The sequence below is a fragment of the Lissotriton helveticus genome, chromosome 10, assembly GCF_964261635.1.
Source record: "Lissotriton helveticus chromosome 10, aLisHel1.1, whole genome shotgun sequence".
Lineage (NCBI taxonomy): Eukaryota > Metazoa > Chordata > Amphibia > Caudata > Salamandridae > Lissotriton > Lissotriton helveticus.
Window position 1 is genome coordinate 182,836,838 of NC_136071.1, and position 288,358 is coordinate 183,125,195.

At 45.2% G+C, this 288,358-nt stretch overlaps 3 protein-coding genes across 4 annotated transcripts; 1 reads left to right on the forward strand and 2 right to left on the reverse strand.

The window, feature by feature from the left end:
• Positions 1-18,561: 18,561 nt before the first annotated feature.
• On the reverse strand, positions 18,562-101,214 carry PTCD1 (pentatricopeptide repeat domain 1). The gene is made up of 9 exons (XM_078665057.1): positions 100,997-101,214; positions 86,370-86,907; positions 84,678-84,818; positions 75,500-75,718; positions 60,605-60,706; positions 56,371-57,144; positions 33,109-33,225; positions 27,390-27,572; positions 18,562-19,075 (listed from the first exon to the last, which is right to left on the reverse strand). The coding sequence occupies exons 2-9, from the start codon at positions 86,856-86,858 to the stop codon at positions 18,911-18,913; spliced, it is 2,190 nt and encodes a 729-aa protein (XP_078521183.1). The 5' UTR covers positions 86,859-86,907; positions 100,997-101,214; the 3' UTR covers positions 18,562-18,910.
• A 121-nt stretch (positions 101,215-101,335) lies between these two features.
• Positions 101,336-190,251, forward strand: CPSF4 (cleavage and polyadenylation specific factor 4). 2 transcript variants are annotated; one of them, XM_078665058.1, is made up of 8 exons: positions 101,336-101,591; positions 142,291-142,341; positions 149,808-149,960; positions 155,199-155,294; positions 157,345-157,438; positions 161,778-161,847; positions 171,907-172,074; positions 188,438-190,251. In XM_078665058.1, exons 1-8 carry the CDS (start codon positions 101,489-101,491, stop codon positions 188,504-188,506), a joined length of 804 nt encoding a protein of 267 aa, XP_078521184.1. In that variant the 5' UTR covers positions 101,336-101,488; the 3' UTR covers positions 188,507-190,251. The 2 variants fall into 2 exon arrangements, with proteins under 2 accessions (XP_078521184.1, XP_078521185.1); XM_078665059.1 differs by having other exon boundaries at positions 101,339-101,591; positions 155,202-155,294.
• Positions 190,252-211,936: 21,685 nt separating this feature from the next.
• On the reverse strand, positions 211,937-230,078 carry ATP5MF (ATP synthase membrane subunit f). The gene is made up of 4 exons (XM_078665060.1): positions 229,947-230,078; positions 221,026-221,133; positions 213,900-214,016; positions 211,937-212,096 (listed from the first exon to the last, which is right to left on the reverse strand). The coding sequence occupies exons 1-4, from the start codon at positions 229,960-229,962 to the stop codon at positions 212,068-212,070; spliced, it is 270 nt and encodes an 89-aa protein (XP_078521186.1). The 5' UTR covers positions 229,963-230,078; the 3' UTR covers positions 211,937-212,067.
• Positions 230,079-288,358: the final 58,280 nt, after the last annotated feature.

The window sequence follows — 288,358 nt, forward strand, 5'->3', positions numbered from 1 at the left end:
CATAGAAACTACATATATATATATATATATATATATATATATATATATATTATATATATACACACACATACATATGTGATGTATCTGAAGTGCATTTCCTGTGTATTTATACAGGTGGCAGAATAAGAAGGTTGAGAGAGCCATGGCTTTGGGGCTGTTGTTAACACCTGTTTCATGTGATTTCCACCACACTCTACAAACCTTGGCATTTCCTTTAGTGTGTGAATGTTGTTCATTTTGGTCGCCGGTTGTCTAAGTCGCAGCTTGCCTGGATGCCGGTGTCCCAGTCGCAACTAGTTAAATGTCTTGGAATTCAGGGGACATTCCTATTAACTGAATGCTCGTCTGATGCGAGTTTTAGGACGAAACAGTAGCAGTGGGATGTCTGTACTCCTGAAGCAGGTCGGAATTGGAGCTGCCTTGCCCAGGAGGGCCCATGTGGCACCACCGCACAACTGGGACAGTACTCCGGTTAGTTACCGTTAATCTTCATTACACCAAGTCCTACTGGTCCTTACATTATGGCCCGCCATAATGTGGCACAGACAAACACCGAGCCTTTGATGATACGAAATAAGATAATAATAAGCATTAATGTATATAATTTGCATTACTATTTTAACCATAATAGATTATTATTCATCCACACCGCCTGCCAATTGCTTTCACTACTCTGTATCTACCTGCAGGCATTATGTTCTTATGCTGCTTGTTTTCCTACACTTGCAATACCCCTGCACACATGCTGTAGACCTGATAGGATTCAATATTTTGTCCCACTGGGCAACATATCCCCCACCATACTGGTTCTCGCCTTCCTGAATTTAAGCAGCGCTTGTATACCCTTTATCTTCCTCTGAGGAGCTGATGGGGGGTCGCTGCCTCTCACAGCTGTGTTGGGCAAGTAGCAACATCCAGCTGAGTACTATACTTTCTTTTCAAGCACCAAAATCATTACTACATGTTTCATTGTGAACCCCCCCCCCCCCCCTATTACTGCGGAAACTGGAGCACTAGCAAGGTCGGTCTTAAAGCATAAATTAAGAATTAAACAGTGCAGTCAGGTTGAGCTGCTTGGAGCAGATTCCATGCAGCAATCTGCTCACATATAACAAAAAAAGAATATTATTCTCCAAACTCTGCACACATAAAGCTAGAACTAGTATAAAAAGAAAAAACACTCAGTTTAAACCAGAGACTTTTTTTAACTCGCAATTTTGTATTAAGGTTCACAAAATGCCCTACAGGCCATAGGGGTCCATACAAATAATAATCTAACAAAATTCCCAGAAAAAGGACTGTGATAAAAAAGGAAGATAATAATATTATGACAGTTCAATCTGTCTCGTATAAAGAAGATAAGTCAATGTAGATCCTGTGATGAAACATACCACGCCCCTAAACAGATGAAAACCCTCCCCCGGTTCCACTGATCCTAGCTGTGAGAAGTTGGCCTGGTATATGCTATCCACTAATTAAAGTGTGCACCATGCACCAATCCAAACAACCCTTATGGTGATTTAAGAGGTTTAAAATAACCTTAGAAAGCTATCCAGTTGGTAGCAGGTGAGAGCAGGCTTAGTCTTGAAGGAATGTTAAGCAGCTTGTTTTTATCAGAATGCGACCTTATGGTATTGGTTAAATGAAAGGAGAACCACACAGTAGTTATAAAAATATGTATTTATTATTATAACACACTCTAAATACCTCACAGCATCTGCTACACGTAGATAAACACAAAATACACAACACTGTAGCACAGAAACAGTTGTAAGTAGCACTAATACACAGTGGGCTCCAGGGGGAGACCAAACCATATACTAAAACCGTGGTATAAGAACCACGACTCGAGTCAAGACAGTGTCTAGAGGATGTAGAATCGCTAGGACCCCAAGGTGAGTACGTAGAGAACCCACGGAGGACGGGTGCAGTATGGCAACACGGCCGCGTGTGTTGTACAATTCTATGGGAGAGTCGTTGCGGTTGCAATTTTAAAGTTTAAGTACCCTTCTGAGTGGACTTTGAAGAAACCCTGTGGTACTTAGGAGGTTGGAGAGCTACCCCACCCATGGATACCTTAGAACATGAGTTACCTATCCCAGGGAAGCCGGGTGCATAGGTCTGAAGTAGTGTTGGAAACTGCTGTTGATCTCTATGAAGGACTTCGAAGAAGAGCCACTGCTGGGAAGAAGAAAAGTGTCAGTCGAAACCCAAAGGTGGATTCCTGTTGAAGAGTACCTGAAAGCAGAGGGGACAGAGTCTGGGTCACTCAGGAGTGACCAGGGGCTCGGTAGAGGAATGCCCACCGATGTCGGGTGCTTCAGGTGCAAAGAGGGGGTTCTTGACTCTGCAGCCACCGGGACCAGGAGATGTCGAGGACGACCAGGGGAGCCCAAGAAAAGCAGTTTTGACCCTCAAGAGGACCCACAGGCCAGAGGCACAGGAGTTGCAAGGGTACCTGGAGCAGATTTACAAAGCAACGGCCCATGGAGCACTCAGTGCGAGGAGGCCGAAGTTCTTTGGTGAAGGGGAATGACTCCTTCATGCCAAGGGAGATGACTTCAGTTGTCCTTGATGCTCCACAGGTCCTGCACGGAGCCTATATAGTGCACGGGCACAGATGATGATTCCGACAGAGGGAGACGAAGTCTGGCCAGACCAGAGTCTCCAGATGGTCGAAGATCAGTGGTTTCTGGTTCATGATCTTGTCCACGTCTAATCTAGGGTCCTTCAGCCAGGTAAGCCCATTTGTACCCACGGGAGTGGGTTGGACAGATTCACGGGACCCTCCGAGGGGAGGGCCTGGACAGTGGGGAGGTTACTCCCATTTCCTTTGCCAGTTTCACGCCAGAGCAGAAGCCAAAGGTTCCCAGGACTGGTTTGAACTGGACTATGCACAGGGATAACAAATGTGCCCCTCATGCAGACTTTCGGTCGCTGGCAAGTGCACCCACCCAGGCGTAATGCACTAAACCCTGTCTGGGAGGTGGTCACACCTCCCTGTGATAGGATGCCTATTGTTCTGCCTTCCCCTGCTCAAGCTTGGCTCAGCAGCAGGAGGGCAGAAATGTGTCTTTGGTCGGTAGCAACCTTTTTGTGCTGCCCGGGACTAGAAAGCTGTTACCGGGAACACCAGAGACCTCACAAAGCTTCTTTCTGAGGGTTGGAATCATACCTCCCACACCAGTTACCTGCGTGGGGGTGTGCCCCCCCTCCCTCCCTCCCTTTTGCCAATGTTATTTGCAAAGGCAACATATTCTCTGACAACCAAGATAGGCAGAAGTAGCAGACCAACACAAGCATTGGCAAAGCCAATAGGTCTTGTCTATGCAAGAGCTATTGACTTTGCCAATGTGTTTTAGCCATATTGTACACCAGCTTGGCTGCTGTTCAACATGGCTAAAAGTTAGTGGCTTAGAGGAGAGTGGTATGTCGTGGAGTGGCATAGAGTAAAGTGTTGTGGAGTAAAGTAAAACAGAAGGGAGTGGAGGCGCGTTGAGTGTCATGCAGTGGAGTAGAATGTCGTAGAGTAGACAAAGTAGAGTGGAGTGTAGTGGCATACAGTGGATTGGGTTGCGTAGAGTGTTGTGGAGTTGATTGTCATAGAATGGAGTGGCACAGAGTGACATAGAATGGAATGGAGGGAGTAGAGTGTCATGGAGTGACAAAGTGTTGTGGAGTAGTTTAGAGTGGAGTAGAGCGTTGTATAGTAGAGTGTTGTGGAGGGGAGAAGAATGTCAGACTGGAGTGGTATATAATGAAGTAGTGTATCATAAAATAAAGAGGAGTGTTGTGGTATAAAGTGTCAGTGTGGTGTGGAGGGGTGTGTTGTAGAGTGTAGTAGAGTAAACTGGCATATTGTAGAGTGGAAGGGATGTGGAGTGTTGTGGAGTCATGTACAGAGGAGTGGCGTGTGTGGGGTTGCACACTGCCGTTACAGACCACATCTATTCAAGTGAAATTACCATTACATTGCACAGGCATACAGGTTTACTGCTAAAAGTATACAGCGCACAAAGATAATGTGTAGAAATGTCATCATCACTTATTGTATTGATTTGTTTTGGTTGAGGTAAAATGTTTCCGTCACATTTCCCAAAAAAAGTGCTTCATTTGTGTTTTCCTAATTCTGATTTATTTTGAATTATCTGTTCATTTACATTTTGCTGTGTGCTAGAGAAAAGCCTTTCCTTTCACAGCAAGATTGTCACACCTAGGTAAACACCAAGCTACCTCGGAAGACAGAGCCTGACATTTGATGTTGGTCTTTGAAAGCACAGGGAATGTGAGATGAAAAGAACAAAATTTAAAGGCCTGGTTACAGAACGCTAGCATTAGTGGAAAAATACAGTAAAAGGGCTATACTCCACCAGAGGGATGAACTCGAGCTGGACAGCCTGAAACAAATAAAGCCATCAAATGTGGGTTACAAATCACAAAGCCAATGGTAAGCAGTGGGTGGAATGCATTCAGTAGTAAGCTTTCATTATGTCCCCAAGAAGTCGTCCGCATACCAGACAGTGTAACCTAACAAAAATTGGAAATAACATACACAAAGTTAATCTATTCACAGTAGATGTTGTATTAATTGGGCAGCTACAAACCAAACAACTCTGATCAACTAGGAACTAGCAGCTTAGTTTCGTTTTTGAAAGTAATAACATGTCCAAATCCATAGCACTAACTGCGTATGCGTAAAGGGACACTCTGAATGTACTGCATACGCCAACATCACCACAGCCACTAAAAAAATACTCTCAGCAGGGCACTTTAGACAGAAAACAGCTCATCCACCCACCACACCCCAGATACACAACATAGGTGGCTATTACATGGCAAAGAACATCACATCTGTATATAGGGGAGTGGCATTCCATTCAAAAGCATGTTAGACAGAACACTGCATGCACATACAACAAAGCACTGATATGCCAAATAGGTGGATTTCACCATACTCCAGGGCATGCCTAACACTAACCTTCAGCAGAACACAGACAGAATACATAAAATAGACCCAATAGCACATATGCATTAGCTGGCGGTTATGGCACCAACTGCCTTACACCCAAACCCATCTACCTTACAATGTCTGTACCTGTTGCACTAAAAGCGCATACGTGAATTGGTATAGCTCATCAGACTTACTCATCACCACAACAACAAAAATTCAAAACTCAATGAAAATGACATTCTACTAAACACACTGATGATAGCACATCACAGACTCCAATCTGTGCAGTCCATGATGGAATCCTTGAATCCAAGAATGGAATGCTATCAGACTTTGGCTGGCTAGAGCTGCAAGGGCACGTCAATGGCAGAATGTGCATTATGAAAATGCCCTTAACATAGCATACAAAATCTGTCTGATATGTACACGTATCTATAAATGATGCAGACATCTTTTAGGTCAAGTTACCACTCTTCCCTGATAGCACAAAGATACTTTTCATGAAATGGAGTGGACTGTATGTATTCAGTTTGGGAGAATGATGTAGACAGAAAGGCAGGAATAATACAAAATGAGATCTTTACTCATGGGGTCAAAATAGCAGCCACAATTCAGTGGGCAAACAACATGGACAGGTGCAAGCAAGCGGAGAGGACTGGATACCAAGCTTGCGGATGCCGAAAGAAATTTGACAATATATGCGGCCAGTGGCAGGAGGTATGAGAAATGGAGGAGTAAAGGGGCAGAAGAGAATGGGATCCCATTGATAAGGGCCTGGACTCCCCAGCTAACATCACGCTCAGCCAGATACTAGGTGGGACATGGGTTGGGGGAGTGAATGGATTCTTGTTCTGGAGATATCCCTGACATGTCAATACATGAACTTAGTTTGGAAACCTATTGACGCTTTAGCCGAGACACAAATCGGCCAAGATGGCTGTACACAGACCGCTACAAATAGGACCTGAGATTGCTAATTGAAGAATACCGTTTCACTGATATTACACTGGATAGATTCATCTTAAAAGAATCCTACCAACCAAATTTGAACTGCGCTGCGGGTGATCCATGTTTAGACAGAATGCTTACTCTAGAGATGCAGGTACCCAAAATTACTTTGTGGGGCCCACTGATGGCACTATGGAATGCCAATGGTGCCAAATACCAGCCTGTCTATTTGTTACTGCACCTCATTCCTTTTTTATCTACTACCCTACATTTCCTCTCTTTTCCATCCCTGTCTTCCCCCCTTAGATACTCTTTTCCTATCTGCTCTTCCTCTTTCTTTCTCCCTTTTCTGCCTTTCTTTCTTTTGGTCCTAGTCAGAGCCTGTTGATGAAAATGATAGCAGCAGTGTGGCTAGTTCATGCTACTTTGAGCAGTGGAGGTAGTCCATCACCAGAGTCACTCCATTACCTGGGCCCATGCACCAGCATAGACTATTCCTACCTTATCTACATGTGCAGCTGACTGTTCCATCAAGGTCTCTCCTGCAGGAGCCAGGTACAAACAGCACAGTGCAAAGTGAGACCAGGCCTTTGCCTTGAACATTTCTGTGCACTCATAACTGTGCCAATGTGTGCAGAATTATCTTTTGATACCCATTCAATTATTATCATTGGCTGCTAGTAAAATCTGCCCAGAAATTTAGCATTTGCCAGACTTTTCCCTAAGGGTTCTTGAAGGAGATAGCGCAACCCAGTGTCTATTTGCATTTATGTTCTATCCAATTTTCATTCAATTCAATACTAATCATTTTTTGCAAGACGGGGGCAGGGGTGTAGGAAAGTACTCATTTTGACATATTCACTGCCCACTTTTTGGCTGGTATTGGATGTGATTTGGACTGGAAGTGCTCTGGATTCCTGCTAACCAGGTCCCCAGTTCCAGATCTCTTTTCCAAAATCTTCAATTGTACCCCAGTTGGCAATACCTTTAACACTCCCTAGTAAGAGGTACCCCTGGTATATAGGGCAAGGAGGCAAAGAAGGACATTAAGAGCTGCAGCACGAATTGTGTCACTCTAAAGGACCCCTCAAACACATACAGACTGCCACTGCTGACTGCATGTCTTGATGCAGACAAAAGTGAAAACACAACATGGCACATATGTGCCATCCCTGCAGACACTGCATGCAGTACAGGTAAGTCACTCCTACGGCAGGCCTTACACCCCTGAGGCAGGGTGCACTATACTACATGTGAGGGCTTATCTGCACAAGCAGATATGCCCCTGTCCTGGTCAGCTCTATTGCTGCCAGTACAAGTGAACAGAAGGAAGACATTTAAAGTACATGTGCTACAATTGGGGGTGGGGTCGCACACTACTCACACACCAGCGGTATCACCCCTAAGGACTGTGGTCAATGTAGTTACGTGTTCCACGATGCATCTTCTTTCGATTATCTGCTATCTTCGCCATCCCTGGACACGTGTTTCGGGGTATCACCCCCAATTGTAATGTTAAAGCTCCCTCGAGCAGTTGGCTGACGAGCCTGGGACCCCGCACCTGCGTGCCTGAGTGGTACTAAACCTGGCAATATTTGTCCGCCACCGGCAAACCCAGAACACGGCCTAATCCCTGCTGATGAGGGGTAAATACCCCGAAACACGTTTCCAGGGATGGCGAAGATAGTAGAGAATCAAAAGAAGATGCATCGCGGAACACAAACTACACTTACTACAGTCCTTAGGGGCGATCCCGCTGGTATGTGAGTAGTGTGCGACCCCACCCCCAATTGTAATGTTAAAGCTCCCTCGAGCAGTTGGCTGACGAGCCTGGGACCCCGCACCTGCGCGCCTGAGTGGTACTAAACCTGGCAATATTTGGCAGCCACCGGCAACCCCAGAACACGGCCTAATCCCTGCTGATGAGGGGTAAATACCGCGAAACACGTGTCCAGGGATGGCGAAGATAGCAGAGGATCGAAAGAAGATGCATCGTGGAACACGACTACACTTACTACAGTCCTTAGGGGCGATCCCGCTGGTGTGTGAGTAGTGTGCGACCCCACCCCCAATTGTAGAGTACATTGCTGCCATTATTGGAGTTATTAATACATGGACACAGAGGGCACCTTAGAGCTACTGGTGTGCTGACTGACTGTTTTTTGCTAGCCTGCCACTAAAGACATGTTCTGAGGGCCTTTGCTCTCAGAAGGCAAGAAATCAAGCCTGCTTGGGCAGAGGCTGCTCAAATCCCCTCCCACAGGATGACCTGCAGATTAGCTTGGTCCCCAATCCCACAAGAGACCAAGTCCACTTTGGGTTCTACCCTTTTGAACTCCCCGATGTCACCTGCAGTCTCTGTGTGCAGGACCCCCTCAACCGTGAGTTCTCCCAGATGAAGAAACACTGACTCCCCAAAGACCCTCTGCACCTGCCTGCCCCGAGGAGAAGAGGACCACTGGTGTTCTCCATGTCCCATAGCATTGCAATATTTGAGCTCTTTGTGTGGTTCAACCCGACTGGCCTCCCAGTCGAAACATGTAGCTTCTTTTTATGCAGACCGATCCCCATTGACTAATACCGGGCACTCGACGCTGTATTGAACCACTGCACCTGGCTGCTCTAGCGCCACTGGAGGTGACCTGCTGGTTCTGCCTTGGCACTCGCCCAATACTCACCTTAAGTCCTGGAGATTGGTCTCTTAAGTCGTTGTACTCTACCTGAATGCCGTACTTGTTATTCCTCACGTAGGATAACATCGCAGTTTCTGAAAAATGCACTGTACACTTTTTAAACATAAAAGAATTTCTCTTGAAAAACGCACTTAACTGTTTGTATTGATTCTGGTGCCTAAAGATATATAAAGATAAGTGCTGTTTTTAGGTCTCGGCTAGAAACGCGGTGAAAGCGCATTCTCGCCAGAGAACTATAGTCTCAGAACGACGAAGGGAGACAAGACCTGGCCGCGCGCAGCGTTTCCCCATAGGATAACGTTGTGCGCGCGGCCAGGCCTTGTCTCCACAGCATGGCATGGCAGACCGGATAGCGTCGCGCGCCTCTCTGGAATACAGGGGGAGTCTGCAGAGGGGCGCGCGGCGCTGATAACAGCACTGTCTTGTTTTTTTTCAATTATTGTGGCCAGACACGGGCCGCGATAACTGAAAGCATATGTGCGCGTGCACCACGTGCTTACAATAGCGATCGCGAAAGTGCCTGTGTTCGGGTGATGCTTGTTTCTGTTGTTTACAGAGGCGCAGCCGGCAGTAGTGGCTGATGCTTGGTGAGGCGGAGGCCAGAGACCCGGATGAAGGAGCGGGGTCAGGTTGAGGGGTGCCCGGAGCTGCTGATCCAAGGCTCGCAGCTCGTTTGTTCCAGCAGCCTTCCCCGGCTCTGCGTGCACTGGTTGGGGGCGGGGGTGACATCTCAGCCCGCCTCTGCCTTCCAGCCCGGGCTCTCCTCTGCACCCCGCCGAGATGAGATCCAGAGGCCGCCCGGGGGATCATGATCTCCGAGGCCCGAGCCTGCCGAGGGGGCGGCGCGGGGGTCCAGGGATGCGCCTCAGCGTGAGGATGAGGGAGGAGAATAGATGCATTGCGAGCCGTTCAGAAAGTGAAACTAAAAAGGGTCAGGGAGGGAATCCAGGACAGCGATGAGAGCGGGTGCAGGCGGCGCGCATTGTGCCGGGCACCTTAGGAGCTTCCGGCAGGCGACGCAGTGTGAGGGGTGCTGCCCTCTCACACTGCAGTGCACGCGGGGTGAAGCAGCACGGAATATGCACCCCTGTCTCCTCTCTGCAAGGTGGACCAGGGGATATAGGCAGTGTGCTCCCGGTCATCGCCTTGCAGTGCACCCGGGGTGATGCAGGGGTAAGCACTGCTCTCTCCTCGCATGCAGTGCACCCGGGGTGATGCAGGGGTAAGCAATGCTCTCCTCGCGTGCAGTGCACCCGGGGTGGTGCAGGGGACATGCAGAGTTCCTGTTGCCTCTTCGCGGTGCCCTGGGGTGAAGCAGGGCTTGAACCGGGAACTAGAGCTTCCTCATTGTGCAGTGCATTCTGGGCATAGCAGGGGCAGGTGGTGCTTCTAGTTCCTCGCTGCTCTCTGCACCCAGGGAAATGCAGGGATGGATGTCCTGTGCTCATCGGTACCGTGCAGTGCTTTCAGGTGAAGCAGGGGGCAGTCACCTGGATCTTGTTTGCTGTTCATCGTGAAGTTCTGCGCTGATGCTAGGAGCTGCAGCCGCTGCCTCCGAGTGCAGGGCTCTCGGATTGAGGCACAGTGCTTTTTCCTCTGCATTGAGTGTGCAGGGGTAATAATTGAATGCCAGTGCCTTCCTGCTGAGCTGTGCCAGAGCTGCCCGTTGGATATAGTGCCAGGGACATCACATGCCCTGAGTTTCGTTGCCTCTAGGAATCCTCTCATTGTGCACCACGAACAGCGCAGAAGGCACGAGGCATGGGTGATATGCGCCGCGTGCCGCCTTTTATGCATAGTGTAGGGCACCAGGACTTCCTGGGCTGCCATGCGATGGATAGGAAAAGGGCCCTGCTGCACCTGCGCTGTGTGCCATGGCTGCCCTGCGCCCCGTTGGCGCCGCACTCTCCCAAGGTAGTTTGAGCTATTGGCATTGCTAAATAATGCAACACCAATAGCTTTTGTTGCAGTTGGTGTTGCAATATTTAGCAATGCCAATAGCTGAAACTTAATTAACCCGAGACCTATTGCATTGCAAATGCTTGTTATAAATTGGTGTGGATCTCCTTATTGAGTTGAGTGCATCAATTATTGGCTATTGTGTGTATTTGCAGATGTCTAACACTCCTCTCTGATAGCCGAAGGCTGTTCGACCACACTACCCCCTAAAAACGCAGCTTGGGATTGCTAGAGCAAGCCATTGTCCACTCATAAGGGACTCTCTATACTCTTTGCGCTGTATACTTCATTTTGGTATATCATATAAAGAGCCTATAGGGGGTGCTTTTAAAATGCCACTTGACACACGTTTCTTGACAAATTACCATTGTTCCCGTCTTACTGTCACTTTAAAGTGAGAATTACTTACTAATGTTCACAAAGATTTGTAAACCTGAAACAATACAAATAGCTTAAGAAATACTACAAAATATGCTGTGTCTTTAAAATATCACTGTATTGTGCAAATTAAAGATATTATAGTAAGAACCTCCCCCACTGCCCAACATCAAGACCCCTTTTATGCTGCAGTTGCTCCTTGGAGAAACAGCCCCCAAAACACCTATCCCTGGCTCGACCCCACCATGTTGTTTGTCTCTGAACTCACTGCTTTCAAAGAGAAATGTAAGAGTTAACTTCATGCTACCATTCTGACAAGATATCTTTCTATTGCATTGTGGTGTCGGTATATAGGCAGCCCATATTTTTTCATAACCAACTTTACTTAATTTAGTAAGCACAGGTTTACAAGTAACCCCAGCCAAAGTTTGCTGCACTGTCATCAGCACTCGACCCAACCTCCCTCGCCCATCCCATTTTCCCCTTAACTTCCTTAATGCACATTTATAATAAGAGTATAAAGCCAACATTTGATGCAAATCTTGTCATGCTTCTTCGGAGAACCTCTAGCTCTATAGATGGCTTCTTCTATCTTAGAACATCAGTCCATGGCAGAGGTCCATTTTGCCACAGCAGGGGCTGTGCCTGTGGTCCAAGAACGCGCTCTGTTGCGTTCGGCCAAAAGCGGGGTAATACCAACTAGTGCCCAATGGTGGTGGGGAAGATGAAGAGAGTCCATTATGCCTAATACCGCCACCTGTGAGATAAATTACACCTACTGTTCCAAAACATCACACGTATCACCGTAATGTTGCTTCAGTATGTCTCTATCACAGGGCAGGACCACACCATGTGAAGGAAATCCACCTCTGGTGATGGTGTGAGGGCAACTGCATGCGGTTGTGTGCTGGTCCTCCAGAGCCGGAGGAGTGTGATGGAAGTGATATGCAGGTAGTTACCTTGGATCAAGTGTAGGAGGACTGGAGTGTGTGGTGTTAGACAAGCATCTCTCCAATCAGCCTCATCAAGGGGACCCACCCAGGAATCCCATCTCGTTTTAAGCAAGTCAAGGGTATTTGAAGAATTAATTGTAAGTGGTTTCTAGGGTTGGGAGGTGCCTCCTTTTCCCAGTGGGCCTTGGAGGAGTTTGGCTTCAAGTGGGGTAAATTCTGGGGGTTCTACCTAGGTCATTCGATTGCACGAGGGAGCATGCCGCAGCTGTAAATACTTATGGAACTTATCTCAAAGATGCCCTCTGAGTGCATTGTATAATAAATCCCACACTTCACAGAATTCATAGACAAACTCCCAGACCATATTCTTTTTATGGCTTTATTGCACTTACAATGTCTAAGAATGGACTTGGACAGTGTAGGCATACAGTGCTCAGCAACTGTACCCTCCCCAGTGGTACTTATCTATACCATAGGCAGCGGGTTGCAGGCATGGTGCCACGTTGACTGGCAGTGTGTGTGTGTTAAATTACAGGACCTCCAATGGTGGCACAATATATACTGCAGCTCTTACAGGCCTTCCCTGGTCACAGTGCCCTTGGTAACTATGGTACCTTTTACAAGGGACTTAAATGTGGCCAGAGGGGTGCCAACTGTGAGTACAATTGTACAGTTTTGGGAAAGAACACAGACCCTGGGAACCTGATTGGCAGGGACCCAGGGCACATCAAGTCAAAAGGCATCAGAAATCTGGCAAAAAGTGGGGGGGGGTTACTGCAACAGAAACTCCCTTTCCTACAGGTACTAAAGAGGGAGAAGGAGGGACTTTTAAACAACTTAACCAATGAAATAAAAACAATTGTAAAAGACACTAAAAGGAGCCAATAAAATCCATTGGAGGAACATAAACAGAGCTTAAAGCCCATATCCTGAATACAGCATGTCTCGAAGAGACAGCCCAAGAGCTCTGTAGGTGAAGACCCAAAAAGGAGAGGGTCTTAAGCGCACTGTAGAGGTATGCATGATTTCCTTTTCTCAGGATGCTAAACACTCCATATGTTGCCCAGCAACAAAGAGGACATCAATGTGGTTAACGATTTTGAGGTCCCCTCATGATGTGCCGTTGGGGTGGCTGTGGAGTCCCGAGAGGGGTCTGGGATGGCATTAAAGTCTCCCCTATAAAGGTGATTCCTGGGAGAAAGCCTATAAAAAGACGTTTGCAGGCTTCCAGGCCAGTTTGCAGTGCCTGAGGTGGGACATATATACTGAAGAGGGTGTCGTGACTCCCTTTCAATGTGCCCTCTATTCCCACATATCTGCACAGGGGTTCTAAGCTCATCAAGGTTACCACAAAGGGGAACCATATGTGCAGGAGTATAACCACCCCTTGGTTCCCCTGGAGAAGCCTGTATGGAGCACTCTATTATACCCATAGCAGCGTACAAAAGGGCATCTAGTACCTAAAAGGTGAGTTTCCTGGAGCATAAACAGGGAAGGTGTTTTTTTTGCATGTTGGAGGACTGTGCTTAATGCGGTCTACGAGACCATTTATATTCAAGGTTATGATTGTGAAGTAAAGCCATGGCGTTCTCCAGGATGGTCTTCGAGTGTGTGTATGCTACAAATTGTAAGATAAATGTTAAATAGAACCAAAACAAAACAGTTTCCTTACCGTGCCATGCTGATCCTAGGTTCTGAACCCAGAGGACAGGCGGTTAATCTTCGGTTCGCCATCCAGTCCCAGACTGGCTCATGGGTATTGAAGAAATGTGTGCGAGAGCCGTGTATTACTTTCAAGGTTGTGGGAAATAACCGCATGAACTGCAGGTTCATTGCTCTGGGCTTTTGTTTAAGTTCAAAAAAGGATTTGCGCTTCTGCTGCACATTTTGGGAGCAATCTGAAAAAAGCATAATTTGTGCTTGAAAACAAGAGATCTCCAGCTTTGCACGCTTCCCGTAGGATACGGTCTCGGAAGTTCAGAATGCGGGCAATGAGCTGTTGAGGGTGCAGGGGGGTTCCACCCAGGGGAGGTTTTCGGGCCAGGGATAGATGGGCACGTTCCAATGCAAACCATTGAGTGAGATGGTCAGTGGATAACCAGGACTTCAGCCAGGACTCAAGGAAAGTCGCTGGGTTCGAGCCCTCAGCCCCTTCCATAAACCCCACGAAGTGCAGGTTATTATGTCTAGAACCCCTCTTATGCTTGAACCGGCTCGCGGCGCGGTCTTGCCGAGTTTCGTTGTGCAGCCGCGAGCCGGTTCAAGCATAAGAGGGGCATATCATAGCCCAAGAGCTTGTGACGGCTTAAACTAGTTAGTAACCAGTGGATTAAATACGTATAACACGTGACGTGGTCTTCTGCTTTAACAGAGAACTATATCATATTTCGAATTCAACAGGGAAAGGCAAATCTCACATTAGAGATCTGGACATTTCTACATATAATCTGTGCGCCGCCCATTTGACACAATGTCTGAAGCCTTGAAAAAGTTTCTAGGAAACGAAACATGTGTTGGCTGCTGGTTCAATGCCTAAAAGGAGGACTGTCACACCAAGCTGTCTATTACTAACCACATTGTTATTGTGTTTTGAATTTGAAACCTGCGATTTAAGATTTGGTGATATATTCATATTAAATTGACACAGCAAGAACTGAATTGATGTCCTGCTGGTACTTTGAACTGATCTGTGTTAAATAACTATATGAATTGACACTTGAATTGTACTAGAGTGCCGAGGTTTATATATTCATTTTACGTTTTCACTGGGTCCAAATGGGCTCCAGTGTTTTGGCACCTTCGGTAGTGGGGTGCATTTTTCGTAACCTTGAGGGGCACTAATACTTGGATGTATGCACTAAATGCACAAAGAGAATAGATGTGCTACCAACTAGACCACCACTGCCATCTGTAAATATTGGCAGCAGAAGTAGTCGACCAACTGGCTGGTGTAAATAGCATGGAGTCAGCATGCACCTACTGTAGGGTATACTTTCTCTGGTCTGTGGCAATAAGGATCAGGACCCCATGCAGGTGAGGCAGTCTGAGGGATCTCACTAGGCCTCTGACGTACACGGCAAGTGTAGAAAATTAGGGCCATTGGCCCATCCTTTATAAGAGCCCATCAGGTCCTGCTTTAGCCTTAGCCACGGTAATCATCAGCTGGGTGGAGACTCCACTCAGGAGGGAGGTGGCTCACCTTGTTCCAGGTCCATTAGCCTACAGTTAACTCTCCCTGAGCAGTTTCCTGGGAGCTCCCCAGCTCCTCGCCGCTTAGGCTCTCCAGGATCACCCCCACCCGGCTCCAGCGGGCCCGGGCTCCAAATTTGGGCCCGGGCTCCAAATTTGGGCCGCTGTGGCAGCCTCACCTAATTACGTAGGATCCGTTTTTTCCCTCCTGGGGTGGGGAGGGTCTCACCGCTCATCAACATGTGGCCATTGGAGAAAGGCGGCACAGCCAAGGGCTGGGGGTAGGTGAAAAAGAGCGACCCAAACAAACACCAGCACCGCAGGGCCCGGTCGGCCTCCTCACCTTGCACAATCTGCCGTGTCACCTCCTCTCCGGGGCCCCACTCCTATCTGGCTTTGGTCTTCGTCCGACACGGCCCCCGGCAACAACAGCCCGAGAGAATCTGGGCACGAATTGTCAAACTCATTGGGCGGGGATTGGCAAGATATCCCAGCCCTCCGCACCTGCCACTCCGGCCCTCAAGAGCCTATCAATACTTCTTTTGGTGCAGCAGGGGGAGAGGGAGCCATGGGTCAAACTCCAGAACTGAAGCCATGGGTCTCTGGTAGGATGGAGATGGATTTGGTGGAGGTCTGGGGGAGCTGACCGGAAAGAAGTCCGCCATCTTGGCCAAGCCCCCGTGCAACCCATATTCGTGTGCTCTGTAAGTCTCAAGCGAACAGTGCCACTTGCATCCCTGTGATTTGTACTTCAAAATGAAGATTCCTGCCCCCGTGTGTATTGGAGCCTTGCAAACAGTATTCTAGAAAACTGTATCCTTAGGTCTTTAGAGCCCCAGCCTTAGTAAGGAAGATACCTCAATATTCTCTTTGTACAACCAGCTGAGCAAATATTTATCAATCCACCCTCACATTGAGTAGCTTAAACTACCACTTACCTAACCCACCTGTACCCACATCTGTGCCATGCAAAAGAGATTGCAGCCAAAGACAAAATGCCATGTTGTCATAACCCCCATCCTCCTCCTCCAGTATTTGGACTGCCTGCCATCTCCAGTCCTTTCCTGATATTGAGCACTTTAAAAGTACACCTAGAAAACAAACTGTAAATATTCTTTGCCATACCTGAACACTTATTAATTAACACCCTATAGCTTAACCTCATTTTAGACTCACTTTGCCACTGCCCAAAAACTATTTGCTACCCCCACACTGCTAGAGAGCATTTACCTGAAGCAGTCCCCAAATATCTTTACTAATTCATGATGACAAGACTACTTCAGTGACTCACTTTGTCTAGTCTATCATTCCCAGTTCCCCCGCCACACTTTCCTGCTCCACTAAATCCCTCTTAAACATTCCTTTCCAGTCCTGTCATCAACACTGAATGAACCTGTGGGCTTGAATAAATAACAAAAAGATTGACAGAGAAAATCCTGGACAAAGAAATGCCTCAATGACTAAAGGCAGGACCAAAAAGTCTGACAATAGGTTCAGCTACTGGTAGATTATTTGACTTTCGAGATGTACTTGCATCTTACCAATAACACACTCAGATGTTGTCCCATTCTATCATGCTCTCCTCAGTAACCCACGATAGATCAGTCCAGCTTCTCAGGTACTGCCTTGCCTTTACTTTTCCTCTAAAAGTACCTTTATGATCGCCCACTCTCAACAAAATATTTACTGCGTCCACCTCCACACTGCAACACACCATCCTTTTCCTCAGCACTCTTTCCAACTCTCTGTGCAACAACCCCTGCAGAGCTCCTGCCAATAATGAAGGTGGCTAACCTCAAATGCCATCAAATTGCTAATCTCCACCCCCACCAGTCTTATGTTGCCCCCTAGTACCAGTCAACAACTCTCTTGTCTCTGAAAACGAAAACTAATACTTGACATCAGTTATTGTCATAACCCTACTCCTAAAGGTCAGCTTCTGATTTGAATTCTCCAACTACTGCCCTTTTCCTAACTGTCCTGCTTTTTTTTACCCTTTGATGGTTTTAAATCAACTAATCTACTGTCCCTCAACGTATAACCTACTCAGCCCACACCACAATCACCTATGCGTCATATTAAGTTTAGCTCTCTGAGGTATTTAATACAGGCTTATTACCGCATTATGTTAACAAACCAGGCCTGCCTTGACATCACTGGCAAAACACACACTAACACATTTCTCACCTGGCCTCTCAAGCTGCTTATTGCCTATCACCAGCGTATATCTCTACCCTTCCAGGGGGCCATGTTACCATGCTGGGTCCCATTCTCTTAACTTGGTGCACCACCTCCATCAGCAACATCATCTCTTCCCTTAATGTCTTCATCACCTTTACAAAGACGACAGACATGTTTATCTTCTTCCCAACTTTCTCTTGGAACCTTCATACCACTATACCCAACTACCTGACAGCTAACTTACTCATGTTGAATTATTCTCAAATGGAGATAATTTCTTTAGATCTCATTACTATGCTCCAACCAACGTATCTACCCTTACCGTACATAGTTCCCTAAATAATCTACTGTCATTGCAACCTGCCGGACAACACTATCTCAAAATCTTTTTTTTTTTGCATCACCTAACAAAGCACAGAAAATAGACTTATATCTTCAATACTTCAGCACACTCCAAACTGGCCTCCTGAATAAATTAATTTTGAAGTGTTCAAAAACATGCCGCTCGTCTCATGTTTGTCTTAAAACATTATAACCACATCACAGCGGCACTGAAATCGGTCTACTGTCTTCTTATGTAGGCAAAGACGATTTTCAAATCTATCCTATCCGTAAAGCCGTATATGGCAGAATGCCTAACTACCAGACTATTCTGTTCATCTCCCATCTACCAACCAGATATTCGAAAGGCTGGATCCTCCACGTACAAGGCTCATACATGTGTAACTCTCCACCACTGTCTTTTAAGACTAGAATCAAATCAAATTCATTTTCTGTAAAAACAATCTCTGCAAGCGGTCAAAGGGCTAGCCAAGTTGAATAACCATGGGCGTATTGGTTAAATGCCCAGCAAAGTTGTATATCCATAGGCCTTTTGGTTAGATGCCCAGCCAAGATGTATATCTATGGGCCTGTTAGTTAGATGCCTATAAAAGATAATCATCCAGCTTTGCTGTGCATTTCGGACACTTCTGACTCTTCTCCAAGGTCCTATCACCTTTTTACTAGTATGAATGTTTACTGGATTAGTCAGTTGATTTTACCATTGCCGAATGACTATTTATAGTAACCAGAACTTGCTTATTTTCCCCCTTTCATGTTTTTAGTCCAAAGATTTCTGCGGCCACTACAATGCGACTTGAACTACTAGGCAAAAAGTTCAAATAAAATTAAATGCTTTGTAAGTTCTCACATTGTGGGAGTTATTTCTTTCTACAACTTGTAGTTTCTTGTGCACTTTTCCCATATTTCCTTACGTGGTCTAAGAGTTGGATACATGGATGACAAAGTGTCCAAAAAGGAAGATGCCTTAGTATTCTATGGTGTACATTTAATCTTTGACAGTGCCCTGGTTAGTAATCTTTTGATGTACATTTTTTGTTGAGGTATACAATACATAGATTTAAATTGAGATTCATATTACTTAGAGACACTGTGAATTCTCTACTGTAACCTGATAGCAACTCAGCAAACAAAGGGATGTTAGGAGCATGATAAATTAATCATTTGATCTGGTAAGGTCAAGAGGGTCCTTTAAATAACTGATGAAAATTGTTGGACTTTAGCGTGTGTTTAAGGACATTTAAATATCCGACATGCTGTTTCCGAACTACGATACAGTCTCAAAACAGTGTACGAAGGTCAGGGAGATGCCCCCTTCATTCAAAGTCTTTATCCATTTCACTGGGCTTCGACGTCTGCTTGGGGATTCTATATTTTGCCCATGGGTGTGGGGTCTCTTCAGCAGGCATAGTCTTCAACCACCGGAAGTAATAAGCCCGGAAACCATCAATCTTCTCCAGGTAGTGGTTTTTCTCCTTGTACTAAAACATAAAATGTGAAATTCACAGTAAATACAATACTAGATCACAGTTAAATTAAAACCGAAAAAACATTTTAAAAGCAGATTACTACCCAAGCAAAAAGACACTGGTTTCAAGACTCGAATAGACAACGCTGCAAAATGACTCGCTACTTAGGTTCTTAATTTTTTTTTTTTTTTTTAAATGTATCTTTTATTGATTTCACAGGAGGAAAGAAAACATGGTGTGTACATCATACATGATCTCACATCTCGAGGATGTGTGCAATGGTCGCGGGGCGAATCACATAATACAGTGTTAAATCACATTTTGCATTATAGCAGGATTATATCACATTCATTCCAGCCGTAAAGTCTTTGAAAAGGGGGTGGGGTTACCAAACTTGGAGGTGTGAAACATGTGTCGTGGTGGGAACGTGTCGATGCAGTGGGGGTTCGGAGGTGTCATCGTATTTTGCCTATGGCTGCTCGTCAGGTCCTGGGAGGGTGGTGTATCGCCAGTGGGAGGTGCGTGGTGTGGACGAGGTAGGGTGGGTGTCGCCTTATCAATCAGGTGGAGGTGTCACCAGTAGGTCCAATAATGGCACAATCTGGCGGTTGGTGTTCATCCCTATCGGGGACGTCGGGGCTGTGGCCCACAGCGTCTATTCCGGTCATCGCAACGTGGCCTCTTCTGGGGGAGGTGTCATGCGAGGGAGCTCCCGGCGTCTGGCATTCTCTATGGAAGGAGCTTAGCGTTTCGTCCCATAGAGTCGCAATTGGGAACCGTCTCAGTCCTGCCGTTTCCTCATTGTGAAGGGTAATGCTTTCCGCTCTTGCCCAGTTGTCCAGGGAGGCGCGCCAGTGTTCTGGCAGGGGCGGTTCTGTGCATTCCCAGTGTTTGGTGATGAGTCTCTTGGCCGTAAGGAGGCCAAGGTCCCAAAAACGGGAGGGGACTTTATTGTGTTTGGTCCTCTTGTAGAGGCCCAACAGGCATGCCTCCCACGTATGCGGTATTGGCATGGCAGTGCTCCGCTCGAGTAACGGCAACACCGACTGCCAGTATGTTTGAATCCGTGGACACTGCCACAGCATGTGTAGCAGGTCCGCCCCCACCAGTGTGCATCTCGGGCAACCTGCCGGGCCTGCCCGGGAAGTACTGGTTAATTTTATCTGGTGAGAGGCATGCCCTATGTAATATGTAAAACTGAATCAGTTTAAAGCTTCCGTTGCGGGGGATGTTTTTGGGGCTTGCTAGTACCATCACCCATTCCTTGTCCGTCCAGTCTTTCCCCCTGTCAACCGCCCATTTGTCACGCAATGGTTGTAAGGTATGTTGTGTGTGTGATAACAGCGCTTGAGTCAACCAGTGTACCACGTGTGAGCCATCTCCCATTATGTGTAGGCATTGTATTAGCTGGTGTGTGGGAGGTTCCCCAGTAATGTTTCCCCATCGTTGTGTGTATGCCATGATTATGGAAGCATGTTGTAAGAACTGTCCCGCCGGCAGGCCCGTGTCGCCAGCGAGCGTCGCGAAAGGTATCAGGGCGCCATCGGCGTATAGGTCCGCCATGGTGTCCACTCCCGAGCGTGTCCAGTGTTCCATTGCCGCTTCGGTGACCACGGTTGTGGTCTTAGGGGTGCCTAGGAGTGGGAGCGCTGGGGCATATGGCCTAATGGCTTTTGTGAGCAGTAGGCTCCTGGTATAGCATTTTGTGGCCACTGCTACATGTAGTTGTGTCTGTTTCCTCGTTTTTGTCAGTGGGTGGAATAGTGAGTGTATCTGCAGGGGGGACAGCATGTCCGCAGCCGTGGCTGTATCCTCCATGTGCCTGCCAGAGAGCCAGTCCGCTACCCATTGTAGTTGTGCCGCTAGGTAATAAAGCTCTAGGTTTGGTACTGCAAGGCCACCATCGCCGACGGGCATATATAGTTTTCTCAGTGCCACTCTGGGCCTTCCTGTGTTCCAGATCAGATCTCTGATCATGGTTTCCAGTTCCTTGAAAGTGTGGACCGGGACGTATACTGGAATGTTGGCATAGTAATATAGGAGTCTGGGTAGAACAATCATTTTCGTTAACGTCACTCTGCTCGGCACATTGAGTGGGAGAGTCTTCCAAAAGGCGACCTGGGACCTTATGGACGTGATGGCGCGCGTCAGGTTGCCATCCAGGAGCTACTTAGGTTCTTAATAATGCAAAACAAACCCCTGTTTTTCTGATTTTCAAATAATGTCTAATGATAGGTGCATAATATGAACTCAAAGGTAGCAGTTAACATCTACAAGGATCACGTATGGAAATTCAGGTTCAGCCTTTGAGGATTATCTGAATTTCATGATAGCCACTAACTGTGGGGATAAAAATCTTACAGTTTTTTTGCTGCAATACAAGTATAAATGTTGAGGCATTTTGGCATCCGTGACTGGTCGAGATAATATGTAAGCAATGCACACTTCAGCCTTTTGACAACTGGATTGCTAGAAATCGATGGAAGTACAATCCATTGGTTGAAAATCCTGCCCTGCAAGCAAGGCAATATTGCAATTTTGGGGATTCACACCTACTTGTGAATCAACCAAAGTATTGACGATTATTTAAGCAGCGCCTAGAAACGGCAGACACTGTAAGTTGCAAAGTATAAATCTATTTATCCAACCGTGAATCGTGAAAAATGGACAGAGGAAATAGGTTTAGCTGGTAGAACAAGAGAAGCTATAATAACCACCAAAAATGGAAACAATCTACACGCCACACCTTTCGGTGTCCCTTCCATGCCATGATGTATAATGGAAAGGTCAGATGTTCTTACTATGCCTTCCTTCTGAGACTGAAGATGTTAAAGGGCAAATGGAGCAAATTGCGGCTGCCTTGGGTACCATGCACTCAGGAAAGTGGGGCTCTGCCATGACTACTATAGGAGTCATATTATAGGTAATAATAAACAGTCTAGCCACAACCCCTAGGCCATTCCTGCCCTGTTGAACCTTCATCAGCGTTGAATGTTTATTAAGTTACCAGTACTCACTTCCACCACCTCACCCAAATCACTGGCGTAATGGACAGCAGAATACCTAGAACATGGTCTCTATCCTGTGCAGGGGTTAAAGATTGGCCTACACATCGCTGAAAGGCAGGATCGGAATGGGACATATGATGGGCTTGGGCACCAAATTAAAAGTTTTGTGACTCCGGTATAAAAAAATGTGGCATGCATTTTGAAATTGAAGCAACTTTGAATGCTTTTAACGCATGCTATCTGAACAGCTTGTGAAGGATGTGTGACTGCACACATTTGTTCCTGCTGCAGGCAATGTGTGTGGTAATATATTAAGAAAATGCATCGGTGAAACTCACTATGCTCATTCTCCAGCAAAAAGATGGAAACATCAACAACCCCCTATTCTTCTACCCTGAAAGTCTTATCAATACAAGGGGTAATCTGTATGAAAACGAGTTACTTACCTGTAACTACGGTTATCCAGTATTGGTATCTTTCATAGATTCACATGCCTGAATCATTCCCCGTCGTCGAGGCGGGAGTCCCACGGTAAATAATATATATAATAGCAGTGCCTAAAATTTCTTGTAGTAGGCTGGAAAAGCCCAAAGGCCTAAATAGGCCTCAAAACTTAGCAGCCTATCTACATCATTATGTAAAAAGACCTGAAATAGTAGCCTCAGCCAATCAGCTGTCCTCACCCTCTAGAACCTTCCCAGCCCAGGCAGTTCTCCTCAGATTTTCCCAGCACAAGTGAGAATTAGTATCCATAGAAAGAACTGCCCTACCGGGGAGGAGGGTGGGTGCATGTGAATCTATGAAAGATACCAATACTGGATAACCGTAGTTACAGGTAAGTAACTCGTTTTCTTATCCAGTATTAGGGTAGCTTTCATAGATTCACATGCCTGAATCAGAATAGCAAGCAGTAACATCATGTCTGTCGATAGAGGAAGGTGGGAGACAAAGAAAAAACATATATCTATCCCCACTCAACCAGGAAGGTAATAGAGTACAAAACCTGTTTAACATAACATATGCATCAAAACCTTCAAAATATGACTGATAGGACAGCATTATAAATATGTAAACTTTAAAGCAGTATAAGAAAGACTATAAGCTATCCAACCTTAGTGAAGAAGATGCTGCAACACTGCATCACCAACAGCTGTGTCATCCTGAACCGCCGACTGCAGACAGTAATGTTCGGTAAAAGTGTGGACACTTTTCCAAGTAGCAGCTCGGCAAATGTTCTCCAGCGTCTCTCCAGCGTCACTCCAGCGAAAAGGGCCGTAGATGTCGACACTGTTCTTGTGGAATGAGCTTTGACCTTCCTTGATAAAGGTCTGTTGGCCTTGTCATGACAGAAGGTAATTGTAGAAGACAACCACCTGGCAATAGTTGCTTTTGTGACAGCTTGACCGAAGGTGGTTCTTCCATAGGCAACAAAAAGTTGTGTAGATTTACGGATGTCTTTTGTTTTCTGCAGATAAAATTTCAAACACCTTTTCACATCCAGAGAATGTAAAACCCTCTCTGCAGGAGTTTTTGGATCCGGGAAAAAGGTTCTGAGTTTGACCAGTTGATTAATGTGGAATTGAGTTGGCACTTTAGGAATTAATTTTGGCGGAAATCTTGGCGCCCACGGGAAGGGAAAGGTGAGTGGCTGACATCCGGCAAAGCTCATTGGCGCTTGTTAGAATCTTGCCCTTGATTGCCTGAGCGTCGTTTCCCTCCTTGCCGAGAGAAAGAACCAGAGGCAGGCTGCCTGTAAGCAGATTGGTAATAGGGCTTGTTGTAGTTAGATTGATACTGTCGATTTTGTTGGTTGGAATAATTGCCTCTTGATGAGTAACCACGGCCTCTTGCTCCTCTAAAGGACCCCCTCTTGTATTGCAGGGTTCCAAGAGATTTAGCTGTATCGGTATCAGTTTTAATAGCCAATAAAGCGTCATCAATGTGCTTCCCAAACAATGACTCACCATCGAATGACATGTCCAAGATTTTGGTTTCGACTTCAGGTCTGAAAGTGGTTGCCTTGAGCCAACCTTGACGTCTAAGCACAATTGCTCCAGCCAATTGTCTAAAGTTGGTATTAGAAATGTCCAGGGCGCAATCAATAATTTCTGATGCCGCCCTTTCGCCTTCTTGCACAATTCTGCGCACCTCCATCTGTTGATCCTCCGGGATCAATTCAAGATATTCCGTGAGCTCAGACCACATTTGTCTATCATAACGAGCCAGGATAGCTAATGAATTAGCAGCCTTAATGGATGCTGCTGCATTTGCTGAAAACTTCTTTCCAATTGCATCAAGCCTTCTTCCCTCTTTGTTAGGTGGCGTTGAAATGGGAGCAGAAGGATTTTTGGACTTCTGCTGCGCAGCCTGAGAAATGACCGAATCCGGTCGAGGATGACCGATTAAACAAGCAGGAGTATCAGATGGTGCTCGATACTTTTTGTCTATCCTTGGCAAGACTGCCGGAATGGAAGCTGGAGTTTTCATTATGTTGAGACCTTCCTTCCATATATAATCAATAATAGGTATGGCCCTGACCACTCTCCGATATCCCTCTTTAAAGTCATGTAAAAAGCAGTCCGACTGCTCAACTGTGACTACTAACTCAAATCGATTAGCAGCTCTCTGCATAATATTGTAGAAACCCCCAATATCTTCAGGTGGAGAGTCTGAAGGACGGGGAGGAGGTGGAGAAGGCGTAGGGATGATATAATCCTCCCAAGGATCCACCGGAGTGTTATCCGGTAACTCTCCCTCTTCCCTGCTGTCTTCACCATCATTGGAAGAACTGTCTACAACTTGAGGAAGTGGAGCAGTATGTTGTTGTGGCGACAATGGAGCTCTTGGCGACGGAGGTCTTGGCACAGTAACTGGAACAGGTGACCCAGCGGGCGCACCTTCATTGGATGGAAATCTCCTGCGATAATCTGCCAACATAGCCTGCAAATCCTGTATTAAGGAAGTTGGTAAATGTGTCGTGTCCTCAGACCGAGGAGGTCTAGTATGAGGTGACTGATATGGTGTTGAATAAACGTCATGCATATATTGTTCTTGAACTTCCTCTTCATCATCCTCCTGATATTTAATATTTAATTGAGAAGGGTGACGGGCAATCCCAAAGGGACCATCATCCTCTTCCCCTTCATCCGACTCTTCTTGCATGTATGTCTCCAAAATGTGCGATGGCAAAAGTGGAGAAATATGGGAATAATCCTGCCTTTTATACGTTTTCATTTGAAAATGAGTGAATTGTATCTTTGCTGGAGGGGAACCATGCATTCGATGAGCTGAAGTCCCGGTAAACGGATTCTCCGTCGACGGTCCTGTCAATGTAAAAGATCTTGCCGTCGACGAGGCTGTCAATGGTATCGTCGTCGACGAGTCCTTCGTAGTCGGAACCGTCGATAATGTCTTCGTCGACGAGTCCTTCGTCGTCGGAACCGTCGATGATGTCGTCGACGGGTCCCTCGTCGTCGGGACCGTCGATGGTATCTTCGTCGACGAGTCCTTCGTCGTCGGAACCGTCGATGGTGTCTTCGCCGACGAGGCCTTCGTCGTCGGGACCGTCGATGGTGTCTTCGTCGACGAGGCCTTCGTCGACGGGTTCGACGTTGGAGTTTTCGTCGACGAGTTCTTCGTCGACGAGACCGTCGATGATGTCTTCGTGGACGACGAGGCCGTCGATGGTGGCTTCGACGACGAGTCCTTTGGCGTCAATGGTTTCGTCGACGACGGCCTTGTGGTCGTTGACGGAGCAGTAGATTTAGTCGACGGGGCCTTCGTTGAGAAGGATTTCGACGACGGTAACTTGGATTTAGACAGCAATGGTGGTACAGACATCAAAGGTGACGTAATAGCTGAAGTGGTAACCATAGAAGTAGAAGAGGAGGTAGAAGTCCAAGTAGTAGTAGGTACAGACACCAGAGAGATAGTCTTAGCCTGGGTTGTACTCACAGTTGAAGAAGCCGGTGCACTCTTAGAGGGTTCTGAAGCTTTCTGAGAGGTTTTTAACTTTTTCTGTCTCTCAGGAGAAGCATTCTCTGTGGATCTAGCTCTCTTGCTAGAAGTAGAGGCTTTGTCCTCATCATCTGTGGATGAAGACTTCAACCACAAAAGAACCCTTGCCTCCCTATCCCCGATGGTTTTCTGAGGGAAGGTACGGCAAATTCGACAGTCCTTCACCACATGTGAAGGGTGCAGGCAATAAATACAGTCCGAGTGCTTGTCATCCACATGGACTCTCTTCTTGAAGCAGGTCCCACAAGGTTTGAAAAGAGCCTTCTTTTCCGACATTTTAAGGTTTGAAGATCAAAAAACTGAGTAGGCACTCAGGGAGACTCCCTTACACACGAAGTGCGGTGAAAATCTGAGGAGAACTGCCTGGGCTGGGAAGGTTCTAGAGGGTGAGGACAGCTGATTGGCTGAGGCTACTATTTCAGGTCTTTTTACATAATGATGTAGATAGGCTGCTAAGTTTTGAGGCCTATTTAGGCCTTTGGGCTTTTCCAGCCTACTACAAGAAATTTTAGGCACTGCTATTATATATATTATTTACCGTGGGACTCCCGCCTCGACGACGGGGAATGATTCAGGCATGTGAATCTATGAAAGATACCCTAATACTGGATAAGTTCTGTAGTTGTTGTCCCTAGAAAACAGTAAAGAAAGGCAGTGAGAGAGAGCATAACCTAAGGCTGTCTAGCACTAGGCCACAGCACTGCCGGTATTGTACTTTTACTAGTCATATGACTGTTATATTAGAGCCCCATTGCTGTTTCACCAATCTACCTTCCATTTGTGTGGCCACAAAACTGGCCCACAACACTGCAAGACTGGCGAACACACAGCCACAAAACAGGCCCACACACTATCCTGCCAGACCAGCCCTTCTGGAAAGACCATACTTCCCTATAAGCCAGCCCAACCCCACAGAAAGGGGTTTAGTTTTTCGATAGCATTGTTGATGTTTAACAGTTTACTTGCTTTTTGTGGTTTTACAAAAAAAAGAGTAGTGTTTTGAAACTTGGCAGAATTTAGAAAGGAAAAGGTTGGTGATTCTTAGGGAAGGAAAGTCAATTTATGGAAGTACAGGACACAGGTCTATTGGGTGAGATTCCAAAGACAAATGCTACTGAGTAATACACTTTAGATCTTTACTTTGAGGAATGAGTAAATATAGTCTCTAATTAACACTTGGATCCTGGCTGCTTTGACGCACTTAGCTGTTCACAATGCCTTCATAAACCTGATAAAAAAATAAGTAAATAAATTATATTGCAACAGCCTCTTTCTGTGCTTAAGCTTGGTGTGATACTTACCCGATCAAAGTTAGGTGGATATTGTGCAGCAAACTCCAGCTGGCGAATGATCACCTCATTTGGAGGGACACTATTCATTCTCATGTCTCGGATGATCGCGATGAGGTAGTCATAGTTGAGTTTCTTAACAGCTGCATTGATAAGAGCGCTGTAGATGTGGCTGTTTGGTGTAATCTCCAATGTCTGGTGAAATACAAACAGATTGCAGAATGTTCCTAGCCACTAGATTCAGTTGAAACTGTCAAGCAAGCCAAAATTAAATCATCCCACCAACCATACTTGCATATTTCACAGATAGTTACTTTAAATGGTCCAAATTTTTTATTCAAAGAGCCCATCTGGTGAATGATGTCACAATATATATCAAAACACAAGCAGGCATCAGAGCCTATGTAGGTCAGTTGCAGGGGTAAACAGCAACTGACACACAGAGGCTCCAATGGCTGAAACATGTAGACCAGCTTACTGGATGTTAAAGGATTGGTAATATGGCCGAACAACATCTCTGTTTTTAACTTTGCCCCTATCCCTTTTTTCACATTAAAATAATTGTTTTAGGCATAGGATGTAATTTTACTTCATTGTGCAGATCCCACAATTACCCTGATCCAGACAATCTCCCTCCTGGTGGAGGCGTTACTCACCTGGAGAATTCAGTTTCCAGGTGGGATATTCGATGATGACGCTGTCCACTATATCGCTCTAGTGGAGATTAGGAACACCGCTGGCAGTGTGAACAGTGGTTGAGGGTTTCCGAGACAATCCTTGTGAGATTCTGGTATCAAGACCGGTGTGCCTCACTCCCTTTTTGATTTGTGTAGTATTGTGGGTAATTGTCAGCGAAGCAGGACTTGATAATAAAAAAAACCTATTTTTCTCTTTGCTGGCTGGCTTCTTCAATGTGTAGCCTTTAGAGATCTCATTGGGTAATGGTGTAAACGTAACACAACCATGCACAACGGTTTGCAAACTAAACTTCATAAAGGTGTATGTATAAGTAGAACGACCTCAGTATAAAATTAAGGTTAAGTAGTGGTGTTGGAGTTGTACATTTGGAAGAAAAAATACAGAGATCTTGAAGCTTTTTACATTCTTCACACATGGAATGGTGCATATATTGACTCATCAATGGAATTAGTCCACAGTTACCCACAATTCTTAGTACGATTGAATATTATAGCTGCCGAAGTGAGCTGCGACCGGATTGGCTGGTTGGCTGTCAACCCTGCCACCCTAAATCTGGCCGGGTTGCGGTTCCTCGAGGCCTTGGTGCCCTTGATGTACTTCTCCGGCATCTCACCAGCAGCTGAGCCTCAAGGCTAGTCAGAGAGGCGGTGAAGCATTGAGTCGGAGTGGTGGGGACTGGGCGATAAAGCTGCAGTAAGGCTCCACGCGGATAGTCGGCAGCCGTATTGTTATATTGTTCACTATTTTATAGTGTTTTTTATTAATGCTGTGGTGTACAGTGGAGTTTTTGATTAAGACTCCTCTGCAACATTACAATGAGGAAGATGAAAGCAGGGGAACGAGCGTCCTTATCTTAAAAAACTGAAAAGAAAACTCTGACATCGGCCACTGGGAACTGTGTGCTGGACTGTATTGATAACCTTATCACTGAGTGTTTGGCTATTGTAAACCCTGCCCCAGCTGCTAGTGGCAATTCCCCTTCAGTTGGAGTTAGCAAGCAGATTCCTAAGATGTTTTATAAGCCTAAGAGGGGACAGGGTCTATTGTCTGAGGTAACACAAGTTGACCCCATACTACCATGTGAGCCTGAAACTCCTCTGGCAGATACTAATGAAGCAGCAATTTTCAATTCTTTATCCTGATGCAAGCGAAGAATCTTGTAGTAATATCTCCAGAACTCCATCACAGGATTGTTATTCTATGCTTTGCTTTTTGATGGGTGTTATGGGGGATTTAAGGGACCAAATAGTGTCTCTTATGAAAGTGGTAGTGAGCCTTGAGGAGAAGGAAAAGATGAGGAATAATCCTATTGTTGCTGGAAATTTGTCAGAGGAAAAGATGGATGCACATGTATCCATAAACCAGGTGGTCACCCTTGAAAAGTCGAATACTAAACCGTTGCCTAGGGAAATCCCAGCAACAACTTATCAACACTTTGTAGCTCCAAATCCAAAGTACAGCTCCCACCATGGGGCTATTCCCTATTGTATTAGGGGGAATGATGCGTATGAGAGGGATACAGGAGTTGCCAAAGTGGGGGACGGAGGCAGGTTACCTTTGGTGCGGTGTTACCCCCCCCCCCCCCCCCCCAGGTAATACCCACCCGCTCTGTCCTAGGGGAGTGGTGAGAAATTGTTATGTAGTAAACCAACAGGGGAATGCTGAGAGACAAATATTTCTCACAACAGTCCCCAGGTTGCCCTTGGTGGTAAGGAAGATCTTGAGTCCCTCATAAACAAAGTTATTCACTGATTTAGGGCTGTTCGCCAGTTTCATTCCATCATAAGAAGTGATTTTGTGGGTACCGAAAGATTGTCAAGTCTAAATGAAGAAAAACTAGAGTCAAGGGTCTCTTATTCCATAGGCATATAGTGGATGGCCTGATGGTCATGAGGTTAGAACTATATCCCAGGCAAAAACCCAAATTAAGATAAAATACCAGAATCAGGAAATTGGTGGCAGTACCACTGTAGGTGCTATACCCCTGGTTAGGGGGAACGCGAGCCATAAGACAAATGGGTCTATTCCTGCAGTGGTTTCACCCCCGGCTGCTATTGATGGAGCTGATGCGGTTACCCCCGCTCTGCTATGTCTTAATAAAGCTGCTGTTCATTCTCAATTAGTGAAGTCGGAGAAAAGTTATTTCGTGTAAATGCAGCATCCTTTGAGTCTGAGATATGCTTGTTTACCCATCACAAGCGGATTTCTCCAGTTTCCCCTTTTCCGGCTGTACAGCTAGTGGTTAGTGAGTGTTCTTTTATCCAGCCAAATTCTACTCCATTGAAAGTTTTGTCATGGAATGTGGCTGGAATTTAAATACTGCTACCTGACCTGGAATGGGGTAATTTTATTGAATCCCATGATGTATGCTTTTTTCAAGTGACCTGGTCTTTGTCGTCTATCTATAGATGTGGGTTCCCATCTGTAAATGTAAATGCAACCCGGTGTGGAAGGGGCAGACCCTAGGTGGGTTAGGGATTTGGGTTAAAACTTCTCTACAATGTTAAATTAAGAATATTCACATTGACTCACTAGACTTTATGGCAGTTGCGCTTATACTATCCTCTGGTATACTTTTAATACATTTTACTGTTTATAATAGAGTGAGCAATGACCCAGCAGAGACGGTGGTTCTTAATATCCTTGAGGCGGCAATCATAGAGCAAATGGGGAGGGAATTTCTTTTCGTAGCAGGAGACTTTAATAGAACATTTGAACCCCAGATTGATAACCAACTGGAATCGACAGCAGATTGTGATGGTCGGTGCGGTATCCCTCAGCTGGATTTGCCTCCGGAACACTGGTCTTGTAAAGCTGGTCAGGTATTGTCCCACACATTTAACTTTAATTTAAAAACTGCAAATGCCAGGACCTCATCTGCTCGTTTAGCTAAAATGACTTTTAATAGACCTAGATATGAGAGTTGTATGGATTACTGTGTGTAGATGTGAAGTTATATATATAATAGATATGGACGTGGTCGATAGACTTGATAGTGACCACCATGTACTATACCAAAACTGACTGATAATTTTAGAACAAATCCAACCCCGAAGGGGGCTCGAGATTTGGGGTACCTTTTTGCATCCAACAATCAGAAAAACATAGTGTGGAAATGGGTGGAAAAAATACTTAATCTCAGGAGGCAGTCGTTTCTAAAGTAAGAACTGATGTAGAATTGTTCTCATCCCTTACTGATTCTAACAGGTGTGAGGTGCTGCACTTTTTAACCAGATAAGGGATCAGTTGGGTAAAACAGAGTACAGGTTTATGAGGTCTATCCTTGCACTCTCAATGAGTACGCCTCTTGTCCCCCTGTACCTCAACCTTGTCCAGAGAAAACGATAGCATACAATTGAATGCTGTATGGTATTGTTTTGGTATTGTTTGTAGTGTACAGCCAATTTGAACCCTATAATGAAGTTGTCAGAGATCAGATGACCCCTCCGGGTGTAGTTAAAATCCCTTGGTTTCATGCTATTAAAACTCTCTTACAGAGTTTGAGTCTAGATGTTTACTGGCGTTTGTGCCAATTATCCAGAGAAAAGATTAAACATCTTTATTGGAAAGCAGCAGCTCTGGATATAGTGACCAACAGTACAGGAAGCCTCCCATTGTCTTTTATTAATTTTAAATCATCCATGAGTTTTGAGGTATCAATCAATTGAAGCAAACCTTCTCTTGCATGCAAACTATATCTGCAGTTTAGATATGGTATCCCCCCCAGTCAAAGCCTTTATTACTAACTGTTCTGCAGGGGGGAGTGAGGGTGGTGATGACCGATGTCCGGCACGGTGGTTGGGTGGGGACATCATTTGCCCCCAGTACAGTAGTTTGTGAGCTAAGTGCATTGTCCCACTGATCAATAATCTTGGTACTAGTAGATACCAGGTTGCTTTTATAATTTTGAGTACTAGCACATACAGGCCCAATGTTTTCTGTGTGGCAAAGTTTCTCATGGCAACCTGGTTAACACGCTCCAAAAGCCTATAAAACGTGGTAGCCACCTCTCGAGCAGCTATAATGGGGATGGAACCAGTGGAGTGTTTTGCAAACTGTAAATGTGTTTAGCCTTTGAACTGCTTTACTCTGTCTTAATAATTTTATCTGTTTTATGACAACAGATGGACTGTTTTTTCATCTATTTTGCAAATTGTGTTATATTTTTCTGCTTGGTTGATCTGTGCGATCGAAATAAGTACTTTGACTGTCTGAATATTATTGCAGAAAAACTATGGTAAGGGCTAGAGAGAACATTTAAACTTAACTCCTTTTTCCATCAGTTTTTCACTTGAAAGTAGCATTAGATTTGAACAAACCATGGTGTATCTGACCAATGTTGGAGTCAGAACTTGAGAAGGAATAAAGCACTATCTTTGAATTTGAGGTTATAATGTTTAAGTGTATCCCATCCTACTATTACATGTTTCCATGCTTTATGTGCAAATGTTCATTAATCATCTTGAGGAGTCTAGGCAGTATAGGTCTATGAAGCCCTAGATGATGAATTAAGTCTTGTCTGGCCTAAAGTTATTTTGATATACCAGCTCATCTCTCATCGTTTGCATCAGGGTTGTTCCTAGCAATGTGCTTAACTTGACGCTGAACACTACCCCTCAAACACCCCCCCCCACCCATCAGGGACTGCACATTTACATGTTGAGACACATTAGGTTACAGTCCTTGCCCTGATATATACACTGAGTTTTATTCACAGGCTCCTTCCTACTAAGGATCTCCCTTGTAGAATTCACCACACCATCTGTGTTCTCTGTTCAGAGGTTCCCTGCTACCACACTTACTCTGGGAAAAGAAATGAGTGCATGATCCACCAACTGCTGTGAAATGGTTTTCACTTTGCTGTAGACCTGGGACGCAGGATCTTCAGAACTACCTTAAGCTTGCAATACCCGAAAACTCTTGGAGTTACCTTTAAAGTTATATTCTACACACAGACTCCACATGAGAAGACATTTTACAGCAGGAGCTTCCACTTCAGGAGGAGGCACCTAATCAAATTGATCAATCTCACCTTCATGTCCGCGAGCAGCTGTAATCCATCTTTCATACTGCGGCAGGCTATGGCCAAGTTACAAAATGTTTGCAGGTTCGGTGCTATTCCTCTGCTCACCAACATTGGCATCAGCGCCTAAAGAAACATAATTTCAGTGAAAGCATGTTCTTGCAGTTACCTACTCCCTACACGAATTACATTTAGACAAAATCAAGTTTCATTTACATCTCTCATCTCAATGCTTATAAATGTGTGTATGTTAAAAAACAGACAAACGCCCAGAGACACAGACAGAAGTTGTTTTGTCTCTCATTAGATAAACATACAAATAAAAGCCATTGTAAAAGTAAATTGTTTCTCTTAATTCATGTTGATAATATTTCGTTTGATGTAACATTACAAGATCAAAAGTATGAAAGACTGTTGATGATAGATTACTTGCCTGTGAAATGTATGAAAGTAACAAGGAGACTTCAATTAGTGGGCTCGATTTACTACCCAAAAACAGGATCCGACAAATGTATTTATTTATTTTTATCACCCATATTTGCTTGAAATAGAATTTCACAACACAGATATACTAAACAAACAATACATATAACATTACATATAACAATATAAACTACATAATTATCATTGGCTCAGGGACGTAATGCTGCTTTTAATATATGTATATATATATATATATATATATATATATATATATATATATATATATATATATATATATATATATATATATATATATATATATACACACATATATACATATATATATATATATATATTTAGATCACAAGCAGTAATAATGTATTTGCTTGAGCGTTATTTTACTGAATTACCAATCCTGTTCCATGGGAATCGGTCTACAGTGTTAGCTTACAGTACTGAAGTGTGCTTGACTTGTTGGGCTGTGAGTCAATGTAGAACTTGCGGAAAGTTAGCAATGAGTCATTGAAACAGGCTGCACTATTAAGATCTTGCAACAGCATGTCATAAATGCCTATTGCATGAATTCAAATGTGTGTTATCCCACCCTGAGTCTTAAAAATATATTTTTTGATATATATATACATATATAGATATAGATCAGTAGGACTTCTGTAAACTATTTAGATCTGACAGTTTACATTGACAATGATGGAAAAATGCAGACAAAATTGTATAGAAAAGAGACTGCGGGTAATTCCACGCTCTGTGCTGCAAGTGGTCATCCCCGCCAACTAATTGATAGTATCCCTTATGGGGAACTATTAAGGCTAAGAAGGAATAACTCTAATGATGAAGATTTTGTGAGGGCGGCGGACGCTAGCCTGACAAGATTTTAAACAAGCATTTGCAATGCAATAGGTCTCGCATTAGTGAAAGTTTGAGCTATTGGCGTTGCTAATATTAATGCAACGCCAATAGCTCAAACTTTCAGTAATGCCAGAGGTTCAAAACTAAAGCAAAAGATAAAGACATTTTATTTTCCAGTCTTATACTTTTGAAGCAATTGTGCACCCGTGCTTTAGCTTAAGGTATTTAAAGCTAAATGGTGGGTGCCGCGATTGTAGAAAAAGTAAATGAGACTGCTATGTGATGCAGTAGGTTATTATATGGTTATGCACACACTACAATCTGTAAAAAGGGATTTATAGCATTAAAAATAACCTATCCGTTTTGTGCTTTAAATGCAATGCGTGCTTAGGGGCATGTAAGCTTGTCTGAGGCATCTGGCATCCCCCCACTTGTTTAAAAGTTTGAGAGCGAGGAAGCTTGAATCAAGACAGGGTTAGTCTGTAATACATAACGATAATAGCAGGGACTTGCCCCGGCACAAATAGGAAATGGCAAAAAGACTTCATTGTAGTTTTGCCACCATTGCTCCTTTAATAAGTGATGAATCCGATTCTGCAAAACTAAAAGCTTCTACCCATTTTTGTTCCAGATTTAAAGAACGGCCTTTTACCGGAAACGCCCACGCATCAGGACTGGCGAAACTATAGTAAACACTCCTCCGTGGAATATCTCTGCAGATGGCGTTCACCAACTCTGAGCATGAAGCTAAACTATTGAATACCGTGGAGACTCCCCAGGAACTTTCCCCCCGCCCCCAGGCAACTCTTCGGCATCTCTGTCCGAATTAAATATGGGTGAAGGTGCCCGACATCGACAGCATGTAGATCCCGTGCCAATATGTGAGGAAAATATAAATGCATTCTCTCTCGTCTCTTCCATCTTAGACGATATTCTGGCGAATGTGTAAACCGTCTAATCAAATTTGAAAAAAAATTTGAGGAATCAAACAAGATATTGCCGTTTTAATTGCGTCACATCACTGATCAGACAATGAATGTATGTGAAGTTAAGTTGTGAACCGAACCGAACCGAACCTGGCAAGAAAGTACAACAAGTTTTTCATGTAGCGCTTTGGCTTAACTTTTCTTCTAGGCCTTCCTCTAAGCGCTACTGGTTGGCAGAGATGAAACTTCGGCATAGAAAAACGAAGCAGTTTGCCAAATTGTATCGCACTAAAATAACAAACTTCAACAGCTCACAAATGTGTATCGAGTTCAGATCAAGGAAAAAAAGAAACGAGAGATAACCGCGAGGCCCTGACATATTTACTTCTCGTATGCTTCACCGAGTCCAGGCGGAAACCCGCGAGTCTCCACTTCTCAGCACAAAGGACGCCAGTCCGTGACGGCTTCTTTGAAATTTGGCTTTTCCTGCCTAGCCACTACCTGGAATCAATGAGGAGCTGCACATTTGTTGACCCACCGGAGCGGCTCGGGCTACTTCATTAAAAAAAAAAACGGAAGTCAGGCACTTTTGCCTGAGACGGGGGCGGGGCCTGCAATCCAGCAGGAAGTCCCGCCCGCCGCCACAGCCGCCGCCGCCGAGGAAGAAGTGGAGCGATGAGACACTGAACACGCCGAAAAGAGCCCGGTAAGTGGTGGGGATGGGAGTCACGCGCGTGTGTATGTGTCTGGAGTGCGTGTGTGTGACTGTGGGGGAGGGGGGTGTGTGTGAGCGAGTGTCTGCCGTGTGCCTGCGTGTGCATGCGCTCGCCTGTGTGTGCGCATGCAGAGGGGTGGGGGGTGGGGGTGGGGGCTGCCTATATGTGAAGCGCTCTGATACCTGATTCGGTTCGGGGCTGGGAAATTAAAAAAAAAAATAAAAAAAAATGCTGACTTACTCTGCGCATGCGCGGGTGAGACGCGCGCTCCCGCGGTCAAATCCGACACTGGGAAAGCTCGTGACACTTTGGTGTCCACTCTCCCAAATACGGATAGCATTAGTTGGCGAGCTGACAGCATTCATGCTTCGCATGAATGCTAACGTCAGCTCGCCCTAAAAAGGGGGTACAATGATGTTGTATTAACACGAGCCTATGAGAGAGTTAAGAAAATGAAAAGATCGGAGTTGTTGAAACCTAGAGTGATTGCGAAATCGAACAATGGCACGTTTCGTTTAATCACTACTTTCTCTCAGAATGCCGGGCAAATTAAGAAAATATTAAAGAAAAACTGGAATATTCTTTTGTCCGATAATGTTATCAAGGCTGATCTACCTACTAACCCCTTAGTTACCTTCAGGAAGGCGAGATCTCTGAGGGACCATTTGGTCTCCAGTCATTTCCTTGCACCAGAAGAAACCCCTAAACTGCCTGTTCTTAGGGGTTTCTATCCATGTGGCCGTTGCAAGGCTTGCAAATTTAGCAAGCGGACACTCACTTATAAAATACCTGGGTTGGCGAATCCTTAACGGATTATGAAATTTTTAACATGCTCCACGCCTTATGCAATTTACTGTCTTACCTGTCCGTGCGGCTTGAATTATATCGGTAGCACGACTAATGCGGTTAAGCTGCGTATTTTGGAACATATGCGTGCGATCGCCAAGAAGGACGAGTCCTACCCTGTAGCAAGGCATTTTGAAAGGATGCACAGGAGCAACAGGGACCTGTTGTCCTATGTCTGCCTTGACAGTATACCGGCCAATATCAGAGGGGGTGATCGACTCTTAAAACTCAGACGTCTTGAATCCAGGTATATTATAGACATGCAGAGTAAAAATCCCAACGGTCTCAACATGCATGAAGAGCTAGCAGTACATTTAGGCTGAAGAATATCAACATTGCCTAGGTGACATGACTATTCTGAGATGAGCATTGTATTGAGTGTACCTGTAATTACCAAACTGCCTTTTCGATACAACCATCCCGTATGATATTATAAATGTAACATAAGATTGATATTTGTACAGATGAAATTTCGATTTTTTAAGATATTATTTTTTCTTTAAACATGTGTTTTTGATTCAGCCCATACAGGGCGAGATGAATGGTCTTGATATAATGACTCTGCCTAAGACCAACTCATAATGGGCGTATTTGTATCATATGCGAAGATAAGGACTATCTCAGCCCATCAGGGGCCCTATGCACATTAGATTTATTTAAATCGTTTATGTATATATGTACAATCTGTATATGGATGTGCCAACTATCTGGGTATTGAACACCCGAATTGCTGTGATATTCGTCACTTCATGTTAAGATGACGGCCTTTTGTAGATTTGTAAGATAGTCCTTTCTTGCTTTTGATGTAATGTCCGACGTCTTTATAGGCAGACAGGCGCCGCGGCTCTTTGCACAATTTGATGAAGCCCTATGGCGAAACGCGTCGTTGCTGTGCAGTTCCCGAAATAAATCATTGATGGAACTACCCCCTGTGAGTGCTACTATCTTTATGGAGTAAATCCCATGGATACTTAGGAGCTTGGACATTACAACGGGCACACCCCCGTTTTGTGTGCACCCGCTCACGTGTGCATCTGGCTGGTGTTTGGAAGCGGAGGAGATATATATATATATATATATATATATATATATATATATATATATATAAATTATTTTAGGAGGGCACGCACTAATATTGTTGTGGGGCCTAAAAGTGCTTTACTTTTTGTCCAATTATTTTTAACACACATTCTCTCATCTTTCAGTGTTGGGACAATAGGGGCTCCATTCCAACACTGTAATTAAATGTCCATGAATGGCAACCATTTAATTTTAATAATGCTCCAGCTATGAAAGGATGCTCTTCATTCATAAACCCAAGCCATCACAGACGCAAATCACTTACGACTGAAAACAAGCAAAGACCATTCTATCCTATACACTCAATTATTCGCTATCACTTTTTATTATAATACGTAACTAAATAATAATGCCTACCAGTTGTATTGTTTTACTGTTGACTTTCAAGTTTTCTGCCAAGCTTAGCTTGAACAGGTCAGCCACACAGTAATACAAACTATCCTAACACTTGATACTTCCCAATTTTAAATATATCAATGTATCTTAATTATTTTGCTGTTTATATGTCAGCATTATAATTTGTTTATTTATAAAGTTTTCTGTAGCGCGAACATGACCACCGAGGGTATCAGAGCGCTTTACAGTTTATACATCAAGAAGGATACAAGCAGTCAAAAACAGAACAAACAAGGATAAAAATGAAGTCTTGTAGTGCCACGCAGCCTCGGGCGCCCTGGCAGGTGGGACACAAATCTGCGACTGTGGCCTCAATCTCCAATGGAACAGCCTATCTAAGGCAGGAATTTCTTCATCCAAAACACTGGGACTTCCTTTTTGAAGCAGACAGTGGAAGAATTCATCCTGACTTCGGGGGGCAGGGAGTTCCAAATCCTCGGTGCAATACCTGAGAAGGCTCGATTGTAGGTTTTTCTTTTCTTGAATTTTTTTGGTTTGAGCAACAGGGTGCTGGCGTTTCTGGAGGCTCTCGAACCACCTGAGAGCTCCAGTTTTTGAGTGACGTACAGCGGGGTATTGAAATGAATGGCTTTGGGTGCCATGCATGCAATTTTTAACTGTATCTGCGTTTCATATGGAAGCCAGTTCAGGGATAGCAGGTCTTGTGAAATATGGTTGTATCTTTTAGTGCCTGTTAAGAGCCTAGCAGCAGAGTTGAAGGCAACCCTAAGAGGAGCAGTCTTCACTCTAGGAAGGCTGCAAAGGGTTGCGCTGCCATAGTCCAGAATTGAGATCACTAAATCATGCACCGCAACCTTTAGGTCATGAGGAGGGAGAAAAGGTTTAATTTTCCTTAAGATGGTGAGTTGGAAGTTAGCTCGTTTGGTGAGGGTACTGATGTGCATCTGTATGTTCAGACTTTTGTCTAGCATTATTACTGGAGAGGTTGCGGAATCAACGAAGTGCGGCATGCAGTTAAGTAAAGTAAGCTGATTCATCCATGGATCTATGACCGGTAATTGCTTGTGTGGTGCGATTAGGAGGAATTCTGTATTAGAGCATTTAGCTTCAAGTTATTAAGTGCCAGACAGCTTTTTGTTTTCAGTAGGACTAAGTTGAGGGACCTGATGTCCTCAGAGGATGCGATCTTCATGTATAGTTGGGTATCATCAGCATACATTTGATAGTGAATGCTGAATGATTTTAGAAATTCTGTCAGAGGCTCCATGAACAGGTTGAAGAGCGTGGGTGAGAGCGCTGAACCCTGTGGAACACCCAGCGTGACCCAAGAAGCACTTTAGTACAAGCCCAGACAACCCCATCCTGTGTTCCAGGAGGCCAATTAGGTTATCATGTTTGACAGTATCAAATGCTGACGAAAGGTCGAGAAGGATCAATAGGCAAGATTAATTTTTATCCAGCATTCTTAGCGCATCACACACAATGTGTGTTAACGCAGATGCTGTATTATGACCCAGGCGGAACCCAGATTGATATTGGTCCAGGAATTGGAAATGATCGATGTGGTTACATCGTTGGGCGAGCACACATTTCTCCAGGAGCTTTGCCAAAGTGGGGATGTTAGATATTGGGCGGACGTTATGTAGGTCCATGAGATTAGGAGATGGTTTCTTTAGAATAGGGGTAACTTGCCCCGATTTTAGGCAATCCGGAATAGCACCTTGCCGAAGTGAAGCATTAACGATCTAAGTCCGAAGTGGGAGTAAGGAGGTTCTAATTTCAGAGAAGAGGTTCGATGGCAGGGGTCGTTGTATTGATTAGCAGGTTCAGAGTAGCCAGCTTTTTGCATATAGTGCTTTCATCCAAGGTTTGGAAAAGGCTCCAGGATGCGTTGTTTTTGGGAGGGCAAGGCTGCGCAGGCACGGTGACAATCAACCCGCAAGGAAGGAGGGTGTTCGGCAGACTGATCGACAGGTGCTCCAGGGCAGAGCATAGTTCAGCTTCGATCTTAGTAGTCTTATCGGTGAAGAAATCAGCAAACTCTTTACAGTTTGGCTGTGTCCCTCGACCCAGTGCAGAGAGATTATGATGACTGTTAGCATGAGACTTGATGAGTTCGAACAGTTTTTTGGACGATTTCTGAAGAAGGTGGCTTTCGAGCATCTGATGCACTTGTTGTAGATGCTTCTTAGGGATCTCAGATGGTAGAGATGTTTAAGGGAGGGATAGGATCTCCACAGTCTTTCCACAAGTCTTAAATTGCTTCTTTCAGTATTAAGACTATAATTGAACCATAGAGGACAGTCTTTTTAGCTGTAGCGGCGCCACCAAGTCTAATACATTTGTCATGGAGCGGTTATAGTGGGCCGTAAGGTCATGGACATCAGACATGTTCATTGGAGGGGGCAGATTCTTATCATAGAGAGCAGTCCGATTGCGTATGTTGATGTTTCATAGACATCTTTTCAAGTGTTTGGGGTTCTTAGGCCGGACTCTACTAGTTCTTATCGACTTCAGGATGAGGAAGGCGATGCAATAGTGGTCTGTCCAATCACACGGGACAATAGATTCCAGAGGGACGGTAATGGGCTTACTAATGACAAGATCTAAGGTAGCTCCTTTAATATGCGTGGGGCTGTCACAGATTTGGATTAGGTTGAGGTCTAGCAGGAAGGATTTAAGGCTATTGACCACCACATCATTCACATCATTCCAATGAAGGTTGAACTCTCCCAGGATGAGCTGAGTGCCATGGAAATCTGCGTTATCTGAGATAATGGCCATGATCTGTTCTATGAAGGGAAGGTTGGCGCTTGGCGGGTGGAAGAACGTGTGCAGTTTGCATGGGTGATTGTTGCTACCAGCCACCTCAATACATAAGTATTCACATGACGGCAGGAGGTCAGATTGTAGTACTTTCACTGTTAGATTGCTATGATGTATATAGGCAATGCCTCCACCTTGTCCGCTTGCTTTATCCAACTTAATGATATCGTAGTCAGTGATACAAGGTCAAGGCCCTGTGCAAGGATGAGGTCAGCAATGTCAGAAGCAGCACACATTTGAGATTTGTGGGTGAGTCCATTGGGGCAGATAGTGCGGGAGGTTGTTCTCATTTAAGGCTCTGGTGTTTAGCCTATGCTCCCTGAAAGGGCAGTAGGGATATTTTCAATTTGGTGCAAGTTTGTTATGGTGGAAGAATGTGTAGGATTATATGAAAGTAGGAGAGAATGAATATCCTTGACAGTGAGGCTATACATCTAGAGGGCCGTGAGGGGTTGTTAGGATGGGAGCGGTTACCCAACTATGGGGTGTGTGGGTCATGTAGGATGATGACCAATGAAATGAGGGGGAAGCTGGGAGCCAGGTACACCTTTTAGATGGGAGCGTGTGGATAGGGTGATTGGTCATTGGGGAGCAGCTTAATCTCAAGATAGCCGACAGTTCTGCAGTGATATGTAATATGCTACGTACCTCTGCCTTAAGTTTCTGGAGGTAAAGTGAGATCTCATTAAGTCTACCTTCCAATGTAGGATGGGAATAGGAGTGGGAGGCAGTGGTGGAGAGCTATTGGATGCGGGGGACAGTAGTCCCGGCGTCAAATGTATGTGCCCAGTGGGGAGGTATTCCGAGACTTGGTGCTGGGGGCCTGGAGGGTTGGGTGGGATAGGGGAAGAAGGGTTAGACAAATATTGACCCCTAAAAGCCTGTGGGAGCAGGCTGTGATTTCGGGGTGGGCTGGGGGTAGGGATCACGGGGATAACCGGGGCGATGCTGTGATCTGTGTAGTTAAGGGGGTTAGAGCTAGCTATCTTTGAGGAGGGGAGAGCATGCAAACTAGTATGATAGATGTACTGAAGAGGCTCCTTCCCCTCAGGCATTGAAGGAGAATTGTTCTTATGTGTGAAGGTAACTTCGGAACTAAGGGAGGGTCAGAAGATGGGTCTAGTGGTATATAGGATATACGTTGAGGTGACTGGGGAACCTCAGGGGATGCTAACCACTGTATTCATGAAGGCAGGGAAAAAAATATCAAATACCACTAGGTTGCGGTCTGAAGCTTGTATAAAGATGGTTCTGTTTTTGTAAAGGGAAATGGTGGCTTCAGCTCTATTAACCGAGACGGGTGCATCCATCAATAAGACCATGTGGAGTCTTCAGGGAAGTGGAGATCTGGAGTAGTGAGTAGATGGCCTTCCGCCATTGCTCATGTCGTTTAGTGTAGAGGATGAGATAATTTATAGTTTCCGCCATTGCTCATGTCGTTTAATGTAGAAGATGAGATCATTTATAGTAACACCTTGATTGATGGAGAACTAGGGATCTGAGATTAGGATTTCCGGGTGGGTTTTAAGTAATCTGTGTTTAAAGTTTTTTGTGAAATTTTTTGATAGGTTAGCGGGATATATGATTCTGAAAGCATTATGGCCAGCCGACTCGAGGTTGGGAGAAATGGAGTTCAAGCATTTAGGATCCATATAAACGCTCGACTCAGTTAATGGTATAGGAGGCGCAAGTAAAACCAAGAACCTAGACAGAGGTAAGAGAGGTGTCAAAATGCATGCAGTGTAACAACTACCGGAGAGTTTCAGGGGGTAAAGGTGGAGTGAACAGTAGATTCCCATTAGCTACCACAGATCAATCAGGTTCACTTATGTAGACAAAACTTATGTGAGACCAACTGTCTTGAGCTAAAAAGACAGGAGGGTGGGCTGTATCAACTTGAATACAATTCCAAGGGTCGAATTATTTTCTATTTACAGTAGGCAGTTGTTCACGCAAGGCATTTCACGCAAGTCATTAAAAGGAAACCTCAGAGAACAAGTGTGTGGGATAGAGGTAAATTGACCCCTCCAGGATGGCCCTCGAATGTGGATGATTTTATTATGTTGCCGAAGGGCATTCACGCATGTGTGTTCACCCAAGTTGTTAAAAGGAGATTGCACAAACCAAGTGTGTGCGATAGATGTAAATAGATCACTCCAAGATGGCCACCGTATGTTGAGGATGGAGCACACCTATTTCTCTTTCCATGGCTAGCAGAGAACAGAGACCAGGGAAGACTTAGACTACTACAAATACATATATACATTTTTGTGCACCGTGGCTTACCAGCTCTCTTATTGTATATTTGATAGATCACTTGATGAACATCATAAAAAATATGGCTTTTAGAAGCAAGTAGATAACTAGAGATCTTAAATGGCTGTATAATTAAAATTGAAGAGTTGAAATAATGTGTCTAATTATGACTTATCCACATGCAAGACAAAAAATTCTTAACAAAAGTTAAGTCAATCTACCTACCCATCCCTCCATCACATTACTATATTGCAGGCTATTCATACATTATTGGGCTGGCCGACTGTAATTACCTTGACAAATGGGGGGGGGTTAATCACTATTCATTGATTTGTATTGCTTGCATAGAGGATTAACACATTTACAGAAAATCAGTTTGGCAAATGCACCAAATGTTGACTTGGCTCGACCCTCAGGGTCACAGGTTCAGATGTCAATGGTTAAAGTGGTGACTCATCCTGTTTATGCATAGTTGATCAACTGAATGCATTACACTGGAGAACAATATTTATATTTTGATGTACAACATATAGGTGCTTTGTCTGAAAATGCTAACTTGGATCCAAATTAATTGATCTAAAATACAAAAATCACGAACAAACCTAGCACATTTCTAGGAAACAGTAACCTTATTGGTAATGTTACTAATAAAAGCACAATGTATTAATATATTTCTATATAGTGCTCCACTCCACGCTTTGGCTATTTCAAGCAATAACAATACCAGATCTTACAATTACCCAATTTGTGGGGATCAATCTACCATCCTCAGATGTACAGAAGAGTGAGTCAACCTGGGATTACAACTCAAGACCTGCAGGACACCGCTGATGGATGCATGGAGTGCTAGTTCACCGAGTCATCTTGTCATTATTATTATATATGATCTGGTCAAGTGTGCAGAAAGGAAAACCTTTATGCAGGCTCTAAAACACAGGGCAAAGGGAATATCACAGGTGTGGAATTTTATAAATTATCTGCTTGTCCATGGAATGGGATGCTTCAGAAAGGTACCTGTCCTGTAAAAAATAAATCTACTTGTCCGATTGAAGCCAGGCAGTGAAGTGACAAAGTAAGCAGTGTTCTCAATATATCAGAGTGCTGATAAAAGTCTCTCTGTTTATGCCAGGGCTCATATTATATCAGGCTCTAGCAAGGCTCTGATTTTGCATCTTTCCAAAAATTTACTCACTGAGGAAATAGGAGAACAGTGAAGTTCCCGGACCAGAATGCCCTGTGAGGTTGTGCACACTCTCAAATGTATATTTTTGAGGGTATTCCCCTGGATAAAAAAAACACACTAACAAAAACATTTTAACAAATGTATTTGCCATGACTCAGCAGATTTTTGCATGGGCAAATATATGCGTTCATGTCTGCTCATATGAAAATGGAATTCACAAATGTTTGCTAGGAAATCTAAATCTTTGCGAGGACACAGACCAGCAGGTTTTCTTTGAGAATGGGGTCCCTGATTTATTTTCATGCTGCCCTTAAATGTCCACACTGATTCTTCATTGTTAATCCTTTTTGTTATAAAAGTTGGCTTTCATCAAACAGGTTTTATTAAATGATGCCTTAAAGAAACGGTATTTTAGGCTATCCTTAAAATTGCACAATAGTTTAGCAAACCTGATTTTATAAGTTGCAATTATTTTAATAGAAAATTCACCACTCTTGTATTCATTCTGCTTTACGTATAATCACAGAAAATTCCATAAGCGCGATAAACAAACACAAATTGTCCAATTTCACAAACGTGGACACATTTTTATATTGGAACCACTATCATTAAGTCAAGCAGAGCTTAAAGGTCTCTGCATTTACTTAGAGCGCTCACACTCACAGTAAATGCTTTGAATCATCGATGCAACTTGTTAAACAACTTGTACACATGGATACACATCTGGCCCTGTTGGAAGACAATCCTCTTTCTAATAATAACCATGCTGTGTGGTACCCTAACCAGATAGCAAAAAGGGTTGTTGGGCAGGGCTTAGGTCTACTTGCCAATGGACAAAATAAAATACTTAAATGTGTTATCCCTGTCCATAACCAATATGCTAGGGGTGGCTGGAATGAGGAATAGTTTGTGTGTACTTGCCATCCCCGGAGGCGTGAGCCGGGGGTTCTAGGCTGCTAATTACGCTTTTTAAAATTGTTATTGCATCATAAATCGTTATGTTATAATTTACCTTATGACTTTTTGTAACTTTTAATTCACTTCGCCTTCATTGTACTTCAATCCTAGTCCCCTATCAGGAATAATCGGCGCAGACGCGCTCTTAGAGAAGGTACCGCCATCTTTGGTGGATCCCAGGGCAGCGCACTAGTTGTTCACTGACTCCCGCCCTTCTCCGTCGCTATAAAATGAGCACATGGAACCGACGGCGCAGTGGGCGGGCGCGCCAAAGGAAAGCCCGTCTGCGCCCATCCGCGCCAAGACCGCGACAGGCGCAGGACACGCTGGCCAAATTCATTCCATTCCTGGTCATTTTATTTCCTCTCCTAGCCCATCAACTCTGTGTACAGGGGGAGCGATCTCCTAATGCATAAGGACACCAATAAATGCTCCAACTGTCCCTCTATGGAGTCGATATGGGGTCCCTTCTCATGTATAACCTGTAAATGGACCACCCCATGGCTCCCGGAGTCTTTCCCATGTGTAGCCCCTACGAGGCTTTGCACTAGTAATTTCAAGGGCGGACTGATTAATGCCCGGTCCATATGTTGCCATAGTCAGGACATCAGGAATTTGATCCTTGATCTCGATTTGGACTTGCTTTTTGTGACGGAGACTTGGCTTAATGACACCAGCAACCCAGACCTAGCAATTGCTATTCCAGCTGGCTTCACTATCTTTAGGCAGGATAGACAAAATCGGTAGAAGGGGAGGGGTGGCTTTAATCATTAGATTCAGAAAAGGGGGGTGGTTCAGAAAAGGGGGTGGTGATGAACAGAGTGCCTGAATTAAGCAGACCACTCTTACCCAGTCCAAAGATCAGGGCTTGATCCATCACCGTTTTTTAGCTCACTGCACCATCCCAGCTCAGAACTTGGCTATATGCAAATTAGTCTGTTCCTGTCCCAGTGCATGATGGGAGCAGGGCAAACCAAACTACCAAGCCAATTCTTATACTGGGAAGGAAACAAGCTACCGGGGACCGGTTTCTGGCATTTCAGCCTCGTCGGCCCGGCTTGCTTGAAACCTGATGGTGCAATGAGCAAGGGACTCACATCTGAGTATACCCTTCCACGCTTATGGTGGACAAATTGATTCAGAAAAGGGGGTGGTGATGAACAGAGTGCCTGAATTAAGCAGACCACTCTTACCCAGTCCAAAGATCAGGGCTTGATCCATCACCGTTTTTTAGCTCACTGCACCATCCCAGCTCAGAACTTGGCTATATGCAAATTAGTCTGTTCCTGTCCCAGTGCATGATGGGAGCAGGGCAAACCAAACTACCAAGCCAATTCTTATACTGGGAAGGAAACAAGCTACCGGGGACCGGTTTCTGGCATTTCAGCCTCGTCGGCCCGGCTTGCTTGAATCCTGATGGTGCAATGAGCAAGGGACTCACATCTGAGTATACCCTTCCACGCTTATGGTGGACAAATTGATTCAGAAAAGGGGGTGGTGATGAACAGAGTGCCTGAATTAAGCAGACCACTCTTACCAGACCCCCCAGGATATAGCGGCATGGATAGGCAAATTTAGCGGCACAAAAATGGAAATTTAGCGGCACAAATATGGAAATTTAGCGGCAATTTAGCGGCATTTTATTTGTCCATTTTTCCTACAACAAACACAGATATCTTATTTTTTTTAGTTATTTAACAACATGAAGCTGTGTATGTATACTAATTTAAGCATTCCTCCATAGAAACACTCTTGATTGTAGGTTTAACTAATTCACATGCTTCAAGATAGCCCACTTGTGAACCTGTGGCTATGTTTAATTTGCTTGCCGCCTCTTTTGATTTAAACTTAGGCCACATGATGACATCACTCTGCACGAAGGCTTGCTGCGCTCCTGTGCGTCAACATATTGTAAATGAGGCCCTAAGAGTCTTCTCAATTAGATCTCATATTTTTGGGAAAATAAAGGAAAAATACAGCATACTTCAACTGGTAAGTTGTCCTGATGTGACCTTGCATGTACTTCATGCCCCAAGTTCTCACATTCATGTGTCACACATGTGAGGTACAAATGATACAAAAGAAAAGTAATATTTAATGGAATTGAGAGGACTAATAATTATGTGCTAGCCTATGCAACAGTTTTCTGAGCATGTTGCTTCTTTAGGGGCTACCCAATAGATTGAAAGGTCCTTTTGAGACTATTGACGTTAGCAGGAGTCAATAAATTAAAAGTTGTACTCTCACATTCAGCGATTTGCCCGGGCTTCTACTTACTGATGTTAGCAGTTCTCGACAAGGCATTCAGTAAATTATATTCCTGGTTTTCGATCCTGTGTGAGGCTGGGGTGGGGTGTCAGAGGGCGATGGGGAGTCATGCGGGGAGGAATAGGCGTCAGGGTTGTCATTTCCCAGCAGTTTCTACCCTCCTCCTCCCCCTCCCTCCGACATGCCCCTCCACATGGAAAAGATGCCCTTTACCTTGTAAACAAACGCGTTGCTTGGTGCCCGGGTTCTACACTCACCCCCTCTCTTCCTCTCCATCCATAAGTCACCGCCCTCTATCAAGCGAGTGACACAAAGCTCTCCAGGGGAGAGGGTGGCGCCTCGCCCCAGTCACTGGGAGGGTCTCCAGCGGGGAGCCAGAGGCCGGAGGGGCACTTCAAAGCCCCTCGCAGTGAGCTGCTAATGCCCCATTAAGCCCGGACATTTATTCTTTAGTGCTTCTCTGTCCTTCCCGCCCGCCCCAAAAAACAACATAAGTGGCCCCAGACCCCCCAGGATATAGCGGCTTTTATCAAAATGCAGCGATTTCTACAAAAATGCCGATTTTGCGGGCATTTGTGTAAAAATCGCGGCATTTTTTTAAAAGTGCCGATTTCGCGGCAAATCGCGAAATCGCGATATCCTGGAGGGTCTGTCTTACCCAGTCCAAAGATCAGGGCTTGATCCATCACCGTTTTTTAGCTCACTGCACCATCACAGCTGAGAACTTGGCTATATGCAAATTAGTCTGTTCCTGTCCCAGTGCATGATGGGAGCAGGGCAAACCAAACTACCAAGCCAATTCTTATACTGGGAAGGAAACAAGCTACCGGGGACCGGTTTCTGGCATTTCAGCCTCGTCGGCCCGGCTTGCTTGAATCCTGATGGTGCAATGAGCAAGGGACTCGCATCTGAGTATACCCTTCCACGCTTATGGTGGACAAATTGATTCAGAAAAGGGGGTGGTGATGAACAGAGTGCCTGAATTAAGCAGACCACTCTTACCCAGTCCAAAGATCAGGGCTTGATCCATCACCGTTTTTTAGCTCACTGCACCATCCCAGCTCAGAACTTGGCTATATGCAAATTAGTCTGTTCCTGTCCCAGTGCATGATGGGAGCAGGGCAAACCAAACTACCAAGCCAATTCTTATACTGGGAAGGAAACAAGCTACCGGGGACCGGTTTCTGGCATTTCAGCCTCGTCGGCCCGGCTTGCTTGAATCCTGACGGTGCAATGAGCAAGGGACTCACATCTGAGTATACCCTTCCACGCTTATGGTGGACAAATTGATTCAGAAAAGGGGGTGGTGATGAACAGAGTGCCTGAATTAAGCAGACCACTCTTACCCAGTCCAAAGATCAGGGCTTGATCCATCACCGTTTTTTAGCTCACTGCACCATCCCAGCTCAGAACTTGGCTATATGCAAATTAGTCTGTTCCTGTCCCAGTGCATGATGGGAGCAGGGCAAACCAAACTACCGAACCAATTCTTATGCTGGGAAGGAAACAAGCTACCGGGGACCGGTTTCTGGCATTTCAGCCTCGTCGGCCCGGCTTGCTTGAATCCTGATGGTGCAATGAGCAAGGGACTCACATCTGAGTATACCCTTCCACGCTTATGGTGGACAAATTGATTCAGAAAAGGGGGTGGTGATGAACAGAGTGCCTGAATTAAGCAGACCACTCTTACCCAGTCCAAAGATCAGGGCTTGATCCATCACCGTTTTTAGCTCACTGCACCATCCCAGCTCAGAACTTGGCTATATGCAAATTAGTCTGTTCCTGTCCCAGTGCATGATGGGAGCAGGGCAAACCAAACTACCAAGCCAATTCTTATACTGGGAAGGAAACAAGCTACCGGTGACCGGTTTCTGGCATTTCAGCCTCGTCGGCCAAATGCCAGAAACCGGTCCCCGGTAGCTTGTCTCCTTTCTGGTGAAGAATTGGCTTGGTAGTTTGGTCTGCCCTGTTCCCATGATGCACTGGGCCAGGGACAGACTAATTTGCATATAGCCAGGTTCTGAGCTGGGGCAGTGAGCTAAATAACGGTGATGGATCAAGCCCTGATCTTTGGACTGGGTAAGAGTGGTCTGCTTAATTCAGACACTCTGTTCATCACCACCCCCTTTTCTGAATCATTTAATCATTAGAAGCACCCTCAAATGCCACACATGCACCTTAGGCCCTTTGAAAGGGGCAGAGGGAATAGGCTTTTCCATCATGCTGAATGCTTCTGCGTCATTCTCAGGAGGTTTGGTCTATCGTCCTCCAGGTAATGCCACTCATTTCTTGACTCAATAGGAGAATGCCTAGGGCAACTACTGCTGCGCTACCCTCACTTTACGCTCATGGGGGATTTTAATCTCCAGTTGGAATCTAGAAATGATGCTCAAGCTACTAACTTTTACTAGACTCTGGACATTTTCGGGCTGTACCAATTGGTCGAGTTATCCACCCGTTCTGCGGGGCACTCACTGGACGGCGTTTGTTCTAATTTTCCGGCACTATCTACTCTTAACCCAGTCCCACAAATCTGGACAGACCACAGACTCATTCCGTTTAATATCTGTCTTTCAGGCCAGACAAAAACATCTAGCGCTTATCAACAGTCAACTTCTAATATAAATTGGAAGAAGGTTGCTGAGACTTTAAAAGCTAACCCCCCACGCCAGTTGCAACCTACTAGTTTGTTAGGAGATGCTTCTCATGATTCCAGATATTTCCACTCCTGGATGCATCAAGTCATCACAGAATGTGCCCCGTCTAAACCACGTCAATATAAGGGCACAAAGCAAAAACCGAATGCCCCCTGGTTTTCACAGGCGTTGGCAGAAAGTCACCTACTATGTAGGAAAATGGAACGTAAATGGAGGAAATCCTACAACCAATCTGCCAAAATTGCCTATGTCTAACAACGCAAATCCTACTTGGCTAATATTAAGCTGGCCAAAAGAGAATAACTTCAGGTCTCTCCCCTGAGGCGGAAAGCCGGGGTCTCATTCTCGCAATTTTAAAGGTGTGCATTATTTTTCGTTTGGATATTTAGTTTAAAACTTCTGTGACATTTTTAAATACTGTGAGCCTGACCTGTAGATATCGCCGCTTCCACACGCTGTCATCAGCGCAGCAGATTACGTGCTGACGCTGGGAGTACAGGCTGAGCAGGCGCCATATTGGGGGTAGGAAGGGTGGCGGTCCAGTAGCTGGCCGCCTCCCACCCTCCTTAGCACTGGATATAAGGGGACTGTCATATCGCCCGAGCAGCGGGCGCGCCAAAGGCAAGCCCGTATGCGCCCGTCCGCGCCGGACCAGCGCCTAGCACCATACCCCCTATGCCATCCACATCAGAGAGGATTAGATATGCTCCAGCGGAGATTATACAGTTGAAACCATTAGGGAGGCCTGTTTTCAACATAACCCTGAAACCATCAGCGAACTTACAACCATTTGTTGTTCCAACTGTAAGTCTTCGATTCCGTTTATTAACTCTCAGGCCAGTTTCTCAGATGCTCAGATCATCAGACCTGAGATCATTACAATTTCACTCATTAATGCTCGCTCTCTGGCCAGTCATAGGCAGGAGATCGCCGACTTAATTCTGGGCAGAAAAATAGATATCCTTTTCATTACAGAGACGTGGATGGATGAAGCGTCTGATCCTGATTTACTGGTAGCACTAATGTACACCGGTTAGACAGACAGGGGAAAAAAGGAGGGGGTCTGGCAATTATTTCCCGGAATACTTTTCCGTTAGAATATTTCCTACACCTTCATTAACATGTGAAGCGTTACACTTTGCCATTAAGCTTACTCCTTCATACAATCTCAAAGGAGTACTTATTTACAGACCCCCGGGTGCACGATCTGACTTTTTGTCCTCCTTTATGTCATTTATGGAACCATTGGCAATTGATGACACCTTCATAGCCTTGGGAGATTTAAACTTCCACTTAGACAAAACGGAGGACTCTGACACTTTATCCCTATTGGCCGACTGTGAAACGTTGGGACTAACTCAGCTCATAAATGTACCTACACACGAGGCCGGACATACATTAGACGGCATTTTCTCTAACATTAATGAGTTAGTAATATGTAATTTATTGCCCCTCACCTGGTCTGATCATTTTGCTATTCTGTGCCATATTCCTATTACTCAGGCTCCTATCCCTAAAAGGGCCCCTCCAACTCAGGAAATGTTTAGAGTCTGGAAGGACATTGACTATGAGATCTTTAGAATGTCGCTGATTAAATCCTATCCCGGTATTTCGGCAGACCCTAACGCTGCGGTGGATCAGTTTTTCACCTGGTTGGGCAATGCGGTGGAGGCACATGTGCCGCTTAAATCCATTTAAAAAAAACAGGAAAGTGCCCTCAGCCCCGTGGTTCTCAGACACCTTAAGAAAGCAAAAGCAGGTATGTAGGAACCATGAAAGAAATTGGCGAAAGACTTATGATAGTAAAAGTAAATCTATATAATATATAAAGAAACACTAGCTGTCTACAAAAAAATGATTCAGGAGGCAAAAAAGAAATATTTTGAGGAACAAATTGAAAATTCTAAAAACTCAAGTAGACAACTGTATGAGATGGTAAAATCATTGGCCGGGAAATCTGCAGACCTGGGTCCTCCTCTTTCGCAGGAATTGTGTGATGCACTGGCAAACTTTTTCTTTTTGAAAGTAAATGATATTTACTCGGAGTTTTCAGTAATGAAAAACCCTATTAAACTAAAATCAACTTCCTAATGCAAACCCCTTGAGTGATCATTTTCTCAATTCAAAGAGATAAAGGAGGAGCAGACAGCTGATATCATCAGGCTTATAAAAACGGGCTCAGCCCTAGACCCCTGCCCCCCTAAAATCTTTCTCCCAGTAATTGATCTAGTTAGTCAAGTCATAACACGAGTCTGTAATGGGATGTTTAAATCAGGGGTCTTTCCGGATAGGTTAAAGAATACTCTATTGAAACCTCTCCTTAAAAAATCTGGTCTAGACAAAACTACGCTGAAAAACTATAGACCGATTGCTAGTTTGCCGTTCTTAGCTAAAGTAGCCGAGAAAGCAATGAACAAGCAATTGTCAGAATATATTGAACAAAACACTCTGCTGGACGACTCATTTTGGGTTTCGCAAAATGCATGGGACCGAGACCGCACTTATCAAGGCCGCTGATGACATTAGGACCATCAGGGACCAAGGGGGTACAGTGGTGTTGGTCCTATTGAATTTATCTGCGGCCTTCGACACGGTCAATCACTCCATCTTGATTGACCGTGTCGAAGAATTGGGCATCCATTCTGTGGCCAAGGCCCTGCTTGCCTCTTTTCTGTCAGGCAGAACGCAGGCAGTAACACTGGGATCTTTTAAATCTTCTGATCTTGCCCTACCATGTGGGGTTCCTCAAGGCTCATCCCTAAGTCCGACACTCTTTAATATCTACGTGTCGGACTTAGCTATGGTTATTAAAAACTACCGGATGAGCCTTACCACATATGCAGACGACACCCAGTTAGTGCTTGCCATCAAGAACGATGGAGAAGAGGTGGCGGCTCGGTTTCAGGAAGGCATGTGGGCAATCAAGGAGTGGATGGCTGGGAACTGCTTAAGACTCAACTCAGAGAAGACTGAGGTAATTATCTTCGGAAAGTTATCTCCTCTGTGGTCTTCAGTCTGGTGGCCCCCATTACTTGGAGCCCCACCAACCCCTGTTCATAAGGTTAGGAATCTAGGGATAATCTTCGATGAAAAGCTGAATTTTGCTGATCATGCCAATAAGTTAGCATCTTCAGCCTTCCTCAAACTTAGACTCCTAAGAAAAATCTTACCATTTCTTCCAGACAATGCTAGGAAAATGGTGGTGAGCTCCTTTGTACTTTCATCTTTGGACTACTGTAATGGATTATTTGCGAATGCTCAATCTCGGATGGTGGCCAAATTACAACTCATTCAAAACGCAGCAGCAAGACTGCTGTCTTGCACCCCCAAATTTAAACCCATTAAGCAAGTAATCAGAAACTACCATTGGCTAACTGTAAAAAATCGGATCAGATTTAAGACCTTATGCCTCACCTTTAAAGCATTACATGGTCTTGGCCCGGGGTTTCTCAAACAGAAGCTCACCTTCTATCAACCTAACAGATCACTTAGATCTGAACGTCTACACCAACTGACAGTGCCACGGACCAGGACTGTCACTTGGGGTGACAGATGTTTCACAAACACCGCCGCCAGATTATGGAATTCTCTTCCGCTGGTGATAAGATCTACCCCTTCATTGTTTCAGTTTAGAAAGCTGCTGAAGACTTGGTTGTTTGACCAATAACTTTTCTGCTCAATGTACCACCTTTGAAGTGTGATAATGTTCTCACGGAGATAATTAGCTGAGTCACAGCGCCAAGACACCCACGGGTAAAAGTCGCGCTTTACAAATCTTAAAAATAAATAAATAAATAAATACTACATTAAGGCCATTAGTGATGCTCAACAACAGCAAAAACCGGTCTTTTCTATAGTCAAATCCTTTACGCATCCTAAAACTCTCCAGCCGACAATTACACCTTCTGAAGCTTTCTGCAACCAAATTGCCGACTTCTTTGAGGAGAAGATTGCGCTCATCCAGAGGGACTTTCCTAGCCCTCCCACGGTTGCTCCTCCTAGTCAACTGGAGAGGGGGGGACAATGTGACTCATGCTTTGAGTACTTTTCGACCTGCCACCCTTCTTCAAACTAGAGAAGTTATTATGGCCTGTAAGTCAGGAGCACCCTCTGACTCGTGCCATCCTCAGATACTCCATCAGTTAATTGATACAGTCAACCCCACTATTAATGCCATTGTCTACGCGTCATTAAGCTCAGGAGTCGTACCCCTGGACTGGAAAAAAGCGATTGTCAAGCCGTTAATGAAGAAACTTAACAAATCCACCACTGACTTGTCAAATCTTCGCCCAATATCACTCCTTCCAGTTCTAGGTAAAATAACGGAACAGATAGTGTACCAAGAATTAAAGGACTTTGTAGATACTCACAACATTCTACATCCGCAACAGTCAGGTTTTCGACCTAGACATTCAACCGAAACTGCGCTCACTGACTCCATCAAATTCCTGCAGGACGAAGGGAGAAGGCTGTCCTGATTTTGCTGGACCTCACGGCAGCGTTTGATACCATCTCCCATGACATTTTGATTGATAGACAGAGGTATAGGTATAACAGACGTTGCCCTGTCTTGTATAGTATCCTTCTTGACCGATAGATTTCAATCGGTCTCTTTGGTCCCTTTTCTCTCCAGGGACAAAAAGGTCTTATCGGGGGTCCCTCAGGGCTCGATTTTAAGCCCTTTATTGTTCTATATTTATATGATCCCACTTATTGCATTAATAGAGTCATACGGCATATTTGTAACATCTTATGCCGATGACACCCAACTCGTAGTCTCTCTGGACAAAAACTCCACCAAAGCAGAACAAAATCTTAAGATCTGCTTGACGGATGTATTCCGTTGGATGGACAATAACCATCTAAGATGTAATGCTAACTAAACCGAGATTCTACCTTTGGGTAAAGAGGCCTCCTTTTGTTCTAAGGATTGGTGGCCTGAAGAGTCACCCGCCCTGCCTCCTTTAGTCGAAACTGCAAGAAATTTAGGGGTCTTATTTGACTCCTCTCTGTCTTTCGATCAGCATGTAAGGAACACAGCTGGATGCTGTTTCAGCATTATCAAATCCCTTAAGAAGTTCTTTGACTTCTTGCCTATAGACTCTCGAAAATCGGTGCAGTGGCTCTGATACTATCGCGATTAGATTACTGCAACGGCCTAATGGCCGGTGTTAAAAAAAATACGTTAAAAAAGCTACAGAGTGCCCAACACGCGGCAGCCAGATTAGTACTGAAATTATCTAGAAGATCCTCTGCCTCTACCGCGCTTCAGACCCTTCACTGGCTGCCCTACATACAAGGATTCTTTTTAAGACCCTGCTAACCGCCTTTAGATCCCTCAATAAGACAGGCCCGAAATATCTTACGAGACGTTTCACTCGTTATGATCGTTTGAGATGCCTGAGGTCATCGGGAGGTAATCTAATCAACATCCCTAGATTCAAGCTTAAAACCAAAGGAGGAAAGACGTTTACAGTACTGGCCGCTAAGGCCTGGAACGCCATGCCCTTGAACCTCAGACTCCTTGTACAGGAAAATGCCTTTAGGAGACAGTTAAAAACTTGGATCTTTAGTTTGCCAGATGGTTTCGTAATGGCAGCCATTTAGAGCCTCCTACTCGGTTTGTACACGTGTTTCTCAGCGCCAGGATGCTCCTTCCGGAGCGATAGTTAGCGCTCTAGAAATACCCCATACAAATACAAATACAAATAGCACACCTCTGAAGATAGTAGGATGTCCATTTTTTTAAAGGGTAAACAATACTTCATATACACAGTGCTAGCCATGAATAACTCCTGAAAATTTTGCCTATTCATTATAGGATGTTGTTTACCTATATTTCTGGGTCTTAAACTAAGACATTTGCAATGAATTGATGGCTCAGGCATTGAATATCACTACAGTCTTACCTTTGCGCCTTCCAGGTCCCCCAGTTTGCTCCTCTTCCTCACCAACGTATTAAAAAATGTAACATCAGCTCTAACTTTATACTTGTCCATGAGCGTAATCAAAACAGATTCAATCTGGGTTTGAGGGTCCTGCACTTCAGCCAGCAGAGTAAACGTTTTGATGTCAGGCGTTACATTGTCCGATTCCATTTTCTTTAAGAAACCTTCCATGTTCCCAATCAGAGCCAGCCTGTCCGAAGGGGTTGTTATGCTGCTCAAAGAAACCACATTCCCACAAGATACATTTAGATTCAACAAATTTGGCAGGTTTTGGCCAGTCTGGGGTAAGTGACTGGGGTTGCCTCGATTCATCACAGTGCTGTTCAAAGCCACCTTATCTCCTACCATTTTGGAGTCTAGATTTGTCCTGTCCAAAGAAAGAGAACTATCCTCACCAGCAGAAAGACACTGGTCCCCGTCCCTAGTGTTTCCACCTGGCATATATTCTGCAGGATTTTTGGGATGCACTGAAAATATCTGCTTTTCCAAATCCTCAATGTCAAATTCTGTTGTGATGGGTATCTTGTTACATTCCTTCACTTTACGACGTTTATCATACTGGGCACGCCGGCCAGCATTTAGGGACACGGGGACAGAGGCTTTACTTTGGGTTTGCAATAACATATTAGACAACGTTAATGGGTTTCCTATGCCACAATCCCTTGTTGCACGCAGAAGTAAGTTGTAACTGCTATGGTCAGGCTTCAGCCCTAGTCTCAGCATCTGTCTCCAGACCTGTTGGAATGAAAAAATAGAGTGTCTTAATACTTTCTTGAGTCACTTGCAATTACAATATGAAAAGTACTGTGCACATCTGTAGTTTAAATAATACTTCAGTATATTAAGGCTACATAAAGTGCTTTTTGTTGCCTTTGTCCTGTTCATCAGTATGCAGGTTTCATAAAAAAGTGGTCACAGAATATTTGATAAAAAGTTATAATCATGTTCAATTCTCTCTCTGCTGCTTGAACACTACAATTCAACTACGATTAACAAAGTGTAACAAGTGAAGTCAAAAGGAGAAAAGTCATAGAAGAGCAATGTCAGGTCTTAAATACTAAGTGTAAGGTCAAAAAACACTGAAGATATCAACTCAAAATTGTTGGTCATCTGTAAATCACGGATTAGAAATAATTCATTCAAAAATAAGTCATCCTTATTGTACACATTTACTGAAAGCACCTGAAGAGGAGACTCTGGGCAGAACAGATACACACTTTCTAGTCGATTTGAAAAAAGTACAAGGCTTTTGAATGAAAGCTATGCTGGCTGTGGGAGACTCATTCTTTAAATAGCCCATTCAGTCTACAACTCAAGGAATGAGCGAAATGCACCATATTTTACTGTCCTTGTAAACCACAAATCTAACTTACATTTAAAAATGTGTCACTTCCTTCAATCTCGCCACCAATATTCAAGCAGAGACACTGAAACTGCCTGAATTTCTCTTAACAAGTCTATTAATGTATGTCATGCAAGCAAAACGCCCTTCACCATCATTATTTCCAACGTACTAAATTTAACTCGCTAGATTGATCATGATCACTACTCCACCCTGAAGACCATCATCATTTCTGTCACTTCCAATACAGCTCTCCAAGCCAAGTCACAGTGTACATTTTCACCCTATCTACCTCTGCAGGTTTAGTAAACCTAATTTACTAGCTACAAAAAATTCTCCTTTCCACCCTATTCTCTGCATCTTCCTCAGTCTCCCTATGATCTGACACTAGCTCACTCCAGAAGACCCTCCAACCTCAACTATCAATTGCTCTTTGACAACACAAAGCTTGGCAGCATTCTTGTAAGCCGCGACAAAATGATCAGGATATTCCTCACCAGCATCTCACTGCGCCCATCATTCATGTCCCCCATCCAAATTCCCAGTCAAACATCTCAATTTCAACTGTACTTTCCTAACCATCAGATATTGAAAACACTAAAGGTTGCTCTCTGGAGTGATTCCTATATTGATAGTTCAGTTTCTTACCTTTGGATAACTGGCTACAGGGTAGAAACCCAGAGCAAATGTCAGTTTCTTTACAACTTAGGGCCTGATTCTGATGTGGTTAGGAAGGCCTCCGGATCAGATTTGGCTTTCCCAGATCCGGTTTGTAGGTCTTGTTTACGACCGAATCGTACACGGGTCTGAACAACCAAGTACGCTGCGAAGATCGCATACACGCCGACCGAATCATGTCCGGGGCCCGAACCTGTCCGTTCGTCTTGTTCATAGCCAAATCGTGCCGCGCTATGGAGCTGTATTCCGACAGAGCGAGTAAAATACACGATTTGGACAGCCGCTGTCGGAAGCGTACTTTTGGGGGCTGTAGCAGGCCCCCCTTCACCCGGGGACCTCCGAATCTGTCCGGGGGTGTGCCCATGGGTCCCCCGATCCAGGCATGCACAGTGTGGTGGGCACCATAGGGGGCCACCACAGGGTGTACGCTGATCCCCAACAAACCCTTTTCTGCTAAGGGAGCCTGTGAACGCGTCTGTACACGGGCTCCCGTAGAGTTCACTGGGAATCCGAGCTAATAGAGACCGTAAGCATTCAGCAGCATCGTACTTGCTCGTTCGTACTCCAGGAGCACATCTCGCTTGGAAAGCCCTCCGGATCCAAGTCATACAGAGGGCTTTCCTAGTGAGATCGGAATCGGGATCTTAGAAGCATTGCAGATGCTCTCTGCTTTTAACATCCCAGTCCTTTTCTCAGTCCATGCCAGACACCAAAGGCCCATGTAAACAGACAGATGAGTCGACTGGTGAGCAGTTCAGAGTAAGCCTTCTTCTTCCAGATTCTTGAAAGAATAATATAAATAAGAATAACTTGTGTCTTATAAAACACTTCATGCAGCACTGTTGTAATTTCTAACCACTATAAATAACAGGGACTATTATTATCCAATTTAATGGTGCTCAATTTACTTATATTAGAAGGCTGTGAGGCTCAGTTTCCCTTTCGTGGATTTGAATTTATGACCTGCAGATCACCGCAATCACAGTAGTGTTTAACTGGCTTGAATTGTACCACGCGACTATGAGATTACAACAAGTTTAACAATAGTAGTAGGTGACATATAAATGACCAGGTATACTGGTCTAGACAAACAAACTCCCGAGGTGACGCCTGACCACAAAAAGGACACGACAGAGAGCCCATGACCATTGCACCCAACATACTGAAAAGTTTGTGGAGTGGCCCATCTACTGAACATCAAAAGGAAAGGAACACTAGAATGCTACAGAAACTGCTTTGGTGCTCACTGAGTAGACAAAGATGTCCTTAGATGGAGAAGGAAACTTCACTAAGTAACACTCCAGGACGAATAATATGCACAGCAGCCATGCTTCTGAGTTCAAGTATCATCATTATAGCTCTGACGAACATGACTGAAATGAGGATTTTGCTTGTATGCTTCAAGTAAATGCTCCAGCACTACCGCCAGTCACCACCCTCCCTCAGCACATTGACTACATTTGAGAAGGGCATGGACAAGGATTTAAGCATCTTCGGTAATTATTTTGTATTGTTCAGCTCTCCTCTCACTCATGTTTTTGTTCCTACTGGCTGGAAGTACAGCTTGATGTTATTATGCACAACATTCTTTATCAAATCAGAAAAAGGTAAATAAATATAAAGTCCTGCTTCTAAGCTGGACAAATGATAACTCCCTCCTATGTTAATATGTCATGGAGCCATTGCTTCAAGTTTCAGTTAACCTGGTGACAGAGAGGACCACCTCACACCACCCTACCGCTAAGCAAACGTGTTAATCTGAATATTCCCAGCACCATATATTTCATTTTATCTTTTGTCAGCCCTCTTGTAAAGCTTAGGGAGGAGGATAGTAGTAAGGGGTATAAGTAAATGGCTGCTTTTCTCGGTTCACCCTTACAGCATTGGTAGTCTTGTACCTACACCGATGAATTCATTAGTGCATTCTTTGAGAATTTTCTTTCTTATATTATCAAAATTCAAAACTTAAGCAATCATAATACGCCCAATACTTCTCATTTATAGATCCACATGTAAATATATTTCACAACCTATGAGCAAGTACACGAGACAGACCATGCTTCCTTCATGGCAGAAACCCATCACCAGTAGTACCTATAAAGTGCACACAAGATACCTGTAAGTAAACAACTCCTGCTTATACCACAGCTGTACAGTTAGACAGACAAAATGTACCTGCAGTGTGTATGTGAACCCAGCATCCTTGTCCTTTATGCAGCCCATCATGAGGAAGCTGAAAGTCTCATCTGTGGGTCTGTGGCCTTTTTGTACAATCTCCTGCAAGAAAATAAGGACTGAATATTAGCAACACCCCATTCATCTCATGCTTACGAGATGTGTGAATTATTGTTCATTCGGCAGCCATTAAAAGGAATACATCAGTACTAGAGGGAGTTTGGTAGCTCCAAATATAACTCTAGACCAGGTAGCAAATCACTATAATGGAGAGATAATGAAGTATTGCAGCCCCAAATGTCTCTAAAAGCCTCAGTGTGAATGATGTATTACATCTAAAAGCATCACAAATTCTTAAAATTTCAGGCCTTCCGAAATGGTTGGACAATAATTTAATACTACTTGATCCAGCTGTCCCCAAAAGTTTACATCCAGTTTATACCTTGAGCCAGAACGAGTTCAAGTTCACATTTGTTTGATTAATTAAAATCTTACAAAAATGCTCAAAATATCACCAAGTATAAAAGAATTTAAAACACTATATACACGATTTTTCTAATATCGCATAGTTACTAAAATTCAAGACTTAATATCTTCAAGTTTTGTACCAACAACACATTAGAATTTTACAAATGCAGAGTTTATAAATATATCTTTAGAGTTTAGGCATGCCATCAATGCTTGTCTACATGTCCTTACTCCACGAACATTGAATAGTCTCTTAAGGGTGATTTTCCTTTCAATTTCTAATTCAGGACAAAGACATAATAGATGTATAATATCCTCTTGCCCACATTTACATAACCTACATATATTGTTCTCCTCATTGCTCTTCCATGGAGGTAAATGACATAAACCCGGCAATAATTCAAAACGTGCTCTGATAAAGATTTGTATACTTTGCTACAACCATGATGTTTCAAGGTATTCCTGGACTTTTTTTTCCTGAATCCATTTATAATTGACCATTCGTGTCTTCTTTTTACAAATATATCTTTATCTTTTATCAGCGACAGTTGATTAGTCAGTTTGTTAATTGTTCTTTTAAAACTTTCCTTGGTAATTGTATTCTCCCAAATTGTATTACACCAACTTCTTCATTTGCTTTATTTAGATAGGCCCAGACTTGTAGTTTCCGATGGTCTTTGACTTCTTCCCGTTATATCTGGGACATTTGGTTTTCAAGATAATTTTTTATTTGGTTACACACTTTAAGGGCTTGACCTTTCCTTGCAATCAGCTGGTTATTCATCCCAAATTCCAACCTCACCTGCACTTGCGAGGCATTGTTCGGTAGGCGAAATAAGATCTTATACATTTTAGCAACTGCGTTATTAATTATCTCCGCATCTTTCCCGTTTAATACCTCACAGCCGTATGTCAGGGTAGGTAATAATTTCACTGATATGATCTTTAGTAAAAGACAATAGGACAATGCAGGTAGTGTTTTTTGTATAATCCTGAAATGCTGCAACCAAACTATTAGCTTTCCTGGTAATATCTTTTTTCTGCGGGAGAAAGTTTCCACTGTCATTAAATATACCTCCAAGGTACCAGTAGGAATCAACCTGTTCTAATCGAGTTTGTTCTAATGTCCATTTGCATTTATTTTTAAATCTTGTATTTTTTGTAACTACCATTACCTTGGTCTTAGTTTTGTTTATTACCATTTCATTTTCTTTTGCGTCCATTGATATACGATCAATTAATCTTTGCAGGCCCACTTTAGTTTGACTTAATAGTACAACATCATCTGCGTACAAAAGATTAGATATTTGCTTTCCATCTAGCCTCGGCGGATGTGCATTAACTTCATTCAATGTAATAGTGAGATCTGCTAGAAATAGATTAAAAAGCAGTGGAGCAAGGACGCACCCTTGCTTTAATCCTCCCGTCGTATGCATTTCGTTGGTCAGTGTTAGACCATCACCAATTCTTACCCTGACCCAATTGTCAGAGTACAATAATTGTATCATTTTTAGTAGTGAATCTGGAATTTCTTGATCCTTAAGTTTCATCCAGAGTAGGTGCCTGTTCACGCAGTCGAATGCGCTTTGAATTCGACAAAGCAAAAATAGAGGGGTTGCTTAGCTAAAAGCACCTTATCCATTAAAACCGATAGGATTATTATGTTTGTGGAAGTTCCTAGACCTTTGATAAACCCAGTTTGATTCGGGGGGGGAGTACCCACTTCTCCTTAACCCAGTCTGTTAAACTTGATAGTAATAGCCCCGCAAACAATTTTGCGTCAGTATCTTGGAGATTAATCAGACGATAATTCTCCAATAATTGGCAGTTTCCTTTCTTATAGATAGGAGATATTAATGATCCTCTCCACGATTTCGGTATTTGCCCAGATTGTACAACTTCATTAAAAACCTTTGTCAAATATGCAGCCCATAAGTCTGGATCTTCTTTGTAGAGAGCAAATGGGATGCCATTTGGTCCTGGTGCTCCATCTTTTTGATCCTTTATTAAATTGGTCACTTGACTTTCTGCAATAACAATTTCCAGATCACATTCTAGGTCTGTTTCAACCCTCATTGTCTGCCCGTCTCTCTGAACATTTAGTCTAGATACAGAGTTTAGTTTTTTTTTAAAGAAATGTAAACCATTCATCTTCAGTTAATGCTAATGCTACCACAGATTTATTTGGCCTGCTTAATCTATTAATAGTTTTCCAAAACTCCCTTGAGTTTGCTTAGTTACAAGCATAAAAGATTTTTGTCCACAATTCTTGCCGGATTTTATTTTTTTCGTTCCAAATCAATCTCCTCAAATTATTATTGACACTTTTTAGTTTTATTTGTATTTCTTCATTATTTGGGAGCTTAGTTAGCTGTTTCCTAAGCCTATTACGGGTCTGCCTAACTTTTTTGATAGCATGCGGGAGTTTGATATTAGTATCACTTTTTTCCGTTTGAGTCATTTGTTTTTTCTGAGCAAGAGAAGAGGCATCATACGATTTAACTATTTTCTGCGTGAAATGTTCCCACTGCTTAATTGCAGACCGCGTGATATTTTCTTTGAAACATTCTTTAATTAATTCTTGTGCCTTTTCTTTCATATCATCCTTATTATTTGTTCCTGTAATTGGTGGTACAGGTCTGACCCTGCGTTGTCAAATAATTTTGATGTTTCGAACATGTCAATTTTATTTGTAATATTTGTTGACTATGTTCGCTATCTAACATTTTCCTTAGTCGATAGGAAACAATTTTATCGAAAATATTTATGGATACCATTGTATAGTCTATTCCCAATTTAGACTTTTGTGTTTGAAATGACCAAGCTGGGGGTATATCTGGTGCAAAGCTGCCGTTTAATATTCTTAGTCCCAATGCTTCCACGTTCATCAAAAGTTTTCTTCCAATAGGATTGTGTTTAGCATTTATTATGGGATCCAGTATTTGTTCTGGAATTACCCATTGTTGATTTTGGGACTGTATAAAATCATCCCATATAAAATGTATTAACAGGTTTATATTAAAATCACCTGGAACGATAAAATCTGCAATCGGCTCATCTATTATTTGGTCCAATAAAAATCCAGCAAGAGCTGCACTTATATCTTTCCTTGTGGAGTGCTTAGGTTAACTAATATTAAAATTTTCGAGTTTTTTTCCTCACTTGTTACATATTTCAACTTTACTGCTTGGATGTTAGAATTATTCGTGACCAACTGCTCATGTTCAATTCTCAGGTCAATCAGAATGAATATTGCCAAGCCTCCGCACCGTCGGCCAAATTTACAATGTCTAATTGCAGACGCATAGTATCCTTTATATCCTTGTAGCAAAAAAAAAAAAAAGGGGTCAATTTCCCATGTCTCCTGCAGAAGTATAATTTGAAAGAGGTTTGATAGAGTATCTATTTGGGCATTTTTTTAATCTTTTTACATAAACCATTTATGTGCCATGAGCATATTCCTATTGGTACGAGGTCCGTATTCCCTTCTTATATTTTATATTGTGATCTATGCTGTCATTGTTCGTTGTTACCGTATAATGCTGTCTGTTATATGTTAACGGACAATACTGATCGTCAAGCTGAGAGCGAAAATATTGAGGGTAAGAAACGCCGAGGTAAAGAAGAAACACATGGGCCAAAAGGAAATGGATGTGTAATAACTAAGGGCCTTATGTGTGATATTCAAAGTAACCCGATTGAAAACATGAAATCTTTAACCTCTGTAGAATCCAAAATCTCTTTAAATGGAGAACAAAGCTATACAGGTCAAATAGTTCAGAGAACAATTCACTTTTATTATTCAAATATGTTTTTGATTCCTCTTATAGTACACTTGTAAAACGTTTACAGACAGGATGACAGGTTATAACCCCATTTTGGACATGCAGGTATAGTGGGTTCAACTACACAACAGGGTAAGGGGTGCTTCAAATGTATTCCACATTTATAATTAGTTAAATGAATAAGGAGTTCTCTGAAAGCTTGGACTGGAAAGACACTAATAATACATCCACTGCTAATTATGTCAGAATCTTCAGAGATGGTCCTGGTGGTTGTAGGTTAACATTACTAACACCATGTTGTTGCATACCTTCAACATAGCCAATGACAGTAGGTGGCCTTTCCTTCAATGAGGATTTCTAAGCACTTGCTGTGTAGTATACGATTAAACTAAGAGAGCAAAACTCCCAGATTGACCAAACTCCCAATTCGTTGTAAAAACATACAACGTTTTAGTTGTGTACTAAAGACAGCATAGTTGAAGTGAGTCTAGAGAAAGGAAGTACGATGTTCCGAAAAGCAAAGACTCGCCACTTCATCTCCCGAACACTTTCGAACCACCATACATTTAGCAGACGATCATTAGCCTAACAAAGCTGTCTCAGCAAAGGAGATCTATTGGCATCAAAAGTGAGAATATCGCCAAATATAGCCTTGAGTTTAAAAAAAAAGAGTTTTGACTGTTAAAAGTGGCTTCTAGGCATACACAGATGTTTCAGGCCTGCCAGGATAGCCCACTTGTCAACTAGTGTGCATCATGTTTGATGATCTGCAATTGCAAGACAAGGTATTGTGGGAAGCCTAGATAGAGGTCAACAGTCAATCCTAAAAAAACAGCAGTTATAGCAACCATAGAAGTTGAGAGCATCCAAATCTGATGATGAAAGGATTTGTTAAGAGCAAACACCAACTGAGCAAATCAAAATTTCTCAATACAAAGGACCCCTAGGATTTTGAATACTGTGCCTGAGTCGAGACAGGGTCCAGCTCAACAGACCAGAAGTCAGGAGTTCACACGAGAACCTCAGCTTACCACCATTCAGCATGAGAAAGTTCGGCTTCTTCAGAAATTAACTGATGAAACAAATGAATTAATGCAACTATAAGATGCTGTATTTACAAAAACATACCCGATAAAGATCTGCGTACCATAAGCACAAAAGAAGAATTGCAGGATGAAGCTTTTGACTAGATTGGGCGGGGCAATGACATAGATGTCAAAGTGTGTGAGGCTTATAGATGAAAGCTAACAAACTCACACATCCATGAGGTTTTCTCTTTCTAAATAGAGGCAACATAATACATATTCTCTGTTCTGACAGAAATTAAACGATCCATTTCAGCATAACCCTTTCATGCCCAGATATATGAAACTATCAAGTATAGGGTGAATGATTGGTAAAAAATAACCGACATGTCCAATAGAGTTAAGGTGCTGAAGACATCTGCATCTCCAGCCAATTATAGCTCATCTAAAAAGCCTGAAAGGACAGTCTTGTTTCCATGTCAGGATATTAATTTCTTTTACATGGAAACAGGTGAGAGTGCATACCCAAAAAGGACTGAAACGGTCAAAAGACTGCAATTTTAAGACATTATCCTGAACGGAGATAAAAAAAATGGCTTTTTGTTCAATCAACATCAGAGAAGCCCTTTTCAGGAACAGAGTAACTACTTCTATTTCTAGTTCAGTTGCAATCCAATACCTACAGAGGAATCCAACAGTTGTTGGAATTTGAGGACCATTAATTCGGGCATCTGTTTAAAAGATTCTGCCCTGATAAGTATTCCACTGAGAACCTGTAGATTATTTACCCGTAAGCATCTCATAAGTATAGAAAGAGCTAAATCACAAGCCAGCCCACATTCTCAGTTGATCATCCTAGAACATCCTTTTAAAGAAGAAATATTTTCTTCCTCCTTTCTTGTAATATTCACTTATCATCTTAGGAACTGGACATGTGGTCCCCTCGCTCCACGCTCTACCCTGCTGCCTGTTCATCATACCAACGAAACACTACTTTGAAGAGAAACACGTTGTGTCAGCCAGATCTCATGTCCAGTCCTCAAATATCCCTTGAGAACAAGTCCCGTTCCTGCTCTACCTTTACATTATTGGATAGTGCTCTTCTTATACTTCAGATGCTCACAGATTACGAGACAAATCACTGAAGTTACAAGATAATTCTTAGCCACTAACGACACGTGGCTAGGAGGTGCCTTAGAGCGGAGGGGAAATGCATCTATGGGAAAGAGGAGGAAAAACAAGAGGTTGCCAGGACCATAGCTCTGCATTACTGGTCTGTCGCTCTGTCTCGCTCTCTCCATATATAACAAATCTGTGGTCGCCACTGTGTTTGGTGAGAGCCAGCGTAGGAAGAGTAGTTTTACAGTTTTGCTAATAACTTTGATGCTGATTGATGAATCTTCACAAAACCTTTTAAAAAAATGTTCATCCATCTCAGCTCTAATGTGGAAATGTTAGCGCCAATCTGTCAAGAGGGGGCCAAGAAAAAGGGGAGGGACCCCAGAATGAGGATTTCCCATGGGAATTTCCATTGGAAACGTTGTCCAGACACAGAATTGCTGAATGGAATGACATCAGATTTGGCACAAAGTTAGAACTGTACTCAGAAACAGTGCTATTTGTGACTTGGTCTAAATCTGTTTAGCCGTTTTCAAGAAATTTGCATTTTGGGTTGGACTTGAATGGGTTAAAAAGTTAGGTATACCTGAACTGTTGGTCTGGTGGTCCCTACAATTTACAAAAACAGGGTCATCTGAGTAGCTGAGCTTTTTCTCTTGTTGGTCACTTCAATACTGATGCTGCTGTGGCAGTACTGAGCAATTTGATTACTTGGCTGAAGCCAAGAAAAAAATATTGGGGCTGCCATTACAAGAATCAGGGTATAAGGAGGCAGGATAGGGACACCCCGACCACCATGACTAGTGCAAAACATGTTTGTGCTCCTGGTACCACATTACATCTGCCGGACTCAGTGCAGCTCTCCCATGAAGTACAGAAGTATTCCCACATGAGCGGCCACCTAGCTTCTCCCCCATGGTACTGCAGTGCTGTGTAAGCTTACTCTGGGCTGTGCAAGCTTCTAAGTGAATGCTTACAGAGTACGACAGTATCATGCTGGTAAAGAATTAGGGGCAGCTGCTGCGGGAGTGTCACAGTAACACGAAAAAAGTTTTTTAAAAACACAAATGTAAGTTGGAAGTCTGCTGGAGGATGGGCCTTGAAGCCAACACTCCCATCAAGGGAGTTGGCTAAATATCATACAAAAGCAGAAATTAAATGAAAAAATACACGTTAAAGTGATGCTATAGAATTGTATGGTAATAAAAGTGCTTAATTTGAGTCGGTGGTTGCAGGTGGAGTCAAAATATATCATTGATGACATCTCAAATGACATCATTGATGACATCATACAATCATTGTAACACCGTCCTATGTGGCTTGTGGATTCGAAGTAATTCAACACGCTACAATTGTGGATAGTTTTCTATTCGCCTAAATGGCATTACCCTCGCAAAGACTTCACATAACCCCCAATTTTAAATCAAGAGTTTAACAGATGTTCATTTGCCACAGAAAAGACACCTTCTGTCAGACCCTATTAATACCCCTCTGTTGTATGGTACAATCCACTACACTACATACGTTCCTGAAATGGGCACAATGGCAAACAACTGAGAGTAATGCTGACACCAGTCAGAGATAACTACTTCTAAGGGGGACACTATTACACTCTACATTCTCTACAGTCAGCAATGCCTCAAAATCTTCTTTAGCAAAGTTTTGGGAATAAACATTGATGCCTTATAAATGTCATTGCTGCACAAAATGTGTCTATAGCACTGTATTAACCCTAGTTAACATGGGCATGTGGCTACTATCAGTAAGTATGATACAGATGTGTATGGTGTCATTTGTGATGTAGTCAACGATATCATTTGTGAAGTAGTTATGTCTCATGTCATTAGTGAAGGAATATGTGAGGTTTTTACCTAGCCCGTGTTTCATTTTCCTTGTTTATTTAGTGTTTTGATTTGGAAGGATATGCATGTGAACATGACTCTTCCGAGTCTAAACACACCCCTGGGAATCCTTATAATAACAACACAGTGGGTCCTGAAAGAAAAAAAAAATATATATATATTTTTTTTTACCACCAAAGTAAGCCCGTTACCGAGGGCACACTTTTCATAGCTGGTGCGAGAGTCAGGGACGGGCGTTCCCTGTCATTAATTATCCACCAAACACAATTATACTCGCACTCCACCAGGATGTTTCTTTAAAGCAGGTTTAATGTTAACCAACGCGTTTCAATCTTTCGATCTTGCTCACGGTTACAAACATTTGTCCCTTCTTAGTTTCCATATTTATACCAGGAAATCATGCTTGCATTTCAATGATGCATTCTGGTTCTGGTAGTTATGTTATGACTTTTTACAATTTTCTATACCAGGAAATTCATACTAGCATTGTTACGGTGCATTATGGTTCTGGTAGTTATATTTACAGTTTCATTTATATCACATTTTCGGCAAAGACATGGTTGATAGCAAGTTATGAATGTTGGTCAATATGTGCGTGTGCAAGTTTTTCATGTACAAATTGCGCTTATTAACCCCATAATTATGTGGTCTCTAAGTGAGATACATTTTGTTTTATACTGTTTTTATACAATTATAAGTACGATTGTATAATCTACATCGGGCTTAATGGACTTTACATTTGTAAGTATTGCGCAATACTGAATTTTGTAGGGACTAAGTGCCATGGTTCAAACAACATATTTAGATCTTCCACATATTTGACCTTTCTCTATCTAGTTCCCGTTCAGATTGTCTGTTCGGGTATAGAGATTCATTAAAGGTGCACATGAAGTTCTTCATCGCCATTTAGTCCTCCGGGGATTTTTGTCTTAAATCGAATGATTAGTCTTGACTCTAATCTACGTAGGGTCATCAGTCTAGTCCCCCCTCTTTCTTTCATTGGAATTGTTGCTAGTCCAGAATATGTGATGTCCTTCCATGTTTTTTTCTCTTTTGCATGTGTTAACATATGTTTGGCCATAGCATAGCTCGAGTCATGATTTTCTATGGCTCGGATATGTTCCAAGATCCTTTTGTGTAAGGGACAGATGGTACTCCCGATGTACCTTTTTCCACAAAAACATTGTAATAAGTACACCACATGTGTTGTTTTACATGTGATTTTGCTTTCTACTGCAAAGATTTTGCCTTTTGGATCCTGTATTTTGGACAGATTTTGTCCCCCCTGGCAGGCTTTGCATTGCATGCATTTTGTAAAGCCTTGACGGTTCCCATCTAGCCAGTTTTTGATCTTTTTCTTTTCTTCAAAGTGGCTGCTGACCAGTTTGTCATGTAATGATGGTGCCTTTCTAAATGTCATTTTGGGAAACTGGCCAAGTTCTTTTCCTATGCCAGGATCTTTTTGCAGGACATGCCAATATTTCTGTAGTGTTTTACGTATTTTTTGGCTTTCTTTGAGTAGGTCAATATCATTCTAATTGGTTCCTTTCGGTCTTTTTCAGTTTTTCTTTCTTGTTGCGGTATCAATGTTTCAATTCGATCCTTTTTTCTTGCTCTTAGTTCTCCTCGATCTATATCACCTTTTTTGTATCCTTTGTTGCTGAATCTTTTGGCAGTTTCTTTAAATTTCTTATTCATTTCAATCCGATTGGAACAATTCCTCTTCATCCTAATGAATTCACCATATGGTATATTCTTTTTTACTACTTCAGGATGAAAACTTTGTCCATGTAACATGCTGTTCGTAGCAGTTGTCTTTCTGTAGACAGTAGTTTCCAATTGACCATTGTGGACATAGACCTTGGTGTCCAAGAATACCACTTCCTTTGTACTTATGTTATGAGTGAATTTCAATCCAATTTCGTTCTCATTCAGGATTTCCTTGTAGGTCAGGAATTCATCATTAGGTCCATTGCATAATAGGAATAGGTCGTCAATAAATCGCAGCCAGAGAACTACTCTGGCTGTGAATTGATCGTTGCCCTCTCTCCAAGCTACCAATTTCTCCCACCATCCCATTACTAGGTTGGCGTAGCTTGGAGAGAAGGAAACTCCCATGGCTGTTCCACAGATCTGGGTATAGTGTACCTTGTTAAATAGAAATACGTTGTTGGTAAGGCACATCTCTACCATTTCAATCAGCATGTTACAATGTTTTAGTTGATCTAGAGGTTTTTGTTTAAAAAATATATTGTACTGCTGTCAGCCCCAGTTTGTGATTGATGGAGGTGTAGAGCGATACAACATCTATGGTTACCAGCCGGTAACCATCCATCCATTCAATGTTCATCAAGTTTCTAAAGGAAGTCCCCCGTGTCTTTTATATATGATGGTAAGGTGGGCACAATGGGGGCTAAAAAATGGTAAACGTAGATGGCGACATTCTCATACAGAGACCCACAACTGGAGATGATCGGTCTCCCAGGGGGTTTATTTAATGTCTTATGGACTTTCAGGAGAAAGTATATTGTTGGGGTTATTGGGGTTTGATTGTTGAGGAACTGCACTTCATTGTCATTCAATAGACCCGAATCCTGCCAGTGTTTCAATAGGATTTCTAAGTCTCTTGTCATTTCATTCATTGGATTCTCTTTCAGCCTTTTATAGTTCTTTGTATCCATTAATTGCCGCATTGCCTCCTTGATGTAGTCAGATTTGTTTTGGATTACTATGTTCCCGCCTTTGTCGGCGGGTTTGATTTCAAGGTTTTCATCTGCCATCAGACTTTCCAACGCTTTTCGTTCTTCAATTGTTAGATTTTCTTTTTGTTTCTTGTTGTTATTACTCATTTTGTCCAATTCCTCATTTACCAGATCATAAAAAGTGTCAATTTTGTTTCCAGGATATAAAATGGGACAACATTTTGATTGCTTCTTGAAGATTGTACATGGGTGACTGCTAATTGTTTGTCCCATTTCATTCAATATTTGCGTACCCGAGACATTCTCTTCCGTTATTTCATGTGCTAATTCGTGGGCGATTATTAGTGATGGTGCATCTTGTATGCTCCATCCTGAATGTTCATTACTTGAAGTGTTCTCAGTTGTAGGGTCTGTGTTCTGTTGCCCTCGCTTTTTGAAATACTTAGCCAATTTGATCTTTCTCACATACTTATAAAATGGCGATGAAGAACTTCATGTGCACCTTTAATGAATCTCTACACCCGAACAGACAATCTGAACGGGAACTAGCTAGAGAAAGGTCAAATATGTGGAAGATATAAATATGTTGTTTGAACCAGGGCACTTAGTCCCTACAAAATTCAGTATTGCGCAATACTTACAAATGTAAAGTCCATTAAGCCCGATGTAGATTATACAATCATACTTATAATTGTATAAAAACAGTATAAAACAAAATGTATCTCACTTAGAGACCACATAATTATGGGGTTAATAAGCGCAATTTGTACATGAAAAACTTGCACACGCACATATTGACCAACATTAATAACTTGCTATCAACCATGTCTTTGCCGAAAATGTGATATAAATGAAACTGTAAATATAACTACCAGAACCATAATGCACCGTAACAATGCTAGTATGAATTCCTGGTATAGAAAATTGTAAAAAGTCATAACATAACTTCCAAAACCAGAATGCATCATTGAAATGCAAGCATGATTTCCTGGTATAAATATGGAAACTAAGAAGGGACAAATGTTTGTAACCGTGAGCAAGATCGAAAGATTGAAACGCGTTGGGTTAACATTAAACCTGCTTTAAAGAAACATCCTGGTGGAGTGCGAGTATAATTGTGTTTAAAAAATAAATAAATATATATATATATATATATATATATATATATATATATATATATATATATATATATATATATATATACATACACACACATACATACATACATTTTGATGCTAAGCATGCCAAGAACCCTGATGATTTAGGGTACTATGTCTTGGACTGCATCACCCCATTAAGACGTGGTGGTGATCGCAATATGAAATTAAGAAAGTTGGGAACCAAATACATACTTGAAATGGACACAAAAAGCCCTAACGGATTGAATTCCAGCGAAGATTGTTATACATACCTGTGAATAGTATTAGAAATTTGTTTTTTTAGATATCTATCTTCGTCATGTGTCCATCAATGAATAATTCATGCCGCTCGCATAAATTAAAGTACAGTATTTTATATCACGGTTTTGCACAAAATTGGTTTTAGGGTTGGTACACATTTTAATAAACACTTTGCACTTTATACAGGACAAATAATTGTGAATGCCCACTTGGGCTCTATTCTCAGTTTGTTTGCTGCCATAGCTATAATTGAAGCTGCTCTTATCCACTGTGTATAATATGTGTTTATCTCATTTTCAGTTTTTTGAGACACAATCTATTTGCCTATTAGAAATTTTAACACAGATTTTAATTAATCGTGTTTTATAAATAAGATTTCTTTTAATAATGGTCAATTGAATAGAATTGGTTTTACCATAGATATTTATTATAAATATTTATTGATGAATTGCACAGAGGATTTGCATTGCTTTGCACGAAAATGCTATGTATTTTACAGCTACTTCAAGCATGGCGGGGTGAAAGTCTTTTGTCCAGGTCTATATTTCACTATGTTGCACTATCACTTTAAATTTGTGGCCTGCCCCATGTAACGTGTCATGTGATCAAGGTCCGAGTGGGACCGAAACGTGTCATGGCGGCGGTGCTGGGCGAAAAGGAAAAATAAAATATTTCAGCACGTAATTGGGTTCGCCTCGTCTCTATTGTAAACAAATTCCTGGTGGTGTGAGACGAGTACAAGGAATATATATATATATATATATATATATATATATATATATATATATATATATATATATATATATATCTCGAGTGACATCACGGACCATAAGGACGAAGGCAGAGCAATAAGCAGATTTCACTAGAACCCCAATAGGTCAATATAGAACCACAGTTCACATGGTGCCCATTATGTACGTTTTATAGTACATAATATTTTTAGGCATTTCGCTCAAAAAAGCGGGTTTCTTCAAAGTGCTGCTAAAATGGGTCTCATTGATATTAGAATGTTTCGTTTTTATTTATCTTTCTTGAATAAACTGTTAATAAACAATGGGCAACGGTGAGGGGTAGTGGAATTAGAGGTTTATTTAGTCGCTGCGTTAACCATATAAATATGGGTTTTCCGCATTTACCACATAGTTTTGAAACCAACATTTTAGATGCTAAATTCCTCTGTGAATAAAGATCACCCCGAAATGTGCCTCTGACACATCCACTGAGAGAAAGAGAGACATAGTGTTCATTTCATAAACAGAACAGTAGCAAAGAACAGTTTACTCCCAATCTGAGCCAGTGAAGGCAGCCACAAACTGTGAACCTAGTGGTACAAAAGGGGGTGGTCCTTCACCACCCCCTTTTGTACCGCTTTGTTCGCCATAAGTTGGCAGGGTATGCTCAGACGTGAGCCCCTTGCTCACTTTGCCACTGGATTCAAGCAAGCCTGGCTGAAGACGGCTGAAATGCCAGATACTGGTCCTAGGAAGCTTGTTTCCGGTCCAGGGAAGGCATGGCTTGGCAGTTCAGGCTGGACTGTTCCCACGAGGCACAGGGTCAGACTGATTTGCATATGGCCATGTCTGAACTGGGGTGGCAGAGTGGGCTAAAGAACGGTGATGGATTAAACCCAGATCTGTTGACTGGGTGTGAGTGTTTGATTGGTTCAGATGCTCCGTCCTTCACCACCCACTTTTGTACCGCTTTGTTCGCCATAAATTGGCATGGTATGCTCAGACGTGAGCCCCTTGCTCACTTTGCCACTGGATTCAAGCAAGCCTGGCTGAAGATGGTTGAAATGCCAGAAACCGGTCCTAGGAAGCTTGTTTCCGGTCCAGGGGAGGCATGGCTTGGCAGTTCGGGCTGCACTGTTCCCATGAGGCACAGGGTCAGACTGATTTGCATATGGCCATGTCTGAACTGGGGTGGCAGAGTGGGCTAATGAACGGTGATGGATTAAACCCAGATCTGTTGACTGGGTGGGAGTGTTTGATTGGTTCAGATCCTCCGTCCATCACCACCCCCTTTTGTACAAACTGTGAACCTGACATTTACCTTAGTATAAATAGTGCACATTATCACTACAGTAATTTTTCATCCTTCCTCAGTGTAATTCTACTTTTAATGCAAACCATTTTTACAAAAATTAAAAGAAGACAAAACTTGTCGAGTTGAAGCCTCCTGCCACTTATAGATCCACTTGTTTCATCCATACCTTGCTCGATAAAAAGGTGGGAGAAAAAAAGTCAGCTGTTTTAAACTGGACAGTTTGATAAAATAGCCTGGCGTCACACTCATTTCAAAGGGATTTTCGACTTCCAGTTTAACTAATCAAAGTGTTATAGATAGCTTCTCTGTTAATGCTCCCTGAGTGATGCCCCAACTTAATAAACCATTTTGAAGAAATTACTAGATGGTAGACGTTTGCAAAGCATGTAAATTTATGAAATAAAAAGCTGCAAAAGATGTCCACAGCAAGTGTCTGCTTACTCAGTAGGTAATATCGGCAACGATGGAAAAAAAGGTTAAGACATTACCTTGAATATTTCAAAGCAGGTTCTGAGATCTGAACAGAGAGCACAGGCTTTCAGCAGGGCGTGATAGGTGATGAGATTCATCTCTATATTTTTGGACTTCAGCTCCTGCCGTAGTTTTAAGGCATGCTGTAGACCAGAGTCCTTCCAGGGAGATTCCGCACAGGCATTGAACAGGGCTGAGTAAGTGGCCACGCTGGGTTCCAAGCCACGCTTTTTCATCTACACAAGACATAAAACATTCATTTAGCCCGAAAATCTCTTGTTTAGAATAGAAATTTATATTCACTTTTTATTTGGCATATAATTCTGCCATTATTGACAAATGATACAATCCGCAGCCACTTGTCTGTTCTTAGTCAATTAATGTCAGTGCAGAACTAAGCAGGAGTCCACCGGACAAAGGAGGCCCAACCGTATGTAGCACAACCCCTTCGGCAGCTGGTTTACAGTACCCCAGTAAGGTTGTGGGAAAGGGGATTGCCAGCATCTAAAGCAAGATTTGGATCCATGTTTATGCGTTGTATGAAGGATATCAATGATTCATTAATGTTAAGCCTTTACAAGTAGGACGAGCACTTCAAGAAAATGTAGTGAGCTGTACCCTCATTTTACATTACTGACAGCAGCTCCAATATAAACAAAAGTGTACACATATGCAAAATTGATCAATTTGCGCCTAATTATAATGCTTCCCGTATTCTCCCCGATTAAATACAAATACACAATTTTCTAGTATGTTATGAGATCAGAGAGGAGTTGGTGAATACTTTTAAAACTGTAGGTTTGTGTGTGTGCACAAACTCACAGGGCATTCCAGAACTAGAACTATTGCTCACTGCCTACTTTCTGGCCTGTGAACAAATTTGCTGAAATAGACCAAATCAGAGGTTTGCCAGAATCCAAACCCTGATATAATAGGAGTCCTGTCTCAATATGAGGACCCTAATATAAGAGCTGTGATACAAAGAGAAGGATGCTATAACTGGTCACCTCTCTGCAGGCACCATAAGGGACAAGTGGCGTTTTTCACAGGATACATAGACTTCTAAAGCGTCCCATCCCTAGAACGAGTAGGTATTTTTAGAATATCCCCCACCCCTATTAGTGCAATATACTTCAGTTATTCTACTTTAGCTCAATCATTAATTTTACTTATGCACTGTATGCTACAGAAAGCACTTTCCAGTGCAGGCGTGGCACTGACCAATCTTGTCTTGATGGTGGACCGCACATCCTCTTGACAGTCTTCAGAAAAAAAACAGATGTTCAAAAACTTTTGATGACTCGAAAAGGGACACAATCACAGGCACAACCCCGCTGCCGTCACTCTAAAGATGAATAACACACCACACCAGCAGAAATTTCCACTGCACTGAAAATAAAGGCGTACTGTTGTGGGGCACATAAACGGTATAAGATCAAGATACTCAGCTTAAAATCTAGGTTTGGGGATCCAATTCTAAATCACTGTCATACCCTTGTCCAACTATGCATTTAGGTAGGCACATCATTACTTCATAATTATCCTGCTTATGGGTGCTACAAAACCTTTTTGCTGATAATTGTTAGATTACAAATCTGCTGCAAAGCAGTGGAGAAGGAGGAGTAAGATGGTTTGCACAAGATAAGATTAAAAAAAAAGTGACACCAAGTTACTCAAATAACAGTTCTTTATACTGTATACAATTAATTTTGTTCCAGTTTGCACTTATAGTTGTTCTCCAAATACCTGCATGAATGGTAAATTTAGAGCCCTCCAGTGCTGAGATAGATTTCCATTTTTGTTTTTCAATTATAAGTTTTATATGTTCTTTCTTGGATAATTGATTATAAAAAGCAATTAGGTACTCATTTTTAGGTCATACAAAGGCACTTGGCCAACCTCACTCTCTGTTAAGGGTAAGACTGCCAAGTGAGCTTTCTTATGGTCATAACCAGAAAGGGAATGGCAAAACATGTATTCATGGAACCAATTTACATGTGATGTGTCACCCTTTCCCTAAAGTGTGTTGTGGTGGTAGGAGCAAAGCTCCACACACGCGTAAGGTGGTCACGCATGTTCACCTATGTTGTGAAAAAAGGGTTACTCAAGAAGTGTCAGAGGTCCAAAGCAATCCACTCAGAAGTTAAAAAATAGTACCAATATATAGAAAAAATAAGGTTTGAATTAATTCCATCACCAGGAATATTAATGATTGGACTTAATAAAATGCATTATCTGAGTCTCTATCTTATCATGCATAAACTACTCATATTTTCCCGATGATACAATATGTGAAATAAAATTATCATTTGGGTAAGATGTGTTACATGCAAGCAGCATAACTGCATATATTTTATACGTCCGTGCATGAAATAAGCACCCCTTGGTAATGTTATGTTATGTTATATTATATGTGTTACTCTTGAGTGTCCTGGTGCGGGAGAGAGCTAGGGTAGTGACAGAAGTAAGATTAGATGATCTTACTGAACAGATGTGTTTTTAGATGCTTTTTAAAGAGTTGGAACTCTTGTATAAGTTGGAGGTCAGGAGGTAGCGCATTCCAGGCCTCAGCGGCTTTGACAGAGTGACTGGCCTCCCAGACGCACTCTACGGAAACGCAGGATAATCATCCGGCGGACAGAGGCAGATCGAAGAGGTCGTTTCAGAACATAGAAGGCAAAGCGCTTCCTGAGATAGATAGGACCATACCCATGCAGGGCCCGGTGAGCCAAAGTAATAGCTTTGAACGGCACTCGCTGAACCACAGGCAGCCAGTGAAGTTCCCGTAGGTATTGCCGCGCGCTGGATCTCCTTGAGGCATTAAAAAGGAGTCTAGTCGCGGCATTCCGAATAATTTGGAGTGTGCGCAGAAGATAGCCAGGCATGCTTATGAACAACGCATTGGCATAGTCCAGCCTTGACAAGATCAGGGCACGGGTAATTGTCTATTTGGCCACTCTCGGGAGCAGTGGGAGAAGTGTTTTGAGGGTTCCAAAGCAAACTTGTGTCAGTTTTTTTACATGCTCGCTAAATCGTAGATCCTCGCTAAATCAAACCCCCAGATTTTTCGCAGGCCCGCTCTCAGAACACGGGCTAGGGAAGTAAGGTGGCCAAAGGCAGTTTCTGAAGTCCGAAGGAAACTGGCCATACAGGAGGACCTCTGATTTATCTTCATTGCATTTGAGAGAGGCCTGGGCCAGCCAGTGAAAGACTGCAGCTAGGCACATCTGGGCGGTGTCCGTGTCAAGATCCTAGCCCCTCCAAGTAAATAGCAGCTGAGTTTCGTCAGCATACGCTATTATTTTGGCTCCCAGCTCCACTGCCAGGTAAACCAGAGGGGTTAAGTATATATTAAATAACAGAGGACTCAGAGTGGAGCCCTGCGGATCCCCTGTTGTAAGGTCCTTGACAGCGGAGGCACAGGGAGCCAGGCAGACCTGCTGCGACCGGGAGTCCAGAAAGGATTTGACCCAATCCCCGAGCAAGCCTGAAATCCCAATAGCAGATAGCCTGGCCAGGAGCAACTGGTGGGGTACCGTGTCGAAGGCGGCAGAGAGGTCGAGTAAAATCAGGGCCGCCCTGCTGCCCCCGTCAAGACACTCTCTAAAAGCCTCTGACATTTCCACCAAAGCAGTTTCCGTGCTGTAGGCAGATCTAAACCCCGACGGAGCAGGGTGTAGAGCACCTGATGCTTCCACGAACGCCTCAAGCTGCCGAAAGGCCACTTTCTCGCAGACTTTGGCCAAAGCTGGTAAGAGCGAGATAGGCCGGTAGTTGGCAGGAAGCAGAGGGTCGAGTGAGGGTTTCTTCAGGAGGGGTAACAATTTAGCCTGCTTCCATTGGAACGGTACCGAGGCGAACTGAAGGGAAAGATTAACAATATCCACTACTGCTGGACAAACCTCCTCGGCTACACCAGCTAGTACCCGAGCCGGACAACGGTCTGTGGGAGAGCCAGACTTAAGAGACCCAAGAATGGCTAAAATGTCTGACTCGGTAGTGGGCAGAAATGAGAAGAGCCGGGCAGTGACCGCGCACAAAATATGGGAAGTCTCCGGGGAGGGGCTCTCCGTAGTTCTGGAAGGTGGGCCAACACTATCCTGAATCTTTAGAATCTTGTCAACAAAAAAGGTGGATAGCTCCTCACACCATTCCTGCGATACAGGTAGTGAACGTTGTTCTGCACAGGGAGATAGGAAGCTCCGGACAATAGCAAAGATCTCCTTACCATTGTTCCGATCCAACGCAATTCTCCCGGCAAAGTAGTCGCTTTTTGCCATCCTAATGGCCAAATAGTACTCCCTCTGTGACAAACGCAGGGTCGTCTTTGCGTACACACAAAAATTCTTGCGCCAGCAGAGCTCCAGCCTCTTGCAACCCAGTTTCAGGTCCCTGAGCTTAGAGGAATACCAGGGTTGCGAGGGGAGAGAGCGCCGAATGCTACTACTATTAGCCTTGGAGCTGGCACTGACCCCCTGACTGATCCAGCGATCGAAATGGTCCACCGCCCCTTCTAAATCCGAGGCGGGAGCCGGACGAGACTGGCTTACGGCCATAGTGAGGGCAGGGCGATTAATCTTCTTGGATTGTGGAGCGGCAAGTGGGACAGGGTTTCTACAAGTCCTTGCCATACGGCCAAGAGAACCTAATCAGGTAATGGTCGGACCACGTAACAGGCTCAGGATCAGCAACTTGGATGGGGAAGTTGGAGCAGACCAGGTCAATGAGATGGCCGCCCACATGAGAAGAAAGCATCACATATTGAGTCAGCTGGGTGAGGCCCAGGGAATCCAAGGGAACCCTCGCCTCTGGCGCGGATGGGGTATCCAGATGGATATTAAAATCTCCGAAAAGGAGAAATTTAGGGTAGCGGAGGGCACGAGAGATAATTATATCATCAAATGCCTTGAGAAAAGCTCCAGGAGGACCTGGCGGATGATAAACCAGAGTCCCACCCAGTGTAAAGTGAGGGGTGATGGTGAGGGCAAAATCCAGGGCTTCCCCCTCCACCCAATCCCCTATTGCTTCACTCGTAAGGGACCACGAATTCCTAAACACTACTGCTGCCCCCCCCCCCTCCCAGATCCCCGATTGGCCCCGACAATTTTGTAGCCCCTAGGAATGGAAAATTCCACTACCGGAGCACACGACTCGTTGAGCCAAGTCTCCGTTATAAAAAGAACATCCAATTTGGCATCCGACAACAGTTCAAAGATGTCAGGCGCATGCTTGTCCATCGAGCGTGCGTTAATGAGTGCTGCCTGTATCCTAGGTTCGTCGGAGACACGGGGGGAGGGATAGGGCAACTGGTTTCTAAAACAAAAATTACAAACCGGGCATGTCCTACTAAGATTGTCCAGGACATCCCCCTGTCTCCCAACATCACAACTAAAGCCCCTCAATTTGAGCAAAGCGTTGCGGGAGTAAATGATCTTCCTGTTGGCCAGACCAGGCACCGTCCGACCAGAGTGGCTGGCGCTGGACGCTTTCGGGGCGAGGACGGGCGCGCCCGCTGCGCGCGTCCGTAAAGCCATGTGCAAGAAATAGCCAAGACCCTCCCCCAGCTAGACCGCCGCCAACGGTCCCGCCGGGATCCGGGGACTCACCTAAGATGGCGCCCTGCCCTCCACTCAAAAGGCACAGCAGCCGCGGTGGACCGGGGCAGGGGGAGCACACCTCCCACACAGGTGAGTGATAGCGAAATCAAAGGCTATCTGCAGGTCAGATTAAAAATAATTACAAGAGTTAAAAGTAGCAAAGGTTTTAAAAAGTTAAAAAACAAGTGGCGATAAGGAGGGGAACAGAGGAGTCAGCGCAACCACAAGTGCCTCGCAATTTGCCCCCCAGCGGTCAAGCGGGTCCCGTAGGAGCTGCCACCACCTACGAATCCATGCTAAAACGTATGGAAGGCTATGTAAAACAATAAAAACACCTTCCAATTTCAATTAGTCAATTTCAAATGTGAGACATAAGGCCACTGTGAGCTAGAGCTTGCAATAGAGAGAATACACTCAGAGGTAGAAATGTCCTGCATCCAGTTAAATAACATAACTACTATCTGGGGGAAAAAAATCATTCACAAATTCTAACAGTTGATAAATCCTCCAGCACTGTCGGGCTTCTAAGACTGCATTTTGCCGAAATGTTAAATTCAACTGAGAACATATACAGACTGCAAAAGACAAATATAACAAGCATTTGTAATGCAATAGGTCTCACATTTACGAGAGTTTAAGCGGTTGGTATTGCAAATGATAATGCCTTTTATTTACATTTTAAAAACCAAAACATAAATAAAAAAAAGTCATTGTCATTTACAATAGCAATAGCTAAAAAACTCACGTAAATGAGAGACCTATTGCATTGCCAATGCTTGATTAGAAAATAGGGTGCTGCTGATGCTAAGTTTGCGCTGCTCCCTGTGAGAGACATGGGAAGTGGGCATCTCAGGGGACAGGCGAATATGCTGAGAATGGATTCGGTGCATTTTAGCGAGTGTGTATGGGAATCTGACAGGAGGGGGTGGGGTGGTCATGGGAATCTGACATGGAGGGGGTGGTCGAGGGAAGAAAAACCAAGCTCGGCTAAGAAAGAGGCATAAAAAGAGGAGCTGTCTTCGAAGGGTGAGAAAGAGCGGAATGGGCATTTGGGTGTGGGGCAAGCCCTCTCAGCTGGAGTAGCGCTGTATTGAGAATGGATGGATGGCCACTCGAGTGGAGTAGCACTACATTTGGGTGTGGTGCAAGGTCTCTCAGCTGGAGTAGCGTTCCGAAGGGAAGTGATACACTCCCTCTCGAGTGGAGTAGCGATACATTTGGGAGCCATGCAAGGCCTCTCAGCGGGAGTTGCGTTTGGATGGGAATTGAGGCAGGGCCTCTCAGCTGGATTGCCTAATAGGGCGCCATGCCCAAAGGCCTGCCTGTAACCGCGAGTGGCGCGAGGCATGTGATGGTGCTTCACTGAGACAGATACACTAATCAGGTGACCTAGGGGGTAACAGATGCATGTACATAACATGTGTACTAAGGCACTATACATTTTTAATTTACCAATCTAACATGGTGGGCAGCTATGTTAGTAATACGAAAAGTTTAAAAAAAATGTGCACAAATGTAAATAAATGAAGTGAACAGTCCAGAAGAAAGAAAGATGAAAAGCTGAGTGGATCCACCGGTCGAACACAGGCTCCCACTGTGGACAGACTAGTCCACTGAGCCACCGACTACAGAGTTTGGACCAGTGAGAGCCAGGTGGAGCAGGGGTGGAAGGGTGATATTGGTACTCGATGCAGAAACCGAAGGCAGCAGGGAACACTGCATTGCTTCTGAAATATACTGCTGTAGGGTGGGGATATGTTCTGGGAGAATGGCAGCGCCTGCAAACGTGGGTGGCAATGCGGAGTGTGACAGAGAGATGGTCTGGGTGAGAGGCAAGGCGTTGCCATCAATGTGAGGACACAGAGCTAACAGGGACCATACAAAGCCACACTGTGGTTCTGTTTCACTTCCTGACTGGGCGGCCGGTGATCCATTCAATTAGAGCCTATTGCGTTCTTGCTGCGCCACTAGAGAGAGAGAGAGAGACAGATAGACGCCGACACTACGTTTCGATAATGTGCGCTGTGTGGGTGATGTTGTCAGTCATTTAGTCAGTGTGTCACACAGAGTGCGTGGATGTGTGACGAAATCATTGTGTAACTCTTTCTTTGAATGAGACAGAACATGTTTGTGACAAGGGTACATGTTGCTCTTCAAAGTGTAAGAATTTGCATATTATTGGGATGGGGTGTGTGAATGTGGGTCGATATGGCAAAGGACGTATTTGGGGACATAGGCACAGTGATTCAGAGCTGTAATAAATTGGTGTGCTTATGTTCTTTCGAGAGAGAGAGAGCCCTTCTGGACAACAAGCACATACATACAAGTACGCAGACAAGCATGAGAGATGGAAATGACAGAAAGAAGAAGGGGTGGAAAAAATGAAGTGGGGAGCGGGTGAGGTGGGGAGCTAGAAGGGGAAAGGAAGGGAGAGATTCCGGAGATGGAAAAACTCGATGAAGATTACTTCATATAATGTTTTACACATCGTTTTTTATTTTAAATGTAACTGATCTTTTTGTGAGGTATGTGGGTGCTCCTGTTTTTACAATGAGTTGGTGTATGCGAAGTCTTACACTTGCGTCAGTTTAAAAGTTATTTCCCCGTGAGCTGCAGCCTTGGAGCGATTTTGAAACCCGGGGGCACCACTGGAGCCGCTCTCACTTTCCCCGAGGTTAATTGCAAGAGGCACAGGTAGGCTTCAAGAGAGGGCGGGAGAGTGAAGGTGGAGGGAAAGCGCTCAGAAAGCCACAAAACTGTGGAAAACGTAGACGCCAATTTACCGTGAAAGCATTGGCCGCCCGGCCGTGAAAGCGACATGGCCGCGAAAGTGATTGCGTGACGTGAGCCATGCACTTAATGAGCCATGAGAGGAAAGCCAGATGGCGCCTGATCGCATGCTGCAAGGGGGCCACGATCGATGCGAGGAATGCACGTTACTGTGCGCGTTACCGCACGCTCTATGCCACCCAAAAAGCTGTGGTCGGCTTTTTAAAGCCCCACTCACTAAATGTCTCGCCAGAGCCGTGCATGCGCTGGCTCAGGCGAGACCTAAAAATTGCAGTGATAAGACAATAGGTTTCACATCATTTACAAAGACACAGTAGTGTGCTCTACCAAAACTCCCCAAAAAGTATTAGTCTCTTTTGTAAATGATTATACAGCACATCTACTAAAAATTGAAAACAGATTGAAAGTTTTTTGCAATATTTTGTAACCAATTTAATTTGCAGTTAGAAGTAAGCAATATATTTGTAGTTGAACTATTCACAGTCTAAAGTCACACAGAACCGCAATCAAGTAATGCCAACTATTTTTATTTCTTTTTAGTGAGGAAGGGACCTTTCCAGAGCAGATATGATAGACATCACCAACCCTTTTTACACTGCCAGAAAGAGGTTTGAATCAGGAACAACCCTAGCTAGATAAAAAAGCAAAACAAAATAATCAGGTTGGACCAGAGATCCCTAACCTTAACCAAAACTTAGTCCAACAGTACCCCACTAACTGTGCTTGCAATCACCGAAAGCTAGTTCTCAACATAGTTTCCTTTACCAGCATTCTTCACAAAAACAAGCATCCTGGAACTTATACCTACATCATTGTAGAGTTTGAAGGCCTTTTTCACGTAGCCAGCTCGGCCGCATCCCCCAATCAGCACTGTGTAATTGCCCTCTTCTGGCGTCAATCGTTCGTCCTTCAGCATCCGAGTCTCAAACATCTCAAGAGCTTCTGCAAGCTTAATGTAAAACATGAGATATAAATTTACCAACAAGGTCTCTCCCCATGCCACACTACACCATTAACCCAATACTATTAAACAGATGCTGCAAACCTCAGTGAGTTGTTCAGTTACACCAATAGTAGATTGAAAGCAAAGATAACCTGTTTGGAACTTGTTTTCCCTTCCCTTAAAGGGTCTTAGATCTAGGGTCCAATACTATTTTCTTTCCATTCAAGAGAAAATTGCAAACTAAGCTGTGGAACTATTGCGGCCTTCTTCACATTCTCAACAGAATCCCTTCCTCAGTTATTTACCCCAAAGGAAGTATCAGCTGAGCATCTGTAAAAATGACAGGAGAGTCTGAAATATGTTTCATATACAACACCAGTTTTTGACACCAGGGTCTAATTTTGAGAACCGATCTATGTACAAATAAGTCAGTTGGCAAAATTACGATTCAGAGTGGGTCCAAGTCGGACCTACCTAATGAATATTCATTAGGAAGGTCGCACATTGCGAATCACCTCGACAGGCCATAATCACAGTGATGGTGGCCTGCAAGGGTCAGTAGACGACCATCTCTGTGATTGCTGTTGAAAAAGGAAAACTTTTTTAAAAATAGCAAATGGATTTCCTTAGTGGAAAGGGGCTGATCTTTAAAAAAAAATTATTTTGCATAAGTTTCAGTAACAGATGCCAATTGTCTATTAGACCACAGCCTACTCATCCTAAAACGTGCACCCTAATTCACAAAGGGAAGGAATCTTAAGGGGACCCCTTTCCTATTGCAAATAAGTTACCACTTCAACTTCTGAATCAGTAATTTTTCAATGGTTAACAACAGGAATTCCAGTTGCAAAACATTAATACAGCTGCTACCGAATCTCAATTTAAAAAGGCACGCCCAGAACACCCCTCTTCCAAATTGAGACTTGGTAGAGATAGGCAATCCTATTTTAAGAGTCGTTACAATCTTACCGACTTCTAAAATGGGTTTTGCACATCGGAAATAACATTTGCAAACTGTGAATCTGAGCATTTGTGTCTGCAAAAAATTCCAGCTATTCATATTAAGCTTTATGTCAAGCTAAACTTGTAATGCCTTAATTGCATTAATTACCTAGCTATGTGCATATGTGAGTAGCAGATACAACGTACAGTGGAATTTGCAAATCTATGCCCCAAAGCTTGCTGACGGCTATCATCTGTGCAAGGTGAGCATATTATCATCATCAGCTTGTCTTGTTTGATGTGATTTTTCTGTTCTGTAACTAAGGATTGGATAAAAACTTCTTTTCACCAATTCTGATGAGGTTTGGTCAGTCATCCCTTGCCCTAGAGTCATGCCTACTGGCCTTCAGAAAGAAAAACATGCCCTAATGTGGAGCCAGACGTTTAGATGTGTTTTAGAGTTCTTCTGCTTCAACAGATTCTGAAGCCTTATTTAAAAATAGTTGCAAGCCAATGTACATCATATGAACGCATGAGGAATACACTGATGCACAGCACTATGCTTATAAATGCACTCTCACTTCAAGAATAAAAAAATTAAGGATGGATTCACACCTTGTTGTTTTTTATCAGCTTCTTGCATTGTACCTGATACCAATAGGCAGTATTCCTTCGACCATGTCTGGGTTTGACCGTAGCCTCTTCTTCATCCTCTTCTTCGTACTGTAGGTTTTGAAATTCCGCTTTAGTTTTTTTGAACACTATCCTGGAGGAATACTGATTGGACAATGTCCCAAAGTCCTCGTCCGAGTCGTGCTCTGTAACTGCTGCTTGAAGATGTTCAGTGGTTCTAGATGAACTTCTTCCTGATGCCGGTCTGGCCTGGCACCAGCCTTCCTTGCTGCAGGTCACTGGAGATGGGATGAAAGGCCTCAGCTTCCCAAATAATATATTGCTCTTCCAGAAATGATTCGGGTACTGTGAGTTTCCTCGTAAATATACTGGAGAGGTCCCCAGAGATGAAGATACCCACCGCCTAGGATACACCATACAGTGGTAGCATTTCATAGATAGTCTGTGGTATATTAACTGGAAAAGCTTCATGATGATTCAGACTTGTTAGCATATCCCTTTTGCAGCACACCACTGATACCTGAATGACATGAGAACATAAAAATAACATTATTATTCTTAGACTCCTTAAACGATGGAAGCTAACAGACTATCCACTTTCACCAATCAGCAAATAAAATTCTTTGTTACTGTGGTTCCCGTGAAACCCATTTACCCATGCTGTTTTTTTCAACCTTGATCTGCACAAACTTGGAAACATTATTGTGGGTTTGTAAAGCGCCTAGACTAAAACTGTGACTGCTAATGCATGCATGAGTTTTATAGTTTGACATTCGTCAGCTGGAAAATACAAGAAAACGTCCTTGGACTGGATGACTTTTCCTAACATTCTCATTCTGGCTACCCTTGTATGTGATTGTGTATCAAGAGGTCCACTGATCAACACAATGAAAACAGAAAAGGAATATACAACACCAGTCACAAATGATGCAACTGCTGTAACAAGTTATTTTTCAGAGTTAAAAACTACCCATTTACATTTTTTTTTAAAAACCTTCCTAATTTTTGAACATCAGAAGTAATTAAGAACAAGCATTTGCAATGCAATAGGTCTCGCATTTGCGAGAGTTTAAGCTATTGGCATTGTAAATGACAATGTCATTTATTTATTCTACTTTGATAATTAACACAGGGGAGTAGAGCCTCCACGTCCAGAGCAAAAAAGATTAGAAACTGATGGGGACAAGGTCTCCCTCAGTTTGTAAGGCAATGAGACCTCCACTGCACCACGTGCAGTCCGCAATACGCATTAAAAGTGGGAGAGATGAATGCGGTGCAGTACGAACCAATAAACCAAACAGATGCCCCGTAAACTCCCCAACAGCTCTCTAGGTCGGGCTGATCAGCAGCGAGGTCCGAATGAGCTATCAGGCTTTGGAGTGAAGAACTACTATTGAAGAGTATAATGGGTACTGATTGATAGTACGCATGGGGCAATTGGCTGGAGCCAGGGAGTCAGGCGTCCGGGTACTAGTCATTGACCTGTTAGTGGAGTGCAGCAATAGCAGAGTGAGGGGCCCTTCATACCGAGAACCCCTAAACGTTGTTGGAGGGGTGATTCCATGCACTGTAAAGCTCCTCCAGGAGGCCCTCAGTGCTCCCTGTAAGAGTCTTCTACACCCGGACAGCAATCAATGGCAGCTGCCGACCAGAGACACAATTCTGCCCTCCTGCTGCTGAGCCAAGCTCGAGCAGGGGAAGGTAGGACAATAAGTTTCCTGTCACAGACAGGACTTAGTGTATTGGGACAGGGTGGGGGCGCTTGCCAGCGCTACTAGACTGCTTTGAAGGGCACATTTGGTTCCCTCCTTGCATACTCCAGTTGGAACCAGTTCAGGGAGGCGTTGGCTCCCGCTCTGGCGCGAAACTGGACATGCGAGTATCTCCCCACTGTCCAGCCCGTCCTGTGACCGGGACCCCCGAATCGTCCCAACCCTTTCCTTAGGGTACTTCAAGGCTTACGTCAAAGCATGCAACCCTTATCTACATTGATTTGTAGCACCAATGTCAAGTTTGTGAAAACACTCTGCAATTGAAATCAATAAAAATGCTAAACTTCTCATTAGTCTTCATAACATCTTGTTATTATTATTTCATGAATTCTACTGTATCTAGATAATCAAGCAGGCTTTTACGGTGCTGATAATTCCACGTTGTCTCGGTTCTGTGATTTTTTTCGTGAGCGTGTGTAAGGTACTTATTATTACAGTGTAAAATTTAGTATGTATGTCGTGGAAAGAATAATAAGTATCTACGCTAGTACAGGCCGCCCTTCGATGGCGATTTTAGCCATCATAAACTACCACATCAAATCCTCACAAACAATCATTTTGTTGTCTTTAGTCTTTTCTTTCTAGAGTTCTCTAAAATTTTCATTGCATCATGATATTTACATTGTTCGCCTTCCAGTTCAAGATCTGTTCTAGTTCTTTTCACTCCTCGTTTGTTCTGCGCTCACTATTTGGTGGCAGGTCACTATTTGGCGGCGGGTCACTATTTGGCAGCTCACTGTTTGGAGGCAACTCACTATTTATCAGCGGTTCACTATTTGGTGGCGGCTCACAATCTGGCAGTGGCTCGCCATTTGGTGGGGGCTCACTATTTGGCGGCGACTCACTATTTGGCAGCTCATTGTTTGGAGGGTCTGCTTTTGCCAGCTCGCAGGACACATTGAGCAAATGCCCATTCCCTAATTCTTCTAGTGTACTTGAAGCTTCAGCAATGTCAGAATTGGTACTGAAAATTCAAAAGCTACAAGACAAGCCACTGCAAGGAGGATGGTGTTCACGTTTGGGAGGCATTAACACCTGCCGCCACTTACTCTTTATTAGGGTTCATTATGATAGTTCTACACTTCTTATATGACAAGGTAGTCAGATGTGTTGCTCCTTCATTTCTACTAGGCCTGGCGAGAGCAAAGTAACCCAAAAACTGCACAACGCGGAGTTCCGTATGCAGCAGAATGCATTAAGTTGTGACATTCACGCAGATTTTTAGCGCCAGATGTTTGTCCCTCGCTGGAAAATCAGCACAAACAAAACCATGTGCAGCGCAAAAGGGCACTGCTTCTTTCTACGCTTCTAGCGCGGGGACACGCCGAGAAGGCGTCACCATGCGCTTTATAAACCCCTTTATTATTATTATTATATTATTATTAGTATGATAGTCTACTTGAGCTGCGGTTTCCTTAACGTGAACGGATGGTTTCTCAACGCAAGCGTTCTCGTCATCCGCGACCACCCGAGTTGGGAAATCTGGCCAGGAGGTGGTCTGGAGTAAGAAATTCCTCACTCATGCTCGCCAACTTAAGACTGGTGAATGAGACGGAGTAAAAAACTCCGCTCTGCGGAGTGGAGTTTTTTCGGAACTCCGTTTAACAAGGGACATTATAGTTTGACCTTGACTATGGAGTGCAGACTAAATCCCAGGAAAAGAAAAGAACACGAAAACATATCCAGGTTCTGCATCAAAATAAAATGTGGCACAAAAGCAAGCGTGTTTATTATAGTAATGAGTGCATAGGAAAATACGGCCTACAGCATGCCCAATTAGGCTAACCTAAGGAAAGCTACAATGGGCCATGCAGGAAACACACAACACCCTCCCTTTGGTCCCAATAATAGTACAAAAGAGAATACCAAATGGAATATATATGTTGTTAGAAGGTAAACATACTCCAAGTATAGGTATAAAAATGGCATGGAATAAATGTTAATTGAAGAAAGTGTCCATTTGGAAGAATAGTCAAATTATGGTGTTTTGGAGGAATCCATCGTGATCTTTGCCAATTTGAGGGTGAAGAACTCAATAAAGGAGTCTGACTCTGCATGCAAGGATTGGTCTATTGCTGAAGCCATGAGCTCCAAGGAACAAAAATCATGATCTCTGGTCTCAGCCGATGCTTATACAGTTGCCAGGCAACCGGCATCTGTGTTTGTGGAGGCTACATCCGGTTGTCCATGTGCTGATGCAAATGTTTCCCGTAGGTTGATGGCTCAAACCTTGCATTGTAAAGAAGTCACAAGCCCAGGAAACAGTTCTGAAAATGGGTCGCTAAGGGACTCATCAACAGCCCAAAATCTGTGGTAGCGGGAATTTGCGAAGCCAGGGAAATGTCCAGTAAGGGACACCAGATACAACGGAATATAGGTTGCACACAGATAAACCTGGCCGGTCAAAATGTTCGGGACCGATCAAGATCCAGTTCTTGTAGTAGTAACATTCCATAGATCTGAAGCATACGCTCACGGTAGTGTTGGAGCGGTGCCAGTTCCAGAATGCCCGAAAAAGGAGCATCCATTGCGGAGAAGCAGGATGAGGATGCCAGAAATTAGGAATAACAGCCACAGGAATCCTCCGAATACACTAGAAAAAATGGAGTGGATAAAAGCCAGAATTACTCCAAGTGGAGTCTCAAAAGAAGTAACGAGGCCAGAGCCTAAACTTTAAAAAAGTGGAAGTGGCCGGTTATATTAGACGCACTAAAGATATGATGCACTAGGTCTCGGAAAGGCAGGGGAAGGTTTGTATTTAAAAATGACTGTATTTGACTGGACGTTCTAGCCACCTGAAATTTGAAGAGAGCTACTTCTTGTTGGAACAACAATGCTTTGAGTCTGCTCAGCTTGTTGCAGTCTGCTTTTCAAAGATGGAATCGAAGGCCACAACGAGTTATTTACTATTCCATGCGGAGGGGAAAACAAGACATTGTTGTAAAAAGCGACTAATTGGAAAACTGACAAAATATACAGGACTCCAGCCCGCATTCCACAACAGTCTTGCTCGCTCACTCATTGAGGAAACTACTATTTGAAAGTACTGTTATGTAAGGGAGAATTGGAGTTCTCTTTAAACAACAAGCTGAATTGGGTGCCGAAGTGTTACAGGCGCCATGGATTTTAACTTGTTTACGAACAAGTGAATGTCCTACAGTAGAGTTGCATTCTTCTCCAGTTATAAAAAAACTTAATTGTTGGAATGTTCACAGCGAAAAGTAAAGGGTAATGACCATAATTCATGTATGAAGCTGCTCCCAAAGTGTTCGTATCTACCTATGGTGAAATGTTTATTGCAAGCGGTAAATTGAAATGTCAAGATGGGGAGTGAATAAGCACTGTGTAGTACCAACACCACCGAAGGCATCTCAGCTATAATAAATGGCAGTTGTTTCAATTTTTCTAATTGCAGCATTGTGTATGTCACGTCTTTCATGGCCATTAGTTATTGTTTGTGTGTTAAGTTAATAGGTGAAAACAAGCATTTGAAGCATCTAGCTAAACTGCGTAATAGATTTAAGCTGACTTTGTCCATGATATAAGGTTGACATGTCACTCTGCACAATATCAATAACAGATGACACAATGTTGTTCAAATTGTAAATACGATCATCTGCAACAGCTAGCACTTTTTCCAAATTATCCTGGTCATAAGTAGCATAAATAAATATTTTAGAACATGGGGGATTTAGGATCTAAAAGAAAATCTGATCAATTCATGTCCTCAGACAGGAGAGAATGATGTTGTTTCACTGCGGACAGTGAAAAATGTTTCAACCGTTGCCAACACATTAGGTGGTAACAATACTAGAATGCTCTGACTGGGGATATCGGTCGATCAGGTCCGCTTGATTTAAACTACCCTCCCGAACTCGGAAATTAAGAATTAAGGGTACCATTCTGTACCATGTTATTCAATTGTTCTTCAGTATAATTTGCTAAACTCTGACAATTATCAAAGAAGGCCACTGAAAGAATAGTCGGGGTGTTCCTTTCTTTAATTTTTGCCAACCCCAGACAAGTAGTCTGTTGGATTGTTTCATTTAGGAAAATCACTATTTGGCAGCGGCTCACTATTTGGCAGAAGCGGTTCACTATTCGGCAGCGGCTCACTATTTGGCAGCAGCTCACTATTTGGCAGGAACTCACTATTCGGCAGGAACCCACTATTCGGCAGGAACCCACTATTCGGCAGGAACTCACTATTTGGCAATGGCTCACTGTTTGGCAGCGGCTCACTATTTGGCAATGGCTCACTATTTGGCAATGGCAAACTATTTGGCAGCGGCTCACTATTTGGCACTGGATCACTATTTGGTGGCGGGTCACTGTTTGGTAGCGGCTCACTATTTGGCAACGGCTCATTATTTGGCATCTGATCACTATTTGGCACCGGATCACTATTTGGCAGTGGGCCACTTTTTGGCAGCGGCCTACTATTTGTCAAGGTTGCAAATATAATATACATATACAATTCTAAATAAAGCCACGTTCACCATTGGATTTGAAACTAATCAAGAGAATATCAAAATATTCATTTCATTCATTATGGCATTTTATTCATTTATAGCCAAGATTATAAATAGCAATTTACGGTAGAAACATGTAATTGTAACATCATTACATTCAATATTAGAAATAGGTGCTCTCTGTGAAAAGGGAAGGGTAAGTGAATGAGTGAAGGGGACAGAGTAAAGGTGTTGTGACATAATTTTTACATCCAAATTAAAATGAAAAACCTCTACAGTCAAACTAATGAGCAAAGGTTCCCAATTTCACATCACACATAGATAGTGAGAATACATCTCTTATTTAGCTCCTATGGTGTGTCAAGAAAAAGAGGCGTATTTCTACGTTTCGACCCCTGATACGCTAGAAGGGCAATTCACAGCCTCATGTTGGGGTCTTCATCAGGAAGAGGATGGAGAGCCTATAAGGTAATATGAATAAACAATTCAGAATTTTGTAGAGGGTGAGCAGACGTGGTAACGTTATTCATAGTAGTGATGTGGATGGTTACCTACATCAGCAAACGGTCATCGTATGTACCGTCCGCAGGGGGGCTTCCAAATGCTCCGATGGAAACTGAAATACAATGAAATAGGTGCCATCAGGGCCCTGAACTTTGCTAGATCAAAGAATTATCGGGGGTGGCGGGTAGGGGGACTTACTTTGCGTGCTGGTAGTCACACAGCCAATGGGCACAGGTAGGTCTGTCCTCAAAAGGTATATTTGTCTGTAAAGAGAGGAGGCTGCATTTAGCATACTAAGCCGTTATGGTAGATAAGGTATAGCAATGTGGCCGATTACAATTAGGGAGCAATTTTCCCACGTTTTTACCTTACAGGGGTGAGTGCAAAGTCGCCCTGTTGCTCCAACGGCGTGCTGAATCACAAATGAAATCGCGGTGCCGGTTTATTTTACTGAAAAGACAAAGCGGAACTAAATTCAGTTTCCTCGGTCAGCTGGGTGCACTGTACTCGAGTAAATGTGGCCGATTGTAATTGCGGGGCGCCCTATCGGCGGATTGAGTCTGGACATACCTTTTGAATTGGAACGCGCATTAGCGCTGTCACTTCGTCGGCGTCCTGCATCCGAGTGAGCTCGCGGTGCAGGCGCTCAATGCCAGTGACTGCTAGAAGAAAAGGGGCTCGGCCCGCTGGTCCAATGGGATCAGGGCCTGACTCGCGCGCTCCGTGGAGCATCCTTAAAGAGATAGTCTCCCAGTATGGGAAACAGTGCTGGCTAAACACTGATAAGCCAGAGCTGAGTTGTGGGTGGATGTATCCTGAAACCAGATCTGAATTTCTGGCATGTAAAGCACCGGGCAGCGTCACCATGGGTGAGAATGCTTGGAAGTACATTGTCTATGCTTTGGCCAAAACAGGAGGAGCAGTGGGACACACGGTTGAGATACAGTTTGTTACACCTCAATGCATTTTTAGCCACAATATTAACATGTATAAGACCGGACAGATTCCACATGGGTGAGGATACTTGGAAATACATAGCATACATTTCAGTGAGTTCGAAAATACAAATGATACACGGTCCACATAGATGTCCAGAGCGTGTTATGTGGGGTGTCGCATTATTCTTACTGGTAACTTTGCACATGCGTGAGTACATGGGGAGGTAAAGATACAGTAACCCAGGGTCTATTCGGGATTGAGTCCCGCCATCTGCGAGAAACTGGCTTCCAGTTCATTCAACCCCTTGCTTATTGTTTGGAACTTCTGCATCCATTTGCATTCCCTTGTGTCAAGAGCGGCAGCTAGATTGCCCCCCCGGGGGCCGAGGGTGATTTTTTCAATTATCATCCAGCGGATGGAGTCTGGTGGATGGTTTTTCTCAGTGAAATGCTCCACCAAAGGGGCCCCTGGAGTCGTGCAGCGAATCCGGCTACAATGCTGGAAAATGCGGTTCTTGGCTTTTTGCTGTGTCTGTCCAATGTACATGAGGTCGCATGAGGAAAAACCATCCACCAGACTCCATCCGCTGGATGATAATTGAAAAAATCACCCTCGGCCCCCGGGGGGGCAATCTAGCTGCCGCTCTTGACACAAGGGAATGCAAATGGATGCAGAAGTTCCAAACAATAAGCAAGGGGTTGAATGAACTGGAAGCCAGTTTCTCGCAGATGGCGGGACTCAATCCCGAATAGACCCTGGGTTACTGTATCTTTACCTCCCCATGTACTCACGCATGTGCAAAGTTACCAGTAAGAATAATGCGACACCCCACATAACACGCTCTGGACATCTATGTGGACCGTGTATCATTTGTATTTTCGAACTCACTGAAATGTATGCTATGTATTTCCAAGTATCCTCACCCATGTGGAATCTGTCCGGTCTTATACATGTTAATATTGTGGCTAAAAATGCATTGAGGTGTAACAAACTGTATCTCAACCGTGTGTCCCACTGCTCCTCCTGTTTTGGCCAAAGCATAGACAATGTACTTCCAAGCATTCTCACCCATGGTGACGCTGCCCGGTGCTTTACATGCCAGAAATTCAGATCTGGTTTCAGGATACATCCACCCACAACTCAGCTCTGGCTTATCAGTGTTTAGCCAGCACTGTTTCCCATACTGGGAGACTATCTCTTTAAGGATGCTCCACGGAGCGCGCGAGTCAGGCCCTGATCCCATTGGACCAGTGGGCCGAGCCCCTTTTCTTCTAGCAGTCACTGGCATTGAGCGCCTGCACCGCGAGCTCACTCGGATGCAGGACGCCGACGAAGTGACAGCGCTAATGCGCGTTCCAATTCAAAAGGTATGTCCAGACTCAATCCGCTGATCGGGCGCCCCGCAATTACAATCGGCCACATTTACTCGAGTACAGTGCACCCAGCTGACCGAGGAAACTGAATTTAGTTCCGCTTTGTCTTTTCAGTAAAATAAACCGGCACCGCGATTTCATTTGTGATTCAGCACGCCGTTGGAGCAACAGGGCGACTTTGCACTCACCCCTGTAAGGTAAAAACGTGGGAAAATTGCTCCCTAATTGTAATCGGCCACATTGCTATACCTTATCTACCATAACGGCTTAGTATGCTAAATGCAGCCTCCTCTCTTTACAGACAAATATACCTTTTGAGGACAGACCTACCTGTGCCCATTGGCTGTGTGACTACCAGCACGCAAAGTAAGTCCCCCTACCCGCCACCCCCGATAATTCTTTGATCTAGCAAAGTTCAGGGCCCTGATGGCACCTATTTCATTGTATTTCAGTTTCCATCGGAGCATTTGGAAGCCCCCCTGCGGACGGTACATACGATGACCGTTTGCTGATGTAGGTAACCATCCACATCACTACTATGAATAACGTTACCACGTCTGCTCACCCTCTACAAAATTCTGAATTGTTTATTCATATTACCTTATAGGCTCTCCATCCTCTTCCTGATGAAGACCCCAACATGAGGCTGTGAATTGCCCTTCTAGCGTATCAGGGGTCGAAACGTAGAAATACGCCTCTTTTTCTTGACACACCATAGGAGCTAAATAAGAGATGTATTCTCACTATCTATGTGTGATGTGAAATTGGGAACCTTTGCTCATTAGTTTGACTGTAGAGGTTTTTCATTTTAATTTGGATGTAAAAATTATGTCACAACACCTTTACTCTGTCCCCTTCACTCATTCACTTACCCTTCCCTTTTCACAGAGAGCACCTATTTCTAATATTGAATGTAATGATGTTACAATTACATGTTTCTACCGTAAATTGCTATTTATAATCTTGGCTATAAATGAATAAAATGCCATAATGAATGAAATGAATATTTTGATATTCTCTTGATTAGTTTCAAATCCAATGGTGAACGTGGCTTTATTTAGAATTGTATATGTATATTATATTTGCAAACTCAGACCAACCTCGTATGTACTGACCCACGGACCCAGGTCCTGAGTTTTAAGGGCCTACCCCTTTCATACTCACACATACTATTTGTCAAGGGCTCGCTATTTGGCAGCGGCTCGCTATGTGGCAGCACCTCGCTATGTGGCAGCACCTCATTATTTAGCACCGGATCACTATTTGGCACCGGACCACTATTTGGCGGTGACTCACTATTTGGCAGCGGCTCACTATTTGGCAGCGGCTCACTATTTGGCAGCGGCTCACTATTTGGCAGCGGCTCACTATTTGGAAGTCTGTGTCGCATTTTCTCAGCTGCCCAAGAAGAGGCTGCTGCCTCGAAACGCATTGGCAAAAAAGAGAATTTTCATCTGGTATGCAGAGGCTGGCTTCCTTTGTAATTGAGCAGTAAAGGTAACATTAGCAGTGGAGTGCGACCTCAAGCTTTCGGGTTCTTTGTGATACAAACTAATTACACGGCTGCCCTGCCGTGGAGGGCCGCACCGTCTTGGAAAGGAAGAGGCTGCGCAAGATGGAACTATGCCGATTTGCAAATCAGCACTGCTAATGTGGAACTAATTAGCCTGCCTTGCATCGAGGGGCCCACTGGAGGGCTTTTTAATAAAGGACAATGCTGTAAAGAAAATGAAATGTTACACGGAACCCACTGAGGGTAACAATTCTCCAGGACTACATGTCCCTGCATGCAACATGAAGGTCCACTGGGGGCAGGAAATAAAAGCGCATGCAAATGAGGAAATTCTGCGTCGCATTTTCTCAGCTGCCCAAGAAGAAGAGGCTGCTGCCTCGAAACGCGTTGGCAAAAAAGAGAATTTTCACCTGGTATGCAGAGGCTGGCTTCCTTTGTAATTGAGCCGTAAAGGTAACATTAGCAGTGGAGTGCGACCTCAAGCTTTCGGGTTCTTTGTGATACAAATATATATATATATATCAATCAATCAATCATCATCGCCGCTCTAGTAACTCTACTACTCTAATTAGGAGAGTCTGTCTTACTAGTAAACACCAGGTTGCCAACAGCCATCCATAGGCAGCAGTGTAGTCTTCAGACATGATAAAAACCGAAGCAGAAGGTATAAATGTTAGTGATATCACAGTTGTAGCTATACCTCACCTATGACTTCGAAACCCTCTATGAACTGTTTTGCTGAACCCAACTAGGAATGAATCCAGATATCCATTGTAAGGGTGACCAAACTGATTACAATGCGAGCTCAGAAGTGGCATGCCAATAATCTGTGTTGAGCGACTCACAGACTGAATAAAGTTAGACAGACCAGCAGTAACAAGTTGCTAAGTTTCAGAAACAGCCTTGGCACTCAGGAACAACATCACATCCATTCACCATCAACCCCCTCAACCCACAGACATACTGATTCCGTCTGTAGCTCGACAACTTCTGAATCTTCCTGAGCTAAAGTGTTTAATGAGCGACTTGGCTGTGGCTCATGGAAGTGTAGAAACAGTCCTTTAAGGGACACACATTATCCTTACACAGCCCAAAGACAATCTTGCTGCAACACATTCACGGCACCTCCTCATTTAACGGAAGGGCTTGTGTTGCTCGAATAAAAGATGCTAGATTTGGGAGTGGCAGTGAGGGAGACTTAAGAAACAATGTCAACAAGTTTACAGATCTTTCAAAGGCAGGGATCAGAAGTCAAGCAACACAATGAATGCCAAATGGCTATAGCATGGCAACTTTTCTGGTGTACAGTTGAGAATAGTTGGACATTAACAATAAATTAACACAGGTGTCAGCGAGTTGGATTGATCAGTGGACTCTACTGGTGGTGTCCTACTACAGCCAGCAGTATACATCCAGCATCCACCTTTGCTCAGCGGATTGACTATACAATTATGATAGACTTACAATGACGGCCTTATTGCATATATTCATACTTCACACAAATACACTTTTCACACATTATACATTTTGCAAGTTTCTTTTTTCCCCCTGTTGGACTATTTTCGTTTGTACGGTCCACGAGTATACATCCTTAGAGCGTCCCCTGCTCATAAAAAGCTGGCGGTCACCTATACAAGAGGTTGTCAAGCCACTGAAGGTTCGAGCCAGATACTTGGTTCTGGTTCACCTGGAGGTCCTCTTGGATCTTCAAGCCCAAAATGAGTCAAGTTTTCATGTGGGTTCTACCCGCCATCCACACTCTAAATTCATATGCAAAGATTTTAAGACCAAGAATGTATCTTTTATGTAAAACTGAGAGGAAGAGATACTTGTCAAAGTGTCTTGATTGCACAAAGTGAAACCTTAAAATGTTGGATCAAAATCCAGCTTTCCCGCACGATCAAACAGAGTGACCCCAGGTAAATATCTCTCGTGTTTGATTTAATTGGCTTTAATGTTGCTCCGAGTACATCACAAACTAGTTCTTATAGGCAAACTTCCAGAAAAGTGACGCAATGAGCACAGCAACCAAAGTTACTGTGCTTCGTAGCCATAGCTGCCAAGGTTTCTGATTGCTTTGTGTGACATTTTTATAATTTCTGCGTAATTATGAGTGACATTTCAACAACTATGAGTGACACTTTTTCCGCAAGCAAAGTCATGCAATTAAAATGAGGGAAACATAAATATTAGAAATTACACCCATAAGGGTTCACACATAGGGGTCACAACCCAGCCGCAGACTGTACTTTATTTCAAAAAGACACACTGAGAAGTTTAATAAAAATCAATTTGCGGATTATAGCAGGGTGCGCAGCCCCGCCCATTATTTAGTATTAACCTGAGGCTGAGAATAAGTTGCATTGCTATTCTAAGCCATTAACATACGAAACAGTAAGGCATCGGGGGCAGGGCAAGCCTCAGGAGGAGAGGCTGACTGAGGTACACATGGCCTAGTTCACAGCCCGAATGTAAGCTGTATTACCTAAAAAATACACTTTTGAGAGAGTGAGCAGTAATATTCATAAATAGTTGCGCAGCCACAGCCCTGACCATGGTTCAGTGGCATGTCACCCCTGATACTTAAGAGTACTTGCACCAGTGCGTGTCATACAGCAGGCTGTCTAAAAACACACATATGGCACATAAGTGTTTACTTTAAAACATACCGGTACTCTCTCTCTCTCTCAGGTACGTACTTAAATCTGATGACCAATGCCTTCTTGTGGCAGCTGAGCCCGGCTGCACGTGCTGAGGCAGCAAGCTGGTATCGGATCCGCTCCGGGAAGTCAGATGCCAGCAATCTCTACTCCTTTATTGCTGCACTGCTTTGCCGGGAAATCATGGGGTCTGCCTCACTCGAGTAAACAACAGGTAGGCCTGGGGTCAAGGGTTCAGTCGCTGGGCGGGCGAGAGCCCATCAAGCTGCGCAACTTTGATCAGCTCATACTCCGTTCACAAAGATAATTCAGCTGCGGCCGGCGTTGCCTGGGCCCGGCTGTCCCGGGGTGGCGCTAGAATAGTGCCCATCCTCAAGATCCCCAGCGCAACAGCATCAAATAGCTCGAAGCGGGCTCCCAGGCTGCTGCGCAGTTCAGAATTACTGCGCCCCCTAAAGTGCAGCAAAAATGTAATAAAATGCTGCCCGCTCACACTGCGGGCGGTAGCTGAGCTCAGCAGGACGATGGGACCTGTGACTCATCCCCCACCTTAGCCTGTGTCTGTCTCTGATGCACTCACTTGTAGTCAACCATGTGCACAGACTCCTGTGAGGTCGATGGCAGTTATGTGCATGCGAACTCGGGTGGGGGTATCTCACTACAATAGAAACATTGTAGCAAGCAGAGTAGAGTTGCGGGCAGACCTAAAGCCAGCCTCTAGCCTACGGGAGCATCGCCGGCTGCAGCGGTCATGCATTATAGCACCGCTCCGCTTGTCAGCAGAGAAGGCGCTATAATGCGTGATTTTGCATTTCAGTGCGGTGATGCGGACCATCGCACTGAAATGCGTTTGTGTCACGACTGATGCGTGATACTTGGCAGGACTGCGTAGCATCACCGGGAAAGAGCAGAACAGCGCCAAGACTACAATGCTGTTTCTCTCTCCCACTGATCTGACGCACTTTCGACTGAATAGAGCAAGCTAGTGTGTGTGAGATCAAGAATACATTTTTATAGGGAAGTACAATGTTTTCAGTACAAATACTAAATTTAAATATAGGTTAATACTTTTGCTAGTATGTATGTGTCTGAAACAGTGAGACACTACCCTTACTTAACTGCAAAACAGTGTGATATGATTCTCAGAAGGCAACTGTGCAAGGACATTCCCACAACGTGCCTTTACTATAAGGATACCCGTCGTCAACTCACCTTTCATTTGGAGGGTGTTAACATCCTTCGACTCAACTTCACCTTACAAAAACAGTAAATCTCGATTGATTTAAAATGACTTACCCTCCAGAATCACTGAAACCTACCTTCTCGCTGGAAGGTATACGTACGCAATAAAAAAAGAACACCAAATACGTTTTTACCTTCAGCAACATAGACCCAAGCTTATGCATGGCAGGTACATTACACCGGCAAATACTCTTCCAGTATCATACGCTGTGCAACAGCAATCTTCAAGCTACTAAATCCAAGGCGTGCACGCTTCCATCCAGCAGCTTGCTCCCCCTACAGCTGCAGAAAACGAACTTGGCATCTCTTCCTGTACAGAAAGCGTGACCTGAGGAGTAGAAATAGAAGAAGGGCCACTCCACTGGCCGCAGGCTCTGTAGTCGCTGAAGTACCCTTTCTGCGTCAGCCAGTGCTTGTCCGTCTTCTATTGCAGCACCTATTCCACTATTCTTGTTCTGCTCGATTCTGAGGTCGGAGTTCAGCGTTAGGTTTTCCCAGCAGCCTGTGCGCTTCTGCCTGTCCTTCCGGCTGTGGCTTTGCCAGGCTTGGGCACCAGTGGCTACCGTTGGTCCTGTGGGTGATTGCTTTTGGCTGTGGACGGTACTGTGCACCGTCTAGCCGGCAAGATGCAGGACATTATCGCGTGCGTGGATCATATCCGCTTTGACCTGGAGATAGCGGTGGAGCAGCAGTTGGGAGCCCAGCCATTACCCTTCCCTGGAATGGACAGTGAGTTGATGGGCATGGGATGTTTCGCTTCATGAGGGGAGGGCACACCTTTCAAACAATTGAATCGCCTAGGTGGGTGAAGTTTGGTTAATAGACCGTACCACCCAATTGAAGTTAGTGGAGGTGAAGTTTTTGAGGTGCATGAAGGTTTGGCAGGGCTGCTAAACTCCAGGGGACTGTGGGCATGCAGTGGAGATGCCAGGGTTATTCGAGTGTAGTGGACTGTGGGTGGAACATTGAGAATGGGCGAAGAGCGCATTGTCTGTGCGGTGCTCCGTATGTGTGTATATTACGACGGGCACACACTCTAGTGGGGTGGAAAGATAGAGTTTACCTTGCGGGTAGTTGTTACGGGGGCTTATAGTTTTAGCAGCACTCACGTGTGAAAGAATGTGAAGCTGTAACGAGGGACTCCGGAAACAGGATACGTGTAAAAAGTGTATTCTAATGTTGACAGCCACAACCAGGAGCGTCCGGCATGTGCGAGTTACAGTCATCAACTGACTAAAGTTGCAGTGGACTTCGCAGCTACCATTCGACTCCCAAACTCAGAATGCTTCTTAAACACAATCATAACATCCTCGTGCACAGAGATGCAACGAGGGCGGAGAATACTACGCCGCGAGGACGCTCAATGCAATTTCCCTTGATTGTTTTTGTTGTTGTTTTTACAGGAAAGACACTGTAGTAGCGAAACCTAAAATTAAAGTACAACTTAAAACTATGCATAGACTTAAAACCTACGTTGTATTTTAAAGGCTAAGTACAATAAGCGAGAAATATTCAAGCGATTTCACAACAACACATGGTGATTTAGCAAACCTGGACACCCCACCTACACAGCGTCCTTCTGCAGATGTTTAAAAACACATTTTATCTACCATCAATTTAGAACAACTCAGTCATTGAACCTGCAAGGTGTCTTTCTTTTGAGACACTCCACATCTCTCAGGACCGTGGTACTGAGAGCATCCCTCTCACCAACCTCTTCTGGACAAGTTTAATCACAGCCCAAGGAGGACAAACTTGGAGGTGCTGACACCTCTGCGGGCTTTGAAACCACTAAGACCAATCACATGGGTCCAACTCTTTCTCAAATAACTTCCTCAAGTTCTAGAAATGTGCGCATCTTGTTAGACTAAGAAGTGTGTTCCGTTGTCTTTAACCATTGTTCGGAGTGAACCCTCAACTAGAAATCTGATGACATTTCCAATACTAGTAGCATCATAAAACATATGATTCAACCACTTGGAATGATAATTTATTAGCAAAATCAAAAACTTGATGTTGCTAGGTAGAACTTGAGACGTCCCTGAAAAATCCATCCCAAGCTTGTCCCATGGTCTTTCCGGAAATGGAACAGGATGGAGGGGTGTGGCCATTACTTTTCAACTTTTGTCAGATGCCAGACATTTAGCACACGCATCCAGCACAAACTTAACTTTTGATTCCAAGGAGGGCCACCAATAGCATCATTTATGCAGTTTACATGTGTTGGTGACACCTAAGTGCCCACAGTGTGCAGCCATTACTATGTCCTTTCTTATGCTTTCTAGTGGAATGAACAAATTATGATGCATGATCATGTCATTAATGACAGACCACTCATTAGCCACCTGAAAGAAACACTTTAACTCTCTCTACAATTTCCTGCCCTCAGGCCAGCCGTCTGCTATGAATTTCCTGACTTGACTTAGTACAGCGTCCTTCACATAAGCTTCCTGCCAAGCTTGCTCATTGACAGGAGCACATTCCTCAACAGCATCCACTGCTGCCACCACACACTCGGTGCCTTAAATTTGATCTGAGTCCTCATCAAGCATAGCCATGCTTAATAGGCAATCCGCCCTGAAGTTCTTTCCCCCTGGCAAATGCTTTATACTGAAGTGATACTCCTGCAGTTTAGACAGAAGACATACTAGCCTAGCTGAGACCTTTCTCAAACCACTGGCAGGTAATATATGTATGAGAGGACGGTGATCAGTAAAAACCTCTAATTCGCATCCCCACAGGTAAGTTCTGAATTTGTTGATGACCCTCATGCATGCAAGAGTTTATCATTCTATCATTCTATTGTACTTTAGTGTCTTTTCGCGGTCTTCAGCATTCTAGATGCGAAGGCCACGGTGTGTTCCCGACCTGTCACACAGCCAGAGGAAGATCTTTCTCCTACCTCGCAGCAAAGACCTGGAACACCCTGCCTCTCCAACTCAGGCAATCAAAGTCACTGCCACAATTCAGGAAGGACCTCAAGACCTGGCTCTTCAGCTAAATCACAGTACCTCAACAGACCTGCAGCCCCCCCCCAACAGCACCTAGAGACCCTTACAGATGTATAGTCACTCTTTAAAAGTCTGTGATGGATTGATTGACATGCGTTGACCCAGGACCACTCCCAATGCAGTAAAACGTGCATCCACATTAATGAAACAATTGTAGTTGTCCTGAAAAGGATGTGATGCAGTGGCCCCTCACAATCAGATTCCTAACTCTCTCGAAGGTCAGTGATAGCTTGTCAGACCATGCAAAGCTTGATCCCTTTCTCAACAGAGCACTTAAGGGCTCCACAATTTGCACATAAACATGTACAAATTGTGCATAGTGCTCTGCTAGGCCCAAGAATTGTCGCAGAGCATCCATGTCTTTGAGAGGAGCTGCTTCTCGATTGGCCCTGATCAAAGAAAATGTAGGTTTGATGCCATCTGGTAAGATCATGAGACCGAAATACTCCAATTGCTGTGTACCAAAGCTGCATTTGTCCTTTTGTATAGTCATTCCTGCTTCAGTTAACGCAGACGTCTTGTGCAGGGTCACACTGTGCCCCTCCCAATCACTTGCAAAGACCAGAATACCAGCTTGGTAGGCCTGTATCCCGGGACGTCATCCAAAAGATTGCCCATGAGCTTCTGGAAGACGCTAGCTGCAGAAGGTAGCCTTAAGGGTAATTTGAGATATTGAACACCCCAAACGGGGTGACAAAGGTGGTAAGCTCTTGCGAGTCTGTTGCGAGCGGTATCTGGTGATACGCCGAATGCAAGTCTATGATGGAAAACATTTTGGCTCCCCACAGCTTGCCAAGCAACTCTTGTGTTTCGGGGCTGAGGTGGCAATCTACTAAAATGATCTTATTCAAGGAGTGTAAATCCACGCAAAGCCTGACCTCTCCAGATTTTTTTTCTTACCACCAGGTTGGGGGAGACCCACTCTGAAGAATCACAGGGTGCTATAACACCTTCAGCACATAAGTTCCTAAGAACAGACTTGAGCTTGTCTCTTGTACTCTGTGGAAACTGACGTACCTTGTGAACAACAGGTTGAGCATCGGATTTCAGTCAAATCCAATGTTCAAAGGCTTCGATAGTCCCCAGATTGTCAGAGAACAACTCTGGAAATTGCTTAAAAAGATTCTCAACTTCCAAAGTGTGTGAACTATCACTCAAACATACCACATGGAGGTTCTCCTCTCGGTAGCCAGCTGGAATGTCACCAAAAGTGATATGGTTCTTGGACCCGGATACCAGGTACAGGCCAATTTTTGCTAGATTCTACCAACCATTGATATTGCGCCCCTTGATAACCACATATATTTTCGTGACTATGCGTCTACCCAAACATCAGGAATGAAAATAAAATACCCCAGCACGTCTGTCTGATTCTCCAAAGACCTCAGGGTTCACAACTGTCTTTTCGAGTGTGTCTTGTTACCCCACTTGTCAAGGAACATAATTTCTGACAGAATAGTGGTTGGTGAACCCGAATCGGCCATAACTGGGGTTTTGACTCCCATCAATCACTGCACTGCACCCACGGCCCATTGACTTTGTTCACATCCCAAACGGCATTACACTCCATGGTTAGTATGACATTGCCTAGTTTCTCAATATACACATCCATGGAATAGGTGACCTCCACACAATTGACTCAAGTGGATTCTTTGCCCGACCGTGCAAACCGCCTGAAAGTGACCAATCTTCTTACGTAAAGACCATCTCCTTCCATTCGTAGGGCAGTTAGTATTATTGGCAAGTTAAGATTCGAACCACACCTAAAACAACTTGTTTCCTTTTCTAAAAGCTTGTTTACCACATTTGTTTATGTTAACAGCATTAACAGTATCTTTCAAATCTTCCTTAACAACATTTAAAGCATTTACTGTGTGCTCGCTATGAATGACTTTGCTCAAAATCATTGAATGCTCAATGCTCTTTCCAATGTCAATGGTTTTGAACTACGTTGGTTTCCTGGATCTTCTTGGAGAAGCATGCAAATACAGATTGGTCCCTAATGTATATATCTGTATTTCCCTCAAATTCACAAGTAGCTGCTAAAACCTCAAGGCCAAAATGTATTCTTTAACACTCACATCCATTTGTTGTCTTCTCAAAGAAATTATGCCTTTCAAGCATAATACTTGGCTCCTCTGCATACTGTTTACTCATGCTCGCAAATGCCTCCTTGTAGTGGTCCTAAACCTCACTGTCACCAGAGCTGCCTTGTGGCAGAATAGATGGAAGATTCTCAAAAACTTGCTGTGCCGCAAGAACTATACAATATTGTCACTTTGCGATCAAGTGAGTACTTCACTGCATCTTTGGGCACCAGGTAGTTTTCAATTTTTTTAACCTGCTGACACCACTTGATACTAGGTTTACCTGGCTGCTGAAGAAAGGGGGTGGCTGTACAAAATGCTATGCAGTGTCCATCACCGGTTGAACAAAATACCTGCAATGTTAGGTATGCGCCTGTCGAGGTGTATGGACAACCAAACAAGGGTTTGTTTTTTTAAACGGGAATTAAATTGTCACAATCTTTTACTAATGAACAGTGCATTACAGGTGTGCCTGTCTCTGTACATGCAGGCAATAATAATGACCCCTTACTTGAATTTTCTTGAAGGGCAGTTGTGCCTGTTACAGGGAGTACAGGCGAGTAAAACAACATTAAATAGAGACATGCTTTCTCATATAACAGCACTGCCTCCTAAGCAATGATGGCGTTAAGAGAAATCTGGACGCTTCCACCCGCCCAAGCAGACAGCGGTAAAATGGAGGTATGTTGGACCCACGAAAATGCACAAACCAAGATGGGCGTCACCTGCGTGATGACGCACTGCGTGCTGACCAACATCTTTCCTTGCGGTAGAGTTCTGTAGAAGGTTGCACGAGCTGCCCCCAAAGTACATAGCACCTTGGAGCACCTTGGCAACTCCCCTGGCCTTGTGCCTTGCCTAGCAATGCCTCTCAGGCTTACGTCGATTTCATAAATCCCTTTAAAAATTAGTTTGCCACGTAAGAGTTACTCACTGCCCGGATTACATTCAACAACACTGTGGCCCTCCTCTTGCGTACCTGCCGGGGTATCGAATAGCCCAGGAGCTTTCCAGATAGCAATGAGAAAACGAAAAGTGTGGTTGGTGGGTGTGTAGCATGGATAATTTCCGCTCGTCACCAAGCCTCTGGACACAGGTATGTACTTGTAGAAGTTTATTCCAATGTTGACACCCACAACGAGGAGCGTCCAGCATCAGCAAGTTACATCCAGCAACGGACCTCGCAGATACCATTAGACTCCCAAACACAGAATACATCATAAACACAAACATAGCATCCTCGTGCACAAAATGCCATGAGGGTTTAAAATACTACTCTGCGAGGACACTTAATACTACAGAGGATTTAGGACAGGGTAAAGGCGCACAACTCTGATAGCTATAGCAAGTAAAGGGGTTGTATTAAGAGAGAGGGTCCACAAACTTTGGGGACAGTCAGTGTCAGCAGAGGTTTCTGCTGATGGTCGAATTCACTGAGATTTGCTTGTGGTGGGAGACACTGGTAATGGAGGGAGACCACGTAGAGGATGGGTAGCTGAGGCGGGTCATAAGTGCGGGTGCCTTGCAAATTTTTTAGGATATCCACTGTCTATGTGAGCAGCTAACATTTATATTGTTCTCATGTGAATATTCTGAAATGTGTGCATGGCTCCGATCTTTGCTGACATTTCATGACCCGAGCATAGAGCTTCTTTATTTCTTAGGTACAGGGATTGCAGTACTACCTGTCCTGAATTAGACATCAAGATTGATGCTGTGTAACCCGTTTATGCTCAAGCAACGAACAACCAGCAGCTTTTTGGCGGCGGAGAAGAGAACTTGGGACTCAGCTTATTAACTTCCCAACCATTAGAAAGCACAATTGTTCCCTGGTTGGAGGGTTCAAGGATGAATACCGTGGGCGATTGTCTTCATTGTGTGGAATGGAGGGCATAGTCTGATGTTAATAGGGCTGATCAAGAACTTAAAAAAGGATGGTGAATGTTATTATTAAGAGATAAGAGAGCCCAGGTTTGATTCCCAACCTGGCATGAGCATTGCGTGTTAAGGAGATCCTATTCCACTTTTACAAGTGAGCGTTGAGGAACGCAGTGTGTTCACTGGACCAACATACCCCTCCCTTACGGTGGACACTGAGTTCAGAGGAAAGCCCTCAGGACCTGATTGTACGAAATCTGACCAAATTATTAGAACGGACAGAACTTTTTAAAGTGCAGTGTTTGTGTTTTTGGGAGCTAATGCACCTCTACCCTGAGAATAGATTACAAATGCTGAGGTGCCAAAAAACGGTAGAATCTTTGGCTTGAGTTGACTCTGTCAATAATTTACTTGCACTGTATGCTCCAGTTATGAGGTATAGATCTAGGTTGTAAAGGTTTGTCACTGCAGATCTCAATTTAATAAAACGCCAGGACATTGGGGTAATGGATGTCCAAACATTAAAAGCCCTTGATGCTCACCTTAGGAGTTACACTCAAGATCTGGTACGGGCTGGGTGTAGTAAAGGGCTTTAGATTAAGGAAATATAATCTAATTTTAGAAATAATTAAGTGTTTGTGTGCTCAGTATTAGACTTCATAGTATCTTGGTTTCCTCAAATGTCACAATACGGATATTCTAACATGGCATAGTGCAATTACACTTGATACAATAATTATATTCCAAGCATGCATGTGAGGTTTATCGCCAGATAATTAAGAACAACTTAACCCATGCCAGTGCGCGAGTTTACAATATTTAAGATTGTGTGGGAGCTGGATTGGTGCAGTCATGTTGTTTAATTGATCCTGTCTCTTCTTATCAAACTAAATTACACCTTCTACCAGTTGTGGTTAGCTGTGCACTACATAACTCGCACACCACGTGCAATGCTTATGACCTCACAGTATTTCTACCAATATGTTCTTGTAAACACGGTTATAATATTTCCTTTTGTGGTTGAAAGATCCGTTCCTCCTACTCAGAGTAAGGAGCTCAGCCTTTGCTTTTCTTCTATTTCCTTTCTCCCTGGGTTCTCTAGGTTTCGTTACTCATTGCAACCTTTAGAGAGTGAAGTGAATCGGATTGAGTGTCATTAAATCCCAGACACCTGCAGAAGTACTGAGAAATAGACTAGTAGTGACCCCCATGCAGTCGTTCTTACTGGATTTTTTTTGTTTGATTTTTCAAAAACCTTTTATTAAACAAAGGAGGCAGATTACAGAGTGACGCACAGTAATAATGCAGTGGATTCTACATTTCTAATTCAATGGCATGTTGCAAAGAAATGAAGGCAAGGGTATACACAGATACAGGCCATCAATATTTGAATAATAATCAAGGCAGAGCAGGAAGGCACAATTAATCCGGCCTGAAAGGGGGGGGGGGGTGTTAGTGGGGGGGGTGATGGGATCAGCATCCTCAATCTGGGCGTTTTGCGTGTCAGCATTAGGGGAAGTTGGTGCAGGGCCGTCAGGGGCGGCCAAGCGCTGTAAATAGGAGACCAAGGGGTCTACTGGGTGCAGGCATCAGATCCCAAAACTGACCTAAGAGTGTCTGGCAGTGGATTGCATCGTCCAACCAATTTGATCTTTCTGAATTTTATTGGTAATATTGGGTTTGCAATAGGTGCACTACAAAAAAAGATAGACTTCAAAGCAGAAATGTAATGGTTACCACAGGAGCTAAAGGAGGGGGGATTTCACATTGCCTAAAAGGGCTAGCGACCCACTCAAACTCTTATCAGGACATCTACTTCTTAAGACCCCTACCTCAAAGACTTCCACAGAGCATCAGGGTTCTCTTGATGTTTCAGATATATCGAATTTCCTATAAAGCCCTTACCCACCATTTCATTAGTGGTGCTTTCTGCTCTGCTACTTCTGGATGCACCAATACGATTTCTGGCGCTCCACAAAAAATTGGCTTTGTCATTAATCGGTGTAGCTTGCATTTCCTGTGTCTTTCAACCACTTGTCCTTCACCAAGCAGAGGTAGCTTCTATGTAGTCTTAGAAGGTGATGTGGCATCCAGGTCCGTGCACCTAATTATTCGGCTCCTTTTGATACAGTGCTCCATCATATATTTGATAGACTGTCAGTATCCCAATCTATAGAAAGCTGTTCTACTATAGCGTTTCTGAAATGCACTTTATGCATTAGGAGACCCAAACCTTTATGACATGGAAAGTATAACACCCAGAATAGATAGGTGTCTCTTCTCTAAGTATGACATTCCCTGAACTTGACCCAGACACACAAAATTTAGAACACAGTGCAAGCAGGAACATCTCAGATGGTCTTGGCTGTATCCTTACAAGATTAAGCTTGGATACTGAGTCATTTAAGAGATTTAATCGATTTTTGGAGCCATTGGTAACCTTATTTGTTGGGCTTTGTTAGAACCATATTGAGCTTTGTTAGAACTTTAGGAATAACCATATGAAAAAAGGAGAAATCCATACAGATTAGCTGTAGATGGGACATGTAGTTGTACCCATTACTCATAGCACCATACCTTTTTTTGGGTTTCGCCTGCCGAAGGCTGCGCTCTGCGCAGCTTTTCGGCGCAGGTGAAATCCTTTGTTGACAATAAGGACTTCGGGAACGTCCCCCGGCTCTCATTGGCTAGCTCCATAAATGGAGGCTAGCCATTGGGTGCCGGATCTGTCCGTCAAGGCCGGACCAGATTCTGGGGCGTTCCCGAGATTTTTTTCCCTCTCCGCCTCTGCGATGTCGTCATCGCGGCCGTGGGCGGGGTTTATTTTTTTTGTGCGTCCATGTTTGTGTTCTTCATTCCGCGGCCGATCGCCGCCCGAGGAAGTCCAGGTGAGTGCCTTCCTTGGCCCCCCCCCCCTCCTCCCGCTGTCCGTTCCTTTCCCGCCCCCCCCCCCCCTCCCACTGTCCGTGTGACTCTGCCGGCCGTTCCCCCCCCCCCCCCCCCCCCCCCGCTGCCCGCCCCCCTCCCGCTGTCCGTGTGACTCTGCCGGGGGTTCAGTTTTCACTTCAGCACCCAATGTATGAAAACACTTGCACGCACCCACTCAGTTTCACTGACATGAACTGGGACTACAACTCCCAGAAGCCATTGTTATTTTAAATGACTAAGCGGCATTGAGTCGCACTAAAGTCATCAGCACAACCCCGCCCACAGCCCCCTGCAGTTGTTGCTTGTTTGCCACCTTCCGGCCTGCTGGGCTCTGCCCTCCCCGGCTCCTGCCTGCCTCCTGCCGCCCCTGCCTCCCCCTGGAGCTGAGGTGTGTGCGGCGGAGGGGAGGGGGTGGTCGCCGGAGGCGCTGGCGCTATATAGACGCGTGAGGTGTCTGCACGGGGGCAGAGCTGACTTTCAAAGGCACCGGATTGCCAGCCCCAGAGCCGCGTGCACAGCAGGGTCACTCCGAGACACCCACGGACCCCGGGACTTTTGCCACTTTTGCAGACCTGGTGAGCGGTGCCCAGCCTGCCCAGGAGCCCGCCCAGAACACGGGAGACGAGAGTCAGGAGGGAGCCTGTGGCCAAGGTAGGACTCTGGGGCACAGCGGGGGCATGGCAGAGTCACTGCACTGTGTGTGTGAGGGTCAGGGGCAGACTCGGGTCTGAAGTGGGTGCGGGGGCTCTTAACATGTGTATGTTGCATGGATGAAAATAGTTTTGAGGCACAGTATTCGGTGCGCTAGCTGGGGCAAGAGGTCGGGTTGGAGGAAGCTCTCTGATGGATCGGCTTCTAAGAGCTGTTGGGCGCACATCACTCGAGTCTAGGAGCCCCTGGAACTGAAGGAGCTCTTGCGGGTATCGGGCTCTTGCTCTCGAGGGCATATGAGGAGGAGTCCTGGGTTTTTCTGGCCCAAGAAAGCGTTGAGCCCTCGAAAGCACAGTTGCCCGAGAGTTGTCTGGAGTATAGCGCTCAGTGAGGTTTATGGGTCATGGCACTCGAGGAACTCCCTATTCTTTGAAGTACATTAGCGCTTTGAGGCGTAGGAGGCTGAGTTCTTCGGTGCACGGCAGTCAAGCTCTTCGCCGCCCGAGGAAGTCCAGGTGAGTGCCTTCCTTGGCCCCCCCCTCCTCCCGCTGTCCGTTCCTTTCCCGCCCCCCCCTCCCACTGTCCGTGTGACTCTGCCGGCCGTTCCCCCCCCCCCCCCCTCCCCCTGTCCGTGTGACTCTTCCGGGGGTTCAGTTCTCACTTCAGCACCCAATGTATGAAAACACTTGCACGCACCCACTCAGTTTCACTGACATGAACTGGGACTACAACTCCCCGAAGCCATTGTTATTTTAAATGACTAAGCGGCATTGAGTCGCACTAAAGTCATAAGCGCAACCCCGCCCACAGCCCCCTGCAGTTGTTGCTTGTTTAATTCTGACTTTATCTTCATGTCTGTAACTCATAAATGTTAACCTTTTTGAACCACTACAGCTTCACTTCATTTGAAGTATTCCTTGCTTAGCTTACCATAATCATAGGAATGGGTGAAATCAAGATACAGTGCAAATCCAGTGGGCTGGAGATAAACCGTAAGAAGACGAAAACCAACTCGTTTAATCGCTCCATCTTAAACCAACGCAAATGGCACTTTAGTGGAGCCATGATTGATGAGACCTCTGCTTGCGTCTATTTAGGCGTTAAGATCGATTCAAGGGCCTCATTTGCACCCCAAAGGGAGGCAATCAAAGAAAAAGAGCTGGCCCATAATTGTGCCTTTTTAAATGCTAGCAAAATCTCTTTGGGGGTTCAACCTTCAGCCATTGGTTGCAGTAATGACGGCAAAACTTGTTCCTGTCCTCTCATACGGAGAAAAAATGATGATGAGCTTAGAGGCTATTGCAACAAACAAAAAAATCCACGGGTCTGCTGAGTCAAACAAGACTCTTGCTGCAACTAAGTGTCTGTAATTCTATTATCAGAAGAAAACCTTTAGCTCAGACAGTCCTTAAAAAAGAAAATCCTTTGCTTCAGTAACAGTATAGAGAAACTCTGAACATGTCCACCATGATCTGTCTCATGCAAATATAAAGAGACATTGTCACAGGTTTGATTTTTGTTTTCCTGTCCCTCATCCTACTAGCCAGAATATTTATCCCACATCTTAACCCACAGGCATGTTGAAATATATTTTTACATACTCCAGTATATCATTATTTCTCAGCCGAAGCAGGAGGTTGTCTCACTAGGTAGCTTTGCTGTAGCCCACAAATATCCCTCCTTTGAGATTACAGAAACAGCAGTGTATTTTACACTTCGGAGCGTTTGTTGCATAGAGCTAAGTCTCTAATCCAGGCTGCCATTGTAGGTGCTGCACCTCTGCCCCACGCGTACTTTTCATAGTAATGGCACAATGCCTAAAATTTTATTACTGTGGTTTTGGCACTTTTTCCACACACCCAACAGTGCAGTCAAAGCATCAACCTGTAGTGCTAAGTCTGTGATCTTGTTTAATGTATGAAACCCCAAGCTAGCTCTATAAAGTTAGCATTCGGGCTGCACATCTCTCGCAATTAGTATTCTCCCTGCCCCTATATTTTGTACATTTTCACTGGTTTATAATACAGTTGGTGTATTTATAATGTGTTAGCCTATGTCAACCAAATAGTGACACTTATTTCATCCGACGGCAGCAGTATCTCTGTTTATCTGTCAATGGAGTTTTCCAGGTGCAAGCTTAGTTCTCTCTGGAAGTGTGCATCCCATTTGGCACTGTCTTTTATAATTCTATTATACATCATGGCAAGTAATCCTATTAGGGATAGGGCCAGTGGTAACCAAATATAAGCAATTTCTATTCCCCTGGATCTAGCGGGTATGAGGGGAATTCCTCTTTGACTGATTACATCAACCTATGGTATAGGAGCACATCCAGCGTTGAGAATTGCCTATTTGTGAATATTCACTCAGTGAGAAATAGTCACACTCTCAGTACAAGTCTCCCAGGGTAGGAAGTAGACTATTGTGTGCATTCAATATCATCATTGGTTCGTTTGTAATAGCCAATTTGGGATTGCGTACTCTTTTTGTACTTGATAATATTTTGTCTACCTTGCACAGGTGTGCTAGTTATGACCAGGACCATATTGTACAATTTACAACCTGAATTTTGAAGTCTTACTGGGTGCTTCAATATTGCGTATGTGGGGCTGTTTAGTGATTCCTATCCCAACTTTTAAGTTTTGATGGGGTACTTGTCTGATGTTATGGAACCAATGCGTGGCAAAATGTGCTTGGGCTGTAAGATAATATACTTCAGTGTGATGCTGCAAAGTCTTTCTGATTGAATGGTCTCTGTAATACCTTCCAACTCATACGTACCGGTTGGGGGGCGGAGCTAGCCACGCTAGGAAATGGCCGTGCCGTAGGCGAGCTCTCCAGATCAAGCCCCTATCCTGCAACAATCCTGGGTTTATAGACGCTAATTGCTGGTAAACTCTGACCGCCCTGCAAGAGGAAAACTCGAGCTATCCGCTGGTACCTTTCACGGGAAGATCGGCTAACCTCGCCGAGAACGCTCCAGCACACACCGGGAGCTGCGGAGTCCCTGTCCTGCCGTACGTAGCTGCGCTGCCCTCACGCAAGCCCGCGGATGCGGTGGTGGAGAGAGGGGCGTGATGGGCCCTGAGGAGACATTGCAGCTCCGAGCCCAGCAACCGGCGGCGGCCGCCCGGAGGACAAGACTGCTGCCCCTGACTGATCTCGCTACACTGCGGGGAGGCTGGGAACCGCCGAGGTAGGTGCGGGGAGCGCTACTGGGCCCGAATAGACTGTAAGGCCCTCGTGGTGGAAGCGAAGTGAGCTGCATGATTAAACCGGAGCTCCGTCTCCTTGCACCCTCCTGCTGATGAGACTTATGAAAAGCTGATAGTGGCTGCGCATGTATGTCTCAACTGGAGCCTGACTGGGGTGTTGTGAAATGAACGCGCCATATTACCTACCTGCTCGGCTTGCTGCCAGCTGCCGCGCCCCGTTAGACGGACAGAAAACACTACCGCTCCCCCTGCCCACGAACTCTGCTGTTAGCTATAGAAGGCACGAAGTGACTCTGCATGGTGTGAGGCGATACTGTGATACCTGATATAGGCGCAATTGTTATGCTGCTGAGAAGCCATATACTTACTAGGCCCCTGCCACGTGTTGTCCTCTGAAGCTGATCCCCACGTCGCCTTGTGCTCTCACTGCTGGGGTGCATAGTACTGAGCGCGGGCATATCCCATCTCTATTATTTCTATTGCCAGGCATGAGCATGGGTAAGCCGGAGAAAACACAATCAAAACTCCCCTTTGATAATCAACGGAAAGTGTCCGCACCGCCTACAGATCGGTCAATGCCGACCCGAGATGCTGCGTCCTCCCCCCACTGCGCAGGCTGCAGTGGATGTTCAGGCAATGTTTGCTACTATTCAACCCACCCTAACTAACATTGATGGAAAGATTGACTCCTTAGCTTATCGGGTGGATCGCATGTCTGAGCGATTGGACAAGCATACCGAACGCATAGACATGGCGGAGCGCCCTATATCCGACACAGAAGACTCTGCGCAACAACTTGAATTAAAACATAAAAAAGTGGATAAACTCATGCAGAGCCTGGCCGCCAAGATGGAGGATTTGGAGGCAAGATCTAGGCGCTGCAACCTGCGCATTCTAGGAGTTGCGGAGACAACCCGCACAGGCAACATGGAGGCCTACGTGGAAACTCTCCTGACCACCTATCCTTGGTAAGGATATCTTCTCCCCGGTCTTCAGAGTGGAGCGGGCGCATCGCACACTGGCTCCAAAACCAGCGGTTGGAGCAAAACCGCGCCCTATTATCGCCAAACTCTTGAATTATAGAGACAGGGATGCTGCGCTCAGGAAAGGCCGAGAAATAGGGACCCTCACACATGAAGGCATGAACATCTCCATCTACCTGGACTTTACCTCTCAGGTCCAAGAGGCGAGGAAGAAATTCTTGGATATCAAACGGAAATTAAGAGATAATGATGTTCCATACGCTATGCTTTATCCATCTCGCTTAAAGATAACTCTGGAGGGGAAGAGTGTGATCTGTAACACCCCTCAAGAAGTGATTAAATATCTGCAGGCAAATCACCCCCATGTACTGAAACGTAGGTCACCACGAGGTCAGCAGATCGAACAGGACCCCCCCTCGGATGCAGAATAAGTGACTACCTGGGATTATATCCTTCTTTTGAGGTTGATATTGTAGAGAGGCTGCAGATAGCCTGTTGAATGTTTTTTATGTATCCTTTACTCATTTATTCATTAATGTATGTGACCATGGCAGCGAGGGCGAGGATTGTATATCATGTTCACATGTTTGTATAGTGCGGTATAGAATCCTGAACTGAACACTCCGGCTTATACACTATAATACCCTATTAGTATCTGCTCGCGCTGTTGCGAGTGTGGCTTGATCCTCCGGCATCTAGGTGCTGGGGTCTATGGCGGGCGGCTCCCTGTGTGATCCACACTATTTGCCCTTCTTGGGGGACCCATGTATGGAAAGACTGTAATTATGTGCTTACTCACCTGTACGTTTCTCAGTTCTGGGCAGAAGATTTGGGGATTAGGCTTTGTCATGTTTGGGATGGCGAAGTGGGTGGAGGGTGGGGGTTGGGGTTTTGTTGCGGTTAAAACAGTCACTGCACGTTGTTGTCATATTAATACTTATGGATCCAGAAGCTTATGCAAACGTTTGAAATGCACAAAGCATCTATATGTCGCATGGTGGATATTTGGTGGCGATGGGTAAACACTTGAAGTTAATGACATGGAATGTTAGAGGCCTCAACAGTCCCAAGAAAATCCGTCAGGTCTTGCTTATTTAGATACACGCTATAGACCTAGCGCTTCTGCAGTAAACACACTTGCTCCCTAGTAAAGCTAAGACACTTGGGTGCAGATGGGCTGAACACTCTATATCAGCCACATACTCCTCCTATGCTCGAGGGGTGTCGATCCTTGTACGTAAGGGGTTCAGTTTTGGCTGGATCATACGGACACGGACCGGTAGGGGAGGTTCATTATCATCACGGGCACACTACGAGGTACCAGAGTAGGTGTCGTTAATGCTTATGGAGCTAATGTGGATGACCCAGATTTTTACATGTCTCTATTTACTAAATTACGAGACCTACCACCAGTAGAATGGATCTGGGTTGGGGACCTGAATGTTGCCCTAAACTCCACTCTGGACCGATCCCATGATACTATTGAACACCACAAGCGGGCAGCGGACACCCTTCTTACTGGCATTGATGAATTTAGCCTTTACGATATCTGGAGGGAACGGCACCCCACTCTACGAGAAAGCACACACTCGTCCACAGCACACAACAGCTGGTCGAGGCTTGATTATTGGTTATTGACTGATCGGGCATCCACTTGGGCTACAGACGTACTGGACCGCCCAAAAACGCTATCAGACCATAAGCCAGTTATTTTAAGGTTAGCTATCCCCACATATACACCACCTCCCTTTATGTGGCGCTTTAACGCTGCGGCGCTGCTGGACCCTCTATATAAAGAAACGCTACACACTGCCATAGAGGATTTTTTTGCTACTAACAGTAAATCTGTGGATAGCGCAGGCACTCTCTGGGAGGCCTTCAAAGCAACAATACGAGGAGTCTGTATTGGCACTACTGCAGGGATATTGAAAGACATAAGGACGCAACTACAGAACTGTGAAAATGACATCCAAATGTTAGAGGCAGAATATGAATCCACACATGACGCAGCCAAATTGGGGGCAATACGAGAGGCGGTTACACGATATAGCGACCTAGCGGAGGAGGAAATGCGGTACACGTCCAAGTGTCACAGGGCGCGCAGACTAGGTGAGGGTGGTCGTCCAGGTCGCATTTTGGCGCAGAAAATACGTACAAACCACAGGAACCACATAGTTACACAGATAGAGGATGATGAAGGACAAATACACTATGACACCCCTGGGATTCTGGCTACGTTTGTTAAAACATATGGCGACTTTTACACTACACAACACAACGCCACGGAACCCGAAATTTTACAATATATTGAGGACATAGCGCTAGTATGGCTCTCAGATGCTCATCGCGAATACCTGGCAATGCCGATAACGGAGGAGGAAACACTTACGGCCATTAAAGCCTTCCCGAACGGGAAGGCGCCAGGACCCGATGGGTTCACTGGAGAATTCTACAAGACCTACGCAGAAGATATCATCCCCCATCTCCTCGAAATGTATGAAGAAGCCCACAATAACTGCACTCTCCCGCAAACATTAAGAGGGGCACTCATAGTAGCCATTCTAAAACCTGATAAGGATTCATCTAAGGCAGTCTTACCGGCCTTTGTCATTAATCAACACGGACGTTAAAATACTAGCAAAAATAATCGCCACGAGATTGCAGCCACTTATGTCCACGATTATTCTACCTGACCAATCAGGCTTCATTCCTGACAGATCCACCGCGCATAATTTGCGCTCGATATTTGCCTTATTGCACCAATTAAACCCAGATCTTAGAGCTGTGGTGGTGCTGTTAGACGCGGCCAAAGCCTTTGATTCGCTGGAGTGGCCCTACATGTTTGCAATCTTAAGACGGATTGGTCTCCCCCTGCGAATAACATGGATCAACCTCCTATACACGAATCCCACGGCCCGCATTAAAGTGAATGGCTACATATCGGAGTCGGTGCCCATTCAGCGGGGAACGCGACAGGGATGCCCGCTCTCTCCCTTACTCTTCTCGATAGCAATAGAACCCCTAGCCTGTAAAATACGCCAAAAATACGCCTATACCGCGCTTAGATTCCAACTACTGCCCATCAGTATTTCACTTTATGCTGACGACATGGTTCTATACATCCGGGACCCTGAGAATAACCTCTCCCCTGTGCTCAGTGAATACGTGAAATTTAGTAGGCAGTCAGGTCTACATATAAACTGGAGTAAATCGGCCGTGATTCCCTTAACTGACAGGACTGGAGTTCCACAGCTAGACTTTCCTCTTGTGTGGCAAGACGACCCAATTAAATATTTGGGGATATGGGTACATAGGGACGCAGAACTAGTAATCAGACAAAATTATGGGACAGCAATTGACCGCATAGAAGCGCAGATACAGAGATGGATAACACTCCCTCTGTCCCTTGCCGATCGGATCTCCTTTCTAAAAATGGTGATATTTCCGAAGTTATTGTATTTATTAGTCAACATACCTATTACTCCCCCTGCATCAGTCTTCGCCAGACTACGTACGGGGTTTGTAAAATTGATTTGGGCAGGGAAGCAAGCTAGGATCAGTCTACGAACACTCACACTCCCTTATAGGGCAGGGGGCTTCACGGTACCAGATGCCTATCTCTACTATCTATGCGCGCAAGCGGAGGGAGTCAGGATTTATGGTCGGGGGACTGGTGGCCTTCCTCCTTAGGGGAGTGTCCCCATCCTACCCACTCGGCTAGGAATTTGGGGGTACCCATAGACCCAGCCCTCTCCTTTGACCTCCAGGTCAATAGAACAGTGGCCACCTGCTGTGCTATCATCCGGACGCTGAAAAAGATTGCCCCATATCTGTCGCCTGAGGCCCGCAAACAGTCAACAGTCGCCCTGGTTTCCTCCAGGCTAGACTATTGTAATGCGCTCTATGGTGGCATCAATAAGAAATCGCTTCAGCGTCTCCAGGTTGTCCTAAATGCTGCAGCCAGGATGGTCCTGAACCTCCCTAGGCGGGCATCAGCAACCCTGGCCAGGAAAGATCTCCATTGGCTACCTATTGAAGCCAGGATCTCTTTCAAACTGCTCTGCCTGGCCCATAGGGCAGTCTTTGGATCAGGTTCTGAAGGGATAAGTTCCCTTGTTAGTCTCTATACCCCGAGCAGAATCCTTCGCTCGGCCTGTAGAAATCTGCTCACTGTTCCCAGATTCAAAAAGGCTAAGTGGGGAGGAAGAGCCTTTTCCACCTTGGCCCCCAAACTATGGAACTCGCTCCCCCCTGAACTTGCCAGCCAACCCTCACTTGTGATCTTCCGTAAACTCCTGAAGACCTGGCTCTTCTCCCAGGCGTATTAATTTCTGTGGTATCTGCCTTTTGTTACTTCTGTCTGTGTGTTGCCTGCGCCTTGATGCCCTCCGGGTTAAGTTTGCGCATTACAAGACATTCATTCATTCATTCATTTCGCATACTACTGGCACCACCCAGTGTTGTATTTACCACACCTAGCGGTTGAAGACGGAGACGCTAATCCGATACCGCTCAAAAGCATCATGTCGCATACTAGACCTCACCTCACATTGCAGGAGATAAACACTGTACGCACCACGTCCCAAGCGTGGGAGCGGCTCAGTCGACTAGCACACAAGAACCCTATCTATGCTCCGAACCTCCCATTAGCCTTTCACTCTAGACTATCGGTCACGATGGAAAAGAACAATATGGCACTTTTGGAACAGGTAGGCATGTCAAAGCTGGGGGACCTATATCCGAATGGCACATTTATTACACATGATGACTTATCGTATATAAGTAACTAAACGCTGCTCTTCCACTTCTTGTACCATAGAATAAGAGCTGCTGCCCGAGAGCTATACCCCTCCTTTCCTGATGAACCCCCTACCCTACACTCACTGCAACTACTGCTAACTTCACCCAACCATGCACACATCATATCCAAACTATACAGGCAGGTGCAAGCAGAGATAGGAGCTGACACAGTTCAGGTGCGAGACAAATGGTCCGCAATGCTGGACGCGCCCCTCACAGAGGAAGATTGGACAGCTAGTTGCATACTGATCACACTTCTTACTCCAAATGGGAACCTGCGTCTTATTCATTATAAGTATATCCATCAAGTATATCACACTCCCCTCAAATTGTTCAAAATCAGACTACGAGACGATGCAAGATGTAAGCGATGTGGGACAGATCGAGCGGACTTTGTGCATCTTGCTTGGTGCTGTGAGAGAGTGCAGCAGTACTGGATAGAAATCACCGCCCATCTGGCGAAAATGATGTCCTGTAACATCTCATGCACCCCTAGAGTGTGCTTGCTTGGCCTTGATGTACCACTAAGGGCAAAGGGAAAGAAACTTGTATCCATACTACTACTGCGAGCGAAACGTAGACTTTCCTTGCACTGGGATAGCAGGCGCGCTCCAGCGCTTAAGGATTGGTGGGTTGACGCTGCTTACTGCAGGGATAGCTTTCTGATATATGCTGAGGAGCTGACAACTATCTCTAAACCCTCTGACATCTGGGAACCGCTATCTGGGTATTTACGCGACAACCCGGATCTGACTAAAACGGTCTCTGACAGCATGCTCTAACCCTAGACTTTAACATCTGTTATTATCGCCTGTTCAGATTTGATTATGATGTTCTGTACTAGCGATGCATTTATGATACTGTGCTCAGTCTGTGATTTGCATTTTGGATCTCACAGTGAAATTCTAAGATTTGTATGTTGAGTGCTTATAACTGATGTATGACCTGTTCTTCTTGATTTTATGAGATAAAACTGATAAATAAAATAATTTAAAAAAAACTCGTACGTACCGGTTTATTGGCCTATTTAATTTAACTAACGAAGAATGCTGTCAATTAAAAAATCCCTGTGTTAACTGAGCAGGAATGTTTTGAAATGATTGCAGGAGAACTACCATTTTATTCGTGCCATACGACCTGCCATTGTTTTTTTTAACATTTCTTTATTATTCATCATAACAAGCAGTATACATGTTACATCATTTATACATTGTATTACAGCGTGGATCAACCGGTACAACAATTAGAAGACTTATGTATACAGTCCTCCTGTCATTTTGTCTGTTTCTTCTTTTTGTCCTCCGTGATACCAGTTTTCAATTAGAGTACAATGTTTAATTAACTTAAGAACTCTTTTAACCCCCTCTAAATGATATCCTACACCCAAATCTATTGCGTCTGTTACTTCTTGTTCTGACACTGAATAGCTGTCGCATTGAGATGTTCTTCCTCCCTCGGGACAATTGGGGCATGAGATGTCGACTCTCCTGAACCTTCTATCTCTTGTATCATTGCCCCCACACCAGCAACACATCTGGGAGCTTATCATCCCTTCTGGTCTGTCTCATATGGTTTTCTTCAACCATTGCCCATTCTTTGGGATCATTCTTCCATTTGTCCAGCTGCAGGCCCTGTGGGGACAACCAGTGGATCGATATTCTTCTCTTGGCTACCGTAAGACCCAATACCACAAACCATTTAGTTATTTTACGTTTGGGATTTTTGGGGAGCAAATCAAGAAAACATGTTGGTATCTCTAGGGCAACTGCCCAACCTGTGATCCTATTCAGTTGTTCCAGAATCTCTGCCCAAAAACCTTGTATTACTTGGCAATGCCAAACCACATGGGTAAAATCGGCTTGGATATACTGGCAACGAGGGCATTTGGGGTCTTTAGATGGATTGATGGAATGCAACCGTTTAGGCGATAGATCGGTCATATGTACAATATTGTATTTGTTTAAATCTATTACAGATCGAAACTTTGCAGATGTTTTCGTGAATCTTCCCCCCCTGTCTATTGACGATATCATGTGTGCACTGAGCTCTTGCTGTTTTTCCTCGATTTTCAGGGGCTTAGTTGTTTTATCTTCTCTAAGTGCCCTGTATAAGTGAGAACCAAGTTTTCGCCCACCCACCATCGCAATTATAATGACCAGTGTTCGTGTAGGCTATGGGGTTCCGGGAACATCGGCCATGGGTCACGAGCCATAGCTGCTATTTTAGCATATTGTAAAAATTGCCCGTCCCTAGTTCAAACGTGGTGACTGCGTCTTGGTAGGTAATTAACCTATTCCCTGGGTAAAGGTCAGAAAACCTCAGCCCCCCTCCTTCCATTGTTCAACAGACATATATCGTGCTCTATTTCAGAAAACTGAGGCATGATCCAGATATCCGCCTCTGGTGCGTAGGATACCCTTTTGATCAGCCGTCTGATTGTTTGATCCCAAACGGTGCCCATGAGCCTGATTAACAGGGGATAATCCTCTCCTCTCATTTTGGCTGTCCAGAGCAGCGCCACCCAGCTGTCTCCTACCATAGGAACCCTCTAACAGGGCACGTTCCCAGGAGGGATCTGTATCCAGCCACGGTATTGCATGTTGCTATTGGGATGCTAGATAATGTAACTCTAGATCTGGAATTTCAAGACCCCCTTTGTCCCATTGTCTTAATCACCTCCAAGCTTACCCTGCACCTCTTTCCGTTCCATAACAGCTGGATGAGAAGCCTATCCAAGTCCCTGAATACCCTGTGTGGTATTTCATATAAAGATCCCTGAATTGTGTTCAGACACCTGGGTAACACCACCATTTTAATCAAGGTGATTTTTCCCCATCGGGGATCATTTTAGGGTGTTCCTGAATGTTATACTCCCCTGGAGGCCCGTTATTATCCTGCCCATATTGTAGTCATAGAAGGTATCTTTGTCTCTGGTCACTCGGATCCCAAGATATCTCACGGGAGCCAGTTCCCACGGGATTTAAAGCTCCAAGGACTGGGAATCAACCCCTGCCTGTCCTATCGGAAACAGTTACGATTTTTGTTTATTAATACGTAAACCAGATGCCACCCCAATGTATTGAGTAGTAATGGAAGTCATCGGGACGGGCAGCGCAGGGTTGACCTGCCATTGTTATAGGCAATTTAATCCACCTGGCTATTTTGGCCCCAATTTTTATTTTTTAGTATTTTTTTATTTTTTATGGTTCCCATAGTTTCTCTCAATTACGTCCATATCTTCATGGATGTAGATGCATAGATATTTAAGTGGCTCTTCTTGCCATTTCAGGGGGTAATGTAGGCTCGGCATTGCCTTATTATATGTAAGTGGCATCTTTATCTATTTGGCCTAGTTTATATTCCGTCCCAACCACCTTCTGAATCGGATAATCTTTGTAATTATGGGTTCTGAGTTAGCGTCAGGGTCTCTAGTATTCTACATGCCACAAAATGGATGCCTTTTTGGCTGTGCGTTTCCCTCAGCCGACTGACCAACTGTTCCAAGTATTGCAAAAATAATGAGGGATATGGGGATCAATAAATGATAGTTGACTTTTTGTGTGCTACTGGCTCTATATAGAGCAGCACAATCTATTTCAGCATCACCTGATCCAACCACCTCTTGCAGAGGACTGTCACTGTCAGCAAATAGGGCTATTCACAGAGTCGAATTACTTAGCTGCATCCAAGAACAGACCCACTGCCTTCATTTCCGGATTCATCTGGTGTAGGGTTGCAAAAAAAGTGCAGACAGCATCTGCCGTTGAGTGCTTCGGTATAAACCTGAATTGTTTTGGTAGGACCAAATTTTGCAGCACAGGTATCTGTCTATCTCAGTGCTTCCCAAACATTAAAAAACCACAACAAAGTTTAATGACCCACCTACTTTTAATGGACATGAGATAGGGTGATTTTTTTAATGTAACTAAAGGTTCGTGTGGTAGCGCACAGTCATTTACAGACAGCACATTTTCCCCTGGATGGCCGCTAACTTTACACAGACACATAGTTTTACTGATACAAATATATAGCATGCAGCACTCAAATGATAATGTGCGGAAATGTGGTTTCTGTTAAGGTTTATAATTTGTGTATCACTGATTTAAATTGGCTTCTAGCACATTTAAGGATAACGAAACCATTTACTTCATTTTGGATTTCCTAACTGCTGAATGCCATACAGTTAATTTACAGGTATTTACATTTGGTTGTGTGTTGCAAAAAAAACCAACATCCTAAGATTGTTACATCATTTGCTTTAAAAACTCCTCTCGCTATGCAGCCAGAGTAAGAAAAGTAAACACCAAACCCATGGTAAAAGATTAAGCAGCAATTTGTTGGAAGACATAGCTTGACATTTGACCTTTGTTTTTGAAGCACTGCAAATGTGACAAGATCAACAGAATTTAAAGGCATCTTTATTTATTGCTTAGACTTGTCCTACTCACCAAAAGTCAGCTTGTGATCCACCATTAGGTCGCGTCTCAGTTTGGGAAACACTGGTCTAGTTATAGGCTCTTCACTAGTATTTTGTTGTTAGTATTTATAAAGGACAAAGGCTTATATGAGCCGCAGTCTTGAGAAGGCTTCTCCGGTTTGAGCAGTGTCATTACAACCGCTTCCCTTACCGTGTGGCGGAGTTCACCTTTTTGAATGGCTTCTCCATGAATTTCTAAAAAATGTGGGGTTAGCATGTCAATATATTCCTTATAAAACATGCCTACTGGGCCATCGCTACCTCTTTCTACTTCCTCTAGCCATACAAGTGTGACTAATTTTAAGTAATGGTGTATGTCCTCTTAACATTTATCATTTGTGGAGGTATAAAAGTTCTCACAGTAGCAGGAAAACTCGGCAAGGATGTCAGTTGATCAGATTAGTTGGTCCTCCACAGTAACAGTCTTAGTGATATAATCAATATCAGCTGCCCATTTTGGTTTAATGAATCCAGCCGAGGTGCGCCTCGGCCTGTCACCCTTGCCATTTAGTTTTTTAGTTTGGCTGCAGCATATTTTTCTAAAAATGAAATCTACCTTTCAGCATAGTCACAGAATTCTTACACTTTGCATTGTATCTGTCTCCGCAAGGTTCAAACGTAACCTATGGCTCAGGGAAGCGTTGATGCATCTGACCGCTAACTTATCAGATGCATCAATTCTTCCCTGAGCCATAGGTTAGGTTTGAACCTTGCGCCTTCGCTACTGCTCTATCCGCCACCATAGACAACTTTGATCCTATGATACCTAGTACACGGATAATTATAAACCGAGCCTTGTAGGCCCACATCTCCAATTTCCAGCACGAAGGATTCTTGCTGCTGCTGGTGCCCCCCCCAACCCCCCCCTCTCTTTCTTGGTCCTGATGAAGACCCCATCTCCAAGACGCCAAGTTTGCTGGTCCCCATAGGGGTCGAAACGTCGACTTTTTTTTCCCTTCTACATCAAACCTGGATGACCGTGAATTAATAACTGCATCTGTTGTTTATTTTTTCGCATTGATTGTGTTTGCCAGAAACCTGGCAGGATAGGTTTTCACCACTGAATGTTGATGTATATACATGCACCACCTTCCCTTTGCACACCACTTGCACTGATCCCAATTTCGCACTTGTCACTTCACGTTATATGCACCTGGTTTACCAAAAATGCTGAATGTGATATACAGTTTATCTTGTGAATCCTTGATCTATTGACAATCCCTGTACAGTTGATTAAATCACAGTCCTTTATCGTATGAGCTTTTTGGTGTTGTCAAATTTCTATTTCCATTGATCATGTATTGGTTGTGATTCATTGTGAATAATTTCCACTGTGACCATCTCTTTAGGGCTCGCCTGCTGATGCGCATGCGCATAGCTGGCTAAGCTCTATAGTGGCTTATCCAGAGTTTAACCAATGGCGATTCCTTGCAGTGCATGTGTGCTTTTTAGGTCATTGCGCAAGCCCTAAAAAGCGCATGCACAATGCCACCAGCCGCCTGCCTGCCTGCCTGCCTCGCATTACCACATTAAAGGCAGCCCAGCCTCCCCTCCCACAAGCTTCTCAGCGTGCGCTCATCCCCTAATTATTCACGGCCGGCCGGCCGTACTTTCAGTTTCACGGCCGCCCGTTTCATGTCTCCATTTATGCTCTCTGATGCTTGTTTTTTTTAACTTGTTTATTTTACCGGCACTTCTCAAGAGAAACGTAATACTTTAATTGGAGTTTACCTGCACTTATATTTTTCAATTTCAAGCACTGGCCGTACAGCAGCGCAAAAAAAACATTGACAAAGCCAAGAGGACTCAAAAGCTAAACCTGCTGGCTTTTGATCTCTTCTTCAGCCGCACACTTGGACTTTCCTAGCCCCTCCCCCTTCCACTTCCTAGTCATTTTCCTCCTTACCCGCCAACCCTGATCAGCCCCTTCCCTGCTTCTGCCTAGATTACTCATTCCTTAGCATTCTCACCCCTCATATGTCTAGCCTCTACAAGACCCCTTATTATTTCTCCCTATCCTAGCCCTTTCCTTTACTCCCCACCCCCACACCGCCCGCCTCGCGCTATTTGTATGCCCCCCTCCCCCACACCCTCCTTGTTTATTTCTCCCCTGGACAATGATGGCGTTTTATGAAGTTCTAACCGGTTTTTGTCAGGGAGATCCTTCTCGCTGCTATGCAGCTCAGCGTGACGGATTAAACGTCGACTAGTTAAATAAAAATTAATATCAACCACCTCCTAACTTCTAATGTCATGTTGTTTATAACTAATGAACTGATTAGAGGATAAACACATCAGCGAGACATTTCTGCATGCCTGCCTCTGCTGGGGAGAGGCAGAAACCAGCAGAGTCCCTGCTTTCACCTAGGCTGCCAGATAGCTGCTATTCCAGTCTCTCTCTTCTCATTAGAGCTCCTGCGACGAGCATTTTATGTTATCCATTTTTTACTCAATGACGTATTGGATTTATAAAAGTAAAACTGCTGAAAACGTTCTTAATTTTCATATTTGTTTGGCTAATTTCAGTACAACGCTGTACTTTTGGATTGGAGGATTTTATAGCAGTAGAACTACTGAAATATTTAAAACAAATGTTTCATCAGCTCATTTGCATACTTTACGTTCTCTTTTTTCTCTAACCCTCATATTTTATCAAAGCTGTGCCGCTTTATACTTTCAAAGATCAATTCAAATGCACAGAATTCTTTTCTTTTGGGCCTTGCTTTAGATTCAGGGGGAAGCTGGGGAAGGAATTAGACAGCACGAAATAAAGACATGCGATTATTTTCGGGAACCCCACCGACACCCACCACACAGCTCCACCGATGCAGCCACCACACAGCTCCACCGATGCAGCCACCACACAGCTCCACCGATGCAGCCACCACACAGCTCCACCGATGCAGCCACCACACAGCTCCACCGATGCACCCACCACACAGCTCCACCGATGCACCCACCACACAGCTCCACCGATGCACCCACCACACAGCTCCACCGACACAGCTACAACGATGCACACACCACCCAGTTCCACCGATGCACCCACCACACAGCTCCACCGACACAGCTCCACCGATGCACCCACCACACAGCTCCACCGATGCACCCACCACACAGCTCCACCGATGCACCCACCACACAGCTCCACCGATGCACCCACCACACAGCTCCATCGATGCACCCACCACACAGCTCCGCCGATGCACCCACCACACAGCTCCGCCGAGGCACCCACCACACAGCTCCACCGATGCAGCCACCACACAGCTCCACCGACACAGCTACAACGATGCACCCACCACACAGCTCCACCGATGCACCCACCACACAGCTCCACCGAGGCACCCACCATACAGCTCCACCGAGGCACCCACCATACAGCTCCACCGAGGCACCCACCACACAGCTCCACCGAGGCACCCACCACACAGCTCTACCGAGGCACCCCCCACACAGCTCCACCGAGGCACCCCCCACACAGCTCCACAGATGCACCCATCACACAGCTCCACCGAGGCACCCACCACACAGCTCCACCGAGGCACCCACCACACAGCTCCGCCGAGGCACCCACCACACAGCTCCACCGATACACCCACCACACAGCTGCACCAATGCATCCACTAAGCTCCACCGATGCACACACCACTCAGCGCAACCACAGCATCACTCAGCGCAACCACAGCATCACTCAGCACCACCACAGCATCACTCAGCGCAACCACAGCATCACTCAGCGCAACCGCAGCATCACTCAGCACCACCACAGCATCACTGGTTCAAATATGTTCTTTCAATGTTTCAAGCTGTTTTCAAGCTTTCATGCTTTATTAGAAAGCACAAAAAGATGTTAATATTTCACTTCTGTTCTTGGATTTTCGTCACAATAAAAAACACTGAACATAATCTTCACAAAATTTATTTACAAATTTACAAAAGTTTAAGCTATTGCCATTACAAATAAATTATTTAAGTATTAATTATTTTAAAAAATTAAAAGCCATTGTTATTTGTAATATCAATACATCTAAGTCACGTAAATACACATGTTGCATTACAAATGCTATAGGTGTTTGCGAAAGTTATAACTATTGGCATTGTAAATGACAAAGCTATTAATTTAGCTATTTTAAAAAACACATAAATAAAAAAAAATTCATTTATAAGACCAATAGCTCAAACTTTCCTAATGTGAGCCCTATTGCATTTCCAATGCTTGTTTTTTTTTGTACCAATAAACATGTATAAGGTCCCAAAGGCGAGACCTATTGACTATGCCAATGCTTGTACTAAGATGCTGCAGCCCGCTTTATGAATAGGTAGATCAGCCCCAGGTACTGGGACTATACTGGCAGAGTGGCGAGAGTAGGGGCGGTGGGTAAGCAACTGAACTTGGCTTTTGGGAGCAGCAAGTCTTTGCCTCACGCCAGTGCCATTGTAATTATACGAATATGCAGGTGCAAAGTTTTCACACAATTATAGATTTGATCCACATAATCAAAGTCTGCTGCATAATCTGCAGATTTACTAAAAACATTTTTTTCTAGATCAAACAGTCCAAAAGTTACTAAAAATAAAGAGACGTGTTGCTATGCAGTGGAAGGCCATTTGCAAAGGTTGCCTTTCTGTTGCTAATTGCTACTATATGTGGGTGTTACACTGGCACTAATGAGGTGCATCCAATGCCCAGGCAGTGTTCACAAGTGTAAAAATGAAAAAAGAATGAAGTAATACTATCACAAAATGAGCAGCATAATTTTCTTTTTTCTTGCCGCATAATTTACTCAACCATGCCGCATACTTAGTTTGGCCTCCCCTGCGTAATTGCAGTTGCCCTGCTTAGGCTTTTTGGCACACGTATGGGGTATCGCTTTGTGGGGGAGTGTTGGACTTGGCCTGCTTGCAGGGTCATCCTGAAACTTTTTGCCTTTCCCCTAGCCCTTTCGCTGTGATGGAATTGGTGGGTCCAGGATGTTGGACACTTTGGCGCTGGTTAGCAGTGCAAAGTGTGTGTGCTTTCTGCCTTACCAGGTATATTAGGACCCCTCCCCCCCCCACCCTTTAGGGGACATCTCTCCCATGGCAGGAAATGTACACACCATGTGTGGTGTGAAAGGAAAATAATAAATGCTGTGTAATGGTGTACGCACCTTATTTTCACCATTGCAGAAATGTCACTTTTAAAATGGACGTCATTTCTGTCTGCTTGTGCCGCCTGCCTGAGGTGGGTTTGCGGTCTAGTGTTTGAAGTCACAAGGTGCTCTACACTTCCCCCAGTGACAGGCTGGAACTGCCAGGGACCTTCTAGAAGCTTCCAGCTCTTTCTGGTAGGTGGGAGAAGGGCTGTATATGTAGAGCAGTAGAGATGCCATGTGCTCAGACTGCGGGTGGACTGGAATGAGAGGGGACACTCTGCCAGGAGGTACCGCCACATGAGCCTGTGTGCTGGCCCCCTGACCCCATCTGTACCCCTCTGCTGTCCACAGGGCCAGTGAGAGCCTTTGCTGGAGTGAAGACTGCTGTGTCAGGAGGAGTGCAACTTTATGGGAAATGACTGCTTCTAGGAGCTGCTGTCTTGTACTGATGAGTGCCCACTGTCTGCTGATCTTGCCCTGCCTGCTCTGCTGCCCTACAAAAGGGGGTGGTGATGGACGGAGCATATGAGCCAATCAAACACTCACACCCAGTCAAAAGATCTGGGTTTGATCCATCACCGTTCTTTAGCCCACTCTGCCACCCTAGTTCAGACATGGCTATATGCAAATCAGTCTGACCCTGTGCCTCATGTGAGCAGTCCAGCCCGAACTGCCAAGCCATGTCTTCCCTGGACCGGAAACAAGCTTCCGAGGACCGGTTTCTGGCGGAGTGGGCTAAAGAACGGTGATGGATCAAACCCAGATCTTTTGACTGGGTGTGAGTGTTTGATTGGTTCAGATGCTCCGTCCATCACCACCCCCTTTTGTACCGCTTTTGGCCGCCATAAGTGTGGCAGGGTATGCTCAGATGTGAGTCCCTTGCTCACTTTGCCACTGGATTCAAGCAAGCCGGGCTGAAGACGGCTGTAATGCCAGAAACCGGTCCTCGGAAGCTTCTTTCCGGTCCAGGGAAGACATGGCTTGGCAGTTCGGGCTGGACTGTTCAGATGCTCCGTCCATCACCACCCCCTTTTGTACTGCTCTGCTGCCCTAGTATCTCGTGAGTGCTATACTTTAACAGACTGCACTCCAAGGAGGTGAGGAGCGTGGGCGCTACTTCCACAGGTGGGACCCCGGGAACTGTGAGTCACCTAGCGCCTGGTGAGCGCCAATATTTGAAGTGACTGTGCTGCTCTGCCTGCACTCTAGCGCCTGGTGGGCACTGTTTTCCTGATTACCAGAAGAGGTACACTATCTTCTGTCCCTGGAGCTTCAAGTGGGACCTAGTGCCTCGCAAGCGCTATATTCAAGGTGCCAGGGGAAAAGGAGCTGACACGCCTGCAGCGCTGTGCTGTCGAAGCGCTATATTTCAATTCCCCAGCATGTGTGCTGCATTGGGGTGCTTCCAGAGTGCCATATTTGCATTGACTGTGCTCTGCTTGCTGCCAAGGCGCTACAACTGTGCCCAGGAGAAGAGGAGTGGACGTCTGCAGCGCCGGGATTCTAAAGCGCTACGAGGGGATCCTGGCGTGTGGGATTCCTGCCTGCTTGGTTGACAGTGGGCAGCTGCAACGTATTGGGGGGCATTTTACTCCTCAGGAGAAGAGCGAGAGGAGTGAGAGACATTCCTGCCCTGCCCCAGTGCTTTGCGCACTTTGCTTTTGCTGTTTTTGCAGCCAGCACTGACTTTGCGGGACATAGGGCATTTGAGCCCCGGAGAGGTGCCAGTTGGCGTGGGGCAAGTTTCAGAGTGTTGTGCCCCCGATTGGGGCGAACTGTGTTTATGCTGGCGAGGCCTATTGCCCTATATGATATCTTGCATAATATTGTTGCATAAAGCATTTGTACCTAGGATGATACCTCCTGCTTTTCCCTCCGGTTTGCAGTGCTGATTTTGGGCCTAGTGTTTTCCAGCTACCGAGAGACCATATGCTAATGCTGCTTCCTCCATGTTAATGTTGGTTATGCTAATGATGATGCCTTAAGTTTAGGCCCCAGGCTAGAGTGAGTTATGCAAATGGGTTTATACCCCAGTGATGATGCCAGAAGGTATACATAATGTATTATTTAGTTTATGCCTAATGTTGCCTTTATGCTTATGTGTAACCTAATGGGACTTAGGCCCACTGCAGAGATTCCTGCCTAATGCGTCATGCTGATGTGATTTATGCCACAGGTTTATGCCTACTTTGTTGTCTGCCTATCGTTTATTGCAGGGTGGCCAAGCGTCTGGTGGTGCCAGAAGTTACTGGTCGGTACACATTCACTGTTATACATAATGTGCTGATGCTAAGTTTACTTCCATTCCCCAGTAGGTACGGACTGTGATACCTCTATTGCTTACGGACTCTCCTTTATCCTTTGTCCTTTTGCTATGATTCTGGCAGCGGCCCGATTGGCCCTGCCATGTATATAGTCCCCCCTGTAAATGGTTACCTGGTGCCTAGCTGGCACAGTTCATCTGCACCTGTGATTCTCCCTGTTCATATTGACTTGGCGCCAGTTAGTTAGTGTAGAGATTACTGTGATTATTATCTTGTGTTTTACACAATACAAAAGTTATTCTTACACAACTTTGTGTAGCGTCTCTTTTTGGAGTGTGCTTTGTGTGTCGCCTGTGCGTACTGTGGCGATGCTTTACACATTTCCTCCGGAGTTTGGCCCCCCGCTCTGCACCACGCTACACGTTTCTAACAGGGAGGCATTAGTGAAACTTTACACTGTGTGGAGCAGCCAGAAAACTTTGCCCTAACATTTTGCTGACACCGGAACGGACTGGGCAGTTTTCTCAAAACGTGTAGCAAGTTTGCAAACTTCACAAAGTTAAAGAAAACAAATCGTAAAGTTCCAAGGGTCCCGTCTCTGCTATACAATTTCACACGCCCTGATATGTAAACATAAACCAATCTACCAGAAAAAAAGTTTCAACTGCTTCTCCTCCTGTGTCTATAAAATATATAATTAACATTCAATATTCATGAGAGAGCTGAAACACACCCAACAGTGTTACAGATTTAATACAACGAAGATTTAGCTGCAAATATTGCCTTTCTTCTACATGTGTGAGCTTCATTTCAGTCTGTCTTCTATGTTTATGTAATCTATAAACAATTCTGATGGCTAAATATTGTAATTAGTTTCTGCAAACAAGGGTTCTGATGTGTACAACAAACATTAACAAATCATACCAGTATTAAAAATGAAAAAAGCAAGAGAAAAGTGTTTTGGCCCATGAAAGAAAGGTAAAGAAAAAGATGTGCGTGTAGTTATAGAAAAATACAAAATTTATTGAGATTTAAAAGATCATATAAAGCTCAGATTTGTTGTCGGTATAAAGGAAACATTGTGAAACATATACAAAACCAGACAAGTGGCAAACACATAGAGGTTACATAAACAAAAGAGTTCTAAAAACATATAAGAACTCCTGTACACAGAACAATGTGTCCTCCTTAATTTGTGGCCACAGTAGCGTCGACGGCGTTTCGACCGTTGTCATAAATACATGGTCATCCTCAGGACAATATGTTAACTGAGCTTTTGAATATCCAATAAAAATAGCCAACCGCTATATACTCAGTTTCAAAATTCGACTAATTGCAAGAGTATGTATCAGGAACTGAATTCCCATGTAGTATTTTAAAGAACTCGGACCGAAAATAGTCGCCACAAATCCATCAATGTAGTGGCACCCAAACAGTTTTAACTTAAGTTCGGGCTCGGCGTGTTGAAGCAGCAATTCAGACGGATTCAACATGCCGAGCCCGAACTTAAGTTAAAACTGTTTGGGTGCCACTACATTGATGGATTTGTGGCGACTATTTTCGGTCCGAGTTCTTTAAAATACTACGTGGGAATTCAGTTCCTGATACATACTCTTGCAATTAGTCGAATTTTGAAACGGAGTATATAGCGGTTGGCTATTTTTATTGGATATTCAAAAGCTCAGTTAACATATTGTCCTGAGGATGACCATGTATTTATGACAACGGTCGAAATGCTGTTGACGCTACTGTGGCCACAAATTAAGGAGGACACATTGTTCTGTGTACAGGAGTTCTTATATGGTTTTTAGAACTCTTTTGTTTATGTAACCTCTATGTGTTTGCCACTTGTCTGGTTTTGTATATGTTTCACAATGTTTCCTTTATACCGACAACAAATCTGAGCTTTATATGATCTTTTAAATCTCAATAAATTTTGTATTTTTCTATAACTACACGCACATCTTTTTCTTTACCTTTCTTTCATGGGCCAAAATACTTTTCTCTTGCTTTTTTCATTTTTAATACTGGTATGATTTGTTAATGTTTGTTGTACACATCAGAACCCTTGTTTGCAGAAACTAATACAGCCCCTGGTTCAGGTGGTTAGGGCTGCCCCTGTGGTGGTAAATAAATATTGTAATTAGCACTCCTAGATAGTTGTGTCCATACCCCATAATTCCTTCAAATGGCTGTGAGGCGGAGCGATGGGCTGGGGTTGAATCTAATCTTTGGAGCTCGGTTAGACGGGTAAGAGGAGCGAAGAAGCAGCGCTGGGTTAGAGAGGGAGGGAGCGTTAGTAAGCAGGGTTGCAAAAGGAGGGAGAGGCGAGGTGCTGGGCTGTGGGGGGAAGGGGGAGCAAGGCTGCGGATGAAGAAAGTGGCGAACTTGGTGGAGGCCAGGGCGGAGATAGTGGAGGAGCGTCGTCCCCGGCTTGTGCTGCTGCTTAGTGGAGGGCAGGATGGAGGAGCGTCCCCCCGGCCCGTGCTGCTGCTTGCCTGGGTCCCCCCTGCTCAGTTCCGCCTGCAGCGCTGCGCGGGTTAAACAGCAAGGGCCTGGCTCCGGCAACTCTAGGAAAGTCCCCGAAGTGACGTGTCCGGGCTGATAATTAAAAGAGGTTTAATTATAGAGGCGAAGAGCGGGTATGCAGGGCCCTGAGCCGCGGAGGAAGGGGGCAGGAAGCGGGCAGGGACCCCCCTCGTCTGTTGCCATCCAGACCCTGGCGCTCATAGCCCAGATAAGACCCCGCGTGCCCCTTCCAAGTTGGAGCATCCTTTTCAGACCCGTGGGGGGGGGGTTGTCCCACTGGGCACCGGGCATGCATTGGGTGTGTGGACTAATTCTGCAACAGGAGTACCCGTCTGTGGTAGCAGCAGAGTGCCAGGCCTTCGAGAACCTTCCTCCCCGTAGCGTCTGGCAGTGAGGGCCAGGCGTGTGCACAGCAGGCTGCACTTGCCACTGCGATGGCTGTGGGTGGGAAGCCTTCCAACTGTGCGGCATGTGTTACAAACTCTTAATCTTTAGCAGAGGCCCACGGTAAAACTGCAACCCAAGACACTTGTTGCAAGTTGCCCGGTTAGTGACGTGATGCCTACTGGGGGGAGATAAACACCACCCAAGGAACAGGACCCAAAGGGGGTTCGAAATATGTAAACAGGGGTGCAGGGCAGACCTCTGAGGTTTGCATGACTATGTATAAATTGCCCATACATTTTTTTTTTCCCTATAGACCTTGTTTTAGAATGGTCCATAGACAACTACAAGTCCCAGAATGCAGAGGTAAAATATGGACTCTGTGGGCTATTAAACCTTGAACGCTTGAAACTTGAGTCGCCACGTGGCTGGGAGCCGATAGCATCCGCTTGTGGTACTGTTCACTCAAACAGAGAAAGCATGTCCTTAACTCTAAGAAAAAAAAATACAATAAAAGTGGAAAAACAGAACAAACGACATAGGAAGGGACAAAAGACTGAGAGATCTGTGAGGAAAGCAAATGTGAATTAAAGGGCACAGCAAAAGCCAAACTTTATTCCTTTTTTTTTTTTTTTTCTTAAGCTGCAAAAAAAGTTCCCGCCATCTCCCCAAATGGCAGACAGAACAGTGGGTGGAATAAATTAACAAGTGCACGCCCTGAAAGTAAAAAAAAAAAAAGTTTGACAAGACGGGAGGGGAGAGAGGAGGGGGCCTGCGCTTGTTTCTCTTGCAGGAGCGAGCTTTGAAACCATCTGTTAATTAAAAAACAGATGGTTTCAAAGCTCACACCCGCAAGGGAATCGCTATATGTGCACACATTGCCATTCAAAGCAATGCAATGCATGCACGTTTTTAGCCTCAAAACCGAATCGATTCCTAAAGGTCTCCTCCTAAGCAGCGCATGCGTGCTGCGTAGGCGAGACCTAAAAAACCAATATCTTCTGTCTCATTTCTGTAAATTATATTGTATATTATCCCTGCATGGTGCTCTAAGGAAGTTGTTTTTTACAGACCTCCAACAATGAGCTATGCCAGTTTTGTTCTGCAGGGGCTAACTTAAAAGAGCTGTGATGGATGGATGGATCGTCAGACAGGAAGACCGATCATTATACAATCAGACATTTATAAAGCGTGGCAAATCACCCGTGAGGGTCTCAAGGTGCTGGAGATTTTGGCTGTTATATGGTTTTCATGAGAACATCCAGGTGTGCAATTCTTTCCTAAATTGCTAGAGCAGTCCTGAGGTGCAGGGAAAGTTTGTTCCATGTCCTGGCCGCCAGTTGCGAAAAATTAAAAGTCCTTCGCTGTTGGTTCAGAGGACCCGGGGGTGTCTGCAAGGAAGAGGGAGGCAGATCAGAGGAGTCTGGTCGGTTGGTGGAAGATCAATAGTTTGTTGAATGAAGTATGCTGTTCCTTCGCTGTGCAGGGCTTTATAAGCGTAGGTCAGCATCTTGAACTGCCATCTCTTCTGTATTGGAAGCCAGTGTAGTATCCTGATGTGGGGTGTGATGTGGGTCCATCTGGGGAAGTCAAGGATGAGTCTTGCTGCTGTGTTTTGTATTGTCTGAAGTCTCTTACGGAGACGTTTAGTGATTCCTACGTAGAGTGTGTTTCTGTATAGACAATCAGACACAGGTGTGCTGTACAGGGATAGACCAGTGGAGGGATGCATAGCTGTGCTGGCTGTAATCGGTGGGAGTTAGGGACACATTCTGCATCAAATGAGGGAAAGTTCTGATGTCTGAGAAGTGCTGTCTCCACTGAGCATAAGATCAGTCAGGCGAGCAATAGTAGTGACATGTGAGAGTGAGCTCTGCTTGCTGCACTTAGCAAGGAGCTTGTTCAAGGGATGTTTGGTTGTCTGAGGCAGGTAAGCATTTGCACTGATGCTCCTGTCTCTGGATGGTGACAGTTTAGTCCCTGTCCTATTGCTGGTGTGCAGAGTGCTAAGAAGGGGATTAGCAGGCACAGACTGGCCTTCCTGCTTCCTTTCAGTAAACAATGTATTTCCTTCTACAACTCGAAATTGAAGAGTGAGTTGATAGGAGGGGTGCCATTCACCCACTTCCCTTGAGAATTGGGGCTTCTGGTAGGATAGTAACCCCATGGTTTGAAACATAGGCCAAGGTCCGGTTAAGAGACCAACCCCGACGCTTCCATTTGACGGTTACACCACAAAATGCTAAAGCCCAGGAACGTATTGATTATCTGTGGTACCAAATCCTACAGGGATATCAATAATAAGTAAAACACTGAACCCACAATATTGTAGCATGCTCCATCATTGGTGTTTTTTCTCACCCTGATAGGACAATGACACCTGGGTGGGATCAACCTAGTCTAGGAGCTCTGAAATATTACATTTTCTGGATAAATACGGGGGTCCAGTGAAGTCTAAAAATGGTTATGGCTATACCCTAAATAGCTTTATTCAGTGGGGACCCATACCATTACATTTAGATGGACCCCTTAATTTCCCAGGATATTGAATATTTAAGAGCTCCCAGACTGGGTTGGGCCCACCTGGGTGAGCTTGTCTTACCAGGGTGAGAAAAAATGCGATTTATGAAGCATGCCACAATTTGGTGGGTGAGTTTCTTTTCTTAATATTATTAATATCCCTAAGGGATTTGGTACCACAGATGGTCATCAATAATTTCCTGGGCTTTCACATTTTGGAGTGTAAGAGTTATATGGGAGGTTATGTGAAAGCCATATGCAACCTCTCACTCTCTCTTGTTCGTGATAAAAGAACTCTTCCATTTCTGGACAGAGGCCTTTCCCAGACCCTTGGCTTCCAGTGTTACTGCTCTGTTGAATTAGCAATTATTCTGGCCTGGCCAAGCATCGGATTAGATAGTGGGCGCAGAACTATGTTCGTTTCATTCCAGATTTTCATAGGAAGATGGATAGCAGAAATAGGCTGACGGGCTCAACTCTTAGGCTAACAGGCACCATTACACGCATGCATTCATGCACACAAACTTTTCCCAGTGTCTGGCATCTTCCCAGGGGCCTCTATTTTCTAAACCTTGGATCTGATGCACCTCTAGCCTCACCAGAGCATAATGTTACATGGTTGTGATATCATCGATGAAATCTCTGGTTATCTGGCACAGTTTCAGGCTATGGGATCAGGCCCTCTGGGTTCTAAGCAGCAATGCACTTGGAGGATGGGGGATTAGTGCAAAAGGCAAGGCCTCAGCTTTCCACCTACGGGTATTGGTGCTTCAGAAGCTGTGAGCCCAAAGGCAACCATTCCCAATCTCTACTGTAGCCATATGGTTCAGGTTACAGCCTTCTCAGCTCTTCATTACATCAAAGTTGCACTAACCTCATAGATCTTCCACTGGTGCCTTAGCTGTAGCAATTTCTCTACTGGCTTGGGGATGGCTTGGTGTGGAGTGATGTATGGGGAACCCTGGTGGTTGCAGCAGGTATTTGTTGTAGCGCAGTGCACTAGTGGTCTTCGTCTCAGCACAGAGAACATAGCGTTGAAGGCATGAACAGTACCTATAAGCTGTCCATTTAATTTGGCTGTATGGTTGCTGTTCTAGTAAATCGTGAGCATGGAAACTGGGTTTTGTGACTGATCTGTTCCTGGTGTATGAGACTTTGAAACTCAGAGTTAAACAGTTTCTATATCCTTGAATCTGCAATCTTTGTTTCATGTCCCCTTTCAGTAACTTAGTATTCTGTTAGAGTTCTTCTTTGGTTTCTTTTCCAGTATGACATACACCATCACTGTGTCGTAGTAAGATCTCTTAATGCTTCTTTTACTTATCCGTAAGAATATTTTGTAATGAAATCTGATGGTAACTGGGAACACAGGTGCACACTACCACAATATAAGGAATATCATGCTTGACAATATGCAATATTTTTAATTGTCCAGTGCTCTAGGAGGTGGGGGGGAGAGCCACCAAGTCTTTCCCTGCTGTAATATCCAAAAGAATGATAAACAGTCTCCGAGCACTCCGTAAATTACAAATTGAGATTGTGGTATCTGCTATGTTCTTTATTTTCATATCTTGTTGACAAACTTCACCCTCGCCAACACCTGTTTTGTTTGCGCTGACAATGTTGCAGCAAACTTCTTCAGGGCTGGTCCAGTCGTAATACTACATACACAATCTCCTAATCTCATAGATTCTATTGATTCTTAAACGTATCCACCGAATAGATAGTCGAGGTGACAGCGTGGTGGGAGCGCTCTCCCGGAGATACAATGGCACATCTATAATATATTTGTGCCAAATTCACACCTGTGTTTGATTGGATGTATATGGAGCCTGCCTGATGAGGGTTGTTACTCCGAAACCGGTCCTAGGATTCTTGTTTCTGGTCCAGGGAAGACCCGGCTTGGCAGGTCGGGCTGGACTGTTCCCATGAGGGACAGGGTCAAGACTGATTTGTATATGGCTGGGTCTGAACTGGGGTGGCGAAGTGAGCTAAAGAACGATGATGGATTCAACCCAGACCTGTTACTGGGAGTGAGTGTCTGAAATGTTTCAGCGCTCCGTTAATCATCTCCTTGTGTTTGCTTTGTATACGGATCGTATACATATTTAGTGGTTACGTCCAAACTTGTTAATGTTCATCCAGACAAATGGGCAGTGGCTTTGATGTGTCTGGGCGTAGTGAGTGATCTTCTTCTGTAAACAAAATAAAAATGAACACAATTTTTTTTTATCATGGAATATCCAAATCTTTTGCTGGTTTCTTGTATCTTGGACCCTTACTGGGATCTGCCAACACTCTAAGGTTCAGGAATCTAGTGTAGGATATGCGAGTCCTGTAAGAAAATTAAAAGAAATCAAGCATTTAGAGCACTTCTGCCCAGTAGACTGCATGGTCACACATTGGGTGCACATGCTGGGGTGTGTGCTGGACCTGGCGGTGGTACAGCTCCTTGAGACATCCCTCCACATGACATGAGTTTGCTCTCTGCAGAGCCTTGATCGCAGGTCTAACCAGAGATAGGCCCTGGAGAAAACCCTGGTGCACAGAGCTAAAAGCTGTTCTCTTCGAGTGATGGCTTCTAGCGGGGTTGGGGGCACTGGCTGACAGGAGGTAATCCCTTGTATCCAACCCTGCTGCACAAGGCTGAAGGTTGTGCGCAGTAGGAATTGGCCACCAGAAGTGGGTTGGGCTCTGGGCTAGTTGGAGGCCAGAACCTGCAGCAAATCCCCACTTCACACAGACCAAGGCAGTGAGCTTAGGGTATTGCCTGCCCACAGATTGTTGGGAGCATGGCTTTGTTAGAGGTAAGGGCCAGCAGCTAGACCCCCCACGGCAGATGCCATGCCTGCAGGTGTTGTCCGCCAACGGAGGGTTGGGCACATTCGATAGGCTGAGGCTTGGATGTTGTATATGATCAAACATTCACTGAAGAAGAAAAAGATTTTGGTGAGGTTGTGGTTTGGGTTGGTTGTAACTCCTCGGTGTATGTTTTCTGAAAATCTCAGAAATTCGCCTAAAAACACAGTTATAGTTTAGTTACGTTTCCAAATTAAAAGCAAAAATCCACAGAAATTTGCAGGCTCTGCTTAGGAGCACAGTCCACCTCACAGACGAAATGCAGTGGTTATGACAATATTTATAGCAATAAATAACACCTAAATGCGAAATGTAATTGAACAACAATATAATTGAACTAATTAATGATTCTACAGTCCTAGTTCTCTGTCGAAGTGGTAAGAGTAATGCGGTATGTAATCTCATTTGAAAGAGGATTTATAACAGTGAGGTCATAAGCATTGCATTTGTTGTGTGTGTTACGGTTTGCCTTACTGTTGTGCACGTTTTAGACTGGGCTACTGACATAAACCTCAGTGGTTAAATTCTTAACCATATATTATTTTGACTGTTTTTTTAATGTGAATGTGATGTTTTTAAATTTTACTTTGAGGTGTTCCAACCAATGATAGACCTAACTTCATTATAATCTTTGTTTTTCCAGTCAGTACATACGAGTATATGGGTGGTGTGTTTGTGTGTATGTATATGTGTGTAGTTGTATATATAATATAATCCTACGTTACATCCACATGGTTAGAGAACTCTTGCAGAAATCTGTAAAAGGTGGTTTTGCCATACTGCTGAAATATCGATGGTTGGGAGATTAATCCTTTTAATCCTTTTAGTTTGATGGTTAGGAATATTGCAAAATACAACTGAGATGATGCCTGGTCAAGCAGATAAAGACCTGCTGTAGCTATGGTTGAAACTGACTACTATTTTTAGTAAGTATGGCTTAGTCCTACAGGACCGTACCGTGATTCTGGACAAGAGAAACAAACTGAAGAAGAATCAACAGAATGCGTATCAAATTGAGTTTTCGGATTCCTTTTTAACACAGTAATTTGCAATGTATTCGGTATGCTCTAGAGTAACTCCAGAAAAGGTACATGTGTACCTCAAATGCCTGCCCCCATAATAAAATATTGAAGGCATCACAGATCAGTTTAAGATAGCTGACCCATGAGTCCTAGCCGCCATTATTTCTGGATATTATATTTGAAATATTTAGAAGCTTTTCCAAACTACGTTTGTTAAAGCAGGCAGCATATCTTAAACCCAATTTGAGCTTCCTGTCTAGACCATTGATCCATTCAGCCATGCATCTTTAAGATAGGCAGCTCTTTGACTTACACAGATAAGGACATTCACATCTACTTTTCTGTGTTTTTGACTGGCCATGGCCTGGGTTAAGGAAAATTGAGATAAAAAAAAAAAGAACCGAATGGGCACATACTTTTTCAGCAATACAGACATGGGCAGAGGGTCTACCAGGTTTTAAGATGGTGAAATAGGCGTTGTAGTTTAGCTTTTTCCGTTTCGAGGTTGGAACTTGGGACTTGAATTTTTTTACTTTGAAGTATAATTAGGAGAAATGCCTGGTGAAAGGATTACATTTTATTGTCTTTAGGAGCAGATGGGGCATACCCAATGGGAAAACTAAACCGACTGATTTTAATAATCATAAAAGTAGTAGCTAACATGGATTTACTTCTTCCACAGAATCGGGAGCTGCAGTCTGTGAATTCTTCTTAAAAGCAGCATGTACAAAAGGTAAGAAACCACAGAACACCTTGCTTTAGCGAAAGTTAATTTGTTCTAATTATGTTTACCAAGTGCCTGATTTAAAAATACATTGCAGATAAGCTCATTTGTGTTGCTCTTTCGTTTGTGTTTTAAAGGTAGACTTCCGAGCTGCAAGAAAATAGTTTTCACTTGCACCTCTTTGCCAAAAAAATGATGATTCATCTTATTTCTGTGTATTGACCGTTTAGTACAGGAAAATGGAACTTTTTCATCAGAAAGTTTAAATTATGTACTTGTTGGAACTGGCCTGTTATCTTCCCTCTTGCCTTTCTCCCCTTCATTCTCGATAAGACCAAAGCTTAAGGGCTTGGGAGTTGCTGTCCCCCAAAATGGTCTGAAGTCCATTGATCTCTCTTATTAAGTTTTCAGACATGAACTATATGCAGCTTTGGAGTTACCTGAAATCAGTGTCTTGTTAGTTTTCATTTGCAGGTCAGTTACAGAAGTGGCTGAATTGTAACACTTGATTGTTGTATATGCCAAACACACCTCAGTTTAAAAGTTTGAAATGTTAATTGCATCAGTTTTCATAGGATTACGATTCCATTCAATACACCAACTCTTCCAGCATTCACTTGATGGTTGGTATCTTTTGTTTGTACCTTCTGCCTTCGCTCGTGTCCCAACAGAAGGAAGTTTATTCTAAAAGGCCTGGGACTTGCCCCCTTCCAGGCCCTCGGTTTTGAGTAAACTGATTGAACCAACGGGATGAAGATGTCCCAGACAGAATCCCTGGAAAATGGGATAGACTGATTGGAGAATCCCAAGAGTTGCAGGACTGGAACCGATTCTGAACATATCCAAATATTTATATTTGCAGTATCCATTACATATCTACCCCTTTAACCTGACTTATGCAATAATAATTCAAGTAGTCAGAAAATGTGAGGCCTAAGGAGCATTCAAGCGCTAATGACTCCTGGTTTCGTGTGATGCTAAAAAAAAACTTGTGTAGATGTTTGTTCAGGTGTGAAGGAACCTGGTCAATTCTGCTGTCCACATGATCATTTGGAATAACTGAGAAGCAATCATTCTGAAGGTTAAGCACTTCAACGTGAACTAGCCCTTTAGTATGTGGGTCTTTGAAATTGTTGTCCGACAGCTTTCTTCCCGTAGAGAGTTTGCCATGTGGCAAATAGCTTGATCCCCCTACGATCTGATTTTTTTTGTTTTTGTTTTTTTATTAGGCATGTGATCTAGCCACTACTGTTGACGTAGAGATACTTCTACTGACATTTCAGAGAATGCCACACTTGGCTTGAGGTGAAAAATCTTCAGTTTCTGGTGGGTTCTATAATGGAGGGACTGCAAAAATGGCCTAGTGGAGAATTGCAGTAGTTCAACAATTCAAGCATTTAAGTCAAGGTCTCAGTGGCTGGATTGGAGTAATGTGCAGTTTGATGAAAACCTAGGCTAGTCTGAAGAATTAGTAATGCACTTCTAGTTCTGAAGGTGTGTTTTTTGTTGTTTTTAAAAAAAAAATTACCATCTTACTCAGAGCAGCAAGCAAAGATGAAATATCTCACCTGAGTAACCTTAATAGTGAGCCCGTAATTGTTTTTTTTTTTTTTAAACTATTCCCTTGCAGCTCCTAGGTTGGTGTAATCATATAAACCTTTACTGTTTGTCCAGTAGTCCTTTGTTTCTGCAGTCTTCAGGGTTTTTGTTGCTACAAGCAGCCAATCATCACAGAAATATCTAGATTTATAGGTTATAGGTATAGTTATAGGTTTAGATATATCTATAATTATGTCAAATTAAGTAAACACAATACATCCATCTGTAAACTGCCAAAATAATTTAAAGAGAATGTAGGTCTGAACACACCTTTCATTAAGAAACCTTTACTGTGCACCCCAGGGACTAGAAGGGAGGATAGAACTCGTTTTCTGTAAACAGGCCTGTAAATCCTGGTCTTATCTTATCACATTTGTTGCACATTCAATGATGGATGGCAAATGTCAACCTGTGTCTTCGAGGGAGCAACCCATTCTGGTTTCTCATTGTAGAACAACTTCGCTGAGATTATTTAGACATACATAAGATTCTTTGTGGCGAATTGTTCTTCTTGTATTTTTTCAAACCGAGGAGAGAATTATTTTCCAGCATACTCTCTGATAAACATCTATTTTATAAATTGCTAAAACACAAGATGAGCGTTCATATTTTTGAGGGGAGGAGGAGGGTGCGAAACGCTTTGTTTCAACGTGGGTCAAAATCTTCCCCCCGAGCAAACAATGGAACTCGACTTGAAGGTCTTTTCGCGCTTTACCTGAGCGCCAGTTCAATTTCACCTGGTCATATGCATCGTTTTCAGGTATGTGGAAATTAATTGATATCCCCCAATTCACATGATGCTTTGCCAATGCAGCGACCTGGTTTCATCAATAAAAACATTTAAATTGATTAACCAGCCAAAAGTGTTTTGCTCCGCATCCGCACCACATTGTGCACGCCAATTAAAGGTAACGTGCAGCCCATGTTCAACATCGGCTGTGCAGTTTTGTAAAGAAATTCTGATGCTGTAGCAGTTATACCAGAAACCTTTTCCCTTGAGTGGACCCGAAGAACAATGGGGCTGCGAAAGTGCTCACCCAAAAAAGCAATGCACGGACCCCCACCCCCACACTGATGCTGTGCTGCATGGACAAAGACTGTAAAGAAAACAACCTTCTGAAACAGCAGTCCCGTCCTTTTTTCAGGTGAATGCACCATCCATGTGTGTGCTTACAAAATCACGCTGATGGATTTTTTTTCTTTTTAGAGTTGACTGTAACTAAAAAGAAAAAAGTGAGAACCAAAGGGTGACGCAATATAGGTGCGTAGGTGGGGGTAGAAGCAACACGAGGACACGGAGCAGTAGCAGCATGGGGCTTTAGGCGGGATTGTGTTTTTAAAAAACTGGTCGAAAACACAACATAGTGGTGGAAGCAATACAGTGGGGTGTGGATGAAAAGTGGAAGTAACACTGGGGAAGAAGCCAAACAAATCGATTGCGAGAAGCAACACCGGGGTTGTGGGGGTCAAATGGACAAAAGAACAATGTGGAGCGGGTGAAACGGCAAGGCAAGAGAGGGTGGAGCACACAAGTGAGTGAGAGGGGCATGAAGCACAGCAGAGGGGTGGAAAAAGGCATGAGGGAGGCAGCCGTAAAACACATCCTCTCTTGTAGAGTGCTTAAGCAAAAAAAAAAAAGTAGTGCTTAAAAAAGCGAGCAGTGAAAGGACATGGAAATGCATTCATGTCCCATGGGTAGGGCAAACACAAGAATAGGAAAGTAAGCCCACATTGCTAACGAAAAAGAAGCAAGCAAATGAGTGACAATGAAGCCAACCAATGGTGAGCAATGGGCAGATCCCAAGTCCAGTGTAAAATAATACGTATTGTGAGTGACCGTGCCTGTGCTTTTTAAAGCAAGGCTTAAAAATCTGTACTTTTATTGAATTGTTGAGGGTGAACTAGCAAATAGTGTTTGTCGTAATGCACTTCTAGTTGTCTGTTCTGGAATCTCTTTAGATCTGTAATTTCAACCTGTGCTGAAGAGCACGCTAGTAATTGCAGGAGGGAGAGTAAAAGGGAAAGATGGGTGAAATGTTGAGAGTAGTTGGAGATATGTTGAATAGCGTTACCACGCTCTAAGCTGATCTGTGTCTCTTGTTTCTGCCTGGTAACCTGCTTGATTGTTCTAGCTTGCTATATTATATCCCGCTGCAGAGGGCTACACTAGTTGTTAAAGGCCCTGAACCCAGATAAATAAGACTGTTCTACCCACTATAGCAGTGGTTCCCAAACTTTTTTGACCTGCGGCTCCCTTGACCTAATCAGCAGTTCGCCGTGGCTCCCACCATTTTTTTACCACGCCCCTTTAAGAGACTCCCTCCACACCCACAGCCACCCTCTGGATCCCACTTAAAACACTGGTTAAACCCTTCCATTTGTACGAAGAGGCCTCTGGTGTCCGTGGTAACCCCAGCCCCCCACGCTTTATAATGTGCTGCCACTATCACCATGTCGCAGAACAATGTTGAATGTGCACATCAGTTCTCATTTCTGACTTTTGTTTGTTGAGTTAATTCACCTTCCAGGTTCTCTGTATTTCTGGCTTTATTTCAAGGAGCTGAGGCAATGTGCCCTTTCTTCTTCCCTTCATTTAGTTACTCCTATTAATCTGTATTCCTCTCACTTCCCACTGCCTTTTAAGCCCCTCTCATTTAAAACATTTTTTTTTTTAGAATTTTATATAGCGCAAACTAGACCCAAGAAATCGGGTATCATAGCGCTTTTCATGAGCACCAGTTTCGTTATAGATGGACACATTTCAGTTTTAGGCACGGAGAGATTAAGTGATTTGCCCAGAATCACAGGATGTTGAGCATCGTTGCCGAGACTCGAACCCGGTACCCCAGTTCCGAAGTCGACTGCTCTAGGTGTCAGGCTACATCATGCATCCTGCTTGTCATATAATCTATTTCAGGGGCGGCTCCTCCACAATGGAGTAGGAGCATCGCCCCACTGGCTCAGAGCCAGCAGCTAAAAAATAAAACAATATATTTTAACTTTATTTCCCAGCGTGATGGTTGAAAAATCTGATGCTCACCCCTTCCCAATCTTACTGACCAAGTTACGCCCCTGCTCATGGTCTGAATGTATTCCGTTTTATTTTCAGGTTTCCAATCTTTCTTAGTTTAATTCGTTTTTATGTGAAGTACCCAAGGCTTCTGACCACTATACAAAAAAGAACAAAACAATTATGAATACAGAAAAACATAAAACGAAAATAACAGTAATCGTTACCGAAGGGTAACAAGATTTTACTGCACTTACAACACTCCCCTATAATTGCAGTGCCTCATGTAAGTGGCATCGACCTGCACCTTTTCCACAAAAGTATACCCACCAGCCTCCTTACTTTTTATTCAGAACTCACCCCCTCAAGGTGTGCGGTGCTACCCCCCCCCCCCCCCCCCCCCCCCGTGGCAGGCGCCCATTGGACTGAAAGGGCTTCAGCCACTCCCCCCCCCCCCCTCCCCCATAAGTGAGCATTAGCAAGTCGAAGGGTAAGAGGTAAGCATAGGATGGATACACAATTGAGGTTCTCCATAGAACTTGTGGTGTGAGAAGCACGGGGTCTTCAAACTGCACACGTTTGCGACCTGGAAACCAGTGGGGCCCTCTTGGTAAGGTGGAATATGACAGCGGAGGAGTAGGGCAATTCGAATCTGTGGGATTAGTTGAAAAGCCATTTTAAGGCAGGCTAAGGAAAAGCACATTGCCGATGCATGACACAATGAGAGCACAGACCACTGTTTTTGGAACAGATCCCGGAAGGTGAGGGAGGACGTTTTATAACCAGAAGAGTCTAAGATGGTAGAAACAGGAGGACGTAAAGGAGTTAATGTACCTGGCAAAGTAGAGGAACGTATCCTCCAACCCCCACTCAGGTCACCACTCTTACCTGAATGGGCCGCCGGCGACTGGCGCCGCTGTGACAGTTGTGTGCGCATTCGATTAAGCATATTCAATTACCCTCTAAGCGCCCGTCGGGTCAGACGTCCGATCTCGGACTGAAACATGGGGATCTCTCCCCTTTGCATTTCACACTTGCCATTAAAACCATTTCTATCCGTCTGCATGGAGGGGGTAAACATGGGCTATCTCCTTGAGTGGCAGTATGCATGCAGTTTCCGGTTGCACGGACGATTTGCTGTTGTTCTTAAAAGGTGTCACATCCATTTCCCACATCGTGCGCGCGGCGCCCCTGGCACCTCATTACGGCGCACCGGGGTGCCGCGGCGCACAGTTTGGGAACCACTGCACTATAGGTAGAAAGTTCTAAATTAAAAAGGTACAAAACATGAAGACACTATTGGGATGTTGGAGCTCCAGGCTTGAACCAGCCATTGTAAGCCCAAAGCTACTCAATTGTTTTCACTGAAGCTCTCAACGTTCTAATAACCTGTATGTTTTGGAAGGAACATTAACTAGCGATGTTTTATTCTCTGCCAGTATTGTTACATCAGCAAATTATCTATCCTGCTTGAACTATTCCAACAAGCCATCTTCCTTCAAATTCAGCCCTAACCAACAGCATTAGAAGACTAAGCCACATTTATCTCACAATAAAAAAACACTGTGCCCAATGTACTAAGAGTCATAAAACGGTCTGTGTTGTTTGCAGACCAACTGGTTTGCAATCTGGGCTTCATTTTGTGGTGCGTCAGATGTACAAATCAGCTGTGATGCAAAATTGACATTTCGCAGGAGATCACAAACCTCCTGCCATGTTCATATTTAGATAGGATTCCTCTTTTTTGACTCCTGGCACATGCCTGTGAACACAGATATGGTCGTAGTGCAGTCCTGAATCCGTACACATTCAGTCCTTGGATGTGAACACTTTTGAAGCAACCCGTGTTCCTTAAAGGATGTGAGTTGATTTAAAAATGTTCAAGAAAAGACCTGGTGGAGGGACTACAGAGCATGTAGTCACCTCTCCCCTAATGTTGCCTGCCAGCATTCACAAGTACAAACTTTGTGAACGGGTTACCATTTTTCTATGGTTGCAACACAGTTGCAGTCAAAACATTGATACAGAGCATTGTGTCTCACAAATAAGTGGGGAACACCCCCCACCTTCCCAGCTTATTGCACCAGGTTTGCAAGTTCGAAATGCTTTTACGACTTGCAAGATTGCTTTGTACAGTGCAGCTTGTATGGTCACGTAGCCTGTGATTTTGTAAATGTATGCTTTGTAACTTATAGTGACCTCAAAAATAGTTCATTCGTGGGGTCTTAAGTGAATAGCCGGTTAAAGGGACAGGTTGAGAGTATTAATATACTGATATTATATACCATGATCGCTGTATGAAACACATGGTATTTTCTTTCCCACTTCTGATTCACCATCTCCCTATTTGAGTGGGGTCCTAGTTTATGCATGGACCAGTTAAAAGTATTAGTTAGCTAGTTACCAGTCATGAGTCAAAGAATGCTATGTTTTTAATTACAATTGAAACCCCAATCTATTTAGTGCTCACAGTCTGCTTTGCATTTTACCAACCGTTAATTATTTTAAAGCTATCCTCTGCTTTGTATTTGTTATTTCTCAGCGCCATGGTCCTTAAAGGCGGAAATTGCACTGTATAATACAATTTAAAGGCACTGTTCTTTACCATAAATGTATTTGTGTTTCAACCATTGTGACAGTGTCCTGAAGTTCTGCATTGGTTTTTGTATTCTGTGTGGTAGGTGTTATCAAATTTTCCCCAGTAGGCATAACCTCTCATGCCTGCAGAAAAGTGGATTCTGTTGCATAATATGGAGTGTTGCTAATTTACAACAGTTACTTTTTTTGTCAAATGCCTAACTAAAGAAATACTTCATAGTTTTGCATAAGGCTGGATTACTCACTCCTGTATTGTCTCATTCCAAAGGTGGAATGTGCCCTTTTCGGCACATCAGCGGAGAAAAGACTGTTGTTTGCAAGCACTGGTTGCGAGGCCTGTGCAAGAAAGGTGACCAGTGTGAATTCCTCCACGAATATGATATGACCAAGATGCCAGAATGTTACTTTTACTCTAAGTTTGGTAAGTATGTCAGATGACTGGCCTGTAGCCACTATTCTGCTAAACCCCACATTTTGGTTGTGCAGTACTTCCCTGGAGTAATTTATTATTATGTGTATTACTTTTCAGCAGTACAAGCGACTGCTCAGAACGAGTGCAGTGGAAATCCCCAAAAATGTGATGCTGGCAACAAAAGTAGCAGTTAAATTTACAGGTCTTCATATTTATTGTAAATTGTACAATTCTATGTTGATCGCAAAGGGAGTTCTATATTCTTGGAGCCAAGAACCAAATTCTTCAACCACTGTGTCACTGTTAGTAGAATTTTGAAGCTTTCAGGCTGTGGTGTTTCTAACTCTTAAGTGGTGATTGCCAACCCTGGTTTCATGTGGACCTCTGCAGGCAGCTAACACCTGACGGGCTCTTCCAGTTTCAGATTGAAAATTGTCTTTCCTTTAGCAGTTTGGAGCTCGCAGATGTTAAATTATATATTCGGTTGTATTTGCAGGATTTAGGAATCGAGTTTATTTTAGCCTGAAGAAAAGGTTGTTATCTATTACAGATGCTTAGTTAATCTATTATAAAGTGGTACTCGTATTACGTTGGACCTCTAGTTTTTCTATGGTGCGTAAAATCTTTACACACACACACTCACTCCGTTGCTCTTCTTCTATTTGTATAGTGTATTTTCAAAACAAAGAAAATTCTAAATCTGATCATCTCAAATTCCTATTTTCTAGCAGACTTTAAAACATTTTTTTTTTACTCAAAGTTGTTTTTTTTTTTACATCAAAAAGTGGGAAACGGCAATACAGTGTTGGTGTTACATAGAGAGAAATCCTTCAATAATGACACATTGCCACAATTTTGTGGGCATGCAACATAGCTATGTAGAAGGTGGCGATGCTTAGAGTCCTAGGGGAGGCGAGATCCGACCCACTAGGGGAATGTGTCAGGGCTTAAGGGTCTTTTTAGCACTGTGGACCTAACAGGAAGCGTCTGTGCAAGGTGGGGTGTAACCTTGGAAAAAGTAAATGGAAAAAAGAGTGGCTAGGGGGAGGGAGAGGAAACCAGTGGTACCCAGCGGGGTCTACGAGGCCATAAGTCATGTAGGATACAGGGGGCTTTGTTTACAAGATAGTGGTGTGCTGAGTCTGCTCGGTCGGAAGGAGGCGCTCCTCATCTAGTCGGAAAAAAAGTGAAGAGCTCTTAACCTAGGGGGGTTTAAAGCATGAGTATTTCAGGCGAGATAGGTAGTGGACCAGGGGTGACCAAAGTCACTGGAATTTGTCTGTGTGGGTGAGCTTGTGCGTCATCTGCTCTAGTACAATAGTGTGCCAAAGTTGTGTGAACCAGGAGGCGGGGGGGGGGGCAGGGGTAATATAGAGCACCAGGATCGAGCTGTAAGCTTCTTGGCTGCACCTGTCATGTGTCACGCCAAGTACCAGTCTGTATGGGTCATCGCAGTCCGTTATAGGGCGAATGCCTAGGATAACAGTGTGATAACCGTCTGGTATTGGATATCGTACAGTGCCATTATTGTGGCCCAAGATCTCCTTCCAGAAGGTCTTCAGGGTGGGACATGCCCACCATATGTTATAGAAATCACCTTGCAGGGCCCCACAGCGACCGCATGAGGCAGGGTCTGTAGGCTGCATGGCATACAGACTTGTGGGCGTGTAGTACCATTGAAACATGACCCTGTAGGCTGCTTCCTGATGGGGAATGCTTCTGTGTATGCGTGGGATTTCCTGTTGCCACTGTTTTTGGGTGATAGCAGGTGTTATCTGGGGACCATATGGATGGCAGGGGAGAAGACTCGATTGTTGCAGGCCTGCATATGTTTTAGATACCAATCCCCGGGAGCCCGTATAGTTACGAACAAGTTGATCGAAGAGCATAAGGGGGAATGGGTGGCAGCCTCCACATTGGGGTGGATGGAGGGCCGAGTGTCGAAGCTGAAAATATTGGTGTCGAGCAGCTTCAGACAGGTGGAAATTCTGCTTGCATTGCTTTAAAGGCTTATCGGCTGGTCCTTGAAAGAGGTCTTGCAGGAGCAGGCCTTTGCCCGAAACCCACTCCAGAAAGGTCTCCCGGGGAAGGCCAGGTGAGAAGTCGGGGTGCGTTCTATGGGGGTGTTTGGCAAAGGGAATGTGGTCAATTTGTCCCAGCACCGTTTCTCTCGGGATGGCGGCGTAGGCTTTGCTTAGTCCGGAATGTTTGGGCAGCCAGGCCAGGTCCCTTAGTGGCCTGCAGGCAACTGTTCTATCCGTGTGTACCGAGTGCATTTCACTCTTCTGCACTTCCCACTCTGAGATGGAGGGTAAGTGCATCGCCCTATTATTGTCTAGGAGGTTGGGGCATGCCAGCCCACCACGATTGGGGGGAATCATTAGGAGTGCTGCGGATATGCGAGGGTGCTTTCCTCCAGATAAAGGAGATGAGGTCAGCCTGTAACCTGGTGATGTCTTCGGTGGGAATGGACGTTGGGAGCGATTGGAAAAGGTTGAGAAGCCTGGGAAGAATATTCATCTTTACCTTGTTAAGGCAGCCCAACCAAGAAATATGAAGTGGCTTCCACCGACGGAGATCCTCCCGAATCGCCCTCTGAAAGCGTGGCCAGTTTGCCCCTGCCCTAGAGGAAAGCGAGTCTGCGATAGTAAGACACAAATACTGTATGGAGTTCTAAGCCTACTGGAATGAGCAGAGTGTGCCTGGAGCTGCAAGAGGAGTTGTGGTGGAAGAGTGAGATTGAGTGGGAAGGGGCGTGCCTGATGTCTGCCGGGAGTTCGTTCCTTGTTTTGGCTGCGATGTGGGAGAAAGGTCTGCCTGCTCTGGCTCTGTGGATGTGCGGGGTGTCGGTCAGTGCGAGGTTGGAGGATCGGAGGTTCCTTTTGGGTACATGGAAATTGATTCTGTCGTTGAGGTATTCGGGTCTGGTATTCTGCAGGCATTTGTAGGCGTGGGTTAGGATTTTGAAGGTGACTCTTTTCTTCACGGGAGGTAGCCAATGGAGCCTAAGTTGGTGTGGGCTGATGTGTTCGTACTGTGAAATGTCGAGGACGAGTCTGATAGCGGTGTTCTGTATCATCTGGAGTTTGCCGAGTAGTGACTTGTTGATGCCGGCATAGAGTGCGTGTCCATAGTCCAGTCTGCTGGTGATGAGTGCCTGGGAGACAATCTTTCTTGACTGGGGAGGGGTTCCACTTGAAAGTCTTGCAGAGGATTTGGAGGGCGTTGAAGCAGCTGGAGGTGAGGGCGTTGACCTGTCGGTTCATGGTGAGGGATGAGTTGAGTACGATGCCGAGGTTTTTGGCGTGGTCTGAGCGGGTCGGTGGGCTTCCGAGGTCAGACGGCCACCAGGTGTTGTTTAGTCCTCAATGGAGCGCACACCGCTAGCCCCTCCTCCGGATCGCCCCTCGGGACTCTGGTACTTGTAGTTCTTTAGTGGATCACCCAGGTGGGTGCAAGTCGGTACTTGTTGGACTGATGAATCTCTAGACCCGATACCACCAGGTGTTGTCCCATGCCGAGGGGCTGGTTCCAAGGATGAGGACTTCTATCTTCTCTGCGTTGAGCTTAAGGCATCTGTTGGTCATCCAGATTGCTACTTCCTGCATCCTTTTGTAGGTCTTGCGCCTAGCGTTGCAGTGCTTGCGCAACGCGAGACCTCTTGTACAAGGTTCTGAAAGCTGACCACACGCTTGTGCGTGTTGTTTTGCTTTCGCCCGCTGCCATTGGCTTTAGCGTGCTTTTTTTTTTTTTTACATTACACACAATTGGGCAAAGGCGGGTGCATGTCCCGCCTTTGCTCCGCCCACGTCCCACTGGTGTCTGTTACGCGCATCAGCACGGAACAGACAACAGGCTCCCTCGCCCCCGCTCCTCTGTGGTGCGCGCGCACCACTGGTTTTGATTCCCGCCCCCGCTCCACTGGTGCGCGCGCACCACTGGTTTTACAGGGCTTTCTCCTGCCGACTGTTGGACACGCTCTCCTGCACATCAAGCTTGATATTCATCGTGGCGCGTCTTGACCCTGATGCCTTGAACTTCAATAATAACAGTGGTCCTTAAAAGGAACTATAGGAACATACAGATAAAGTATAGTCTTCAATGAGTACTATATAGACAAGCTATCCGCGATAGTGAGCACAACCATTTTTGGTCTTCACTAGCTGTACTTTCTCTTCAGCCTCACACTTATGTCTGCCTTCTCTATCCCCTTCTTTCCAACAGGCTGTAATACAATTCAGGCATGTGAAATACAACAAGTCCTGATGATGATCCCACTGTACTCTTTAAGGGATCGAAACGCCGTCACCACCTGCATAATTTCACACAGTCGACCATCGTGTCCTATCAGTGTGCTAACTATCGTGGATAGCTTGTCTATATATTTCCATTTGACCCTAAGCTCCCGCCAAACTGTTGCCTGAAAAACTTTTTGTTTATATTTAACCATTTTTTCTTGTGTGATTTCTGTGTAAACCGGATACAGGATTGTGTCCCACTGTATTGTCTATTTTTCCTTGTAAATTGGATGCAGGATTGTGTCCCACTGCATTGTTTGTCCGCTACATTACGATTATTATGTGGATTTTCTAATTGATTAAATTGTGTCCGGCTGGACACCAATGAATATAGTACTCATTGAAGACTATACTTTATCTGTATGTTCCTATAGTTCCTACTCACAAACCGCTGGAGAGCTGCCAGTAGCTCACGAGCTACTGGTTGGAGAAGTCTGGCCTAAATGTATATATAGTTAATCATCCAGTCGCCCAATCGTCTAAGTGATTTGACCTATATATGGGTTAGCGGAAAGGGGACTAGGATTGGGTGTGGAAATGGGAGGTTGTATCTTTTCGGTAGTGAGATGAAAGGAAAATAAGTGCAATAAATTGGGTATCCACCTATTTGAAATTCAATGCAGTGTATTTTTAAGGAACTAGGTATTGTGCACTTTATTTACCAATGACAACTTTAAATATTGGAATAGGTTATTGGACAGTGAGTTAGTTGAATGCTGAAATACTTTGCACATGGTGCCCATCTTAAAATCTTGCAAATGATTTGTATATTTCTCCTCTTTTCTACAGCTGTTTACAGCTTTTCATGTGGAATCATTTCCATGTTCAGCCAGGTGCCGTTCATTGTTACTATATGTCATGTAAATTTGTATGGTGCAGCTTTTCACCAGTGAGGGTATCCAGGCGCCAGGGATGAATTTTTCTAAGCAGAATCTTGTTTATGTTGTAGCAGAGTGCAGCAACAAAGAGTGTCCATTCCTACACATTGACCCTGAGTCGAAGATCAAAGATTGCCCCTGGTATGACAGAGGCTTCTGTAAACACGGTGAGTGATTTATTTATAACATTTATTTTTGTGTTTAAGCGCAGTGCTATTACACTGAAGTTACTGTATAAAATAACATTACACTGGCGTATGATGGGATAGCGGTCTTCATGACTGCAAAAATAATAGAATTAAAAAGGCACTTGAAGGAGTAGGATGAACTGGCAGGTGTGAGACCAGAAGCATAAAGACATTTAGATCATCTGGAATTAGTTGTAGAAGATTATATGATAAATGTAGAGGGCAAATTAACCCCAGTAGCCAAATTAAGAACTTTAAGACATTTGTTTGTGTGTCATTATGTTGTTATGATTTTGTTGAATTGTAAAGCAGGTAATGCTGATAAAAGGTCCAGTTATGCCTCGTTCCCTTTGGAATATGTAATAAGCTTCATTACTAAGGGATTTTAAATTATTATAGTTCATCCTTATGAGTGTTTAACCAAGGTCAACATAGTAGAAATATTTTTGTTTGAAGTAGATGATAAATATACCTTTTTTATTAGCACCTGGGCATGTATTCAATCTAGTGTTTCACAAGGAACAAAATCAAAAAGGCATCCAGTTAGGATCTGTGCAAAACGTTTAGACTAAAATTGCAATCTCTTATAACTGAGCTAGAACTGTATTAGAAGCACCGCAAACTTCATTATGCAAAAATCAGATATAGATTTTTAATTTTTTTTGATATGTTAACTTTATTGCATAAAAAGATATACATCAAGTTACCATCCACCTAGCAATACTGTACATTTACTGTGTTTTACAAGCATTTAGCATGTGCATTTCTCTTTTAAATTGCTCCATGAAGCCATTATTTATCCATTACCACTTTCTGGTACATTATATCCTCATGAAGTCCAATATGTACTTTCCAGTCAAGATAGTCTATTAATTGGGGAATCTTAGTCTCAGGAGCATCTCCACCCATTCAGCCAGATCTTCAGTTTATAGTTGCATGTAATAGAAAATATGTTTTCACAGACCTTGTGGGCAGCCTACCCTTGAGCACCTGCAGGTCCTTTATCACACTGTCCCAGAATTCCTACACCTTTGGGCACACCCAGACTATGTGTGAAAAGCTTGCACCATAAATGCCACACTTTCGACATATTGATGCCACATCCAGGTAGATCCTGGTGAATTTCAGGGGTGTAAGGTAAGTTATCGGCAGGTAATGAAATTGGACAGTTTAATGTGTGCATTCAGAAAAACACTTTTAACCTGCAAGCAGGCTTTTCTCCAATCTATATCTGATAAAGATTTTGTACACTCCTGTGACTATCTCATGTCCACCTGGCTGGTTTCTGCCACCAAGATGATATACACCAGCAACTACCCTCTGCAGCCAGCCAGAGCAAGAATCCTTGCCATCACCCCCATTGTCGGAGATTCCTCCGGGAAAGCGGTCCAGATCTCTCGAGTCACCTGTGCTACTTGAGTGTGTGAGGAAGTCTCTGTTACTATGTACGTCCCCTAACAGCGATAGCCTCCCTCTCACCACCTACTCAGAGACCTAACCAAATTAATATGTTCATATGGCTTTAGAATCCCATACAGCATGTTTGCATTATATGGTCGTCGTTTTAGAATCACTGTGATCACTCTTTCCCAGATCCTACTCGGCTGCATGACCAAGTAGGGTAATGTTTGCAGCGTACTTTCCCCACCAAAAAGGCCTCAGTCACTATAACTCTCAGGTGTGTCTCTACCATTGGGGCCTTTTCTCAATTTCATTCTCATCAAACTAGTGTTACCTGTTGCAGCTGTAATGTGAAATCATAAACTTCTATGCTACAAACGTGACTCAGCGGTTTGGTTATAACTACTGTGATATGCCTTTTTATTTTCGTTTAAAAACTAACATTCAAACACACGTCTTCAAACTTTATCTATTGTAACTTGCATTTGTAAAAACGTTTATTTCTACATGTTTGAAATCTAACAAACTGCCTTTTTAAAGCCCGTGCTGAAGACTTTAAGATTCGGTTGTGTATGTTTTGGACTTGTAACATTGTGGTGTATGTGAATTTATTGTTTGTCTTCCACAGGTCCCATCTGTAGACACCGTCACACTCGAAGAGTCATCTGTGTTAATTACTTGGTGGGATTTTGTCCAGATGGGTCCGGCTGTAAATTCATGCAGTGAGTACTTCCTGTGTTCTGTCTTTGCTCTTACATTCACAACCAGTGGCTGAATCTTCAGAGGACCAGCCTTTCTGTCTGTTGTGTCTTCAAAGCAATGAAACCAACGAGATGAACCCTGGAGATGAGTTCTAGTACCATTTGAGATCCAGGGTCATTAACATTAAATGTTCTTTCCTCCGCAGTCACGCACAATAATCTTTCCTCCAATCAATGTTCCTTCAGGTTCAAAGTGTTCTGAGAAAGAGCTGGTGATGAGGCGCCTTTGGTATCCTTGCCTTTGCCAGTGATTGGATACATTCCCCTTTCCTCAATTCTTGCCATTTTCCCATGAAAACTCACCAACTTTGTCAATACTTTGTCTTTTAACTTTGTATTAGCCTCTGTGTCTCTCTTTAACAAGCATTTACAATGCAATAGGTTTCGCACTAACATTATTTTGAGCTATTGACCTTGTACATGTCATTGTTTTTTAGGTTTCGCCTATTATCATTCGCTTGCGAATGTAATAGGCGAGAATTCAAGTGCTCCATCGACTCGTCAAACCACTGCGGTTTTTTCACAGTGCATGTGAGTCATGTGACCACAAAAGCGGGTCACGTGACCACACAAGCACGCGCATCTCCCTAATCCGTCTGCCACACTTATCCTCCCCTCGCTCGCATTCCCGCCCCCCCAGCAGGCTCTCCCGCCCCCATCCGGCTTCCCTCCGCGCATCTCCCTAATCCGCCTGCCACACTTCTCCTCCCCTCGCTCGCATTCCCGCGCCCCCACCAGGCTCTCCCGCCCCCATCCGGCTTCCCTCCGGCCATTTGCCAGCATTGCGAGGCCATTTGCCAGGAGCTCTCCCCCGCCCGCAGCTTGACAATGTAAACTCCTATCGCTACAATACGTATCAGTTTGCAGTTAGTATTCTCTCTTAAACTGCCTATGCACTCCCACCCACACAGAAATAGTACTGCGACTTCCTCATTTCTATCTATGTTTGAATCTGTTTCTCACTAGAGCTAGGGGTTGCACACGCTTCCCCTGGCACAGTCGTACTCCGTTAACATATTGGATTCTACGCATGCCCGCCCAGTGAAGCCCCCAGGCACCTCGGGTGTAACCCCACCCTCTCGCAGATGCGGGACTGCGGGACAGTACTATTGGTTTTGTAAATGACATTTTATATTTATATATAGTTATTGGCATTGTCAATAACAATATATAAATATAAAATGTCATTTACAAAACCAATAGCTCCAACTTTCCAAATGCGAAACCTATTGGCAACGCCAGTGCTTGTTTTTTTTGGTGGGAAACAAATAAAAAGTATTGTAGTTTTAAATGGCAATAGCTAAAATTATTTTACATGCAAAACCTATTGCATTGCATTTACACTAGTGTGAGCTATTGGCATTGTAAATGGTACTGGCTTTTATTAATGTGATTGTTTTTTAACAACCTAAATATAATGCATTTCCAATGCAAATAGCATATACTAATGTTAATGTGATACTTACTTGATATCAAGATGGTGAGAACTTTTTTTATTGTAATTACAATGCTTTTAATGTATGTGTTTTTAAAACCCTCAAGGTGTGCATTAATATGCAGACCTTGATATACTGGCAGTGAAGCCGAGAAACATTGATAATGCTTCTATTTGTAATGGTAGTTTTGGCAATTATCAGCCCCACTTTGTAGTGTAATTTGGATGGGCACTTTTTTATATTAATAACAGTTTATGGTTTAGATTCCTTACGTTTTTCTGCTTCACATTAATTAATTAGATGAACTACTGACACAACTAAAATGAAGTATTTCCTGGAAATTTAAGGAGTTGATTGTTGTCTGTAATAATGTGCAGTAAAGTGATCAACTGAAGTCTACAACATTTATAGAAGGTGACATCAAAGGGTTGAATATCATCAGTTCAGAGCCGAAAAGCACGTCTAGTAGCGCAAGGTTAACTGCTGCAGTGCAGTGGTGTCATCCTGAAAGAGTTAAATATCAGCTGTGAATCCCAGAGAAGCACGACTGGTAGCACACGGTTAACCACTAAAGCACTACAATGCAGTGCAGCAATATGACTGTGCAATCATGAAAAGTTTAAATATAGTAGTGCAGTAAAGTGTACTAATACGTAATGGCATACCAGTGTAGTGCCGTCTTATGCTGCAGTGTATATTGGTAAATAATCACACAATAAGAGAGATCGTAGAAGTCCAGTGTAGCGCAACGACTCAGACACACTTAATTACCTACAGACGAAGCCTCACGAAGTTGCCGAATCGGAACAAGCTGTTTCCACACCATTGCGCGAATGAACAAAAAAAAGTGCTCACCCAGGAATTAAAAGAACCCGTCTACATCATGAGCATTGTGTTTGCAGTCCCAATCTGCTGCACGCCCTGCACAGGTTCATGGTGGTTCCAAAGGTTTGTCCAAAAGTATCTACATCACTTCACAAACACTGAAATAGGGAGGTCCAATCTGGTGTTTCTCACACTCCTCGTGCAACCAAAGGCAAGTTGCGCTGGTTACCGCGGTAACGTGACACAGCACAGCAGTGCGTGAGACGTGTGTAAGATTATTGGAAAAGCCCAGGGCCACGTGAAATTACTGTTTGTAAAAAAGGAGTTTGTTAACCCAAGAAGTAGCATCAAGCTAAATCAAGCCACATTTAAGAACAACTTTCTGGCTAGACTGATGTATTGGCACTCAAGACACCACAGGGCCTTTCCAAGCGCTCTGTTCCCCCACCAGTCAGCGCGTGACAGCAGGAGCTCCCAGGCTCAAAGTTCTCTGCAAAACCTCCTGCTCGTTTTAAAAGTTGCTAAACGAGATCGATTTTAACAAAGAGAAGCACTTAACAATATGGTGAAAAAACGTTATACACACAAGTTGCTAAACCAGATCGATTTTAACAAAGAGAAGCACTTCACAATATGGTGAAAAAACGTTATACCTAATGTGTGACAAAAGCGAAAAGGATACCCGAAGCGAAAGAAAACAACTAGGAAAGTGAAAGCGCGTTATGCGTGTTGTGTGTGCCAAGCCACATGTAAGAACAACTGTCTGGCTAGACTGATGCATCAGCACTCAAGACACCACAGGGCCATTCTGGATTTGGTTTCCATCCCGTGGGTCCCGATTTGGATTCCCACCTTTGCTAAGTGGAGGCTGTTGTGACAGTCAATTTTATTGCCAAACGTATCGAACCAAGTATTCCATCCCTGCAAGTGGGCATTAGTTGACACTAGAACAGCCTTTCTTAGCTTACAATTATTAGCTTTGTTTTCTAGCAAGCAAGTACTCGGGTGTGAATGGGGCCACTGCATGTTTTCATTATATTTTCCAGTCCTAGGATTTTCATACGTTAATTATTAAAAATCCCAATGCCTAGCAGAGGACTAAAATAATATGTATGGTGTTCTATCAGATTTTTTAAATTGGTATCTTAAAGTCTTTGAGCTATCCAATGCAGAACACATGTGTAGTCTCTACTCAATCAGTTTCTCCTTCTAATTCAACTATTTTTTTAACTGTTGTTTGCAAATGTTGGAAACAAAATGCAATTCGGGGAATGAAGAGCACAGAGAAGGAGTGAGGGACTGTGGGAGAAAATGGATTGAATGAGAGGGACTGAATGACTGAGATAGACAGAGCGAGTAACTGTGAGAGAGTGCATGATAATGCTCGGTTGAGAGATTAAAGTGTTGGAGCAGTAGCAGTCTGAAAGCGGGAGATGGTCAAAACCATGGATATAAAGATGGTTTATAATTATTGAGAGGTTGCAGTGTAATAATAAATCCCACAATACCTGGAGAACTCTTTTATTTGGTTTGAAACTGGAGCATCATCATCTCAATGGAAAAGGGGCAGCTTGTTACTCTATCAGTGTCTTCTGAAATGTTTTGTTTAGCAACGCATGCCATTTGGGAAGAAAATGCCTTTCCATTCCACTGACTGAAATATTGCAAGGAAAGACTTCAAACTCAGACAATTTGTTTTCTGTTTATTGGAGAACCTATTTTAATTCTTAGTATTTGGTTTATAAAGTGTGGCAGTTAAATATACAAAGTATCATCATCATCATTTTATTGTTTGATTATTTACAATCTTACAATATACAATTACAAAACTACTTTTACTATAAAAAACAATAAAGAGGTAAAAGAACATTCATCTTAAAAGTATCAATAGTTACATACACACAAAAATCAGAATTTTGAAACCCCTGATTAACTCCGTTCAATTGGTTCATGATTAACAAATGAGCGTTGACTAATCAGAGTTAAACTGGATGATGTTTACGTTCTTTTCTTAATGCAATTTCTTTTTCAAATTGTAGTCCTCGTTTTGACCTACCTATGGGCACTGAACAGCCGCCGCTACCTCCACCGACCCCAGCCATGCAAAAGGTATTGTTTCTCTCATCCAATCAAATGCTGTTGAAATTGAAATGTCTTGCACATGTCTTTCTGAAGCTTAAAGTGCATTTACATGCAAGTGAATGTGCTCGGGAATGAAAGTTTACCAGTAGCAACCCTAAAGCTAATCAGCAGTTAAACGGACTACTGTTATATCACGCATTTGAGAAATACAGTATGTTAAATGTTTTAGAGGGACAAGTGGCAGTCTCACTACTGATGCATTGCCACCTGGAACAGAAGCAATTGTCATTGTGGAAACTTCTCTTTTTTTAATATGAGCCTCAGTGTGTCTATCCTTTTATGCCCATGTGATGTGTTTTTGCCTTGGTCTATACTTTTAAGATGTAAATCTGAATGGTGCGGTTTCTCTTGTTACATTCAAAACTCAATAAAGTTAATTATCAAAATGAGCCTCAATGGCACCACATGGTGGTGTTTAAGGGTGACGCCTTAAGTAGAATGTCATGAAACAAGCTTAATTGTATGTTGCTGGGCATAAGTATCCTTACACATGCATTGCAAGTAATCTTGTCTTCTGGCACCGTGCATTTGAGAATTCATTGGGTGCATTAGTGTAGGGGATGAAAATACATCCACCATCAGCTCTACGGTCTTCCCTCACTTCCTCTGGCTTGTAGCATGGGAAATAACCCCACTGCTTATTGGTACTGTGGTTTTTTGTAAGCTTGGATTGGCTTGTTTACATGGAACAGAGGCAGAGGACAATGCCTGATGTGATTAAGTTCAAAATGAACCTAAACTTTTTATGCTGGAAGGCAGTGTCGATCTACTTCTACATAGTGGCACCTCCTATACAGGCCCAACGAGTACAAAGCCCAGTAGCATTGTTTTTTTTTATTTTTATTTTTTTTATTTTTTTTTTAAAACCTTTATTTATCTTAAGCATAATACACAGCGTCTGCCTGCAACCACTGCGGGCCGGCCGCTATGACAATCAACAACAGTCCAGGTCGTCGTACTATGCGGAAAAGCTAAAAAATAAGAACGTTGCGGTGTATGAGCAGCAGACATAAAAGAATAACGTGGGTTTCATTTTATAATTTTAAGAAGTGTCATACATTCAGACCAGACAATCGAAAGGGCGAGCCATACGACATATTATCAACTAAAGGAGCAGCAATAGTTAGGATTTGTGCGTTGAACATTGTAGACAGGATACATAAACACTATACTTCATCCCGCGCCAGTCAGTGCCCACCCAGTCAATACATTTCTGCAAGTTTTATTCGCAAACTGAACCACTATATAGCAGGACATGAGGGGGCACATTCTTACTGGAGGAAGAAAGGATCCAGTGTCATACAAGAAGGCAAGTTATACGTGGAACAAGCCATGCAGGAGGATACAGGCCCTCTAAGAAATACAATCGTGAAGTGAAAACGTGATATGCGAGCATTCAATGGCTGCGTGCTAATATCAACGCCATACACACAAAATCCAATAAACAGTGCGAACAACATAAGCACAGAGTACTAAATCCTACCTAAAAGGAACACCACCCGACCCCCGGTCTGATCTAAAATACACGAAAAATGAAGAGAAAGGAAATAAAGAAATATAAAGGGAGAAACACAATCGTGCAAGATGGGCGCCACCCCGGGCCAGGCATCCCGCGGCTAACAATACAGAAGAAAGTAGAGAGCTAGCGAGAAGAAGGGTATGGCAGTCACGACAGAGCAGCGAAACAGATAAAAGTGGCATAGCGACAGACCCCAACCCACTCATGCCAGAGAAGCGAGGAAAGCAGCGGCACCGCTATAATGGGATAGAAGAGGGCCATAGAACCAAAAAAGAAACATCTGAAAGACCCCGCCCACCCGTCCCACCCCGCACCCCTGCAGAAGGCTATGGCCTACCCTCCAAACAGCGTGCCTGTCGCCCTAATCCGAAACCCGAAATATAGTAAAGAAAGAAGTAGAATAAGGAAACAAAAAGGAGGAAAGGGAATATGAATCAAAAATAAGATGTGAGGGAGGAGCCAAAGGGTACGAACAGACACACTCGGCCACGACCCTCCCCGGACCATCAATTGAATAACTATTGAATCAGCACTACACCTTCACATACAGCAAGAACCCGCGGGGGGGAGGGGGAAATTTGAACGTTTCACAATGTCGAAAGTACAAGCATCAGTGATAAGAACAAGTAAACCAGCAGTCTATCAGTGTTGCGCAACTTACCCCCAGCCCTTCCTAACCACGAAACCAACCCAATAAAGGATAACATGGAGCGGACCACCCAGCACAGAATAATCGCAATGTTGACCAGGGTTACGGCAGTGATGTTGATTAGGGAGAGCTACCATACCAATGAAATACAAAAAGTCAATGAAGCCAGTCAATTGTAGCAGCAACGACAGGGCAAGCAAAGGCAAGCCGGAGCCCAGTTTCGCAGTTCGACAATGCAAAGGTACCCCTCCAGGGCGAAAGTTCGATTCCACCGAAGCGGGGGCAAACAGCGGTCCATCACAGTTCCCAGTTGTCCGGGATGAAGCAGATCTCCGCGTCGTGTGCAAATCCTCGAAGTCCGGGCGGTGAAAAAGCGGAAGTTCAAAAGCCACCGGCCCATCAAGCGGCTGAAGAACAGCGGCAGCAACTTCTGGCGCAGCCGAAGGGGGCAGCGCAATGGAGGCATCAGGACGATAGGGGTGCATGAAGGAGCGGCGACCCAAAATGGCGGTGGGCCGCATAGGGTCGGTGGAAGCACAGGGGGCCAAGACAGCGTATAAGGACATCAAGGCGTCTAGGACATCTCCGAGCGTGGGCGCTCGAGCACACGCCCAGGCCCCCGCGCGATCCGGCCAGCAAGGTTCTTCGGTGCAGAGCGGAGCACCCGCCACGTTGTCGGTAGCCATCTTGTGAGTTTCGCCGTCCCGCACTCCACCGCGGGCCCCCAAACAGTCCCCGAATGTAGGACTTTACAGATCACCGGGGGTCCCCAACAACGGCCTCACCGGCACGGAGCGGGTAGGCGCTCGATGGGGGGGGGTGCCCTCTCCGAACAGCGGCGGGCCCCGAAAGCAGAGCCAGGCACGGGGTCCAGGGCTGCCGGACTGAACAAAGGCAAAGGGACCCCTTCACACAGTTAGCACCCAACACCTCTCGTCCCCCTCCAGCCGCACGATCCGCAAATCGGGGCCGGTTCAGGATCACCGGGGCATACACACAACGGCTCCCACCAGTGGCTCACTCTCGCGGCCGGGGCCGGCAATCTCAGCACCGCCGGTCGGGTCCCACAGGCGAGGTCCCGGTCTCGAGCGCCCGGAGGCCTCAATCTCTCGGAGGGCACATCTGCGGACCCACAGCACACAGGAGCTTCCGGACCAGACGGTGAGTAAGAGTGGATCGTTAAATTCCAAAATCTGTAGTGAAGTATCGTCGCAGTACAGGATATATTGCAGGATATTCGAGATTGGCCGGAGGTCCGACGGAGCCGAGCTAAAAGGCGGCCATTACGCTCTCAGGCTAGGCTCCTCCCCCAGTAGCATTGTTGAGTTTGAAAGCCCGGAAAAACCCTGCTCTAGTAGCCTGATCCATTTAGGACTCTACATATGCTGAGTATCCAAAGCGTGGGAATGCTTCTCCTGTTGGTTGGAATTGTTAGTACTACAGCATGGTGACATCTGTTGCACAATGTCTCGGTGAGCACTAGAGCCTCGTGCTGTGGTGTACTGGCAGTTGCCACTTTAAGCCATGAAGGCTGGCTGTCTTTTTTCCTGTATAACTGTTCTTTGGACAACGCAAGGTTGGTGGCAGCCTGGGCCAAGTTCAGTGGTGTGGGAGATGGGGGTAGGACCTCCTTTCCAGAGCATCCAAACCAGATCCACCCCGTGCTCTGGGTCTATTGTGGCAAGTGATGGCCAAGAGTTTATGAAAAGCCAAGTCAGCTCAAGAGTGTGCCAATTTGCAGGGGATGAATGTACTAAGAATCACAGAAGAGTGCAGGAACCGACTGCCTTACAGATTTAGAGGTGAAAGATGCTAACTCCCTCAGTCACAGTCCAGCAAAGCAGTATGGGAACTCAGTGCCTCACAGACCGTTCAGTTCAATTAACTCAGCACCTAACAGACCTCAAGTGTGCAGAAACCTAATTGCCCCAATCCCCTAGAGTGGAGATCGGTCCAGGCCACTAGATCCTTCACCGTTGGCCTGTGCTATTTCCCTCAGTCCTGGTTGCCGCTTTTCCTGTCCCCTTGGAATTTACCACTGGCCCTCTCCCCAGGCTTCTCAAGGCACTTCAGTTCAGCCCTTCCGTCTTCCTGATAGGGCAAGCTTTTCCCAACAAATCCTCCACCGGCCACCCAAAGGAAATCTGCTTGCCCCTTCCCCAGCAGGTCCCCTTATCCCCAACCTCCATTCACCTGCTACCACTCCGCAGGCCACCTGCAGTGCTCCCATCAACATTTCCATACTTCCGGGAGCATGCTGCAGGCCTTTGCATAATAATGGGAATTCTTGGGAACTTGTGGGAATCCATTGGATGATTCCATTGCCCACCTTTGGTAAAATGCTGATTCCTCCAATATTGTGGTAGTTCTTGGCCACTTGTGAGTAATCATTGGAGGATGACTGTTGCCAGTATGTGCCATCCCTCGCATAATAGTAATTCTTTCAACTTGTGAGCACCCATTGGACGATAATTGCCCTCCCTTGGTATTTTGCTGGCCCTGACACTCTGATACCATGCTGGCCCTTGGACACTGGTGGTAATTCTAGGCATTTTGTTGCCACCTGTGGGCTCCATAGAAAAATGTCCCTTACCCATCTGTGGTAAAATGTGGGCTCAGGCATAATCGTGGTAGTTCATGGGAGCTTGTGGGCATCTGTTGAATGATGCTTCTTTCCCACATGTGCTGGTTGTATACAGTGCTTTAAATAGAAAAAAATAAGTGCAGGTACTCATCAAATTGAGTTAGGGGTGTTCGTGTTGGTGTTTCCTTCCCTCGCGGCCGGGCTTAGCTCCGCCCCCCACCCTCAACGACCGGCCGGGCTTTGCTCCGCCGGTCCAGCGCCACTTTGCCAGACTGCAAGCCCCAGGAGCCACAGGGGCACATCGCGCATTTTCCACGCGCCAGGAGGCGCTTCAAGACTCGCCTGCTGCGGAGTCCTTTGGTGTTCGTGTTGGTGTTTCCTTCCCTCGCGGCCGGGCTTAGCTCCGCCCCCCGCCCTCAACGACCGGCCGGGCTTCGCTCCGCCGGTCCAGCGCCACTTTTCCAGACTGCAAGCCCCAGGAGCCACAGGGGCACATCGCGCATTTTCCACGCGCCAGGAGGCGCTTAGACTCGTCTGCTGCGGAGTCCTTTGGTGTTCGTGTTGGTGTTTCCTTCCCTCGCGGCCGGGCTTAGCTCCGCCCCCCACCCTCAACGACCGGCCGGGCTTCGCTCCGCCGGTCCAGCGCCACTTTGCCAGACTGCAAGCCCCAGGAGCCACAGGGGCACATCGCGCATTTTCCACGCGCCAGGAGGCGCTTCAAGACTCGCCTGCTGCGGAGTCCTTTGGTGTTCGTGTTGGTGTTTCCTTCCCTGGCGGCCGGGCTTAGCTCCGCCCCCCGCCCTCAACGACCGGCCGGGCTTCGCTCCGCCGGTCCAGCGCCACTTTGCCAGACTGCAAGCCCCAGGAGCCACAGGGGCACATCGCATTTTCCACGCGCCAGGAGGCGCTTAAAGACTCGCCTGGTGCGGAGTCCTTTGGTGTTCGTGTTGGTGTTTCCTTCTCTCGCGGCCGGGCTTAGCTCCGCCTCCCGCCCTCAACGACCGGCCGGGCTTTGCTCCGCCGGTCCAGCGCCACTTTGCCAAACTGCAAGCCCCAGGAGCCACAGGGGCACATCGCGCATTTTCCACGCGCCAGGAGGCGCTTAAAGACTCGCCTGCTGCGGAGTCCTTTGGTGTTCGTGTTGGTGTTTCCTTCCCTCGCGGCCGGGCTTAGCTCCGCCCCCCGCCCTCTACGACCGTCCGGGCTTCGCTCCGCCGGTCCAGCGCCACTTTGCCAGACTGCAAGCCCCAGGAGCCACAGGGGCACATCGTGCATTTTCCACGCGCCAGGAGGCGCTTAAAGACTCGCCTGCTCCTTCGTCCCGCGAGGACGCGCCGGGCTAAGCCCGGGCAAAGGGCGGGCCCTCTGTGGCCCTCAGAGGCCTGAGGAGGACGGGACGGGCCACCCCCCTTGGCATGTCATGAGAAGGTAAAGCTACCGATTGACTTTTTCGTACTGGACATTAGCACCTGCCTTATAAACTCTATTAACCTGTTTACCTCCATTCCATACCATGATCCGCAAGGGGGTTACCACTAAAACTGCTCTCTGGTCGGATTCTTGCCCTAGGACGAAAGACATGAATACAATTAGTACACCGTTACCTACGCGCAGAGATGTTGAAAAAATGTCCAACTGGCCCATAGACAGCCTAACCAGTACTCAATCCTCTTCTGAGATAACCAGTACAGGGTGTAGCCTCTCACTGTTGGAGGAACTAAACAGTCTATGTAAGACTAGGTATGTCCCAGCAGGATTACCCTCTCCGCCAAACAACATTAACCCGTCAACCCCTAATGAGAGCGTGCTGGTACCCTTCTCTATTTTCACAAAAGCCAATATACAAAGTACAGTACACGTTCGGGGTACATCTGCCAAAAGGAAACATTACGGGGACAAATATAATGAGAGTCAATCTAAAATTCTAAAATTACAAAATGGGCCCTCTAGTCCTACTTTGTCTCCTACCAATTCCCCCCCAACCCCAGAGGTGGCTAATAAATCAGACGACCTAGCACCCATTTCCCAGATGGCTTTATTGTCTATGATCGAACAATTGATCAAATCTATCATATACCCCCGATTGACAAAATTAACACCTTGGGGGATAGACTGACAGGGATTGAGGAAACAAACTTAATTTGTTACCTTCTACCACAGTTGCGACATCTAATCAACCCTTGACAATTGCCCCCCCGAACGTACCTAAACCAACTATAGAAAACAAAGCTGCCCAAACCCAAGTAATAGTTTCCTCCTCTTCGCCCCCAAATGTTCCTAAAGCCCCTCTTAAAACCACTATAGTGCACAATACCAGAGTAGACCGCAATAGGGTTTCTCGAATTCATCTACCTCAAGAGGCCGCTCCATTCGTGTGCGTCCTCTCGAGAGTCCCGCTACTCAAACAGGGAAAAACAGAGCGACAACATGACCTGTTAAATAAGGTCAAGTTTTGGCTAACAAAAAATAGACCCCTGCCCCATGATCTTGATGGAAGGATCATGAGTGCGAGGAGAGTGGGCTGGTTAGGTCCCCTCCCAAAAGACATCACTGGTGACCTGGTACTAATAAGATTTAGGAGTAGACCTATTGTTCCATACCTCAAAACTTGGCCACCCAGAGAAGGTGATGACCCCATATCTATCTGGGACCTTCACGATTTCTACCCAAGCACTTCATATATCCCAGCCCCTAGACTCGTGGCTGAGGATAATACCAGGATGGGCAGAGGAGTTTGCGTACCGCAGTATCGTAGTATCCCCGCGCTTAACAGTATTGATTTAATATATAACAATCTTAAGTACTGATGTATTGTAAGAACGGTTTCATGATTCCTGTAAAGTATGTTATTACCAAGATAGTCACTTCTACAGGGTGAGCAAATGTTTTTAATTTTTTAACTTGCAGATAATTTGTGACTTCATATGTATGTTTCTTTTTAATCATGATTGTATTTTTTTAACTGTACGCTTTTATGATTTTAAACAAAAATCGAATAAAGCAATTTGAAACTGGAGTTGGGGGTGTGACTAGTGGGCGGGGCTGAAGTGCAACCTATGCCCAGACAGTGTTAGCAAGTAAACAAATTACAAAATAAGGACGTAATATAATCGGGAACTATTCTGCATTACGCAGCATAAATTGCCTTTTCTTGCTGCATAAATGAATCAAACCTGATGCATAATTACAGTAGCTCTGATTATTTATCTGCGTTGTGCTCAGTACTCACATTCTCATGTGCAGACACACTCACACAGGCCCGAGCACACACTCACAAAGGCTTGAGCACACATGCGTGTACAAAGCAGTCCGCAAACATTCTTTAAAACACCTTGAACTACCCAGATTCTATATCTCCCTCTTTCCCTTACACCTGAAGGCACACACACGCCGTTAACCACTAACAATCCGTCACACACTCGCACAAAAGGCTCACAGGATAAAGGACCCTTTTGCCTCCTCCCCTCCCGTGGCATCCTTAATTGCCGTTCTCAGTGGGTCACCTGGATTCCAGGGTGCGCACAATGCACATCGAAGTGTAAACGTAATTGACAGAGCAGTGTCTGAATGGTATGGACACTGCTCTGTCAAGCTCAGCGTGAAGGTGAAATTATCGACACCTACAAGTCAAAGATACAACTCAGCTGCTGATGAACGATTTCAATTCCGCAGCGGCTCAGCACAGGGCTACAGGGGAACTTTGGCTGTCAGAATATCACAGGCAGGCGCCACCCTGCCTCCGCAGAATTAGCAAGGAGCAATGCATCAGACTATAGTACCGGTACTCTCCTTGGCGGGAGGAGAAGTGCCGGTACTTGAAGGGATTAAAATAAGAAGTGCTGGTACTCAGTACCGGTGAGTACCGGCCCATTTAAAGCACTGGTTGTACATCATTTTAATACTTGCAGCTTCTGAGTTTCTGTGAGAATGATGCCCCTTGCCCACCACTGGTAATATGCTGGTCTTAGCACCTTGGTAACATGCAGGCACTACACAGTAGTGGAATTCTTGGCATCTTGTGGGCATAAATAAGATGACACCCATTGCCCTCACATTCTGGCTCTTACATAATGGTGGTAATTCATGGGACCTTTTGGACATCCCTACGATGTTGGCCAAGTTTGGTAATTTTTGATCTGTCGTAATGGTGGTAATATGTGGCATGTTGTGGGTATCAATGGTACGATGATGCCTATCTTTGCCATTATGCTAGTCCTGGCAGAATGTTAGTCAGTCTTGACATGCTGTGAACATTAACGGGACAGTGTTGACACACATATCATAAGGGCTGTCTGTTCAAAATATTGGTGGTAATTTCCATATTGTTGGCATCCATTGGATAAAGCTAATAATTTGTTTGATATTGTAAGCATTCCTGGCATTGGCACCTGCTGTAATTGCAGTCCCTTTAATGGTAATGTATGACCTGTGGGCATGCTTGACCTTAACTCTAGCTTATTGGTGATAATTCTGGAGCATTGTGGGCAGCCATGGTACAACAGTGCCAAGAAATGCATGAAAGTACCTTTCACCATATTCAGGTGTATGCAGGGTTAGAAGGGGGAACCACCACATTTTAACACATTCAATGTGCCCACTAGTGTAGATGCTTAGCTAGCTCCCCCATGACAACCTGTTTTTGCCATTGCCCAGGTTTTTGATAAAGGGTATGGGCAAGGCGAAACTGATACTTATTTCTGGTTTTTTAAATGCACTATATTTCTGTTGTTTATATTCTGGGGATGGAACTGGTTTAGAGTGGCAGGGCCTTACTTGTGCGTTATGTGTGAATCTTTTTTTTTTTCTTTTTTTAGCGTGGATCCATTTTGTGGTATCAGTTGTGTATGGCTTAGATCCTTCCTTAGCTAGGTGGGAAGCAGTGTCAGGACACTCCGAATAAAGTGAAATTAGTCCTTTAAGATTAATCCTGACTACAAGGATTGCTTGGATAATCCTAACTCAAAGGTTTGTGTACCATAGAGTACCATCTCGCCAACATTCATCGTGAGAAGTTGACCATATCACTCCTATGACTTTTTAGCTTACTTAGGCCGAATTAAGGTTTCGGACACCTGCTTCTCTGTTATTTGCATTTATTAATTGACTGGCTGTAATATGTACAACCTATGTAAACAAAAGGGCCAATGGTCCATCAACAGATTAATGCTTACTCCTGCCGCCCAAGAGCCTTAGCATCATTTAGGATGCCTGTATCTTTTACTATTATCCTAGTTCCAGATAAAATAAGAGTGTACATTTTCCTTTCTCTTTTAGAACAACAGCCAAATGTTAATGAGGTCATCCTCTCTGATCCAACTCACAACTCAGATGTCTCCTGTAAGTGTGCAAAGGCCACCCCAGTCCAGTGGAGTGGGGCAGTACCAATCAGCTCCCATGGGAAGCAAGGGTCCACGGCCTCTAGAACAGGTCATCTGTTATAAGGTAAGTGCACTGATGTTTGTTATTATCTTGACACAACAAAAGTAATTCAAGCCATGTATCTTTAAAAAATCACGTTTTGGTCAGCCAACTCAAGCATCCATTTCCTGATAACCATGAGAACAATGGTAAATTCATAGCTATGAGTTTAGGGCAACTTCAGATATCAGGTGAACAATCGCAGAATATGTTTTAGATCTAAAAAAAATTATCTTTATTGGGAACGGTAATTTTAAGACTTTTGTCCTTTTGTTGTCAAAGGTCCCACTGTTACCTACATTGTTCGCTCCTTTTTCGACTACTTTTTTACCCGTCAAGGGAAGATCTTAACAGTGCAGTTCCAATTTGAGGGTCCACATACTTTGTTGTTCTAGTCCCCCTCTTCTCAACTGATCTGGGGCTTTTTATGCCCGCTTCCTGAAGTATTCCGATTCAAAGACTTCTGGATTTTTGTTCAATTTATTACAACACAATACATGCTGTTCCTTTTCTTTTGTTTCTAAAGATTTCTGTGGATTAAAAAAAAATTGCCTGATGGTCAATTTGGAAACTGATAGAACGATGATTCTGTAGTTGTGTCTTGTCCAGGAAAACCCAGTACTCTGTGTTTGAGAGGAGTTGTAAAATGTATTTATTTTAAAGCAGCAGTGATCAAAGAAAAATCGGGCAGAAATCACACAGGCTTTTACCAAGGAGAATAGCTCACTTAGAGGAGAATAGTCAATCTATTCATTCCCAACTTCTCAAATAAGATTACATGACTTTGTTGATTTTCAAGCAAGCAGTAGCTAGTGTGATATCAAATGAAACCAACTTAAAGCAAGAGGTGTTTGAATGTATCAACACAGAAGCAAGATTTCCACAAATACAGTAGTTTTCAAAATCTGGTGCAAAGATACAAATCCTGCCCAGCTATGAAGGGAGGGCTTACAGTTAAAAGTCTTAAAACGAATAGCTACGACAGGTACACATTAGATACCATATGGTCCATTTAACTGACCAGTTAATCCACGGTCTTGCAAATCGCATTCAGCATATCTAGGCAAACCTGATGTCTTTCCGACTCCTCCTTGAGTTGAACCTTTGCCATAATGTGGTCCACAGTCTCTATATGGTATTACTGCTTGAAATCTTAATACAAAAGTGGCATGGTTTTTGTAGGAAAGTGGGTTTCTGTTGCCGTAACCCCCAACGCTTTGCCAGAATTCTGATGCACTTTGACTTGATGTGCCCTGGGTCTCTGCCAATCGGGATCCCAAGGCCTGTGTACTTTCCCAAAACTGTACATTTATACTCTCAATTGGCACCTCTCTGGTCACATGTAAAACCCTTGTAAATGGTAGATAGCTACCAAGGGCCCTGTGACCGGGAAGGCCTCTAAGGGCTGCAGAACATATTGTGTCACCCTTACAAGTCCTGTACCTTAACACACTGCCATTGCAGGCTTTGTGTTTTGGTGTAGAGTAGAGAAAAGTGACGAGTCAAAATGGCATACATACCAGTGTGCCATGCCTGCTAACCACTGCCTGTGGTATAGGTAAGTCACCCCTCTATTTTGGGTGCACTATACCACTGGTGAAGGTACAGTTGCATGAGCAATGTACCCCTACAATTTCCAAGTTCATTCTTAGACATTGTAAGTGCAGGGAAGCCATAAAGAGCATATGGTCTGTGAGTTTGTCATTACGCATTCCACAGCACCGTAGTGGCTTTACTGAATTCTGGCGAGTTTAGAAGCAAACCTCTCAGCATAATAAACTCACACTGGCAGGGTGGGATTTATTATACAATGCTCTCAGGGGGCATCTTGGAGATGCCCCCTGAAAAACGACCAACCTCTGGTGGGTTCCCTGACTGATAAACACCAGCTTGCCACCACAAGACCTGTTTCTGGACCCCTGGGGTGGGAGCTTTTGCTCCCTGGGCCCAGAAACAAAGCCTTTCCTAGACGGATGTTGTCACACCTTCCCTAGGTCAGGAAGAGCCATATGTGGTAGGGGAGCTTCAAAGGCCTTGCTGCCTTTTCAATGCGACCCCCAACCTCTCCTGCTATAAAGAGCAGGCCCCCTTCCTGTCTCACCCCTTTTCGGTGGCAAGACAGGCGGGAAAAATAGACCAGCCCAGAATGTGTGCCTACCTCTGCCAACCCCACCCCTTAGGTGGGGGAGGTGAGGTGAAGCCCACCTCAGTGCTCTCCAATCAGGATTATGGATTGTGTCCACTCCCCCACGTGAGGTGAGCACACTAAGTGTGGTCAGCAGCCGATTGGCTACTACCTCGAGACTCCTAAAAGGCCCCCTAAATACACTATTTAGGGGGAAGCCCTGAACCCACATGTCAGACAAGCAAGAAGAAGGACCGAAGAGCCATGCTGAAGGAAGAAGAGGACACAAACTGCCTTGACCCCAGCCCTAGTGGCCTGTCCCAACCTCGACCTGATCCAGCGGAATCCCGGCATAGCCAGCAGCCTCCCAGAACCCTGCCTTCCCTGCAAAGACGGTCTCCTGTGGGCACCGGACTTGCTCAAGAACCAGACTCTGGCACCGGCCAAATCCCCCAGTCTGTACCACTCTACACTAGACACCCACAGTCTGCACCACTCTGCACCCGACACCCTCTGCCTGAGTTCAAGTGGCCCGACACCAGGGGGAGGTCCCTCCAGCGAACCTGACCCGGAATCCAGTGATCCCTGACCTACCTCAAGCCTCCTGACGACGCCTGCAGCCTCTATCTGGAGGGTCCCCTGACCGTGACCGGAACTGGTAAGGAAACCCGACACCTAAAGATATCCCTGTACCCAAGACCCCATGGCCTTGGGTGGCTCAACCAACTGTGCCCAGGCATTTCCCTGCATCCTAACTTTCCTCTCCACCTGGTGATTGCCTCTAGAAAGCCTTTCTGCCCGAGCCTGCAGCCTTTGTTTCGATCGGAGATCTCCTAGTGAAAACAGGGCACCTGACGCCATTCCAACACCCGGCCGCCCCTGTGCCACTGTGGGTGCACCTTGTGTGCTAACTCGGATCCCCCTTTGCCCTGAGCTTAACCCTAGGAGCTTTGCACGCTCAACCCACCGGCTAGCCCGAGAGCAGGCACCAACCGACGGGCCCCTAGCCCCATAGGCTAACATTGGGCCTCAGCACTCTGCACCCTGTCGCCCATGTGCCGCTAAGGGTGCTCTTTGAGTGCATCCTTGACCCTGGGGGAACCCTTGTTCTAACCCCAGAACTCAACCCTCAAGACCGATTGCTTATATGCAAACTGCGAACCACATTTTCCTCCATAAGATTGCATTAACTGTTTTTCCTCTGAAAAAGTTCTGTGTTGAGTGGAGTTTATATGGAAACCCAAGCAACTGCGTTTTAATGTCAAAGTGCTTTACTCACCTTTGTCTAGGAAATATCCCATTTTGCTATCTAGGCATACCTCACTGAGTAGAAAAAGTAATCTAAAAAGTAATCTCGAGTAATCTAAAATGTAACCACAAAGTAATTACAAATATCAACTGTCTTTGACTTTTGTTACAGGTTTGTAAAACATTTAATTTAATTCAGCATGCATTTTCTTATCAACCTGTCTTGAAAAGTTAAATCTTACTTACCTGTACCAAGTCCTGCTTGGCTTTAAAAATAAAATGCAACTAAAGAAATAGTTTTTAAGCAAACAGTTGGTCTGAGTTCAGTCTTTGAGTGTGTGACATCATTTCTTGCCTGAGTGTGTACAATAAATGCTTACAACTACCCTCTGATAAAGCCTTACTGCTCGCTCACACTACCACAAATAGTGAGTAAGGTGTTATCTACTTTTACCTCTGTAAGCCTTTAGGGACCCACTAGACTGTGTGCACACTATACCGTACTTTGTTATAGTATATACAGAGCCAGCTTCCTACAGTTATGCATTGAACCAGTAAGCCATTACACCTGCAAGCTCTTGAACTTTCAGCGGGTCCTTACTTGCATGGACAAGTTGCCCTCGCCCACCATTGCCCCCCCCCCTCCCCACCCAGCTGGTTTGACTGGCAGAGTAGCAGAATCAGCAGAGCTCTCGGCAGACAGAGGCAAATTCTTTATTTGCCACCACAACTCTGTGGGAGTCACCGTGGTGATGGTTGCCTGTGGTGTATATTGTGTGATGGAGGGAGCAGTCTGACCCATATGCCGTATGACCAAGTGAAGCAGTGCCACTCCCATGACAATATTGAAACACAGCTGTTGGCAGAGAAGGGGGCACTATCAATACTGTTTTGGCATTGCAGAGGCCCCATTTGATTTGTGTGTCCTCAACATGTAGAACAACTTTTCTGAGCCATCTACTTCCACAGACCAGTCATGAAACCTCCAAGGCAGCAGGAGCAATACTCATTCAACATTAAATACCTTGTATATAAACCATTGTCTTCCTTTCACATGCAGAGAGCATACAGCATGCCTTTTAGACACAGGCTGCTTTAGTCCAGCACCAAACGCTGATCTATTAAATCTTCTGTATGGTTTTTCTAAATCACTATCTGAAATCACTAATAGTATTACATAGGTGGGGAAGAAGAGTCTGTGATCTGCATGCAACCTCATCAAACTAAGCCCATAAATAGGACGCCATCCAAGAGATGGCAATGAAACACAGCTTTGTGATCAGCAGTTAGTTAGAATCTATTTGATAGGCCGTCGGTGAGAACCATTCAAGAAGACCTATCCTTCATATGCAAGGTATATAGCCAATGAAGAGGTTGGACCTTATGTGCAAGAGCTGTTCACAGGCATCCTGGCAAGCCTGACACCTGACTAGATAGGGCTCATCCAGTTCCAAGAGGAGTGCATTACTTTAAAGGCTGAAGAAGGCGTCATAAAAACTCAAGGGTGTTTGCAGATTTGGAGATGCAGAGCAAGTGTGTCTTGCTTTTCCAGGATGTTGGGGCAAAAGAACATGAAACAAATAATGTCACATCTCTGCACCCAAAAAATCCCATTACCAACCAATTGAATAATACAACCCATACGCCAAACATGAAAGAAGCAGCATTAAGTAGGTTGGCATAAGCGAAGGGAATGATCCAACTCTGACGCCTCGCAATGAACAGTATGACTGGATTTGCAACAATGTGAAAACTGACTCCTCTTTCCAAAGCTAGTTCGGGAATCAGCGTCACAACAAAGACTCTTATGAAAGGGGGAACCTAGAATCTGAAAGTGACACAGCAATCGGAGCACTTACCTCCTTAGATGAATGACCTGTACTCTTCCTACCGGCATGCTCTGTGAAAACTATTGAGGCTCAAATAGCGGTCTCCGAAAGTGAAAAGTAAATAGTTTTCCACTGTATCCTTTACTTGTTTTTTTATTGCTAAAAACTTGCCCCCTTTCTCAACCACTCTGCAAACATGCATCTCGGCGCACTGCTGGTGGGGGGATGAGGTCCCCTTGCCTCTTGAGGGCCTCTGGACTGAAGTGGACTTCTTCCCCCAATCTGCAGTGCACCAAGTGGTGCATTTGCAGAGTGGTGGAGAAAGGGGGCATGGCCTCTGACGACCTCTCAGCAATCTAGCTGTGTGGTTCTTACTCGAGGTAACAGGAGGGCTAGTAGGCCCTCCTGGGACCTTCAAGAGCCAAGGATTACATGGCTGTTGTAGTTAGGCTGACATTTCACTCATACAAAACCAGAGAAGTTCAGCAGTTATAGTTAGTAAGTAGAGATGTAGGGGGTCATACGGGCACTGACGATTCAGCTCACCAAGGCCCAGGTTCTTCGGGTGCAGGGGTTCCTTTAGACGTCTGATTCTTTTTACCGGAGCCACTCGCTGTTGGGGGGAGCTTTCGGATTCAAGCTGAAGGCGGCGTCGAGGAGTCAGCAAATGCTGGACTCGAGGTCTGCATTGCTGGGGAACCTATTCTGGGTCAGTGGGCCACCTGGACATGGGCCGTAGGTGTCTCGTGCAGAGTGATCAGGACTTGTGGATCAGCAGGGCACCAGAGTACTTTGTATTGGATATTTGTGAGTTCTGGTCTTTGTCAAGGTTCAGGCAGGCTTCTTCAGGTTTCTGGAAGTTGCTGGCTACAGGACAAGTGATGTCTTCTCGCAGGTTCTTTGAAGCTGGAGACAGGCCTGTAGGGCGGGGCCAAGTCCGTAGTTTTAAGCCTTCGCTGCATGGAGTCTTCTTCGTCCTTCTTAGGTCAGAGGTAACTAGTTTAAAGGTCTGAGGGAGCCTCCTAAATACTAGATTTAGGGGGCGTTTTAAGGGAGTAACAGGTAGGGCCAAAGGGCACCTCACCTGATGTGAGGTGCCCTTTTATGCCCTATTATGCCACCCTCCTGTGGGAGGGGGCATAGTCCTAGCCCTGATTGGACGTGCCCCCTCATCTTCAAGATGGAGGGGACTGAAAAGTATGCTTAACTTCTCCTCCACCTGAGGGGTGGAGTTGGCAAAGGTGAGCACACCTCCTAGTCTTTCTAAATTTCCCTCTGGGTTTCCCACTCAAAGTGGGGGTGTAAACCGGGGGGGCTGCTATCTGCAGTAGAGACTGGGGATCGATGTACAAAGGCTGCAGGCCTTTGATGCTTCCCCTGCGAGCACTGTGCCCATCCTGGGGGAGAAGATATGACGCCTCTGCCCAGGTTGTGCATTGTTTCTGGTCCAGGGGGCAGAGGCTGTCCACAGAGGGGTCAAAAAACATCTGTGTGCGGCAGGCTGCCTAAAGCCAGTCAGTGACCACACCAGGGTCGGTAGGTTTTCAGGTGACATCTGAGGCACACTCCGAGTACATGGTTTAATAAATCTCCCACTGGCATCAGTGTGGATTTATTACAAGGTGTTGTCTGGTACCAAACACTCCTGGTTTCAGTGAAGACCTCATGGTGCTAGAGAACTCAAGTTGTCGAGTTTCCAGCTGATGTACTCCTTATGACTTGTCGAGCACTTACAATATTTAAGAATTGACTCAAGTGTTGTAGGGGAATATCTACTCCTGCAGATATGCTTTCACCTGTGGTATAGTGCACCCTGCCTTGGGGGTGTAAGGCCTGCTAGATGGGTGGCTGACATAGCATGCGGAATCAAGAGAGAGAGAGAGGACCAGATAGCTAGTCCTTATCCCCGGGGTAATATGTGATTTAATCAAAAGGAGACTAGCTCATATTTATTTAAGATTACAACGGTATGCGAAGGAGTCACTACAGGTCCAGAGCAGGCTCTGCCCAGAAAGGCTGGTCAAGCCCCTGCCACCTCCCAACCTTGAGGTCAGACTGAGCAAAAACTAGCGTGGTCTTGAGAAGGGAATCCCCCTCTCACACATAGATACACTTTAGGGCGTGTAGACACATAGTCTAACCACACTCCCACTAGTTTATTTACACACACCCTTTTTATTTAGGTCCTGAAGAAAGCCAGCTTAGTCATAAGGCACTGGCTGAAACATGTTGACCCAATGGATGTGAGAGGTCGTAACTCGCCACTTACATCCCCTAGCCTTATTTTAACCGCTGACGGAGGCCCAGGTATTAAAGTCTAATTTCACCCACGGGTACTGGGACCCCCGCCTAGCTGTTTTAACATCACTTTCTTAACTATCTTCACTGCACACTCAGCAAAATACCAGCTCCGCTGTAATCAGGCGTTGAAGCACACCCGGAGCACGCTAGGTGCTACTGGGTGGGCCCGATGATGAAGCATGCCACCAACTAGGTTGGTGGGTGAGGGCTTTATGAACACACTCACCAGGTGTTCCTACTTCGTGACGAAACATACCAGAGTCTTCTTGTTTTTGGAATCTTAAATAAATATGAGCTAGTCTCCTTTTGATTAAATCACACTGGCTGACATAGCACCCAGGCTGGGAGCCATGTCGACTTACACATTTTTCACCTCACAGGGGCATGCAAGCTGCAAGGGCACTGGCATGGTCCTATTGAAGGGGTACCAGGGGACCATTTTCATCTTCCAGGCCCTAGGTACCCAGGGTACCATTTGCTAGGGACTTACAGGGGACAGAAGTACCAATTGTGGATATGTTTTTAGGGAAGAAGCCCTGGCACTGGGGACCTGGTTGGGAAGGGACCCTGGGCACTACAATCAAAACCATATCCATTTCCAGGCAAAAAGTGGGGGCTAACCATGTCAAAAGAGGCACTTTCTCACATCTATATCCTCTAAACTTTTCTAAACTTGTCTATTTTAATAGTTTCTGAAAGTCATAGCTGCCCTTAATGACAACATTTTTTCTAAAACTACATTAAAGCATCCTTTTGGATGCAAGGAAATGAGGCAGCATTTAATCGGCATGCAATTTGAATGCATCTTCTGCAAGCTAGGAACTGTCAAGAAACACATCATGGAGGGCACTGCAGTAAAGCTGTCTTTGCTCTCCCTTGTTTGTGAATTAACATGGGCCTTTCGTTATTTGTGCATTTATCTACCTTTCTTGATTAATTGAGACAAATGTACAAAGTGCATGCCTACCCAAAAACTATTTCCCTTGAGCAAGATGCCTGTGTCTATTCATGGGACAGTCGATATAGAGGATGACCCAGATTTTTTTTTTTTTTTTTAGATTTCTTTTTATTAAATCTAGCTTTGGTACACCTTTACAATACTTTAGACACTGAGTAATGCCGGTCGGGTACATAGCACGAACAGTTACACATCACATATAGGCCATGTTACAGTCATTCGTTCCATGGTCTGTGTTTTATATATCACTCTCCCTTTTAACTTTTACCCTGTTTCCACCCTAAATGTCTCCCAGGCAGAACAGATATTTTCCCATTTGGTCGGGCATCTACTTTGATAAACTGTTTTTTCTGCCTGAGGACACCAATGTAGATCATCCCCCCCAGTCTTCAATTCGTGGAGGTTGAGTGCTCCCCCCAATTTTTAACAATGTTCTTTTTTGCTACTCCAGCCGCCAGCATCAGCCATGTTTTGGTGTGTGTGAGCCAATTAATTTGCCCACTACCCCCAAGAGGAGCAACCTTGCGTCCATGGAAACCCTTTTCCCCACTACCTCTGTCACGATCTGAGTCACCCCACTCCAGTAGCTCTGTAGTTCATGACAGGTCCGGAGTATATGGAGAAAGTTTCTTTCATTTTTTTGTTTTTGTATTTTATTGCAATGTAAGATGCACAACAAATGAGAAAAAGCAAAAACCAATACATATCTGAAAGAAATGAGAAAGCAAAAATAAAAAAAAAGACAAACGCAGATCACTAGAATCACAATCAAGGAACCAAATAAACAGTAATAATACAGAGGGCAGTGGCGGGGGAAAAAGTTTCTTTCTCTCTACACCCTCTGATGCAGTGATATGTGTCACTCCATCCCAGCTGATGTGGAAGCATTCTAGGGGCATAGGACCTATGTAGTATCCGGAGCTGAATCAACCTGAACCTCACCCTTGTGGCTATTTCCCTGGGGCTCTGGATGGCCTCCCTCCAATCCTCGTCTTCTAAGAGTCTGAGGTCTGACTGCCATGCCTCCCTCAAAGGGACCAAAGGGTCCTGGGAATTATTAATAATGTTCCGGTTGGTAAGGGACACTGCCTTATCTATCATCGGGTCTAGCAATAGTCTGTCCTCCAGCGGGAGTATTCTGGTAGTAAATCCTCCTCTCCTATGTGTTTCGTCAGGGCGTGTCTAAGTTGGAGATAACGAAACCTTTCGGATTCTGTTAGTTGGTATTCTGTTTGTAACACTTCAAAGTTAAGCATATAACCTTTTTTCCATATGTCCCCCAGCCGCTCTATCCCTAGAAGACTCTATTTCTGGAATCCCTGTAGCTGCCCTACTTCCCTCAGCATGTCTTTTTCCCAGAGTGGGGTCTGTTCGGTCAGTTTTGCTTCCCACCCTACTCTCTTCATGGTCTCCCACCAAGCTAGTCTTACTGTTTGCATGTGAAGGATGTCTCACTGTTTTCTTAAAATACAGGGTAGCCAAGTAGCCCTGTTTCCCATAGCTTGCCTATCTACCCGGTATGCCGGCAAGAAGACCCAGTCATTGATGTTTATTGGTTGGGACACCAGATAGTAGTTTTTTCAGCAGTGCTCAGGCCCCCCCGTCCCATAGTAGACTTCGAAGTTCTCCATCAATTGTCTTGAAGACAGTATTGGGGGTCTGATACATTGTGTTTTGCAGCACGTACAGCAGACGGGGGGCCACCATCATTTTAAATAGGACCTCCCGGCTCATTAATGAGACTGGGAGTCTCCGCCAATGAGTCGCATCGTCTCACAGACTCTCGAGCTGCTGAGTTATGTTCAGGGTCATGAAAGACCCAGATTTTAAGGATTTTTTAAAATCTAATCTTTTAAAAAATAGATCTTTTGGTGATTGGAAGACAGATCATTTAAAGCAAATGACACCTTATGCCAGTCCTGATCTCTGGCATTCAGGAACCTGTGAGTACAACTTTTAGGGGTAAATACGTTGTTGAGGAACTAAGTTGGATCATAAAATTGCAGCAAGCAACATCCCTAACCGAATTCTAAAGGGAAAGGCTCGTCTATGACTTAATAGCTATGTGACTTAGTTTTAAGTGGTGAGAATGATGGTTAGTACAAGTCTTGTATATCTTCATAAATTGATAGATATGCGGTATTGTGGGTTAGAGCATCAATTCTTTTAAAATAAAATTGGTGATTTGTGTTTGGTACAGTTATTGAGGTGTGAAATTAGTCTAAGTAAATGTGTTTTGCAACAAAGAATTTGAAATTTGGGGCATTCCTTAACTTACAAGAAATAAAAGGTGTCAGGTAGGCAGATTAAAAGATGTACGTTGGTGCCCATGTCTTCTCCAGTAGATAAGTAAATTGGAATTATAAGTGGGCCCTATGATCTCAGTCATTATTATAGGTGGGCCTAATGATCTTGGTCATTGTAAATAGAGATTGCCCCATAATCAAACGTGATGAATATGGCAGGAGAAATTCTCGTTGTGCGGCATAAATCTTGCATAATTTTATGAATTTCGCTGTGCACTTTTGAAATTCTCGAAATGCAATTACTCTAACAACATTTTTGCATGGGACCGATCAGCGCACTATCAGCGAGTTTCTTGAGTTATGTTATAGCAGGAACTGTGTCCTCTAATACAGAATGAACACAAGAATGTATTTAGGTCCTAAAATAAATTGGTTTTGCATTGCACGTCATTTTTGCGGAATTTTGAATTCTAATGCGAGTTTACAACCTGTTCGAGGCATATGAGCTGCAGATAGTACACTGTGCATTAGATCGCCACCTGGTGTTGGGCTTGGATGATTGCAGATTGTTGTCTTCTTGGAAGAAGTCTTTGCTAGTCCCGATAGGTGACTCCTCCCTTGGACAATACTGCGCATGGGCATCGGCTCCATCCTCAGATTGTTTTTTTCCGCCACTGGGTTCGGATGAAAGTTTCTCCACTCCGGCCAGAAACCGTTTTTCTGCAACTTCGACGCGCAGAACCTCTTAAAACAATTACTGCCTGCCTTCGACATCGACTGCGGCACCTTTCGGCGCCAAAGTTTCCATTCCGGTCATCCAAGTGGGCCTTTGGGCCTATCGACGCCGTGCGGCCTACACCGTATGGAAAGGACTCCGTTCCGAAAATGCCCGAAATGTCAAGCAAAGTTTCCACATAGCGACCACCGCGAGGTCTGTAACCTCTGTCTGTCGCCGGACCACAACGAGTCAACCTGCAAAGCCTGTGCTTCCTTCCGCACGAAGAAAACCATCCGAGACCTGAGGGCCCGTCGACACGAGATGAGGAGATCGGCCCCAGCACCGGAACACATCTTCGACGACGAGGCTCCACTCGTTCCCGAAGAAGACTCACCGGATCTCCAGATCGTCTCCGAGGCAGATGACTCCGACGACTCCATTCCATCGGGTCAGCGCATGAGTACTACTGCCCCTGTACCACATACGCCCAAGCAGAAGGCAATGGTCAGCACTCCGCCCGCTGGGCCCAGTCGAGACCGATCATCTACTTCGAAAGTCCCACCTTCCGGCTCGACTCCGAAGAAATCTTCCACACCTTCCGGTGCCTCGACACCGACCAAGAGTCTTCCCTCTGCTCTGAAACAAGTCCTCTGCCTTCCGGTGCCTCGTCACCTAACAAGACTCCGTCGACACCGAAGCCAAAACACCCTTCGGCTACGTCACCGAAAGAAGTGCCGACACCGAAACCGAAACATGTTTCGGTCCCAAAACCAAAAGACACACCGGCTCCGAAGCCGCACACGGTGCCGAAAACCACACAGCCGGATTCTGAGGCCTCCGAGCCCCCGAACATGCCTTCCAAACCAAAAACGACGCCTTCGGCGCCGAAACCTAAGCCACTGGACCCCCTAATACCTCCTAAGGCTAAAGACACTCGACAACCTACGCTGGCACCGAAACAATCCGTGCCGAAGAAGGTTGCGCCTCAAGAGGACCTTTTTCGACCAGATCCTCAACAGAAAAAGATCTTCATCGACCCGAAAACCGGTCATGTTGGTGCCACACCACTCAAGAAGAGACCTGCAGCTACACCACCTACACCTGTGGTTCCTGCCAAAAAGGACTGTGCAACCTCTCCTCTGCACTTTTCCTTTCCTGTTTCTCCTCCTCCTCCCGTTCCTCCCTATATTTCACCTCAAAACTCTCCTATACAATCTCCATTTTCACCACATTCACCACAGAATGAGGATGAATATGATTTAGGTGGAGGGGACGGGGAAGGAGACACTACATACCCTGGAGGTGAGGGCATATGGAATTTTCCATACACAAAACCTGCGTCTGGGTGGGGTTTTCCATACCCTGCAAATGAACCTGCTGTTCCTGAGGCACCCTCATACCCATCTAAACCTTCTCCTGAGGATACTATTGAGTTTGGCCAGCTAATCAACAGAGCTGCTACATACCATGGTGTCCCCATGCATTCTGAGGCCATTGAGGAAGATTTTCTCTTAGATACTTTTGAGCAGTCTCAGAGATCCGCTCAAAATCTTCCCATGATCAAAGGGGTGGTTAAGCATGCTACTGAGGTCTTTAAAGATCCTGTGCGTACCAGAATTTTAAACCCCAGAATTGAAAAGAAATATAGACCTGCACCCTCAGACCCAGTCTATATTAAAGGACATCTACCACTAGACTCATTAGTGGTGTCCAACGCACGTAAAAGGGCCAATTCTCAGACTTCTGGTGAAGCACCCCCGCCTGACAGAATCCACACACACATACCTAGAGCCTTCGCACGTACACCAGTGCCTAGGGGCTACAATACACGTCTACAGCTCTAGCCTATCCCAGTCCAGCCAGGATACAGAGCATTCAAAACTTAGTTTCTGTTTTTCAACACCAACAATCTCTCCCAGCCAGAGTGTTCATGAAACTCATAGGCATGATGGCATCTTGCATCTTCATAGTTCCACACGCAAGATTGCATATGCGTCCGTTACAAGAGTGTATAGCACGACAGTGGAACCAAGCTCACGGTCAATTAACAGACCTGGTGTTGGTGGACAGCCGCACACATCGCTCTCTGCAGTGGTGGAACACCAAAAACCTGACCAAGGGGCGGCCGTTCCTAGAGCCAGTTCCACAAGTAGTGCTCACAACAGACTCATCCCTCACAGGATGGGGAGCCCATCTCCTACAACATACCACTCAGGGTCAATGGACCGCTCAACAGCGGCTACTCCATATCAACCATCTCGAGCTGCTAGCAATATTCCTAGCACTCAAGTCCTTCCAACTTCACGTGCAAGACAAGGCTGTCCTCATCCGTACGGACAATATGACAGCCATGTACTACATTCAAAAACAGGGGGGACGCACTCTCTGCAACTGTCCCAGCTCGCACAAGACATTTGGAGATGGGCCATTCCTCAAAACATACATCGGTTAGCGGAACACCTTCCAGGAGTTCACAATCAGATAGCAGATCTGTTGAGTCGGCAGTCACAACAGATTCACGAATGGGAATTGCATCCACAAGTTCTTCAGGCATTCTTCCAACGGTGGGGTCATTCACACATAGACCCGTTTGCCACCCACGAAAATACAAAATGCCCAGCTTTCCCCGCCAGGTTTCCACACCCACTGTCCGAAGGCAATGCAATATGGATGAACTGGTCAGGCAGATTTGCGTACGCTCTTCCGCCTCTCCCACTAATTCCATTAGTGGTGCGCAAGCTCAGACAGCAGTCTCGCAAACTAATCCTTGTAGTTCCCACGTGGGCACGCCAACCGTGGTTCACCACGCTGTTGGAACTCTCTCTAGTTCCACACCAAAAGCTGCGGCTCACTCCATCTCTGTTAACACAGAACCATGGCGAAATCAGGCACCCAGACCCACACTAACTGAATCTAGCGATCTGGCTCCTGAAGTCCTAGAGTTCGGTTACTTAAACCTACCACCAGACTGTATGGCCATTCTTAAAGAAGCCAGGAAACCCCCTACCAGAACGTGTTACGCTGCTAAATGAAAAAGATTCGCAATTTATTGCACAAATAATCAAATTGACCCCCTGGATGCTTCCATCCAGAATATCATTTGTTACCTTCTACATCTACAAAGGTCTAATTTGGCATATTCTAACCATATGCCTGCACCTTGCAGCAATTGCAGCTTACTTACAGAACAGACCACATCTGTCTCTCTTCAGAGTTCCCGCGATTAAAGCGTTCATGGAAGGCTTAAAAAGGATAATCCCACCCAGGTTGCCTCCTCCTGTGTGGAACCTAAATCTTGTCCTTACCAGACTTATGGGACCCCCTTTCGAGCCCCTACATCGATGCGAGCTGCAATTCCTAACATGGAAAACCGCTTTCCTTGTTGCTATCACCTCTCTCAGAAGAGTAAGTGAAATACGAGCTTTCACCATACAAGAACCATTTTTTCAAATGCATCCTAACAAAGTGGTTCTTAGGCCTAATCCAACATTTCACCCGAAAGTCGTCACTCCTTTTCACCTCAATCAGTCTGTCGAGCTACCTGTGTTTTTCCAAAACCCAGACTCAGTAGCAGAAAGGGCTTTACACACCCTAGATGTTAAAAGAGCTCTACTCTACTATACCGACAGGACTAAATCATTTCGAAAAACTAAACAACTGTTTGTCGCTTTCTCTCCTCCGCACAAAGGCAACCCCATCTCCAAAGGCGGGATTGCACGGTGGATTGTAAAGTGTATACAAATATGCTATATAAAAGCTAGACGTACACTAACAGTTCCTCCTAGAGCGCACTCCACTCGCAAAATAGGAGCCTCTATGGCTTTCTTAGGAAATATAGCACTAGAGGACATATGCAAGGCAGCAACATGGTCTACACCACACACCTTCACTAAACACTATTGTGTTGATGTGTGCAAGCCAAGCAGCAAGCTGCAGTAGGCCAAGCTGTCCTTAGAACTCTCTTTCAAACTACTGCAACGGATACAGGTGACCACCGCTAGAGGGGATACTGCTGCACAATCGATGCACAGTGTACTATCTGCAGCTCATATGCCTCGAACGGAAAATGCTACTCAGAGTAGTACACACCCTCCCGCCTCCCCGGGACTCGTATCCGTTCCAGTTTTCATCTTACTTAGATGCATACGTATGGTCATCCTTCTTTTCTTTACTTCTACTGACTCCATCATTTCCCATCATGGCGAAAAACAATCTGAGGATGGAGCCGATGCCCATGCGCAGTATTGTCCAAGGGAGGAGTCGCCGCAGTATTGTCCAAGGGAGGAGTCACCTATCGGGACTAGCAAAGACTTCTTCCAATCATCCGAGCCCAACACCAGGTGGCGATCTAATGCACAGTGTACTACTCTGCAGCTCTACATGCCAAGAACAGATGCATACTGGTAAGTAGCATTTTCCTTATGATGAACCCTTCAAGAACACACTTGAGCTCTCTTAGGCACCAAGTTGCACGTTAATTACTCATTTACCTGATCTATCTACTGGAGTTAACGGTTCCTTTATAGTTCTGTTTGTTTGTTTCCTCAAAGTGCTCTGCATTGGTCTTAGTGTGACATGTAGAAGATTTAAAACAAACCTTAAGCAACATTAGATTACCGCACACTTGTGTCCTCACCCTCCCACCCCACAAAAACACACACAGGGCCTACGTTTTGAAAGATTGGGTTAAACCACAGAGAGCCCCTTCAGTTGACTATTTTGCCAAAACAAAAAAAAAACTGGATTATTTATTTGCTTGGGTTTTTTTTTGTTTGTTTTTTAATGCCCAGCATGTACAATTTAGGGAAAAGTGGCATGGATTTATAATAGTTTAGGAAGCGTGAAAGTCATTGTCAAATCTTTAATGCAAAAAAAAAAAAATTACATTATGTCCAATCAAGTGTTGTATATTATTCTTGCTTCACCTCTTTGACTTATTATGCTTTCTGTCTTATTTTGCAGTGTGGCGAACGAGGACATTATGCAAATAGATGCACGAAAGGACACTTGGCTTTCCTCAGTGGCCAGTGACCACCAAGTCCTTTCTTTCTTTAGAGTGCTTCAAGAGCAATGGAATTGGATCCAGTGCACCATGTTGACCTGACATTGTCCTTGCAATGACTGCTCCTTCCGCTTCAGTTTTCTGCGGACATTGATGGAACTGTGCCCTAGAACTGAAAGCAGAGGAGCATAATTTTAGTTTTTTAATTTTTTTATTATTCGTTTCTTCCTTTACATTTTAGGATTTTTATTTTGCATCCTCCTTGCCTTGACTGTCCAACTGCCCAATCAGAAGTGATGCTTGATTTGGCAGCTGCTATGATCCTCGTTTTACCCCTAAAATACCTTTGTTCTCATCTTATGGATACAGCTCTGTCCAAGTGCCCTTGAACTCCCTACTAAGGAAGGATGGAGCCTGTAGCACAAATGCTGCTCAGTGGGAGCGCGTGAGTTTTTGGAAGAGAGAACTTTACAACAACCTGCAAAGTATGTCCACGGAATCTCTGCGTTGGAAAGTAATTTCCACATAACAAAAAAGATTGCCATGCTTGCTGATTTGGTGAAATGTCCGCTTGATGTTGTCCATAACAGTGTCATGCCTGTGTCCCAGGAAAATGTGTTCCACAAATGATGATGTATTTTCACTCACAAGTTATTCTTGTATGTAAAAATAAGACAGTCTTCGCACTTAACTTATTTTGGATGGTACCTGCTTCATCAGCACTGTTGGCTCATCTGTATGACCCTGTTCTGCCTTAAAAAAAAAACCAAGTTAATGCTGGTGGGCTGCTGGAAAAAAACGCATAGGAAATGCCTGAACAAAAAGCATTTTACTCTTAACTGCTGTTTGGGGTCCTTGGCCATATATTGGCCACATTAAAGTTTGGCACTATCATACAACTAGTCACTGACAGAAGAGTTTAACCAGTCTTGGGTAATTGATGTCCATTTTTGAGAAAGGAAAGTATGCTGCACTTGTTTATAGCATCCATATTCACACCAGAGCAGGTGCAGGTTTACTTTTGAGAAATGAAAAGTGCACTGCAGCTGCTTGCCTGCATCAGCATCAGCGAAATGGTTCCTCGGGCAGGTTGGAAGGTGTGACCTTCCAAAGGTGTGATGAAGGGCCTGCTTCAGGCAATGCTAGCCAACTGTAACAAGTCCCAAACTGCAAATATGAAACGTTTGATCCTAGCAGCCAATCTGATAGCGGTTCTAAAATATGGCGACTTGATTTTTATGGCACACCTAAGACTGGGATTAGTTTTTCATTTAGTTGTTACGGTATTTTTGTACTGTGAAGCAGAAATTGAAAAAAGTCATCTAAAAAAGGGGAGCCTTAGGATCAAATTCCTTTCTTTTAGTACTAAAAAGGAAATTGGCTCTTTTAGGCTCATCTTGAACCTTATGGTAGAGGATCATAGAGCACTGTTTAGTTGTAGCACCTCTATTTCACAATGTATTTGGAAATCCAATTTCTGCCTGTTTAGAAAACCGTTGCAGTCACAGTGCTGTGCAGTGTTTGCCCCTCCCAGCAAAAAAAAAATGCAAAAACTGCAATACAGTCTTTGTTACATGTTTTAAAGATATTTGTTTTAATCAAAATATTACTTTTGAAAAAGCTGCTCTGCTGAAAATAATTCTTATTTAAAATTGTTAAATGCAGTTTCCCTGAAGGGATGCTTGATGCTTTGTGTTCAACTACAAGAGGACTGTATTAGTTCCCATTGTACAGTTCTTTATAAACAGTTGAATAAATGTTTTTTAAGAGAAAACATTTCCTGCGAGTTGTTTTATGCAAGTGTTTGAAAAACTTGTATCGTTAGTCTAAACTTATAAAGAAAGAGGCTTAGAGGCAAAGACGGAGAAGCATAGGGACAAAGAGTGAAAGGAATGAGAGGTATTGTTCTGAGATAGAAGAGATCTGCGTTTGTGTGAGAGATCAAAAATAGAAAGAGCCACCAATGTATTTTATACAAGTATGTTTTCTGCACCATATTTGATTTTAATTGGGAGAAAAGTGTTGTTATAAACTTAGTAGGCACTCTGATAGGATTTTTTTATTTTTCATCGATAAATATATGGAGGACCCCCAATATATCTCACTCAGGCTAGGGAAGTAGTGGCAAACAGACTATATATAGTTAGTTATAGATAGTTCTGCAAATCATAATTGGCATACCTGCCACTCGAACCATAACTCGCACACCAAATGCTATGCTTTGAACCTCACCCATGATGTAACAGATAACTTAACATGCTTTCACTGGTGACATGACATAATACCTTACCATTAACATTATGAATGATGCATCTTTTGATACAATATGATCTTTGTGTGTTGATATTTAAAGTTGTGGTGCTTAATCCTGTTATTTGTTGCAGATACTGTGAGGTCCTCACCATTGCATTTGTTGTGCGAGTTAGGGTTTGCAGAGCTAACCGTTAGTAGAGAATTTCAGGCTGTTTTGAATTCTTTTTCAGAACCATATTTGCACTTTAAATGTTTGGTTTTTGTTTTTAAACGTAATTTCGAGAGGCTTTTTGAACATACATTAACCCCTTCCATGCTGATGACGAACCCCAGCCGTCATGCTCCACGGTGCTCGCGTGCTGATGACGGCTGGGGTTCGTCACGGCCCCGCCCTGTTCTTTTGTTTGCCGCACAGCGGCGGCATCGGCCCAGCATGGAAGGGGTTAAGAGATTTTGTCCAGCGTTAATCGTAGTGTCCTTATAAGTGGGTTTTTTAATGGATAGGTAAAAATGTGTTAATGGTTGTGTGGATATATGTGGCGGCGAGTCATAATGTCTCTGTATAATGTTAAGCCTAAGTCTCTCTTCTGCTGGATTTGGCTGCAAAGTCTGGCTACACAGATGTCCCTGCACAAAATCACTGCACCGTTCATCGTTCCATGGGGCTTTGGTCTTGTTCATAGGTGGTCTGCCTCCTACCTTTGCCCCATTTAGTCAAATCTGCAACACATCTTGGACTACACTAGACTTAAATTGACATACCAACATAGAACTAAATGTGTAAACTATGCATTAATTTAGTGCAGATTTATCGAAGGGTGCCAACGTGATTATTAAATAAACAACTTTTGCCCACCCCTAATGGATCTGCATGAAACTTAGAATATCAAAAGTAAGTGAAAGGCAAGCATCTGCTAGCAAGATTTTGTCCCTTCTGAAACTCCTCCCTACCACTTTAAAAATAATGTCTTTATTAACAGATAGGGACTGTAGGCCAGTTAACATTATCTGCAGAACAGAAAAGGAAGGTTCCAGCACATTCAATGTCGGTCGAGAACAGCCCTCACTTTTATAGGGTAACGTGCTACAACACAAATAATAGGCCTCTCTACGAAAAATGTTGTCCTAAGTGCCTAATTTGTGAATTAATAGTTATCCTTCGGAACCTTTGAGTGTCGGTTCTTTCATTATGGTTTGTTAACAGTCCCAGTTAAACAAAGAGAGAGTAAGGGATCAATTCGCAAAAGCGAACGGAGTGTACTCCTGGTCCCCCAGATCCAAAGTTTACAAAAACATAAGAGGAGTACCATCAAAGGCTGTTTAGAAAAAACAGTCTGAGTGGGATGACTACAAAAGGAAGAGAGTCCTTCTTTTGTTTAAAAACCCCTCACTCACCAACCTAGTTGGTGACATGCTTCATCATCGGGGTCCACCCTGATAGCCGAGTGCCATCAGGGTGTGCTACGACACCTGAATTACAGTGGAGCGGGTATTTGTGTGTGTGAAGTGAACAAAAATTTTTTAAAAATTGTCTTGGTATACTTGTGTGAAAAAGATTTTTATTTGCAAGTTACTGGACAATATTAAAATCAAGTGTGTGGATACAGAAAGGTATGTTATTACCGTGTGTATCACTATGTGTAGGGGCTACATGTTTCAACCCGTTGTATGGAAGTACCGGGTTTTCATCAGGACCAAAAAAGGAAGGTGGGTGGTCAGGACACACTAACGACCTGCCAGTCCTAAATTCCTTGAGACTACTGACAAAAATCTGTCGTAGTCAAATACTCACACCCAACTGGGAGTGAGAAAAGCAAAAAGACTCCCGCTATGGGTCTTTTGAGCTTCACGGGGTAGAGGGAAGGAAAAACCTCGTAAAATAACGTATTAGTTACTGCGTGGTTCAATTGCCCGGTTAACAGTCCCCCCACACTCCCTATCGAGTTTATATTTTAAAACAAATGCCAGACATCAAGTTCTCTGCATGTACTCCTTAACCTAGTTTCAGAGTGTTCTTTTGTGCAAGGTGGGCCAATCAATGGCAGAGAGCTGGACAAGTGAGTCTGCCATAAATGTCCAAATCACAGGAGTATTTCTAATGCTAAAACACTCAAAATGGAATCCCCACTACAGAGATCATAGTTTGAAGGTCCCAAGGTCTACTGCAGAGGTGTGGCGCCGCGGCCAGGGCGACTGACGCTGGAATCTGGGGATCACGGTTCGATCCCCGGCTCCGGCGGCAGGTTAGCCCAGCACCATGTGACTCTGGGCAATAGCTCGCTTAATCTTCCCGACGGCCCCCCTGCGCCTAGAGACCCTTACGGGTGATTGTGCGCTTTACAAATGTGGACTTTACTTACTTTACTGCCCAGTTTATGGAATGATCGTACTTCAGTGGTTACTGAAAAGGCTGCACTGGGTACAGTACCAGGGGAGAAATACTGATGCTCTAGATGGTGTTGAAGTTCATATTCACATTCAGTTTGAAATGGGCTTGGTCCCAACAGTCTATCTTTAGGGTCCTGCTTCTCATTAATGGTCAAACATTTCAAGTGGTAGCATGCTTGTGGGTACGAACAGGATCCATCAATGCTTAGTTCAACTACAGCTGTAGGATTAGGCATGTATTTCCAGTTGCATATTTAGACTTGGATGCTTCCTGAAACTTGGGTCATTGGTTTCAGAATCAGGGTACTCGGGCACAGCCATGGGGACTCTTTCCTGTGTAAAGTGAAAAAAGAAAACTGGAACCATTATCTTAATTCCAAAATCTCTTGGCTTCCACATACCAGCCTCCAAAATAAAGCAGCATTAACTGTATCGCTGGGAGGAAATGAATTTGTTTTTCCAATAGATGCTGTCCGGATAAATTTCTTACAAGGACCTCTGGCACTAGCATCAATTTCCCACACCAAGTCCCAATCCTCATCTGTGCATCACTATCCTCATTCCATGTTATTTCTGCCCTGTAAAATTGGTGCAGTGGGGATTCTTCATGAGAAGAATGCAAGGTGGTGGTGGTAGTGGTAACAAGAGAGTACCAGAATCCGCAACAAGGTAATTTGTCTTGTCTTTCGCTCCTGCTAAAAATGAAAAAAAATCCACGTTGGATTGGAGCCTGATTCTAGAGACTAAAAGGTCCCTGGAGGTTTTGATTGTATATGACACAAAAATCTTCACCTAAAGAGTTTTTACCTGAACTTTCCGGCCAAAAGCTACAGGAAAATATCTCTCATAAGTAAGACTTACAGGGGCACCCACCTTGTGCTCTGATGAAACGAGCACTAAAAGGACATTTTTAGATTGCCACTTTGTAGGGAACGGGCTACTAGATGCTGATTTTGACTCTTACAGTGCACTGAGGCCTGCTAACCAGACCTCCGTGCCAGTGCTCCTTCCCTAAAACAAGGAGGTTGTTTAATTGTGCTACTTCTGTAAGTCCCTAGTAAATGGTACCTCGGGTACCTAGTGCAGGGGTACTAAAGAGGGCCCCTAAAGGCGGCAGACCCTAAGAGACCCACATACAAATTCCACACAGACTTCAATTGCAGGCTTTGTGACATGGTGCAAACCAGGAGTGAAAACATGGCATGACATACTCCTGTTTGACAGGCCAAAGTCACTGCATCTAATATGTGTAAGTCTCCCCTACAGCAAGCCTTTGAACCCTAAGGCAGGGTGCATTATATTTTATGTGAGGACATATCTGCATGAGCAGATATGCCCCTGTTATGTTGAGTTCTGCTACTACATATTGCAAGTGAGCAGGAAAGCCATCTTAGGGGTATATACTGGGCACTGGTCAAAACTAGTCCCCCAGCTACATAATGGCTTCACTGAAACATATAGTGTTTGGTATTAAACACCTTGTATTAATAAAACCACACTGATCCAGTGCTGAATTTAATAATAATTGCGCCCAGGGGGCAACTTAAAAGTGCCCCCTGAAAACCTACCAACTACTAGTGTGCTGACATACTGGTCTTAACCAGCCGGCCACCACAAATTAGTTCTGCCCTCAGGGGTGAGGGCCTTTGCTCTCAGGAGGACAGAAACAAAGCCTGCTCGGGCAGAGTGAGTGTACACCCCCACCCACAGGATGACTTGCAAATTAGCATTCCAAGGTAGGGTGCTTCAAAGAACTCACAGCCTTTGACATGTAAATCTTTGTTCTCTCAAGGGAGATGCACAATAAATCTATCAACTTGTAACGTGGGGTTGTGTGGGGCCACTGAGGCACCAAACTATCTAGAAAGATATTAGTTAAGGAAAAAGGAATAGCAACTTTAAAAATCTTCTTGATTGGAGTCCAGACCAGTTTCTAAAACTGATAACTAGAAGGGCTTTTAAAGAGCAGACGCTTTAAATCCGCAGATTGAGCGTGAACCGGACCAGCAAGGAGAGGTTGCAGTTGGAGAAAAGTATTTTAGGGTCAGAGGGGTAAATAACAGATGGTGAAAGACAAAGTAAAGGGTTTGTGTAGTATTTGCAGCCCGCATAGTTTATGAAGCTTAAGTCATATCTTATCCTATAAGATAGTAGGCCAACATTCCGTTAAATCCTTTTCCAAACTAGCTCAGTCTTTGTCTTGAATCTATCTGACCTCATTTGTAATGATTTTATAAATAACAGAGGCTGGTGAATTATTGTTTAATAATGGAAAAAGTGTAATGGATATGGAGGGAGGAAAGGATGTAGATAGTAAAGTGGAAATGCATTGAGGGAGTTCCATAAACGTTCTTATTGTGTTTTGGATGTAGATGGCAGAGAGACTTTTGTTTGGAGTTCAGAAAAGGATAAGAGTTGATCATCAGCAAGAAGTTACGATATCCAACACAAACCTTTGGCTCACCAAGTCTTCCTGTATAAAGAACAATCCCTAATTTGTAGTGATTTAATATGCCAAATGGGTTGGTGTTGATAGGTAGCAACCAAGGGGTATGTTTATGGTAGAAGAGGTGTCAGAAGGTTACAGAAATGGGAAATAGCAGGAGATCGTGATTGAGAAATATTTGTTGTGAAAGCAAGAATTTTGTTAAAATCAAAAGGGTTGATTTCTCTAACTGTAGCCATAAAGGAGGGTGTGAGGGGAGATCGGAAGATAGCCATCAGGCAGTTTGTTTTAAAGAAAAAGCATAATGGTATTTTTTTTTATCTGGGAATTTAAGGCCTTTGTTAGATGTATAGCTTTATCCTTGTTAAAAAAAAGAATATGAGGAGATTTGCCTTTCCATAGGTATTTTGATAAGAGGGAGTCTATTTTCTTAAAATAGTAACAAGGGATGTGATCGGGAATCAGATCAATAACCTATAATATCAGGGCAGTAAACATCATTTTAAGTGAGTCTATTCTGCTCCACCAAGAAAGAAAGAGTGGGTGGCATCGGGCAATATTATCATTTAGTGTTTTGGTAATGTAATCAAAGTTCAATTCTAAAGTTTTTTTAATCGTCTGCGAAACCCCCAATCCCAAATACTTTATTTTGGAGGGTTACCAAGCAAATCCTGTGTGATCAAAAAGTTGCTTATTACACAAAACATTTAAAGGTAATGCCTCACATTTATCAGTATTAAGCTGATAACCTGATAAGGAGGAAGGGAAGCTGTAGGGTTAGAACAGTATAGATGAAGGTCATGAGCATAAACCAACAACTTAATTTGGTGAGTCCCAGTTTCAAACCCTGAAACGTGCATCTTGTCGAATTTTTGTTAAAAAGGGTTCACGTGTAATGATAAATAAAAGAGGTGATAGTGGACAAACTTGGCGTACCCCTCTGAACAAAGGAAAATAGTCTGAAAGCATACAGTTATCAAAAATTGCAGTTTTAGGGCCTGTGTATAAGAAGGAAATTAAAGCAATCAATTTTGTGAGAAACCAATCCATTTTAATGCCTGAAACAAAATCCCAGTCATTTCTATGAGCTTTTTCTGCAACCAAAGCAAAAGCGGCACTAGGATGATTCAGTGTAGAGGTCTTGCTTAGTACATTGAGAAATACTCAAGCATTTTCAGAGGCCAGTTGACCCTTAAAAAAATCGGACTGCTATGGGCCTACGAGATCAGGTAAAATAGGGTCAATATGCAATGCCAACCTTTTTGATACCATTTTGCAGGCAGTGTTAACTAAAAAAATGGGATGGTAATTCATGCACTGTGAGCAATCTTTATTATCGTTTGGAATTAAGCAAATCGTGGCATCCTGGAAGGAGCCCTGTAAAGCACCCTCAGTGACGGATGAGTTAAATAAACGTAAAGGGTTGGGAAGGAGAAGCTTTGCGAAGTTGCTATGAAATTAAATAGTAAAGCAATCCGTCCCAGGAGCTTTCCCTCTGCATAGTGAGTTCTGAAAGTGAAATATCATCTGCCCCAATTTAATCGAAATCAATATGATGCGAGGAAAGGTAAGCAATGGTTTGAAAGTATTTTACTAAATGGATTGCAATGGTTATGTTTCTGGAGAAAGTAAACTTGTATAAAGGTAACAAATTAATTTAAGATATCCTTACAGAGAGTAGTCCCTGTACTAAATCGTAAGAACTCTCTTCTTGTTCTATCTCTTCTGATTTTTAAATAGTTTGCAAGAAATGTTCCCATTTTATTTTAGCCCCCATAGTGAAGTGCACTGATTTTTAATGGTTCAGAAGAGTCTGTGTTTGCAGTTAATCTATTGAAGGTGAGTTTGGCATCAATAAAATGTTGTAGGGAAGTTTTGTTTTGAGAGTGATAAGTATGCTCCAACTTTTTTTATTTTATTGAGTAATTGGTTGATTGTGCCTCCATTGATTTTTCTTTTTCTTTTGTGAGACAAAACTTATTATAAAGCTTCTTGCTGCTGCATTAAACTAATCCCAAATCATTACAAAGGAAGAATCAGGTTTGTGTTAATAATCAAAAAATTCAGAAGCAAAGGCTTCAGATTTGGATGTGCCATCTGTCTGCATGTGGTGAAGAGTATAAGGTCAAAATCTGTGATTGCTGGTGCACGGTCTGATATCAAAATGATCCTATGTCGGATGGAAGAACAAGCTGGGCCAATGATTTACTGAGATAAAGATGATCTAGGAGGGATTGTGACTGGTGCAGGGCCGAATGATCCGTGTGGCATAACTTCCAAATATCAACTCATGATTTATGCTGGATTTAAATTTTGAGTGCATTTTAGTGTGATTAATAAAGAAATAGATCAAATATTGGAGAGAAGTGTTTTGATTAATGAGAAAAAGAAGGGAGAGGAGGGTACTAGGACAAGAAATAGGAACGCAGAAAGGATAGAGTGGAACCATCGAAATAAACATCAGTAAAGAAATACTATCATAAAAAGACAGTACAAGGACGGCAGGGCAGCCTTGACTTGAATGGAGACATCACAAAAAATTGAGACTGTACCCGAATGAGACGTGAAGACATACCTGTAACATAAGAAAAAAAAATACAGAATTAAGTTTGATCTAGCGAGAGCAAAAACAACAATTAGACACAAAACTAGTACTCAATTTTTATTAAACAGGCAATAGAAATAAGATGACATTCAGGTAATCTTATGAAGTGTTCATATCTTCTGCTCCATGTTGTTGGAGAAATCTCTGCCGCAGGCTTATCATAAGTGGTTGTGTTTTTCCTTGTACATCACTTTACATAGGCAAGGATGAATTGGACCAAATCTAGTGTTCGTAGCTCTCACCTAGGGACATATATCCAGGAACTTTTCTGGCGATCTGCAGTAACTTTGGCCACATCTTCAAAGAGAAACCATCTGCGACCAGCCCAGAAAATGTATTTTTGAGATTTAACAGCCAACATAACTGTCAACAAGTCAGTGTATTGTAGGAAGAATGAAATAGCTCTTTGCGGTTTTGTAGAAACTTTGGGACCAAGCCTATATGCCTTTTGTGTGTTAAGAGGGGTGGTAGTAGACATATCAAGAAGTTTTGGCAGAAAAGCCTGAAAGTTGACAGTCAGATAAGAGCCCTTAGTGTTTTCAGGAAGTCCTTACATCTGCAGGTTATTCCTGCAGTTCTGATTATCGAGATCCTCTTTGTTTTTTTAGAAGAGAGATTTCCAACTCCAGATGGAGAAATATGTGAAGCCGCAAGCTGAAAACACTCTGTTTTTTGTTCTACCATTAAAACTGATGATTCTAGAGAAGACCATTTATTATCTAAATGTTGCAATGTTTTGGTAGTCTCTTTCATGAAGGGATTTCTTCAAGAATCACAAAGATAGAAGCCGGTGTAGAGTTCACAGGCGATGAGAGGATTTTTTTTTAGGTCTTTTATTTGATCGCATTGGCATTTTACTTAATGAGGAAGCTTCTGGGATGAGACTTGGTCTTCTGAGAAGCAGCACCATTCATATCGTTGTGATGTGAATCTGAGCCTGACAAACTAACATTGCTGAATATATCAGAAAGTTTAAGATTTCTTATTTTTCCACATATACAATAAAGGGGCCAGGCGAAAAAAGGACATAACTCCAGGAAACTGCTAAATTGCCACGTGTCTTGAACCAATATTTGAGTGAAAATACACTTGAGGTATTTGTTACAAATTGAAAACCATAAATATTGGCACTATGACCTTATTAATCATGTGTACACGTGTTGAGAAATAATGTCAATTATTCTCCCATGAAAAAGTCAAGTCAAAATACTCTTTATTCGACATTATGCCATCAGAGACACTCAACAATATAAAATAAATTACAAGGAAATGATTCATGAAAAAGGCAATTCTTCAAGAAAAACGATGAGCCAAAGAACTGAGCAAACATGAGAAAAAGGATCAGAAAAATTATGCATAAAACATGGGAGCATTTGGAAGAAACTCTCCTTAGAAATTGGTACTCAATAATATATTCCAGAGCAGTCAAGGGAAGCACTGTGTTGAGGCAACATGTTAATGTACAGGGAGAAACTTCCAAAGCACTTGCCATTTACTGAGGAAACAGAAATGTCCTTAAAAAACAAACCTCATAACTGCAGGGACCAGGCTGAGATTGTTCCTAAAAGGCAGCTGTTAAACGTTTAGGAAATTAATAATGGAGCACAAAAGCTTCAGTATCTCATCTCTAAAAGTACCTGTGAAGAACTTGTGGGTGTTTTTTCTTACTTGTGGAGTTATTTATTGGTTCTGCTGAGAAGGTCCAGCAAAGCTGTTTTGCACTTCCAGCAGCTCCATGTTGTTGATGGACGCCCAATGCCAAATTTCCTGAGCTAGTGAAGAGAGTTAGGGGGCATGAGTAAAACATGGATACCATGACGTCTGTCTTTAGTAGTACCAACTTCCTCTGAATAAGTGTTAGAAATGCCTAGAGGGCTAGTATGATGGCTAGAAGTTGCAGGTAGTTTATGTGGTGGCCCTGCTGACAGTCATCTCTTGGAGGCGAACTCTCCGCCCCACTTAGCAACTCATCAGAGATGATGGTAACGTGCAGATGGGGGTTGGGAAGGGTCTGCCAAGCAACTGGCTGGCCCACCAAAGCTCGGAGACCTTGGCCCTGGTCATTACCAGCACTAGATCCTCCCAGCGCCCTCTGCTTGTGCCCACTGCCATGAAAAGGGGCACATGTATAACCTGGCTTGTGGTTTAATCACTGTGTATGAAACCTTCATTCCAAACAGTTTCATTACAGTTCAAACAGTGATGGAATGGCGTCTCTGGGGAAAAAAGGAGTAGCTGTTGGAATGCCATCACCGACTGTCGAGCGTGTTTTGTCTTTTTCTGCATTTAGAAAAGAGCTGAAGAAGGGCAGAGTATGTTGCTGTTAAATACACAAGGATGGTGAAGTATAGGTTGTGATGTAGGAACACTGTTGTTTGAGTGTGTTCTAGGCATTGCTGTTTTCCGTTACTCATGATCAGCCAATCGTCACATTAGCGTAAGGAAACACATGTATGGCATCTGTGTGCTGGTGCCGTGCCACTACCGCTAGTCACTCTGTAGTTACTCTTGGGGCTGTAGTTACTCCAACGGGCAGAACCTTGAACTATTAGTGTTGTCGACTCACCACATACCAAAGGTACTGGTGATGTGTACTTACAGATCCTCATCCACGCCACAGGTCTTTTAGACCTGGCGCTGGCATGAAGTTATCTGCACATTGCTGCAGAATGACAAGTAGTATTCAGAGAGGATGAACCTGTTCAATGGTAATAGGTCATGTATCGCCTAAAGGGAGCTATTCATTTTGGGGATCGAACAATAGAGGAAGTACACCTCTGACCTACATTGGTATAAGGCGCACTTTGTTAGGAATGCTTATACCAAACTTGACACCATCCTTGGGTGTGTAGATAAAGGTGGTCTTAACTTAGTATGTTGGGTGGGGCTTTTGGAATTCAAGGCAGCACACTTCCTGTGAAATTGAGAGGACGCATTGGTCTGTGGTGATGATTTGCCACAGAGCGAAGAAGTGCTTCAATCTTACCTAACAGATGTAATGCGGTTGGCGAACAGGTTGGAGGTTACTGCATTGCATTAGAGGTGACATTTGTGGAACCACTTCCAACTTTGTCACATCCATTTCTTTTAATGCTCCTCTGTGGAAGGTTTTGATCTGCCAGGGGTCTTAATAGGTCTGCTGGAACAGGATCTGACCTTTCAGGGTCAGTTGTGTACAAAAAGTGGTCTTGTGACTGAGGCACTGTAAGGAGCACATGGATTGTAAAGTGCCCTTTTTGGATGATCACCCCTCTACTTTTTGCTGCTAATTGATTTGAAAGTGTAAAGGTTCCTGCACTCTTTCTCTAAAACAGTAAACGTGAATTGGTACACCCAATTGGCAAGTACTTTTACACCCCCAATAATGCCATAGTATATGGTGCCAGTGATACCCAGGGCAGGGATGTAAAAGTTACCAGGTCTGCAGCACTTATTGTGCCACCCTGAGTGACGTGAATGAGACTAAAGGCAGCAGGTCTGCCATGTCGGCCCTTCACGAGCAGCTTCCCTGCTCACGTTCGACCCTGCACCCACCATGTGTGACAGGGTCACCACACTGCATTTAATATATGTCAGTCACCCCTAAGGTAGGCTTTCTATAGCCTGGAAGGCAGGGTGCATTATATTATATGTGCAAGCATATATTGCCCTGTGGCAGCATTCTAAACACAATTCTACTGCAAGTGACAACCCTTCATAGGATAACATGGGCTGGACACTGGACTTCCCCAGATGTCCATCTCCACAATGGAGCAGTTGTTTTCCTTCGTGTGTGGTGTCAAACACCATGTTTTCTTAACCCCTGACATGATGGTCGTGTTGAGGTTTAACCAGCATGTACCTACGTGGTACTTTAGACAGTGCCCACCAAGTTAAACCAGTGTTCTCGTGCGTTCGCAGGCTTTTTCGAGGGTTTGCGGCCAAGACAGAGATCTGACCTCATGCTGGGTTTGTGTGCTGCTCCCAGAGGTCAGAATCAAAGACCTGTGTGTGCATGAGGTGACACCTCTGCCCACACAGGATGTCTAGTGAATGGAACCATCATGGCAGTGTACCTCAAAGGCTTCACTGCTGCTGCTGGACAAAGGAACTTGTCCCCCACTTGAAGACAAACCCTCCCCCTGTTTTAAGCAGGCAGGCGGGAGAATTAGCTATTTACTTCCACATGGCTGACCACACCTCTAGAGTGCTGCAGCTGAAGTGTAGAGTCAAGGATAGTTTTGCCATCTTGCATTTAGTCTAAAAAGTAGGTTCTGACTACCTTAGTGACACACACCCACCGGATGTGGTCACTACATGGGCACATTAGCCATCGGACTAGTAGCCAATTGGCTACTGGCCCTCACACCCACTAACGACTCCTAAAACCAGGATTTAAGGGGCACCGCAAACCCAGAACCTTAGATTTGACGTGCTAACAAGAAAAGACCTGTTTCCTCAGCAAGGCCGGACTCCTCGAAGAGAGGCACTAAGCTCTGCACATGCGGCAGTCCCTCTGCACCCGCTGGATTTTGACTGGAGCAAGGCAAGAGACCAGTTCCAAAAGAAAGGTGAACCCCTCTGCAAACTCCAGCCTGCACAAGAACTTCTTTGGACTAGAGGAACTAGCAGGCACAAACTGCAAAATCCAATATCTTGAAGTACTGTCCACCGAGCTGTCTGATGTAGCCGCTTGAAAGTCACTGTGGCTTCTGTGAACTGTAGTCTCAACAACGTTCCCCTGGTCTTCTGGAAGATTTCCTCAATGGCAGTGCTTGCAGGTACCAAGGCTTGTTGGTGGTCAGTCCGATTACTACCTGCTTTATTCAACGCTTCAAGAGACGGGATCCACGTGCAAGAACCACCAACCACTCCTCGGGCCCAATCGTAAAGGTCCTGCATTTGTTTTCCATTCCTCTTGGCACACCCGCCAGCGCAGTTGCTGCGGATCCTGGTCAGCACCACGGATAGCCAGAAGCACCTCTGCACAGTCCGAGCCAGGTAGATGTGATCTACCTGGATACTCCTGGTCCAAGGCCAGCTCTTTGCTTAAGTTCCAAAGGGTTTTGCTCAACTCACCACGCAAGTACCTTTTTGCTAAGGTAGCCATTTAAAGACCACAAGCCTGATTTACAGGTAAAAGTGCACCTCTGCACTCCACTCCCCTGAGCCAGGTAAAATTGTGCTAGCTGTTGTGAACTGGCCATGGGACTCACGACCATCATCCCAAGTGGGTTCTGTTGAGCTAACCTATTGGATTAATGTGTTTTTCCTATTGACTGCAACATTGTTTTCCACTGCCAAGTACTGATATATGTAATGCTTGAAAATTGATAACTGATTATCCTGTACGTAACGACTTCGTTTTAGTGTCTACAAATATATAAAAATCAGCTCTATTTTTATAAACTATTGTCCGAATTCTCGAGTCATGTCAAATACTTATCATCCATGTTGGTGATGTGAAATGGTTAAGACATGTTCCTTTAAGTAATCTGTCTGCTCTTTGCCACTCTACCAGGACTGAAAGAAGGTGTACAAGAAAGTACCCCGGGTCCATCTTTGTGTATTGTGCTAGTATTAAATGGTAAAAGCAAAAAGAACAAATGATGGACAGAATGCTGAACAATGCAAACACTCACCCACGCCCTAGTCACCAAGAACTGGATTTAATCCATCGTTTTTTACGCTACACCACCTCAGTTTCAACCCACCCATATGCAAATCAGTCTTGATCCTACTCCTCTTGGCAACAGTCCATCCCGAACTGCCAAACCAGGTCCTCCTGTGACCAGAAACAAGCATCATGGGACCGATTTCGGGGAATCGCCCCTCATCAGCCAAGCTAGCTTGAATCCAGTGTTGTAGTGAGCACGGGACCCATGTCTGGGCATACCCTTCCCACTTAGGGTAACAAAAGCAAAAAGAACAAATGATGGACAGAATGCTGAACAATGCAAACATTCCCAGCCCACTTTCCGTAGAGCTGCTCCCTTAAATATACCTTATTAACCTTCTCTATCTACATTTGCATTTTTGGTGGTTCAGCAGATTTCCATAATGCCGTAATAATTGTTCTAACCAATAACATCGCTATAAACCACCGACCGCCTCCTGAAACAGGAATAATATCTAAATCTTTTTGAACAGCCCAACAAAACGGCATTCGCATTCGCATCCACTAAATACACTTTCCCAAAGGAGCTCCATAGCACTCTCATCTCAGCTCTTCCCAAAAGATGTAGACGCTTTTGCATTCCCAAAATCCAGATGCCTGTTCCAGTGCCTCTAGGGCACTGCTCAAATAGACTTGCATTCTATTTATGCAATAAGGCCAGAGTGTAATATACCATCCATTGTTAACGTAGTTGCATTTTGCAAATATTTGAGCCTTGTAATACTCCGAAATTAAGAGCAGAAACTTCCAACCACTGAGCCTGAGTTAAGTTCACCCCTTCTCTTGTGACCACTTGGCTTGCATACTTAGGAACTGGGTCTGGAAGTTAGGGCCCTCTAAATTCAACCATTTTAACTACTGTGCCTGTTTTATGTAAACTTCCAGATAATAAAAGAGCCCCAACTGCCTCCTGAGTTGTTTCAATTTGCAGTGGCTGGAGTTTCTTTAAGGTACACAATCTGATAGTATACCAGCTTATTCTTCCACCAAAATATCAGAAAAAGAAGCTGCACATTCTCCCATGAATTCAGGGCCCATTCACCATTCAGTCTCTGACTTTCCCCTAACTATATTTCTCCAATATCGAAGCTCCGCCGGGCACCAACACTAAATAGAACTTTTAGCATGGATATTTGGGACTAGTAGCCATCGGAACAGTTGTGTCTGCTTAGGTTTACAAACTATGAATATGCAATACCTAACCTTTTTGAGGTTCTTCTTCAAGGGAATACTTGGATACAGACAGCATGAAGTTTCTTCAGCCATGGCACAAACAAATTATCAAACGTTTTGCAATTGTTCAAATCAGCGCACCTTGCAAAATTCAGCAAATGGGCCTCTAAATAATACAATTTGAAATCTGGTAAGGCTAAACCACCTTGGCACTTCAGCAAAGTTAGCCTTGCCAAACTAATTCTTGGACTTCTGATATCGCAAAGAAAAGCAGTAATCAGTCCACTCAGCCTTTAAAAAAAATATTATGCAGCACACAGAAAAAATGTAAAATAAAAAATTCAAGTAGGGTAAAATGAGCTAGAGAAGTTGAAAATACAGTGGCTAAAATTCGAGAACCACTAAGGGAAGCCTTGGTGAAGGAGGCCTTTTTAATTGAGAGGATCTTTTGCCGTCATTCCGCAAGTATATAAGAAGTCGACCAATCCTTGGATACGGGAGAGTTTTCTGGATGGTATCACTCTTCCAAAACTTTCGTACGATACAGCATTAAATCTTGCGCGTCCAATATCAACATTAGAAGTAGAGGCTGGTGTCATATCCTTGTCAAGAGGGTATGCACCGGGAGAAGATGGGTTTCCGGCAGAGTGGTACCAGGCACTGGTCATAGAGGTGACAACCCCTTTAACTGCTTTATTTAATAATATCTTGATACGCGGCTCTGCCTCTTTTCGAAAAGGCCTGCTAATGTATATTCTCAAATAGAATAAAGACCCAGAGGACGTAAACTCGTTCCTTTAAATTACACTTCTGAACTCAGACTATAAAAAGCTGATAAATGTTAGCAGCAAAGTTGGCGGAAGTTATGCCTTTGTTAATTGGTAAAGACCAAACTGGGTTTATTACTGGCCGTCAATTAATCACAATATACATTATTTGACAAAAGCAATTATTTCAACCTCACTTACACTCCAGCAGTGGTTTTGTTTATTGATGCAGAGAAGGCCTTTGATCTTGTGAAATGGGATGATTTATTTTTGAGTAATGGAGGCTATGGGGCTACCATCCCAGCTTATAAGGTCAATGGCTTCATTGTATCAGGGAGCTTCTATGGCAGTTATCCCTCAATGGCAAGGTCTTGGAGCACTTTCAGATTCAGAGTCACTAAGTAGGGTTGGCCCCCGTCGCCAATGCTTTTTGCCCGTTATATTGAGCTGCTTGCCTGCTGCATTTGCCAAAGTGAAGGAGTTACACTGGCTGGAATCTCAAAACAAACTGTACGCAGATGACCTCGTGGTATATCTCGCACCTGAAAGAGTGGTATTTCAGCAATTCTTTAGCATCTTTTTCTAATTTTCACAGCTTTCAGGATACAGAGCGACTATCACGAAGACAGAGATTCTGGCTTTTAACACTGAGGTGTATATTTCACCTTCAGGTCACAGGTGTATCAGCAAAGGTCTGATGGGAATCTGGGAATAAGGGTTTCTGAAAAATACAAACCATTTGTACTACTGCATGATATGAAGCAGTCTCATCTGGTGTGGACAGTTTAGCGGGTTTTGGCTCTAAATTTGGGTCGGGGTCTACTGTCATCCTCCCAGGGATCATCAGAGTCGTCGGGCCTTAAGGACTCATCATAGGGGTCCTACAGCTATTAGGGGTTGCCTGATTCTGTGTGTAGTTGCTCTGGTGGAACAGTGGTGGGGAAGTGGTGTTAGAGGAGGTGTGGCTGGCAAAGGTGGGAAATGTGTAGCAGAGTCTCTAACCCTTTTGGGTCTTGAAAGGCTCACCTCGTGGTTCCTTATTGAAGGCCAGCTGGCACTCCTTTGGGTTACAGAGAAATCCTGAATCCGAAGGTTTGACCAAGACTTTGCCTGTGTCTGGTGGAAAGTTTACTAAGCTTCTCATAGAGGACTTCAGCAACTGGTTAATAGTCCCACTCACGTAAAAGGCCACACTTTAGGTCTAATTTGGTCTTCACAGCCACGGGCACAGATAACTGATATCAGCCCCTGTGCCTGGTAGGATCATTCACTGTTGAGATGTTGGGTCCCAAGTGATTGTCAACTACTGCAGCCTCCACCTTCGTGGAGGAAGGTCAGAATCTGGAAATTTTTTGAGGCAGTTTGCCTAATAGCCACGTTACATTCAATCCCTTCCTCTGATATGGGAGAGGATAATCTGGATCATAAAAGTGAAGCTTTACTTACTTGCTTCCAGCAGGCCATTGATATAGTGGCACTAGAACGAAAAGAAAGGGTCAGAGATAAAGGAAAGGGGGCCCCATGGTTTGATGATACTGTAAGGGAAAAGAAACAACTTCGCCAAGCTGAGAGGCGGTGGAGACATAGTTAAGAGCCAGCAGAGTTAAAAACCTATAAAGTCCTTTTTGCTACTTATAAATCAGCTCTCCTTGTTAGGAAAGCAGATTATGAAAGAAGGATTGCTCTGGCAGGAAACAAACAAAAAGAGACCTTTGCCATCTTGAAGGAGTTGAGTTAAAAAGTTGAGAAGTCCACAATCGTATACCCAGACTCAGGAGTTCTTCCTTCAGAAAGTCACAGACATCATCTTGGAAATCACCAGAACTCCTATTGACTTCAGTTCCCTTGAGCAGACTAGCCCCCCCCTGTTCTAGCAGTCAGTTGTCTAAATTCCCTAGTCTTGATTCAGCTACTCTGGGAGCACTAGTAAAGCAGGTTAAATCTGGCTCCCGAGCGGACCCTTGTCCTCCGAGGTTTTTTCAAATGGCTCTGCCAGGGTTGGAAAAGCAGGATTTGGGATTACTCAATGGTTCTTTAGATTTGGGTTACTTACCAACTAATCTGAAGGAAGCTAGGGTCACCCCCGTTGAAAAAGCCTGATGCGGATACCCTGACCGTAAAAAACTATAGGCCTATCTCGCAGCTCCCCTTTCTAGCAAAAATCTTGGAGCAGTGTGTATTGAAAATACTTGCAAGGTATCTGGAAGATCATCAACTGCTCCATACTAGACAGGCAAGCTTCAGAGCTCATCATAGCACAGAGCTAGTGATGGTGTCAGTCCTGGAAGATCTCAGAGTTGGGGCCGATAGTAAACAGCCGAGTGCCCTGATCTTATTAGATCTGTCAGAGGAATTCGATACGGTCAGCCATAACATACTGCTGAACGGTCTTACGCACCTGGGTATAAATGGGCAAGTACATCAATGGATAAAGTTTTTTCTGTCAGACCGCACTCAGGGAGTTCAGTTGGGTGAGCAACTGTCGGATCTGGGCTCCCTGTCCTGCGGAGTACCCCAGGGCTCTGCATTATCTCTGCTTCTTTTCAACATCTGCAACCCTTGGTGGAGGCCTTGACCCATATGGATTGTCAGGTCTTTAATCATGCCGATGACACTAAACTTCTTGTCCAGCTTAACAACTCCTGTCAGGCTCAGGAGTCAGTAAAAAAATCTGCTCAGGTTCACTGTAAATTGGATGGCAGCCAATTCTTTCAAAATAAATCCGGATAAAACCGAAGTGCTTATTATTTCAACAAATAATAGCCCATTGTGTGATCTTTTTTGGCCCTCAGAATTGGGAGTGGTCCCAGCACCAGTCCCGGCGGTAAAAAGCTTGAGGCTGAAAATTGATTCGGAGTTGTCCAGGTCTTGTCAGGTCTCCTGCGTTGTGGGAATCTGTACGGGTGTACTTAGGCAGTTACAGAAACTTGTTACTCTCCTATCCACATCCGCACTGCAGTCAATTGTTTCCGTCACTGTCATCTCTCGGCTAGACTATAGGAATGCCCTTTACCTCGGCCTTCCCCAGAAGCTCCTTAGGAGACTGCAAGTTGTACAAAATGATGGGTCAAACCCAGATCTTTTGACTGGGTGTGAGTGTTTGATTGGTTCAGATGCTCCGTCCATCACCACCCCCTTTTGGCCGCCATAAGTGTGGCAGGGTATGATCAGACGTGAGTCCCTTGCTCACTTTGCCACTGGATTCAAGCAAGCCGGGCGGAAGACTGCTGTAATGCCAGAAACCGGTCCTCGTAAGCTTGTTTCCGGTCCAGGGAAGGCATGGCTTGGCAGTTCGGGCTGGACTGTTCCCATGAGGCACAGGGTCAGACGGATTTGCATATAGCCATGTCTGAACTGGGGTGGCAGAGTGGGCTAAAGAACGGTGATGGGTCAAACCCAGATCTTTTGACTGGGTGCGAGTGTTTGATTGGTTCAGATGCTCCGTCCATCACCACCCCCTTTTGTACCGCTTTTGGCCGCCATAAGTGTGGCAGGGTATGCTCAGACGTGAGTCCCTTGCTCACTTTGCCACTGGATTCAAGCAAGCCGGGCTAAAGACGGCTGTAATGCCAGAAACCGGTCCTCGGAAGCTTGTTTCCGGTCCAGGGAAGGCATGGCTTGGCAGTTCGGGCTGGACTGTTCCCATGAGGCACAGGGTCAGACTGATTTGCATATAGCCATGTCTGAACTGGGGTGGCAGAGTGGGCTAAAGAACGGTGATGGGTCAAACCCAGATCTTTTGACTGGGTGTGAGTGTTTGATTGGTTCAGATGCTCCATCCATCACCACCCCCTTTTGTACCGCTTTTGGCCGCCATAAGTGTGGCAGGGTATGCTCAGACGTGAGTCCCTTGCTCACTTTGCCACTGGATTCAAGCAAGCTGGGCTGAAGACGGCTGTAATGCCAGAAACCGGGCCTCGGAAGCTTTTTTCCGGTCCAGGGAAGGCATGGCTTGGCAGCTCGGGCTGGACTGTTCCCATGAGGCACAGGGTCAGACTCATTTGCATATAGCCACGTCTGAACTGGGGTGGCAGAGTGGGCTAAAGAACGGTGATGGGTCAAACCCAGATCTTTTGACTGGGTGTGAGTGATTGATTGGTTCAGATGCTCCGTCCATCACCATCCCCCTTTTGTATCGATCCCCTTGAGGGACTGGCAATCAGTGGTGCGAGGGTTTTTAGCATTCAGGACAGTGATGGCTTTTTTTGGAGTAAGCGATGGGTGGGGGGGTTCATGAGGGTCAGGGACCAGAGGTGGTGAGGATTTTTTTTTAATGATTCGGGGAACGGGTGTAGCTCAGGTGTTGCGATAGCTTTTTAGGTGTAATGGATTGGTTCAGTTAAGGGAGGTGAGGTTTTTTTAAGGTTCAAGCAAGGGGTCAGTGATGGGAGTTCATGGGTTCAGGTTTTATTTTAGGGTTCACAGATAGGTAGAATTAAAGTGCGTCAATGTGTATAGGAATGACGCAGTTTAGGGGTGGGTTATGGTTCTAGGTCAGCTGAGTGTGTGGTGAGGTATTTCTAGGGGTCTGGGATGGTGAGGGGTTTTTTTTGGTTCAGGGAGGGGTGGAATAGAGGCTTCAGAGGTTTTCCGGGTTCAGTGATGGGTGGAATTTAGGAGGGGGGCAAAAGCTGGTTGCTTTGCAATTTGCTATCGATGCATACCATTTTATATAGAGAAACTATTTGTTAGCTTATTAAGGCATCCTGATCAGCAGTTTTAAAATGCACTGCATATAAATCCAAACTAATGTCTTTCAAAGTAATTGCACTGAAAATAGTATGAGAGTTAAATACATGATGTTAACAGAAGCAACAGGACAACAAGACCAAGGTTTAGCACAACCAAAACACTAGTCCAAATAAGAGTAAAGATGGTGCAGCACACTTCCCGTGCCCGTTATCCCTGGGCACAAATACAACAACCAGATATTGAGACAGAATGGAAGGCGCACTCAAAGGAATTATACAGGTACTTGTAATCTTGAATTTTCTTTTCTTTATTTAGGTAATTATACCAAAAAGGACATACACAGCCAACGCGTTTCGTTACGTGTTGTAACTTCGTCAGAGCTAGGTCAGTGATGTTGATTTGGAATAGTAAGTGACCAGTTAAGTACAAAGGCACATTGTAGCAGCCTCACCTAGTATATGACTTAGATTTTCTATTACCTGCTACGGTACCTGCTTCATACTACGTCTACCCTTTGTACTTCACTGGTCACTTACTATTCCAAATCAACACCACTGACCTGACGAAGTTACAACACGTAATGAAACGCATTGGCTGTGTATGTCCTTTTTGGTATAATTACCTAAATAAAGAAAAGAAAATTCAAGATTACAAGTACCTGCGTAATTCCTTTGAGTGCGCCTTCCATTCTGTCTCCATATCGAGTTAAATACATGATGTTGAAGGGGGCCAGTGGTGTGCTGTGCTGCAGAAATTGGGTGAGTATATTAAAAGTATTTTAAGAATGCATCACTTCCCCCATTATATCAAAACATATTTCAGTGAAAAGCCTAAACATTGGTCCCCCTAAACTTGTCCCACTTAACACGACTGAAATCTAAACTGCTAACAAATGATGTTGTTTGGAAGCTCATTACTATCATCTCTGATTGGAATTGGAATTAGCCCTGGCTGTGGAATGGAGGGGCTCTTAAACTGGTACTTCATATGGAAGGAGTTGAAGAGCTATGGTTAAGGTACTTTAAAGGGGCGCAACCGCAGATACAGCGGACGCGGCGTTTGGTGAGATGTTTTAAACTTACTACATTCGAAGTTGTGTACCATTCACATGCAAGACCCTGTAAATTGAAGGGAGGGTCTTATGCGATTTTAACTATTTGATTTCATTATCAGTATCAAAAACCGCACAATTTTATGTAAATCCTGGAGGCAGCAACTGCCTTTTTTCTAAGAACATAAAATAAGTTTGACGGCAGAGTGAAGAAATGTCAAAAGAGTGGTTCCAGTTGGGTAATGATTGAAATCCCTCCAGGACATGCTTGGGAAGAGTCTTTATCTGCTTCTTTAGAGACTTATTTCCCCATCTTATTAGTGGTAGTGGATGTTACAGCCTCTGGGTGTCCCTTTCCTCTGAGAATTAAGAAGTATTTTAATGACTAAGACGAGTAAAAACAATTAAACAAAATCAAAACAACACCCTTTCATTTCCAAACACTGAAGATTTATTAGTTGGTCACAACCTGTCCCATATTAAGACAGCTGAGAATGAGAGAAAAGACTAAAATTAAATATTGATGTTTCGGTGTCTCCTACTCTGCCAACAAAGCACATCAGTGGTATTTTCTCCAGCGGTCATGCTCTGAAAGAAAAAAAAAAAAAAAATGAAGTCAGAATTAAATATTATGGTTCTTAACAAAACCAACTATTGGTCAACATACTGTGTGGGAATGATTTACTTCAGAAATGTTTCTGCGTATATTAAATCTGGGCGTAATGGGGCAAATAAAAAGAAAACTGCCTTGATTTCACTTTATTGAGAACCAAAAGGGGATAGGTCCATAAACACGTAGTGGGGGCTAGACCTTATATTTAAATTGCGAAAACACACAGTGCCCACACCACAATTACTCATTCAATATTCAAGAAGGGTAAGAAACCAGTTTATTGTAACCACCCTTAGACAGCATTACTCAGTGTCTATCATTTTATGCTTTTTTTTCAAATTTTCAAAAAATCATAACAGAATAAAGGACTACGTATTGGAATATTTACAAGACTAAATACACTTTGTCCATACATCAAAAGACAAACATTATTTACACACTAAAAAACGTTTCTGCATCAAACATTACAAAAAATTATAGAAAGGCAGTCTTTCTTGGGTGGAATAAATTGTCAACTTCACGACACAAGGACCGGCTGGTCCAGTATTTAAGCGTTTACAAGCTATTAAGTTGCTTATACCCCCTTGGAAATCATTTTTCTTCATGTTTTATATTGTAATATTTGTTGGTTGTGATGTTATTATAATTTTTTGTAATGTTTTTGCAAACGCGTAAAGAAAGCAAGTCACAAAAATATATCAAATTAATCAAAGAATTAATCTAGAATACTGAGTGTAGAGGGAAGATCAATCCAATATGAGGAAAGAGATTGAAACTCTGCATGGTTACAAACACTATAAATTGTGAAAAAAAGGGCACACTATTGCTAAGAAATTATGTATAAATAAGGTAAAAAGGGGGCTTTGAGATTCTAATTCTTCTCGTCTTGCTTTGCAGACTAGCTTTCTGAAAGACACTGATGGGCAAGGGACCATATTTGTTACCCAGTAGGCTTTTAGTCTGCCCCTCAAATCATATCAACACAAGGTGCCAAAAGTGGTACTCACACAGAGTGCATTTGGATTATAAGTGAAGCTTGGAGAGGACTTGAGGGAAATCTGTGAAGATCGCCAGCTCTAACAAAGCACCAAATGACATCTGTCACTTCTAGGCCACAATTTCCACTCAATCAGGAAATACATGTTTGGGCCCAAGTCAAACTTTTTGAAAAAAATAAAACATATCTCCACCTAAACATTTTACAGATTTGCCACTTTTTGGGGATTCACAAAGCTCCCAGGAGTCTCAAGGGAAATCTATGAGAGTTATTTAATCAATACTTTGCAAGTGGGATAACATCTGAGGGCTTTCAACAGGGAATACAAACTACTTTAGTAAGTTTGGCAATTAGACGATTTGCACATTTTCGTCTCCACATGTAAAATATTTCCTATGGAAAAGCCTATACACCCATTTCTCCCAGTAATGAGGAAATGGTCCCTTCCTGTTCCATCCTTGCAACACACTAGCTCATAGAAAATTGCAGTAATTTTACATATGCCTCAAGGGTAAGGAAAATTAAAAAAAATATTTAAAGGGTTTAAACATTATAAAAATATTTGCAGATCCAGATTTTAAGCAGGGCTTTTAGCACAGAGTACTTTTTTGCATCTACACATGGAAATAAAGTGTACAAAGAAGTTTGGGAATTAGACCATACGCTTTTGGAAGAGGAAGAAGTGCAGTATATCACAAAGCGTAATTCATACCAAGCAGGATGGTAACAAAAATGTCAACATTTACATCAAAATTGTACTTTCTTATTAGACTTTACTTACTAATATGGTCATACTCCCATATGTAGCTAATCACAACGTAACCAGCAAGCAACATAGCAATACCACCAATTCCCCCTTTCTTCACGTTGATGTACTTATTGAAATACCGGTCATGACCTATGTGAGAGAAATGGGTACAGAAAGAAGTCTTTAAAGTCAACAAATAAGCAAGATTTTACCTATTATAATAGGCAGTTCATAAATCACATAACAGATTTAAGGTCACTTGTTTGCTGCCAATCAATGCTTCTACAGGTGATCTTATTTTGCATTCAATTTTATCACAATGCATTTTTTAAAATCATGCAAGCAACCTACACAGTAAGAACTGAAAAGCATGTAGAAATGTGTTTAATCACATTTTGTTTGTATTTACAAGTAGGTACTCAATTATTCAGATACACAGGTAGTGTCCTCTGTACACATATCACCATGTTAGGCCATTAACAGAACTGGGAGGCTATAAAAAGTACTAAAATGTGGTAAATGTCAAACTACTAATCTACGTTGTCAAGAATTTGCAAGACGTCCCTACAGTGTGAAGGATGGTTGAGTCAGATTAAGAGGAAATACAAAAAACAGTGGCTTTACTCGTCATTCTTCTTCACTGTGCCCAAACCTTTTATTTCTAATCTATTATTTTTCCATTGGTACATATCACTGTCAAGGTAAAGGGAGTCCCAACTCACTTTTATTCTAATGTCGTACACATTTGTAATTATTCTAGGTAAAGAAGTAGAACAAAACACTAACCATTTATTCATTTTTTTCCAAGAATACATTTGTAAAGTATTTTTTTAATGAATTGTCACCTAAACTCACATTTATACTCTTAACACTGACAACACATTCGTATTTTATTGTATTTTTACATCCTCTCATGCCATTTCCTTCGCATATCTTTGCAAACCTGGGAGCCCTGTGAGGAAAATACCAAACAAGCACTTGTCACAACATTACATGGAAAAGTGTTCTTAAGACATTTAAGCTTTGGTGAAACCAAGAGGTCTGTCTTATAACCGTGCTTGGCTTCAACCCATATAATCACTCATCCATCAGTCCATGCACTTAATCACATATCGTTCATGCATCCATTCGTCCACCCACTGAATAATTCTTGCATTCACATCCTCACCAACACACAATCACCTATCAATGAAGAGGCATGTTGAGTTATCAGCTAGACCTAATAGAAATTCTGCTAGTTTGCGAGTGTGCTTTTGGTGGTGTTTCGCTGCTATTCAATGAGGGATAGTGATGTGAGATTGCTAATATATAGTATAGTGGGCAGGATGTACCACTACTGCTGAAATACAAGAGGCTGCAACATATGTAGGCATTTTTCCCCTTACGATCCCGTAATGTGGCCCCAGCCAATCTCCGGCAGATATATTATTTATCTCATCCATTTCCTAAATTAAAACTCAAACCAACAAAACTTAGCTTAAAATCTTCCATAGGAAAATAATCCAAGATCAAAATGGCATACACCCTGAACACTTGCCAAAACAAAAGATACCTTTGGTGTAATTGGCTTGTTTTACCACTTAAAAATTCAAATTTCCCCAATATCTTAAATTACCTAAAGGCATTTGCTCAGGACGACATCTTCCCCATTTAAATCATTAAACTCTTCCACCTAAATAACTTGGCGCTCTCCTTGACAGTGTCAAGTTCTCATACTACACAGGCATCCTTTTGTCCATGTGAAAACACACCAAATCCTTCCACAAAAAAAAACCAACACAAAAAAAAAACAATCATGAGCCAGGTGAAATTTCACACTACTTCACCATCACCCAATTCACCTGGTTCTGGAAAACCTTTGAGCCATTGCCAAAATGCAGCACGGGAAAGTGGACCTACACAACTTGTTTCAAACCTACCATGCAGCTTTCACCTACAGTGCAGCACGCAACTGCTACGATCTACGAAATCCACAAAGCACCTGCAATTAACAAACAATGATAATCCTTGCTTCCTAATTCTTCAAGATGGGTTAACTTACTGACATTTGTAAAGATTATAATGGCATGTTGACATCTCTGTTGTATTTCTCTGTTGTATTTCTCTGTTTCGGAGGACGTACCTATTTGTAATACTTGCTACGAGGCAACCCAGTGTTTTATTGTGTGTGTTTATGATTTACTTTGTGTGCATTATTAAAAAGAATTCTAAAAAAACAACATTATAATGGCATATGCATGTTCTGTTGGATTTCCGGATATGCTCTGCGATGTATTAGTGTGTGGCATGTCATAGGGGTATGTGATGAGATAATGGATTTTGCCAACTTTTGGTATGTATGCGACGTATCATGTAGAATGTGTTCTGGTGTATGGCAAGGTCATATCCAATTATCAGCCATACCTGGGGTTTGTATTTTTTTCAAATATATTCTGTTATATGTTCATGAATGGTTTCTTTGTGGTTAGTACGGTTGCACTAGTGGATTTTAACTCAATTGACAATATCGAACTTTACATATCATAGAAGACACCTCAAACAAGCACTGGCATAGCCAATAGGTCTCGCCTTTGGGACATTACAAGTGTTTAGCCAAGCAACAGTTGATGTTGCACCTAGGATATTGTGCTGCATAATTAAATACTTATAAGGCCCCAAAGGCGAGACCTATTGGCTATGCCAATGCTTGTTTACATTCATGCTGCAAACAACTTGCACCACCGGAAGCTTGGGCACACAAATTCCCACTACCTAGACAGCTCAATCCGAAAACAATTATTGCCCGAAGAAATGTCATCACAATTATCCAAAGCCGGTTAGGCGAGAGCCACAGGAGTCATTTCAATTATGCTCCTCAATGACTTACCGGCGTCCGATTTTTTAAAAGAGGCTCGATAGCCTTTGCCTACTCGCCATAGAATAAAGCGCATCTTTTACAAATTGATTTTCCTCTTCGCTCTGCCTCATGCAGGAAGCGGTGCATCCCAGATGGACATCCTCAGAACTAAGCAGGTCAGTTTCCTCTCAGAAAGAGAACTGTCAACCATTTGCCTCAGAAATAGGGATTGTATAGAATAAAAAGCAGCAAAAAGAAGTAACGCCAGAATTAAATTACTAGAGGTTCCTGGTTCATCGTCAATTTCTACCAGATGAAAATGGAAAGCTAGTGTAGGCGAGGGTGCTTGTGAATGGCAATCTGTCACGGGGAGGGTGGAATGGGTGACCCCTTGAATGAAAACGCCACCACAATGATGTCCTACACTGAGTGGTAAATAAACTTAAAACAGCACCTCTGGCTGCTTAATGTCAGGGCATCTGCCACCATCGTGTGCTCAGAGTTATGGGACAAAAGGACAGGTGGAAATGGAGGGGAGGGGGGGGGGGCGAAATAAGACACCATGCCCCGCCCCTCTATTCCACAGGGATTGTCCCAAAACGCGCTCAACCTGCATTACTGCAGCAATTCCCTGGGCGCCGTGCTAATGAAAAAGGACGCACCAGCTGGTTCGCCCGCTGGGCTCTGGCTGGACGGCACGGCAACCTCTCGCAATCTCAGTGGGCACCGGCGGAGGAGACAGAGCGACTGCGGCGTATTTAGAGCTGGTGTGAAATGGACTATTGTCATAGTCACAAAAGCCAGCCAAAGACTTTCATTCCTGGGGGCTGTTTGGGGAGTCTGCCCCTCCCCTTAACAGTTACTTCAAGCTCTGCAGGCATGGATTAGTTCTAGGTCCCTCTAAGACAGCGTGGTGAGGCAATGGAGTGCTAGGTGTACTCCGCGGACCACCTGTTTCAATATCGGTAGGTTAATGCGCCAGCTGCAGAGCTCTGTGCGAGCCGATGAGGTCAAAAGTTCCAATTCCAGTAAAATTGAAGGGTGGGATAATGCGCAGACCGTGGAGCTATCCACAGATGAAAGAAACTGAGGGGGAGGGGCTGACAAATGAACAGCCCAGCAAGCGCGCGCTCAAGCAAAAATGAAACTGCAAAAATCCAAAGATGCCACCACGCTGCAGTTACATGTACAATACAGATGGCAATAAAATTATATTTATTAAAAAAAAGACAAAGGGAGGGAAGAAGTTGCAAGCAACTAAAAAAATAAAAAGCGTTGTGTTTGGGGACTGGCTCTCCCCGTTCTTACCGCCACTGCTGTCTCCACAGACGAATGAAAGAAACTGAGGGGGAGGGGCAGACAAATGAACAGCCCAGGAAGCGCGTGCTCTGAATCTCTCCCACGTGACTCCCATCTGTTTACAATTAACACGACCGCTAGACCCGCGTATGATAATTGGAAACAGATGGCGCTGCTGCTTGCTTTCGCAAGCTGTATGCAGTGGGTGGATACAAAGGTGGGACATGCAGCCGCCTTTACCCAATTATATGCTGTCTTTTTATAAAGACGCATGCAAAGCCCAATAGCGTGTGAGCACCACACGCACAAGCTTCAAGAAAAGCTGAGAAAAGTGTAGAGATGCCAAGAGGCCCTCTCCCAGAGCAGCACGTGTGCTGCGCTCTAGGCGAGACCTAAAAATGGCCACATTTGTCTCCCTTACAGAAAACTATTTATTCAAATAAACTCACCCCACTCCCTAATACATCTTGGGCAGTATCCCAGAGACCTCCACTTGCTCTAACACTACTTAATCCACACACAGTTTCTTGGGCAGTATTACTTTATAACTGGGACACTTTTCTTCACTAATAACACAAGAACACACAACTTTACCTCAAAGTTTAGTCATGCCTGGATACCCCTGAACATGGATGACTGCCATTTACCTAGAACGTCCCCAACCAAAACTGACTTCATCATGATCAATAGTGGCACACACGTCTTGTGCTTCTTAACTTCTACATATTGGCTTACAACATTTCTTCCAAGATCATGTGAAGAAAATCTCAGTCTATCTCCACTACATTTTTAAGCAAACTGGTTCTTCCACAAAATAACTTCTGCAGTAAAATAGAGAACCTAAGTTTCTCTCAGATCAGTAAATGCAATGGATATATAATGGAACATCTAAAGAGAATGTTGTTTTCATATACTTTTGCCCTTCACACAGCAGCTCGGTTGATCACCAACCACAGTGCACCTAGATTCAGAGCATATTCCTCTTAAAATACTGCTTTTTAAGTTTTAACACTAGCCACTCAAAGACTACCTTGCAAATAAACTCAAAATCTTAGGATGCAACATCAGACAGTTTTGGTGAACACACCTGAAATCTAAAAATCTCATAAAGAATGCACTTGCAAACACGCCTCTTCAAAGTCTGCTGTTATGAAATAGCCACCAGCTTCACTCAAGACCCGCTCCCCCTCCTTTCAGTGCTCCAGGAACTATTTTCTAACTTACTTCACAACGTTCTTCATAACCATTAGGAAATCTCTTATTACCACACCCATGACATGCTTCTTCAATGCGGTTTACATGACAAGGCTTTCTAACCATGTCCAAATGCTTGCACAGCCATGCCGGTTGCACAGACTTACCGATCATCACAATGCTCCCCTTTTCCCAAAAGCTACCTTTACGCTGAATAGATGCTCCAATTGAAGAAGTAAATCCTACTCTATTTACACATGCAAAAGCATCCCTACTGCAGTAAGTAGGGTGTTTGATTCCTTGTTAATTCTTTTTTTAATTAAAAAACTACAATAGCTCTGGTATGTTTATCTCACCCATGTAACCGCATGATAAGAGTTAATGAAAGTGGAGTCTTACTGGAGGTAAGTGAATACCCACCTCAAGGAATAACAATGCTCCTATTTACGGTGAATCATCAAAGTCACAACATTATTTTGAGTTCAATGACCTGGTAGCTGTAGCATGGATCAACTTCCTGGGGCAACTTCACCCACATTTTCAGCAGTTCCTCTTTCCCCTACTGCAAACAATCCCACAGTGTTCCTCCCTTTCAAAATCCATGATGGAGAAACTCTTCTCCCCTTGTGCAGAGCCTTTGTGCGGAGGGTACGGAGCAGCCCCTGTCTTCCTGGTCACTCAAAGCCAGTTCTGGGAGTAACTGGCCTCCCACTGGGTTTGATACCAGCATGTCGTTGCTGGTCCACCTTAACTGGTTTTCATGCAAGGGGAAGAAAACCACTCATAAGACTCTGGCCATGTTTTTACTCAGGGAGCAGTTTTCACGTTTTTTTCATGCCAAGTACAGGCTGGGTAGTTGCTAGAGAGCAAATCCAAATTAGCCTTCAGCAGCTTCAGGCAAAATAAAAAGGTAACTTTCTAAAAGTTACATTTTCATTATACCGGATAAAAATCTGACTACCATTATTTTCACTTCGATTGTATTTTGATCAAATATAAAAATACGTCTTTGATTGGAGTCTGTAGCTAGTATGTGTCAAAAGTAAAAAAATTAATGTGTATAATTTATAGTTTGACTTTTCCTATGTGCCAGTTAAAGCCTGACCAGGACTACATCGTTATTGACGCGGTCACCGAGGGAACATGCCATTTTTAATGTTACACCTGTTCGATCTGGGGTGCAAAATGTGCTTGGGGTGACTTACTTAATATTTAAAATCAGAGTGATTTTGACAGGTCTGTGCCAAGGAGTTCTAGTTGCTGCGGTCACACTACACAAGGTAAGCCATGTTTTCACTGCCACTGTAGTGGATGGTGCAAACAGTACTGCAGTCCACAGGTGGCATGTAATTATCCATGCAAGGGGTGTTTTTCTTAACTATTTACTATTGCCTTATAGGATAGTTAATTGTGTCAATCACATTTAAGCCAAATGTGATATGCTTAAATGGGTAGCATGCGCATATTATTGCACTTACTTGATAGGTGAAAAATCTGAAGGGGGATCCACACAGAAAAGGTGGATTTCCTTCAGAAAGTATTAAAAATCATCCCAAAACAAGGTACATTATCATGGGAAGGTACGAGAATATAAGCTTTAATTAACTGAACTAATAACAGTGGTGCTGTTACCTTACTACTTGCCAGTACTTGAACTGCAAAAATGGGTAAATCAACATGTGTTTCCTGGTTGGTGATTTTTTTTTGACATCACAATCAATGTAATTTGTAGAATGTTCCTGAATACATTCTTAGGTTTTAGGCGATAGTAAGGAGCGATACAAAATAATGAAAACGTGAATTATAGACACTATTCTTCACAAAACTTACCCCTACGGAAAGCTCCCAATATTCCATTTGGAGTAAAATCCCTCGTTGCCAGCCAGGAAGGAAGTTGACCCAACTTAACATCCATCAATCTTCGCTCTGGAAGTGGCACTGATAAAAACGTCACATTAAGATTTTTTTTAAATTCAAAGCAACATATGAAAATAAAACCTGGATGAAACATTACAACCCCTAATCTAACTAAGATAACCATTAGGCCAGAACAAATATGCTTTCATGGCAAAAGCTCCATTTAAAAACATTTTGTAAATGGTGGGTTCATTATAAGTAGGGCTCCCGGTTTCATGGCATTATTTTCTTGACATTTCCGTCTGTATTTATCCATATTTTTATTGTTGCTAATTTGATCTGTATTTATCCATTTTTATTTCGGGTTTTGTGAGACAAATGAAGCAAAAAATAGTACATTTGCATATTTATTCAAACAATAAATGTAAACTCTTATCTGAATGTATGACAGATTTCAATAATATGAAGTCCCACAGATGATAAATCAATGCACATATGAAAATATGAACATTTTAGTATCAACCTTTTGCATATCTACTGGAGTTAAAGCCTCATAACAATAATTTCTTTATTTTTTAACCGCTTACACATCAATCTTCACAGCTATTGGCCTGACAGTATTTAGAATCACAAAACAAAAAAAAGACTAATTTCTGGTTTTATCCACATTTACATATAAATACAGACCGGTAAATAAATGGTTTCGGTCTGTATTCATCTGTAAAAACGGAAAACAGAGAGACTTAATTATAAGTCACAGCTGTTACACAGTAATGCCAAGAGGCAAATACAATTTTTACTGAAAACTCGAGGGTTAGGCAATTATACAGCGTTTGTTTGGGAAGGCCCTCCTGCAGGTACTGGGTCATTATATGGCAAAGGTAGAACACATCATACCTAAATCAAAAAGAAGGTAAGATCACTAAAATTAAATAAAAATAAATGGCAGTAAAACAGTAATGGGAAATAGTATCTTTCTGTTGCAAATAATGCAGTAAGCTCTATTGCACTATTACCTAACCACTGACACAATAAGGTCATGTTTCTGATTTTAGCTTAACCTTTTACGAATGGACGCAGGTCTTCCTTTGCTCTGTATATTCCAGGTAGGAAGACTGATGAAGTTTTTCTGAATGATGCCTCTAACCACACAGTCTTTCTCTTGTCAATCTCGCCATGTGCCAGTGGGGATCCAGAGAAACACTTGCAATAGGATGGTGAAGATAGCACCATGCAACCCAGTTGAGACGCTGTCCCACCCCAGGACACAATGAGATGGAGCTACATTCAGACTCTGCCCCTGCACATTGATGCCAGGTCCTCTTTTTCTGTGCCAAAGGTCTGTATCTGAAGCTCTACTCCTACAGATTTCGGTTACCACAGAATTCTCAAATTCTTACATTTAGGGAGCACCATCTTTGCATGCTGTTAAAGATAACAGGTTTCAGGCCATGCCATGTGTGTCAGAATAGGTCAGTGGTGGACCCACCTGACATCTGCTTATTGTGCCTTTGGAACAAGCAGGACGCTAAGCTATGTAACAAGTGTCCCCGATGCACCTGAAGGCCCTTAGGAACAGAGATGTCAAACTGTACATCGCAGAACATAAAGAGTGTGATCGGTCTCTGTTGAGCTAACCCCCATCAGGTCGGTCAAGGAGAAGTCAACAGAAAAGCACACAGACAAGCTGAAGAAAACACATGATAAGTGTGTCTGAAGCTCCTGGACCTCTAGGCAATCCTGTTCCAGGGGAAGATTATGCAGTTAGAGATCGCTGCTCCTGAATCTGACCTGGTTGTCAATCTCAGATGTCATACTGATATTAATCAACATGCCTCGAGTACTCCTGGTCCAAGTTTATTTTGCAGCATCTTGAATAGTAGTAGAAGGCTATTTTCATTCATCCCAGTTCCCCCTGGTGCATCTTCTTGCTCCACGGAGACATACAGTCAGACATCTGCCGGGAAAGTACTCCCCTGGTGCCAACAAACATTTCCCTAGTTCTCCACTGGATTGAGTCAACCAGAATCAAAGTTTTAGGCAAGTAAATTGTTTCTGATGCCAGTTTCACTTTATGTTGCCTTAACAGGTTCACCTGACTACGAGTTGCAGCCTTGTTACTGGGGCTACTTTCTACTGCACACCAGCTTCAGCAACAATACTGGAGGTTCAGAGGATACTCGAGGGATCTTATGTACTACAGATGATAATTCTCTGACCCTCTGCAGAAGCTAACTCACGCACACTTTTCATGGTGGCAGAGGTACAGGAGATTCCGTAGGATGAGGTAAACAATTTCAGCATAACTCCTCTTCACCAGGCACTGCTAACAAACCCCTTAAGTTCACCCTCCAATCTTACGCAGAGACTGGTAGGCAGCAGAATCAAACATGTCTGCCTTATTCCATCATCCAGGCAACTTTCAAATTATCAAAGATTGCATTGCTCTTACATTTCTGGATGCACCAGATCTTATTCCCACAGTTTTCCTTCAGCCCTCTGAAAACCACACGATTCTGCAAGAAGTAGTGATGATGATGCTCACCAAAGAAGAGAGTGAACTGGTAGCAGAGGCGGAGAAACAACTAACCTGTTACTCGCAGACCTTTTTGGCTCCCAATAAGGAACTAAGATGTGCTTCCTTTCGCTTAAAAGAGGTTTCACATTGCCATGACACTTCCTAGGCTCTTTTCTCCACCTTGACACAAAAAAGGGGGAGGAGGAGGAAAGGCTACCCTGTACTCTAGTGCGAGGCGAGGGAATGCAGTCCAGAAAAAAACCTTATCATGATCATCAAGCTGTGTTATGGCCAAAAAGAATCCTCAAGAAGTCCTTCCAGCTCATTCCACCAAAGCAAAGCCACTACTACTGCTTTAACTTGTGCATTCTGGTTTTGGACATTTACCAGGCAGCCACATTGACATCTCTCCATGCTTTTACGAGGGAACACTCATTGATTCACAAGTCACGGAGGGGCTTTTTGCAAGCTCAGACCTTCAGGAGTTTGTAGTCTAAAGTTGAATACCTAGACCCACCTCCTTGGAGGAGGCAATATCTGATAATGAATAAGTCAGCATGCCAGGTTGACCATCTTTGACATACTGCATCCTGGTAGAAAGACAGGTCTCAACATGGGTCTCTTGGGAATTTTTTTCTGGAACCTAACAGCAGCATTTTAGTTTGTTTGCACTCTGAACATTAACTTTATTGAAAACTGACTGGCTCTTAACTCATGGGTAGTTCATGTGAATCATTTCACAATTTAAAAAAAAAAAAAGGAAAGTGTGGGTCAAGGCTCACTCCACAGACAAAAGTGTACTGGTATGAGATGTTAGGGACCAGAACCTATGAGAAATGCATGAAACAACCAGAATTGGCAACTATAGAGTTAGTCTGTTGAGTAGAACTGTAATAATTTGATTTGCTATGGGCATCTCTTGATCAGACGAGTAGCTGTGTAGTGAATGCTTTTGCGCTTTCTAAGGGGAGCTTTCTGTAACAAATGCATTTATAAAGTATGTTTAGTAAACTATTAAATGGATTCTTCCCTGTAGTATTCCACTGCTTTCATGCTGTCTATTTTACTACAGAACTCGGACAATCATATTCAAATTTGTCTTTGGTTAATCCCAAAAGCTGCAGTTAGGTTCGTATTGCTTGGCTTTCTGGACTCTGAAATGGATGGATGGATGGTTATAGAATAGTATTTAATTTCCAATGAAAGGGCATTTTTGATATGCCTAAAACTTTTCACTCTTTAGACAGTTTTAAACGAAATGTGGCTTTCTTCAAGCTTAGTAAACTAACATTCAGCATGCCAAGTCTTGGGATGTATGACATTACAATGCATGCTTTTACCACGCATGCCTTTACAACGCGGTTTTTACAACACATGCCTTTACAACGCATAGTGCTTTGGGGCGCTGGATAGTGAATAGTTTAATTTACTATTCCAACTCCAGTCCCCGAGGATAGTGGGGAAGGTGTTGGATAGTAAATTAAACCTATTCTTTATCCTAGAGAGCCCCCCAGCGCAATGCGTTGTAATGGTTTGCATTGTAAAAGTTGCGTCGTAAAGGCACTGCGTGGTAAAAGTTGCGTTGTAAAGGATGTTTCCCCAAGTCTTGTGAAGATCCATGAAGTGCAGAGAAAACGTTAAGAGATGGAAACCAGTTTTCCCATTTTAGCTTCCATAGAATATTTTGCATGCGCCTACAGCTTGAATGGCATTTTACACAAAACTTGGCATGAAAGTAGAACTTTTCCCCAAAAACAAGCTTTCACTGTTTTGGTTTAAATTGGTTTAGTAATTATTGAGTCATAAACATTTCACATTTTCAAAGCAGGCCTTACGGGATAGGATTTTGATTATCTCTGCCGTTTGAACTTCTGGATTAAAACTCGTGACTGTGGTCAATCACTTAAGTATTCGGAGGAATCCTATTGGCTGAAGAAGGCTTCAGGTTTTTTCTAGCCACATTGAAATTCACATGCCGTTCCGACTTTTGAATTTTGCAATGGTGAAACTGTGTCCCCCCCCCCCCCCCCCCCCATGCCATGGGTACCACCAGAGAGTAGCAAAATACAAAGGGGAGGGGTGGGGATAACCCACAGTTGCAAAAATCTAAGGGATTTTAACAGAAAACAAAAAGATAATAAAAACAGCTGACTCGAAAGTCAAAATGAACTTGTGGCCATATTAGGGACTAAATCAAAGCGCCGTTTTGTGAAAAGGATGTGATACCCATACAGAGCAGGGAGGGTTGTAGGACCTGGCTGCACGAAAAGCTCTGCGCCAACGACTGCTGCCCACAGCCAAAGGCTAGTGGGGTTGAAAAGAAAACTTAAAAACATAATGAAATTCACTGCTGAAAAGAAACAACAGTTAAAAACCGAGTTATGGTTCTGACCAAAACACACACACACAAAAAAAAGTCACTGAAATACAAAATCTATGGCAACTAACAAACTCACTGTAACTCGTACAGTCTGCCATTCTCAAAACGGAGGGAGCTATTAAGAAAACAACAGGTTGGCCGCTCAAGTTATGGCATGTCGCAAACTAAATACAAAACTCTTGAGTTCACCATTGAGGTTATAGATGAAGTTACATATGTCAAACAATATTTTGAGATGAGACTGCAGTTCATATTACCCTCAATACTATGAAAGTATATTTATTTGTTACCCTGTGCATTTACGTATTTTAGTGATTGGCATACATTGTAAGACCATAAACTTTGCCATTGGTGTGAGAGTTATATAATTTCCATGTCTTGTGTGTGAATTATTTGCAATCCTAAGAAAGTTCCATGGTTTTTAGGTTATAATTTAACATAAATGCACTTTAACTGGTTTTAAAGTGAATTTCTGTTTCTTTTAAACTTATGTTAAGATATTATAACCAGGGCTCCCGGTTTCATGGTATTTTTTTTTAACGTTTCCATCTGTATTTATCCATATTTATTTTTTGCCCGTTTTATCTGTATTTATCCATATTTATTTGGAGTTTTGCCTATATACGAAGTTGTACAACTGTAAATTTCCATATATATTTAACTGACAGACGAGCACTCACACTTTGATGTCTGTTGTGTTTGAGCTATTTAAACACTTCCATGCGCAGGGAGGACCCCGGCTGTCTGACGTCACAGTGGGCATGTGCAGAGGATGGCCGGGGACCACCTGAACTCCGCCCACACATTATTTTGCCCGCACAGCGGCGGAATTCACGCCGCAGTCAACGGGTTAAGCTGCCAAATATTACATAACACATCCACTGGTAAATAACAGCATTATACCACAAGTGTATTGTTGGACCCGGCCTCATGGCGTGGTCCTACCCCTCCCGCATGGCGGGCCCCGGACGACATTGGCCCTCCACAGAGCCTCGGGCGGCCCCTTCTGCCCGATCCTGCACGCCCCAACACTACCGGTCCGGCCACCATCCCGGACCCCCACTACCGGCCTGACTCCATCATGGGCCCATCACGTCCTGAGCACGAAGTCTCGCCCGACTCCATCTTGGGACCACCACGTCACGAACACGTGGCCTCGGCCCAGGCCCCAGCGAAGCCCCGACATCGAGGCGCCAAGATCTACCCAGGTGGTCGAGTGGCCACTCGACAGATCCCGGAGGAAGGGGAGTTTCGATGGGCCTCCAGCCGTCCCCGGACGCCCGGTATCGATCGCCTCCGGCATCCCTGGGTGCTGGCTCCACCCCCCTGCTGGGTGTCTGGACACCATCATCCCGGCCCCTCTGGCCCCCAGGCGCGAGGGTCCGGACATCAAAGGACTCCAGTCCTATATCTGGGCCAGCCCCGGAGTAGGACGGCAGTTGTATCCTGGACTGGAAAGCCCTACTGACGCTGTCACGGCCGACACCAGAAGAACTCATTGCCTGTAACCTGAAGAGACCCTGAGAGCCTGCTGGCGCTGCCGCGGCCCACCTTTGCCGAACCCTCTTGAGAGCCTGCTGGCGCTGCCGCGGCCCACCTTTGCCGAACCATCTTGAGAGCCTGCTGGCGCTGCCGCGGCCCACCTTTGCCGAACCCTCTTGAGAGCCTGCTGGCGCTGCCGCGGCCCACCTTTGCCAAACCCTCTTGAGAGCCTGCTGGCGCTGCCGCGGCCCACCTTTGCCGAACCATCTTGAGAGCCTGCTGGCGCTGCCGCGGCCCACCTTTGCCGAACCATCTTGAGAGCCTGCTGGCGCTGCCGCGGCCCACCTTTGCCGAACCATCTTGAGAGCCTGCTGGCGCTGCCGCGGCTCGACCTCTCGGAACACCTTCCGGCTCGAGGATTGAGAGCTGTGCGCAGGGTATCTCTGCATACACCCCAGCCGAGACTGTCCCGCTACCCTGACTCCCCTTTCACGGGACTTTACAGACCCCTCGGTCTACTTGTACATATCGCTGAGAACCAGCAGCCTTTATTTCCTGATAAAGCTTACGAACTCGACCTCTGGTGTGGTGTCCATTTGTAGTGTGTGGTTACTCTGCTGTACGATCCTAGGAGAGGGCCCTCACCCAGGAGGCCTCTCAGTAACGCTCGGCTACTTCTTGACGGAGAGGTGGACCTAGGGGTGGTCAGTCAGACCTCTTCTGCCTCCCCCGGGGTCGCCTTTCTAACATGTATATTGAAACATGCCATGAAATTTCATCCTGTTTTTTTATTTCCCATGCTGTCCATCTGCTCCGCTGTTGGGCTATGATTCATGAAAGACAGCACGGAAAGTCACTTAAAAGCAGCACATTTTTCAGTATTTATCCACTTTTATAAATAAATACAGACAGAAAACACATTGTTCAAACTGGTTGAGCTGCATGGGTCTAGTGCCTAATTTGTACAACCAGGGCACTCGCCAGGAGGCCACTGCAGCTTGCACCACTCGCTACCCATGCCAATGTTGCCAAGGACAGTACGAACAACTACTGACCTGCACACTCCTACAATATTTTATCAATAAACATCTATTGTGCTAATTTCTAAATTGAACCAACACCACCACAATGCAGCAGACTCCTATAAGTGCTGGTAAACCATTTGCTCAAATGAATCACTGCATGAGTCTCAAAACTATGCAAGACGAACCACACAGCTAATTCACTAAGACTTGAACAGGTGACATCTAGAATACAGGTTCGACTGAAGCTTTGGGTGTTATCCTTTCAGTCAGGCCATTGGCCCATGCTGTCTTACACGAGTATTAAACTAGCTGCCTGCAGGAAAAAGGTGACCTTGTAGTAGAAACACTAACATTCTGAGCAACTTACTGTGATGGAAGAATGAAGCCGAATGATCTCCTTAACACAAACACCTCTGCAGTGGTCAAATTAGGTCTCTGAGTTACATTTGTGGCAGTGAAATCGATCACCAAATGAATGCATTAGGTGCATAAAGAGCATCAGCCGTCATACTGGCAGTGGAAGGCATGACCTACAAATTTTAGCTACAGCAGTAGAATGATAAGCCATTTTGCGGTTATCAGACGTTGCAAAACTCTCTATAACACACAAATACCCGACTGGCAGGAGTTCATTGCAAAGCGCATTCCACTCATGTGGGCGTTGTGCTCTCATAATTGTGATATTAGTGAGTGGTGCACATCAGCAAGCAATGTAAATACCCTGTAAATGTCGCAGTACCGCGTGTTTCAATTGAGGAGAGAGGTTCACCAATGGAGCCTTTAGATGTCCGACCACTGTGCTCTCGTTAAAGGTCCAGCAGTAGTAATGTCCGAGTGACAAATGGTGTTTTCAAAATACCCCAAATCTACACACCGCTGCTCGTCGTAAAGCTGGATACACTGCATTTCTATAGGAAAATATCACATTCGAAGAGCCAATCAACATACTTTGGACATGCTTAAAAAAATGTGTATTTGGGCCTAAGTGAATAATTTGAAATGTATTGAAACAGAAGAGCGCCTGCTACCTGAAGTATCACCTGAAATTAAATGTTACTGAAAGGTGTCTGCATCTATAAAAGGCTGAAATGTTTATCACAACTTGGGCGAGCAATTCGAATCTATAATAGTACAACATTTTTTTTTTAACAAAAAGGAATACCGGAACTAAATTGCATGTTCGAATATCACGTAAAGAGGAATAAAGTGCATCGAAGTGCACTGACCTATATCAGGTCAGGGGGAACTGAAAGGTAATGACCTCAATCTGAGCTCACTGTTTCTCATATGCAGAGCTGGGCGAGTCCTTGACCCAAAGGCAAAGCTGTTTTCGTGCATTCTAGGCTTCTCGGGAGTAGTTACTACCCCGGTTGCACACCCTGGCCTCTAGAAGACACGGAAGTTTCAGGGAAGGCCGTTAATACCAGATTTGCCATTCTACCCACGTCTACAGCGAGATGAAGCCCGGTAACATCCTCCGAGTCCTCACCTGGTTTATCCGCCATCTTGGAGTCCGAGAGATGTCACTGGCGAAAAGGCTTCTGGGAAATCCGCATGCGTACAGGTTGCCCAGGCGAGAAGCTCCTCCAACCGGAAATATTTTCTGGACGCCGACAATTTTTTTGTTGTTAACTTTCGCGGCGGCCATGTTGAAGCGTCAAAAAATAGACCTGTGCAGATTCTACTGCCTTTAAAACATGTTTCTAGAATCTTACTTAAAACATCAGTATCGGTTTTCTATTTAAATATTTATTCAGCAGAGGTTTGACAGTTCACATAGCTGTCAAGTTTTCAGATGGCTCATGTGTGACATACCCATGTACAAAAGGTAAGTGGGAAATAAAAAAAAACGGGAGAATGTATTGCCCCCATTGACTTCTATTAAAACAGAGTAATTTTCAGGCGGGAGGCAGCCGACGTGAAGCTATTTTTTGCTTTAAAAACTCGGGAGTCTCCCGCCTGAATCGAGTCTGTTGGCAGCATGGTAATGAATAGTGTTTGGATTTCACACAGGGTACTCAAGCTCATTAGAAAACAACATAAAGCACTGATAACTGTTAACTCGGATACTGATGGAGAGATCCAGTCTTAGGCTGAACTACGCAATTTGTTAGGAGGAAACCTGTGCTTAAATCCTAGCTTTACCACTTTACCAAATTGTGTGGTCTGGCGCAAATCACTCCTCAGTCTCTCATTTTCCCTGGGCGACCAATTTGAGCGCACCATGAATTAATTTAATTCTATGCCAGGACCGGAGGCTCTGATTATGCTTTCTCATTTCTTTACTAGAAATGCTCAGCAGCCAATTAGAAAACAGTAAAGAAAACAATACTACAATACAATGAATACTCTGGGTATCACATGACAAACCATAGAGTAACCACTATAAAATGTCGTACAGAGAATACCATATTCCCTTTCTTTGCTGCTCCGCAGCCAGTTAAGTGCTTTTGACCCTTTCTTACATTGTATTCATTTATGCTCTTGTGCTACTTGGTACAGCTTGTATTTTGCCTAGTGACTCACAGTGTATGGTGCCTGTATCTGCTCTCTGCTTGCGCTGTATCTTTGTAGTTGTCTGGCAGCTCTGCTTGCGCTGAACGCGATGGTAGCCTGTGGTGTGTTCACTATATATTTTCCCACGTTCTCTGCGCTCCTCGCTTTCCGTTCTCGGTCATTGCGGGGATCGTGAGCTCACCTCCCCGGTTCGGGAGCGCCTGAGTTTTGTGGAGCGGGAGTTTGGGGGACAGAGAGGCTACGCGCTTGACTTGCGTAGTCCTTTCTTTCTGTTTTTGCAGGCGGCCATTAGCGCGCATGCGCGGCGGCCTTTTTGTCTGTTTATCTTCGTTTCCACACGGAGGTTTAATGCCGGAACAGCGTTTTTCCAGCTCTTTTGCCCACAAGCCTGCATTTTCGTCCCCACTTTACGCCCAAATTGCACAAATTATTCTTTTGGGCTGTATAATTGGCATAGGCTTTGCCTAGAGTGGCTTGTTTGCAGCATGCCCTCCCTCCACTTTTAAATCTTTTGTTCTGTCAGGTTCACGCCTGTTTATCATTGGCTTGCTTTAGGGGGTTATAGCCACTCCCCCGGATTTTTGCCTTCTGCATTTCCTTATTCCTTCCTCTTGTGGGCATTATTTTTACACTTGGTGTAATAATGGAAGATTATTATGAGGAAGATGACTATTATGATAATGATGCTTCTGGTTCCATGGAGCAGGATTTAGTTGAGGCTCTGGACCAGGGTGTTCAACATTCTGTTAATAAGGCGCTAGTTCGCGCAATTGAGCCCTTGAAGCGCCATCTGTCTAATTATGCCTTGCAACAGGGCTGGTTACCTTCTTCTTCAGGGCGAGCTTCTTCTTCCAAATCTCCAAACATTCCTCATAAGTCTGATTTTCTTAAACTGGCTATGGTTCTATCCAGGGAGCGTTCTGGTGGTAAATCCTCCAAAGAGCCTTTGGCCTCTCAGGTTCATCAGACTGATGATGATGACACATCCTCTACCTCGTCTTCTGATCGGGATGTTCCTCTGCCTTCTAAGAAAGCTCGTAAGGAGCATTTTGTTGATGCGCCATTGCATCCTCAGCTCCTCACAATCGATCCAACCGATATTGTGCACCCCAACTCCTCCTCTTGGCTTCCATCCCCAGAAGTGTCGGAGTATGTTCCGGCGCATATTCGCCAGCCCTTTGAAACGGAAGTACGGGCCCAAATTGGCTGAATTGTCCACGTCTGAGTCTGGCCCTTTAGCTCAGGGCTTGTTGTTTGGTCAACCATTCCTGAAGGAATTGACAAAATTTGTAGCTACCTTTAGTGGACTGGATGAAGCTCAATCTCTTCAGCGGGCTTTTCAACCGGTTTTTGGAAGGGCCGGACGATACAGGGGACGATCGTTCGGCCGCGGGGCTAACCAAAATAACCAGCGTGGATATCAGTCCCAGCGAGGAGGAGGTCAGGGTTCCGGTTACAACAATAACAAGTCTTCCTTCTATCCCTCTCGCAAAAGGAGGGCTCAGTTCAGAAAAGAACGTTACGGTGGTAACCAAGAAGGACATCAGGATTCCTCGACTTCAGGTGAGATTGAGCCCTGCTTCCGAGGTTGTATTAGGGGGCAGGATTACATTTTTTCTTCCAAATTGGCGTCTGATCTCCAGCGATGCATGGGTGTTGGAGACTGTCCTGGGTTACAAGATAGAGTTCTACAGTTCCCAGCATCAGTCCCATCCTCCTTCGCCCCTGGTCTTTTCCCTTCAAGATCAAGAGTTCATTTCAGCAGAAATCGATTCTCTTCTGGCAAAAGGGGCCATTCTTCGGACTTCTCGCCATCCTCAGGGTTTCGCAAGCAACGTTTTTCTAGTCCAGAAAAAAGGGGGCGTTCCCGGTTAGTTCTCAATCTCAAGGATGTCAACGGAGGGGTGGTCTATTGCCACTTCAAGATGGAGGGCATCCATCTTCTGAGAGATCTTCTTCGAGAAGGGGACTGGATGGTCCGGCTAGATCTGAAGGATGCGTACTTTTCGATTCCCATTTACGGTCCTTATCGTCGGTTCCTGCAGTTCCAGAGGCAGGGGAGTTGGTTCGAGTACAAAGTTCTCCCGTTCGGCCTCTCCTCGGCACCTTGGTGCTTCACGAAACTTCTGAGGCCTGTTGTAGAGTCTCTGCAAGCCCGGAGTGTTCGTCTTTTAATCTATCTGGACGACATTCTCATCATGGCGCATTGCCCTCAAGTGTTGATGATCCACTTAGAATGGCCAATAACTCTTTTACAATCTCTGGGTTTTCTGGTGAATCCTCAGAAGTCTGTTTTCCTTCCCTCTCAGTCGATAGAATTTATTTCTGGGTTTCCTAGTCAATTCCTTCTCCTGTCAGCTCCTCTTGCCCCATCAGAAGATCAGATCCATCAAGAGGGAGTTGAGTTTAGTTTTATCCAAACAGAGTGTATCATTGAGGTCTATATCTCGGATTGTCGGTCTGTTAGCTTCCTCGATACAGACGATTTTCCCGGGCCCTCTTCATTACTGGGCGCTTCAACGTTTAAAAATCTGTCCTCTCCAGAAAGGCCTTCGATATTCTGATCAATTTCCTCTTTTAGAGGAAGCAAGGTGGGAGATGTTATGGTGGTTGAGCACATGGAGTCTTGGAATGGGCAAGCTCTGTTCGGAGCATCCCCGGAAGTGGTAATAGAATCCAACGCCAGTCTGTGGGGATGGGGAGTCCATAGCGGTCAAATGTCGACGGGAGCCCGGTGGTCTCTCCATATAAATTGCCTGGAACTTCTGGCAGGGTCTTTTGCGATCCGTTGTCTATCTCCGTGCAGGACAAATTGTTGCATACTCCTCCGCATGGACAATGTCTCAGCGGTTTGGTATGTCAACAAGTTGGGGGGAACGAAGTCCAAGATCTTGGCAGAAATCGCCAAGGATTTTTGGCACTTTTGTCTTCAGACGAAGATCACAGTTATTGCAGAGTATCTCCCAGGTCGCCACAATCTGATTGCAGACTGGAACTCTCGCCACCTCCATGATTTCAGCGATTGGAGGCTTCATCCTCGAGTATTTTGCTCTCTCCCGAGTTTGGGGTCAGTGCCAGATCGATCTATTTGCATCTCGTCTCAACACTCAACTTCCCCTGTTTTTCAGCTGGCGCCCAGATCTGGAAGCCCTGGCCACACACGCATTTCTGTAAGCCTGGCCGCCTCTCTTGTGTTATGCCTTTCCCCCGTTTATGAGGATCCCCATGGTCTTGGCTCGCACAAAACATTATCAGTCGGATCTGATTCTGATCACTCCTCTGTGGAGGACTCAAACTTGGTTCCCAGTTCTTCTGGAAATGAGTTGTGCAGTGCCGCTCCTTTTTCCCCAGCGGTGGAATCTCTTGCTGGACCCTCTCAACAACCCGCATCCCCTGATAGAGTCAGGTCATCTTCTCCTAGTTGCATGGCGGGTTTCGGGGATTGCTGGCAAATCCCAGGCCTTTTGCGAGACGCTACCAGATTTATCAGCGAGGCTTGGTCTCCCAACACACACAAACGTTATGCAGCAGCTTGGAAATGATGGTGTGGTTGGTGTACTCAACGGGAGGTGGATCCAGCTTCAGCGGATGTCTCTCTGTTCGCGAATTTTCTGGCTTCTATCGCTTCGTCAGGTCTTGCTTATAGGACGGTTAACAATTTCCGTTCTGCCATTTCTGCAGGTCATATTAATATCGATGGCAAACCTGCTGGGGAACATCCTCTAATTTCTAAGTTGCTCAAGGTATTCGGCTGGAAAAACCGCCTTGTCCAAAGTATGTTGGCTTATGGGATGTTTCCATTGTTTTGCGATTCTTAGAGGCTTGGCCGTCCAATTCTTCTTTATCCCGCAAAAAACTTTCAGCAAAACGGACCATGTTATTGTGTCTAGTTTCATGCAAACGTGTTTCGGATGTTCGTGCTCTGGATCTTGCAGGTCGTAGTTTTTCACCTGAAGGTATTACTTTTGCTATCTCCAGACGCACTAAGTTTAATATGTCTTCAGTTACCTAACCATCTTTTCCTAATAATCCGCAACTGTGTGTAGTTCAATGTATTAAGGATTATGAGGTAAGTACTGCTACTTTTCGTCAAGACATGCAAGGTCAATTGTTGATTGCTCTGCAGAAACCCTTTCGTCCTGTGACCCCAGCTACATTGGCACGATGGGTGAGATGGCTCATGAATGAGACTGGTATTGATGTTTCCAAATTTGCTGCGCATTCCGCACGTGGGGCTATGGCTTCCAAAGCTTTTTCTATGGGGTGAGTTTACTTGACATTGTGAAGGCCACTGATTGGTCGTCTGATTCTATGTTCAAAACTTTTTATTATAAGCCAATTGCAAATATTGCTTCTGCTGTGGTGGCACAGTTTTAAACAAGCATAACCGAAGCCTCCGGTCCTGACATAGAATTGAAAATTTGCGAACAGACGTGACAAGAATTTTCAATTCTATTAAGGACACGGAGGCGAGGATTATCCCACCCATGTTTCTGCATTTCGCATGTGTTGACATTGCTGTTATTTTGCAGACTGCATATTGTGTTTTGTTTATTTTCTGCTCTTTGTCGTCCCTCTTTTTTAACAACATCTTTCCTAAATGAGGGAATGGTATATTACGATTCTATATCTTTTTTCAGGCTCTGATCCTAAATGAAGTCTCATGTCCAGCCCTTTTTGGCCTGCCTGATGGTTATCTACAGATCCGTTTTTTTCTCTACGAATGCAAGCATCCGGCCTTTCATCGCAGTGGCCTGCTGTTTGTCACTGTTTTTTTCCTTCCACGATCTTTATATTGGACTGTTAATTTCTTCAGTTGAACTGTTTTAAGTTGCCAAAGAAAGAGGGTATGGTATTCTCTGTAGGACATTTTATAGTGGTTACTCTATGGTTTGTCATGTGATACCCAGAGTATTCATGGGTATTGTAGTATTGTTTTCTTTACTGTTTTCTAATTGGCTGCTGAGCATTTCTAGTAAAGAAATGAGAAAGCATAATCCTCGCCTCTGTGTCCTTAATAGAATTGAAAATTCTTGTCACGTATGTTCGCAAATTTTGAATTCAGGATGTGCATTATCCAAAAGATCCCTCCTACATGGTTTAATATGAAAAAACATTTCTTCATATTCAAAAATAACATGGATTCTTACAGGGCTTTAAGTTGGATAAAAAAATCGGTGGGGTCTCTCAAAGGGGCGTGGCTTTAAAACAAGTAAACTAAAAATCAATGGTTAACATAGTGTGCTGCCCGACTGGTATTTTGCTGTTGCTGTCATTGCATCCATATATATGATACAACAAGCAACATTTTACCTACAACAAACCAGGACTATTGGCTTTGTCAATGGTTGTTAGTTGCATAAGATAAATAAGCAACAACTATGGCTTTGTTTTATATAATATTGTAAATGCTTCAGTTCGGAAATTATGAGACAGTGTAAGAACTAAAACGAGTCTCTTCGGAATTACATCAAAGGCTTTAAGCAGTGGTACTGCTGCAGAATTGAAATTCTTTTTTTACCCTGAGGTGCTTAATACATCAAGAACCCTTTACATGCCCATGGGAGATTTGGAAAGTAAAAGCGTATCGTCCGCAAACATAAGGGATGGAATTTTGTGGTTTGCTAACCTAGGTGCATCAATATCTTTCCCAGTCTGTAAGGATTCTATTAGGCCGTTTATAAAAAGGGAAAAGAGTGTCGGGCAAAAACACATCCTTGGCGCACCCCTTTCTCTACGGGGAAAGGAGCAGAAAGTTCCCATTTTTGCCATATCATATTTGTGCATAACTATCTTGGTGAAGGTGTTTCAACTGATAGCAGAGATACTCTGGAAATCCCAGGTCCTGAAGTATACCCCACAATTGATCCCTTCGCACTAGGTCAAAAGCAGATTTAAGATCCACAAATGTGAGGTAGAGGCTACCACCCTCTAGGACCACGGTTTTCAAGTAGATAAGTTGTAATCTGAAGATCTAATCAATAGTGGAGATCTTGGCCCTGAAGCCTGTTTGTAGAGGTGTTAATGCGTTACTCTCTTCTATCCAAGATTGCAAAAGCTCCAAAAGAACGCATTCACATTTTTTTGGCTGACATCTAAAAGGCTTATGGGGATAGTTGGCTGGATTAAGCAGTGAGTCCTTTTTAGGGCTCGCCTGGCGTTGGAGCGCGAAGCGCTCCCGCCAGCGAGTTCTATAGTCACCTTCCTCCCTGTCAAGGGAGTAGCAGCTGTGAACGAGCCCGACACAGAGCTGGGAACGAGCCGACTCAGGTCCGTGAACGCGCGGGAACGTCAACGTGCACGTTCACGCGCGTCACGCTCCTGTCCTCCGCTCCAGGCCGACTTGCGGTTGCGGTGTGCGTCACAGCGTGTTCCAGCGGCCGGAGGTAGGTAAGTGAGGGACGGGGGGTGGCGGGATTTGTTTGCTTTGTTGCTAGCTTGTTTTATATGTCTTCATTATGGACCCATGTTTGTACGATGCAAGTTTTCCTGCTGTTGGTGAACAATTTAATCTCTTCTTAGCATGCGCTGAAAAATAGTACATTCTAGTAAAGCAAGGCTATGTTTTTTAAATGCCCCATCTGAAAATATGGCCTTGCCAAGTTGTCTTTTGATCAGACGGTGATAGTTTTCTTCTTCTTGCGATTTAAAGTATTTACAGTTGTAAAATATGTACATCTTTCTTTTAGGCTCTTAAGGGTTTGTGGGATATCCACATTTCACCTTCGTAATAACCCCAGTTCCTGGGGTGGTATTTGGTCCAATGGGGTAACTCTTAACCCGAACATTCATACAATTATGTATGCAATACATCGGGAGTCTCAAACTCTTTCGTTAAAAGCTACTTATGTTCAAAGAAATTGATGCAGAGTTACCATTGTTGTTTTTGTAGCACACGTAAGGCAAAATTGCATTAGTAGCCGCCCTATGCAAGATTAGATCCCTTCAGTGCAGTATTGCCTGCAGTAATGTAAACAAGCATTGGCAATGCAATAGGTCTCGCAGTTGTGAGAGCTTGAGCTATTGGCATTGTAAATGGCAATGCCTTTTATTTACGTGTTGCTTTTAAAAAAATAAATAAAAGGCATTGTCATTTGCAATACCAATAGTTTAAACTGTCGCAAATGCGAGACCTATTGCATTGCAAATGCTTGTTATAAATTAGGGTCATTTCTGCCCCTGCCCAGGTAGAGGTCAGCGCCATGCCTTGCAAAATGGCGGTAAAAAGTGACCACAAATAGGGTGCCCAAACTGAGGGCTCAGAGTGAAAAAGGTCGCCAGGAATCTTGTCCAGCCATGGTGTCTTAGCTGGTAATAACTTGCCCAGTGCCTCTGTGATCTCCTTCATTGAGCAGAGTGGCACATCTTGATTTGGCAACTCCGAGTAAAAAGGGTTTGTTTCTTCCCATCATACTTTCTCAGTTGTCTTAGTATATAAATATTTAAAATGGGCTCTGCAGACTCCTTCCTCTAAACTTGGTGCAATGGCCAATTTACCTTCGGATTTACCTGTGTTTATTAAATTCCTAAAGGCCCTCATGTCATGGCTATCTAGCGCTGTCTTAATGGCAACCCATTTCTCACTTTCCCAATTGCTTTTGGCTTTGCTTAGACTATTTTTATAATAATATTCCCTAGCTTCCTTAATTCGTAGCCTATCATTGGTTCTAATGGAGATTAAAAGGGATTGCTTGGCTTCCTTGCAGTGTTTGTTAAACCATGGGTGCCTAGGTTTGAAATTCGACCTAGGCCTTTTGCTTTTAGAAAAAAAGATGCCAGGGCAGAAAGCAAATCCTGATGGTTATTTGCAATTCTAGTTTGGGAAGTTAAGGTCCCACTGTTGTTGGTATAGAGATGCCACTTTGTCCTGGGATTGTGCAAATTCCCACCAGTATACTCCCCTCCCCCATAGGCCAATATTCTTTTTTTTTTATAAACTTTATTTTTTCAGCAAGATGAACAACATAATCCCCCCCAAATTGGCATCATTAGAAAGAAAATACAGGTGTACACAGTTCATTGTCCCAGTACGACTCTAGCAGGCGCAGATATAACAATAGATACAAGATTCAAATCCTCGGGATGCAAAGTAAATCATAGAAACCGACATTAAGGAACTTCGTGCGCAGACAACAGGGCATTACCCCAAAACCATCTCTCCCTCCCCGCCTCCAGCCTCCCCGTCCTCAGACCCCGACTCCCCAAAGGAGAACAACTCAGCACTGGTTGCATCCGAATCGCTGCCAACTGACCCCACAGCGCACATCATATGCCAGGCGAGCAAGTCCTCTTGCAGCCGCTCATCCTTACGCGTACGCTGCATGTGTGTCTCCTCAGCCAGTGTCCATTCCCCAACATCCCGAAGCCACAATGACATGTCCGGGGCCCTCTGTCCCATCCAGGTAATAGCCACTCATCACCTAGCCAGCACCAAGAGTAGCTGCAACATTTTGTACGATAGATTCCTTTTTCTATGTTTGGGGACCAGGGCCAGCAAGCAGTGAAGCGGGGTCAGGTCAATATGCAGGCTCGTAACCTTCTGGATGTGGACTACCACTGCCTTCCAGAAGTCTCCGACCAGCGGGCACTCCCAAGCCAGATGAAGAAATCCGGCTCTGACCGTACCGCATCTAGGACAGGCATCCAATTTATCCGCGGCGATGCGGTGTAAAGCAACTGGGGTCATGTAAGTGCGATGTACAACATTGAAATGGATCAGTTTGAAACGTGCATTACACGACACCTTCCTGGTAAGTGTCCCTATACGTTTACATTGTCCCGGGTCCAAGGCGACCCCTAGATCCGCTTCCCACGCCGCCCAAGACAGAGATATCGGGGGGGCCGAATCACACCTCATAGCCGTATATAACAGCGTTATCAGCCGCCATCCCCTGCCGCAAGACAATAGGACATTCAAAGTATGGGACACCTGGGGCGCCTCCGGATATTGTGGCCAGGTCACCCTCGCCATGTCCTGCAGGCCTCTATAATGGAGATACTGTCCCCCAGTGAGCCCAAAGGCCTCCGTAGCCCTCTCCAGGGTCACGAAAGAGTCGTCCGGGTATAGGTCTGCCAAAGTCTCACAGCCACCTTCACGCCATTCCCGGAACGACATGTGGTCCTCCATCAGCGTCACCGGTGCCAATATCCACACCGGTAGCTCCCTATGAAACGGGGACCGCCTCAACACCCTCTCCACAACTCGTTGCCAAAGTCCCGCAGTGTGTCGAACCACATACGGCAGGGATTCATCTGCTCCCCTACCTTGCATCGGAGCCACCTGTAGCGTCCTCTCATCCGCTCTACCCGCCAGGAGTCGCAACTCCCAGTTGTCTGTACCCGCGAACAAGCGCGTGGCTGGCAGAAGTTGGGTCGCATAATAGTACAGGTCGAACCTCGGGGCCTCTAGACCCCCCTCTTCCCAGCGTCTGACCACCGTGCGCAATGCAACCCTGCTGCACCTGCCCGCCCAAAGCAAGGAGGTGAGCAGCGTATTAAGGGTGTTGAATATACGAGGGGGGAGCGGGCACAGGGTATTCTGCAGGGTGTACAGCAGTCTCGGCAACATCACCATCTTCGAGACGGCTAACCTCCCCATGAGAGAGAGTGGGAGCGTATTCCAAAAGGACACGAACTACTGCAGGGAACTGAGCACTCGGTCGGCGTTCCGGGCCAGCAATTGCTCATCGGACACTGCCACTTAAATTCCCAGGTATCGGAAGGCCTCCAGTTCCCACCTTAGTCCCAGGTTCGGGAAACCCACTCTGGGGTCCTCGCCACAGCCCGCAAGGGGGAAGATCAAGGACTTCTCAGGATTAAGGCGCAGCCCAGAAGCAGCATCAAAACGATCTAAGTGCCGTAACAGGAGCGGCAGCGACTCCCGGGGGAAGGTCAGGTAAAACAACGCGTCATCGGCGTACAGCGAGACCAAGTGTACAGTATCCCCCACTTGTATCCCCCAGGCGACCATCTCCGCTCGGAGCGACACCGCCAGGGCGAATAGGAGCGGTGACAGGGGGCACCCATGACGGGTGCCCCTGCCCAGGTGCCACTCTTCCGATCGGGCCGCCCCGAGTCTGACCCTGGCTGTAGGCGCACTGTAGAGAATCCGGATCCAGGCTCAGAAGAGGGGCCCCCAACCCAGCCATCCGAAGCACCTCCAAAAGGTACCCCCAGCTGACAGTATCGAAGGCTTTAGCCAGGTCTATTGACACCAGGACCTGAGGATCCTCCCTATCACGCACTTCGTGGAGAACGTGGTTTAATCGCCGAAGGTTCATGACGGTGTTGTGGCCCGGGATGAACCCACATTGATTGTGATGGACTAAGCGTGCCATATGGGGCGCCAGCCGGGTGGCCAAAATCTTAGTAAGGATTTTTACATCGGTGTTGATTAGAGTGATAGGCCGGTATGCCGCGGGATCACCGCCATCCCCTCCCGGCTTCAGAAGCATGCAGACCTCACCCTGTTGCATGGTGGGTGGGAGTGTGCCACGCTCTAGCGCCTCATGGTAAACCTGCAGGAGATGGGGAGCGAGGGTATCTGCAAACGTCTGATAGAACTCTGGTGGAAAACCGTCTCCACCCGGAGTCTTAGCCTTCGGCAGGGCGGCCAACGCCACTCTGACCTCCTGAAGCGTCACGGCTACGTCAGTTCCTCTGCATCCTCCCCAGAGAGGGTCTGGAGGGTCAAACCACGAAGGTATGGCTGATATGATGCCTCCGTCACTAGGGGGTCCGCGGCATACACCGCCTGCAGATGAGTGCGAAGCACCGCGAGGAGGTCCAACTCCGAGTGTACCATGTCCCCAGCGGGATTTCTCAACGCCACTATCCGTGTAGGTGCCGATTCCCTCCGAAGAATCCAGGCCAACAGGCGGCCCGATTTGTCCCCTTCACGATGGAGTCGCTGGCGATATTGGCCGAGGGTGAACCTATCCAGTCGGGTAAGGATTTCATGAACGCCCTCCCGGGCCGTCCGCTCAGAGTCCAGGTCCGATAAGGATTGACAGTGGCAGAGGTGCTCCTCAGCACACTTGAGCTCTCGGAGCAGCTGTCTCCGGACCCCATAAGTCAGGCCCATACATGCGCCCCGCACAACCGCCTTGAGGACGTCCCATTTGGTCGCATAAGGCATGTTGCCATCTCCCCAATTTAGGTCCAAGTAGGTACGTAGGGTCGCCTCCACATGTTCCCTACCCACCGGATCCTGCAGGAGATCCCCCGGCATCCTCCAGGTCCGCGGGCGGGAGGACTGGTCCACCCATTGTACTACGCACGTTACGGGCGAATGATCAGACAAAAACCGGGCCTGATGGGTGACCGATAAGACAAGGGATGTGCCAAGATTGGCAGCAAGGACTCTATCGAGCCTACTGTGTGTATTGTGCGTGGGGGTGTAACAAGTGTACAGTTTCAGTCCCGGATTACCGAGGCGCCACACATCGACAGCACCCAGGTTATCCATCACCTCCCGGAGACGCGCCGTCACCCGCGGTTTTGTGCCTGCGGGGGGGGGGGGAGGGGGGGATGCCTGTCCAGCAGCGGATCTAGTACACAATTAAAATCCCCAAACCAGAGGAGGGGGGCATCTAAATCTGAAACAATAAGCTCCTGTAAGTTGGAAAAGAAGCTTGGGTCATCTACATTGGGTGCATAGGAATTCAACAGCAGGAAATCCCTCCCATCCAGCTTCACCCGTAAAAGTATATATCTGCCCTCAATATCTGCCTCGGCAAACTGAACCGCCAGGGGAACCCCGGGTGCCACCCAGATCAGGACCCCCCTAGCATAGGTAGAGAAGGAGGAATGGAACACCTGACCCCTCCACTTCTTTGCCAGCTTAAGAGCACCCTCCTCATTCAGATGCGTTTCCTGCAAACCCGCCACAGAGACTCCATGGCGGCGAAGAAAGGACAGTACCCTGTGCCTCTTACTGCAGGTGCCGAGTCCACGCACGTTCCAAGTTAAAAATGTATATCCCATAAGCACTGGCTATGCCCATCCGGGCAACCAAATCTAGCATCTGCAAGTAGCCTCCCAGGGGCTCGAATAACGGTACACACAATGCCAAAAACAGTTTCCCCCCATAACTCCCTCCAATCCTTCATTCCCCCCAACCATTCAAACTTTGAAGAAATCCCCCCCCCCCTCCCCCACCCACGAGCAGGAGTAGCGCAACAACAAAACATGCCACCCCGCCCTCCCCCTGCCAGTGCCAGGACATACACAGCCACCCCATTCACCCCCCACCACACACGCACTCAACCACAAACAACCCCCCCCCCCCCCCTCAAGCCTCCTATCGAACCCAGCAAAATTAGTTGCACTCTCCCCGGTGCGACCAGTGCAGTGCAGGACCCGTCCCATCAATTAGACCCCCCCCCCCAATCCCCAACACAACTCTCATATGGAAAAAGAAACAATGAAGGCACTCCAAGGCAGATAGTCACCAAATGTCAAACGCTACCGACAGCAGTTCTCAATCAGGAATGCGACCCAGGCACAGGCCAGTAGGTCAAACACATAGAACAGCCAGGAGCCACATCACCTCAGGATGAAACCGGTACCTGCAACAACTCAGTCCCTCCTGTTTCCGGGATCACAGGAGCAGTGAAGAGCGTGTCCTGTATCGTGTCTTGCAAGGTGTCAGGGACCAAGACCTCCTCAGGCTCCACCTGACTCGGGTCTCCCAACTCAGACTCACCCGGCAAAGGCTCCAGAAGCATAGCACCATCCTTGCCCACCTTAATCCTAGGTTCCTCCGGGCCAGCCGATCCAGATCTGCGCCTCCGTCTGCTACGGCGTCCCCGCGAAGGCCGTGTTCCCCACGTCTCTCGGGGTCCCCCCCGTTCCCTGGGCGGGAGGTCGTCGCCCCGGATCTCCAGCCACTCCCAAACCTCCGCCGGAGAGTCAAAAAAGTGCGCCTTCCCTTGCGAGAGTACCTTGAGCTTTGCGGGGTACAACAGCATGTATTGCAGCTTCATCTCGCGCAGCTTCTTATTCACCCCCAAATAGGACTTCCTCTGCTCCTGGACTTGTTGCGTGTAGTCGGGATAGATGGACACCCGGCTGCTCTCAATGGTGAGATCCGCTGTTTCCCGAGCCGCCCGCAGAATGCAATCGCAATCTTTATAGTTCAGGATTTTGGCGATCAAGGCTCGTGGGGGCGCTCCAGGGCGCGGTGGCGGGACCAGAGCACGGTGCGCTCGCTCGATGACAAAGACGTCTGAGAGGCCCACTGGGCACAGCGTTGTTCGGATCCATGTCTCCAAATAGCATTCAGCGTTCCCCGCCTCCAGCCGTTCCGGCACCCCAAGGACCCTTATGTTGCTTCGGCAGGCCCTCCCCTCTGCATCCTCAGCCCGTCGCTCCAGAGCCTGTGTCGCAGCTGTGAGGTGTGTGACCGTCTTTTTGAGAGTGGCCACCTCGCCCTGCAGTTCCGCAATATTCCCCTCGGCATCAGTGACCTTATCAGCAACCTTACGAAGGTCAGTGCGCAGCTGGTTGACGTCTATGGAGACCGTCTCGATCTGCCTCTCTAGTGCAGTATGTGAGCCCTGTATGGCTTTCAACAACTCCACTCGTGACGGCTCCCCCGGGTCTCCCGCTCCCTCATCCTGGCCCGATTGGCGCGTAATCCGTTGGGAGGGCAGCCGCTGCGTAGTGTATTGGGTGATGGTGTTGGGCTGCGTGGCACGCGACATTCTGTCCTTACGCATGGCCAGCGCCCATAGCGCTCACCAGCCACTCGGGGTGCCCCCTCAGGTTGTAGTAGCACTGGACACCCTCAGATCTGAAGTCCCAGGTGTCACCCAGTCAATGGGAACAGGGATGCAGCGATGTAGGGATGTAGGGCGACCCCCAGGCAGAAAGCGGCGACACTACGAGCAATGGATCAAGATCCAGGCCCCATCAGCCTCAGTCCGGTGAAGTGGACCCACACCATATACCAGTCCCCTTCGGTGTGCTGCCCCCCTGAACAGGCAAGTCAGTGCGGAGGGGGGGATCAGGACATTGAACACCACTCACCGGGACGCCCTCCGGGCCCTCAATCTGCTCCCAGCAGGGTGTGTATGGCCACGGAGCAGCTCCACTCCCAGGGGTCTCAAGCCCTCTCCAGCAGCTGGATCGGTGGGTTCGGGCCCTACAATGGCCGCCAACCGCCAGAAGGGGAACGTCGCCACAGCGGGGCAGGCCAGCAGACCACGAACCAAGCCACCTCCGTCGCGCACAGCCTCCGTCCCTCCGCCGGGCACCCAAAGAACGAGGCCTCTAGGGCCGACAGGGTCTCCTCACAGGCACTGCAGGCGTTTCCCACAGCCTCCACCCACTCCGCGATGCGGCACCGGCAGGAGGGCCTTCTGGTGCGGCCACCTCCGCAGGCGCTGGCCGATACCGCACTCCCGGAGCAGCAACCAGCAGGCTCCAGGGACCGCTACAGCAGCCGTAGAGGGCAGCAGGCTCCGGCGCGGGTAGTAAGACGCCGTGCCCTCCGGGAGCTACAGGGGATCGGGTCCGCACCACCTCCGTCACTCCCGCCTAGGCCTCAGACCCCGGCCTCTCGTAGTTAGAGGCCCGGGTCTCACCCACATCAGCGTGCGGCACGTCTCCGCGTCCTGGCGTTCGCCGCCGCCACTCGCAGGGGGGGGGGTCACCAGTGGGAGGGGATCTTCCGACCACCGTCGTAACCGGTTCCGAGCACCGACAGGATAGATATACAGGATTTTACGGGTTCTCAGGCCGGGAGCTAGCGGAACTCACGTCCTGCCGGCCATGCTGCTTGGCCACGCCCCCCCCATAGGCCAATATTAATCCAGAATCAGATTTTGAGGGTGTGCTATGATGACCTTCAACTAGCGGCAAGTATGCTTCTAAAACCAGAGTATTATGGTCACTCTTGTGACGTGAGGTGACCTTAAAATCGAGGACCCTGTGCCATGATCTAACGCCTACCAGAATCTAGTCTATGATCGATGCCTGCCCGAGACTATTAAAGGTAGAGTTCCTAGGACTATCAGATACTGATCGACCATTACAGGCCCTCCGTGAGTGGCTTAGTGCCAGTGCATTCATTTGTAGGAAACAAAGGAGTCCATGCCCCTGTAGGTGGAATATTAGGATCTGGAATTGCCCAAACTGAATCCTCCTCACTTGTAATGCTTGTGGACAAGCCGTTCAGGGGCTCGAATTGACAGTTAAAATCCCCGCCTATGCGGTATCTTCGCCGAAGGAGGTTGCAATTCCGGCTCGTCTCCGGTTTGTGCAGCTTAAAATCCTCCACCGGATCTATGTGACTGGTCCTCGCCCTATTAGTATGGGATATTCCTCGGACGGGATGTGTAGGCGTGGATGCGGCCTACTGGGCACTTTTCTCCATATACTCTGGGAGTGCCCGGCGGTTGTGCGTTATTGGAACCGAGTGCATGCGGTTATGGAAGAGGTCACGGGTGTTGCGTTGTTGCCTGAAGCTAGGAGATGCTTGTTGAATGTTTGGGAGCCGACTGACTATGATGTGGCTCAGACTCAGTGGGTGACCCTCGGGAATATGATTGCGAAGAGAGATATTGCGCAATTGTGGGGATCTCAGAGGCCGCCCACTGTTCTGACATGGAAGGAAAACATGGACTGGTGTATGTTTAGAGAGAAGACAACATACGTGGCACGTGGCAGGCCCCGACAATGGGGGAAAGTCTGGGGCCAGTGGAACTCCTATCGAGGTGAAATATGTACACCTCCCTTCACACACGTCGAGACCACTCCACCTTCCCCCTGACCCGACATTCCTACTACTGTTTCAGCTAAAATGCCTCCTGAAGCAATTCCCCTTGCTTTCCCCCATCCGGTATTGTTGATTGTATCAAAGTTGTATGCTTTCCTTCCTCACAGGACGCTTCACCATTTGTAATGATTGTATTGCCTTGTTTCTTTACTGTTTCTGTTTTAAAATTTTAATAAAAAGAAATCTTAAAAAAAAAAAATCCCGGGGGGCGTGGCCGACTGCCGAGCATGGTGGCAGCCTGATCCGGGAGCTCCCCACGGCATAGCGGCCCTTGAATGAAATCCGATCAATAATCCGTCGAATCGCCTGCCCGAAGTAGCGGCGCCGACTCCGCAACCTGTGCGGCACTGCCTGATCCGATCCCGGTGTAAATTGGAGGCCGGGAGCTGCTCCGTTCAACACTTCCGTCTTGCGGCCTGCGCTTGCCTGGAGGCGCCGGCCTTGCGTGCAGGAGGGGTCCCAGCGGAAGTGCGCCCTCCCCGGCCTCGACGAGGTGGGAGGCCCCGCCTTCCCCCCCCCCCTCCTCGTGGAACTTCGGCGTGGGTCAATCCGGCCCTGCGCATTGCACCTGACGGCCCCTGGGAGGAGGCGGCACCCTGACCTGCCGGATTAAGCGGCCTGAAGGGGAGACCTGAGGACTGCGGGGTCCGGGACCCTGCAACGCCGGCGGCCGCCATCTTGGGCGCGAGGCCGGCGCACACATCCTGGGGCCGGGCGGCCAGCACTGAGGGACGTGACATCCCTGTGTGAGTACGACCTTATTTGATACCCCGCAAGTGGCGGATAGGTGGGGAACATTACTCAGAGCCCCCGGCTACTAACACAACTGCCCGCAGCAGAGACGGCCGGGAGGGGCTAGCGCCTGGAGGCAAGCGACGCTCACCACATTGAAGACGCCGTGGGGTGATAAGTTGAGGCACATCCACCTGCTCTGAGGTGAAAGACTGACCACCGTTTGGCGGGGGGCACCTTTCCTGGGGATCGCCGCCTCCGACACAGTTGCCATTAAAAGCGGCTGGGCCCTACACCATCTGGACATTCAGCGCACGCGCTCTCCTCTGCAGCGCAAGGGGGTCCAGCTTTGTTACAACCGGATGGGGTGCTCTCCGACCGGGGTGGAGTGGAGGGACTGAACCAGGTGTGCTGTGCAGGACAGTCTACTGGGCGCCACTTCTGCAATCCGGCCTCTAGCTGAGGACCTTGTGTGGAGCGGTCTGGGAACCTGCCACCGGCTCAAACAGGCCTGACTAGACACCTCGCCCCAGGCCTACGGACACAACCCCGCAGCTAGTTGAATTGTGGTGCCAAGGGTGCAGCTGTACACGGGCCCCCCCGCAATCCAGACTCACCGAGTCATGGCGGGTAAGGGGACCAGGAGCACCTCGATGCAGGCTAAACTGGACAAATTTGCGTATTCGCAACACGGCCACCCCCAGACGGGTGGGCGACACTCCGCGGGCTCTCCTCCGGAAACGGAGGGGGCCAAAAAAGTGACTTTGGAGGATGTAATGAAAACCCTCACAGCGGTGCAAACGACGGTGGGATCCATTTCCTCAGAGGTTACCCTGTTGCGGGCCGACCTCCACAAGATGTCGGAAAGGGTGTCCCAGGTCGAGGTGGTAACGAAAGCGCTGGTGGAGGACACGTCGGACTTGCAAGCAGCAATGGAGCGCATGGAAAACGTCAATAAACAACTACGGGAGAAGCTCGACGACCAAGAGGGGCGCTCCAGGAGAAACAACATACACATCCTTGGCCTGCCGGAAACAGAGGGGAAGGGTGCAATGGATTTGTACGTCGAGGACCTCATCCAAAATGGACTGCGGCCGAAAGGCCTATCTAACTTTTTTTCAGTTGAAAGGGCGCACCGGGTACCTGGCGGGACACCCAAGCCTGGAGCCTCGCCGAGACCTGTACTGGCCAGACTTTTTAACTTTAGGGACAGAGACGCAATCCTGCAGGCGGCGAGAGGTTCACCGCCTATAAAAATCCAAAACTCGACTCTGGCTTTCTTTCCGGATTATACGGCAGAGGTGGCCAGGCGCCGGAAGTCCTTCACTGAGGTCAAAAAGGCCCTACGAGATAAAGGCCTGCCCTACTCGATGCTGTTCCCTGCCAAATTGAGGATTGTGGCCGATGGAAAGGCGTGGTTCTTTGACAACCCGGAGGTGGCACGAGACTGGCTTGATGGATGGAGACAGGTGGGGCAGCCCCGGCGCCCACGGAGAGATCGACAGAAACACCACAGCGGCGGATCGGCGGAGCAGAGACCCGTGCCTCCTTCCCGCGGAGAAGATGATGCAGGACTGGGATCGGATTTGGAGAGAGACCCATTTGATTCAGGACAGCCGGCCGAACTTTGAGTGGAGCATTGCCGACTCGTTCACGTCTTTGAGACATGTTGAAACCTGGAGTTGGCGAGGCTGAGTAGGGTAGGCATTGGCCGATGCCTGTGGGGGACTCACCAACCCCACGAGCAAGTAAGATGGTTGGGGACGGGATTAAGCACTCTGCCAAGTTGGGGATGCGGGCGGGGAACAGTCCGTGGTGCAGGGGAGCAGGGAGGTGGGGAGGGGGGGAATTTAAGATGTTCTTCACATTGTACTTATTAATGGTTGTAATGTTATGGTTATTGTTCTTGGTCATCACCACTTCAATGGGACACGTGGTCTGGCGACAGGCTGTACACTCATGGTGCCCTAGCGCACGTCGTTGCATATATGTTACACTCCGACTCCACACGTCAGTGGAGCTGATCATACTCCCGAATGGCACGGCAAGTTAGTGGCGCACCCACAGGCGGGGGCCCGCCGATGGCAGTGGTGTCCCCCTTGAAATTACTTACATGGAATGTTAGAGGATTAGGGGACAAAATCAAACGGGGGTTGGTCCTCCAGACCGTCAAACGCCATGGGCCTGACTTGGTGATGTTGCAGGAGACGCACCTGGCTGGGTCTACCTGCAAAGCACTCGACAGACGGGGTTATGCCATGGCGGTACATGCGGAATTCACTACGGGTTCCAGGGGCACCGGGATACTCCTTAAGAAAAACTCCTCCTTTATGGTCGAAAGCCGCAAGAGGGACGACCAGGGTCGATTTGCGGCGCTGTATGGTCAGTGGGAAGGGAGACCCCTCAACATAGTGTCCGTATACATCCCACCAGCGCTACACTCTACGGCACTGCCGGCGCTGGGTCAATTTCTACTTGACCTCCCAGAGGGTGACATGATCATTGGGGGGGACTTCAATGCCATTACTGATCCACAGTTAGACACCTTTCCCGTACGAGAACGTCTGAGGGGGACGGCCACGCTTCCTGGTTTTCTGACCGCGCTAGGCCTCACTGATGCTTGGCGTCAACTAAACCCCACGGCGACGCAATACACGCACTATTCAGCTGCACACAATAGTCTCTCACGTATTGATTACTTTTTCTTTTTGGGGTTGGGACTGGGATCGGTGGACAAACTAGAGATTCTGCCTAGAGGGGTCTCTGATCACTCCCCTATATCCCTCCACATTACGACTAAAGAGAGGAAGCGCGCTAGGATCTATCCAATATACCCCAATTACTTGCAAGTCCCTGATATTAGGAAAAAGCTTAAATTGGCCACTTCACACTATTTTACGGAAAATGTGGGCACAGTTTCCTCACCCTCGGTGCTCTGGGAGGCATACAAAACAGTCTTGCGAGGCGCAGCGATAGCGGCTATCACAGGGCACAAACGGGACTCCAGAAGTGACCTCGCACGATTGGAATTGGCACTACAGGCGGCGAACGCGGCGCACATGGACGACCCCACCCCTGCCACTGCGCATGCGCTACACCTCAGTCAACAACAACACTTGGCCCATCTCACAACGGTTACCAAGGGACACATGGCGAACACCGCACACAGGGTATATGACTTGGGCGATAAGGCAGGGAAGATGCTGGCGTGGTTAGACAAAAGGAGTGGATGCCACAGGGGTATTCCGAGAATATACGCACAGGATGGCCAGCTGCAGACACACCCAGAGCAAATAGTTAGCACCCTGGCACGTCATTATCAGGAAATATACACACCGGTTCGGGCTGTCACGGAACGGGAGGCGATAGCGTCGCTTGATCATATTGCTGTCCCCGAGCTTTCACACGACGCACAACAGGAACTAGACACTGATTTAACCGAAGATGAAATCCAAGTGGCAATACAGTCGTTGCGGCCCGGGAAGGCACTGGGCCCTAACGGGATACCCGTGGAATGGTACAAAGCGTCGGCTCCCCTGTTGAGCAAACCCCTGCTAGATATGTATGTAGAGAGTTTAGACAAGGCTGAACTACCTCTGGACCAACGTACAGCCACGATAGTCGCCATCCCTAAGCCAGACAAGCCGCAGACGGCGTGCTCCTCGTACCGGCCTATTTCCTTGCTCAACGTGGAAGCAAAGGTCCTAGCGAAACTCCTGGCTGGTCGCCTGATTAAGCATCTACAGGCGCTAATCCACCCCGACCAGTCAGGTTTCATGCCGCACAGAAGCACGGCACTGAATTTGCGGAGAGTACATGGAGTCCTGGCACGAGCACATCTCCTCTCGGAACAGGCAGTCATTTTATCTCTAGACGCCAAACTGGCCTTCGATCTGGTGGAATGGGAGTATCTGTTCGCGGTCCTTGCTCGTATGGGCTTCGGCCCGAAATTTATAGCGTGGATACGGCTGCTATATAGGTCACCCATGGCTCAGGTGGTGGCGAATGGCCACATTTCACAGGCCTTCCCCCTAGGTCGTGGGACCCGACAGGGGTGCCCGCTATCCCCCCTACTCTTTGCGCTGGTGCTGGAGCCGCTGGCTATTCTGCTAAGAGCGACGCCACTGTTTCGGGGCATCGCTTGGGAGGACGGGTGGGTAGATAAAGTGTCCTTGTATGCGGACGACATGCTGATTTACCTGACCAATCCCAATGAGGGTGTTCCTGCCCTTTTGGCTCTATGCGATGAGCACGGGAAAGCGTCCGGTTACACCTTAAATTGGTCCAAATCCATACTATTCGTCCTTAAGGGCCCGGAGCCGTCGTTGCGGAATGACTGCCCCCTGCAAATTGCGGCCGGCTCGTTTAAATACTTGGGCATCTTTGTCACCACCAATGCGGCGGACTTCTATACAGCGAACTTGGTGCCTCCTCTGACGCGTCTACGTGCGGACGTTAAATATTGGGCTACCCTTCCGCTGACCCTCCTTGGGCGAGCAGCGTTATATAAAATGATGGCTCTCCCTAGATTTCTCTATGTGTTGGAAAACACCCCGCATGTAGTGGCTCCACGTTACTTCCAACAAGTCGCTGCGCTGGTGTCTGCCCTGTTGTGGGGCAATGGCCCAGCCCGCATTTCACATGACAAACTAGTTCAAAGCTGGTACGACGGAGGGATTGCACTGCCCAACCTTCAACTGTATTATTGGGCGTCCCAACTTAAGGTGATTAATTGCTGGATCCATGTCCCGCGGGATGACCCCGCATACAAAGCGGACTGGTCACAGTTGGGGACGGACGGCATGCTATCAGTCTTGTATAACCACTCCCAGGTCCGCAAGTTGATTGGACCAACGTTGCATACGGCTACCTTATGGCACACAGCACAAGCTCGGCTGGGGTGGAAGGGGAAGATCACTAGAATGACGCCGTTGTGGGACGCGAAATCGTTAGGAAACTTGAGGTCCAGTAAGGGCTTCACTAGCTGGGACCAAATTGGGATTTCGGTGGTGGGGGACCTATGGGATAAGGGCTCGGTGGTGGCGTTCTCACAGCTACAGCGGCAGGATGGTATGGGCCCCACTGAAACGTTCCGGTATGTGCAAATCCGTCACGCCCTACTATACGCCATTCCACCCGACACCATACTCCCGGAATCGTCCCCACTAGAGGACAGGTTGTTAACGGAATTTATGGAACAGAAGGCGACCTCTCTTACGTACAAAAAACTGGTTAACAACTTGACTAACCCCACACAGAAACTTAGAGAGCGGTGGGATGGAGACATAGGGGATATGGATGACACAGAATGGAATGAGGCGCTGGCATCACCGAGGGAGGTGGGCATCTCGGCTAGGTTCAGATTAGTCCAGCTCAAGATCCTACACCGCACCTATTACACCAGGACACTTCTACACAGGATACACAGAGCACCACACCCCTTCTGTCTGAGAGGATGCGGGGAGGAGGGAACTTTACTCCACACACTATGGGACTGCCCATTGATCCAGGAAGTCTGGAGGCAAATTATGCGCACAGTGTCCCAAGTCCTTGGGGTGTCACTCCTTCCTGAGCCCCGTAAATGCCTGTTAAACATTTGGGACCCTACTGACCTGAGCAGATATGGACAATTGTGGGTCACGTTGGCTGTGACAGTGGCCAAAAGAGACATTGCACAGAAATGGGGTGCTCCAGAAGTTCCTACAGTACATGGCTGGATTAGAAATATGGACCTTCTAATGGTAAAAGAGAGGGCGGTGTATGTGCTACGGGCTTGTCCCCGTAAATGGAATAAAGTGTGGTTGCCATGGAATACATACAGGGGGGAACCATGTGCGCCCTTGCCAGAAGACGAGGACTTAGAGTCGGAAGAAGAAGAGGATTGTGAGGGATGACCTAGTATATGAAACTTTGAGTTGTGGTGGGTTGGATTGGGAACACGATGATGTCTTGAAAGAGTGTACGGACTAAATGCAGTATATGGACAAGTTCTGTGCAGAGATGTACCATTCTAGTGTGATGATGACATTAGTTGGGGGGTTTTTTGTAGATGTGATTTTTGTTTTATTAGTTGACCTTGCCGAACACCAATTGCTATGTTCTCAGTGGGCAAATTACGAACTGGAACAGGGAATGATGTATTGACGAGTAAGGATTTGTGCAATACGATAGCGTTTATTTCCTTCATATCAGTATTAGTAAACAGGACTTTGACATCGGAACATACGGGGATCATCCGTAACTTTGACACCTGTATGTAACAATGGGAAATTGCCATTCAATGATATTACTGTCAATGTCTTCTTTGCCTTCTTGAAAATAAAGTTTTAATAAAATGTTCAAAGCGGAAAAAAAAAATAAAAAAATAAATAAAATCCCCGCCTATAATGACTCAATAATTCTCCGGTATAATTGAGAGAAAAGAGGTCAAGTGGTCAAGAGTGGGGGTAACTTGCCCATAGCTAACCGGCCATGAATAAACACTAATTAAAGCAATCCTAATTGAGATAGAGAAGGACAAAAAGCCACACAAAATATCAGGAGACGAAGTCTCTATCTGTTTGGCCTCGTAAACAAGGTGCACGCCAACCCAGGTGCACAAGCCCCCAAAAGGTCTCCCCCTAGCCCCCTGGACTGCTGGGGTGCTGTACGACGCCTAGCCCACTCTATGTGCCTCTACCCTGGCCCATGTTTCCTGGAACATACATAATTTGTGCTGGTCTATGAATGTCTCCCAATCTGGGAGATCCAGTTTCGAGGTAAGTCCTGCTATGTTTCAGGATAAAATCTGCATGCTTGGTGGACCTGCATCGTTGACCAAAGGAGCCTGAGGGGGAGGTTTGCCCTTAGTTGGGCCTGGTGTAAATCTTGGGCCCTACCTCTCCCCTGGAGCTACATACATTGACAAGTTTGGATAGCTGAGTATAGTAGGAGTGGAATCTGTTGTGCTGCCCTCAGGAACCAACTCATTATCTTTATTCTGTTTTCTGTAACCACCCTTTTGCGCTAGCCCATCCTGTTTCAATAGTCTCATTCTAGACTCATAATTATCACTGGGACTTTAGTGGAAAGGCCTAATGGGCCTTAGTCAATTTACCTAATCTAAAGGGCTAAATCTGTTGGCAACAGGGAGGTTGTATATCAGTGGTGTGGGATGGTCCCAGCCTATTTGAAGCATGGGGCCGCCCTGATCACTCGTTCCCCAATCATTGGCCAAACCTCCCACTTTGCTCGGCATAAGCCTTGGAGGGAAGAATTACCCAGGGGGAGAGAAGTAACGCCCCCAGCCTCCCTCTGATAGCCCCAATCTAAGATGTATTGGACAGCCCCTAAAATTGATCACTATGCAGTCCCCGGCTATATCCTTTGGCCTCCACCCCAGCCAGCTTACCCTGCGTGTGAATATCATTTTATTTACATCTTTATAGGGGAAATGCCTATATTTGTTTAACCAGTGAATGCATTTATTTTTGAGGTCAGAATGGGATTCCCCAGACTTCCTTTCCAGCTTGGATACTCCTGATAACACAATAACATACAGAGTAGAGGCTGGGGGTAGATTGATACATGGTAGTGCAGACTGTGTTTCCCTAGATTTTATATAAGGTGGGATCTTATCACAGGCATCTTTAGTTTTACTGACTTGCTGTGAATTGGATGAACCTGTGGTAGACAGAGGTAACCTAATAACAGGTTCAGGCGGTGGACATCGAGGGAGCCTCTGCGGGGGGATAGCTGAATCCAGGCTCTGTAGTGGGGACGGTCTCAGAGAGGGAGCTACATCCCCTTGATTGGTTGTATTGGGCCAAGCGGGGACGGGCGGTGTATCTGGTGCTCATATAGCTACCTTGTTTGTGTGCGAGGCCAGCTCTTTAACAAGGGATTTAGTTGTCTTGACTACTTTAAGTGTTGAGTCTGCCTTTCCCACCCAGTGGTCCACCAATGATGATAGTTTATATATTCGATCCATTAAAATACCAAGTTCATCTTTTACAACAGATCTAAAATGCACATTAAGGTCCATCACCAAATTTGACACCCACAATGGTTGCTATGGGGTCATCTGTAGTGGGTTCCCCGGTTCCTGATTCCCCCAAAGTTCTATTTGGTGACATGCCAGATACTTGGTTATTCCGCTTGGTTCCCTTGTTTGTAGTAGATTTGTGTCCCCCCCCTTTCTTCTTTCCACCACTCCCCAAAAGGGTCTTGGGAGCATAACCCACTCCTGTCTGTGCTTGTGTCCTTAGGTGCTCTGTGTCTGAGGCCATGGTTTGTGTTGGGGATGGGGGCAGGGTGCCAGATTCAGAAGGAGTGGGGCTTGGATTTATGATCGGTGTTAATGAGAGACACCTCTCTGGGATACAACTAACCCCGGTGGCAGAGGGAGGTTGTGTGCTGGGCATGCTGTGTGGCTACTTTTCTTGTGTAACGGCATACTGTTTTAAAAGCTTTACTGTTTTAATTTACCTGCCTGCTCACTCGCTCCCCTAGCCTCGTTCTGACACGGCTGTGTGCCGCTTGTTATCGGAGGGCTGACGGGGCTGCGAGCACCATCTCAGGCACGTCATTTCCTGCCGCATAGGTCAGCGCTCTAGTCTTCGCGCTTCCCAGACCTACTTAAACTTGGGCCCATGCGCACGCGCAGCGGATACAACTAACCCCGGTGGCAGAGGGAGGTTGTGTGCTGGGCATGCTGTGTGGCTACTTTTCTTGTGTACCGGCATACTGTTTTAAAAGCTTTACTGTTTTAATTTACCTGCCTGCTCACTCGTTCCCCTAGCCTCGTTCCGACATGGCTGTGTGCCGCTTGTTATCGGAGGGCTGACGGGGCTGCGAGCACCATCTCAGGCACGTCATTTCCTGCCGCATAGGTCAGCGCTCTAGTCTTCGCGCTTCTCAGACATACTTAAACTTGGGCCCATGCGCACGTGCAGTGGATACAACTAACCCCGGTGGCAGAGGGAGGTTGTGTGCTGGGCATGCTGTGTGGCTACTTTTCTTGTGTAACGGCATACTGTTTTAAAAGCTTTACTGTTTTAATTTACCTGCCTGCTCACTCGCTCCCCTAGCCTCGTTCCGACACGGCTGTTTGCCGCTTGTTATCTGAGGGCTGACGGGGCTGCGAGCACCATCTCAGGCACGTCATTTCCTGCCGCATAGGTCAGCGCTCTAGTCTTCACGCTTCTCAGACCTACTTAAACTTGGGCCCATGCACACGCGCAGCGGACGCGCACAGCGGGCGCGCCAAAGGCAAGCCCGTCTGCGCCCGTCCGCGGCCGGCCGGGGCTAGGGGCACCTTTCTATGCCCGTTTTTTAACCTATTCCTCGGAACTACTCCGTTCATATCAAGGCCCTTGGCCGCTAGGCGCCCCTATTGCTGCCCACATTGACAAACTTGGCCTTAGCCAGGTTAATCCACTCCCTCCCTTCCCTCAAAACTGCCTTCGCTGGCCCACCTTCCTATTACCACATCGGAGCTCTCTTCTCCACCTTCTTCCGCTCCTGCCATTTCTGCTTTTCTCCTCAACACTAGGTCTGCAGTCAAGCATCACTTTGAATTGTTTGTCTTCTTAGACACTCATAAACCAGATCATCTGTTTCTCACAGAAACCTGGTTTTGCCCCGACTCCTTGCCTAATGTGCTAGCGGTTCTCCCCTCCTCCTACTATGCCTTACGTGCAGATCGGCCAGAGGGGAAGATTGGTGGCGGGCTAGCTTTGATTGTTCGTTCTGAACTCCACTTCCAACTGCTATCATTTTCTTCTATCATGGCGGTCGATTGTTTGGTTGTTCGATCTGCCTCCTTTCAAGTCCCTCTTACCTGTGCACTTTTTTATCGCCCACCACAGCAAATGTCGTATTTTATTTCCGCTGTTCAGGAACTGCTAGCAACTCTAGCAGTGAACAATTCATCTGTCCTGGTACTTGGCGACTTCAATTTTTGGCCTTCTGACCCTCTCGAGGACCCTGTGTCAAAAGAATTCACTGAACTTCTTCTTAGTTTAAATTTTATACCACATATCCATACCCCCACCCATGTCCGCAGTCACATTTTGGATCAGGTTTGGTCACTTAACATCCTTGTCTCTCCCCCTGTTGTTACCCCTTGTTCCTGGTCCGATCATTTCCTGGTCTCTTTTTTCTTTGATCGAAGCCTTGCCAAAAGACCTCCCCTCCCCAGGAATACCTGGGCGGGAAACTGGAACCATGTAGATCTACTAACCCTTTGTTCCTCCCTTTCAGCTTCCTGCCCCATTCCTACGGAACAACCCCTTTCGTCCCAAGCAGCTACCATCAATAATTGGCTCTCTACAGCGTGCGACCAAGTGGCCCCACTCAGACGCGTCAGAACTAGGTGCGCCCATGATGCCAATAGATGGTTCAATGCCGAGCTTAAAGGAAAAAAAACTTATAGCGCGGCAGGCGGAGCGTGTCTGGAGACGCGCATACTGCCCTACGCTAAAATCCCATTATATTTCTGCTCTTAACGAATATAAAAAAGCCATTCCCTTCGCTAAGACTGAATACTTCTCCTCGAAAATCCTCTCTGCCGAAAACCAACCCAAGGAAATTTTTTCCATGGTCCAGGAGTTGGCTCTTTCAGATAGTTACTCTTAAACCTTGCCCCTCCCAATCCCTTTGCGATTCTCTCAATGATTATTTTATTGAGAAAATCGCCACTATTAAATCTAATATCTCACTGCCCTCCTCTTCCTTCTTTGATTCTCAACCCCCGCCTAACCTGCTTCACCTTCATCAAATACCTCTGTTGACTAGGGAAATCTTCCTGTCCCTGCTTGTCAGGGTCAAGTCAGAATCCCCCTCCGACATATGCCCTGCATACGTTCTGAGGGAGATCTTTTCGGCCTGCCCTTTGCTTCCTCTAGCCTTCCTCAACGATTCTCTTACGCAGGGCACTAATCTGGACCCACACAAATCAGCGATAATAATCCCTATCTTAAAGAAATCTGGCGCCGATTCCACTTCCCTCTGAAACTACCGCCCCATTTCTCTCCTCCCGTTTTTGGGCAAAATCCTGGTATGCCTCGTTACTAAAGTCCTAAGTGCCTTTGTTGAGGATAGCGGTTTCCTAGCCCTCTGTCAAGCGGGCTTTTGTCCATCGCATTCCACCGAAACAGTAGTTCTCTCCGTCCTGAACAAACTCAGAGAGGGGATGGACACCAACTTGCCCCAGGCGCTGGTCCTCCTTGACTTGTCCGCCGCCTTCAACACGGTTGATCATTCCATCCTTCTCACCCGTGTCGAGGCGGCCGGCATTAGGGGCCCCGCCCTGGCTTGGCTCTCCTCCTTTTTGAGGGACTGCACGCAGGCCGTCCACCTGGCCGACTTTTCTCCGCCCTCACGCAATGTTCAATGTGGTGTTCCTCAGGGTTCTTCCCTCTCCCCTCTTCTGTTTAACCTATATATTTTCTCTCTTATTTTGGCGCTACAGCAGATGGAGGTCACGGTATTTAATTATGCCGATGACCTCCAGCTGATTTTCAATCTTTCTTCCTCCCCCAAGTCCATTCACAATTTTCATTCCGTTATGATTTTCATCAGGGACTGGATGAACTGCAACCCCTTAAAGTTAAACCCTGACAAGACCGAATTGGTTCTTACAGGTGGCAGCTCCAGTCCTTGGACCCCCTAATTTTGGCCCCCTTCTTTGGGTACTTCTCCTTCACCTTCTTCCTCAGTCAAAACATTAGGGATAAAACTCAATAACAACCTTACCTTGCACTCCCAGATCAGCTCAGTGGTCTCATCCTGCTTCCTGATTCTTCGCACAATCCGCAAGATCTCATGGTTCTTTTCCTTTTCTGCCCTTAAACTCATTCTGTTGGCCATGGTCATGTCACGTCTTGACTATGGCAACATCCTGTACACTGGTGTCCCTGCTTATGACCTACGGCGTCTTCAACTTGTCCAAAATCAAGCTGCCCGACTTATCTATAACCTCCCCAAATCACATCATGTTACACCCTTACTTAAAGCCCTTTATTGGCTCCCTATCCGGGAACGCGCCTTGTTCAAGATGGGTTGCATGACTTTTCAGGCTGGGGCAGGAACCGCTCCAGCTTTTATTAACTCCGAAATTAAAGTATACATCCCTAGCAGAGAGCTACGTTCCTCATCCCAGTCCCTTCTTTCTGTTCCTCGCTTTAGGAAGAAGAAATCAGGGGGCTTGAAGTTTTCCGTTCTTGCTCCAACTTTCTGGAATACCCTCCCTTTTACCATCAGGTCCTCTGTTTCCTACTTCGACTTCCGCAAAGCCCTGAAGACGTTTCTCTTCTCGCAAGCTTTCTCGCCATAGTAGCTTCCCCCAACCCTCCTGGGGCCTGTATCTCTAGCGTCAAGAAACCGCTTGGTAGTCGTGCGCTTTACAAGTATTTTAACTTCAACTTCAACTTCTGTACGCTCGATTTCCGTTGAGACAGCTTCAATTGCCCTCTGGAGCATTTTATCGATTGCAGTGGGTTGTGCAGTGGGTTGTGGCAAAGTCACACTTTCCCGGGTAGTGGAGTCTTTCACTAAAGGGGTGCATTTACCCATAACTGCTTGTAAGGTGCACCTCAAAAGTACAATAGATCCTTTGTAGATTTTAGCGGGAAAACAGGCACAAGTCAAATATGAGGGCACTAACCTTGGGTTAATTTGCTGATTACTTGCTCTTCCAACAGGCAGACATCTGTCTTCAAAACCAAGGAGAGGTGGCCCAGCCCAGTCTCTTCCGGTCTAAGATGGGTACAGACGGGCGCACCCTTTGCCTGGGCGTGTCCTGCACTGCGGGAGTGCAGCAGCCCTTTTGTGCGCCTCCAGGCATGATAACGGATCGTAGGCTGCCCTCCTGCTGCGGGTGGTGCTGGGCGCTGTAGGCACTTGGTCCCCGTGGATGCTGGTGCAAGGCTGGCGTCCCGGACTGCGGGAGTGCAGCAGCCCTTTTGTGCGCCTCCAGGCATGAAAACGGATTGTAGGCTGCCCTCCTGCTGCGGGTGGTGCTGGGCGCTGTAGGCGCTTGGTCCCCGTGGATGCTGGTGCAAGGCTGGAGTCCCACGCTGCGGGAGTGCGGCAGCCCTTTTGTGCGCCTCCAGGCGTGACAACGGATCGTAGGTGGCCCTCCTGCCGCAGGCGGTGCTGGGCTGGTAGGCGCTTGGTCCCTGTGGATGCTGGTGCAAGGCTGGCGTCCCGCAGTGCGGGAGTGCAGCAGCCCTTTTGTGGACATCCAGGCGGGAAAACAGATCATAGGGGGCCCTCCTTCCGCAGGTGGTGCTGGGCGCTGTAGGCGCTTGGTCCCCGTGGATGGTGAAATGAAATGAAAACGAGACTTGTAGAGCGATAAAACATTCACCCAAAGGTATATGGTGGTGCAAGGCTGGCGTCTTAATATGTTTAAATGCTTCACACACGTTAGTAAAGTAAAGGCAGATCATGAGTATAATGTCAGTTATATATACAGAAATGCATAATTGTGATGTATAATGGTGGAGCCTAAATTATGCTTCTCCGAACCCTACTGGCAGACCGGTGCTGCCTTGCACTTTTAAGTGTGCATTCTCCAAGGTGAGGGAAGGCTTACTCGAAGGATGTTGACACATTCCAGTGTTAACAACCTAATTTCTAAGTCACAGTCGGGCCGGCAAATTAAATGCCTGGGCTGGGAATGTTATAGGGCCCAGAAGCAAAGGCAGCGCACACCAAAAAACATCCTGTGCTGCTCCAGCAGTGCTGCGCCCCTCCAAAAACACACACAGCATTTGTTGCGGCACCACCTTATTTTGAAGTCTGTCTGGGGGCACATAGGAGGAAGATAACAAATACTAGCACTACCACATGGCTAATCACTGTACTATGCACAATGTAAAATAGAAGACACTGAATCAACAGGAAGTTGGGTCTCACACATTTGCTGTCGTCACTTTTTTAGGTCTCGGCTAGCGTAGGCTGTACACATGCGCAGTCTCGCTGGCGAGATTTTATGTTTTTGAGTACCTTTCACTAGCGGGGTTTAAACCCTGCCCCTCTTTTCCATCGGCTGGAGTCACCGTTCATGCTAAACGGTGGCTAGCCATTGGAAAAGAGGTTACAGTGACATACTCTTTTCTCTTTTAGAGCCGTCCCACTTGGACTGGCTGCCCTGACTTACTGCTGGCGTAAAAGGTTTCTTATCTTCTTAATGGGGCGAAACAGATGGCCCCATAAAGAAGATAATAAACCTTTTATGCCAGCAGGAAGTCTGGCCGAGCCCGTCCAAGTGGGACGGCAGACAAAGAGAAAACTGTACGTCATTGCGAAAGCTTCGAGCGCTTGTTTACCCTTGGTGCGAAGTGTGCCTTTCACCTGCCAGTGGTTTGTTCCATGACGCTGTCCTCTGGAGCGGCTCTAAAACTAGAAGCTGTGGAGGTATGTACGTGACATCTGTTCACAAATAATAACGGGAACTGGTAAATTGTTTTATAGGTATTTGCTTTGTATTCTTTGTCAGCGCCTACACGCCTCCAGGATGTCCTCTAACCGCTGCCTTCTCTCTCCTTCTCTCCCCGGCACCGAGCAGGGTCCGAGGAGCCGCGGAGTCGGTGAGGAGTCTGAGGAGCTGCCAGGCCGCTGCGGGCTCGGGGGAACCCCACAGACAGTGCGGGGTCCGAGGAGTCCTGGGGTGGGGGTAAGGTCCGAGAATCACTTGCACTCCACGGGCAGCACGTGGGCGACAAGGCTTGAGTGACGGTGTAAGGTCCCAGCAGCATCTGGAGATAGTGTGGTGCACGGAGACCCCCGAGGCGCACATCCCCATACTCTGTCCGTGCCCCTCGGGCTGGTAGTCTATCCGTGGCCCTTGCTGGGCCCGTGACCCTCCCATCAGTGCACCGCTTGAACCCATCATGCCAGGTTTGTCCCGTACCCCCCATTGCCAGTTTGAGCCAGTGCCCCTCAGGCCCGGGTAGGCCAGTACCCCTCAGGACGGTAGATGGCCCCCGGAGTCCCGGGCCACTGTCTCTCCTCAGTGTTCGGAACCGTCCGGTTTATTTATGTGCAATGTCTGCAGAACCCCAGAACCCCTGAGCGCAGACTAGAGGCCTGGTGAGGATAGGCGGGGGTCCCCGGCCCTGCGAAGGCCGTCGGAAGCACAGACAGAGGCCCACCCCGAGGCCAGCGAGGGGCCTCTCTTGACGGCCTGCACCCACCCAGTCGAGGGGCTCCCGGCTGCTGCTGTGAGTGAAGCGCCCCTGGGACGCAAACATTGATGGTTCAATAGACCAGATGGGGTCGGACCCGCTGAACTGTGTTCCCATTGGTATTGCTATTCTCCAGTTCTGTTTTTGTCCTCTGTGTTGTGATGTTCTAGTCTTGAAGGCGATTTATTTGTGTGCACTTCCGTCTTAAAATGTGGAGTTTAATTAATATTTGATGGTGTAAACGTTGTAAATGTTCAATAAACCACTGTGAGTTTTTAACAAGGATGTTTTGCTTATGTGCTTGGAAACATTTGTAGATAACCTGGCAGAGGGCTGCAGAATAGCGCTCGACAGCCTCTCACACACTGCTCCGACACCCAGATGTTTGGTGTAAAATAGGGCTTTATTTTACAAGTAGCGTTGTCGAAATGTAGCCACCTGGGTTCCGAAAATCCATGTGGTTGCTGTTGGCCTGTAAAGTAGGTTATTATAGCGCAAACATTCTTGGATTTGAGGGCTGTTATAAAAAAAAAAAAAAGGAAAATCCAGGAATATATAAATTATAAAGCTGAACGCGTAGCCCTCGAGAGTACATATGTCTGATGGTATTGTGTGGCTGCATTTTGTGTCCAATAATAAACCGCACATACTAGTTTGTGGAAAGGTGACCCCAGTTTTCAAGCCTCGGACTTGGACTCTGCTTTACCCCTGCAGTTCTTGGCCTCCTCAATGCCTGCTCGTGTCCAGCTTTACCTCAGATGTCTGAGGCTGCAGAGGCGCGCGGATCAGCTGTGCATTGTTTTGCTAATGAGACCTTCACTTCGGTACATGGGGTCAGGGCTGCCGTTTTTGTTGAGGCTCCTTGCAAATAGGGTTATTAACGCTTCCGTGACGCAGAACCCTAAATCACTGGGCCCCAGAAGTCCTACTTCCAGCCCGCGGCCTTCCCTTTGCAAAGTGTTACACCGGCAAGATGGTGGTCAGGAAGCCGCCATACAGACAGACACGTAGATAATGCGAAAGACAACCAGCAGCGAGGTAGAGAAAGAGACAGAAAAACTGGGGCGTCTGAGAGTGCATAGATGGGGGACACATGGGCAGATCGAATACCCTTGCGTAAGTTCTTTAATATCTACACAGCATGTATGCTGACAGTGAGGTGTGCTCTGTGTTTGTCCAGGGTGTGGGGTTGTGTGCACTGTGTGTATGCACAGAGTGGGGTTGTGTGCACAGTGTGTATGCAGGGTGTGGGCTTCAGTGCACTGTGAGTATGCGGGGTGTGAGGTTCTGTGCACAGTGTGTATGCAGGGTGTGGGGTTCAATGCACTGTGAGTATGCGGTTTTCTGTGCACTGTGTATGCGGAGTTTGAGGTTGTGTGCACAGTGTGTATGCGGGTTGTGGGCATCAGTGCACTGTGAGCATGCGGGGTGTGGGGTTGTGTGTATGCGGAGTGTGGGGTTGTGTGCACTGTGTGTATGCGGGATAGAGCTTCACATCCCCTGCTTGGAGGCCTTGGAGACGTTTATTGGTGTGGACAATTTACTCTTTCAAATAACTTCTCCAGCACTGTGGCTGTAGTTTGTGCAACGTTTGAATTGCTTTTGAGCATAGAATGTTTTGACTGCACATAATTGATTTGTATTTCAAAATTATCGAGGGGACTTCCTCTCTCAGTGTGTCTCTTTGGCAGGCCCGACCTGTGCAACTTCCGGCATGCGAGCTTGTGACAACAAACGCGCTTAAAATTCATTTTCAGAATAATTTGCACGCTTAACCGCCGAGGAAAGTGGAAAAGTAGAATGCTCAGCCTATACGGCTTTAAAATGGACAGGAGCGATAATTGTCCTAATATTAAGTGTGTGTGTGTGTGTGTGTGTGTGTGTGTACACACACACACACGTATACACCGAAAATACAAATATTTTAAAAAAGAATTGCACTCGGTAAAAAAAAATAAGGGCTTTGTGGCAATAGGGTAAAGAGATCGAATAAAATATAGTACATTCGAATAAATGTAGCTGTACTTATACCAATGTTGCATCAATGAATGAATGCAAAGCACGTGCCTGGAATCTGAAGACGACAAGAGCACTCATTAACTAAAATAAAAGAAGAGAAAATGTCATTGCATATCTGTTCGTAAAATAATGTTGGTGGGAATCCTTCTTGAGAAACTACCAGACCACAGATCTGTAGTGCAGAGCTAGAATTAATCCCTTTACAAAAGGCAGTATTTATCAAACCAGGCCCTGTCTTTTTTAAAGGGAAAGGAGACCTGTTTTAATTGCTGGCTAATGTGAATGCTGCAATTTCGCACATCACTCTCCGAGCTCCGGCGCAGGGGCCGGAAAAAATGTAGCGTTTGACGTTAAAAGCTAACAAGCATTGAAAATGCAATAGATCTCGCCTTTGATTAAGTTAAAGCCATTTGGTTTACTAATGGTATTGTATAGCAAAGCAAATGGCTTTAACTTCATGAAAGGGGAGCCCTATTGCATTTTTTAATTCTTGTTATGCTTTGCTTTAGAATTCGAATATATTTTTTGCCATCTTATAACATGTTTTCAGTTGTGCTGTTATAATGTCAACCTGTTATGCTTTGGTTTAGAATGCAATGATTTTGTTTTTGCCGTCTTATAGCGGGTTCAGTTGTGCTGTTATAATGTCACCCTGTTATGCTATGCTATACTATTTTGTATGCTGCCGTGCTGTTATTAGGGGTGGGCGCAATTTGCGTAATCGCGTTACGCTAATCTCCGCGAAACGGTAAAAAATCTCCGCCAACACTCAGAAATTCCGCGAATACGCGGAATTGCTTGTTCGCAATGCTTTTTTGCTGTTCGCAATCGCTGTTTGCGTGCTTGGGGAGAAATATCTCGCATACACGCATTTGAGAACGCGAACAAGCAAAAAATTGCGCAAAGTCGCGGAATTCAGAATTTTGGGCAATTTCACGTTCTCCGCGGAACACAAAATTACCCAAATTCCGCGAGAGGAACGGAATTCACAGCCCAGGCCTAGCTGTTATGTGCTATGATGGTGTGTCATTTGTTATAGTGCTTTCTGATGCTGTTTAATAGAACTGGACTCTATGTTATGTCTCATAATGTTATATTATCGCATGTTATACGTCCATTACTAGGGAAAATATGTATTTCTATTTCGCCTCTTGGTTATTTTGGGGCAGATTGTTTTCGGCGAAAGGGGCAGAGCTAAAAAGCTGTGCGGTTTGCCAAAGCCACAATGACATTTACTTGCCCTGGTTGTGCCGAAGAAAGGAGAGGAAGTGTGTAAAGAGTTCCAAGGGCGGGTTTGATGGTGACCACAGAAACAGGACCGTAATCACATATATATATATACATACATAGAAAGTATAGGTATTTTACCGTGATTTATACAATCGATAATTAGCCCAATTAATGATTTGTTGGTTTTTTAAACTCATTAAAATAGAAAATGTAATTTTGATTGTGTTCAATTGGAAAAAAGAATGATACTACTACTGTTCGAACCCCAGTATGTTTACCATGTCTATGCTTAGCCCTCACATGTGACCAGGCTGAAACTAATCACTGGCGCTTTAAAAGAACTTGTCGTTATGGTGATCACTGTCATGTGAACAAGGCTCCTCGGAGCCGAAACGTCATGCGGCTAACTTGCACTAAATAAAGAAGTTTAGCACTTTATCTGGTCTGTGTCTGCGTTATCCCTGGCTTGGAGGATTCCTGGCGCGCGGAAAAGAAACGCTGGTACTTGGAGATATATATATATATATATATATATATATATATATATATATATATATTGCTCTTGAGATAGCTAGAAAGATATATATTATATCTATCTACATATATAGATTTTGCAGAACCTATCATATATAGTGTCATCCGGCTTTTTGGCTGTATTATAGCCAGGTGAGTCTGCATAAGGCTTAAAGGTGATTAACATCTTTGGTATCTCTGTTAGGAACATTTAAGATGGGCTCTATAACGTATTGAGTACACCCATTGATGTGAGGGAGCCTAAATTAATGCTTTGTTTTTTCCGTCTCAATTTATTTTATTTATTATTTCAGCTGTCAGCCTTACAGTAATTTAAAACTACAAACTAAGAACATTGGCCATACCAGACCTACATCGGATAAAAACATATACAGAGCAGTCCACTAAACAGCAAATAGTGTTTAAACCTTGCATGTGTGTGTGTGTGGCTCTGTGTGTATGTGTGTGTGTGGCTCTGTGTGTGTGTGTGGCTCTGTGTGTGTGTGTGTGTGTGTGGCTCTGTCTGTGTGTGTGTCTGGCTCTGTATGTGTGTGTGTGGCTCTGTCCATGTGTGTGTGGCTCTGTGTGTGTGTGGCTCTGTCTGTGTGTGTGTGGCTCTGTCTGTGTGTGTGTGGCTCTTGTGTGTGTGTGTGGCTGTGCGTGTGTGTGTGTGGCTCTGTGTGGATAGCTTTTTTTGTAGGTGGCTCTATGTGTGGGTGGCTTTGTCTGTGTGTGTGGCTCTGTGTGTGGCTCTGTCTGTGTGTGTGGCTCTGTGTGTGTGTGTTCTCTGTGTGTGTGTGTGTGTGTCTCTCTGTGTGTGTGACTCTGTGTGTGTGTGTGTGTGGCTCTGTGTGTGTGTGTGGCTGTGTGTGTGTGTGGCTCTGTGTGTGGATAGCTTTTTTTGTAGGTGGCTCTATATGTGGGTGGCTCTGTGTGTGTGAGGGTGGCTCTGTGTGTGTGAGGGTGGCTCTGTATGTGTGAGGGTCACTCTGTGTAGGTGACTCTGTGTGTGTGGGTGGCTCTATGTGAATGACTCTGTGTGGGTGGCTCTGTATGTGTGTGGCTTTGTGTGTGTGGCTCTGTGTGGGTGTAAATGCAATAGGTCAGGCATTTGCGAGCGATTAAGCTATTGGCATTGTAAATGACAATGCCATTTATTTATGTTTTAAAAACCAAAACATAAATAAAAATAATGTGATAAGCAATGCCAATAGCTCTAACTTTAACAATGCCGAGACCGTTGCATTGTAAATGCTTGTTCTTTGTGCAAACGGTGGTCTCCCTCACCTCTTCTTCCCGCTGTAACGACCATTAATGTTTATCTTCCATAACTAGAAATAAATAAAAGTCATTAATGCTTTGCTTGAACAAGGCCCTTAATATAACCAGTATATACAATGACAGGTGTAAAAAATTGTACCATTCAAGAATGTAAGTATATACATGAGGCACAATATAATGTTAAATAAGATACTTATACCCAATGTGGGTCCTTTAAGTTCTTCGGACATTGGGATGGGTACTTTATGAAAGACAGAGGAGGGGGATAATCTGTGCCTCCATGTCTTTAGTAGAATTCCCCATCTCTGGCACAAGCAAGTAAATGCAATTGCTGAAATCCCTCAGGAATTGTACGTTCCAATCTACATTGGTGTTGGGAATTCCTGGTAAATTCATCGCCAACACCAAGATTGTTTGCTTTAGATAGAAGTTCCAAACATACTTGGAGATCTAAGCCAAGGGCTTGGATCTCAGTTAGCTGACATGGTGCACTGCGGAGATATTGTCCATCTTCTACAGAATTCAGCATTCATCTTGTCCTTCACTATACTGCGAATGAAAAAGGATCCCATCAAAACCCCAGGCAGTTTATATTGAGCTTCAATTCCTCATTCGACATCCGGTGGATGTGGTTCTGCATATGGTTCCCCAGCACCAAAAGCTGGCATACCATTCAATGGCAATTTAGGGAAGAGAGACAAAAATTGTGCATCCAGGGGTGTAGCCAAGCCGCTGAATGTAATGGCTGTTCGGCGGTGAAGCTCCGCCAGCCTTCCCACAGATCTGAGCCCCTGGGGGGTGTGTGGTACGGCTGCAATGGTGTTGATGCCATGAAATGACCACTTAATCACAGCACGAAAGAAAGGAGCGACATTCCGATCGCTGCAGAACCCCTAAAGAGCAACATCGTAAGAGCGAGGGCGGTGCGAAATGGCAGCCTGCCTCAGGCCAATGCCTGCGCTGTAGTGGGGAATGGACGTGGTGATGAAACCCCGACCACTGGCTAAAACAGAGGAGCAAGTAAGGAAACCTCGCGGGGCGGCTGCGATAGCTGCTGTGAAGGACCAGCTACTGGGGGTGCTAAACTGCCGCCGGGACTCGGCAGCTATCCGGGACCCAAGGTGAGCCGTGTAGCACTAGACTTGGGCTGACGTGAACGGAGGCCTGCGGACCCAGGGCACAGATGTGCTGATTGCGGCTGGGTGCCTCAACCAGGTGGGGGCCTTGACTCTTGGCTTTCAAGTGGAGGAGGAGAAACCCCGGGGCTGTGCTTGGCTCTGCGGGGCCCTGGGGATGGTGAGCATAAGGCGCTACATGTGTCGTGGGGCCCCCCCTCGGCCACTGGAAGTCTGCCATGGCAGACTTGAGGCCTGCATGTCTAGCTTAGCAGGGCTACAATGAGTGGAGCTACAATGAGTAAGCACGGCAAGGGAGAAGTGCAGGAGGCTGGGTGCTGAATAGTGCAGGTATCGGTACAACCTCCCGTGTCTTGGCGTTGTGTACTAAGGACTGCTGTTCGGGCAGTGGCGCTGCGCCCTGTGACTACCTGGCAAGTCAGTTGAGGGGACACCCCTCCCATAGTGACAATGGTTGCTTTTGGCGTTCCCCCCTAACAAGACAAACATGGCCAAGGGAGACCCCAAGCAATGCAAACTGCTCTTTGATGCTGCAAAAGACAAAATGGCTACCTCTTGCGCTGTAAAGAGACTGAGAACCCCACCTTGGGATTAGGGGTAGACATGGAATGGTCGAGCGCAGAAGCGCTTTTGAAGGAGCTGCGCTCTAGCTTCAAGGCACTGGATGGCAGGTTCGATGCGCTCGATAAAAGATTAGATAAAATGCACAAACAGCTGCAGTGTCATGAGCGACGACTGGATGTAGCAGATGGCAGAGTGTTAGATTTGGAGGATGGAGCAGCGCAAATGTCCAAGGGCCAGATGTAAGACACTTGCATTTAGCGAGTCGCAAATTGCGTCAAATTGCTACTGACAATTTGTGACTCGCTAAATGCAATGTACAACAGCATCTCAGACACTGAAACATTTCAGTTTTATTTTTTAAGAGCAGGCAGAGGTCCCTAGAACCACTGCCTGCTCTTAAAAAATATTTTTGCACACACGCACAAAGAGGAAGGGGTCCCCTGCAGAACCCTTCCCGTTTGCGAGTGGTTTACACCTACTTGAAGTAGGTGGTAGAATATAGCATGTTACATCACATGCTATAACATTGCGTTCTATTGTACCGACCGCATTGTTAGAATGCAATACATTTACATCTTAAGTCATTAGATCGACTTGCTGTAGGGGGCGCGCTGGACTTAGGAATAGTATAATTTACTATTCCAACTCCAGCCTGGCAACAGTAGGGAACCTTTTTTGCGGATGCAAACTGGCCGGTCTCCCATTTGCGGCTGCAAAAAAAGGGTTGTACATCTGGCCCTAAAAGAGTAGAAATGATGGAGTGGCAGGTCAAGACGTTAGCCATAAAGATCGAGGACTTGGAGGCAAGAGGGAGGTAGAACAACCTGCGCATATTAGGGGTGCCAGAATTGATGAACAGTGGGCGTCTGAACCAGTATGTTGAAAGACTACTGCTGGAACTGTTCAGAGCGGAATCTTTCACCACTACGTTTGTTGTAGAATGCGCTCACCGGTCGTTGGGGCCGTGTCTGAATCTGTGCCTCCCACGACCCATAATTGCAAGGCTACTGAACTTCAGGGACTGCATCACTGCACTCAGGTTGGCAAGAGAAAAAGGGCCACTAACATGGCAGGGTTCTGCACTGTCCTTGTTTCCAGACTTTACAGGAGGCCCGAGGCAAATATGCAGGAGTTAAGGCAACGCTGCGCAATCTTGGATTACGGTATGGAATGCTTTACCCGGTGTGGCTGCGGGTCGACGTGCAGGGAAAAGTGCGTGTATTTGACAACCCAAGAGGCACTAACATTCTGTGCTCCTCACCCGGTTAAGCGGCTTTGGAGTATGGCACCCACATGCCCACTGAGCCCTGAATCCTGACAGGGCAGGCCTCATTGGAAAGATCAGTGATGAAGGTAATTGATTAATAACACAACACCCATGGTGAACACCACTCATTAAAATGCATAGCCAATGGAAATCAGCAGACCGGGATAGCACAGAAAGCACAACCAGGAACAGTATATCAATGTGCCATAATGTGGATCCTGATTACGCATATACTCACAATGTAGTATTTACTCAGTTGCAGCATTTAAAGTGGAAATAAGTAGTTATTCCAACAGAACCTGCACATGCACCACCAGGCACAGGTACAGATCAGATGTAAAGGTAGGATCAAGAGTATGGATTACTGATCTAAGGTCCAATAGAAACAATGAAGCATGGCAAATCAAGCCATGCTACCGTGGAATCTAAAATATGCAAAACACCTCACCCTATTAAACAACAAAACATAATATAACAAGAATAACTGATAAACAGAAGTCTTACAGAAATTGGACAAATGCTTGTTGAGTTTGAGATTAATCTAATTAAAATCACTGCAAACTTTATCATGGGTACTTTGTTGCTTCACTTTAGGCAGTTTCGGACCTCTCTAATTATTTTTTGAAGGTTTCCTGAAAAGTTCAGCAGCTGAGCAAATCCCTTAGCAGAGACATTTATTGTTTAAGAAACCCATGTATGTGGCAAACAAAGTGATGATTCTCTCACCTCCAGCTGATGATAACCACTGCCCAATTACATTTTTTTGCAATATTGAGCACCTCTCAGCTGGTAAATCATACTTCGAATGCATGGAGCTAGGTGTCTCTCTTGGTGTATGGTTTGATTTGACTGGAGGATGTCCAGACTGATTCAAATGTTGGCTAAGAGTAGAATTGGGGAAAGGGCAGTATGATAAAAAAGAAAATAAAGACACCGGATATCACCACTCTGAACCCCACTCTACTGTCCTAACATCACATACCATATCCACGGACAAAAGGATATATTTGCATTTGTCTTAAAGGGAAATTCACTTAAATCTCACCGTAGAGAGGATCTGCCGTATGTGTTCTCTATGCAGTTTACTCAAAAGAGGGGGTTCTCTACCTGTATACCTCTATATGTGCATAAAGTCACAAATTATAATAACATAACCAGTGCATAGTTGGGTAACAACAGCAAGAAAAAGGAGTATCAAAAGGTTTTTATTTAAATTAGATAAAAATGACATGAACATGGTTTCAATATATCTGTCCAAACACATCCTACAGCGCATTCACACAAACCTCAAATATACCATCCCATATACTCGCATTCTCACAATCCTAACAAAATCAGACATTCATTTAAATACAATCACAATATACATTGTTGTAGACCCCCCATAGGAATCCTAGGTAGCACATGAGGCCAACCGAGAAATATAGATGTGCCTCAAGATGTGAAGATCAAGTCAAACTAGACAAATCAGTACCAATCAATGACATAATATAATGATAAATACAAACAAATTTGCCTAAGTTGTTGTTGAAAAACACATGGGGGGATTTTATCTGTTACAGCAAATTCCAACAAGTGGAATCCAGCGCCAACACGTGTTTCGGTGTTGAACCCCAATGTGGGTGTCACCTTCTTCAGGGAGCAAGAATCAGCTAGACAAAAAACAGTGGGATGTGTCTAGATCAACAATTTTAATTACTACATATACTGAAGTACAGAAATACATATTAATTATGTGAGTTAGAAGATAACATCAGCAAAAAGAAAACATTGCTATGGCGAACACCCATTACAACGATGAGAGAACATCGCAGGTGCATTTCACCGCACATTTTAAATTGCGACAACCTTAACAATGCATGCTTTTACATCGCGCACACTGTTACATCGCATCACATTGCATTGCCATGCTGTTACATCGCCATCGCATCGGTTTTCCACAACGCATATCAACGCAAGTGTGTGAACATTTACACTGCGCATGATAATAGTGGAGAGAGCTTTTTTAATTACATCTGTAACTCGCGTGGAATGATCTATAAACAATAGATGTGCTATATAGTTTCTACAATTCCTTCACAATCCTTTTTAATTCCCTGTGGAGACACCTTATGGTAAAATGTCTAGTGCAGTGCTAAAAGCACGCGTTGTAATCGCGTGCGAGGTATCAACATACATCCCATTTCTATTAATGGGTACTAAATTCACAAATAATATAACTGTGGTTAACAAAGAACTGGCCTCCTTTTGAAATCCACCCAGCGCTTAGCTGCTGCTAAGGTAACAGTGAGGCTTTATTTATTCTCAAATTATCACCCCCCTTTTGACACTTGTTGCGTTATTCTAATGTTTGTTTTTCTTACTCCTCACACCCCCTTAGGCACAGCATCTGTATAACTCGATCATCATTTTGTTTCGACTTTACAAGTGCCCGTCTCTTTGCCAAGGTAAATAGTGTATACACAATGAAGGCTTGTACACCCATGTCCATTTCATCTCTTCTTTCTTTATCACCGTGTCTAAAGTTTAGTTTGTAGTCAATGTTCAAATAGTTTCAAGTTTGTTATCAAACATGTCTTAGTTCTTTGAATCCTACTCTGTATTCCTTTTTGCATTCCTTCCAACTGTTTATTGGGTCCTGTTCAATGAATGTTGATTTCGTCTTGAACTTACTTCTAATTATTGAATGGGATGCCACTAATCTGTTGGGCCATAGGTCATATTGAAGTCTCCAACATGGAATCTTATCTGCCTGTACTTGAGTTCCTAGGCCATTGAAGAGATTGAGAAAAGGGTACCCACATCAGGTTCCTCTGATGTCCTGATGCAAGCAGAAGCCTAAAAAGAAGTTTAGCATCTCCATCCTTACCGCAGATCTGAATGTCAGCAAACCTCCTGTATCAGAGGCTACTTTAATAACAAGGATGTCAAATATATGTTGGTGCCCTTCATGAGTCAGTGAAGGCTTGAAGCAACCCCTGAAGGGAAAGGTATTATTGAGTTGTAAGCATAATTCTTAACATGGGTGGTTTGAAAATGAATGTCCTTGGGGGAGACAAGCATCTACTAAAAAGGAAACCTCTGCCATATTGACACTAGCTCTCTGTGGTCATCTTCTTCAGTCAAGGTGCTCCTTCATGTGGAGAAAAACACTTTCTTTGGTGACATGTCATGCTCAGCAGAAAACATTTATATTAGAGGAGCTACCACCTGTCCTGGCTTTCGGAGATCTGTGCTTGGATCTTGGCACCTGCTTCTGCTTGTCTGAAATGCTTCTACTTGTCTGGCTTGAGGTGCTTCTGCTTGTCTGGCCTAAAATGCTTCTGCTTGTCTGACTTTAGGTGCTTCTGCTTGTCTCGCTTGGGCTACTTCTGTTTGTCTGGCCTGAAAGGCTTCTGCTTGTCTGGCTTGAGGTGCTTCTACTTGTATGGGTTGAGCTGCTTCTGCTTGTATGGCTTGAGCTGCTTCTGCTTGTCTGGCCTGAAATGCTTCTGCTTGTCTGGCTTGAAATGCTTCTACTTGTCTGACTTGGGCTGCTTCTGCTTGTCTGGCTTGAGGTGCTTCTGCTTGTCTGGCTTCGAGCTGCTTTTGCTTGTCTGGCTTGAGCTGCTTCTGCTTGTCTGGCCTGAAATGCTTCTACTTGTCTGGCTTGGGCTGCTTCTGCTTGTGTGGCCTGAAATGCTTCTGCTTGTCTTGTTCGAGCTGCTTTGGCTTGAGATGCTTCTGCTTGTCTGGCCTGAAATGCTTCCGCTTGTCTGGCTTGAGGTGCTTCTGCTCGTCTGGCCTGAAATGCTTCTACTTGTTTGGCTTGGGCTGCTTCTGCTTGTCTTGTTCGAGCTGCTTTGTCTTGAGGTGCTTCTGCTTGTCTGGCCTGAAATGCTTCCGCTTGTCTGGCTTGAGGTGCTTCTGCTTGTCTGGCCTGAAATGCTTCTGCTTGTCTGGCTCGAGCTGCTTTAGCTTGAGGTGCTTCTGCTTGTCTGGCCTGAAATGCTTTTACTTGTCTGTCTTGGGCTGCTTCGGCTTGTCTGGCTTGAGGTGCTTCTGCTTGTCTGGCTTGAGGTGCTTCTGCTTGTCTGGCTTGGGCTGCTTCTGCTTGTCTGGCCTGAAATGCTTCTACTTGTCTGGTTTGGGATGCTTCTCCTTGTCTTGTCTAGCTATAGGTGCTTCTGCTTGTCTGGCTCGAGCTGCTTCTGCTTGGCTGGCCTGAAATGCTTCTGCTTGTCTGGCTTGGGCTGCTTCTGCTTGGCTGGCCTGAAATGCTTCTGCTTGTATAGCATGAGGTGCTTCTTCTTGTCTGGCTTAGGCTGCTTCTGCTTGTCTGGCCTGAAATGCTTCTGTTTGTCTGGCTTGAGGTGCTTCTGCTTGCCTGGTCTAAAAAGCTTCTGATTGTCTGGCTTGAGGTGCTTCTGCTTGTCTGGCTTGCGCTACTTCTGCTTGTCTGGCCTGAAAGACTTCTTTTCCTTGTGTGGCTTGAGGTGCTTCTGCTTGTCTGGCGTGGGCTGCTTCTGCTTGTCTTGCTTGGGCTGCTTCTGCTTGTCTGGCTTGAGGTGCTTCTGCTGGTCAGGCTTGAGGTGCTTCTGCTTGTCTGGCCTGAAATGCTTCTGCTTGTCTGGCTTGAGGTGCTTCTGCTTGTCTGGCCTGAAATGCTTCTGCTTCTCTGGCTTGAGGTGCTTCTGCTTGTCTGGCTTGGGATACTTCTGCTTGCCTGACCTGAAATGCTTCTGCTTGTCTTGCTTGGGCTGCTTCTGCTTGTCTGGCTTGAGGTGCTTCTGCTTGTCTGGCTTGAGGTGCTTCTGCTTGTCTGGCCGGAACTGCCTCTGCTTTTCTGGCTTGAGGTGCTTCTGCTTGTCTGACTTGAGGTGCTTCTGCTTGTCTGGCTTGAGGTGCTTCTGCTTGTCTGGCTTGGGCTGCTTTTGCTCATCTGGCTTGAACTTCTTCTGCTGGTCTGGCTTGAGGTGCTTCTGCTTGTTTGGCCTGAAATGCTTCTGCTTGTCTGGCTTGAGGTGCTTCTGCTTGCCTTGCTTGGGCTACTTCTGCTCGTCTGGCCTGAAAGACTTCTGCTTGTCTGGCTTGAGGTGCTTCTATTTGTCTGGCTAGGGCTGCTTCTGCTTGTCTGGCTTGGGCTGCTTCTGCTTGTGTGGCCTGAAATGCTTCTGCTTGTCTGGCTTGAGGTGCTTCCGCTTGTCTGGCCTGAAATGCTTCTGCTTTTCTGGCTTGAGGTGCTTCTGCTTGTCTGGCTTTAGGTGCTTCTACTTGTCTGGCTTGGGCTGTTTCTGCTTGTCTGGCCTGAAATGATTCTGCGTGTTTGGCTTGAGGTGCTTCTGCTTTTCTGGCTTGAAGTGCTTCTGCTTGTCTGGCTTGGACTGCTTCTGCTTGTCTGGCCTGAAATGCTTCTGCTTGTTTGGCTTGAGGTGTTTCTGCTTTTCTGGCTTGAGGTGCTTCTGCTTGTCTGGCTTGGACTACTTCTGCTTGTCTGGCCTGAAATGCTTCTGCTTGTTTGGCTTGAGGTGTTTATGCTTGTCTGGCTTGAGGTTTTGAAATTGCTATGGTAAAAAACACAAACGTTTACAGATTCCCTACTGCCATGACTGATTTTGCCCTGTTTTTATCACGGAGCTGAACATGCACCCGCATGCAGGAGATTGAAGCAACAGATAACTTTGCTTCCGAGTAGGGTGATAAACTCTCCCCTTGTCTCAGAACATCAACGACATCTCTGTGGTGAATTTAGACTTCTTCCTGAAATTCTGCTGTGCCTGCAGCTTGGTCCATTGCAAGAATGCCATCCAGTTTCCACACCTTCTGCTATAGCTTCTCACAGTATGAAGAAGATTGAATTGAACAATAGTTTTGGGTCTCAATTGTATTTGTCATATTCACAATGTACAATACATGCTTTTGGTTGTATGATGAAGGCCTTTTCCCCCCCAAACTCTTTATTGGGTTTTGAACTGTAGTGCAATATAATATAAATAGACAGCCAGCAGCCATTCATATTGACCAATCTGTCAAACAAGTATGATAGTTGAGCCATCCAACCTGGCTATATGACCGGTATTCACAATATATAACCCAGCAAAATAGAAAAAATAACAAGCAAAACAAAAACAATAAATATACACCCACTGATAGCCACACAATGTAATGTGATCTATAGACTGATAGTCCCACTCATTCCCACCCCCACCTGCCCAGGAAAGGGTACTCAAGCTGTCAACGCTCTGATTTAAGCCTTCAGTGACCTCTCTGTAAGTTTGCTCAAAGTCCTGGAAAGGTCTGCTTAGGGCTGGCATTCACAGTGCGACCAATGTATTTTTTGCGCCCCCAATGACCTTCTTCTCTAATGATTCCCTCACTAACACCCTCTAACAGTGCCCCTCATCTCTACATACCCCTTCTTTCACAAACATTCCATTTGTTTTATATGCAACTCATATCAGTTGTCACGATTCGCTCCCTGTGCTCTCGTACCCACCACCAGGGGACCACATAGCGGGACTTTCCAGTCTTCTAATAAGCTTCCAGACCCTCCCCTGCATGCATATCCTGACTTCCAGTCATTTGGTCATTTATTGGGACATCCATTCCCAATCCATGCCGGGTTTTGTGAAAGCCAGCCTGCTTATACTTGAAGCCAGCCTACTCATGCCTGAAACTCCATTACCCAGAATTCCCTGCTCACTGCTTTGTCTCCACCCTTGCAGGCCACGGATGGGTGGAGGAATTCAGCTCACCTGTGGCTGGCTGCTGCTAGCCTGCTCACACCTGATGCATATGATTACTGTGATCTCTTTTAAGCCCCAGCTCCCTTCAGGCCAAGGTTGGTCATTGTAGCTGTTTACCGGTGAGACCGATCCTTGTTTCCAGTGCTCCCTGAGCTTTTGCTAGTCTTGTTTCCAGTGTTTCCTGAGCTTTAGTTATGCCTTGTTCCTGACCTGCTGCTGTTTTCATTGTTCCTGAATTAGCACTGCCTGCAGTGCTACCTTGACCCCTGAGCCTTAGTATTCCTTGTTCCTGAACTGCAGCAGTTTCCCTTCTCCTGAATCAGCACTGATTGCAGTGCTACTTTGTTTCCTGAGTTCCTGAGCTATAGCTATTCACTGTACTTGAATTAGCACTGCCTGCAGTGCTCTTGTTTCCTGAGTTCCTGAGCTATAGTTATTCTTTGTTCCTGTTCCTGGGCTTCAGCTATTCCTTGTTCCTGATTTGCATTGCTTGCAATGTTTTCTTGACTCATTGTTTCCTGAGCTGTAGCTAATTCCCTGTTCCCGAACTAGCACTGCCTGCAGTGCTACCTTGACTCCTTAGCTATAGTAATTCCCTGTTCCTGAACCAGCTGACTACCTGGGTGGTGTTTCTTGTTCACTGTGAGTATTGTCCTTGAGTTGCATTTATAACATCACCATAGGTATAAGCTCCACAGACCCTGCCTTTGCATGCATATCCTATATGTTGGTATTTGCAGTCAGTATCTGTAACAGCAATTGTGGGTGAGAAACTTACTGAGCTTCAGTCTTACTGTGTGGAACTCCTGAGTGCTTTACCCCACACCCACCTTTATTGTTAATTCTGTTTCATATATATATGTCTTGCACATTCGTCCTGGGTGTAGTTATTCTGAATGTGTGATCCTGGGCAGTGCTGTACTCTTCCTGTGTAAGTTTTCTACCCAGCTCTCAGTCCTTGCCCAAGTCCCTGACTGTGTTCCCCACATAGTCCCGGACAGTCCCTGACATAAGTGTCGGTCTCAGAGCACTGTACCTCAAACACACACACATACAGAACCAATGGATCATATGTGCGTAAATTAGTCTATAATAAATGTTATATAAGACAATGAGAATTACAAGGTGTAGGAAACAGGCGCCATCCATTCTAGTCGGCAATATATATTTTAAGAATGTTTCATTAAGAGAAGCACAAACTCAGGATTTAAAACATACCACTGTGGTTGGATTTACTAATAAGAATGTATTTCTACCCAAATTAACTCTTTTTTTTTTTTTACAACAGTAGCATAATGAAAGAATCAGGAAAACAACATAACGTTCTTCCTTATACCATGCAGTTTGCATGCAGCTCTTTAATGACAGTTCATAGCTCACTGTACTATATTAGGAATGCAAACACAACAAGATGATGGATGGAGTGCTGAAACTTTTCAACCACCCACCCACCCTTCCAGTCAAAAGATCTGAGTAGAATCCATTGTTCATTTGCTCACTATACCACCCCAGTTTGGACCCAGCCACATGCAAATCAGTTTTGACCCTGTACCTCATGGGAACAGTCACACCTGAACTGCCAGGCCAGGTCCTCTCTGGACCAGAAACAAGCATGCTGGGACCGGTTGTGGGGCGTCACCCCTCATCGTGCAGGCTACCTTAAAAAAAGTGGCACAGCAAGCGGAATTACAATGTATACTGTACATATACCCCAGATGGGAAAAAGCTTTTACTCCAAAGTATTAACATTGCAATAAATTTACCACACATTTTTAACAACCGAATGACTATTGCAACGCAAGTCATTACAATGCAAGACTTTACCACGCATTTCAACAGTACTACATTTACCACGCAAATAAAGATCATCAGTAGGTGGCAGTGCTGTAATAATTGATAAAGATAAAGTATTCTCAGAATAGAATGTGAGGGGCAGGTCTTATACATTGCACTGATGTTTCCAGGCAATTCTGTAGTGCTATTTGTAATGTCGGTCACGGTGATTAACCAATGCAAAAAAAGAATATTGTGTTTTAGTTGGAAAGTGAAATTTCATTTTTGGCCTGTGGAAAATGTGGTTATAATAGTTCAAAATGCCCCAGTAACTGACGAAAACTGCCCGACTCTCATAGTGAAAAGCACTTTAAGGTACAGTGGTGTAAATTGGCCATATTGTGTTTCAGCGCTCTCTTTCCCTCTGACAGGTGCAACCTGTTTTTACTGTTGATCCTTAAGAAATATTTTTAGAGCCAGTCACAAAGGAGAAGGGGTCCCTTGGGGACCCCTTCCCATTTGCGACTCCATTACCACCCTCTTGAAGAGGGCAATAAATTGCGAGTGTTTTGCGACCGCAATTGCAAAACATTCATACATGGCTAGAGAGTCGCCACTAGGAAGGGAACACCCCTTCCTAATAGAGATTTGCAAAACACTATTTTGCAAAACGCATTTTACTGCGCAGTCACAAAAATATTGTTTGTACATGGCCAAGTAGGTTTTTGTGTGCGTAAACTGGTCGTTCACCTGTTTGCGCATGCAAAAACTGGTGTACACATGGTCCCTAGTTGCCAAATTCACTACAAGTTGTCCTCATGCCAAAAAGAGAAGGTGGTGTTCAGAACTTGAATATGTCCAAGGTCCGTGACAACATCCAAATACTGCCCAGTGAAGGTAGGACATCCTTGGTATGTGGCAAACTGACCCAATTTGCATAAACTTGGAGATTCAAGTCTCTACTCCAAGGGCAACCACGGTCTGAGAAACATCACACGCCATTCACACAACCTGTCATGAAGAAGTCAACCCTACTGAAGAAGAAACTGATTCAGAGGTTGATCATGATTCCTAACATATGTATTTGTAAAGAGATGGTTCACTGAGAAGGGGAACTTGGTGCTGAATAACAGATGTTTATTGTTACCCCACTCAATGGTACTCATTGTATCGTCCTCAGAAGGATGAAAGGCTTAGAGGACCCTCCCGGATTTGAACCTGTGACAATGAGGTTGAACACAGGTCCCTACTATGGATGCATTAGCCCACTAAGCCACCAGATTCGAATCCATCCGTGTGATCAGGGCTGGGCTGGCCGTAGCGGGCATCGGACATTTCTCTGGAAGGCTTGAAGGATGGGGGCCTGTTTTGCTGCTGTGGGGGCCACTTTTGTTATTGGTGGCCAGTTTTGCAACAGTACTGCAATATCAGCCCCAGTAACAAAAGAAAGAAGCAGTGCTTCACTCTTGCAACTTCCCCCACCACCGCTCCCCCTCTAGTGGATGGGGGGGGGGGACTGATCCGGCAAAATTGCCAGGGCTGCTTTGGGTCCCCAGTCCGGGCCTGCATGTGGTAATTAGCTAATGCCCTGCAGAAGACTACAACCAAAGTGCAATGTATGAACACAAGTCACTCCAGCATTGTTGGTCAAACATGGTCTGGCGACCCGCTTAACATCTGTCGTCCATCCTAATCTGTCAGAGATTTTTATGTGCCTGTTTATTTGTGGCTGCTGATCCTTTCCTGGGTGGCCCTGCAGACAAACTAGGAAATTACGATGTGCTTTAGAAATATTTAATCCAGAGAATCCTTCAGATAAATCACATTAATAGTAAGTATGACCTGTCACAGGGGTAGAAATCAAATTCATTGTTTTAATGGGGTGAATGTGTACGACAGTGGTTCTTAACCCGTGGTCCCGGAACCACTGGGAGTTTGCAAAGCCTACTCATGGGGTCCTCGACTGCTTAGAAAATTAAATAATATTAACAGATTAATACAGTGTGTACGAATAAAAAACAAAAAAGCTGAAACATTTTTATAACTTTCTGTAAATGTGAAGGAATTTGAAATTAGAGGCACCAAATAAGCTAGTATCCTGAGATGGATTCATATTGATTCGTGGGAGCAGTGCACGTGCTTCAAACAGAATATGGTATGGATGATGAGTGATCTTAAAGGAGTGCTAATTAGTGAACTAGGACAGGTTAGAAATGTGGTAGGACACAGTGAGGTTCCTACACGTGGGCATCCATTTTGTTAGATATAATGGCCTCACACACCCTTGCGAGTGTCATGCTTCATCATCGGCAATGCTCCTTGTTGGGTCGGCGGTGCAATACCCAACGGGCAACACCTCAAAGAGGGGCTCTTTGGCGGAGATCTTTTTCCAACTGCCGTATCGGTGAAGTGCGGGTGTGGGGCCAGGGGAATGTAGACGTGAAAGTGATTTAAAATGGGGGCAAGGATACCAGGATCAATTTTATTCTGGAGGTCCCTTGGCTCCAATTAAAATATAAAACAAGGACTAGCCTTGTAGGGAAGTAATGTACCCTAGTGCAAGGCTAACCTGGTATGTGACTGGGTCAACATGTTTCTCGCCTATTTGTCTACTTTGCTGGCGATTCTTCAGGACCAGTGTCTAACTATGTTGTTTACGGGACAACTATCTACAGTATGGGTGTTCCACTTCTTTAAAAATAAAGGGAAATAGTGTACCTGTGTTGCACTCTGTGTTCCTATCGGATAATGGTGTGCTACAACAACAGTACCCGGCGGGTAGACCAGCGGGTGAACCTCACATTGGATGGGTTTCGTTATCCCGCGTCTCCTCGATCGAACCTACCCTTCACCGCCGGGACCATTATCCGATAGGAACACAGAGCGCAACACAGGTTCACTATTTCCCTTTATTTTTAAAGAAGTGGAACACCCACACTGTAGATAGTTGTCCCGTAAACAACATAGTTAGACACTGGTCCTGAAGAATCGCCAGCGAAGTAGACAAATAGGCGAGAAACATGTTGACCCAGTCACATACCAGGTTAGCCTTGCACTAGGCTACTTTACTACCCTACAAGGCTAGTCCTTGTTTTATATTTTAATTGGAGCCAAGGGACCTCCAGAATAAAATTGATCCTAGTATCCTTGCCCCCATTTTAAATCACTTTCACGTTACATTCCCCTGGCCCCACACCCGCACTTCACCGATACGGCAGTTGGAAAAAGATCTCCGCAAAGAGCTCCTCTTTGAGGTGTTGCCCGTTGGGTATTGCACCGCCGACCCAACGAGGAGCATTGCCGATAATGAAGCATGACACTCGCAAGGGTGTGTGAGGCCATTATATCCAACAAAATGGATGCCCACGTGTAGGAACCTCACTTAGTCCTACCACATTTCTAACCTGTCCTAGTTCACTAATTAGCACTCCTTTAGGAACAGCCTGGTACCCCTCTTTTATCTGGTACACCTGGCAAACACCAGGACTGGACTTTCCGCTCCCATGTATGAGCAGTAAAACTCGCCAATTGTGGCACATAAGGAAAATTCCAGTTGTGCCTTGTTAGAAGCGGCTGTCTCTAGTTGGCAGAGGTATGCACTTCTGACAAATAGGGACACACCTTTTCTAGTCAGGGCAAGGGGATCACACACTTAGATAACCCCTGCTCACCCCCTTGGTAGCTTGGCAAATCAGACAGGCTTATCTCAGATGCAAAAACAACAAGTGATGGACTGAATGTGGATCAATGTCACACATCCCCAGCGCACTTAGGGCGGCAATTGCAAAAAACAACAAGTGATGGACTGAATGTGGATCAATGTCACACACTCCCCCAGTCAAAAGATCTGGGCCCAAATCCATCGTTTTTTTGCACTCCACACCACCCTGGGTCAGATAATGGCTTTATGCAAATCAGCTCTGACCCTGTTGCCCCATGGGAACAGTCCAGTCCGAACTACAACAGCCATATCTTTCCCAGACCGGAATGCAAAAAAACGATGGATTTGGGCCCAGATCTTTTGACTGGGGGAGTGTGTGACATTAATCCACATTCAGTCCATCACTTGTTGTTTTTTGCAAAGGCTTATCTCAGAGGCAGTGCGTTAAGCATTTATGACCACATACAGTAATAAAGTGAATACACTACAAATGGACACGACACAGCAGTATTATAAAAATAAGAATGTTTATATAAGGCTTAGCACAAGACCAAATAACGACAAAAATATACCACAATCTTAATAAATACTCTTGGAAGGAAAAATAATAGTTCAAGCACGGTTTCTTCTTAGCACAAAGTCTTTAGTAACAAAAGCAACTCTTCTTTAAAACACAGTTCTTGGCAACAGTGTAACCCACACGGGAGTCACACGGTATCGAGGCAAAGTTAATCTAAAGGTTCGGCGTCGACCGCGAGGAGCGCTACGTCGAGCCCGGAGTCGCACATACCCCCACAACACAGTACCTTGGAAAAGTGAAGCACTCGATGATCAGCGGCGTCGAGATGTCCGGCGTCGCGTCTTCGGCGTCGATCGGGCCTCGGAGTCGGGGCGATCTGCAGCGGCGTCGACTGAAGTCAGGCAGGAGCAGCGCTCACGAGATGAAGCAGGATACGGCGTCGTCGTCGATGTCGATGTTGCAAGAGTGAGCAGCGCTCACGGCGTCGAGAGGGCTCGAGGTCGATGCGATCAGCGGCGGCGTCGACACAGGGTCACTTGGAGCTGGAGCCGAACTCACTACTCACTGGCGTCACTACTGGCGTCGATCGGGCCCGGCGGCCGGCGTCGAAGGTGCGGGACACTGGAGCCGTTACTCACGATGTCGAGCTGGATTCGGCGGCGTCCGTCGGCGTCGAGATTGCTGGATTCTTCAGAGGTGCTGGATTTCAGGTTCCAGCAACAAGCACTTTTAGCAAATAGATGAAGTCCTTTGGCCCTGTGACTTCAACAGGAGGCTGGCACTCTTCCAACCCTTGGAGATTTTCTTTAGCAAGTTTGAGAGTACACACTCAGTTCCTCTCTCCTGGTTCCTTGGCAAAAATAAAGAAGCAACTGCAGGATTCCCCCAACAAACAGCACTCTGGCAGAAGGGGTAGGCAGTCCTTGGATCAGCAGGCTTCTTGTCCTTGGTTCAGGTTTCCTTGTCAGAAGTGATCTAAATTCTTGGTTCAGGGGTCCTTCTCTTATACCCCTTTTTGGCTTTGATCCCTTTGTCCATGCAGGGGAATTTCCCCCCATCTTGGGTTTGTTGTGGGTGTTGCCAGGCCTAGGCACCTGGCCTATTCACTGTGCAGGGCAGAGTCTTCAGCCGCCCAGCAGGAGCGGAGCCAGCATTGTCACTGGCAGGGGCAGGCCCATCAGTTGCCCGGCAGGAGGTGGGGCCAGGAAAGTCCCTGGCAGGCACAGAGTCATCAGTCGCCTGGCAGGGGGGGCGGAGCCAGCATTGTATCAGGCAGGGCAGGCTATCAGGAGCTACTCTTCCCCTACTCTCAATGCAAATGCCCCACTCACCCCACACTGACTCATTCAGACCTCTGGAGCCACCCAGCTCCTGTCACACGCACACCAGAACCAGCAGAGACCGGTAGACAGTTAGACAAGAAAATAGCTACTTTCTAAAAGTGCTATTTTCAAACACAGAGTCCAAAAACCATCCACACAAACGGATGCGTTATTAAACCCTGAGTTCAGGGATACCAAACTCGACATTGCACCATGCTCCCCGAGCCCGCTAGGATTATAGCATTAATAATCCTGGCAGCCCATTCTAACTGATGTGGAGAAGTGTGGCTCAATGGTTAGAGCAGGCAGACCTTGATGCAGAGCTCTGGCCAGGGACCAGGGTTCGATTCCCACCTCGGCGGGTCTCCGGCTCATTAATTCCCCTGACTTGATATTCTCGCCTCAGTGCCTGTTCTGATCATGGGTCCCACGCTGCAACTCTGGGCAATAGCTTGCTTAGTCTCCACAACGGCCCCAAAAGCGCTGGGATGCCTGGCTGCACCTGGGGGGTGCCCAGGAGTGGACATTTCCCAGGAAAGCCAGGAAGGGTTCCTAAGCGGTATACGGACAGCGCCGGGACACCTCCGGTGGAGGTAGCTGTGCGCTTTACAAATTCCGACATTTACATTTTACATTTACTGATGGAGAGCAGGTAACCTTACAATAGTGAAAAACGAATGTGGCTGTAATTCACTATTAGGACATGCCAACCTGGTCAGGCTTGTCCTACCTTATGCCTACAATACACCCTGCCCATGGGCCTACCATAGGGGTGACTAACATGAAGTTAAGGGAAGGTTTAGGGACTGGCAAGTAGGTGTACTTGCGCAGTCTGCGTGACAGTACCAGACTGCACGTGGTCTAGCAATGGCAGACCTTCAGACATACTTTTACTAGGCCGCTTCTGTGGGTGGCACAACACGTGCTGCAAGCCCACTAGCAGCATTTTCTATTTACAAGCCCTGGCACTCCTGGTGCACTCTACTAGGGACTGAAAGTAAACCAAATAAGCCAAACATGGAATTCAATCAATACAGCAATTTCACATAGGGAGCACTTGCACTGTGGCACTGATCAGCAGTGGCACAGTGCCCAAAGCAGTATACCAGCAAAAACATCGTAAACAGAGGAGGCAAACAGAAAAAATGGAGGAGAGACTCATGCCAATGATGCCAGGTCTAACACGTGTCCCCTCCAGCTGAAATGTGGGGAGAACTACCCTTACCCTAGGGAGTCCTCATCACTAAGGCGGAAAAATCTGGACAGACCATCAGCATTGGCGTGATCTGTGCCAGGGCGGTGTTCCACCGTGAAGTCCATCCCCTGTAGGGAAATGGACCACCTCAACAGCTTTGGATTCTCACCCCTCATTTGCATCAACCATCTGAGGGGCCTGTGGTCTGTCTGAACCCGGAAGTGAGTCCCAAACAGGTAGGGTCTTAGCTTCTTCAGCGCCCAGACCACAGCAAATGCTTCTCTCTCTATCGCACTCCACCTCTGTTCCCTGGGAAGTAACCTCCTACTGATGAAGGCTACAGGTAAGTCTCGGCCCTCTTCATTCACCTGAGCTAGAACAGCCCCCACGCCATGCTCTGAAGCGTCCGCCTGGACAACAAATTCTTTAGAAAAGTCGGGTGCCTGGAGTATGGGTGCTGTGCACATTGCAGTTTTCAGGGTGTCAAAGGCCGTCTGACAGGCGTCAGTCCAGATCACAAGTCTTGGCTGCTTCCTGGAAGTCAGCGAAGTCAAGGGGTGCACAATGTTACCATAATCCTTGACAAACCTCCTGTAGTAACCTGTGAGACCCAAGAAGGCTCTCACCTGAGTCTGGGTTTTGGGTGGTGCCCATGCCAGGATGGTATCAATCTTGGGTTGCAGGGGGGCCACCTTGCCGCTCCCTACTTGGTGCCCCAAGTACACTACTGAACCCTGCCCAATCTGGCACTTACTGGCTTTGATTGTGAGGCCTGCTCTGCGCAGGGCCAACAACACTTCCTGGAGGTGGCGCAAGTGTTCCTCCCAGCTGGCGCTGAACACTGCGATGTCGTCCAGGTAGGCGGCACTGAAATCCTCCAGTCCAGCCAAGACCTGGTTGACCAACCTCTGGAAGGTGGCAGGGGCATTCTTCATCCCAAAGGGCATAACCCGGAACTGGTAATGCCCATCTGGTGTGGAGAATGCTGACCTCTCTTTTGCCCCACCAGTCAAGGCAATCTGCCAGTACCCAGACGTCAGATCAAACGTACTAAGGTACCGGGCAGCCCCCAACCGATCTATGAGCTCATCAGCTCTGGGGATGGGGTGCGCGTCAGTCTTGGTGACTGAATTGAGTCCTCGGTAATCCACACAGAACCGAAGTTCTGGTGAAGCACCAGGCGCTGTAGCCTTTGGGACCAAGACCACTGGGCTGGCCCAAGGACTGCTAGAGGACTCAACCACCCCTAAGGCAAACATTTTGGAGACCTCCTCCTTGATGTATGATCTGACCTTGTCAGTCACTCTGTAAGCCTTGTGCTTCACAGGAGTGCTGTCCCCGGTGTCCACATCATGGACACACCACTGAGTGACACCAGGAATCAAGGAAAACAGATCAGGGAATTGTCCCAACAATTGGCGACAATCCTGCTGCTGTTCAGGGGTCAGTGTGTCAGAGAGGCCAACACCATCCACTGACCCATCTTGCTAGTTTGCATACAGGAGGTCAGGAAGAGGCTCGCTCTCCTCCTCCATTCCAGCATCTGTAGCTAGGAGCATGCCCACTTCGGACCTGTCTAAGTGGGGCTTCAAACGGTTAACATGCAAGTGGTTCCTGGGAGACTTCAAGTCCACCATGTAGGTGACATCGCTCTTTTTCTCCACAACCTCAAATGGTCCAGTCCACCTGTCCTTGAGCGCACAAGGTTCCACAGGGGACATGACCCAAACTTTCTGTCCAGGCTGAAGCTCCACCAGAGTGGCATTCCGGTCGTATCACCGCTTCATCTCTTCCTGGCTGGCCTCCAGATTTGCCTGAGCAAGATCTCTGAGGCGCCTAGTCTGGTACCTAAAGGCCAGCATGTAACTGTATACATCCTGGGGAGGTTTCCTGGGAGATTGCTCCCAGCCTTCTTTGACCAGACTCAAAGGTCCTCTTACCGGGTGTCCATACAAAAGCTCAAAGGGGCTGAACCCTAGAGACTTCTGTGGCACCTCACGGTAAGCAAACAACAGGCATGGCAAGAGGACGTCCCATTTACGCCTCATTGGTTCTTCAAGACCCATAATCATGCCTTTAATTTAATTTAATTTAATTGCGGGTTTATATAGCGCTGGGAATCGACTCCCGGAGGAGTATCTCCACGCTTCGACCGCTGGGGAACCCGTCCTGGCTCACCCTGAGAGATGGTCCCTGATGGGTATCTCTAAGTTGCGACCAAGCATCCCCGGCGGTCTGAGGGGGCCGTTGTGAAGATGAGGCAAGCTGATGCCCAGAGTTGCCGAGTGTGGTTTCTGACTAGAGTAGGCACCGAGGCGAGAATTATCGAGTCCGCTGACCCTGGTCCACGACCCTGCCGCGTCGGGAATCGAACCCTGGTCCCGGGCCATTCTCTGCTTACGGGTCTGCCGCCTCTAACCAGTGAGCCACACTTCTCCACTTCTCCGTACCCTTTAAGGGTACGGTTGAATCTCTCAACCAACCCATTACCT

Coding starts and splice junctions, on each gene's coding strand:
- ATP5MF (XM_078665060.1), bottom strand. Junction 214,017..221,025: donor ATTGGGAGCTTTCCGTAGGG/GTAAGTTTTGTG, acceptor TCTCTCACATAG/GTCATGACCGGTATTTCAAT. Junction 212,097..213,899: donor ATGGGAGTATGACCATATTA/GTAAGTAAAGTC, acceptor TTTTTCTTTCAG/AGCATGACCGCTGGAGAAAA.
- CPSF4 (XM_078665058.1), top strand. CDS start 101,489: ATGCAGGACATTATCGCGTGCGTGGATCATATCCGCTTTGACCTGGAG. Junction 149,961..155,198: donor TTACTTTTACTCTAAGTTTG/GTAAGTATGTCA, acceptor TTTATGTTGTAG/CAGAGTGCAGCAACAAAGAG. Junction 157,439..161,777: donor TCCGGCTGTAAATTCATGCA/GTGAGTACTTCC, acceptor TTCAAATTGTAG/TCCTCGTTTTGACCTACCTA.
- PTCD1 (XM_078665057.1), bottom strand. CDS start 86,858: ATGAAGCTTTTCCAGTTAATATACCACAGACTATCTATGAAATGCTAC. Junction 60,707..75,499: donor CCTGCTTTGAAATATTCAAG/GTAATGTCTTAA, acceptor ATTTTCTTGCAG/GAGATTGTACAAAAAGGCCA. Junction 19,076..27,389: donor ATCCACCTAACTTTGATCGG/GTAAGTATCACA, acceptor TTTATGTTTTAG/TACAAGGAGAAAAACCACTA.